General features: G+C 37.5%; 7 protein-coding genes across 14 annotated transcripts in view; 5 read left to right on the top strand and 2 right to left on the bottom strand.

The window, feature by feature from the left end:
• The window catches only part of dgkq (diacylglycerol kinase theta), a 71,886-nt gene extending 25,016 nt beyond the window's left edge, over positions 1-46,870 (top strand). The window contains exons 3-23 of the mRNA XM_073922337.1: positions 2,213-2,312; positions 13,607-13,692; positions 13,889-14,014; positions 17,469-17,619; positions 18,565-18,639; positions 20,839-20,939; positions 22,132-22,346; positions 24,219-24,309; positions 24,508-24,562; positions 24,999-25,060; positions 26,435-26,585; positions 28,251-28,289; positions 34,289-34,404; positions 36,008-36,159; positions 36,973-37,121; positions 37,317-37,495; positions 39,095-39,195; positions 40,663-40,809; positions 41,385-41,496; positions 41,877-42,029; positions 45,895-46,870. Of these exons, the coding sequence (XP_073778438.1) occupies positions 2,213-2,312; positions 13,607-13,692; positions 13,889-14,014; positions 17,469-17,619; positions 18,565-18,639; positions 20,839-20,939; positions 22,132-22,346; positions 24,219-24,309; positions 24,508-24,562; positions 24,999-25,060; positions 26,435-26,585; positions 28,251-28,289; positions 34,289-34,404; positions 36,008-36,159; positions 36,973-37,121; positions 37,317-37,495; positions 39,095-39,195; positions 40,663-40,809; positions 41,385-41,496; positions 41,877-42,029; positions 45,895-45,990 (2,457 nt within the window). The 3' untranslated portion in view covers positions 45,991-46,870. The remainder of the gene's footprint in view (positions 1-2,212; positions 2,313-13,606; positions 13,693-13,888; positions 14,015-17,468; positions 17,620-18,564; positions 18,640-20,838; positions 20,940-22,131; positions 22,347-24,218; positions 24,310-24,507; positions 24,563-24,998; positions 25,061-26,434; positions 26,586-28,250; positions 28,290-34,288; positions 34,405-36,007; positions 36,160-36,972; positions 37,122-37,316; positions 37,496-39,094; positions 39,196-40,662; positions 40,810-41,384; positions 41,497-41,876; positions 42,030-45,894) is intronic.
• A 15,924-nt stretch (positions 46,871-62,794) lies between these two features.
• Positions 62,795-89,661, bottom strand: LOC103908772 (metal cation symporter ZIP8). 2 transcript variants are annotated; one of them, XM_073922340.1, is made up of 8 exons: positions 89,399-89,661; positions 79,668-79,830; positions 79,344-79,513; positions 74,043-74,165; positions 73,552-73,671; positions 67,389-67,578; positions 65,580-65,764; positions 62,795-65,043 (listed from the first exon to the last, which is right to left on the bottom strand). In XM_073922340.1, the coding sequence occupies exons 1-8, from the start codon at positions 89,618-89,620 to the stop codon at positions 64,894-64,896; spliced, it is 1,323 nt and encodes a 440-aa protein (XP_073778441.1). In that variant the 5' UTR covers positions 89,621-89,661; the 3' UTR covers positions 62,795-64,893. The 2 variants fall into 2 exon arrangements, with proteins under 2 accessions (XP_073778441.1, XP_073778440.1); XM_073922339.1 differs by having other exon boundaries at positions 64,819-65,043; positions 73,552-73,674; positions 89,399-89,660.
• A 6,827-nt stretch (positions 89,662-96,488) lies between these two features.
• Positions 96,489-128,304, top strand: abhd18 (abhydrolase domain containing 18). Of its 7 annotated transcripts, none has more exons than XR_012389500.1 (14): positions 96,489-96,582; positions 97,522-97,630; positions 102,305-102,389; positions 105,428-105,528; positions 105,635-105,710; positions 107,336-107,420; positions 108,546-108,573; positions 109,187-109,325; positions 112,650-112,739; positions 114,189-114,290; positions 118,583-118,723; positions 120,315-120,518; positions 126,951-127,113; positions 127,471-128,304. XR_012389500.1 is itself a non-coding variant. In NM_001013347.2 (14 exon segments), coding segments are annotated over 13 exon segments (1,365 nt in total). In that variant the 5' UTR covers positions 96,506-96,582; positions 97,522-97,538; the 3' UTR covers positions 127,526-127,984.
• Positions 128,305-132,526: 4,222 nt separating this feature from the next.
• fam193b (family with sequence similarity 193 member B) lies at positions 132,527-176,559 on the top strand. Its single transcript, XM_692607.10, has 10 exons — positions 132,527-132,782; positions 150,475-150,750; positions 154,497-154,680; positions 155,330-155,545; positions 160,368-160,776; positions 161,216-161,402; positions 162,533-162,766; positions 171,594-172,530; positions 174,365-174,440; positions 176,173-176,559. The coding sequence occupies exons 1-10, from the start codon at positions 132,630-132,632 to the stop codon at positions 176,267-176,269; spliced, it is 2,769 nt and encodes a 922-aa protein (XP_697699.4). The 5' UTR covers positions 132,527-132,629; the 3' UTR covers positions 176,270-176,559.
• A 5,098-nt stretch (positions 176,560-181,657) lies between these two features.
• LOC108179221 (DEAD-box helicase 41) lies at positions 181,658-207,948 on the top strand. The gene is made up of 17 exons (XM_073922338.1): positions 181,658-181,817; positions 185,423-185,512; positions 186,086-186,239; positions 189,749-189,823; positions 189,910-189,970; positions 192,251-192,387; positions 192,458-192,530; positions 194,229-194,382; positions 194,862-194,998; positions 195,173-195,335; positions 197,391-197,522; positions 199,302-199,373; positions 199,448-199,544; positions 201,835-201,984; positions 203,625-203,696; positions 203,848-203,958; positions 207,678-207,948. Exons 1-17 carry the CDS (start codon positions 181,791-181,793, stop codon positions 207,812-207,814), a joined length of 1,842 nt encoding a protein of 613 aa, XP_073778439.1. The 5' UTR covers positions 181,658-181,790; the 3' UTR covers positions 207,815-207,948.
• A 2,234-nt stretch (positions 207,949-210,182) lies between these two features.
• Positions 210,183-234,267, top strand: dok3 (docking protein 3). The gene is made up of 5 exons (XM_002664489.7): positions 210,183-210,480; positions 218,726-219,034; positions 222,099-222,189; positions 226,891-227,060; positions 228,903-234,267. The coding sequence occupies exons 1-5, from the start codon at positions 210,424-210,426 to the stop codon at positions 229,875-229,877; spliced, it is 1,602 nt and encodes a 533-aa protein (XP_002664535.3). The 5' UTR covers positions 210,183-210,423; the 3' UTR covers positions 229,878-234,267.
• A 1,581-nt stretch (positions 234,268-235,848) lies between these two features.
• atoh1b (atonal bHLH transcription factor 1b) lies at positions 235,849-236,652 on the bottom strand. Its single transcript, NM_001128679.1, is given in 1 exon segment — positions 235,849-236,652. A coding segment is annotated over 1 exon segment (621 nt). The 5' UTR covers positions 236,607-236,652; the 3' UTR covers positions 235,849-235,985.
• Positions 236,653-242,500: the final 5,848 nt, after the last annotated feature.

Below are 242,500 nucleotides of genomic sequence, written 5' to 3'. Positions count from 1 at the left end.
TGTGTGCGTCTGTGTGTGTGTGGTCACGTGATGTGCATTTTCAGAGGTAGAGAGGAAGGAGGGCTGCTCAGAAATGCTACACGCCACTGTGGATGTCAAATCGTTGTCGTTCTAAAATGCCATTTAAAAACAAAGACAGTGTAAACAGGGCCTGAGTGTGAACTTTTCGCGAGCGGATTTGCAACGGGGTTAGGTTAAAAATCGAAATCGTGACACCCCTAATAGAAGAACATATGTTTGATAGAACATGATAGAATAGATCTTTATTATCATTGTCACACGTGCTCTTCAGTCAGTGCAGCAATCATTTAGTCTATACCGAGCATCCGGATAGTATTGATAGCGCTTTACTTGTTCCACATTTGTTTATGTTACAGTCTTATTCCAAAATGGATTAAATTGATTGATTTCCTCAACATTCTACACACAATCCCCCATAATGACAATATGAAGAGTTTTTAATATTGTTGCAAATTTATTAAAATAAAATATCTAATAAATCACATGTACATCAGTATTCACAGCCTTTGGTGTGAAGCTCTAAGTTGAGCTCAGGTCATTCTGTCTCCACTGATCATTCTGGAGATGTTTCAGCAGCTTCATTGGAGTTCAGCTGTGCTCAGATCAGCTGATGGACATGATCTGAAAAGGCTACACCTGTCTATATAAGGGCTCAGGGTTGACGGTGCATGTCAAAGCACAAACCAAGCATGAAGACAAAGGAATTGTCTGTAGACCTCAGAGACAGGATTGTCTGGAGGCACAAGGCTGGGGAAGGTTACAGAAACATTTCTGCTGCTCTGAAAGATCCAGTGAGCACAGCGGCCTCCATCATCCGTAAGTGAAGATGTTTAACCAGCAGGACTCTTCCTAGAGCTGGCCGGACATCTAAGCTGAGTGATCAGGCCTTAGTCAGGGAGGTGATCAATAACCTGATGGTCACTCTGTCTGAGCTCCAGCGTTCTTCTGTTGAGAGAGGAGAACCTTACAGAAGGACAACCATCTGTGCAGCAATCCACCAATCAGGCATCTGTATGGTAGAGCGGCCAGACGGAAGACACTCCCCGCCTGGAATCTGCCAGAAGGCATCTGAAGAACTCTCAGAGCATCAGAAACTAAACTCTCTGCTCTGATGAGACTCAAACTGAACTGTTTGGAGTGAACGCCAGGCGTTACGTTTGGAGAACAGCAGGCGGCGCTCATCACCAGGCTAACAGCATCCCTACAGTGAAGCATGGTGGTGTTGGCATCATGCTGTGGGGATGTGTTTCAGCAACAGGAACTGGAAGACTAGTCAGGATAGAGGGAAAGATGAATGCAGCGATGTACAGAGACATCCTGAATGAAGACCTGCACAAGAGCGCTCTCCACCTCAGACTGTTCATCTTCCAGCAGGACAATGACCCAAAGCACACCGCCAACATATCAATGGAGCGGCACAACAATAACTCAGTGAATGTCCTTGAGTGGCCCAGCCAGAGCCCAGACCTAAATCCTATTGAACATCTCTGGAGAGATCTGAAAATGTCTGTACACCATCACTTCCCATCCAACCTGACAGAGCTTGAGAGGTGCTGCAAAGAGGAAAGAGTGAAAATTCCCAAAGACAGGTGAGCTGAGCTTGTGGCATCATAATCAACAAGACTTGAGGCTGTAATCACTGACAAAGGTGCATCAACAAAGTGTTGAGCAAAGCCTGTGAATACTGATGCACATCTGATTTATCAGCTTTTTTACTTTTAATAAATCTGCAACAATTTCAGAAACTCTTTCTTCACATTGTCATTATGGGGGATTGTGTGTAGAATGTTGAGGGAATAAAGGAGTTTAATCCATTTTGGAATAAGCCTGTAACATAAACAAATGTGGAACAAGTGAAGCGCTATCAATATTTCCTGGATGCTCTGAACAAAAAATATTAAGTGTATGGAATAAATGACTAAAATAAATTGCATAATAAATAAATATATCTGACAGAATATGATCATACATGTGCTCAAGACACGCATAGATAAAAACTGCATAATACATAAAGTGCATATTGATCTTTATTGTGATAAAGCTGTGTGCATTTCTGTATCATAGAACTGGGATATACTGTATTTAATTCATTTTTATGTGCCAAGCATGTGTGTGTTTCATACAGTAGGTGTTTTTTGACCAAACAGGTATTATCTTCATGATGTTTATGAATGTTTGTGTTGTCCTGCAGGTTCCTGTCGCGCACTGCTTCGGTCCCGCCGGTCAGAAGAAGAGGTTCTGCTGCGTCTGCCGGAAACATCTGGAAGGCAGTTCAGCTCTGCGCTGTGAAGGTGTGTGTGTGTGTATGTGTGTGTGTGTGTGTGTGTGTGTGTGTGTGTGTGTGTGTGTGTGTGTGTGTGTGTGTGTGTATGTGTGTGTATGTGTGTGTGTGTGTGTGTGTATGTGTGTGTATGTGTGTGTGTGTGTGTGTGTGTGTGTGTGTGTGTGTGTGTGTGTGTGTGCGTGTGTGTGTAATTTGAATAGGTGTATATTTGAAGTCAGAATTATTAGCCCCCTTTGAATTTCTTTTTTTTTTATTTCCAAATATTTCCCAAATGATGTTAAACAGATTCAGGAATTTTTCACAGTGTTTCCTCTAATATTTGTTCTTCTGGAGAGAGTCAGATTTTTTTTATATTTGCTAGAATAAAAGCAGTTTTTAATTGTTTTAAAGCCATTGTAAGCTCAATATTATTCACCCCTTCAGCAATATTAGTGTTGGATTGTCTCCAGAACAAACCACTGTTATACAATGACTTGCCTAATTACCCTAACTTTACCCTAATTACCCTAGTGAAGCCTTTACATGTCACTTTAAGCTGAACACTAGTGTCTTGAAGAATATCTAGTCTAATCTTGTTTACTGTCATCATGGCAAAGAGAAAATAAATCAGTTATTACAGTAGCAATGTGTTATTAACACTTATGATCAGAAATGTGCTGAAGAAATATTTTCTCCGTTAAACAGAAATTGGGATAAAAATAAAGAGGTGTGTGAATAATTCTGACTTGACTGTATGTGTATGAATACACACGGGTTGGACAATGAGACTGAAGCACTGGGCAGTGTAGTGTTGTAGGTGCTCTGTCTGCATGTGCTCCTCCTGGTGTTCAGTCTTCACTGATCTTCAGTCCAGCAGTAGAGCAGAGTGTGAAGGCTTCATCAGCAGAGGAACGGCACAGTTCTGCTGAACATACTGCAGTGCACACAACATTATGGGGACATACCAGGGTTCAGAAGAGGACAGATTGCTGATGCTCGTCTCTCTGCGCATTGTAAGAATGGGCTTTAACCACAGCCGTTCAAACTGCAGTTTTACCGAGCGACTAAAAAGTGATCAGCATGATGGTAAAAACTGTACATTTCTAGTCAAACCATTCTTCTGCATTCTCATGCCAAAAAACGGAAATAAGGGCAGTGTTAATAGCTATAAATGTGGGAGAGCGTGGATATTATGTGATTGTATTGTATTGCAATATGGACCAATTAAATGTTGATGTTAAATCAAACGTAATTCACAAATACTTGAAAATGAGATGATTTAATGACAATAATTCTCTATGATTACAACTGAATTAATTACAAAATAACTGTATAAAATGATAAAATATGAAATGATAAAACGTGATATTAATTGTACCCAGCTTAAATGTAAAATTAAAGTTACCAGAGGTAGAAAGAGAGACACAGCGGGAGGGAGAGAGATGAAGAGTGTAGGCCCAGAAGTGAGCCTGATTGCAGTAGAGTCAGAGGATGAGGAGACAGGCCAGGAAGAAGAGACAGAGCCCGAGTTTACCACCTATTTTCTTGACCATGTGACTAAATCCTAAATACTGAGACATTCAAACTGACCAATCAACATGTGGCAACATCTTAAAACCCCCTAAAGTCCACATACCAGGCCCTGATCTTATCAGTTTCTGCCTTTGGAGTCAGTTTGGACCTTCTAGAGTCTGTTACGTCCCTTCCCCTTTTTGGTCTAGGGTTGGGGAAGGAAAGTAACAAAGAAAATTAAAATTTAAAATTTGAGAAAAAGAAGACGAAATTAAAGAATTGTGTATGAATTAAATAAACAAATATTGAGGGAACACTTCAATCCTGCCTCAGAAATGTGAAACAACCACAAGAGTAAACTTAAATTATTTTATTATTTGGTTCTCAATCAATAAACAATAAATGAAGCATAAATCTTCAGGGGAAGGATTAACCAAAACAACAAACAAAACAGGTCTAGCTCAGGGGTCCGTTCTTCGTACCTCGCTTAAATGATCTAAGATGATTTGGCAGATCCTGGATCTGTTAATCTTGATAACTGATCTCTCGCTAATTTGGTTCTTCAAACAAGTTCGTGAATCAGATTAGAATGTCTGGATGAACTGATCTGAGATCGCTGCGTGTGTTGTGAAGGACAGATCTGTCGATCCTCGAAATCATGATCAGCAATGCAACGATTGGCTGACGGCACAGCAGCGTAATGACATCATCTGATTAATATTCAATTATCCATGTGGGCAAAATTACATCAAATTAGCAGTAAACGGCTTGTTAAATATGACACGCAATAAGAGTATTCATAATGTGTTTCAATGCATAGCAATGTATTTAGTTCTACATTTAAAAAATATTTTCTTTATTATAGTAGCCGTTTTTTAATCGGTGTAAAGAATAACTGGTGGTTTACAAAAGCCTTTTCATATTGGTAAAGGCGTCTGCAACTTTTGTGAAGCATCAAATCACCGGCATATTAACTATCAAAACATGTTTACGACTGCATAAATGTATTATTTATTGATTTAAAAGTCACATATTGTGCATTTCTATTATACACAATTTGTACTAAAGCGATCTAAAAAGTTCATATCCATAAGTTTTCTCTTTGCACCAGCAGGTGGCAGTCTTTGTACTTTTATTTCGGGGGTGCAGATTGCATAAGTTTTATTAATATATATAACTTTATTTATTTTATTAATAACTATAACTTTATATATATAGTTAAAATATATTTACTATTTTCCCAAGTGTATATAACTACTACTGTAAGAAAATATCAGAATTCGGTTCATACTTTCTCTATTATCTTTGCATGAACTGAGCCGATCTAATCCTGTTTATATGAATTGAGTCTGCTCCCGATCAGGTTTGAGCTACCAGAACTGTTGCTATGACAACAACTCTCGGATCAGCTTTGAAGAACTAAACGATCCTGGATCGTGTCAAATCGTCAATATCCAAATCCAGCTAACTGAGTTATCCACGTACGAAGAACGGATCCCAGGAGGAGTACTAAATAACCTAATTTCAGGTAAAAGAAAAGAAACGAAACAAAGGCTTTCCTCAACTCCCTTACTATGAATAAACAGTCAAACAAGTACAAAAATAAAAATGGCACCCTCTCCACACAGCTTCAATTTGTAAACCAAAACGTCAGACAAAGAAACAATACAATTACCTTTTACATACCACACACACAAAAATATATATATATTTAAAATCACACAACTAAGAAAACAGACACACTGCCTGTAAAATTCCACAATGCAAAAACAAGCAAGTTTCTCAACAGACAGAAGTTAAATTGAACTCAATAGCCCATTAAACATCTTTCTATAACCAACCAGATCTATACCCACAACGTATGACCACCACAATCACAAGTCTGGAGCAGGGGAGAAGTGAACATCTCCGTGGGTTGAGATACACTGCTCTTTTGTTGCAGCGCATTACTGCAGCACGCTCCAATGATGAGCACCACCTGGGCCCAATCAGCTAGTGAGCAGGCAGAGAGACACACAACACACAAATAAACAATAATAATAAATAATAATGATGTAACAAGTCAAAAAGACATGTTTTGTCATATAAACAAATGCATATGATCATTTAGCCTCTTACAGCATCTGTGACCAAGACAACAATTGTGTGTGATGATCATGAGCCGCGGTATCCAGAGTAATGCCAGCAAACCACCAAGAAGAAGAACCATATCCAACAGGAGGAGCTGTCTGAAAGGGATGTCCGGCTGATAACCCTGATTTATCCAAAACACATCAGACCAACTCTTAAGCTCAGCTCTCCTGTTTCCAGCAGAACTGTTGCTCTGGAGCTCCACAGGGTCAATATACAGAACATGGCCAGCTGCTATAGCCAAACCTTTGCTCACTCGTGCCAATACCAAACGCCGGTTTCAATGGTGCCAGCTGCGAAAAACTTGGGCTGTGGACAATGTGAAGCATGTACTGTTCTCTGATGAGTCCACCTTCACTGTCTGAGTGGGAGAGTTACGGTGTGGAGAAGCTCAAAAGAGCGTCACACCCAGATTGCTGATACTGAGAGTGAAGCACGGGGCGACCAGTGATGGCAATATCATGGCCTTCCTGAGGCCCAATGCTTGTGCTAGATGGACTCTGGGTCACTGCCAAGTACTACCCAACCATTCTGGAGGACCATGTGTCCCAATGGATCAAACACTGTATCCTGAAGGCGGTGACGTGTGTCAGGATGATAATGCAAGACTGGAGACAGAGTGGTTTGATGAAGATGAAAGTGAAGTTGAGCATCTCCCATGGCCTGCACAGTATCCTGATCTAAATATTGAGACACTAAGGCAGGAGTTCGTCAGAAAACCTTTTTTTTTTATAAAACTGTAGTGACCTGCACACTATTTTGCAAGAAGAATGGATTAAAATCCTTCTGGCCCCTGTGCAGGACTTGTGTCTGTCATTCCCAGCACCAACTGCTGCTGTATTGGCTGCAAGAGGAGGCCCTACACCAGGGGTCACCAATGCTGGTCCTGGAGGGCTGGTGTCCCTGCAGGGTTTAGCTCCAACTTGCCTCAACATACGTGCTTGGGTGTTTCAAGTATACCTAGTAAGACCTTGATTGGCTTGTTCAGGTGCATTTGATTAGGGTTGGAGCTAAAATCTGCAGGACACCGGCCCTCCAGGAACAAGTTTGGTGGCCCCTGCCCTACACTATACTATTGAATTATTGAAGTCTAAAAGCAGGCGTTTCGTTGTCTAACCCCTGTGTATTTTAAAGTATAAGTATATTATATTATGTTGACTATAATAAGCCAGATTCTCTTTAAAATGATGAAATACTTTCTGTTAAACTTGTCAGCTGAATTTGCAGTATATTGTGTAGCTGTAGCTTTAAATGTGTAGTAGAGAAAACAGCTCAAATCAGTTCAGAGAGAGGGCAGAAAATGTTCATGTTAAATTAAATTACAGTCTCGGACAGCACTTCTGGGAAAATGACCAAAACTGTCAGAAAGGTGCAGAAATTGGCCTGTTTTCTGCCCATCAGCTGCTGCTGGTTTTCTATTTAACTTCCTGATTCACATTCAGAGGGTTTTGTTTTTCTAGAAATACCCTAAAGTAGATATGTTAACATTTATTTATTTATTTATTTATTTATTTATTTATTTATTTATTTATTTATTTATTTATTTATAAATCGACACATCAGAAATATACAAAAAAAAAACATAAACATTAAACTTCTCACAATCTACATATACAGCTGAAGTCAGAATTATTCACCCTCCTTTGAATTTGTGTTTTAAATATTTCCCAAATTATGTTTAAGAGAGCAAGGAAATGTTCACAGTATGTCTGATAATATTTTCTCTTCTGGAGAAAGTCTTATTTGTTTTATTTTGGCAAGAATAAAAGCAGTTTTAAATTTTTTAAACACCATTTTGAGGTCAATATTATTAGCCCCTTTAAGCCATATTTGTTTTAGATAGTCTACAGAACAAACCATCATCATACAATAACTTGCCTAATTACCCTAACCTGCCTAGTTAACCTAATTACCCTAGTGACGCCTTTACATGTCACTTTAAGCTGTATAAAAGTGTCTAGACAAATATTATTTACTGTCATCATGACAAAGAGGAAATAAATCAGTTATTAGAGATGAGTTATTAACACTATTATGATAAGAAATGTGTTGAAGAAATCTGCTCTCCGTTAAACAGTAATTGGGGAAAATAATAAACAGGAGGTCGAATAATTCAGACTTCAACTGTATATATAGACATTACATGAATCATTACGTCATGAAAATGTACTTGAAGTTCTGGAAAAGTCTTAGAAAAGTCATGGAATTTTAGTAGTAAAAATGTGTATGAACCCTGAAATACAGAAATACATTGCAATTTTACATATTGCATTGGCATTTTGCATATTATATTTCAACATTTTGCTGCTCGTATGCCTCCATATATAATAAACAAACAGGAGAATAATCTGCCAATGGTGTAAGCCAGTGGTTCTCAAACCTTTTTCATCAAGTACACCTCAGAAAAAATGGTCTCTTCAAGTACCACCAAAATGAGCAGTATTGAAATGCAGAGGCATAGTAGGCCCAGTAAAGCAGCTATAACTCTGCACAGTTAAAAAAAATGTGGCAGATTACCTCAGAAATATAGGCTATATGTCATATATGGCATATTATATACATCGTTTTTTATAAATTGTGAAATGTGTGTAGCATGTACACTGAAAAAAATAATTCAGAGACGATTCCTTGAATTTACTCTATTTCTTTAAGTTAAGTGGTTGTAAACAATTTATTTGTGTTAAATTTAAACAAACAAATTAAGTTGAACATTATTCAACTTAATTTGATTGTTTAAATTCAACACAAATAAATTGTTTGCAACAGTTCTGCATGCAACACTTTTTTCAGTGTACTTGACATATTTCATTCCTCTGCGTACCACTAGTTGTACACGTACCACAGTTTGAGAACCACTGATGTAAGCAAAATATTCTCATGTCAAAAGGAGAAACGCGATTATTTTGCTGACCCCATTGGCAGATTATTTTGCTTGTTTAAATAAAAAACTTACTTAATTTTGGCATATTATTTCCTAAAACAAGACAATAGTTGTTGCTTGTCTAGAAAATGCATCTTGATTTACGAATTGGACTAGAAACAAGACAAACTCTCTGAGTAGGAACAGCGTTATTGCGGCGTGTGCTGTGATGTGAGCAGTCAGACTCTGCGTGTTTCAGTGAATTTGCTGCTCATTTGTTCTGATCTGGGGTCTGTGTGTGTGGAAGCTGCTGTTGCCATGGAGATTCAGCACGGCCTTTTTTACAGCTCCTAATTCTGAGAAGAGCTGAAAGAAAAACAGTGAAAAACATTCAGTGTTCCTCATCCTCCCGCGCATACAAAACACAAGACTCTAATCACTCCAGCGCTCCCTGCCATGAACACCAGTGCATATCTTAATAAGATCTGTGTTTCTGTTCAAAGATGCTAATTAGATTCACGCACAGACTGTAATATTGCAGAAGACATTTAACGCTAATAAAACAGCGTTTCCATCTAAATCATGGGTCTCAAACTTCATTCCTGGAGGGCCGCAGCTCTGCACAGTTTTGTTCCAATCCTAATCAAATACAGCTGATCAACTAATTCAGGACTACTCCTGAACACCTTGATTAGTTGGATCAGGGGCCTGTTTCGGAAAGGAGGTTAAGTTTAAACTCACAGTATTTTAATCCTGAAATGAGAGAAACTCTGGGTTTTCCGTTTCAACATGGCAAGTTTGTTAAACTCGAGAAATCAGGGTAATTTAAGCCTGTTTCTAAAAGAAAGGTAACTTTAACTTAGACTCAGTTTCTGTGGTAACTTACTCTGTGAACCAGGCCCGGATTGGCTAATCGGGAGGACCGGGAGAATTCCCGGTGGGCCGGTCTGTTTTTGGCCGCGAGGGCCGGTGTCCCTAGCTGCTTGCACTCTCAGCAGTCACACTTTTTTCTTCTATTTATTTATTTGACCATAGCTTTACTCTTTTTAATCATTATTTTACCGTAGTGCCACTCTTTTTATTTATTTTCTCGCAGCCCCGTGAGAAAGATGCAGCCTGCAGGTTAACTAACGTTAATGATGATGATGTAATGCAACTATCGACCCCAAACAGCGGCACCTTAGTGAATATAAGAATTCGAATAAAATGAATAAAACACCTGCTCAATGAAAATCAAATGATTCACTGCATTAATAAATCTGACATAACTTGATCAGAAATCTAAAAATAGGAGAAAAAGATTGAGCCATCAAAAGAAAGTATTGCTGTGTCTTAAGGGTCGCAAGTCATTAGTTATTTTTTACTCTCACTGTAATAGCGCCAATGTGGTCCAGTGGTAAGCACATTGCATTTCAATGTCGCAGATCTGTGATCGAATCTCCCATGAAAAATCTTTTTTTTTTTTTTTCGATTTTATTGTTAAGACATAAAATACTGTTAGAGCTGTTGAACATTTGAATTTCTAAAGCAGCAGTTTTCTTGAAAAAGACGTGATAGTGCCATTAGTAACTGAATTGGAATCAGTCGTGAACTGAGGTGGGCCGGTCTGGCTTGAAACTCCAGGGCTGAAAATGAGTCCCACTCCGGCCCTGCTGTGAACCTAACCTGGTCAGGAGCAGGTTTTATTCTCTAAACTCAGAGTTTCTGTCGGTCTCCTCCCCTTTTTTAAAGACGAAGCGGTATTTCTCGCCTTAGCCGTATGTGTCCACACACCTGTTTTAATGCTCATTTTGGAGATGTGCATAAAAACGATTGATGGAAACGTCAGGATGCACATAACTTTTGAAAATATGCATAAAAAACACTCAAAATTGAGCAGGACAAACTTTTATTTGATAGAAAATGTGCGCATAAACTACGATGGAAACACTTTTACTGAACAAATTACAGTATGGGCATTAAAAAAAGGTTTGTTAGAGATGATGATGAAAATGTGTGTGAATGGACAAACCAGCAGGCTGAGCACACTGTAACACGTCTTAAATGTTGTTTTCGTCATTCTAAAATGCCGTAACTGTTTCAGTATTAGTGTATATAATTACCTCCGAGCGTCTGGAGTGTGTCAAGAGTCTCCGCGTCTCATGGCTTAAATCGCCCCCACGTGTTCATTGTCTTCTGAGGCGCAAGTACATTTATTAAAATAATTGGCGCAGCTTCTTCAACCACAGTAAATTCTGCTTTTGTTGTTGATATTTGGCGTCAGTTAATCAGGAAGTGACGATTTTGTTCTCTTTGACTCGTTGGATGGAAACGCTGCTTTATTCACATCTTTTATACAATATTCCAGTTTTGCACATTATTTATGTAATATATTTGGATGCAAACATAGATATTGCCTACATTTTAGTTAATAATTACAACAATTACCTTAAATTTATTGACCTTCGACATGTCCTGTAACTAGATTAATGGGATTATTATTCTTTCTAAAAATAATTTTTAGTACCGGTTACCTTCTAAATGTTATATCAAACTCTATCACTTGATCAATAAAAAGGCAGACACAAATGCACTGTTAAATCTATTAAAACTGATAAACGTGTAAAAAAGTTTAGAAAAAATGTATAAACATCACACATTACATTACTTACTTTATTATAGTTAAATATTTAAATACTTTAAATGTAAAATTACGCATTAACTTGAGCAGCTGTTTTCCCACGCTAACTGTCTCTGTTTTTATTTATTTATTTTATTTATAATTTTTTAAACAGGAAAAGATTAAAAGATAATCGGGCCTGACTCAGCATGAATGCTGTTTTTCAGCAGGTTCCTGCTCTGCAGAACATAAAAACAGACAGACATCCCATCCATCAACACAGTACAAACAATCACCAAACATATAAGATAAAGTTTCACTGATGGTTGCTTCTTCTTAAATATATACACTCATATTTGCTATAATGTTGCATGATCACATCAAGTTCAGCTGGAGAAAGAAATGCTGATCTCTTTTTTTAAGATGTTGCCATAGTCACTCGTAATATCTGCGCTCCATTGATAATGCCTTTTTATAGTCGCGGTGTGTGTGCTTAACTCTGAGTTGCTCTACTCAAAGTTGATTGACCTAACTCAGATCTGCTATTCTGAAACTGAGTTTTTAATCTCTCTGTAAATCAACTCAGAGTTCAAGTTTAAACTGCGAGTTCCAGAAAAAGCAAACAAAAAGCGCTCTGGGGTAAGCTCAAATGTATGGTCGGTGCTCTTTGGGTAAGGGATTCATCAAATCTGCAACAAGAATCAGTCCAAGGCACTCGAGTAAAGTGAAAAAATGAAAAAGCCTTTATTCACATGGCTAAATCTCTAAAAACCTACGCGTTTCGGCAGAAGTCTGCCTTCATCAGGGTAACAGTGACGCGTAGGTTTTTAGAGATTTAGCCATGTGAATAAAGGCTTTTTAATTTTTTCACTTTACTCGAGTGCCTTGGACTGATTCTTGTTGCAGATTAAACTGCGAGTTGTTTGAACCTCTATCACTTGATCAATAAAAAGGCAGACACAAGTGCACTGTTAAATCTATTAAAACTGATAAACGTGTAAAAAAGTTTAGAAAAAATGTATAAACATCACACATTACATTACTTACTTTATTATAGTTAAATATTTAAATACTTTAAATGTAAAATTACGCATTAACTTGAGCAGCTGTTTTCCCAGGCTAACTGTCTCTGTTTCACTGATGGTTGCTTCTTTTTAAATATAAACACTCATATTTGCTATAATGTTGCATGATCACATTAAGTTCAGCCGGAGAAAGAAATGCTGATCTCTTTTTTACGATGTTGCCATGGTCACTCGTAATATCTGGGCTCTATTGATAATGCCTTTTTATAGTCGCGGTGCGCGCGCTTAACTCTGAGTTGCTCTACTCAAAGTTGATTGACCCAACTCAGATCAGCTATTCTGAAACTGAAAACTCAGAGTTTTTAATCTCTCGGTAAATCAACTCAGAGTTCAAGTTTAAACTGCGAGTTGTTTGAACCTCCTTACTGAAACAGGCCCCAGGTGTTCCCTATCCAAGTTTTAGGAACAGTAAATAATGACTGGTCTTCTAGTTGATGATTTGGTGTCAGAAGTGTCTCTATGAAAGGTAAGCGCCTCTAGATTTTGCTTATTTGAGCACCAATATATATGATCATGCCTTGATTATGACTGATTTGATGAGGACAGTGCGGTCTGACTCTGCTCAGACTAAAGTCTCATCACTGAACAGAAATAATGTCCAGTATAGAATATAAAGTCCTGCTGCAGTGGAGACAGAATGAATATTGTGTCTGACTCCATCATGAGCTTGGAGGACTGCATCCATACATCTCTGACATGACTCACATCACTGATTAATAAAGTCATCTGGAATGAAGAAGAAAGCTTTAGCAGGACTCCCAGAGCTCATCAAGAGTCTGTGGAAGCCTCCTCCTTCATCTTACCCCAGACATGCTCAATAATGTTCATATCTGGTGACTGGGCTGGCCAATCCCGGAGCAGCTTGACCTTCTTTGCTTTCAGGAGCTTTGATGTGGAGGCTGAAGTATGAGCAGGAGCGCTATCCTGCTGGGGAATTGTCCCTCTCCTGTGGTTTGTAATGTAATGGGCAGCACAGATGTCTTGATACCTCAGGCTGTTGATGTTGAAAGCGTTCAAGAGTCATCCAGTGTTCATCTTCAACGCCTCCTCCTTGGGCTGCTGACTGAAACAGTAAAGTCTGTGTGCATGTACACCCTTGTAAAGATGTTTGTGATGTATTTCTGTTGTGTTTTCAGTGTGTGAGCTGCACGTCCACAGCGACTGCGCTCCGTTCAGCGTCAGCGACTGCAGGATCTGCCATCAGGATGGAGGACAAGACATTGTAAGTGTGCATGTACACAGAGTACAGGAAATAATCCAAGTACATTAACAAAACATCTCATGTTTGTAGAGCAGGGGGTCTCAAACTCAAATTGGCGGGAGGGGGGCTTTTTAGTGACTGACAATTCTTAGGAAGGCCGTGATGTACGTTTTTTTTTGTCGCACGGTACTGATTGCACTGCGGTTTTCCTCTGCAGGACACATACCAGCACCACTGGCGGGAGGGCAACATGGGGTCCGGTGCCCGCTGTGAGCTCTGCCACCGCGTCTGCAGCTCCTCAGACGTTCTGGCGGGCATCAGATGCGAATGGTGCGGCATTACTGTGAGTGTTTACAGCAGATCCTCATGCAACACACACACACACACACAACACATTATTCTGTCAGGGGTCAATGAGATATTCAATTCAATTCAGCTTTATTTGTACAGCGCTTTTACAATGTTGATTGTGTCAAAGCAGCTTCACATAGAAGTTCATAGGGATTTGGATCAGAGTAGTTCAGGTTTTCAGTGTTTAAGTTCAGTTCAGTTTAGCTCAGTTCAGTGTGATTTTATAATCACTACTGAGAGTCCAAACACTGAAGAGCAAATCCATTAATGCGCAGCTCTACAGATCCCGAACCATGCAATCTGGTGGCGACAGCAGTGAGGGATTGGTGAAAGTGAAGAAAAAAAACCTTGAGAGAAGCCAGACTCAGTTGGGCACGACCATTTTAATTTCTCCACTGGCCAAACGTCTTGTGCAGAGCTGCAGTCTCAGTGGCGGAGGCTGGAAGCTGGCCTCAGCAAAGACTCGTCTGTCCCTGGAGCATCACTGGAATCAGTCTCATGCTCTCCACTCCTCCATGACCACCACAGCAGCTGCTCAGGGTACGGCCTGGTCCCGGATATGGAAACCATGGGATCATCTCGTCGCTGGTCTTGGATCCTATTAGTGACTCAGCATAATCTGAAAACCTCGGGATGAGTTTCCCCAGGTGGAAATGGAGAATAAAGAGAATAATTAGCGTAGCTGCTGTTCATAGTGTATATAAACAAGATGCAGAAACTTGTGTGGAAACCTGCTAAGTGATGCATTGAGTGTTCGCTTTACTAAACAGATAGGTCTTTAATCTAGTGTTGAACTGAGAGAGTGTGTCTGAGCCTTGGACAATATCAGGAAGGCTATTCCAGAGTTTAGGAGCCATAAATGAGAAGGCTCGACCTCCTTTAGTAGACTTTGCTATTCTAGGTACTACCAGAAGCCCTGAGTTTTGAGATCTTAAAGAGCGAGTTGGATTGTAGCGAGACAGAAGGTTGGTTAGATAAACAGGAGCTCGATTATTTAGAGCTTTATAGGTGAGAAGTAATATTTTAAATTCAATATGAAACTTAACAGGCAGCCAGTGTAAGGAGGAGAACATTGGGGTGATATGATCATGTTTTCTAGAGCTTTAAGAACTCTGGCTGCTGCATTTTGTACTGGCTGAAGTTTATTAATAGAGGATGCTGGGCAGCCAGCAAACAGAGCATTACAGTAATCCAGCCTAGAGCTCATAAAAGCATGGACTAGCTTTTCTGCATCTGAGATGGAGAGCATACCTCGTAATTTAGCGATATTTCTCAGATGAAAGAAGGCAGTTTTTGTGACGTGGGATATATGATTTTCAAAAGTTAAATTGATCTTTTATAGTAGAGCTAAAGCTAATTTTGTATCCCTCTAATTGTAGCTTGAGTTGCGAGATCTTCTGTGTATAGGATTTAGGCCCAATATATAAAAAATATGTATTTATTCATTTATTTTTTTTATTTTTTGTGAAAATTTTATTTTTTTGTGATAAATTTTTGTTTTATTGTTCTATTTTTTATATATTTTATTTTATTATATATATATTTTTGGATGTAAAATCAATAAAGACAGTGTTTAAAAGGTTCTACATTACCCCCATATATATGTACATCTCAGTGCATATAATTATGCAGAGAAAAAAGAAGAACTTCTGATCATTTCTGCCATTAAATGCATTTATTTTGTTAATCAAATTAATTAAAATTAGCCACAAATTGCTCAAAATCATCACTTTGCACTACTTGTATTACCATGAGTCTCTTTCGAGTTTTGATTCGGCTGTCTTATGGTCAGCTGTGTGTGTGTGTGTGTGTGTGTGTGTGTGTGTGTGTGTGTGTGTGTGTGTGTGTGTGTGTGTGTGTGTGTGTGTGTGTGTGTGTGTGTGTGTGTGTGTGTGTGTGTGTGTGTGTGTGTGTGTGTGTGTGTGTGTGTGTGTGTGTGTGTGTGTGGTGTGCGTGTGTGTGTGGTGTGCGTGTGTGTGTGTGTGTGTGTGATGTGTGAGCACCATTGATTTCAGCTGAGCATCTCTCTGCTGTTTGTGCATGATGTTTTATTTAGCTCGGGGTCATAAACAGCATCACGGTGTCCCTCTGAACAGCAGCATCATCAGTGTTTCAGTGTGATGGAAGCACTGGAGGTTTTTCCAGGACACGCTGCAGGCTCTCCATCTGAAAGGCTCTCTGCAATAATATTACAGCAGCTCTATTTCTGCCTTTAATTGACTTCTGCTTCCACAAGCCCTGCTTTCCTACTGTTCTGATTGGCCAGCTGAGCTCCTGCTGTGCTGTGCTGTGATTGGCCAAACAGCTTTAGTGTATATCAGAAATGTAAAGCCACTTTCCATAATCTCAGCTTTAAAAGGCTTTTAAAGGGACAGTTCGCCCAAAATATGAATATTTACTCGTCACTGATTCTCCCTCAAGTGGTTTAATATTAGTTAAAGTGTTTACTAACATGAACTAAAAATAAGCAATACTTGAACAGTATTTATTAATCATTATTCAACATTTACTGATGCATTATTAAATCCAGAGTTGTGCTTGTTAACATTAGTTAATGCACTGAGTTAATAAAAAAACAATAAAAATAAAAAATAAAATAAAACCCATAAATAAATACATAATAAAATATGAAACAAATAAAAAATAAATAAATAAAACAAAAAACACATAAATAAATACATAATAACATTTTTATATAAATTAAATAAGATAAAATATAAAATAAAATAAATAAAACACATAAATAAATACATAATAAAATTAAATGTAACATAAATGAATAAATATAAAGTAAAATAAATATAAAATAAAACTAAAAATAAAATAGAACACATAAAAAATAAAAAAAATAAAACTAAAATAAAATCAAATACATAAATATTTACATTTTTATATATATATATATATATATATATATATATATATATATATATATATATATATATATATAAAACAAAAAATAAAACACATGAATATTTAATAAAATATAAAATAAAATAAAAAATAAAACACTTAAATGCATAATAAAATATAACATAAATCCATATTAAATTATTTAAATAAGGTAAAATATAAAATAAAACAAAAAACACTTAAATAAATACATAATAAAACATAAATCAATCAATAAATATAAAATGAAATAAATATAAAATAAAAGACAAATAAATACATAATAGAATAAAATATATAAATAAATATAATATAAAATAAGTAAATATAAAATAAAATGTATAATAAAATAAAAATAATAATAAACTAAAATAAATTAATTAAAAATACAATAAAATATAAATAAAATAAAATAACGTGTCAAAGCATTTATACACTGGACCTTATACCGTGCTTCTTTTATCCTGACTTGTAAAGCCTCTTTGGATAAAATCATCTGTTAAATGAGTGAATGTGAATGTGAATGCACTGAAGGTGTGTTTCTCTGTGCGCAGGCTCATGCATCGTGCTGCGTCTCATCAGAGTGTGTTTTCGGCCGGCTGCGCAACATGATTCTCCAGCCCGGCTGCGTGCGCATCTGCTCCAGAAACTTCAGCAAAATGCACTGCTACCGAATCTCCGAGAGCTCCCAGCACTCTGACATGGGTGCGTCACACACTACATTTATTACATTTTACTAGCCCATTATTAACGCCCAAAGTTGTGCTTGTTAACATTAGTTTATGCATTAGTTTCACTGAGAAACAGCACTGGAGGATGAGGAGGAATGTTCTGGCTTCTGTGAAGAGCGTCTGTTGTTGTATTAAATAATCATTTTACTCATCCGACAAGTGCTGAACAAGCAGAAACTCTGTTTACAGTAGTGCACTTCATTTTAGCTCTGAGGGCAGTGCTGGGTCTGGTGAACTTGTTTACTGAAATGAAATTACTTTTCAGCTGCAAAAGTGAAGTAATGGATTCATTTTTATTTTAGGTCATTCATTCATTCATTCATTCATTCATTCATTCACTCACTCACTCACTCACTCACTCACTCATTCATTCATTCATTCACTCACTCACTCACTCACTCACTCATTCATTCACTCACTCACTCACTCACTCATTCACTCACTCACTCATTCATTCATTCATTCACTCACTCACTCACTCACTCACTCACTCATTCATTCACTCACTCACTCACTCACTCACTCATTCATTCATTCATTCACTCACTCACTCACTCACTCACTCACTCACTCACTCACTCACTCACTCACTTCTTCAGGAATGCGGTGTTTAATGTCCACCAGAGATTTACATTGTAAATGCATTAGGAAGTGTGATTTGTGCTGTACAAACTCAAAGCTCCATCAATAGTTTCTCCAGTATTCACCACTGAACTCCTGCTCAACCCAGGACATTTCTCCAATATGACTGAGCACAGTAATTCAGCTCTGTGTTTATTCATATTTCTACAATTGCATCTGTATGCATTCAAAATGAGACTTTTGGGAGAAAGCACAATTAATCAATTCATTTAATTAAAGCTCTGCATGTAAGATAAAAGATGCTGTGTGTGCGCTCATGGAGAAGTGTGTTTTCCAGATAACCTGGATGATGTGGACACTCAGAGTCCAGTGACGGCGAGAGACGCTCAGTCCAGCAGCTCACCTGACACAGGTACACACCTGCAGCACTCCGACATCAGCTCTGACTGTCACATATGTCTGACAGTGACATCATCTCTGACCGTGACATCATCTCTGACAGTGACATTATATCTGAGAGTGACATCATATCTAAATGTGATCATAGTTGACAGTGACATCACTTCTGACAGTGACATCATGTTTGAGAGTGACATCATATTCAGAGTGATGTCATGTCTGAGTGGCATCATGTCTGACAGTGTCATCATATCTGAGAGTAACAACATAGAGTGACATCATGTCTGAAAATGACATCATACCTGAGAATGACATCACGTCTGAGAATGACATCATACCCGAGAGTGACATCATACCCAAGAGTGACATCATGTCTGAGAGTGACATCACGTCTGAGAATGATATCATACCCAAGAGTGACATCATGTCTGAGAGTGACATCACGTCTGAGAATGACATCATACTCAAGAGTGACATCACGTCTGAGAATGACATCATACCCGAGAGTGACATCATTTAGAAGAGTGACATCATGTCTGAGAGTGACATCATGTCTGAGAGTGACATCACGTCTGAGAATGATATCATACCCAAGAGTGACATCATGTCTGAGAGTGACATCACGTCTGAGAATGACATCATACCCGAGAGTGACATCATTTACTAGAGTGACATCATGTCTGAGAGTGACATCACGTCTGAGAATGAAATATTCCCCGAAAGTGACGTCATACCCAAGAGTGACATCATACACAAGAGTGACATCACGTCTGAGAATGATATCATACCCAAGTGACATCATGTCTGAAAGTGACATCACGTCTGAGAATGACATCATACCCAACAGTGACATCATGTCTGAGAGTGACATCACGTCTGAGAATGACGTCATACCCGAAAGTGACATCATGGGCTCTATTTTGACGGTCCATGCGCAGAGCGCAAAACGCAGGGCGCAAACGCTTTCAGGACGTGTCAGAATGCATTTTTGCTAATTTAAGGACGGGAAAATCCGCTTTGCGCCATGGCATATGGTCTAAAAGGGTTGAGTTTATTTTCTTAATGAGTTATAGGTGTGTTTTGAGAATTTGCCATTCCCTTTAAGAGCCAGCTGCGTCGCGCCATAAGCGCATTCGCTATTTACAGGACGTAAAGTAAGTCTAAGTAGAAAAACTGAGCATTTCACAAGCAAACAGTTAACAGTTAACAGAAAACTGTTAAACAGAGCATCTACTGCGTGAGAATGAGAGATAATGGATCTACTTTCACTTTCGCTCTTGGATAGGGAAACCTTTACACAGACATCAATTAGTCTATAAATAATTAATTGCGTTTGTTAAGCGCAAATATTCGTTTCAAAACTATTTCTAAATTCAGTTCTAATTTCCAGCAAACCAATAAATGAACAATAATAATGAAGTGTGCTCAAAAACCTGAGTTATATCCTAAAACACATGCTGTGCCCCATATGGTCTAAAACCTGCAGGTGGGCAAATCTAAGCTTGTTTTTAACAAAACTAACATAAATATGGATATAATAAATAATACTGCTAATAATAATGACATTCTACAAAAGCAAATTGTTATGAATGAACTGAAAAAGCCTCCCGAGATGAAGAAGACATAAATATATCCTTAATATTTTAATTATTTTTCATATGTAAAGATATTTGGGTATTGCTCTACATCTTGTGTGTAGGCTATTAAGCAGTGTGTAAGCGAGGTGGAGTTTAGACCGGGTTTGTTTTGGTCTATTGAAAAATCTATTTTAGTTTCTCAAAATAGCCAGCCGTGCGCCTCAGAACGCCTTTCTTTTTTTTTAAACCAGAACACCTATGGGCGCACATATGAGAGCTAATGTATTTGCCATTTAAACAGCGTAGTGCAACGCCTCAAAACAACTCTTGCGCCAAGCTGAAACTAGCGAAAGACTATTGCGCCTTGCGCCACATTTCGCCTAAGTCTGAGAGTGACATCATGTCTGACATTGACATCATAACTGATAGTGACAGCATGTCTGAGAGTGACATCACATCTCAGTGACATCATATCTGACAGTGACATAATATCAACCCTGAGGGTGACGTCATGTCTGAAAGTGACATCATGCCTGAGAGTGACATCATCTCTGACTGCAGTGACATCATAACTGATAGTGACATCATATCTGAGAGGGATTTTCAGTGTGAACACCACTGTCTCTGCTCTACAGGTAAACAGACGCTGAAGGTTTTCGATGGTGACGATGCAGCCAAGAGGAATCTATTCCGTTTGGTTTCCATCCCTCGAATCATCAAGAATGAGGAAGTGGTGGTGAGAGGTTTACTCATGCTCAGCTTTCATCTGTCAATATAAAGATCATAGTGGCGTCCCAAATCACATGCTTCTGCATGGATTTACTTGAAAATTCAAAAAAGAATAAATGCAATTGAAATTCCTAAAAGGGGAGGAGCAATCGGGGGCTAGGTAAAAGGGGGTGGAGCTATCCGGTGCTAAGTAGAAGGGGAGGAGTTATTGTGTGCTAAGCTGAAGAGGAGTAACTATCTGGTGCTAAGATGAAGGAGAGGAGCTATTGCGCTCTAAAAAGAAGGGGAGGAGTTACTGGGTGCTAAGTAGAAGGGGAGAAGCTGTCTGGTGCTAAGATGAAGGGGAGGAGCTATTGCGCTCTAAAAAGAAGGGGAGGAGTGTCTGGGTGCTAAGTAGAAGGGGAGAAGCTGTCTGGTGCTAAGATGAAGGGGAGGAGCTATTGCGCTCTAAAAAGAAGGGGAGGAGTGTCTGGGTGCTAAGTAGAAGGGGAGAAGCTGTCTGGTGCCAAGATAAAGGAGAGGAGCTATTGGGTGCTAAGTAGAAGGGGAGGAGCTATCTGGTGCTAAGCTGAGCGGGAGGAGCTATTAGGTGATAAGATGAAGGGGAGGAGATAATGGGTTCTAAGCAGAAGGCGACAGGCTATCAGGTGCTAATTAGAAGGAGGAGGAGCTACCGGGTGTTAAGCAAAAGGGGAGGAGCCACTGTGTGTTAATCAGAAGGGGAGGAGCTATCTGGGTGCTAATTAGAAGAAGGAGTAGCTGTCAGGGGAGTAAGTAGAAGGAGGAGGAGCTATCGGCTGCTAAGTAGAAGGGGGAGGAGCTATCTGGTGATAAGCTTTTGGGGAGGAGCTATCAGGCGTTAAACAGAAGAGGAGGAGCTATCAATTGTTAAGCAGAAGGGCAGGGGCTACACATTATAAAGCAGAAGGGGAGTAAAATTATTTGTTTTGCATTGTGCACTTAATATTCTCCAATGAAGATATTTACTCCACCTTCTAATTGTGAATGCAGCTGTGCTCATTTCAGACACTATTTGTTCATTTGCTGATTTATTTCACTAATTTAGCAACTGTTAATCATTGCCATGGAAATGCTTTGAATTATAGGTTAGATAAAAAAACATTAGCGCTCCAGGACACTAAACTCTGAGTGTGTAAGTGTATAGGGAATGTTTGATGAACTCTGTATATCTGCTGCAGGAGTCTGCACTCAGAGCCTTTTACATCCCAGATGAAGCCCAGGATTACGAGCTGCAGAGTTACGGCCAGCAGGGTCTGTTCACCGAGGACATTATCAACCGTAACGGCACACCGGACAACAAATCTGTCTTTAAAGACGCTGCGTCTGATTCCTGGCTGCTCAGAGCCAAACCCAGAGACACAGAGGTGGTGAAGATTTACCCCGGCTTGCTCAAGTGAGTGATAATAATGCACTATATCACATCTTACAAGTATAAAAACACAGACCTGCATCGCAAAACATCTTGCTCTAATAAATTAATTTGTATTCTCATTCTGACAGTATTCCAATCCTGCAGTTAGTAGACTTTCAAGAGCTAAATATATCATATATTTACATACAGATCAATCTGAGACCTCCATATCTTGAAGTTTAAGTTCTGACACACCTCTGTTTAGAAGACAAAGTTAGCGGCATATAAATAAGCAGACCAGAATGGACAATTAATTTTACATTTAAACTTTATAAATTGTAAAGCCAACACGTCGTAAAGAGTCCCAGAGTGGAGAGTTGACTTCTCTAAAGGTTTTATGGCACTTAATTCTCCAAACAGAGCACGCATCAGCCTCAAAGCAGACAGTAATGGTTTTATGGTGTAAAACAGGGCAGGTGTATATGAAAGACATCAACACACACACATAGAACTGCTATTGTTTGGCCGTTGCCATGGAGACAAATTTACACAGATTCTGTATTTTTGGGTGACTGAAACCAAAACTTTGAAGAGTTTCAAAAGATTCATCAAAACTCTGGGCATAGTTTAGTTTTTTTTTTTAAAGTTTTTTTTGTTTTGTTTCATTTCGTTTTTGTTTTCATTTAATTTCCTGTTTGGCCTTTAACTAATTTCAAAAGATTTTCCAAAATTCTGGGTACAGTGTGATTGTTTTGTTTTCATTTAGTTTTGTTTCGTTTTTGGTTTTCTTTTCTTTTGTTTTGTTTGCTGTTTGACCTTTGAATAGTTTCAAAAGATTTTCTAAGATTCTGGGTATAGTGTGGTTGTTTTGTTTTTTGTTTTGTTTTATTTTGTTTCTGTTTTGTTTTTTTGTTTTCGTTTGGCCATTTGTCCACATTAAAACAGTATCAGGTAACCTAAACTGAAACTTTTTGAAAGAGTTTCGATAGATTTTCCTAAATTCTGGGTTTTGTTTTTGTCTTTTGTTTTTGTTAATTTAGTTTAGTTTAGTTTAGCTTTCATTTTCGTTTTGTTTTGTTTGGCCACTTGTCCACACGAAAACACAGTATCAGGTGACTGAAACTGAAACAAAAAAAAACTGATTTTGTTTTGTTTTTCTTTAGTTTATTTTCTCCTCATTTTAGTTTCATGTTTATTTTTTATTTGTTTGCTGTATGGCCTTTGAACAGTTTCAAAAGAATTTCTTTTCTTTTCAGTGTGGTTGTTTTGTTTTGTTTCGTTTGGCCATTTGTCCACATGAAAACACAGTATCAGGTGACTTAAACCAAAACTTTGAACAGTTTGAAAAGATTTTTCAGAATTCTGGGATTTGTTTTTTGTTTTGTTTTGTTTTCCTTTACCTGCAAACTCACAGAATCCCTCCCAACAATCCCCCTGCTCTTCAGTTCAGCCAACCCCCTCCGCCTTCTCTCTGATTTTATGAACCAAATGTTGGCAGGTATGAGGTGACTTAAACTGAAACTTTTAACAGTTTCAAAAGATTTTCCAAAATTCTGGGTACAGTGTGATTTGTGTTGTTTTGTATTGTTTTGTTTTCATTTGGCCATTTGGCCACACAAAAACACAGTAACAGGTGACTTAAACCAAAACTAACCAAAACAAGTTTTGAAAGATTTTCCAGAATTCTGGGATTTGTTTTGTGAGTGTGGCTCTGAACCTGATTGAGTCTTTTGTGTGGAGCGATTAACTCTACTCGCACTACAACTGGACACTAATGTCCTTTATATAATATTTGACCACAGTAAAGTTCAGTGTTGAATTTGAACAGAGGTTAATCAAAAGTTTCTTGAAGCTTCATGCTTTTAAAGGATGAATGTAATGAGGAAAGTTCTGTTTCTTGTTGTGTGTGTTTAGGGTTGGAGTCTCCTATATCTCCGTCACTGCGGGCAGAGGCAGCACAGTGAACTCTGTCATTACAGAAGCGCTCGCACAGCTGGGAAAACAGGTAAGGGTCATTCATTCAGCTTAGTCAACAATTATTTTTGCTTGGATAATGTTGTAAAATACATAGAAATGTGCACTGTTACACTTAGAAATAATCAGATTTATGATTTTTTACATTTTTACAATTTCGATGTATTGTTGGTCCTTTTGGACACAGATTGGTCATGTTAATCCGTATTGTTTTTGCACATGTCAATAGAATGAAAATCCTGATGACTTTAACCTGGTAGAAGTGTTCATGAGCAGCAAACAAGGCAAGTTCTGTATTATATATATTAAAGTAATGTTGGAAATATGCGTGTAATAATGTTCCATCATTAATCAGCGTAACCCGGATGTTTATGTTTATTAAGTTAAACAGCACTGCTATAAGCTGCATATATTTAATTTAAAAATCATTATTTCATATGAAATTATAGTCATTAAATATTTTGTTCAAAATTTCCCTCAATTTATGTCAGTATGTTGTGAAAGCGGATCTGTATAAATATAAATGTGCAATACTACTGTATTTAAACACAGGCAGTACATTGTACTTATTATCTGATGTACGTACAAAGTAATTATGGCCACTCAAGGGGACATAAAGAGGGACCCATTTTTAAAATATGTATTTTTAAATTTGACAAGACTGGTACAAATAGAAATCTGTGTTTCCTGATGTTCCTTTGTGTTTGCCGTCGTCTTCAGTCCAGCGGCAGATACTCAGTGGTCAGGAGCTTTTACTGGATAAACTGCAGGAGATACGGAAGGTATGTGTGTCGAAAGCCGTTCTGATAATCAAACACGACTCTTAAACGTCCTGTGAAGTGCTTTAACATGTACATTTATTAATTTGATGTTTGATGAAATCTCAACTGAGACATGAAGAGAGGGCGGGGCATATCATAGCTCCTCCCCTTTTTTGAAAAACACAGACTGATATCCTTGACATACAGATCCTAACATCTTATTTTTTTAAGTAGTGCAATATGATTTGTGCATTTACAAGTGAACATTTGTTTTCTTATTGAGTCCTTGTTATATGGAGCGTAAGGAAGTGTCTGGTGCACATGGAGAGAAGAGTGTTTCTTCTAAATTAACGCTAAATCCTTCTTGAAAATAACATAACACACTTTCACCTTAAAAAGGAACACATTTAGTTATTTTTAAAGGGATTTTTAATGTGTGTGTTTGTTTGTGTGTGTGTTTGTGTGTGTGTGTTTGTGTGTGTGTGTGAGTGTGTGTGTGTGTGTTTGTTTTTGTGTGTTTGTGTGTGTTTGTTTGTGTTTGTGTGTGTTTTTGTGTGCGTGTTTGTTTGCATGTGTGTGTGTGTTTGTTTGTGTGTGTTTGTGTGTGTGTTTGTTTCTGTGTGTGTGTGTGCGTGTTTGTTTGCATGTGTGTGTGTGTTTGTTTGTGTGTGTGTGTTTGTGTGTGTGTGTGTGTGTGTGTGTGTGTGTGTGTTTGTGTGTGTGTGTGTGTGTGTGTGTGTGTGTGTTATTGTGTGTGTGTGTGTGTGTTTGTTTGTTTGTGTGTGTTTGTGTGTGTGTGTTTGTGTGTGTGTTTGTGTGTGTGTGTTTGTGTGTGTGTGTGAGTGTGTGTGTGTGTGTTTGTTTTTGTGTGTTTGTGTGTGTTTGTTTGTGTTTGTGTGTGTTTTTGTGTGCGTGTTTGTTTGCATGTGTGTGTGTGTTTGTTTGTGTGTGTTTGTGTGTGTGTTTGTTTCTGTGTGTGTGTGTGCGTGTTTGTTTGCATGTGTGTGTGTGTTTGTTTGTGTGTGTGTGTTTGTGTGTGTGTGTGTGTGTGTGTGTGTGTGTTTGTGTGTGTGTGTGTGTGTGTGTGTGTGTTATTGTGTGTGTGTGTGTGTTTGTTTGTTTGTGTGTGTTTGTGTGTGTGTGTTTGTGTGTGTGTGTGTGTGTTATTGTGTGTGTTATTGTGTGTGTTTGTGTGTGTGTGTGTGTGTGTGTGTGTGTTTGTTTGTTTGTGTGTGTGTTTGTTTGTGTGTGTGTGTGCATTTGTGTGTGTTTGTGTGTGTGTGTTTGTTTGTGTGTTTGTGTGTCTGTCTGAGTGTGTTTGTGTGTGTGTGTGTTTTCACAAAAACAAATGTGTGTGTGTTTGTGTGTGTGTGCGTGCGTGCGTGTGTGTTTTAGACCTCTCTGCGGCAGATGAATCAGACGCGGTTTTACCTGGAGGAGGTGAGGAACCGTGTGGTGCAGGTCAGTCTGCTTCTGGGAGGATTTCCAGCTGATCTCAGCATAGAGGAATACACACATCTGCTGAGCGAACACCTCGCCCTCAAAAGTGAGTCTCCTGTGATGAGGGCTGCGAAAAATCTATTTCTGTATGATGATACAGAATTTATGTTGGTATTTTTAATTGTTTTATGTTCAATGAGGGCTGCACAATATATGGAAAAATAATGGTTATCAAGATAATAATATAAGCAGTATACATGTCACAGACAAGTGCAATATCCATTCATTCATTTTCCGTTGGCTTAGTCTCTGATTTATCACAGCGGAATGAACCGCCAACTACTCTGACATATGTTTTACACAGCCAATGCCCTTCCATACACCCATACACTCGCACATTTATACACTCATACAGTACGCCCAGTTTCATTCATTTTCTTTTCGGCTTAGTCCCTTTATTAATCAGGGGTCGCCACAGCGGAATGAACCGCCAACTTATCCAGCATATGTTTTACACAGCGGATGCCCTTCCAGCCGCAAGCCATCTCTGAGAAACATCTATATACACACATACACACACTCATACACTACGGACAATTTAGCTTACCCAATTCACCTATAGCGCATGCCTTTGGACTTCTGGAGGAAACCCACGCCAACACAGGGAGAACATGCAAACTCCACACAGAAACACCAACTGACCAAGCCGGGACTCAAACCAGCGAACTTCTTGCTGTGAGGCCACAGTGCTAACCACTGAGCCACTATGGCTGTCAACTTAAAAAACAGACAGACATGCTGGCAGAGAATGAGTTAAACTCTGTAAAAACAAATATGGTGAGTGTAACTCTTAGGATTATGATAATCTTTCTGTGAAGATGTGCTTTAACAATGCTGGCCTGTAAATCTGCCATCAGTCACTGTGTGAGGATTACAGCAGATGATGGAGGCGCTGCTGGAGTTAACACTAGTTATATGCACTGCACATTGCATAATGAATAAAATAGTAATGTGATTATATAGTGCATATATACATACAGTACACACACACACACACACACACACATACTGTACAGTACATACATTGCACCAGCAGGTCTTTTTTTTTTGACCCAGGCTTCTCCCAAAAGACATTAGGTTGATGTAGAAGAGGTTCGATTGTGGAAAATATATATTTTGCAGCTTTTATATTTGCATTTGAACAAAAAGTGGCATGTGCAAAATTATTCACACCCTTTGCAAACTATCCACCTGGGCTTATGCTTAATATTAAAAGAACACTCCACCCTTTGTAGAGTTATCTTACAAGTTTTCTACATTTAAAGAGTGTATTTTAACCATTTTTTAAATACATTTAGACAATTTTCTTCTGGCGCGGTCACTTTTAGCTTAGCTTAGCATAATGAATTGAATCGGATTAGACCGTTAGCATTTAATTCCAAAAATTTGAAAAAGTTTTGATAATTTTCCTATTTAAAGCTTTACATCATGAATTAAAGTCAACAAAGACATTAAAAATGACTATTTTCCACTCTAATATTACTAGGGTAATGATATTAATAGGGTAATAAATTATCAAGAAACAATGTGCTGGTGATATCAGACTGGAATTTTTCCCAAAATATGCCTTAATTTTCCTGTATTTGTCAGAAATGTAAGATTTGAAAGATGCAATTAAATATCAGTCTCTCTCTCTCTCTCTCTCTCTCTCTCTCTCTCTCTCTCTCTCTCTCTCTCTCTCTCTCTCTCTCTCTCTCTCTCTCTCACTCAGGTCATCTGGTGTCCATCACTCATGTTTATGCAGGACAAGGTAAGACTGATCATTCATATTATTATTGCCAGTAGTGCAATATGATGTGTTGCATTCACAATTAGGCATTTGTATTTCTTATTTAGTCCTATTGTGGAGTGTTTTTTTTTTCAACATAGTCCATTTTGCATTTTATTAACATAACGTTGCATTTTAACATTGCATTTTACTACAATGCATCCCATAATGCAATTCATAACCATAAATAAATTGAAAAAACACAGTTTTCTGAATAACTTAATAACTTGAAATTCGGACTTTATAACTCAATTCTGACTTAGTAACTCGCAATTCTGACTTAATAACTTAAAATTCTGACTTAATAACTCGCAATTCTGACTTAATAACTTAAAATTCTGACTTAATAACTCGCAATTCTGACTTAATAACTTAAAATTCTGACTTAATAACTCGCAATTCTGACTTAATAACTCGCAATTCTGACTTAATAACTCGCAATTCTGACTTAATAACTTAAAATTCTGACTTAATAACTCGCAATTCGGACCTAATAACTTGCAATTCTCACTTTATAACTCAATATTCTGATTTAATAACTCGAAATTCTGACTTTATAACTCGCAATTCTGACTTAATAACCCAAAATTCTGACTTAACTCACATTTCAGACTTAATTACTCGAAATTCGGACTTTATAACTAGCAATTCTGACTTTATGACCCAAAATTCTGACTTAACTGAAAATTCTGACTTTATAACTCGCAGTTCTGACTTAACTCAATATTCTGATTTAATAACTCAAAATTCTGACTTAATAACTTAAAATTCTGAATTTATAACTTGAAATTCTGACTTTATAACTCTAAATTCTGACTTAATACCTTGGAATTCTGACTTAATAACTCAATATTCTGACTTAATAACTTGAAATTCTGATTTAATAACTCAATATTCTGACTTTATAACTCAAAATTTTGACTTAATAACTCACAATTCTGACTTAATAACTTGAAATTCTCACTTTATAACTCAATATTCTGACTTTATAACTCGGAATTCTAAATTAACTCAAAATTCTGACTTAATAACTCAAAATTCTGACTTTATAGCTGAAAATTCTGATTTAATAACTCGAAATTCTGACTTTATAACTCGCAATTCTGACTAAATAACCCAAAATTCTGACTTAACTCGCAATTCAGACTTAATAACTCGAAATTCTGACTTTATAACTAGCAATTCGGACTTAATAACCCAAAATTCTGACTTAACTCGCAATTCAGATTTAATAACTCGCAATTCTGACTTAATAACTTGAAATTCTGACTTCATAACTCTAAATTCTGACTTAATAACTCAATATTCTGACTTAATAACTCAAAATTCTGACTTAACTCTAAATTCTGATTTAACTCAAAATTCTGATTTAACTCAAAATTCTGACTTAACTCTAAATTCTGACTTGACTCGAAATTCTGACTTAATAACTCGCAATTCTGACTTAATAACTTGAAATTCTCACTTTATAACTCAATATTCTGACTTTATAACTCGGAATTCTGACTTAACTCAAAATACTGACTTAATAACTCAATATTCTTACTTTATAGCTGAAAATTCTGATTTAATAACTCGAAATTCTGACTTTATAACTCGCAATTCTGACTTAATAACCCAAAATTCTGACTTAACTCGCAATTCAGACTTAATACCTCGAAATTTGGACTTTATGACTAGCAATTCTGACTTTATGACCCAAAATTCTGACTTAACTGAAAATTCTGACTTTATAACTCGCAGTTCTGTCTTAACTCAATATTCTGATTTAATAACTCAAAATTCTGACTTAACTCAATATTCTGATTTAACTCAAAATTCTGAATTAATAACTTGAAATTCTGACTTCATAACTCTAAATTCTGACTTTATATCTCAATATTCTGATTTAATAACTCAAAATTCTGACTTAACTCTAAATTCTGACTTGACTCGAAATTCTGACTTAATAACTCAAAATTCTGACTTTACAGCTGAAAATTCTGACTTTTTTAACTCACAATTCTGACTTAACTTGCAATTCAGACTTTATAACTTAAAATTTAGACGTAATAACTCAAAATTCAGACTTTATAGCACAGAATTCTGACTTAATAATTTTTTTAACATTGTATTTATTTATTTATTTTTCTTCAGTTACAGGAACAGGCTTCCATATCCGATCTGTGTCACATGACTACAGAAAAAATCAGAATTGGGTCACTTGAACATGCAGTGTGAATGCAGCCTATTTCAATCTACTGAAATATCAATTAAAGTCACTTTGTTTGATTTTAGAAATCAAAAGTTGACAGAGCAGATGAGTAATGCATCCCATAATCTATTTAATAACTGTAAATAAATTGAAAAAACACAGTGAATCAAAAAACATAATGCGTAAAATATGAATGAACTGATATTTGCTGCACGGTGCATTGAATATAATGATCTGAGGTCTCAGTGGGAGAGCAGGCTGTGGACTCTGCAATAATGTGTGTCTTTGTGTTTGCTCTCATGACTGTATTTGATAACTGTGTGTTTGGGCGACGCTGTAAATAAAGGCCTTGTTCTGCGCACACACACACACACACACACAAACACCATCATCTGCATCAGCCAAACTCATGCTGATGAGGATGTGGAGGACTTTAGAAATGTGTTGGTCTTAAAATATGCAGTGTTTGTCACACGTTTCTGACACCTACAGCTCTTATTGTTCCTCTCACTAACAAACTGTGCTGTGAACTTTTCTGCTGTGCTTCTAATAGACCTGCTGAGGCTTTAAAATACTAAACATTGGTTATGGTTAGCACTGTGGCCTCACAGCAACAATTTAGCATACCCAATTCCCCTATAACACATGTGTTTGGACTGCGGGGGAAACCAGAGCACCCGGAGGAAACCCACACGGGGAGAACATGCAAACTCCACACAGAAACACCAACTAACCTAGCTGGGACTCAAACCAGTGACCTTCTTGCTGTCAGGCGATCATGCTACCCACTGTGCCACCGTGATGTCCCATTAATAAATAAATAATAATAATATAATAAACTTATAATAAACTTTATTTTTGTATAGCCCTTATATATATATATATATATATATATATATATATATATATATATATATATATATATATATATATATATATATATATATATATATATATATATATATATATATATATATATATAGGGCGAGGCAGTGGCACAGTAGGTAGTGCTCAGAAGGTCGCCGGGTTGCTGGTTCGAACCTCGGCTCAGTTGGTGTTTCTGTGTGGAGTTTGCATGTTCTCCCTGCCTTCGCATGGGTTTCCTCCGTGTGCTCCGGTTTCCCCCACAGTCCAAAGACATGTGGTACAGGTGAATTGGGTAGGCTAAATTGTTCATAGTGTATGAGTGTGTGTGTAATGTGTGTGTGGATGTTTCCCAGAGATGGGTTGCGGCTGGAAGGGCATCCGCTGCGTAAAAACTTGCTGGATAAGTTGGCGATTCATTCCGCTGTGGTGACCCCGGATTAATAAAGGGACTAAGCCGACAAGAAATGAATGAATGAATATATATATATATATATACTACTCAAAAAATAAAGGGGGCACTTGGAGTTCTTTTTATTGTTTTGAGCAGTGCAATATGTCTTTAATTAATCATGAAATCTTATTATACAGTATAAAATATTATAAAATATATGTAAATATAAATGTTGCGATTAACCTTTGCGATTAACCTTTGTCCAGCACTAATATATATATATATATATATATATATATATATAGAGTTAAAGTCAGAGTTATTCGCCCCCCTGTTTATTTTTTTCTCCAATTTCTGTTTAACAGGGTGCAGATTTTTTCAGCACATTTCTAATCATAATAGTTTTTATAAGTCATCTCTAATAACTGATTTATTTTATCTTTGCCATGATAACAGTAAATAATATAATAATAATAATAATAATAATAATTCATTTTATTTGTAAATGGCGCCTTTCTAGACACCCAAGGTCGCCTTACAATAAGCATTAGCAGACATGCTGAAACAAATGAAACATTACTAAAAGCAATCATATTAGACTAGTGTTACGCCCTCGAGGCGAAACAAGAAAAAAAAGAGGGGGAAGCCAAAAGTCACGTTTTCAAAAGTTTATTTTAAGCCCACTGTGACTTAACATTAGGCAAAACACCCCGCCAACTCGCACGCCGCTGGTCTCCGTCCAACCCTTAGCCGGAAGAGTCTCCCAAACAGTGGCAGGACGCTGATAAAAGAGCGCACACTTAGACTCAGGTGTTCCCCATCCACCTGATAATGCCGCGGCATAGATATATACATTAGATGTCGCCTGGCCTATTGTTGTCTATTGGACGGAATGCGTCAATAGCGCCGCCATCTTGCTACAGGGTAGCGCTCCTTTGAAATGAATGCGGGACCAAGGTACAGTGGAGGACTGTGGCTATCCAAAGCCAGAGATATACACATATACACATATATCTATGATCGGGAGTTTTCCTGGATGTTAGTGTGTAATTTTTTTTTCTAATTACAAAATTTATAATTTTACATCACTTTTCTACATTGATGGATCACATCACATCAAAAGTTCAGAACATACAAAAACAGAAAAAACTTAATATTACCTATGAAATGTTCTGCCTTTGTGCTTTGTTTTCTTTGTTTTCTCGTTACTACACCCGTAGACAGCGCTAAAGTCCCACATCTTCATGTAATAACACTGTGTTGTCTAGTGCGGTTGAATGACATTTGTCCTGGGAGCACTGTACCAATATGGCGGCGCTATTGACGCATGCTCAGGGTCCCTATGCGATATCTAGTGTATATATCTATGATGCCGCACAATGTTACAGCGCATCTGTAGAGGGAGCAAAACAGACACACAAACAGACACGGCAAACAAATGACAGCGCATTAGGCGTCACACTAGATCAGTGGTGCTCAACACTGTTCCTGGAGATCGACCTTCCTGCAAAGTTCAGCTCCAACCCTGAACAAACACACCTGAACCAATTAATTAGGACCTGAACAGCACTTGATAATTACAGGCAGGTGTATTTGATATGGGTTGCAACTGAAATCTGCAGGGAGGTCGATCTCCAGGAACAGGGTTGGTCACACCTACACTAGATATTCTTCAAGACACTTCTACACAGCTTTTAAGTGACATTTAAAGGCTTCACTAGGGTAATTAGGGTAACTAGGCAGGTTAGGGTAATTAGGCAGGTTATTGTATAATGATGGTTTGTTCTGTAGACTATCGAGGAAAATATAGCTTAAAGGGGCTAATAATATTGAGCTTAAAATGAATTAAAAAAATGTAAAAACTGCTTTTATTCTAGCCAAAATAAGACTTTCTCCAGAAGTTTTTTTTGTTTTTATCAGACATACTGTGCTCTGGTAAAAATCATTTGGAAATATTTTAAAAAAGAAGAAAAAAAAAAAAAAACGAAGGGGGCGAATAATTCTGACTTCAGCTATAAAGATAACTGTGTAATATTAATATATTAATGAGTGTGTGTGTGTGTGTGCAGAACTGCAGTGTGTTTTGACTGTAATGCAGTAATAATGTGCACCTTTTATAAAGCTGTATGGAAGGATAATTATTGTGTAAGGAGCTATACAAGTAAAATTGAATTAGTAAAAATAATCCAGAGCTATAATAATCAGCGCTGTTTACTCTCTTGCCTTTGACTGATGCATGCATGTTGTTTTTTATTATTTATATTTTAGTATTACTTTTAAATATATTTAATTGTATTTTTAATACCAGTTATTTTTAGTTTTATTGTCTAGTTTATTTTATTGTAAAGCACTTTGGATCAACTACGGTTGTGTTAAATTGTGCTCTATAAATAAAGTTTGCCTTGCCTTGCCTTGCCTATGGAAGGATAATTATTGTGTAAGGAGCTATACAAGTAAAATTGAATTAGTAAAAATAATTCAGAGCTATAATAATCAGCGCTGTGTGTGTGTGTGTGTGTGTGTGTTCAGGTGCTGTGGTTCTGCAGATCAGCTGTTTCTCCGAGGCCGAGCGGATCTACATGTTGGCCAAAGACGTCAGCATCAGTGGGAAACAGCTCTGCTCGCTGGTCATCCCTGAGATCCTGGTGCGCAAAACACACACACACACACACACACACACAATATATATATATATACAACACACACACACACACACACACACACACAGAGGATACATACAGTACAGCACCTTAAGCTGAACACTAGTGTCTTGCTAAATAACTAGAAGATAGTATTTGTTACTAATAACACTTGCTCTGATGGTTTGTTTAAAACTGCAACAAAACGGTTGACATTTTACATGCCATTTTTAGAGTTTTCATCCACATTCTGACTATTTAAATCCCTTTTTCAGAGATTATATGATGTTAATATTTGAGTATATTTGAATGCTTTTGCAGTCAGATGATCAGTTTATTGGACAGGGAGAGTGACGTGGTTTTATGTTTTACTTTCAAATGTTTGGGTGAACTGTCCCTTTAAGACTCATGATGCAGGTTCAGCTTTATCTTCATCTCCCTCTTGTGGCCGACAGAGAAACTGCAGTATTTACTCCACATACACAGATGCACAGAAAGAGACACACACACACGGAAACAGAATCACATAGACACACACACACACACGCAAACAGAAACACACAGAAATACAACACACACAGAAACAGACACTCGACACACACACACACACACACAAACACACACACAGAGATACATAATCACGCACACACACACAAACATGAAACAGACATGGAAACGGACACATACACACAAAGTGACTCAGAAACTCACTCACTCACACACACACACACACACACACACACGAAAACAGAAGCACAAAGACAAACAAATACACACATGCACAGACAGACACACTCATGGAAACAGATTTACAGGCTCACACACACGGAATCATAATCACACATACACACATACACAGACACAAACATAGAAACAGAGACACACACACACACATACAAAGAAATCCACTGACACACACCCACACACACACACACACAGGAAAACAGAAACACAAAGACACACAAATACACAGACACACACATAGAAACAGACTCACAGGCACACACACACACACACACACACACAAAGTAACTCAGAAATCCACTGACACACACACACACACACACACACACGAAAACAGAAGCACAAAGACACACAAATACACAGACACACACATAGAAACAGACTCACAGGCACACACACACACACACACACACACACACACACACACACACACACACACACACACACACACACACACAAAGTAACTCAGAAATCCACTGACACACACACACACACACACACACACACACACACACGAAAACAGAAGCACAAAGACACACAAATACACACATGCACAAACAGAAACTCACACAAAACACACAGACAGACACACACATGGAAACAGACTCACAGGCGCACACACACAGAAACTCACAGATACACACTCGCACACAGACACACACAGACAGAGACACACACACAAAAACTCTCTCTCTCTCTCTCTCACACACACACACACACACACACACACAAACATATACACACACAGAAACCCACTAATACACACACACCACACAGACAAACATGAAAACAGACACACACACACACACACACACACACACAGAAACCCACTGACACTCATTCTGATGTTGTTGTGTGTCCTCAGCACCGCCGGCTGGAGAAGCGCAGTGTGCCGCTGCTGGTGTTTGTGAACCCGAAGAGCGGCGGGCTGAAGGGCAGAGAGATCCTGTACAGCTTCCGGAAACTGCTGAACCCACATCAGGTGTTTGAGCTGAGCAGCGGAGGACCACTAGCTGGGTCAGTCTGTGTGTGTGTGTGTGTGTGTGTGTGTGTGTGTGTGTGTGTGTGTGTGTGCGCGCATTTGTGTGTGTGTGTGTGTGTGTATATGTGTGTGTATGCATTTGTGTGTGTATGTATGCATTTGTGTGTGTGTGCATGTGTGTGTTTGTGCGTGTGTGTGTGTATGCATTTGTGTGTGTGTGTGTGTGTATGCATTTGTGTGTGTGTGCATGTGTGTGTTTGTGCATTTGTGTGTGAGTGTGTGTGTGCATGTGTGTTTGTGCATTTGTGTGTGTGTGTGTGTGTGTGTGTGCATTTGTGTGTGTGTGCATGTGTGTGTTTGCATTTGTGTGTGTGTGTGTGTGTATATATACATTTGTGTGTGTGTGTGTGTGTGTGTGTGTGTGTGTGTGCATGTGTGTTTGTGCATTTGTGTGTGTGTGTTTATGCATTTGTGTTTGTGCATTTGTGTGTGTGTGTGTGTGTGTGTATGGATTTGTGTGTGTGTGTGTGTATGTGTGTGTTTGTGCATTTTTGTGTGTCTGTTTAATTGTGTGTGCATTTGTGTGTTTGTGGATTTGAGTGTATGCGAGAGGTTGAGAGTATCTGTCTGTCTGTGTGTATATTTGTGTGTGTATGTTTGTGTGTGTGTGTGTGTGTGTGTGTGTGTATGTTTGTGTGTGTGTGTGTGTGTGTGTGTGTGTGTGTGTGTGAGGGATTACCTCTGTCTGTCTGTGTGTTTATGTGTGTAGCTGTATGTGCGCACCTGTTTGTCTCAATGTTTCTTTAACTGTGTGTGTGTGTGTGTGTGTGTGTGTGTGTGTGATACAGGCTGCACACTTTCAGAGACGTCCCTCATTTTCGTATCCTGGTGTGTGGTGGTGACGGGACGGTGGGCTGGGTTCTGGGTGTTCTGGAGTCCATACGCCACAAAATCTGCTGTCCAGAGCCCGCCATCAGCATCATCCCTCTGGGCACAGGTGTGTGTGTGTGTGTGTGTGTGTGTGTGTGTATTAGGGCTGCACGCTATGGGAAAAAAACTGACATTGCTTTTTGTGTGTATGTGTGTGTTTGTGTATCTGTGTGTGTGATTGTTTGTGTTTATCTGTGTCTCTGTATGTGTATATGTGTGTGTGGTGTGGATGAACGTGTGTGTGTGTGTGTGTGTGTGTCAGGGAATGATCTGGCTCGAGTGCTGCGCTGGGGCGCGGGGTACAGTGGTGAAGACCCCTATAATATCCTGCTGTCTGTGGACGAGGCTGAGGAGGTGCAGATGGACCGCTGGACTATTCTTCTGGACGCACAAGAGATGACTGAAGACGGAAAGGAGAACTGCTTTCTGGAGCCGCCAAAGGTCAAATTACATTACATATCAATTATTAATATGAATATGCAACTATTTTTGTGTGACAGTGTGTGTACCTATATACACTCACCGGCCACTTTATTAGGTACACCTTACTAGTACTGGGTTGGACCCTCTTTTGCCTTCTAATCCCAGTAGATCAGCAGTTTCTGAAATACTCAGAGCAGCCCGTCTGGCAGCAACAACCATGCCACGTTCAAAGTCTCTTAAATCCCCTTTCTTCCCCATTCTGATGCTCGCTCTGAACTGCAGCAGATCCTCTTGACCATGTCTACATGCCTAAATGCATTGAGCTGCTGCCCTGTGATTGGCTGATTAGACATTTGCGTTAACCAGCAGTTGGACAGCTGATATAATATGTGTGTGTGTGTGTGTGTGTGTGTGTATACTGTATATATATATATATATATATATATAGTATTTAAACTATGCAGTGGATCAACATTACCTTTCCTCAGCACCCCATTCTTATGTTTGGCTGATTTTGAAAATACTTTTTTAATCCACTTCAAATGTTGACTACTATAGATATACACTCAGCGGCCACTTTATTAGGTACACCTGTCCAACTGCTTGTTAACACAAATGTCTAATCAGCCAATCACATGGCAGCAGCTCAATGCCTTTAGGCATGTAGACATGGTCAAGAGGATCTGCTGCAGTTCAAAGCGAGCATCAGAATGGGGAAGAAAGGGGATTTAAGTGACTTTGAACGTGGCATGGTTGTTGCTGCCAGACGGGCTGCTCTGAGTATTTCAGAAACTGCTGATCTACTGGGATTTTCACGCACAACCATCTCTAGGCTTTACAGAGAATGCTCCGACAAAGAGGATATATCCAGTGAGCGGCAGTTCTTTGGGCGCAAATGCCTTTTTGATGAGGCCAAAGGTCAGAGGAGAATGGCCAGACTGGTTCCAGCTGATAGAAAGACAACAGTAACTCAAATAAGCACTCGCTACAACCGAGCCATCCTCCTAAGTGGACAGTTAAAAAGACCAATCAAACTAACAATGGCATCAAGTATTACCCAATCAAAAGTAGGAAATAAGGCATCTTCAAAAAATGTGTGTGGGATGATTTGCATGAAAAGCTACTTTTTTTTAAAAATGATGAAAATAAATACCTGCAATTTCACTCTCAAATACGGGACATTACGTATTTTAAGAGACTGGTGGGAACCGTAACTGTGTGATGCTATCATGTCAATATGGAGCAAAATCTCTGAGGAATATTTCCAGTAGCTTGTTGAATCTCTGTCACTAATGATTAAGGCAGTTCTGAAGGCAAAAGGGAGTACAAGTAAGGTGTACCTAATAAAGTGGCCGATTTGTGCATATATATTTACACATGCGCGTGTGTAATGTAAAATATACTCTTTATTTATTTAAATTAAATGATAATATATATTTATATTTTACTTTTTGTTTTACTTTTGTTTTTACACATAATTTTCATTGTGTGTGTGTGTGTGTGTGTGTGTGTGTGTGTGTGTGTGTGTGTGTGTGTGTGTGTGTGTGTGTGTGTGTGTGTGTGTGTGTGTGTGTGTGTGTGTGTGTGTGTGTGTGTGTGTGTGCGTGCGTGCTGTAGATTGTGCAGATGAATAATTACTTTGGTCTGGGGATTGATGCTGAGTTGAGTCTGGATTTTCATCACGCGCGCGAGGAGGATCCGGACAAGTTCAACAGCCGGTGAGTGTTGTGTTTGTGTCACAATGAAGCTCTCGGTGTGTGTCAGGGTTCAACGCTAAGGATTTTTTCTACTGGTCCGATCGGGCAAGTGGTTTAGATTTATACTTGCCCTGCCAAAATTTTCACTGGCCCCACCAAAAAAAAAAGGTAAGTTAATAGCTATTTTTTAGCCACATATTTTAAATAATGTGTCAAAAATAAAGTCTGTAAATCTAGAATTTCAATACTTAAAAAACAATTGTAAAAATAAGTGTTATGCAAACAAAAACAGCCGTATGGAAAATGTGGAGGTATTTTATTGCAGTTTGAAATTATTTAACAAAAGCTGGCTGACTTGTCAAACTGACGGCAAACTATGCATAACATCACTAAATTTTTATTTTATCGTGTTTTTTCCATGTAAATGTCTACTTCCAACAGGTTAGAGACAGACATTTTCGTTTAGCCTTATAATTTGATGTTGCTGACATGTTGCTGTTTCTACGCTGTACTGATTGTTACCAGGTAACAAAAAAAATAGCATGGTTAAATCAATCATATAAGACGAATCAGAAAGCAATATGTTGTTTACGACATTACAGAGAAGGTAGCGTTTAAGACTTAAAAGCACAAGCTTTAAATGCACGCAATTGACAAATAGTCAAAGACAAATTAAAAGTTAGTGACTGACAAGGCAGCACTGTCCCAATCAAGCCAGTAATGATCCGGTCTACTGTCCCAAGTGTCTCTCACACTGGCCCTGGGCCACCGGGCAGTCCTTATTGTTGAGCCCTGTGTGTGTGTGTTTTTTATTTTATTTTTATTTTTTTAATAATTGTATTTTATTGGATTTTTCAAAAACAACCACAAAGACACACATACATATATACACACATACACAAACACACACAACACTAGGCACTGTCTCGGACAAATCCCATACAATGAGTCAATGAACAAATAACAATGACATCACAGCTTAGCAAGTGACAACAGAAAATAGAATAAAGAAGTAAAATTAAATATGCAAAATAAGTAAATTAAGTCTCTGAAGTATCCTCAGAGGTTGAGTGGCTGGTTTGCTCATCTAGATAGTTTAGAAATAAACCCCAAACACTGAACATTTTTTCAATAAAAGGAGTCCTCAAAAATCTCAGTCTTTCAATCTGTATTACCGAAGTCATGTCTGCAATCCACATTTGAAATGTAGGAGGTGACGATGACTTCCAATGTCGGAGCAAAAGCCTTTTGGCCACAATCATACCTAAAGACAAAGACTGCTGGAGGCCATGTGGGAGATGAGAAATGTGTTGTGAATATCCAAAAATAGCAAGTTCTGCATCAGGGGGTAAAGATTTGACATAAGCTTTAGAGTACCAATCGAATATGTTTTAACAAAGGGCAGAACCAGAAAGCATGGGAAGTTGTGTCTTCTGTCATCGGTGTGTGTTTTGATTGTGTGTGTGTGTGTGTGTGTGTGTTCCGCAGGTTCCACAATAAAGGTGTGTATGTGAAGGTGGGTCTGCAGAAACTGAGTCACACACGAAACCTCCATAAAGACATCCGACTGCAGGTGGACAAGCTGGAGGTGGAGCTGCCCAACATAGAGGGACTGATCTTCCTCAACATCCCCAGGTACAACACATAAACACAGATGTGCTCACTCACACACACACACACACACACACACACACACACACACTCATATTTATAAACTCGCACACTCATTCACACATCGAACACACACAGACAGACACGCACATACACACTCATTCACACTCAAGTCTGTAGAAGAGTGTGTGCATGTGTGCAGTTTGTGTGTGATTCAGTGTGTGAGAGTGCAAGTGTAAATGTGTGTTTGTGTGTGTGTATTTTTGTGTGTATGCATGTGTGTTTTTGATTGTTTTCGTGTTTGTTTGTGAGTGTGTGTGTGCACGTGTCTGTGTGTGTGAGTTTGTTTGTGTATAAGACTGAGTTTGTGTGTGTTTGTTCATGTGGGTGCAAGTCCGTGTGTCAGTTTGTCTGTGTATGCATGAGTGATTGTGTGTGTGAGCAAATAAAAGAATGTGTGTAGTTGTAGTATTTATTACGTCAGTGGGAAGAGCAAGAGTCTGTAAAACATGAAAACATGAATGTGTGTGTGTGTGTGTGTGTGTGTGTGTGTGTGTGTGTGTGTGTGTGTGTGTGTGTGTGTGTGTGTGTGTATTCAGCTGGGGCTCTGGTGCTGATCTCTGGGGTTCAGACAATGACAGTCGCTTCGGACGGCCCAGGATTGATGATGGGATGCTGGAGGTTGTGGGAGTCACTGGTGTGGTGCACATGGTGAGTTATGATCCATGCACTCGTTTTGCACACATCTGCTTTAATAGATCACTGTCGCTTGCATTACAAACTGTATATCACACTAAACATTAGTGAATAAAGCTGCGTTTCCATCTAATGATGCACAGAAGAGCATCACCTCCTCAGCTCCTGCACTGATATCACTGAGAGAAGTGGAGTGTGCTGCATTGATTGGGTTTCTCCATTGTGGTGTTTGTACTCCTCTAATAAATGAGTTGCGCCTCAGAAGACCAACGCAATGAGCGCGGTGAATGCGGTGGCTTTTGGAGGCATGATTACTGTTGTATTTTGATTATTGTTGTGATGTTATTACTGCTGTATTGTGATTATTGTGTTGTGATGATTGTATTGTTGTGCAGGGTCAGGTTCAGAGTGGTCTCCGCTCAGGCATCCGCATCGCTCAGGGCAGCTACATCCGCATCACAGTGAGCAAAGCTCTGCCGGTGCAGGTGGACGGGGAACCCTGGATCCAGTCACCTGGACAGATCATCATCTCAGCTGCAGGACCCAAGGTATCATAAATACTCCAATAACATACCTTGCAATGTCGTGATTGACCAACAGCTGATGGAGTATACACTAACCTGTGCATTATTCTGACACTAGATGGCGCCAAACAGTCGAAAACACAAAGCTGACAGAAACAAAAACAGCTGATGGAGTATACACTAACCTGCACATTATTCAGACACAAGATGGCGCCAAACATTCGAAAACAGCTGATGGAGTATACACTAACCTGAGCATTATTTAGACACAAGATGGCGCCAAACAGTCTAAAAAAGCTGATGGAGTATACACTAACCTGAGCATTATTTAGACACAAGATGGCGCCAAACATTCGAAAACAGCTGATGGAGTATACACTAACCTGCACAGTATTTAGACACAAAATGGCGCCAAACAGTCTAAAAAAGCTGATGGAGTATACACTAACCTGCACATTATTCAGACACAAGATGGCGCCAAACATTCGTAAACAGCTGATGGAGTATACACTAACCTGCACATTATTTAGACACAAGATGGCGCCAAACATTCGAAAACAGCTGATGAAGTATACACTAACCTAAGCCTTATTCAGACACAAGATGGAGACAAACAGTCTAAAACAGCTGATGGAGTATACACTAACCTGCGCAACATTCAGGCACTAGATGGAGACAAACAGTCAAAAACACAAAATTGACAGAGACTAAAACAGCTGATGGAGTATACACTACCCTGCGCATTATTCAGACTCTAGATGGTGCCAAACAGTCAAAAACAGCTTATGGAGGATACACTAACCTGTGCATTATTCAGACACTATATGGAGACAAACAGTCAAAAACAGCTGATGGAGTATGCACTAACCTGCACATTATTCAGACACTAGATGGCGCCAAACAGTCAAAAACAGCTGATGGAGTATGCACTAACCTGCACATTATTCAGACACTAGATGGAGACAGTCGAAAACAGCTGATGGAGTATACACTAACCTGCACATTATTCAGACACTAGATGGAGACAAACAGTTGAAAACAGCTGATGGAGTAAACACTAACCTGCACATTATTCAGACACTAGATGGAGACAAACAGTTGAAAACAGCTGATGGAGTAAACACTAACCTGCACATTATTCAGACACTAGATGGAGACAAACAGTTGAAAACAGCTGATGGAGTATACACTAACCTGCACATTATTCAGACACTAGATGGAGACAAACAGTTGAAAACAGCTGATGGAGTATGCACTAACCTGCACATTATTCAGACACTAGATGGAGACCGTTGAAAACAGCTGATGGAGTATACACTAACCTGTGCATTATTCAGACACTAGATGAAGACAAACAGTCAAAACAGCTGATGGAGTATACACTAACCTGCACATTATTCAGACACTAGATGAAGACAAACAGTCAAAAACAGCTGATGGAGTATACACTAACCTGCACATTATTCAGACACTAGATGAAGACAAACAGTCAAAAACAGCTGATGGAGTATACACTAACCTGCACATTATTCAGACACTAGATGAAGACAAACAGTCAAAAACAGCTGATGGAGGATACACTAACCTGCACATTATTCAGACACTAGATGGAGACAAACTGTCAAAAACAGCTGATGGAGTATACACTAACCTGCACATTATTCAGACACTAGATGAAGACAAATAGTCAAAAACAGCTGATGGAGTATACACTAACCTGCACATTATTCAGACACTAGATGGAGACAAACAGTCAAAAACAGCTGATGGAGTATACACTAACCTGCACATTATTCAGACACTAGATGGAGACCGTTGAAAACAGCTGATGGAGTATACACTAACCTGTGCATTATTCAGACACTAGATGAAGACAAACAGTCAAAACAGCTGATGGAGTATACACTAACCTGCACATTATTCAGACACTAGATGAAGACAAACAGTCAAAAACAGCTGATGGAGTATACACTAACCTGCACATTATTCAGACACTAGATGAAGACAAACAGTCAAAAACAGCTGATGGAGTATACACTAACCTGCACATTATTCAGACACTAGATGAAGACAAACAGTCAAAAACAGCTGATGGAGGATACACTAACCTGCACATTATTCAGACACTAGATGAAGACAAACAGTCAAAAACAGCTGATGGAGTATACACTAACCTGCACATTATTCAGACACTAGATGAAGACAAATAGTCAAAAACAGCTGATGGAGTATGCACTAACCTGCGCATTATTCAGACACTAGATGGAGACCGTCGAAAACAGCTGATGGAGTAAACACTAACCTGCACATTATTTAGTCACTAGATGAAGACAAACAGTCAAAAACAGCTGATGGAGTATACACTAACCTGCACATTATTCAGACACTAGATGGAGACAAACTGTCAAAAACAGCTGATGGAGTTTACACTAACCTGCGCATTATTCAGACACAAGATGGCACCAAACAGTCAAACAGCTGATGGAGGATACACTAACCTGCACATTCAGACACAAGATGGAGAAAAACAGTCAAAACAGCTGATGGAGTATACACTAACCTGCACATTATTCAGACACTAGATGGAGACAAACTGTCAAAAACAGCTGATGGAGTTTACACTAACCTGCGCATTATTCAGACACAAGATGGCACCAAACAGTCAAACAGCTGATGGAGGATACACTAACCTGCACATTCAGACACAAGATGGAGAAAAACAGTCAAAACAGCTGATGGAGTATGCACTAACCTGCACATTATTCAGAGACTAGATGTAGACAAACAGTCAAAAACACAAAGTTGACAGAAACGAAAACAGCTGATGGAGTATACACTAACCTATACATTATTCAGACACTAGATAGAGACAAACAGTCAAAAACACAAAGCTGACAGAAACAAAAACAGCTGATGGAGGATACACTAACCTGCGCATTATTCAGACACTAGATGGAGACAAACAGTTGAAAACAGCTGATGGAGTATACACTAACCTGCACATTATTCAGACACTAGATGGAGACAAACACTCAAAAAAACAAAGCTGACAGAATGAAAACAGCTGATTGTGTATAGTTAACCGCGCATTGATAGTTTGGCGCCATCTATTGTCTGAATAATGCGCAGGTTAGTGTTTACTCCATCAGCTGTTTTCATTTCGGACAGTTTTGCAATTAATAAACTATTACAGCTTAAACAATGTTTTGTGTCAAACTTTTAAAGTTAAAAAGTTTCAGCGAGAAATTTAGTAAATAATCAGGAAATGTTCAATTCCGCAAGTGAACTGATGCTTTAAGTGTCTTCACTGTATTTTCCAGTAGCGCACATGTTCAGAAAGCTATATCACACCACTTTATTTACATTTAGAAATAGCAGAAATGAACATAAGTATTAATCTAGGCTAAAAAACGACACCATATATAAAACTAATGATTAAATCTTTGAGGAATGACCACAAGATAAATGTAAACATCGCTCAATTCTAGCTCTGACAAACACATGAGGGTTATAAATGACTGAAAAACAGCAGTATATTGCTCACAAGTGCCCACGATTTACAGTTTGTGATCATATCTCTGCTTTTGATTTTGTTGATTTGTGATCTACATATTCGTAGCTTGAAACAGATGGATATATGAGTGGATTGTGCTGTGTTTCTATGGAGATCGCAGTTATGCTGCCATCACGGCTCACTGTATTTTTCCCGCCAGCCTCCACACAGGAAGACTGAAAACTATGAATAAGCCAGCTTCCTAATTCAATTCTGCGATAACAACCTTCTGGATCTACTTAATCCCTTACATATCAGCTCTCATTGCAGACTGTTGCGCTCTCTTTAGAGTTGTGTGTATTGAATGTGTGTGTTTTTCCCTCTGTTGTACTGTAGGTGTGCATGCTGAGGAAGTCTAAAAGCAAGCAGAAGAAGCAGTCGGGCAGTTTAAAGGAGAGCCGTTCGGACAGTCCGGCCCCGAGTGACCCCTGATCATCAGCTCCGTCTTCTGATTTATATGGTTTTCAGCTACAGTTTGTCTCAGTTTCTCTGATCTAGAATGTAATATTCACATCTCCAGCACATGGTAGTCTGTAGTGTGCAAACGCCTGTCAGCACTGCAGAAAATACAGAGTTTTTGTCATGTTTATAGTCCAAATATATAGAAATACTGAAATCATGAAGCATTTTCTGGATAAGCACACAATATTGTCTCGGTTTCAGAAATAATGAGGTAAAATTAAATGTTTTTCCTTTAAAACAAGCAAAATAGCCTGACAATGGGGGAAGAAAAGTATCTTGTTTTCAGTTTTGCTTGCCTCATTGCCAGCTTATTTAACTTGTTATAAGGAAAAACTTATATATTACTAATATTTAATCACGATTAATTGCATTTGTTTTGACATAACATATGTGTGTGCATTACATATATTTCTTATATACATGCATAGAAGCAAATCAGTTTTGCTACATAGATATTTAATTTTTTATATAGTTTGTATTACACACATGTATTTTATATATAAATATAAGTAAACATTCTCTCAAGTATATGCAATATATAAATATTAAATATACACGGCACACACATTAAATTATGCCAAAGCAAACAAGCATTTTGGATGCATTTGATTTTTTTAAAACGGGACAGTGTTTTATTGCTTGTCTGATTTCAGTATTTTTTGATATTTCGACTAGGAACAAAAGAAAAAATCTGCATTTCTCGCAGTGTGCTTCTCAGGACTGTGCGTTTGCCTTGTGTTCATGCTGGACGCTGCTTTATTTCGTTTGCCAAACACCGTCTTCTTTTCAAGAGGAATATTGTCTTAAAGTTACTGAAATGCTGTGGCACATTATATGACATGTTTATTCACATCGTGTGCTTCATCAATGCCAAAAACCACAACAACTTCAGCACTGCTTCATAATTATTTTATTGCTCGGTTTTTTTTCAGTACAAATATTTACATGTTCTCAAATCAAGACATGCTGCAGAAACAAAATGATTGAAGATATTGGTTTAATAAAATAATTAAATATAGATATAAAAATGTATTTATTATATTATATTATATTATATTATATTATATTATATTATATTATATTATATTATATTATATTATTTTATATTATATTCATGCACAGAAAAAATGTTTCAAATTCTCAAGTTTTGTGATTGACTAAAATGTATTTTTTGTAATTATTATTAATATTTCTACTTAATCTAAAATAGAAATGTCATTGTTTACGCTGTAAAATAACAGTTGTTATTGAAATAACAAAAAGGTGCCATGTTTATATTTGCACACATATATGAGCAATATCACACAGATAGCAGTGCGATTTGGCTGTATATCAGCACTGGTGGGAGTCGTGCTTTGGCTTAATGTCTCACCAGTGCTGATATACAGCCACATTGCACTGCTATAAGTGTGATATTGTGTTTATACAACAGTTAGACGGCACAATCATGTATATAAAAAAGAAAATCAAACAAGGAGAGTCTCAAAAACCTTTTGTATAAGGAACTATTTTCTTTCGCCATTCATTCGCACCTGCAGCTGACGTCAGAACAGCAGAAACCACTGCTCATTCACTAACGTCAATGTAGAGCTAGTGTTTGAATGATTCTCTAGTGTAATGTCTAAAGTGATGACGAAACAGCTGATTTTGATTACATTTTAAGATTGTAAGGCTGAACAGCATGAAATGCCATCAGTCTACAGAGATTTCCCAGTATTTCTCTGTTACAATCCGTAGAGCACAATAATTAACCGTGAAAAAGCAGATTACTATGGTATGACTACAGCACTACAACTTACAACAGAGAGACATGGACTCATAGTGTTACTTACCTGTTTTATAATGATTTGATCTGCTGTAGTTTGATATTACGCTGAGTTTTTCCCCTTTGAGGACATATTATGTGGTCTCTGTCGCCATCTTGTGGTGAAACGTCAACCGTCTTTGCTCTGCTCAGTATGATTGCTGATGGATGCTGATGCGCTGAATCTCTGAAATTATAAATACTTAAAATAGGCACTGTCCTTATAAATAAACTGCCCAGTTGCAACTTAACAACTACATTCTTGCCTAAAAAGCCTTAACAGTACATGATGTTGTCCAACAGCTGCAATATTTGTCAAACTGTAGTGAGTTTATTGATCTGCTGTCACTCTCTGTGGGCGGAGTAATACACTAGAGTGAAGAGGCTGTGCAAGTGCTGTTATTAGAATATCGCACAACTATCAGCCAATCAGATTCAAGAACCCGACAGCACTGTTGTTTTAAACAAATACAAATAAATATATTATTTTATACATGTGTATATGTATATATGTATATATATATATATATATATATTTATATATATATATATATATATATATATATATATATATATATATATATACATATATATACATATATATATATATATATATATATATATATATATATATATATATATATATATATATATATATATATATATGTGTATATATATATATATATATATATAACTATTATTATTATTATTATTATTATTATTATTATTATTTTGACCGATTGTCATGAAATAATAATTTAAAATTAGTAAGAATTTTGCAACATCTTTATGAAATAAAAAAAAATATTATAAGCATTTAACTCAAGTATATTTGCAGTATATTATGTGAATTCTCAAGTGCTCACTTTACATTGTTTTCTACAGCGTTATGTCACATGTCTGTAAAATGTGAATGAGTTACTCTCACTTACATCTCAATTTTTGTAATATCTCTAGGCATTTTGCTTCTAAAATAACTGATGCTTTATTTAAGAATATTTAGATATTTGTACTAGAAAAAACAAACACATTTGCAGCTAGACTATCACACAATATTCACATATAATGGCTGCCTTTTTGGTTTACATTAGTTACTGTTGATCTGGTCATTGTCTGTCTTCATGATTAATAATGTCTTACTTGAAGTTTATTTGCAATAGCAGCCCCCTAGTAGCTTTCTCCAAGTCTTAGAACCAAACCAATGCAGTGTATATAAGTGTACAAACACATCTGAGTGTCTCACAGGATGAAAGAGTTTTTTTGTAGATTTCTCAGCTGTGAGACTGTAGGCGTGATTCATTGTGCGTCTCAGAAGATGTGAGCTAACAATCTAGCATCATTTAAGTGGTGTAATATAGCTTTCTGAACACGTGCGGTACCGAATAATACTGTGAAGACGCTTAAAGCATTAGTTGACTTCCGGAATTGAACATTTCCTGATCATTAACTGTTTCCTTCGTCATGCAAGATGATCATTTCTTTCTGTAGTTGAATAGAAATGCAGGTTTTTAATATTAAAATGCAGGATTTCGCATCATATAGTGGACGTTTTAGGTACAGCTTTATGCTTTTATTTATGCTGCTGAAACTACAACGAACAATATTCATGCTTCAAGTTTGACTGCAATTTTTAAGTAAAGTGAACACTAGGGGGCAGTATGCCAACAACAAGTTTTGTTTCTTTTCGCACTAATGACATTTACGCGGACATATTATTGACAAATACAGGATTATTTTAGTAATATCTTTAGACAACACCAAATAAATACCAAAAAACAACTTAACGCCTTCTATTATTAGTAATAGGTATCTGAAATGTACGACAAATGCATCCTAGTTAATGTATTTCAGAGTCGCATAAATGTAGACAGCGCCCTCTAGTGTATTTGTCATCTGAAACACGTAATAAATGTATCCCAAGTACAGTATATCAGATTAACAAAAGTGTAGATAGCGCTCTCTAGCGGATTTGTCATTGAAATGTGCAACAAATTTATGCTAAGTAACTTATTTTAGATTAGCAAAAATAAAATACAGCGCCCATTAGTGCATTTGTCATCTGAAACGAACAATAAATGTATCCCAAGTAACGTATTTCAGATTAGCAAAATTGTAGATGGCGCCCTCTAGTGGATTTGTCATCTGAAATGTACAATAAATGTATCCCAAGTAGCTTATTTAAAGTTTGCAAAAGTAAAATACAGCGCCTTTTAGTGGATTTGTCATCTGAAACGTACAACAAATGCACCTATACACATTCAGATTCGCAAAAATGTAGATGGCGCTCTCTAGCAGATTTGCCATCTGAAATGTGCCACAATTGTATGCCAAGTAATGTATTTTAGATTTGCAAAAATAAAATACAGCGCCCTTCAGTGTATTTATTATCTGAAATGTACAATAAATGCACCCCAAGTAACGTATTTTTAGATTAGCAAATATGTAGATGGCGGCCCCCCCCAGTGGATTTGCTTTCTGAAACATGCAGTAAACGTATCCAAAGTAACGTATTTCAGATTCGCAAAAATGTAGATGGCGCCCTCTAGTGGATTTGTCATCTGAAATGTACAATAAATGTATCCCAAATAGCTTATTTGAGATTTGCAAAACTAAATACTGCGACCGTTAGTGGATTTAACATCTGAAACTAACATTAAATGTACCCCAAGTAACGTATTTTAGATTTGCAAAAATAAAATATAGCGCCCTCTAGTGGATTTATCATCTGAAACGTACAACAAATGCACCCTAATTAGCACATTCAGATTCGCAACAGTGTAGACGGCGCCCTCTAGTGGATTTGTCATCTGAAACATACAATAAATGTATCCAAAGTAATGTATTTCAGATTCTCAAAAATGTAGATGGCGCTCTTTAGTGGATTTGTTTCCTAAAACATACAATAAATGTGTCCCAAGTCATGTATTTCAGATTCATAAAAATGTAGACAGCGTCCTCTAGTGTATTTGTCATCTGAAACACAACAAATGCATCCTAATTAGCACATTCAGATTCGCAACAGTGTAGACGGCGCCCTCTAGTGGATTTGTCATCTGCAACATACAATAAATGTATCCAAAGTAATGTATTTCAGATTCTCAAAAATGTAGATGGCGCTCTTTAGTGGATTTGTTTCCTAAAACATACAATAAATGTGTCCCAAGTCATGTATTTCAGATTCATAAAAATGTAGACAGCTCCCTCTAGTGTATTTGTCATCTAAAACATACAACAAATGCACCCTAATTAGCACATTCAGATTAGTAAAAATGTAGACAGCGTCCTCTAGTGTATTTGTCATCTGAAACACAACAAATGCATCCTAATTAGCACATTCAGATTCGCAATAGTTTAGACAGCGCCCTCTAGTGTATTTGTCATGTGAAATGTGCAACAAATGTATGACAAGTAACGTATTTCAGATTTCTAAAAATGTAGATGGCGCCCTTCTAGTGTATTTGTTATATGAAGCGTACAACAAATGCACAATAAACACATTAAGATTTGCAAAAAATGTAGTCGGCGCCCTCTAGTGGATTCGTCATTTAAAACACAACAAAACTAGCCTAATTAACACGTTTTCTTCCTGCATTTGAAATGACCGTCATGCATGACGAGGCTGTGAATAAATGAAATAATCAGTGAATTCTCTGATTCTGTAAGTGAACTAGTTCTTTAAGAGAGTGGAATGTTTGTAAATGTTTGTGGACAGATGCACCGCTTTTGGTGTTGATAGTAAAATAATGCTGTATGACACTTGATTAAGCATTCCACGTAGCAGATTATGTGTTTATCAAGTGTAAAACTGGCCAACCTTTAAGCCAATCAGAGCTCATGGTGAAGCAGTGGTTTGTAAGTACGTAAATATTTCTATATAAATATATGTTACTGTAATCTGACATAGTGGTGGAGCTGGAGGCCAGTGCAGTGCTGTGTGTGTGTGTGTGTGTGTGTGTGTGTGTACAGTGGTATGGATTATTCTTCAAGCTGGTTTTCTCTCCATCTGCTTGTGTTATTGGCAGACTGTTGTGTAAAATCCTCATCTACCTCACAGATTCACATCACTCCACAATCCAGATCTGCCGAGCTTTTCCCAAAGACCTGCACTTGCTTTTCTTTCATGCTCTTAAAGGGACAGTACACACAAAAATTAAAGTTCTGTTATCATTTACTCAAACCTGTTTGAGTTTCTGTCTTCTGTTGAACACAAAATATGATAAATTGGAGAATTTTGGAGACTGTAACCATTGACTTCCATAGTATTTATTTTCACACGATGACAGTCAATGGCTAACAGTTTGCATAGTGTGTTTTTCATACCATTGAAGTAAGTGACTACTGATTTCCATACCAAGTGGGTCCCTGATGTCAAAACGACATAAAAAAACAGGCCAAAAATGCAAATCGATTTGATATAAATTAACTAACTTGATATTTAAACCACACTAAATTGACATCTAACATGGTCATCAAAAAAATTATCAAGAAATGTATTACAGGACAGTATTGATGGCGCCCTCTAGTGTATTTGTCATTCGAAGTGTGCAACAAATGTATTGCAAGTAACGTATTACAGATTCACAAAAAAATAGACATTGCCCTTTAGTGGATTTGTCGCCCTCTAGTGTATTTGTCACTTGAAATGTGCAATTAAACATACCTTAATTTAAGCATTTCAGATTTACAATAATGTAGACGGCGCCCTCTACTGTATTTCTCATCTGAAACGCACATTAAATGTATCCCAATTAACTGTAATTGTAAAAATGTAAATGGCGCCCTCTAGTGGATTTGCCATCTGAAATATACAACAAATGTTCCCTAATTTATGCATTTACACCCTCTAGTGGTCACAAGTGCTCATTTATTTGTCGTCAATTATCTTAATGTTAAAATGATATCAAACTGACATCTAACATTGGTGTCAAAAAAATACATCAAAAGTGTATTACAGGTCGGCGCCAATAGCCTAGTGGTTGGTGCGTCTACATATGGCACCTGGGTGCTCGCGGCAACCCGAGTTTGATTCCCGGCTCGAGGTCCTTTGCTGATCCCCTCTCTCTGCTCCCTACACATTCCTGTCTGTAAATCTCCACTGTTCTGTCATTAAAGGTAAAAAAACCCTAAAAAATGATTATAAAAAAAAGCATTACAGGACAGTATTGTAATTGACTTTTGACTCCAATATTAGATGTTAATTTTATGTTATTTTGACATCAAGATTGCATTGTAGGGAGACAAAATGTAGTGTAAATTTGGAATTTAAGAATTTGTATTATTTATTGACAAATAAAGCATTATTTTTGTGCAATTCTTTGCACAACACCAAATAAATACCACTTAACGCTGTCTATCATTAGTAATAGGTGTCTGAAACGCACAACAAACACATCCTGATTATTTCAGATTCGCAAAAATGTAAACAGCGTTCTCTGGTGTATTTGTCAACTGAAACGTACAACAAATATATCTCAAGTAACGTATTTCAGATTCGCAAAAATGTGGACGGCGCCCTCTAGTGTATTTATCAATTGAAACATGCAACAAATGGAATCTAAGTAATGTATTTCAGATTCACAAAAATGTGGACGGCGCCCTCTAGTGTATTTGTAAACTGAAATGTGCAACAAATGTATCCTAAGTAATGTATTTCAGATTCGTAAAAATGTAGACGGCGCCCTCTTGTGTATTTGTAAACTGAAACATGCAACAAATGCATCCTAAGTAATGTATTTCAGGTTCGCAAAAATGTGGATGGCGCCCTCTAGTGTATTTATCAATTGAAACATGCAACAAATGGAATCTAAGTAATGTATTTCAGATTCGCAAAAATGTAGACGGCGCCCTCTAGTGTATTTGTAAACTGAAACATGCAACAAATGCATCCTAAGTAATGTATTTCAGGTTCGCAAAAATGTGGACGGCGCCCTCTAGTGTATTTATTCATTGAAACATGCAACAAATGTAATCTAAGTAATGTATTTCAGATTCATAAAATGTAGACGGCGCCCTTTAGTGTATTTGTTAACTGAAACGTGCAACAAATGTAATCTAAGTATTTCAGATTCGCAATAATGTAGATAGTGCCCTCTAGTGTATTTCTCAACTTAAACGTGCAACAAATGTATCCTAAGTAATGTATCTCAGATTATCAAAAATGTTGATTGAACCCTCTTGTGGTCAAAAATGCAAATTTATTTGATGTTAATTAACTAACTTGATGTTAAAATGACATCAAATTAACAGTGATGTCAACAATGTATTACAAGAGAGTCATTGATGCCAATATTAGATGTTGTTTTGACATCAAGGTATAGTTTACATGCAACATGAGGATACTAAATTCACTGTAAATGTAGAACTGAAGCTATCAGATGAATAAAACTCTTATTTAATAATACTTTCGGGTTATTTTGGTGGTCAAAAGAGCATCAAGGTGTGGATGTCAAATAGACGTCAAGGTTCTGTTTTCAAATTGATTCGCATTTTGGACCTCAATGTCAATTTGATATCAAAGTGCCCAATGGGTTGTGCTTTCTTTTCCTATTATGGCAATCAATGGCTAGCACTGTCCAACATTTGTCAAAATATCTACTTTTGTGTTGAACAGAAAACAGTGTAATCAAACTGAATAGTTAAAGGGAGTCAGTAAATGTTCATTATTGTGTGAACTGTCCCATTTAATGAATTATATCTAGGGAGATTCAGAAAGTCTGTTCGAGTAGTTTGCTTCACAAAAGAGTCCGATTTATTAATGCATTAACTAATGAACTTAATGAAGAATAAGAGCACAGTTTTCAATCCATGTTTTCTAAAATCCTCACTTCCTATCAAACTGGTGCAGTAGGTTAATAATAAGCATGAGGAAGCACTTTTTATCAGACCAAACGCAGGGATTTAAACAGCTTTGGGAATTAAAATATTACTTAAAAAGCACAAAAGTGTAGGAATATCAGACAAAAGATACAAGAAGGGGAAAGAACTACAATCCCATGATGCTTTGCTAATGACATTCCAATTAACAATAGATATAAACTGCTATGAAATGAAGAGATCTCCTGGAAATACTCTGCATTTAAAACAAGTTTGTTTTCTTTGAACCACTAATGCATTCATTACTGATATGAAATAATGTCATTTACTGCATGCATAGGGTCGAATAGCACAAAAGATCATGTTTTAGACATATTTATATTCATTTTTAGACAACACAACATTGTATTTATACTTAACCAAGAGTCAAGAAGTCGATATTTGATGGAAAACCCCTGATTTTCAATCCCAGGGAATTAATTAGTTAGTTTTTCTGCCAAACAAACTCATAACAAATAGATATTTTTATAACAATTATTATTATTATTAAACAATATGAGATAATAAGAGATAATGGGGCAGCATGGTGTCCAAACACATGCGCTATAGGTGAAATGATGAACTAAATTAGCTGTAGTGTGTGTGTGTGTGTGTGTGTGTGTGTGTGTGTGTGTGTGTGTGTGTGTGTGTATGAGTGTGTATGGGTGTTTCCCAGTTCTTGGTTGCAGCTGGAAGGGTATCCGCTGTGTAAAACATATGCCAGAATAGTTAGCGGTTCATTCCGCTGTGAAGCCCCTGATAAATAAGGGACTGACCCAGGGATGTCAAACTCAATTCCTGGAGGGCCGCAGCTCTGCACAGTTTAGTTCCAACCCTGCTCCAACACACTTACCCGTAGGTTTCAAACAAGTCTGAAGGACTCAATTAGTTTGATCAGGTGTGTTAAATTAGTGTTGGAACTAAACTGTGCTGAGCTGCGGCCCACCAGGAATTGAGTTTGACATCCCTGGACTAACCTAAGGAAAACGAATGAATGAATAAGAGATAATAATAATAATATGAACACACAGGAGAATCTAATAATATAATAATAATAATCCAAATCTATACATTTCTATTATAAAACTCATTAAATTTCGAGGAGATTCTTAATTATTTTTATTTCATAGCGGTGGATTATTTTATAGAGCATAGAGAGCCTGCTGCTCTCTGATTGGTGGAGTTTTCTGAACAGCATGATGGGTAATGTATTTTTATTGTATTCAGAACACACTGAAAGGTTTCCTCAGTTACTGTAAGCTAACTTAATCTAATGAGCAGAAGCCCGGTGTTCTTGTTGATTGTTCGTTGGTGTTAGTTATCAGACGAGCGCTGGATTGTGTCGCAGACGCAGTGTTTGCTTGTGAATCTGATTTCTGCAGTAGTCGTGCCTGTTCTCGGGTCAGTTGTGTGTCTGTGCTGTTTCCTGAACCCGAAATCTGCATTTAGTGCCTCATTGAAGTGCTTCTAGAACGTCTGCGGTGTGTATAGTGTGAGAGAGAGTGTGTGTGTGAGAAAGAGTGTGTGTGTGTTTAACTCTATATGTTCTGCTGGTTTAGTGACTATCAAGTAGAACTGTACTGTTCTAGATCTTTTACAGCTCATGTGCCTCCTAAAAGGGTGAATCTCATGAAGACAGGCTCACATTTCACTTAAAAATCTATAGCAAAAATAATAGAAAATATTATTTTATTAGATAAAATGTATTATTAATAGATTATTTTTATTAAATGCTATATATTAAGACTAAATTTAATATATAATAATATCCAATAGTTATGATATATTATTATTAAATATTATTATATAATAAATTTTGTCTTAATGTAGAATAATATGTAACAATTAATAATAATAAAATATGATTATTGTTTAATATATGAGATATTAAGAATAAATTTAATATGTATTATTAAATATTACGTTTAGACTTGATTTATAATATTTAATAATAATAATAATAATAAGTATAATAATTTATTATTATTATTAGTTGTAATAAATATTATTATATATTAAATTTAGTCTTAATATTTGATAATATATAATATTTTATAATAATAATAAAATATTATTATTTAATATTATTTCATATATTAGGACAAAATTTAATATGTATTATTATATATTAAATTTAGTCTAAATTTATAGTAATATTAATAATAAAAATGTTATTATTAAATGTAGTCTTAATTTGCAATAATATATAATATTTTTTATTAATAAAATATAAATTTATTAAATATTATATATTAGGACTAAATTTAATATGTATTATTATATATTAAGTTTAGTCTAAATTTATAGTAATATTTAAAAATATTATTATAAATTATATGTAGTCCTAATATGCAATAATATTTAATAATAATAATATATTATTATTATTATTATTATTTAATATTATACTATATTGTTATATATTAAGACTAAATTTAATTTGTATTATTTTATTTTAAGTTTAGTCTTAATATATAATAATATTTAATAACCTGATTATATTATTGAATATTATATATTTAGACTTCAGATTTTTGGCATTTTGGTCTTATTTGCTTTTTCAATAAGCATATGTCATACTCAAATCTCTGTTATGAATTATTAGAATTTCCCTATTATTTAAGTTTGTTTCTGTCATAGCATAAAACATATTTAATTAAAATGTAATATTTTTTATTATATATAATATTATGTATAGTTTTAATAGCACAAAAACATTTTGTTATTTATTTTGTTATATAAAAATGTTAAGAGACACCTTTAAATATTCATATTTGCAATATTTAATGTTATAATATGAGACACAGACATACAATTCTAAAGAAAAGTCTTAATTGTAAGTAAAAACTTTAATAATGCAACTTTTTCATTGCATATTTATATCTCATATTTGTGCTAGGTTATAAATAAGTTATAAACTAGTGAACATAATAATTAAGGTAAATAATTGGTAAATGTTAATAAAGTAAATCTACATATTAACAGAATTTTGACAAATAGTTGCCATCACTTATTTAATATTACTAACTACTACTAATAATGTTATAATATTAATATTAATTTATAATTTTAGGAGCATTTACATTTTTAAATTAGCTTTTTTTTCCCCAAACGCTTTATTTATATATTTATTTTAAGCCATTCCCATAATTTCTACCAGTGTCACTAGATACAACCTTGTTTATATCCAAAATAATAACAGAATTGCTAATAAATCTACCTTTTTTTCTTCAGAATTGCACAACTGTGTCTAATATTTATGTTAAAAGGAAATGCATTAGAAATAAATGTAGTCAGAATTATAGAAACGTTAACAATTTGTATTTTCATTATTATTCATATGAGTCAAATGCTTATATTATTGATGTTTATGTATTATATGTTATTATATTTTGCTGCTATAATTCATATTAGTTGTATTTTTAGATTAATGTTTATGTTTTAAATGTATTATATGTTTCTGTTATTTCCCAGAGATGGGTTGCGGCTGGAAGGGCAACCGCTGTGTAAAACATATGCTGGAATAGTTGGCGGTTCATTCCGCTGTGGTGACTCCTGATAAATAAACTAAGCCTAAGAAAAATAAATGAATAAATGTTGCTGTTATTAAATGTATACATAAATCTATACATGCTGCGAGATTAAAGTGTAAGTTTATTATTATTCATATTAGATTCATTTAAATATTTGCATAAACTTGCATAAATTAAACAAAAGCCCAATAAATGCTACAGTTGTGTTCTGGACAATATCGTCACATCAGCATTTATTAATTTGCATGTAATGTAGATTTTTAAATGAAATATGACCCAGGTTTTGTGAGATTTCCCCAAATGTTTGTGTTTTTACCTCCTGGTGTGACTGAAGGTTTATTATGACTTCTGGTGAAGTGGGTCAGCATTAATGATCTATATAGATGTATATTTTTGGAGAGATGTTTTTCATTTCTGGTCTGTAAAGATATTGCACTGACTGTACTGTTTTGAAGATGCTTTTACGTCTACATTGTGCTTAATGAATATTAAAGAACTAAATGTATAGATATATATTATATTAATCAGCTGTATAACAGATGGATGTGTCCAATGGAGAACAAAAAAAAAACATAAATTTGGACTTTTTCATACAGTTTTGTGCATTGTTTTTATTTTGCATCAATTTAGAAAGTGTTATCGTACAAAAGTCAAACTCAAAACACTCAAACTCATTCATATTTAGCACCAAATGTGAGGTTAAGTCGCTCTTTGTCTATAAAAAACAATTAATTTATTTACACACATATATAAAAAGCTATAATTGCACACTATATAATAACAATCAGCTTATAACAACAACAAATCATAAAACTTGAAGAAAGAAAACACCTAGTGCCGTGCAATATGACACTATATATCAAATACGGACAAAATAAAAAGTCTAATGTCACATTATGCTCTCGTTTATTTTAACGTGCTGCAAAATACACCGTTTACAGTAGTACTTGTTCATAAAAATCACAGTCTTACACTTGTAAACCACAATGTTTATGTTTTGCGTTGTATTGAGCGATGATTTATATTAAGCTAGAGATCATTTGCTTCTAAAAAAAGTGCTTTAAATTAAATTCACATTTTAATAATTGCTTTTTTTTGCATTTAATTTAACAATATTTTCCATTGAATCTGAGATCAATGCTTTTAAAAAGTGCTTTATACTCTCTAAAACCCAGAAGGTTAAGGTAACTCTGAGGAATCCGATTGCATCAAACCATTTAAGTTCAAAAACTAATCCTAATGAGTACTCTGAACTCAATCTATTTGATGAAGCGAAGCAATTTGAGCACAGTAAAACCCAAAAAGTTAAGGCAACTCAAACCTTTTGAGGAAACTGATTGCAACAAACCATTTAAGTTCAAGAACTAATCCTAATGAGTGCTGTGAACTCCATATATTTGAGTTGAAGTAGTGAGGTATTTATTTATCACCTTCAGCACTGAGTTCAAAACTCTTTTCAAATAAGTAGAATTAACTTTCAGTAAATTTTGAGTTAACTGCACTCATTTCATTTGAGAAAGTGTACTGTTGGGTTTTACAGTATATTAATAGAGCATGTAATATAATTTAGAAGAAAAACAAGTCAAATTTGTTATACACTGTTTACAGTAATACTTTTTCATAATAATCAGTCTTACACTTGTAAAACACAAGGTTTATGTTTTGCATTGTATTTAGAGATGATTTATATTGAGCCTGACATCATTTGCTTCTAAAAAGTGCTTTAACTTAATTTATTTGAATAATTAACTATAATTAATTAACTTTATTTTAATAATTGCTTTTTTTGCATTGTATTTAGCAATTTTTTACATTGAGCTTGAGATCGATGCTTTTAAAGAGTGCTTCATACACTTGTAAAACCCAAAAAGTTAAAGGAGCAGTAGGTGATTGTCTTCAGATGCATTTGTTGTTGTGCTGGTTGAAAGTCTCTTCACAGTCTAATAGTAATGATGACAGTAAATGGTCTAAATGTGTTTATATGTATTATTATATTCTGGGTAAAGCATAAAACTAAAAAATGTTCATCAAATTAAATAGAGTCGGGCCGACATCTCCCATAATTCCTACACTTATTTTGGCATCGCGCATACTCAGTCAAATTATGGAGTGAGGTGCAAAAATGTATTAATAACAAATTACAGTGTTCTAAACCTCCATCATTGTTGTGGGAACATGTACTTTTTGGCATTTCTATGTACCCTATTCAAGAGGAAAATTGTTTTATTAATTATTAATTAATTATTATTTATTATTAATTAATTTAATTATTTTGCTAACAAAATTTTACATTCATAAATGTAAATTTGCCAATAAGAAACCCAACTTTAACGTGTTGATGGTGGAATTATGCTTATATATTAGTAGTATCAGAGACTCTCTAAATAAGAAAGCCCTACACACTTTAAAACTTTGTGAACTCTACAATGTATTTATTTGATTCTTACATATGTATACTTGTATTTGATTTATGCTTAACCCCTGGCATGTATATGTGTATATATATTTCTTTTTGTATTGTTAAAATGTTACAATAAAAAAAAAAAATAATATATATATATATATATACATATATATATATATATATATATATATATATCCCATAATTCCGACAAGTAGCTCAAACTGTCTGTCAGCAAATGCAGATTTGAAAAGTAAATAAGTAAAGAAAAAAGTTTAAAAGTTAAAGTAAAAAGCTGCTTAATCAAAACGTTTTAAAAACCTGAATCAATATTGGAGTTGCCTTTGCATGCTGGAGAAAGGATGACACCATGGCTGAAGATTTCTCTCAGACAGGTCATGTTTTGTTTTAAAACTATGATATTGTTGTTACAAACAGGTTATATCTTCACAGAAGTGTTGTTCAGCCTCTAAAATCCTCCGATGAAAGATTAATAAGACTATTTTCAGTTTCTTAAGGGCCTTTTACAGCATCGATAATGTAGATTTATATTCAGTTTAACAGCAAAACACAAGTAAATAGCGCTATTCCGCCTAGTCTCTCCCTATATTTACTATGCAACTCTAAATATTCACTCTGAAATAGCATGTCAGTTTGGCTTGCACGCCGCCGGACAAGCACTAGTCGCTTTTAACACATGAGAGAGGGTTCTTTTGCTGTGCTCGTGTTTCAGGAGGCGTGGCTCTAGACGGCAGGGGAGGGACTGTGATTCAGAGATTTATGCTAAGCTGTTAGCATTGTGGAAGATCACCTACTGTACCTTTAAGGTAACTCAAACCGTTTGAGGAAACCGATTGCAACAAACAATTGAAGTTTAAAAGCTAATCCTAATGAGTGCTGTAAACTCAATATATTTGAGTTGAAGTAGTGAGGTATTCAATTACCTTCAGCACTGAGTTCAAAACTCTTTTTAAATGAGTAGAATCAAGTTTTAGTAGATTTTGAGTTAACTACACTTAATTCATTTGATAAAGTTGACTGTTGGGTTTTACAGTGCGTGTATGTATATATATATATATATATATATATACATACACGCACTGTAAAACCCAACAGTCAACTTTATCAAATGAATTAAGTGTAGTTAACTCAAAATCTACTAAAACTTGATTCTACTCATTTAAAAAGAGTTTTGAACTCAGTGCTGAAGGTAATTGAATACCTCACTACTTCAACTCAAATATATTGAGTTTACAGCACTCATTAGGATTAGCTTTTAAACTTCAATTGTTTGTTGCAATCGGTTTCCTCAAACGGTTTGAGTTACCTTAAAGGTACAGTAGGTGATCTTCCACAATGCTAACAGCTTAGCATAAATCTCTGAATCACAGTCCCTCCCCTGCCGTCTAGAGCCACGCCTCCTGAAACACGAGCACAGCAAAAGAACCCTCTCTCATGTGTTAAAAGCGACTTAATTCATTTGATAAAGTTGACTGTTATATATATATGTGTGTGTATGTATATATATATATATTCACACACACACACACACACACACATATATATATATATATATATATATATATATATATATATATATATATATATATATATATATATATATATATATATACACATACATACAATTTTAAAATTTTATTTAGCTATATTGTACAATTGAGCCTGAGATCAATTAAAAAGTGCTTGATATTTCATTTATATTCATGTAATATTTCTCCAAACATTTTCCCTAAAGATTTAAATAAAGTGAGAACAATAATCACAGGTAAATGAGCTCATTTTTGAGTATTTACTTTATAATGTAGAAAAGTAATAGTATTTTGTGCTCGATATACTGTATATGAACTATTTATTGATTGAATTCACTTTGTTGCGATACAATTAAAGACGAAACTAATTTCGTTCATGTGAAGTTGTGATTTGTCTTTCAAGTAATCCCATTATTATACAATCATTATTATAAATGTTATTAATATATTATTATATATTTCAAATTTAAGTCAAATTTAAACCAGATCACCCTGCAGCCTAACAGTGGTCCCTCACTAAAGCCAAGCAGAGCTGAGCCTGGTCAGTGTCTGGATGGGAGACCACATGGGAACACTTGGCTGCTGTTAGCAGTGAGGCCAGCAGGGGGCGCTTAACATGCAGTCTGTGTGAGTTCTAATGCCCCAGTATAGTGAAGGGGACACTATACTGTCAGTGAGCGGCGTCTTTTATCTTTTAGATGAGACGTCCTGACTCTCTGAGCTCATTAATAATCCCATGGCACTTCTGGTAAAGAGTAGGTGTGTAACCCTGGTGTCCTGGCCAAATTCATGGCCTCCCAGTCATCCCCATCCACTCAATTGGCTCTATCACTGTCTCTCCACTCCACATATAGCTGGTGTGTGGTGCAGCACTGGCGCCATATCATCCTAGTGGAGCAGCACACTAGTGGTTGAGTAGAGAGACACCCCCCTCACCACCACCCACCCCCCGTAATTGTGAAGCACTTTGGGTGTATGGCCATACATGCACTGTATAAATACACACATTACATTACATTGCGAGCACTTTTCAAGCCCTTTCCAGATTATTTTAAGCCTTCAACAGTGTGTGGGGGAAAAACCCATCGATGATTGGGAAACGGGATAAAACATAATCTGATATCAAATAAAACCCTAAAATATTAGAAAAATTATTTTAAAAGTCATAGATGGGCTGAAAATGTTGTTTTCAGCTGAGAGTCTCATATTTACACCTAAAGATTTTTGTCAAGCGTTTTTCACTAGAAGCTATTTACAAACATCTTAAAGGGACAGTTCACCCAAAGCTGAACATTCTGTCATCGTTTACTCTCCCTCTGCTCTTTCAGAACCTTTATGAGTTTGTTTCATCTATTGGAACATAAAAGAAGATATTTTGAAAAATGTTGGAAAGCGGTAACAATGTACTTGACTTCCACAGCATTTATTTTCCCTTCTATACAAGTCAGTGATTACAAGTTTTCAGGTTCCTTAAAATATCTTCTTCATTGTTTAAAGGAGAGCTATTCTGCCCCTTTTTACAAGATGTGAAATGCATCTCTGCTGACTCTAAAGCAGAGATGCCCAAAGTTGGCCAACAGTAACCTTTGATTTGACCCATCATCCTATCTGAAAAGAGTGGGAGGATGATGAGGATGTGGTTAGGAGGAATGTCTTTAGCAGGGATTGTTATTTTGAATTGAGCGTAACTCTTCGCTTCTGTGTTTTATTGCAGAGCTAGAAAAAAAGTCAACTAGAATTAAATGTTTTAATTAGATGTTGTAAATGAATCAGACTTAAAATGTAAAAAAATGTCACTTGACAAAAAAGCAGTGCACAAGACATCGATGAGCAAATCAAGGCAAAGGCAGGTCGACTAGTGTTTTCAGCAGAGCTCCACTGTGGTATAAATGAGATTATGTGTTTACTGTAATAATAAGTCCATTATAAAATGTTTAAAATTATCCTGCATTAATTATTAAGATTTTAACCTGTTATTTTTAAATATTAGCTAATAAATTAGGGAATAACCCATGGCAAATTTAAAGTCATATGATTTGATATATATTTGGTTTAGTATATATTCGACCCACATCCCTCTATCAAGTTTGGTATTTGGCCCTTTATAAGAAAAAGTTTGAGCACCCCTGCTCTAGAGTAAGTTTCAGATCAAAATAGCACACTAATAACACGTTATAACTCTTTGAAACTGACCCTTTCAGGCTTTGATCCTAATTGTGGTGTTTTGGTGACTGTCGCTTTAAATGCAAATGAGATTGCGCTCTTTTCAGAAGAGGGCGGAGCTACAAATGCATCAGCATAGTGGCAGATTGAAAACTCTAATGGACAGACGGCTCCTTCAGCAGCTCAAACACTCTAATGGCTACAGACGGCTGCTTCTCACTCAGGGCTGCTGTTTATGCTAATGAGGGACAGCTTGGCACTAGTGGGCGGGGCTTTCCCCCTCTGATGACATGTACAAAGGAAGAATGTCAATCAAAGTGTTTCCTTGATCAAGTCTGATTAGAACAAATCCAGTTAATTCATGTTTAGCATTAGAGGCTGGAGTTATTCACACACTGCTGACACACAAATGGGTTTACACCCCTTATTAAAGTGATTTGTGTGTAATATCTCCGCTTTAAGATTCTCATAAAGGTTTATAACCACTTGAGGGAGAGTAAATAGTGAGTAAATATTCATTTTTGGGTGAACTGTGCCCCTTTAAAGCAGAATGTGATGGTGTAAATATGCTCAGCCCAGACTGATGTTTCCTCCATACAGTGTGACGAGCAGAATAACGGCGAAGCCGGTCAGCAGTCCTGCGTTCTGGATGGCGAAAAACAGAATGTCGGACTTCGTGCTGTGCACATTTTCAGTGGCGATGGTGTTCATTTCGGGCAACTAGAGGAGTCGGAGAAAGAGGATCAGTAAAACACATTCAGTTTCATTCTGAAGCATTGACACTCATTTCTACAGTGGCCGAGAGAGCTTAACAACGTGCTGCAATTAATGGAAACACATGCAATTACACAAAACAGCAGCAAATTAAACACTTCAATATGTTTAGTCAATAAATCAGGCGTAATTTAAATAAATACATACATTTGATTCACTGAAACGTGCATTACACAAACTAACATTAGGAAAAGGTTGCTCCCCTATTTGTCAATGTATAACGATTTCGCACCCTGTCTGTCACAAAAACATCCGGAAAAAAACCTGGTGTAGTGCTGAAAAGTGCACCCATGCCAGATTATGCATCTTCTCATTCATCAGTAAAGGGTAAGGGATTAGGTGTGGGGCTAGTGTTAGGATTAAGAGGTGTGGTTGGGATTAGGCTATCAGGTAGTGAATTCAGCAAAGGGGATGGCATCATTTGGCAGGGGTGCATTTTACGACACAATACCGCCCTTGGATGTGGTGTGCTGTATTCTAACCAGGTCAGCCAGGGCGATGTAGAAGAACATGCCGCTGGAGAGGGCAAAGATGAGGCCGGGGCTGAAAGTGTTGCCCAATAAGATGCCCACAACCAGGCCAAAGTAGCAGGAGCAGGAGGAGAGCAGGTTGAAGAAGGCAGCCTGCGGGACACTGAGACCTGCATTCAGGAGGATGATGAAGTCGCCTGCAGGGGGAGACAGAGAGCACATGCTGTTTTCTGGAGCAGTGTTGGGTAAGGTTACTTTTGAGGAAAAAATATTGTAATTATTTTTTTACTTATCATGTCAGAAAAGCAATTTAGTTACTCGATAAGGAGTTTAATTAATTGACTTAATAATACACTCCTGCTTTGCTCTCAACTGATTGGTGGAATCTCACTTTGTGATCTCTAAACCTGCATATAACCTTCAAATAACCAGACCGTCATTTTAACATAACCTGAACATAACTTGAATGTAACCAGAACATAACATGAATATAACCAGAACCTCACTTGAACATAGCCTAAACATAACCAGAGCATAATCTAAACATAACCTGAACATAACCAAAGCATGACCAGAACATAACCTAAACATAACTTGAACATAACCTGAACATAACCAGAACATATCTTGAACATTGCCTAAACATTACCTGAACATAACCAGAGCGTAATCTAAACATAATCTGAACATAACCAGAGCATAATCTAAACATAACCTGAACATAACCAAAGCATGACCAGAACATAACCTAAACATAACTTGAACATCACATAAACACTGCCTAGACATTACCTGAACATAACCAGTGCGTAATCTAAACATAACCTGAACATAACCAGAGCATGACCAGAACATTACCTAAACATAACTTGAACATAACCAGAACATCACTTGAATATAGCCTAAACATAACCTGAACATAACCAGAGCGTAATCTAGACATAACCTCAACATAACCAGAGCATGACCAGAACTTAACCTAAACATAACTTGAACATAACTTGAAAAATAACCAGAACATAACTTGAACATAGCCTAAACATAACCAGAACAAAACCTGAACATAACCAGAGCATAACCTGAACATAACCTGAACATAACCAGAACGTAACTTTGACATAGCCTAAACATAACCAGAACAAAACCTGAACATAACCAGAGCATAACCTGAACATAACCTTAACATAACCTGAACATAACTTGAACATAGCCTAAACATAACCAGATCATAACCTGAACATAGCCAGAGCATAATCTGAAAATAACCAGAAGCATAACCTTAACAAACTCGAAACATAACCTGGAAATAAAACAAACATAACCTGAGCATACCATGAACATAACCTTAAAGTAACCTTAATATAACCAGAACATAACCTAAAAATAACATTAACATAACCTGAACTTTAACATAACCTGAATGTGAACATCACCAGAACATAAAATGAGCGTAACATAAATGTAAACTAAACATAATCAGAACATAACCTGAACCTATTCAACACAAACAGAACACAACCTGAACATAACCTGAACAAAACCGGAACATAACCAGAATGTAACCTGACCATAACTTGAACATAAGCAGACCATAACAAGAACAGATTATAACTTGAACATAACCTGAACATAACCAGAACATAGGCTGAATGTAACCTGAGCATAAAATGAACATAACGTTAACATAACCAGAACATAGCCTGAACACAATCAGAATGTAACCTGATTATAAAATGAACATAACAGAACTTAACTTGAACATAACCTGAAATAATTCTAACATAACCTGAACATAACCGGAACATAACCTGTTTATCTCACCAAGCTCATGTGGTAACTCCTCACTCGCGCAGGCGATGGAGGTGCTGAATCCGTTCACGAGGGAAACGGAGAACGAGGCGCCGATGGTAATTCCATCAATAAAGTTGTTGATAGCATCACTCAGACTAATCATCCACGCCACTGTCTTCACATTGGACAAATTTCTGCCTCTCAGCCATTTGCAAGAGCCCTGCGAAGACGATCACAGTCAAATCTAACATTACCTGCTGGAGATGACATTAGTATAAAGGTCAGAAAGGCCTGCCAAATTAAATGAAATACTTCACACATTCAAGTGTTATTTGTTCAAGCTACTTGTTTAAAATGAGTTGAAACAACACAATTTTTGAGGACAACTTAATTGAGTTACAAAAATATGAGCGTAATTGAATGTTTCAGCATCCAAGACTCTTCTCAGGTATATTCAGATTGAGAATCTATTGATGATATATTAAAGAGACTCTATTGAAGGCTGTAATCTGTATATTAATGTCAATGTGTGACCTTTCACTTAATTCGTATGCTTTTTTGTGCACAACAATAAGATAGTATTGTGCAATTTGTGTGTAGACGCATCTATTTCACCTTTGAGCAGCATTAAACACTGTGTTGATAACATTTTTTCTGGTAATGACTTACTGTATTCTGATAAAAGTAATTGGTCATGTTTCCATACGTGAAGTTAAAGACAATGCATGTACATTAAAGGTACAGTTTGCCCATTTAAAATTCTGCCATCATTAATGAATTTAGGTCTGTTAGATCCTTAAAATATACTTCAAAAAACAGCCGTTGACTTCCATCATGTTTTTAGTTTTTTTTACATGCAGTTTTGAGCGTATTTAGTTACTGTATTTTAATGACTAATGCACTGAAATGTAAAGTAGAGATCTCATTTAATGTTTATGTAATTTAAGTACAGCTACATATACTCTATTAGCCTTAAATACTGAAAAAACAATCAATTCTACAGGTGTACAGGTTTGTTTATCAATTCAGAGGAGAGCAACTGTGTTGTTATACTAATATCTTTTGTAAATAATTATATTTTTCAACAAACTAAGGTTGCATGAATACACAATTAATTTTTAAAAATAATTAATTGAGTCAGACTTTTGTCAAAGACAATATACAGTTTGTCTATGGTCTGAAATGCCTTGAAATATGATAATTATTAGTTTAATTTTACATTTTTTCAATTTGTTAACCAATGTAATGTTTGTTATTGAAATGCTTAAGTGCGTACTATTATGTTTATAACAAATATGCAATATTTACTTTAAGTAAATCTGAAAGGCCATGTTTGACTAAAATTTAAATGGAAATAGTTGTATTTCAATTTAATTTACATTTTTTAAAGTTTTATATGAATTTTAAGAAGTACTGGGTAAAATAATTAAATTGTGAAATTGCTAGTCATTTAAATACATTTTTAGTTATGTAAGTAATAATCAGTGATTAATTACCGTTCTTGCGTAACCCACTGTTTACATGCTAGTGAGATGTAAACATCTGTCTGAACTCTATTCGATCTCTATATATTATCATATTCTGAAGGACATCTGATATCACATGGTTCTGTTTAACCATTGACCACCGTCTCATACGACATTTAATAAAGATCTAACCCCACTGTCCTGATAAATAATTCTTATTATCTTGTTTTTGATCAAGGAAGACACTTTCATGTGGTCATAAAAAATATTTACCATTGTGATAAAACCATTTTTATAGATTACATATCATTACAAATATTTGTTATGCATCACTCATATAGTTGGTCATTTAGGGTTACAGTATGAACGTGTGAACATAGGAAACTGGAAGCCCTTGACTACCATAACCAGAATATATGATGGAATCAACTGTTAAAAACAATATTTTCACGCATGTCAAAGTACTTCTGGGTAGGCCTGTTGTGGTCCAATAGTTATTCATTTTAACCATGATTGTTTCAAATGAATAATATTGAAGATGAATCATATTTGGCCATATGTTAGATTTTTTTTCAACCTTTAATTGTATAAATTGCAATTATTTCTAAAAGAATTAATCATCAACCAAATTTTTATAATAGTTACCACCCTACTTCAGGGATGGCACTAGTTTCAGAAAGTTTCTTTTGAAGAGGGCTCCAGTTGACATCATTAAGGGAGGGACTCATTGACTGTGTCTGAAAGCTTATGCACCAGACTTTTTGCCTTGCTGTCATCAAAAATTGGAAAACAGTGTTCAAAACAAAATGATGCTTAAATAATGTTTAATTTTTCAGCTCAACTGCCCAACAATATATCTCTGCAGCCCATAGACCTCCAACTAAGAGAGAGACTTAAGTCCACGAGTAGCTACCTACTTAGTGCAGTAGTGTAGTAGACCTTACTTTGTGCTAACTCGGTACTTACTAAGTTTGTTCAAAGTTCTCAAAGAAGAAGGGATTTAGTCTCCAAGTAGGTTGGGAGACTTCCAAGAGTTAGGGTCTTACTACAAGTAGGTTGGCAGACCTCTAAGCGGTAGGAACTTACAGTTAGTGACTTACACCCTAAGTTAGGGTTGGGCCGATAGACCATCGCTGATGGCCAATAGACAACACGATGCTAAGCCAGCATCGCTATCCATCGCCCCACCCCCGTCGCAAACCCGCTCGCGAAAAATACACACTCAGGCCCTGTTTACACCACTACGTCTTAGTGTTAAAATGGCATTTTGAACGAAAATGATCCACATCCACACCATTTAACCTAGCATTTCTGAACAGACCTCCGTTCGCTGAAATCGCACTTGACCACAGACACAGCCACACACACACACAGCCACACACTGTCATACGCTCCTCTGAGCTCCAGGCAGAGAGCAGTGCACGTCGGAGAGTTTATGAAGGATGCTCCGCTGGATCATGTCTCACTATAGTACATGATATTCACACATCCCAAGTCTCCCGGAAGTTTCGGGAGTCTCTATGCATTTGCGGGACTCAAGAGATAACCTCCTAGAAATCGTGTGTCTCCCTCTCGGTCGTCAAATCCCTGGATCCTTCCTCACTCTTCAGACCCCGCCCCCATATAACCCCACCCCCCACCCTCGCTTTTTGACGATGCCATCGTCCATCGCGATGTTTCACATTACACATTGTATGATGCCAAATTGGTCGACATCGCCCAACCCTACCCTAAGTAGGTTCAGAGTCTTCCAAGTGAGAAGGATTATGCCACAAGTAAGTTTGGAGACCTCCAACCTCCAAGTCCCTACCACTTGGGAGTCTTTAAAGTGGAAGGAATTTATGCAACAAGTAGGTTAGGAGACCTCCAAGTGGTAGGGACTTCATAAGTAAGTTGAGACACCTTCAAGTGGTAGAGACTTACTTCGTAAGTAGGTTCAGAGTCTTTCAAGTGGGAAGGATTTAAGTAGTTTGAGAGACTTTCAGATGGTAGAGACAAGTAGGTTGAGAGACCACCATGTTGTAGGGACTTACTCCACAAGTAGGTGGGGAGACCTCCAAGTGGTAGGGACTTGCACCAAAAATTGGTTGAGAGACCTCCAAGTGGTAGGGACTTGAGCCAAAAGTAGTTTGAGAGACATCCAAGAGGTAGGGGCGTACTCTGGAAATAGATTTGGAATAATGCAAGTGTGAAGAATTATGCTGCAGGTAGGTCAATAGACCTCTAAGTGGTAGGGACTTACTCCGCAAGTGGGTTCAGAGTCTTCCAAGTGGGAAGGATTCACGTCGCAAGTAGTTTGAGAGACTTTCAGATGATAGAGAAGTAGGTTGAGAGACCTCCATGTCGTAGGGACTTACTCCACAAGTAGGTGGGGAGACCTCCAAGTGGTAGGGACTTGCGCCAATAGTCGGTTAAGAGACCTCCAAGTGGTAGGGATTTGCGCCAAAAGTTGGTTGAGAGACCTCCAAGTGGTAGGGACTTACTCAACAAGAATGTTTAGAGACCTCCAAGTGGTAGGGACTTACTCTGTAAGTAGATTTGGACTCATCCAAGTGGGAAGAATTATGCTGCAGGTAGGTCAATAGACCTCTAAGTGGTAGGGACTTACTCCGCAAGTGGGTTCAGAGTCTTCCAAGTGGGAAGGATTCACGTCGCAAGTAGTTTGAGAGACTTTCAGATGATAGAGAAGTAGGTTGAGAGACCTCCATGTCGTAGGGACTTACTCCACAAGTAGGTGGGGAGACCTCCAAGTGGTAGGGACTTGCGCCAATAGTCGGTTAAGAGACCTCCAAGTGGTAGGGATTTGCGCCAAAAGTTGGTTGAGAGACCTCCAAGTGGTAGGGACTTACTCAACAAGAATGTTTAGAGACCTCCAAGTGGTAGGGACTTACTCTGTAAGTAGATTTGGACTCATCCAAGTGGGAAGAATTATGCTGCAGGTAGGTCAATAGACCTCTAAGTGGTAGGGACTTACTCCGCAAGTGGGTTCAGAGTCTTCCAAGTGGGAAGGATTCACGTTGCAAGTAGTTTGAGAGACTTTTAGATGGTAGAGACAAGTAGGTTGAGAGACCTCCATGTCGTAGGGACTTACTCCACAAGTAGGTGGGGAGACCTCCATGCGGTAGGAACTTGCGCCAAGAGTAGGTTGAGAGACCTCCAAGTGGTAGGGACTTATTCAACAAGAAGGTTGAGAGACCTCCAAGAGGTAGAAACTTGCTTTGTAAGTAGATTTGGACTCATCCAAGTGGGAAGAATTATGCTGCAGGTAGATCAAGAGACCTCTAAGTGGTAGGGACTTACTCCACAAGTGGGTTCAGCGCCTTCCAAGTGGGAAGGATTCACGTCGCAAGTAGTTTGAGAGACTTTTAGATGGTAGAGACAAGTAGGTGGGGAGACCTCCATGTCGTAGGGACTTACTCCACAAGTAGGTGGTGAGAGCTTCAAGTGGTAGGGACTTGCGCCAAAAGTTGGTTGAGAGACCTCCAAGTGGTAGGGACTTAGTCAACAAGAATGTTTAGAGACCTCCAAGTGGTAGGGACTTACTCTGTAAGTAGATTTGGACTCATCCAAGTGGGAAGAATTATGCTGCAGGTAGTGGTAGGGACTTACTCCGCAAGTGGGTTCAGAGTCTTCCAAGTGGGAAGGATTTATGCTGCAAGTAGGTTGAGAGTCCTTCAGATGGTAGGGACTTGGTCTGTGAAGAGGTCTGGAGAACTCTGCAGCTCTGCCCTTTATGTTTTTCCAGAGGATAAATGGTTGCCCAGTCTGAGTGTGGTTTCTCCCATGGTTTGTGCTCCACATCTGTCAGTTGGTGAAGTTTTGGTTCCTTGTCACTGTCATCTCGAGCTTGCTATGATTTGAGATGGTAGAGGTCTGCATTGGGGGAGTTGCTCGTCAGTGGATCAGCCTTCAGCAGTGACATTGGTATCAAACTGAACTGAAAAAGTTTCGGTTTAACTAGAACTACACCTGCATTCTGTCTTTCTTCTGTCTGCCTGATATGCTGGGATGTTTCCATAATCTGAACTATTGTTATGGCTTTTAATTTTCTATTTATTATCTATGTTAAGCTGCTTTGACACAATCTGCATCATAAAAAGTGCTATTGAAATAAACCTGGCCTCCAAGTGGGAGTTTGGCAGCAAGTAGCTTGGGAGACTTTCAAGTGGAAGGGACTTTTTCAATTGTCTGTGACCCAAAACAAACAGTATCTCATTTAAAACTGATAAGATTTGGTCTTTAACAAGCAATGTGCTTGTTATTCTCTGGACCAAAGCCAGCTGGGAAGGCAGATCTGAATTTTGCAGCTAATCTCAGATTGATCTCACCGGTGTGATTGTACACGTCAAAGGGTTCAGATTGCAAAGTTTACCCTGTTTTATTAATCATAGGTTGTAGTCCATCACTGTTGCCTCATTATCTCTGCCCACTACACACCTCCATGTCCTTGTTTTTTCCCTAGAGAGAATCACAAAGCTGCATCTTCTTCTTATCAGTATGACAAAACTAAAGACATTAAGGAAAAAATGCATGCAGTGCTACTGTACAGGTACTCGAGATTACTCTGAGATTGGGCACAATTGGCATTATAGATCTGACATAACAATAGTCAGCAAGTCGATTTTCAGTTCCATATTTTACATTTTTCATAAGGGGTGAATCTATAACATTTCATCCAAACTATTTAGGACGTAATATATATATCTGTGGCATCTGTGCAGTCATACCCGTTCAGATGCAGGTTCAGAGGCGATGCTGATTTTGTCACTAATGGCGAGGTTAATTTCTGAATCTGTGAATCCGGGATTCTGCTGGCCACATTCTGAAGACTGGCACTGATTGTGACCCTGCTGAAACACAACACAATTCACATGATTACTGCATGCTTATTTAAAAAAGAAAAACACTAACATCTGACCATCAAGGAAGATCTGGATGTGCACCGTTTATTTTTATATGACATGTAATAAACAGCCATAGGTCATCATCACAAAATAAACCATATCAGTGCGTTGGGAGATAATGAGCTGCTGACTGCGCACTGTCCTGCTCTTTATGCAACTACTACAGTATATCAAACTGTTAAAGCAAATACAGCCTGTCAATTAGAGCTTAAATCACTTTAATAGACTATAACGTGAGATAATCTCAGTGCCCCACTTTTGAGTTCTTGGAACGCATTCAGAAACATTCCTGACACTAGATAAGACAAACGTACCTCATATTCGGGTTTGAGGACAATCTTCAGGATTTTTTCTACGATGTAAAGTGCGTAGAATCCACCGAACACCCCGACAGACTGAAGGACGAAACCGTCTGCTTTTGGGTCAAACCCGAATGCCTGTTTAAAAAGAGGAATTGATCATGTAAATGTGTTTTCGAACATGTTAAGACAGATAGCGGGCCTCTTCATACACACACACACACACACACACACACACACACACACACACACACACACATTATAGCTGTATGGGCCCTTTCCCCAGTTATAGTGATGTTTCTACTGTACAGACTGTGTTCTGTAACAACCCAATCCTCACAGTAAACACTCTGCTGTCTGATTGTGTCTGATTTATGAGCCCTTTTTCTTCATGAGAACCAAAAAATGTCCCTGCAAGGTTAAAATTTACTGACATTACCATACTTGTGGGGACATTTGGTCCCCAGAACATGATGAATACCAGGACTGAACACACACACACACACACACACACACTCACACACACACACACACACACACAAATACACAAACTAACACACATGCACAGACATGCATAATTGCACACATAAAAAATGCATATGCAAAAACATACACAAACACACACACATACACACACACACACACACACACACACACACACACACACACACATACACAAATGTATGCTCAGATGGAAAATGCACGCATACATATGTCCATGCGGGGGCAAACACACACACACACACACATATATGTATGTGTGTGTGTGTGTGTGTGTGTGTGCACACCACACACACACACACACACACACAAATGCAGACACACATGCACACATAAATGTCATATATATATATATATATATGTATACATACAAATGCACACACAAATGCAAACAAACATATAAAAATACACACAAACATATACACGTTTACATACACCAGTACACACACATACAAATGCACATGTATACATGCACACACAGACAAATATATACACACACAAACATACACAAATTCATATAAACAAAAGCACACTAAGACATGAATGCATTTACACACAAACACACACACACACATGCACACATACAGTACACATGCACACACAGACACAAATACACACACAAATAATACACATTCTCATACACAAGTACACACATACACACATACATAAATGCATGTGCACACACACACAAAACTGCACACATACACATGCGCACAAACACATAAAAATACACACACAAACATATACACAAATACACAAACACAAAATAATACACACACAAATACTCAAACACATACACACATACACAAATGCAGACCCACATGCACACATATATACATGTGCAAACGGACACATATACACAGAAACACACACATACAGAAATACACCCACAAACATGCATGCACACGCACAAAAACGCACACAGTCAAAAATACACACACAAACACACATTTATACTCAAACACACATACACAAATGCAGACACACATGCACACATTAATACATGTGCAAACACACACACACACACACACACACAAATCTGCACACATATACACAAATACACACAAAAATGAATGCATACACACACAAATACACATATGCACACACAAACATGCATGCACACACAAAATTGCACACACACACACACACAGTCAAAAACACACATAAATACTCACACACATACACAAACGCACACATACACAAACGCAGACACACATGTACACACATAAACTCATGTGCACACACATACACACATAAATGCATGTGCACACACAAACACAAACACATACAGAAACGCACAAACACAAAAATGCACACAGACACATGCACGCAGACTTAAAAATGCACACACAAACAAACACACATACAGGTAATGCATCTGCACACATACTGTACACACATACACAAATGCACACACAAATATAAATGCACGCACACACATACATACACAAATGCTCTCACATAAACACATAAATGCACACATACGTACACATGCACACACACTCATTCAGACACACACACATAAACTCACACACATACATAAATGCACACAAACATAGTGACACAAATGCAAACACACACACACACACACACACACACACACACACACATATGGGTTTAAAGTTAAGCATTACAACATGCAAACGATCATACTGTACATCACATATTAAAGGGTCAGTTCACCCAAAAATCAAAAGTTACTCACTATTTACTCTCCCTCAAGTGGTTTCAAACCTTTATAAGTTTCTTTCTTCTGTTGAACACAAAAGCAGATATTTTGAAGAATGTTGATAACCTGTAACCGTTCACTTGCATAGTAGTAAGAACAAATACTAATGGAAGAAAGAAACTCAAACAGGTTTGAAACAAGTCAAGAAAATGATGACAGAATGTTCATTTTGGGTTGAACTGTACCTCTCAGCACTCATCAGAACAAAACAATAGCGTGTGAAAAGAAGGAGTCCAGTGCAAAGGGCATTATTACGTCATTAGCTGAATAATCTACATCAGCATCACTGGGCTGATAAGAGCAATTAAATATGTTCAGTGGAAACCTGCCAGTCCGAGGTTTCATTTCAGGAATGAACCAGTTTTAGGTTATTGGGTTCGGTTTCTGCTCCGGCCTGCAGTAACCTGACCTGCGCTGCGTTTCACTGAAGCACCGTAAGCCCGAGTAGATCATGTGATTGATCTTACTATTAAAAGCCTTACAATTACAATCATATTTTCTCCCTAATTTGTGTTAAACGGAGAGAAGATTTCTGCACATTTCTAATCACAATAGTTTTAATAACTCATCTCTAATAACTGATTTATTTTCGTTTGTTTATTTTCAGTGTAAATTTATTTCTTCTGTTTAAAAGCCTCAAACATTCACTAATTCCAAAGAGAAATGGACTATTGTTTGTTGTTTATTATTATTTTGTGCTGTGTTATTTGGTTACCGAGCAGAAATAAATAACTCTTATATAATATTAAGACACATTCATGTGAACACTTAAATATGAAGCACATTCATGGGATTTTCTATACTAGCAGTGTTTTGAAATGAGTGAATGCTTAATAATTGTGAAACCGTGATTATTTCTTAGACCAGAGATGCCCAAACTAGGACCTGCGGGCCAAAGTTGGCCCATGGTAACATTTGATTTGGCCCACCAACCAGTCAGAGAAGAGATGGACAAATGATGAGAAAGTTTGGGGCAAATCTTTCAAACTGAGGTCATCATTTCTGATTTTTCATGACCTTTTGTTTGTTTTTTAATTGCAAAACTGAACTGAATTGTTTTAATTAAATATGAATTAATCAGATTCATGAAACCCTAAAACACATTTAATTTTAGATGTTGACTGATATACTGATAGATATATATATATATATATATATATATATATATCTTATATATTTTAAATATTCCCCAAATAGTTTTAAAGTTTAACGGGCACCTATGGTGTAAAATCTACTCTTCAAGCTGTTTGGATAGACGTGTGTTTATATAGTGTATAGACCGACATATTGGGCTGATATAAACACACACAGTGCTTTTTTTTTTTTTTTAATTTAACAACATAAAAACGGTGGACCAAAGGGAGCGGTTTTCAGACCGACTGCAACTTTACGTAGGAGTACGGTCCCCCCGCCTACCAACATTGATTGACAGCTTCGTATTAACATGTGATTGAGCGATTGAGGCATGCTGCTGACAGGCATGTGGGAACGGTGGGCGGGGAGGACTACCCTTAAAGCCGCAGTACAAAAAAACAGTATACAAGCTATAAAACAGAAACTCTAGACAGCTAATAAATAACCTGATGAGTGTTTTGAGCTGAAACTTTACAGGCGCATTCTGGGGACACAAAAAAACTTATCTTAAATCTGGAAAAAGGGGTAACCTAGGTGCCCTTTAACAGACCAAGAAAATGCTCACAGTATGTCTGATAATATTTGTTCTTCTGGAGAAAGTCTTATTTGTTTTCTTCGGCTAGAATAAAAGCAGTTTTTAATTATTCAAACACCATTTTTAGGACAATATTATTACCCTCTTTGAGCTAATTATTTTTCGATAGTCTACAGCACAAACCATCATTATACAATAACTTGCCTAATTACCCTAACCTGCCTAGTTAACCTAATTACCGTAGTTAAGCCTTTAAATGTCACTTTAAGCTGTAAAAAAAAAGTCTTGAAAAATATGTAGTAAAATATTATTTACCGTCATCATGGCAAAGATAAAATGTTTAGAAATGTGTTGAAATTTTATTCGCTCCTTTAAACAGAAATTGGGGGAAAAAATAAACAGGGGGGGCGAATAATTCTGACCTCAACTGTATACTGTATGTATATATATATATATAACGACGGGGGGAGTGACAGAGACAACTGGAGGTAAGATCCACAATGCAGGTTTATTCAGCGTCAGGCAAGCAATGATCAAACAGGTACAAACGGCTAAGTTCAAGCAGTCCAGAATCGTAGTCAAAAAACAAGCAAGCGGTCGTAAAGCAGGCAGCTAAACAGGAGAACACGGGTAAACAAGGCTAAGGTCTAAATACGGGAAACAAGACAGGGAAAACCGCTTTGTAATGTTACTGCTAGAGCTAACAAGACTCTGCAAACTGGATGGGTAAATGAGTGGCTTATGTAGGGTGTGTAATCAGTCTCTGACAAGGCTCAGCTGGTGAGAAGGTAATCAATCTTGATGAGTGAGCATGTGTGAGTGTAACCGGAGAGCATGTATGAATATGTAGTCCAGAGGAAGGCGGAAGTGTAGTCCTTAGTGTTCGTGTGAGAACCAGCGATCTCTGGAGAGCAATCGCTGGTTATGTGACAATATATACATACATATACATATATACACACACACACACACACACACACATATACATATATATATATGTGTGTGTGTGTGTGTGTGTGTGTGTGTGTGTGTATATGTATATGTATGTATGTATATATTTATATTTATAGATAGATAGATAGATATTTATTTATTTATTTATTTATTTATTTACTATTTTCCTAAGTGTATATAACTACTACTGCAAGAAAATATCAGCATTCGGTACATATATTCAGTATTGTATTTGCTTGAACTGAGCCGATCTAATCCTGTTTATATGAAATGAGTCTGCTCCCGACCAGGTTTGAGCTACCAGAACTGTTGCCATGACAACAACTCTTAGATGAGTTTTGAAGAACGAATCGATCCTGGATCGTGTCAAATCGTCAATAACCAAATCCAGCTAACTGAGTAATCCACGTACGAAGAACGGACCCTTGATTGAGTGTAAACAGAGTATTGGACCACGCTTTACCTCAGGTATGAGCTGCAGAGCGCCGTTGCTGAAGAGCGTGCCGACGCCCAGGCCCAGGAAATAAGTGAGCACTTTAGGGAAGAAGGGTTTCTTGGTGATTGGGACGAGGGTCATTCCCAGCAGAGAAGCCAGATTAATGATGGTCACCGCCAGGAAGGCATAACCCCAAACTGCAGGAGGAGGAGAAAACAGTGCTGAGTACACGGAAAACTACCTGACATACTCTACCACACTCCAAAACGAGTGGGAAAAGGTTTGAATGCATGGTGTAACACTGTTTCCCTCACTGTCCTGCATTTATGTCTGCATTTGTGTGTTTCTCACCGTGTAGATCGGAGTCTTCAGTGTGTGTTGGAGGGTCCGTCGGACAGGGCGGCAGCACGGCTTTATTGAGCAGAGCGGGACAAACAATAGACAGATGCTCTTCATTCAGGACAGAGGTGTTGTGGAACCCGTAATGCACCAGGATCTCCTCTGCATTCATGCACTGACACACACACACACACACACACACACACAAGGAAATGATTACTAATTACATCAATAACAATGTATTTAAATTATTTTAAAATGATATATTCAATCATTTTCCTTCAGCTTAGTCCCTTTATTAATCAGGGGTCGCCACAGTGGAATGAACCGCCAACTATTCCAGAATGTTTTACACAGCGGATGCTCTTCCAGCTGCAACCCAGTACTGGGAAACACCCATACACACTCACATTCACACTCATACACTACGGCCAATGTAGTTCATCAATTCCCCTATGGGAGGAAATCCACGCCAACACGGGGAGAACATGCAAACTCCACACAGAAACGCCAACTGACCCAGCCGAGACTCGAACCAACAACCGTCTTGCTGTGAGGCTACAGTGCTAACCACTGAGCCACCGTGCCACGCTAAAATTCTATAAATATTTATTAAATTATTTTTATTACTATTTTGATTTATTTATTTTTCTAATGATTACATTATTATTATTATTTTCTAATAGCTATATCTGAAAATAAATGTAAACACTCAATAAGGAATTGAATCACTACTTGAAATCCCTATAAATCTTGATGCATACACTGTAAACATAACGTGACAGTGTTGCTGTGTTGTTTTAACTCAATGTTGGGTCAAAAATGGACAAACCCAGTGTAGTATATATATCTGACCCAACATTGAGTTACAACAAATTAGCAAGTTTATATTGAGTCATTTAAACTTTAATTATGAGAAACTGAAATAAAATAATTAATATTTTATAATTCATTGATTCATTTTCCTTCGGGTTAGTCTCTTATTCATCAGGGGTCGCCACAGTGGAATGAACTGGCAACTACTCCAAATGTTTTATATAGCGGATGCTGCAACCTGGGAAATTATACTCATTTATTTCACTAATTTAATTATGTTAATATAAATACAGAATTGGTGATTAACTTTGTTTAATAAGTTATGATTATTATTGATTATATACACTCTTAAATGATGCTGGGTTATGTCAACCCAACAACATTTGGTCAAATACAGTCAAAATGTTGGATTAATTTTTATCTATTTTAATTTAATTAATTCATTTATTTTATTTTTGGCTTGGTCCCTTTATTAATCTGGGGTCGCCACAGTGGTATGAACCGCCAACTATTCCAGCATATGTTTTTACACAGTGGATGCCCTTCCAGCCGCGACCAGCGACCTTCTTGCTGTGAGGTGACACTGCATCACCGCGTCGCCTATTTTAATTTAATTATTTATTCCAAAAAAAAAAAATTTCCCAGCTAATGGGTTTGGAAACATTTGACCAGGGTTTATCCAACTGTAGACATAAATTCTTTAAAAATACTTACTAAAAATAAAAAAGTTGGGATAAATTTGGTCCTTTGGAATTTAAGGGTGGCACAGTGGCTCAGTGGTTAGCACTGTAGTCTCACAGTAAGAAGGTTGCTGGTCTTGGCTAGGTCATGTTGGCGTGGGTTTCCTCTGGGTGCTCCGATTTCCCCCACAGTCCAGCGCAGCATCTCGTTGTCATATTTCTTTTGCATTATTTGCTGATTTTATTCAACAAAACAAGCATAAGCCAAGTGTTTAGTGCGAGCTGGTGTTGCTTTAACTTATCGTGAATGCAGTAAGAGACTGTTATCATCAATAACGTTACCCGTTTAACACAAAAGTTCATGACATAAAAAAACTAAATCTGACCTATGAAATGTTCTGCCTTTGTGCTTTGTTTTTCTTGTTTGCTCGTTACTACACCCGTAGATAGCACTAAAGTCCCGCATCTTCACGGAATAACACTGTGTTGACTAGTGCGGTTGAATGACATTTGTCCTGGGAGCACTGTACCAATATGGCGGCGCTATTGATGCATGCTCAGTGACCCTATGCGATGTCTAGTGTATATATCTATGAGCTAGCATGTGGAATTAGGGATGTAACAATATTGTAAATACCGTCATACCGCAATGGCAGTTTCTTTCAATATTACCGTGGTTGTGACTCAATAAAATCATAGGTCTTTTGGTGAAAAGTTTGCTCAGGCGAATGGAGCGAATGGGAGGTAGCGGAAACTACAATTTTCATCAGCCCAGGCGTGGCCATCATCCTTTGCGGTGTGTTGTCGCTACAGATCCAGTAATGCGGAAATGGAGGGTGCTGCTAGTAGCAGAAAAAGAGCTAAAAATGGTAGAACCTAAAGCGGGTTTTAAATCAGATGTGTGGAAGCATTTCGGTTTCTCTCTGAAAAGAAACAAGAAAGAAGAAAAGGTGACAGAAAAAAGGGCATGCAGGGACTGCCAGACTGTGCTGAAATACAAGTCGGGAAATACGACTAACATGATGGGGATTCCTTTAGTCAAGGGGACTGCAGAACACAGCACACTGCTCAGATTGATGGAGACAAGCCCCTTTCACACAGTGATACCGGTAAATATCCGGAAAATTTCCGGAACGACTTTACCGGTATTTTCAAAAAAGCGCTGTTCACACAGGCGAGGACGTTACGGAAATTTTCCGGAAAAGAGCATTCACACATCCATTCCAAAATACCGGTAAATTCTGACATCATTCACCACAAATGAGCTTTAAACGGCTGCGCTTGTATTTGTAAACATTTGCATAAATTACAAACTCTGTGGATGATCAATATTGTGAACAACTTTCGCAGGATCACTTTCACATGTCGAGATGTTCATAATATGTGCGTGTGCAGGCGCTCACAGGCTGTTTCACAGGCACACGCAAAGCTTAAAGGTAAACAAACAACGGCTTATTATAAGCATGTCATCGATGATTATTTACACAGTTGGCATTAAGAAGAACATATAAACGTGATCTGACTAACTTCTAGCAGCTAAATGTGTCTGGAAAAATATTCAAAGGCTTTAATTCTTATAAACCGCACGGACGTAAATGCGTCTGACTGTTGTGATTGGCTAAAGCAGACGTCTCACGTGAGCATGTTCTAGACGTGCACGCGCTTATTACGGCAATCTTCCATCTGCATTCACACAGCGCAGCATTCCGGCAAATTGCCGGTAATGTTACAACTTCTCTTTCCGGAAAATAGCCAGAACGAATTTACCGGTATTTTCAAAAAGGACCTGTTCACACATACAACCTTTCCGGAAAATTGCCGGTAATTTTCCGGAAAGGTCTGTATGTGTGAAAGGGGCTATTGACTTGTACCACCAAGAGACCTCTATCTCACTCATGGCTTGTCCATTCGAGTGGTGTTTTTTTTTACATGGTTTAATATTTTTTGTTATTAAAATTGAATAATTTACAGGAATAGTTCTTGTTTGAAAGTTTACAGATAGATCATTTGTATGTCATTGATCTGTTCAGTGTTGAGGTAACCTGAACATGCTAGCACTTTTTTTTGAGTCTCTTCATTAGTTTTGTTTTTCCTTTAAATGATTCAATAAATACCGTACCGTGCCATTCATACCGAGGTATTACCGAATGGTGAAATGTTTAAACCGTTACATCCCTACGTAGAATTAAAGAAATTATAGTCAAACATTATTTGCATTAGACATTTCAGAGCGATGACACCATGATTCGTATACATACAATATAAAGACTAATTTTGACTCAATTATTGCTTCATAATCTCCCTGATAATAAACAGCAGAGAAATATGAATATTCTGCAAAACATCTCTTTATAACACATATATTGCAGTATTTGATTTAAACACAGCTGTTTGATTTAGGGGCAGTGCATTACATGTAAATCCTGGTTAGTATAAAGCCTATAGATCAAATATATGCAAAATCAATGTTGGGTTATGTTTTAAAATTTCCATTTAAATTAGGCTACATTTTTAACCCAGGGGCGGCATGGTGGCTCAGTAGATAGCACTGTGGCTTCACAGCAAGAAGGTCGCTGGTTCGAGCCTCGGCTGGGTCAGTTGGCATTTCTGTGTGGAGTTTGCATGTTCTCCCCATGTTGGCGTGGGTTTCCTCCTGGTGCTCTGGTTTCCCCCACAGTCCAAACACATGCGCTATAGAGGAGTTGAGGAACTAAACTGGCTGTAGTGTGTGTGTGTGTGTGTGTGAATGAGTGTGTATGGGTGTTTCCCAGTACTGGGTTGCAGCTGGAAGGGCATCAGCTGCGTAAAATGTATGAATAGTTGGTGGTTCATTGCGTTGTGGTGATCTCTAAAATAGAGACTAAGCTAAAGGAAAATGAATGAATGAACCCAACTGTTGGGTTTGTCTATATGTGATCCAGCATTGGGCTAAAACAATCAATCATTTTTACAGTATATACAGGCTAACTGTAACTGAAATGAAAATTAGTTGCTTCCTTTACGTTTTTAGTGGAAGAGTAAATTAATTACAGCAGCGAGTTACTTTGTAACTAATTATTACACCCATCACTGATTATCATCATTTCTTTCTCAATGCATTGTTTGATAAGCGTGTCCAATCATCTCGATAACGCTGAACTTCAGCAGCTGACACATACAAATGTTGCGCATAATAGATTTACACAACAAAAACTGTTTGAATGTGTTGAGTTTGAATTATTTACAGCGTTTAAAGCATGAATATTACACTGCAAAAAATGTGTTAAACCAGCGTTGGGTCAACCATGTTGGGTTAAATTCAATTTAAATGACATTTTAATCCATTAGTTGGGTTTGTCTATATTTAACCCAACATTGTAGTATTTTTAGAGTGTAGAAGTAGGCTGAATGTAATTTCATTGCCTATAAATGAAAAGTAATGCATTCATTTTAATTGTAAAAGATTAACCCAGCAGTTGGTTTGTGCTTATATACAGTTGAGGTCAGAATTATTAGCCCCCCTGAATTATTAGACCGCTTGTTTATTTTTCTCCAATTTCTGTTTAACGGAGAGAATATTTTTTTCAGCACATTTCTAAGCATAATAGTTTTAATAACTCATCTCTAATAACTGATTTATTTTCTCTTTGTCATGATGACAGTAAATAATATTTGATTAGATATTCCTCAAGACACTTCTATACAGCTTAAAGTGACATTTAAAGGCTTCACTAGGCTAATTAAGGTAACTAGGCAGGTTAGGGTAATTAGGCAAGCTATTGTATAACGATGGTTTGTTCTGTCGGTAATCGAGAAAAAATATAGCTTAAAGAGGCTAATAATTTTGTCCCTAAAATGGAGTTTTAAAAATTAAAAACTGCTTTTATTGTGGCTGAAATAAAACAAATCAGACTTTCTCCAGAAGACAAAATATTATCAGACATACTGTGAACATTTCCTTGCTCTGTCAAACATCATTTGGAAAATATTTTAAAAAAGAGGAAAAAAAATTAAAGGGGGCTAATAATTCTGACTTCAACTGTATGACCCAAAATTGTGATGAAATAACCCACAATTCTTAGATTTAGCTTGTAATTTTTTTACATTTATTTATCTTTATTTAAAATTGTAATTCAGCATTTAATAAAAGACAAAACATTATTCAGGTAAACTTGCATTGAAATGACACTTTAATTCAACAGTTGGGTTTGTCCATATTTGACCCAACATTGGATTACAGCCTTTTTTAGAGCTTAAAGCAGGCTAACTTTAAGTAAATTACAAAAAAAATCCATTAAATAATAAATTAATTTAATTTAGAATTTAACCCAGCAGTTGGTTTGTGCCCATAACTGACCAAAAATTGAGTTGAAATAACCCAGCACTTTTAGATGAATCTTGTAATTGTTTTAATTTAAGTCAAGCGTAGCTTCATTTATTTATTTATTTCTCTGTCCGTCCGTCCGCCCGTCATCTATCTATCCATCCATCCATCCATCCATCCATCCATCCATCCATCCATCCATCCATCCATCTATTTATTTATTTATTTATTTATTTATTTATTTATTTATTTATTTATTTATTTATTTATTTATTTATTTATTTATTTATTTATCTGTTTAATTATTTATTTATCTATCTATTTATTTATTCATGTATTTATCTATTTATTTATTTATCTGTTTTTTTATTTATTTAATTGCTAATTTATTTATTTGTTTGTTTATTTATTTATTTATTTATTTATTTATCTGTTTAATTATTTATTTATCTATCTATTTATTTATTCATGTATTTATCTATTTATTTATTTATCTGTTTTTTTATTTATTTAATTGCTAATTTATTTATTTGTTTGTTTATTTATTTATTTATTTATTTATTTATCTGTTTAATTATTTATTTATCTATCTATTTATTTATTCATGTATTTATCTATTTATTTATTTATCTGTTTTTTTATTTATTTAATTGCTAATTTATTTATTTGTTTGTTTATTTATTTATCTATTTATTTATTTACATGAGCTTTTAATGAAAGACAGAACATTATTTAGGTAAAATTATATATAAATGACACTTTTTAACTTTTAAACAGTTGGGTTTGTCCATATTTGACCCAACATGAGTACAGCAATTTAAGAGTGTATATAAAGCAGACTAACTTTGAGTAAATTACTGAAAAATGAAAAGTAATCCATCAATTTAATTTTAAAAATTAACCCAGCAGTTATATACAAAACCCAAAATTGAGTTGAAATAACCCAGAATTTTTAGGTTAAACGGTAACACTTTACAATAAGGTTCATTAGTTAATGCATTTACTAACATGAACTAATCATGAACAACACATATACAGCATTAATTAATCATAATTGAACATTTACTAATGCATTATTAACATCCAAGTCCATGCTTGTTAACATTAGTTAATGCACCATGAGTTACATGAACTAACAATGAACTACTGTATTTTCATTAACTAAAGTTTATTAACCTGAATAAATACAGTAGTAAATGTATTGTTCATTGTTTGTTCATGTTAGTAAATGCTTTAAATAACATTAACTAATGAACCTTATTGTAAAGTGTGACCGGTTAAACTTATAGTTTAAATTGAAGTCAAGCATGGCATTTTAGCTTTATTTTAAAAATGCTTAAGCGTTTAATTAAGAGAGAGAACATTATTTAGGTAAAATTACATTTAAAGGACACTTTTTAATCCATCAGTGGGGTTTGTTCATATTTGACCCAACATTGGGTTGCTGTAAGCCTTTTTAGAGTGTAGAAGTAGGCTGACTGTTATTAAATTACCTAAAATGAGGAGTAATCCATTCAATTATTTAAAATAAAGATTAACCCAGGAGTTGGCTTGTGCCTATATATGATTGACTTAAGCCAGCACTTTTAAATTTATCTTGTAATTCTTTCCATTTTATTTGGCTTAATTTAAATATTTTACTTAAGTATTTAATAAATAAAAGAGAGAACATTACTTTGGTAAAATTACATATAAATGACACTTTTTAATTCAACAGTTGGGTTTGTTCATATTTGACCCAACATTGGATTACAGCATTTTAAAATGTATATATATTAGGCTAACTTTCAGTAATTTACAGAAAAATGTAAAAAATCTATGAATTAAATTTTTAAAAAGTTAACCCAGCAGTTGGTTTGTGTCTGTTTATGACCCCAAATTGGGTTGAAATAACCCAGCACTATTTTTTAGATTATATTTTTTTACTTAAGCATTTAATAAAAAGATATTTAATAAAAAAAATAATACTGCATTGCAATATATATATATATATATATATATATATATATATGACATGACACTTTTTAACTCAACAGCTGGGTTTTGTCGGCGGTTCATTCTGCTGTGGTGGCCCTTTATAAATCAGGCAAGCTGAACGAAAATGAATGAATAAATGAATGAATGAGTTAGGTTTGTCCATATTTGACCCAACATTGGGTTACAGCATTTTAGAGTGTATATAGGCTAACTTTAATTAAATTACCCAAAAATTAAAAGTAATTAATTAATTTAATTAATAAGTGTGTAACCCAGCAGTTGGTTTATGCCTATATTTGACCCACGATTAAGTTGAATTAATCCAGCATTCTTAGATTAAACTTGTAATTTATTCAATTTTATTTATCTTTATTTAATATTTGTATTTAAGCATTAATAAAAAGACAGAACATTTCTAAAAGTATGCCCTTTTAGCTTTTTATTAAATACTTAAGTATTAAAAATGTCAAATAAAGCTAGAAGTCCATGCTTGACTTAAATTTAAACAATTATACATTTATTTTGAAAATTCTGGCTTATTTCAATCTAATTTTGGGTCATATATAGGCACAAACAACTGCTGGGTTAGTTTTTTTTTTTATTAAATGAATGGATTGCTTTTCATTTTTAGGTAATTTAATTAAAGTTAACCAATTAAATGACCAAAAATTGGATTGAAGTAACCCAGCACTTTTTTAGATTAATCTTGTAATTGTCTTAAGCATGGCATTATTATTATTATTTTTAATTGAGCATTTAATAAAAAGATAGCATTTAATAAAATAATATATTACACTGCAATAATAATAATAATAATAATAATATTATGAACAACCCCAGTGTTGGGTTAACTTTTTTATTTTATTCACTTACTTTTTAACTCAACAGCTGGGTTTGTCGGCGATTCATTTTGCTAAAGCAACCCCTGATAAATCAGGCAAGCTGAAGGAAAATGGATGAATGAACAAATGAATGAGTTAGGTTTGTCCATATTTGACCCAACATTGGGTTACAGCATTTTAGAGTGTATAATTAGGGTAACTCTGAATTAATTACTAAAAAATTAAAAGTAATTCATTAATTTGATTAAGAAGTGTGTAACCCAGCAGTTGGTTTATGCCTATATTTGACCCACGATTAAGTTGAATTAACCCAGCATTCTTTGATTAAACTTGTAATTGTGTAAAATACAAATTTTAAATAAAGATAAATAAAATTAAGCATTAATAAAAAGACAGAACATTGTTAATGCTGGTTTATTTCAGCCCAATTTTGGGTCATAGGCACAAACCAACTGCTGGGTTATATATATTTTTTAAATAAATAAATGGACTACTTTTCATTTTTAAATAATGTAAATTATCTTGTAAGTTAACCAGTTTATACACTCTACACAATGTTGTAACCCAATGTTGGGTCAAATGTGGACAAACTCAACTGAAAAAAGTGTTGCATGCAGAACTGTAGCAAACTGTTTATTTGTGTTGAATTTAAACAAACAAATTAAATTTAATAATGTTCAACTTAATTTGTTTGTTTAAATTCAGCCCAAATAAATTGTTTACAACCGCTTAACGTAAAAAAATGAGTAAATCTAAGGAATCATCTTTAAAGTGCCATTTAAATGTAATTTTACATAAAGAATGTTCTGTCATTTATTAAATTTAAATTACTCTGCAATAATAATAATAATAATAATAATAATAATAATAAGAAGAAGAAGAAGAAGAAGAAGAAGAAGAAGAAGAAGAAGAAGAAGAAGAAGAAGAAGAAGAAGAAGAAGAAAAAGATGGAAATTTTGGGTTAATTAAAAAACTATTTTACTCAAATGACACTTTTTAACTCAGCAGTTGGGTTTGTCTATATTTGACCCAACATTGAATTACATCATTTTATAGGCTGACTGACTTTAACTAAGTGACTTAAAGAGGCTGAGTAATCAAAATTAGTCTTGTATTAACTTTTACCTGCGCGTGCACGGGAATGTTGGTGTCCACCGAGTGCTGCACGATGGTCTCGAGTAAGCCTGTGACATCAGCGAGGTCCAATGAACCGTTCTGCCCGTAAACATCGATGATGTCCCGCAGGAAGATCCGTTGCAGGGCGCTGGAGCTCCGTGGGGCCAACAGCAGCAGCGAGAGTAGCACGAGGAGGACCAGCGGTCGGAGAGAGGATAGAGGAGCGGCCATGATCCGCTACAGGTGGCGGGAGTCTGGATGATAATCCCGAACACATCTCAAGACGACAGATAAGGAGAGCTGTTAAATGGGTTAATTATTGCTTCACTATTAGTTCCCTCAGTGACCCGACAGACTTGTCGCGCCTCTATCTGGCGCAAAGCCACCGCGATAACCCAGCGTCTGGCTGACTACAGAGTTGGGTTGTTTTGAAAATACTAAATACAGAGCCTAACAAGTTATGGATAATTTAGGTTTAGTTGAAAACATATTTGTTTAGTTGGTCCATATTTGACTTAAAGCTGGACAACATTGTACACTACATTAAATACGGGTTGTTTTTAAAATAGCAAATATGGAGCCAAATTAGTATAATAAAGGTGTAATTAAAAAAATAACGACCCAATATTGCTTTGTCCATCGTATTTGACTTTAAGGTGGGTTAAAACAACCCTATTTAAAAACAAATGTTATATGGACCTAAATGTGGAAGTATAATTTGTTTACTTGAAGAACATCACCCATTATTAGTTGGTCCACTGACTCTAATCTGGCTTAAAACAACCCAGTGTTTTCAGTTCTCTCAAACTGAGCTAAAAATGCTGGGTTATTTTTTTTAATCCTAAATATGGACCAAATTATGGAATTATAAATTAATTGAAAAACTGTATCTAATATTGGTCTGTCCATCATATTTGACTTGAATATGGGTTAAAACCCAGCATTTTAGTGTAGTTCTTTAACACTGTACAGGAAAATGGGTTGTTTTTAAAATATTGGCCCAAATTTGGAAGTAAATTATGTTTAATTGAAAAAGAACTTTGGTTTGTCCATCATATTTGACTTTACGATGAGTTAAAAACAACCCAGCATTTCAAGGGTGCAGTTCAGGATCACTGTACACTACAAAATGCTGGGTTATTTTAAAATACCAAATATACACCAAATTATGCGTTTAATTGAAAAACCCAATATTCATTTGTTCATCATACTTGACTTTAAGGTGGGATAAAGCAACCCAGCATTTGAGTTCTCCAACACTGTACACTAAAAATGCTGGGTTGTTTTTAAATACCGAATATGGAGCCAAACAAATTATGGAGGAATAATTTAGGTTTAATTGAAAACATAACCCAATATTGGTTGGTCCATATTTGACTTAAAGCTGGGTTTATTAAGTATAATAAGGGTGTAATTAAAAACAACAACACAATATTGGTTTGTCCATTGTATTTAACTTTAAGCTGGGTTAAAACAACCCTATTTTAAAAACACATGTCATATGGACCTACATCCATTCATTCATTCATTTTCTTGTCAGCTTAGTCCCTTTATTAATTCAGGGTCGCCACAGCGGAATGAACCGCCAACTTATCCAGCACATTTTTTTATGCAGCGGATGCCCTTCCAGCCGCAACCCATCTCTGGGAAACATCCACACACAAATCCCAGTAGATCAGCAGTTTCTGAAATACTCAGAGCAGCCCGTCTGGCAGCAACAACCATGCCACATTCAAAGTCTCTTAAATCCCCTTTCCTCCCCATTCTGATGCTCGCTCTGAACTGCAGCAGATCCTCTTGACCATGTCTACATGCCGAAATGCAGTCATGTGATTGGCTGATTAGAAATAGCGCATGTGTTTGGACTGTGGGGGAAACCGGAGCACCCAGAGGAAACCCACGCCAACACGGGGAGAACATGCAAACTCCACACTGAAACACCAACTGACCCAGCTGAGGCTCGAACCAGCGACCTTGAATGAGTGCGACTAAGCCACCGTGCCACCGGATATTTTATTTGACAATTTTTATGCTAATGCTATAAATTCTTAGAAAGTTTGCTCTCAAAATCTTGGAAATCATATGTTCATGATTTCATTGTTTTATTCACAACTAAAGCAGAGGCAGAGCCGAGATAAGACAAGATAAGATTTTATGTTATGATAAGATACGTTTTGATGACAGACTGTGTTATTGACAAAATTACAGTAGTCATTACAGCAGTCTTTCTTCTGTTATACACAGAGCATCATCACACTGCGAAATTGTCTCATTTTTTAGTCCAAATATCTAAAAATTCTTAAATCAAAAAGCATTTTATTCTTTATTGGATTGAGCTCTGGTGACTGTGGAGGCCATTTGAGTACAGTGAACTCATCATCATGTTCAAGAAACCAGTCTGAGATGATTGAGCTTTATGACATGCTGCGTTTCCTGCTGGAAGTAGCCATCAGAAGATGGAGACACTGTGCTCATAAAGGGATGGACATGGTCAGCAGCAATACTCAGGTAGGCTGTGGCGTTGATGCTCAATTGGTACTAATGGACCCAAAGAAAATCTCCCCCACACCATTACACCACCACCACCAGCCTGAACCGCTGATACAAGGCAGGATGATCCATGCTTTCATGTTGTTGAGGTCAAATTGTGAGTCGAGCATCCGAATGTGTGAGCAGAAATGGAGACTCAGAGCAGCAACGTTTCTCCAATCTTCTATTGTCCAGTTTTGGTGAGTCTGTGTGAATTGTAGCCTCAGTTTCCTGTTCTTAGCTGACAGGAGCGGCACCCGGTGTGCTCTTCTGCTGCTGTAGCCCATCCGCCTCAAGGTTGGTCATGTTGTGTGTTCAGAGATGCTCTTCTGCAGAGCTCGGTTGTAACGAGTGCTTATTTGAGTTACTGTTGCCTTTCTATCAGCTGGAACCAGTCTGGCCATTCTCCTCTGACCTCTGGCCTCATCAACAAGGCATTTGCACCCACAGAACTGCCGCTCACTGGAGATTTCCTCTTTGTCGGAGCATTCTCTGTAAACCCTAAAGATGTTGTGCTTGAAAATCCCAGTAGATCAGCAGTTTCTGAAATACTCAGAGCAGCTCGTCTGACAGCAACAACCATGTCATGTTCAAAGTCACTTAAATCCCCTTTCTTCCCCATTCTGATGCTCGCTCTGAACTGCAGCAGATCCTCTTGACCATGTCTACATGCCGAAATGGAGTTAGCTGCTGCCATGTGATTGGCTGATTACAAATAGTGCATGTGTTTGGACTGTGGGGGAAACCGGAGCACCCAGAGGAAACCCACGCCAACACGGGGAGAACATGCAAACTCCATGTGAACATGCAAACTCCAAACTGAAACGCCAACTGACCCAGCTGAGGCTCGAACCAGCGACCTTCTTGCTGTGAGGCCACAGTATTAACCACTGAGCCATCGTGTATAAATAGATTCATTATTTTTTAGTTAATTACTTACTTGTTTGTAAATACAGTGATGCACAGTATGAAAGGAAATACGTAGTTACATCACCCGTGTGTAGTTGGACAGAAACCAAATATATTTCTTTCAAATATTTACCCAAATTGAAAATATTATTCAATAAAAAATTATTAATTTAATAAAATTGAATGGGGCATCATGGTGGCTCAGTGGTCAGCACTGTGGCCTCACAGCAAGAAGATCACTAGTTTGAATCCCAGCTGGGTCAGTTAGTGTTTCTGTGTGGAGTTTGCATGTTCTCCCTGTGTTGGTGTGGGTCTCCTCCGGGTGCTCCGGTTTCAGTCCAAACACATGCGCTATAGGGGAACTGATCAACTAAACTGGCCATAGTGTATGAGTGTGAATGAGTGTGTATGGGTGTTTCCCAGTGTGGGTTGTGGCTGGAAGGGCATCTGGTGCGTAAAATATATGCTAAATAAGTTGTCGGTTCATTCCGCTGTGGCGACCCCTAGATTAATAAAGGGACTAAGCTGAAAAGAAAATGCCCGGATTGGCCAATCGGGAGGAGCGGGAGAGTTTCCAGTGGGCCGGTCTGTTTTTTGGCCGCGAGGGCCGGTGTTTCTTGCTGCTTGCACTCTCAGCAGTCGCACTTTTTTCATTTATTTATTTATTTGACCATGGCCTCACTCTTTTTATTCATTATTTTGCCGCAGCTCCGCTCTTCTTATTTAAAGTCTCGCAGAGCCCCATGAGCAAAATGCAGCCTGCAGTGGGCGTCGAGGAGAGTTGAAATCAAGTCAACTGTATGGTAATGAGCTATGACGTGGTTCAGCGGCAACCAATCAGAATGAAGACGTCCACCGCTTGATAGGAGTTCAAAGAACACAGACCTGTGAACTTTGGTCCCTATCACAGTTGTTCCCAAGGGTTTGATGATTGCGGTCGCCAGGTGTCCAATTATTTATAATGTTTTCTTACAGGTTCATGCATTGAATAAGTTACTGGCGAGTTACTGATGTGCATTAATGTTATATAAATTTATCTTAAAAAAGCGGGAATCTCACGCGACGTGACAATACAAAACAGTAATGCTGCTTCAGGATATTTCAGACATATGGACACATATTGGATAAAAAGAGCAAAGCCACACCACACGCAACTTGATTTTCCATTGTTATATGAATTTGATAAGAAGTGCGCAACATTTTCACGCTAGAAACATGTTTCATGCAGGAGTGTAACTGATATTTGCTGCAACGGCTCCTTTAAATATGAGATCAATGTAGTGAGTTTTGACGCTCTCGCTGCCGGAGCTAAAGGCAGAGAGCGTTGTCGCCAGGGCGGCCAGAGCGACCTTGGACGCTCTCGCCGCTTTCGGTGTGAACGTACGGTTACGACATCGTCGATCCGTGTTTGAGCAATTCTTTATTTATTTTTTTTATTGTTAAGACATAAAACTGTAAGGTTGTTGAACATTTGAAGTTCTAAAGCAGCTGTTTTAAGAAATAATATGCCACAATTAGGTTTGTTAAGTTTTTCCCAACAACAAGCAAAATAAGCTGCCAATGGGGTAAGCAAAGTAATCTTATGTTGAAAGGAAAAACAAGATTATTTTGCTTACCCCATCGGCAGATTATTTTGCTTTTTTTATTGAAAAACTTACTTAATTTTGGCTTATTACTTCTTAAAACAAGACAATATGTTTTGCTTGTCTAGAAAATGCATCTTGATTTAAGAACTTTTAGATATTTGCACTAGAAACCAGACAAAAATCTAAGTAAGAAAAGCATTTTTTGCAGTGTATAAGTTTAAGTGTTATAAATGAGACCCCTGGCATTGGTTTGATTTTGCATATCTTATTTATTGACATCCACATCAGTGCGAGTTTACACTGAACATTTTCAAGTTTATCGTTGGGCAAGACAGAGACATGTTTATATTGCACATTTTTAATACACAATCATAATGCAAACTGCTTAAACCTAAACAAGACGATTAAAAGAATCATGAAGTAATATAATAAATAAAAAGTACAGAGTTAAATTGGTTTAAAAATAACATTAAATGTGGTAAAACATCGACGCAGTGGCGCAGTAGGTAGTGCTGTTGCCTCACAGCAAGAAGGTCGCTGATTCGAGCCTCGGCTGGGTCAGTTGGCGTTTCTGTGTGGAGTTTGCATGTTCTCCCTGCATTTGCGTGGGTTTCCTCCACACTCCAAAGACATGCGGTACAGGTGAATTGGGTAGGCTAAATTGTCAATAGTGTATGGGTGTGTATGGATGTTTCCCAGAGATGGGTTGCAGCTGGAAGGGCATAAAACATATGCTGGATAAGTTGGCGGTTCATTCTGCGGTGGTGACCCCTGATTAATAAAGGGGCTAAGCCGAAAAGAAAATGATTGAGTGAATGTGTTAAACAGTGGCACTGTGGCTCAGTGGTTGGCCTTACGGCAAGAAGGTTGCTGGTTCGAGTCCCGGCTGGGGCTAAGCTGAAGGAAACTGAATGATTGAGTAAATTTACAAATCTCCTTTTGAAAAAGCAAAACAAAAACAAAATAACAATGGTTTTATTTAAAGGCACATGCATTTATCAATATAAAATTTCCCCAAAATGATCATTCATTCATTCATTCATTCATTCATTTTGTTTTCTGCTAAGTCCCTTTGCTCCAGTTTCCCCCACAGTCCAAACACTTACGCTATAGGTGAATTGGGTAGGCTAAATTGTCTGTAGTGTGTGTGTGTGTGTGTGTGTGTAAATGAGTGTGTATGGGGGTTTCCCAGTACTGGGTTGCAACTGGAAGGGCATTCGCCATGGATGTAAAACATATGCTGGAGTAGATGGCGGTTCATTCTGCTGTGGCGACCCCTGATTAATAAAGGGACTGCGGATGCACGGTGGCTCAGTGATTAGCACTGTCACCTTACAGTCGCTGGTTTGAGTCCTGGCTGGGTCAGTTGGTGTTTCTGTGTGGAGTTTGCATGTTCTCCCCGTGTTGGCGTGGGTTTCCTCCGGGTGCTCCGGTTTCCCCCACAGTCCAAACACATGCGGTTCAGGGGAATTGATTAACTAAATTGCCAGTAGTGTGTGTGTGTGTGTGTGTGTGTGTGTGTGTGTGAATGAGTGTGTATGGGTGTTTCCCAGTACTGGGTTGCAGCTGGAAAACACAAGTTGGTGGTTCATTCCGCTGTGGTGACCCCTAATTAATAAGCCGAAAAGATAAAAAGTGAATGAATGAATATGGAGTGTGTGATTGAGCTGTAAGAGCGCGCTCTCTACTGGAGGAACCGAACACAGCACACAGCCGAGGTAAAATCTAGATGAGATACAGCTGCGGATACTCACGTCAATGTAGCATAATTTGTGTGACACTGTACAACAATATTTATCATTTTAAATTACTGCGAGGACTGGGTTTTACCGTGGGATAGATGAAGTCGCTAATTAAATACATTTTAATAGGTAATTAAATAAATATTAATAATAATACTCGGCATAATTACAGTTTTACATTATTGTGAGGGGTTGGGGTAGAGATACACGTTAATAAAACTAAATTAATTGATAATTTAATAAATAATATAAAAAATAATTCTCTTTAACTTCCGACCGTAGCTGTATCCCTTCTTGCAACATTGTCGCCCGATCATCAGCGTAGAAGAAGAAGAGAGACTTCCGGCTGCGGCTCCATCAGGTGGAATTCGCCCTCTGTCAGATGAGCTGATCGAGTTTCTTCAAAGACACACAGTTCCGGCTGCAGGTACACTATTATTATTATAATTCACACATTTATGATCATTAATATTATACTCACACTTATTATCATACACTCGTTCACGAGCTGTTCTGGAGACTTTACTGACGAGTTGTCTGTCAGAGCTGGCCGTTATTAAGCGCCTCATCACTGACAGGAGATCAGTTGGAGAACACACACACACACACACACACACACAGCTAAACACAAACATGTTCTCTCCCTCTTTTTCTCCCTTAGACACACACGTAGATACACATACACACAGATGAAAACACACACAAAAACACAAACTAGCTGTCTCTTTCTCTCGCAGTCACACACACACTCAAACTCATGCACACACACACACACACACACACACACACACACACACACACACACACACACACACACTCCACACATACAAGTTCATATGAACACACATTCATTAAAGTCCCACACAAACACCATAAGATTCAAGAACACACACAAAAATAATCATATGCGCAGCAGAGAGAAGGCACACACAAACTCACACACCTATGAGTACACACAGGTGAAACCACACTCTTAGACACACACACAACCCCATCATGAATACACAGATGAGCACAAACACTCACTCAAAAACTTACACATACACACAAGTTCATATAAACACACTCACATCTGTAGATACACACACACACAAATATACACAGGTAAACACAAACATCACTCTCTTACACTCACATAGGTTAATGAACACAGGTGAGCTCTCTCTTTCATTTAATTTATATATTGTCATATGCACAGTAAAAAGCATAAATAAATTATACATTTCAACAGTCGTGCAATCAATGTGTGTGTGTGTGTGTGTGTTCTGCTCTTACAGCCTCTCATCTGCTGTTTTTTTACATGCTGGAGTGTGTGTGTGAAGCCGTAAAGCTTCTGGATTCTGACCTGTGAGTGTGTGTTCTACAGGAGAATGTGTGTTGTCCATGGGTGTGAGTCGGCTTGATGTTCTGTACCGCAGGCTTCTCCTCACCAAACTCTTCATCCGCGGATGGGGGAAGCCGGAGGATCTTAAGAGGTACATTACAGACACAAATAAACACTGAGGAGCTCATAGAATAATGAGGACTGAATGATAATTAACCATGGATATTATATGCGCCATGTATTACTGAACGTTCATATTCATGCTATTTTTACCTGATATATTACAAAATCCAAAATATGTGTTTACTGCAACCTAATTAAGTTTGGGATCTGTAAGTTTTAAATTTTTTTTCTTCATAAATAAATAATAATATGTAATATATTAGTCTTTATTAAGTGAATGTAAATACAGTCATTATAAAGTCATAGTCAAAATAAATAAACAAATAAATAAATTATATTAAATAATTATGTATATAATTGTTCTATTATAATAGTACAATAGTAATAATATTTTTATAGCCCTATTTATTGTCAGTTTTTGTTTTTGAATAAACAATTGAATTGTGAACCTACACTGGTCTCACGGTTTGGTTTTGATTATTATGCCATCGATTCGGTTCAATTCGATATCTCGGTGCATTGATGATGCTTTTCATACATAATTAGATTCGTTCTTCACAACACAAGATTTTTTAAACTAAAATTACAGCTGTCAAAATTATTGCCTTAACACATGCGATTAATTTTAAATATTTAACGCGTAAAAAAAATGAACGCAATTAAAGTAGTTGCAGTTTTTTTTAAATTCCTGTTGTGGTCGACGTGTGTTCAACATGCAAAGAAATATAGATAAGACCAAGGAAGCACTTTTTTAAGGCAAGTTTCAGTATAAAACCAATTAATGTCGCATCAGCAGGCTCTCCAGCGTTTCCTCCAGAGTCTCATCTCATTTCCTATGTTTCATTTTTAATTATTCGACTTTTGTTTTAATGGAGTTTGATAGCGCATGGCGAACGGAAAGAAAAACCTCCGCATTTCATGACTCGGTGGTCCTTTAAGGTAATCAAAAATCACTGCTTACATGGTCGACTCTTAATAAGAGAATAATCTTAATCATATTAAAATCAGAGTATTGGTGTCCATGTAAATGAACTCAGAAAGTGTAAGATGAAGTCGAGAGCTGTCAAAGACAGCTCATTCCTCTGCCTTTCAGCATGCGGCCTCAAATGTTTCATTAAGTTTGACGTGTTTCCCCAGTAAACGGCACTTTTGTAAAGTGTATTGCGTTGTTGTAAGAATCCTTGTGAAATATAGTCATACTTTAGAACGCTTAGTTTAAAGAGCCCATATTATGGGTTTTTGAAAATTCCCCTCCATGTAGTGTGTAACACAGCTCTAAGTGAAGTGAAGTATCCAGCTAAGGCTTAAATCTGTTAGTGTACAGTGTTTAAAACTGTTGATTCATCTATAAAAGAGTCGACTCATAGTGCTTCGAACGAGTCGCCTTGATACCGACTCATTAGGTGTTTCGCCATGACGTACGAACGAAACCAAGTTATTCACGTGCACGCGCAAACCTGGGAGATTTCAAACCTGAGGCCCCACCCTCTGACGCAGAAACCCAGACACACACACACCCACAAACACACACACACACACACACACACACAAACATGCCGGTTGATTGAAATCACACTGTAGATGGATATATTGAGTCTCTACCCAAAGATGAAACCTCAGCATTATAACCAAGCAGTTGGAAACTTCTGGAAGCTACATGCTACAAAGAATACTTCATCTGAGTTTGTTAAAGGAAGGATCAGTAAAGAGTAACTGCTGGACGTCAGGATGGGTTTCTTCCATTTCTCAAGTGTAAGTACGTGCGGTTAAAGTTGTTGCCTCGTTTACTCTAGCTTGCAAATGTATTTAGTTGTGATTTGTTACTTGTAACCGCGTGTACTGTATCAGGTTAACTGGCTATATTCTCTTATCGCGTGCAAAGTCACGTTAAAAACGCGACGCGTGCTGTTTGTTTATGGAGCTCCGTGCTAGAGTTCTGCTCCCGCGATTTATTCGGAAATTTATTCCCGCGCCGCAGAAATCTGGCGCGGGGACAGCCGCGGGAATAAATTTCCGAATAAATCGCGGGAGCGGTCGGTAACGGGTTTAATGTGGGACGGGAGCGGGCTGTCTAGCAATATCACGGATATTGCTATGTGAATTAGAAAGAGAGAGTCTGCTTGGTATGAGAGAGCGTATGAGAGAGAGAGAGAGAGAGAGAGCGAACGAACGAACGAACGAACGAGCTCTGTGTGCTTTGTGCTGTGTATGTGTTTATACAGACAGCTTGGCTGTCTGGACTGTATACTGGGTGATTTTTGGTTGTGTTCTCCGCTCTAGCGGGACCGGGCGCGGCGGGCAGAAAACGGAGCGGGTTCTCAGGCTAAAACCTGGCGGGTGCGGGCGGAAGCGGGAGCGTTGTCATCCGGAGGTGTGTGTGTGTTTTTGTGTGTGTGTGTGTGGTATGGCGAGTACACGACTGTCTCCTTCGTTCGGTTATCCGTGGCACTATCCACTCGCCATAGTGTGGCAGCTAAAATCCACGCCTACACTATCGAGCGTGTATGAACTGTGATTACTTTTATATTGCTGATTAGCTATTGGCCATTTCCCTCTCTGACTGAAGGCAGTCGACCAATCGCGACAGACTGTCATCGGTCCAATCAGCGCAGATTAGCTTCGCGCTAAGGAGGGGTTTGGGAACAAATGAATCACTGGACGATTCATACAGGAGTCGCTGGGATAATTAGGTAAAAATAAATGCAGATTATAAGACCATGAAAGTGTTTTTTGACCTTGCATGCATATTAGACTGTTGTTGGAGACCCTTACAACCAAGATATGACCCTATTTCATGTATAATATGGGCTCTTTAAGCAAATTTGATGAACGCGATCATGCGTGCTGAATCTGAAGAGAGTCGCTCCGGCTGCCCTGTCCTGTCTGCGTCTGCGTGTGCATGTTTCTTAGCTAACCTGCCTAAACGTTGTTGTCCGTAGCCACTTAATCAGAAAGTTATGAATTTTTGTGAGATTGCGTTGCACTCTTAGCTCACCTCATTTATAAGAAAAGGTCCACATTGTCCCCTGATAATGTCAACAGACTGGAATGTCTCAGCAACTGGCTGAATGTAAAGGAGGACTGAGCTAAATTGTTTCTACTTTATAACTAATGTTCTCAACTCACAGCAATACAACTTTACCATGAGCACAAGTGTTTATATTCTATACTTTATTGTAATGATAATTTTTTATATCTGCAATGTCTGTGTTTTGGCATTTTTTGCAGTCCACTTAGAATCCAACATGGAGATCAATGTTTTCTTTATTAGCATTGATTGTTTTGAAATTCAGATGGCATTAACATGCCTGTGTTTAATTTCTGTAATAAATATGGCTGTCAAGCCAGGATCTTGATGGTTTATTGTAGATATGTTGTTTAAATGAAGAAATCTGTGCTGCAAGTTAAACAAAAATTCTAATAACAATTATATTTTGAATTTAAATAGTTTTTGTCTTGCGTTTACATTAATTTACATTTGAATAGCCAAAATTACAAGTTTCAGTCGCGATTAATTAGTTAACTTTTTTTATTGATTGACAGCACCAATTAAAATATATAAATATATAAATATTTATATATTATTTGTAAAACACTATTGTCTTTTAATACAGCAGTCAGATATATGAACTGTACCTTTAATTTGACCTGCTCAAAAAAAACACTCTTTCTGAATGTCTCAAACAAAACTCTAACACATGCACAGATGACAGCACGAGCGTTTACAGCAAATAAACTCATGTAAATATCATCCCGCTTGCTTTTGTCTTACACCACAATGATTGGTTGTTGTCCTCACCCGCTCAACAGAAAGGGCTGCGCTTGGATTTAAAAATAAATCACCGATTAGTTATGCGGGAATAACAGCCGCAGTTATAGTCCATATGTGCATAATACACGGTTATTACAGGTAATCTGTAATAGACACAGTGAAGAATACTTGCAACTCAGGCAGGCTCATGTCTGGATCCACAAGTATTGCTTCAACAGCCAAAAGGAGAGGAAAAGTTAACTCACAAACAGGCCAGCGCAGCGGGTCAAACGTCCAAAGTGAGAAAGAGAGGCAGAGATGGATTTTTCCAGCATTTCCCCATAGTAGTGAAATCGCGGCTCGTGTGCTGTGCTCAACGAAAGACTTTCCAGCAAACTCACAAGCCATTGAGCTGTGCATAATAATCTGCCTTTTAAGTATTCAGAGCGTTTTATTTAGTCTCCCTCGCCTCCTTCATCAAAGTATTCTACTGCAACATCGCACAAAGGAGATAAATGACGTCAGTATGTAATAACCTGTTATGATCTATTACTGAACCGATATCGAACTGTCCCCATCTGCATCGCGGTGCACCGAAGAAACAACAAATTTTGACACCCCTAATAATAATAATGACAATTTCAACCATTATTCCCTGATATTTTTTAATTCTTATTCTCAGATATTTTTATGTTGTTATATGTGATTATTATATTGTGTTATATATACTGATTCACTATCAGCTCAAGAAAAAAGGTATTGTTTTGCCAAAATGGAAATTCTAATTCAAATTTGACTTGACAACGAGAGACCAGTGTGCACAAGCGTATATTTGTTTCTGAAATATTGCATTTAATTGATACTGCATTCAGAAGTGCCAAAAGCACAGATTTTAATTATTAGCATTATTATTATCAATTTAATTGAAGCATACTTTTTTGGATATTGCAGAATATTCGAGTTCCGGAAGATTATTGGCGACAGGGAGAAATGCAAGAGTCTGGTAGAGAGAGATTACCCCATATTTATCGACAAGGTAAGATACGCTTATTACAAATGGTCATCTGTATTATTATCAATAATAGTTACACATACAGTTGTGCTGTTTAACAGAGCAAGAACATTTTCACAGTATTTCCTCTAACATTTTGTTCTTCTGGAGAAAGTCTTGTTTTATTTCAGCTAGAATGAAAGTTTGTAGTTGCTTTAAACCATTTTAAAGTGAATTATTATTAGCCCCCTTCAGCAATATTAGTGTTGCATTGTCTACAGAACAAACCACTGTTATACAATGACTTGCCTAATTACCCTAACTTTACCCTAATTATCCTAGTGAAGCCTTTACTTGTCACTTAAAGCTGAATACTAGTGTCTTAAAGAATATCTAGTCTAATATTATGTGGTCTTCATGGTAAAGAGAAAATACATCAGTTATTAGACATGAGTTATTAAAACTATTATGAGTAGAAATGTGTTTATATTTCTTTTATTATCTTACACAAAAAGAAAAAAAAATCTTTATTTTAATATTTTAGCATTGTTATATGAGAGATTTGCTTTGTTTACCAAGCATGTGGATCTCATTGCATTTACATTATAAACCTTTTATTATTATTATTATTATTATTAATTAATTAAAAAATAGAATATGCAAGTAGTAGACAAAATGGGATCACATGCTAAGAAAACACAACTGTGTGTGTGTGCATGTAAAGGTAACTAGGTGGACGGTCAGAGTACATGCATAAGGGAAAAAAATATATATTTTTTTATATACATATACATAAACAACATGTATAACAGTCATTAAATAAAGCAAATAGCATAGATATAAATAAAATAGATTGAGGAAAAAAACAATCAGTGGTAAGGAGTGACAACAATGATAGTAATGTTAGTAATAATGACAGTTGAAAAAAAGGACAACAGTAATAATAACTGACAACAACAATAATAATTACAAGTATTACAGCTACTACTACCGAAAATTATATGTGTGATTGTGTGTGTGTGTGTGTGTGTGTGTGTGTGTGTGTGTGTGTGTGTGTGTGTGTGTGTGTGTGTGTGTGTGTGTGTGTGTGTGTGTGTTTGTGTGTTTGTGTGTATATATATATATATATATATATATATATATATATATATATATATATATATATATATATATATATATATATATATATATATATAATGTAATTATTAAATTCAATAAATATTAATGAAAATAAAAGGATAAAAAACTTATAATGAATATAACCTTATAACCTTAAATGAAAGTTACAAGTATTTTTTATTTTATATATGCAGTGAATTAAAACAAATTCAGAGAAAGTATATTTTAACATTATATTGAAACATTTATTTGTATTGGGGATGCAACGATTATAGATTTTAATTGTACAATTAATAAAGTTATAATCGTGGATTCACGGTTATCACGATAATTATGTATTCATTCATTCATTCATTCATTCATTCATTTTAAAACACTACTAGTTTAGAACCTCATATGAAAACTCTATATTTTAAAGTGTTATTTATGGCTGCTCAGTAACCAAATAATACAACACAAAATAATAATAAAAAAACTAAACAATAGTCCATTTCTCTTTGGACTTAAAAATAAGTTAATAACTGAGTGCACGTCACACCCAAAATGCATGCAAGGAAATAAATAATGAACTTGCATGCACAAAAGACACAACATGTTAACAGCCCTTAATTAATAGCCTCTGCCATAGTAAATCCAGTGTGTTCAATTCAAGTTTATTTCTTTAGCGCTAAACATAGAAGTTCTGATTTCAGAGTTGAAGTTCTGTTAGATAAGTTCAGTGTGGTTTAATTTTCACTGCTGAAAGTCCAAACACTGAAGAACAAATCCATCCATGCACAGCTCCACAAGTCCCAATCCGAGCAAGCCAGTGGAGAGGAACTAAAGTAACTTCACCAACTGACGTGTTTACCAACCGACTGTGTGTGTGTATTAGCCTTGGTTTACAAACTCAGAACTTTAAACTAGCGCACAGTTGGTGTAATTTTAAGTTGCAGTAGTTTTGTTCCGTGCAGAAACTCTGTGTTAAGAAGCCTTTAACCATGACGAATTAAAGTGCGGTTAATAGTGAAACCAGTCAATCGTTGCATCCAGGGCTTGACATTAACTTTTTTGTTCACCAGCCACTGTGGCTATTAGATTTCCAACATTACTAGCCACTCGCCATTTTCACTAGCCACAATTTTGTTGTTGGGAAAATATATTTTATACATATAAATATGACTTTGACATGCTAAAATGACGTGATTTAGATTTTGCGTTATCTCCGCATGCCTGCTCAGTCATTTTACTTTTTGTGTGTCGTGTATGAGCTTGCTCAATAGTTATGAGCAAATGGGTCTTGGTCTCATAGTATTATGATTAGTTTTTATTTCGCATGAATTTTCAGAACTCAAAAAGAAAGGATTTACCAAATGTATCTCTGACCACACCAAACATAAACAAATATTTCTTAGCCACAATTTAAAAATGTGTCAAAGCAAGCAAAATATAGCTGTATACTATACTTTTTATTTAACAAAACATATGCAAAGTAATCAGTCCTGCTATAAGGTCCCAGACCTTACCACACATAAATGGAGAGTTAATCTCCCATTAAAGCAATGTTATGGTAAAAAAATGATAATTAAACCGTGTTAAGGCAAAAGAAAGCAGGTAAACAACATGGTCACACACACGGTTAATATTAGAACCATAAATAATAAAATAAATAAAAACGAAAGCAACCGGTGCTGCTTACAAAAAGACTAATCTGGAGCTCTTGAAAGCAGCAAGACTGTGGGTGCATGTTCATCCCTTTTTTTTATCTAGTCTAGTGGTATTTCTGCAGTGCTGTACAACACAAGCCTACACAAATCACTTAGAAAGGGGTTTCACTTTTTTTTTTTATGGCAAGGTTGACATTTGCTCATATTCAAAAGTTATTCCACATAAATACTTAGCATTTTTTTTTTTTTTACAAAAATCTGAGCAGAAATAACAATAAATGATAACTTATTAACCGTGTGCTGCTCCTGTACCCAAAGGTAGAAGATCAGGCTGATTGCAAAATCCACAGCGGTCACTTCATATCTCCGCTGGAGCACTTTGTCCCGGGCATCCTGCCAGCCGAATCCGTCAAAGCCCGGTAACCACAACACATCAGACACAAACACTTCATGCAAACGTGAGGGATTAATGTGACAAAAACAAATCCTTTCAAATGAAGAGCATTGTTTCAACTTTCCCGCCAGATTCCAGTTTATTGTGCCCAAGAGATGGAAGAAGCACAGACCTGTGTGTATTCACCTGGCTGGAACAGGAGACCATGTGAGTGTGTGTGTGTCTATGCATGTGTGTGTGCATTTTGGGGTCTGTAAGAGTTTTTTATATACTTATACTCACTGGCCACTTTATTAGGAACAACTGTTACTAATAACTGCTTGTTAACACACATTTCTAATCAGCCAATCACATGGCAGCAGCTCAATGCATTTAGGCATGTAGACATGGTCAAGAGGATCTGCTGCAGTTCAGAGCGAGCATCAGAATGGGGAGAAAGGGGATTTAAGTGACTTTGAACGTGGCATGGTTGTTGCTGCCAAATGGGCTGCTCTGAGTATTTCAGAAACTGCTGATCTACTGGGATTTTCACGCACAACCATCTCTAGAGTTTACAGAGAATGCTCCGACAAAGAGAAAATATCCAGTGAGCAGCAGTTCTGTGGGCGCAAATGCCTTGTTGATGAGGCCAGATGTCAGAGGAGAATGGCCAGACTGGTTCCAGCTGATAGAAAGGCAACAGTAACTCAAATAAGCACTCGTTACAACCGAGCTCTGCAGAAGAGCATCTCTGAACACACAACACGGCCAACCTTGAGGCGGATGGGCTACAGCAGCAGAAGAGCACACCGGGTGCCGCTCCTGTCAGCTAAGATCTGGAATGTAGTGGTGTGGGAGAGATTTTTTGGCACACATTGGGCCATTAGTACCAATTGAGCATGGTGTCAACGCCACAGCCTACCTGAGTATTGCTGCTGACCATGTCCATCCCTTTATGAGCACAGTGTCTCCATCTTCTGATGGCTACTTCCAGCAGGATAACGCAGCATGTCATAAAGCTCAATCATCTCAGACTGGTTTCTTGAACATGACGATGAGTTCACTGTACTCAAATGGCCTCCACAGTCACCAGAGCTCAATCCAATAAAGCAGCTTTGGGATGTGGTGAAACGGGAGATTGGCATCATGGATGTGCAGCCGACAAATCTGCAGCAACTGTGATGCTATCATGTCAATATGGAGCAAAATCTCTGAGGAATATTTCCAGCAGCTTGTTGAATCTACGCCATGAAGGATTAAAGCAGTTCTAGAGGCAAAAAGGGGTCCAACTCAGTACTAGTAAGGTGTACCTAATAAAGTGGCCGGTTAGTAAATATATGTAAATTATGATGTTCTAATTATGACAGAATCAAAACATTATACTGTGTTTTCATGTAATACTGGAATAATTATGCTGAAACGTCATATAATTTACATTTGAATATACATTCACATAGAAAATAGTAATTTCAAATTTTAATAATATGTCATTGTGTTGTAGATTTAACTATATATTTGGTCAAATAAATACAGCATTGGTCACTAAAAAGAAACTGTGTAGGTACCACTGCATTGCATTACCATACTAATGCATTTTTGTTGTATATCTATCTTTTTTTGCACTTTAATGTCTTCTTCACAGTCAGCTTTATTAAATCTCAAAATGTACATTTGTAAAATTTTTGCAAAATCGCTTTTTAAAACTGTAATGGTTCAATTTTATTGTATTTCATGTTTGATAAAAACATGCAATAATTGTCTAATTATAAATGTATAGTTTATTTACTGTAAGTATTAAATAATTACTGTTTCATCTGAATTCTGTGCATCTGTATTGTTTTTTATTTCCCCAGTTTTTCTGGAGAAGACGAACACTAATGGCCAGGCCGATGGTTAAAGAATCAGGGATGGCGTCTCTTCTGCTGGAGAATCCGTATTATATCCTTACACAAAGCTAAATTACAGTCGCAGTAATTTGCTATGTAGATTATACTTAAACAGTTAAGAGTAATCAATCACAAAATATAATTTTTTGGGTGAACTAACACTAAGCATAGGGTGGAGGCGGGGTTTAACTTCATCTGCTTCATCTGTCATCTGCTCATTAACCATACTTACAGTGATTGGCTGATGGGGAAAGGGAGGAGTCTTTGTTAGAGATTTAAGCTGTGGTCACACTTCACTTTTTTTTCCCCATAGACTTCTATTCATACGCACTCAAATGCAGCAGACTGGAAATTGAAAAGTTTAATTTATGGAAACTCTATAGAGCACAATAATATGTTGCTATATAAAAAAATTATATATATTTAAAAATAAAATAGGATAAAATTCTTTCAAGTGTCACAGTTTAACATATTTACCAAATTGGTTTTAGTAACCACAATAATTTCTGTTTATGGAACGTATATTTGCATAAATATATAATTTTTTTATTGTGATTTTTTTTTTTGTTTGTTATTAATCTTATATATATATTTGTGAACATATTATTGACCAAATGGGAATAATATGTTATAATAATAATAAATAATAATAATAATAAATAATAATAATAATTAGTCTTCACATTATTGAAAGCTCATTTTGCTCAAATGTTTTTATATTTAAAATCTATAAATGTAACCAGATTTCTATTTATTGAGCATATTTTTGCATAAATATATATTTTTAAAACTGTCAAGTAATAATACAAATAAATTTATTACAAATAAATGTAAATATATATTTGCGAACAAATTTCTGACTGTTTGGGGATTGTTTTCAAAAGGTTTTCTTTCTTAAGCAGATATATATTATTAACTAGTAATATTTAAATATATTTTATTATATTAATATATTTTAAATGCTTTTAAAAATATACTTTCTTTTACAAATCTAAAAATATCAAATTTTATTGCTGAAACATCTTGATAAATACTCAGAGCAAAGTCTTAAATTTTAAACACCCGCTATTTTAATTTATTCTCCAAAATCTGCAAGTTATTGGATATTTTTAATAGCTTTTAAGATGTTTTATTAATAGAGTTATATCTCATATCTCTCCTTGACTCTGAGCTGCACACGGATACAGAAAACCCAAAGACCAGCTGTGAGTGTTTGTTTACTGTAATGGTGATATTAATGTCCAGTCTTTGTGGCATGCAGCATTTTTCTGAACAATGCATGTTCACAGTGGTATTTATGTGATGATAGCAAAAACTTACCTGATTAGATTGCTTATTAACTGATTTAAAGACAAAATAAAGTCAGTAATATTATCTCTTAGATTACACATTTAGGTTTGTCTAAGTAACCTGACTACTTTTAAATTACATTAAGAAACACTTTACAATAAGATGTCATCATAATTTGTGTATTTACTAGCATGAACTATGTATAAAGCAGCTTTTTTAGTTGTGTCCCAAGTCCATGCAGAATGTTTGGTTTTGGGTCAGAGTTTAATTCAATTCATCCTTATTTCTATAGTGCTTTTACAATGTAGATTGTCGCAGCAGCTGAACACAGACGTTCAGAGTTAAAGTTCAGTTCAGTTCAGTTTAGTTCAGTGTGGTTTAATTTTCACTACTGAAAGTCCAAACACTGAAGAACAAATTCATCCATGCGCAGTACTCCACAAGTCCCAAGTATATTAATTTTGGTGCATTTTTAGAGTCTGAGTAATTTTAGTTAGTTTTTTTTCCTCTGTATGTGATGTGTTTCAGTCGCTCGAGTCTGAAGAACGTGTCAGACCTGTTTGTGATGGGCGGAGCGCTGATTCTGGAGTCGGCTGCGCTTCTGCACTGGCTGGAGAGAGACGGATTCTGGCCACTGGGCATGACTGGCATCTCTATGGGTGGACATGTAGGTTCATTTACCTTTCCCTTCATTGGGGATTTAACCAGTCATTCAACTCAACATTCACAATACTGATAAGATTTTAATGATTTTTCTAAGACAATAAGTTGCATATTTCTTTGTAAAATAGAAATATATTTGATCGAATAACAAAACTAAATTGCCATTTTAAAACTAATTAAAAGTCAAATTAAATAATGATAACACACATAAAACTTATAATCAGACATATACTCTTTTTTTCCCTTTTTATTTGTAATTTTAAAACCCTTTTTTTTTCAGAACACCCCTTCCCCTGCATTTAAGCCCCCAACACAGGGCTATTCAATTGGTGGCCTGTGGGCCGAATCTGGCCCCCGAGGCACTTTGTTCCGGCCCTCCAAACAGTGTGACCAAGACATCAAAAATAGATTTAGTTCAGTCGACAAACGGCCGCTATAGTTATGAAGTAAAGTGCGTCTGTTCAATAACAGCACGAGCTGCAGTTAAAGGCTGCACAGAGTGTGAGTCATCATAAGCGCACGCAGTGGCGCAAAAAGGGGGTATGCAGTATATGCGGCGCATAGGGGTGCCACACATGGGGGGCGCCATTGTGCCAAAACAATTTTTTTAATTATTCATATTAAAAGTTTCAAATAATTTATATATATATATATATATATATATATATATATATATATATATATATTTGTTAAAAAATTTTATTTAGCATTTTATACGCGTATAATATTGTATTTTATTAAATTAAAAAATCACTCCACCCCCCACCCACCCCCATTTTTCATACCATATACATGTTTTTTATGAATTTATTATGTATCATATTGATTCATCAGGCCTTTTGGTAACTTCTTAGCTCCAAACTATTTTAATTTTAGCTACAAACAAAGTTATAACATTTCAATTAAATAGAACATTTGTTTGTTTCTGTTTTTTTTTTTTTTTACTCTAAACATTTGACAGTCTTTTTTATTTAACTTTTAGCAGTTTCAGTCAATTGTTCTTCCAAAGACAGACCTTACACTTCTCACAGTATGCATGTGAGAAGTAATTGCAATGTTCTTTTGCCCTTTAGGACTCCCATGTCTATCATTTTGTTTTGACAAATGTAGTACAAAAAGTCCAAAAGCAAGGCTAGTCAAGGTGATATAATCATTTAGTGAGGGAAAATTAAATTGAGAAGAAATTTGGGGTGGTAAGAGATGCATTTCTTTGCGACTTAACATGCTTAATGTAATTATACCTTTTACTACTTCATACTATTTCAGGTGTGTTCAGAACTGCGAAACTGTATTTTTTGAAGCATATTGATATCTTTATGAAAAAATATCTATAATTTATTGATGGAAATATTTTCCACATTTTATCACTTGCCTGTTATAAAATATAGTTGGATTGAAGGGGGGGCGCGCAAAAGTTGAAGCCGCATACCCATCAGTAAATGTGCAGTTGCGCCCCTGAGCGCACGCAGTAGAAAACATCTCACGGTGAGAGTTGTGCGTGCCTTTCAGTGCAATGTAAACAAAAGATCTGTTAGACGAATTACTAATAAAATGATTATGTATGCATGAATGCAGATGGAAACAACAGTTAATCTAAATAGCTGCTTACCTAATATAAAGCTTGAATTTACATTAGACGTGATAACCGTGAAACAGTGATTATTCTTCAGACTATATAATTGTACAACCAAAATCTATAATTGTTGCATCACCAATTGTTATGCAGTTCAAACATATGAATGTGTCTGAATGTAGATGAAGCCTACTTCAGCAATGCACTGCTTCTGTTGTGCTCTGAAATACTAAGGGTGTCACGATCCTCCAAATCCTCGATACGATTACATTTTAGATTCTAAAGTCATGATTCGATTCGATTATGAATAATTAATTGATTAATGACCAATTAATTATTTGTAGCCTACCGTTTAAACTACCTGACCTGCATGTTCTGTGTTTTACCCATAAACAAATCATACAGTAAATGAATAAAGGCAAGACACACACATAATTACCACCTGTCAATCATTTTTTCTGCGGGACTCGTGAATAGGCAGTGATCTGTGTCGTTATAATGGCGTCGGTAAAAAAGACGCACAACCAACAGGAACCAGCCAACAGTATCTGAGGTGTTCGCTAAAATGACTCAGTACAAGTGAGTGAAAGATTGAAGCAGTCCTCTGACTGCCTGGACCTGCTGTCTCGAGCGCATGGCTGTGTGTGCGTCTGTGTGTGTGTGGTCACGTGATGTGCATTTTCAGAGGTAGAGAGGAAGGAGGGCTGCTCAGAAATGCTACACGCCACTGTGGATGTCAAATCGTTGTCGTTCTAAAATGCCATTTAAAAACAAAGACAGTGTAAACAGGGCCTGAGTGTGAACTTTTCGCCAGCGGATTTGCAACGGGGGCGGGCAGAGGATCTCGATGCTGGTGTTGTCTATCGGAGGAACCGTTTAATACGTACATAGCAGAGCTTGCAAAACTGAGTTTTTTTTTTGTCGACAACACGAACGTTGTCAACATAACTCACTGGAAATCCAAAATGCTTCCACACCGGCGACTTCATGGAAAGAGGAGAGGGTTTAAGCTCTGTCGACGGGTCTCCTGCGTCTGCAGGTCAACAAGCACTTCAACAAGCCTGTTTTTTCCCACATTTGAATGGTTGTAAAAAGTCTATTGTACAATGAAGTATTATTATGTAGTTTCAAAATACAATATATTAACATTTGAATGTAGAAAAAGCCAACATGGGTGTCTTAGTGAGCAAAAATATACAGCATATGTGCTCTTATATACAGTTGTGTCATCACTCATATAGCAAGTCATATCTCTCCGGCCCTTCGTTTGGGATGCTTTTCATGAACCAGCCCCCATGACCAACTAATTAATTAGCCCTGACCTAACAGATGAGAATATACTTTGTTTTTAATCATGATAATAAAGTTTGCCATCATAACTTCTTCAGAGGAAACATTTGTAAATCCAATTGCACAACACAAGCAAGTTACACTTAAGATGGGAAGCATTTTATAATACTTTTCCACCTCTTCTGGAAAATATTAGCATATTTTTACCCTTTTAATATTATTTACCCTTTTAACATCAAATTACAAAATCTAAATAACCTTAAGAATGATGTGTTTCTATTCTTAAAGTGTTTGTGCCTATATCATTATATAATCACTTGCATAAATTGGTATTAAAATAAAATTGATTGCAAAACTTTGCAATATATAGCACAATAACAAGGATTTATCATGACCTACTGTACCAACCAGTCAGCTGTGTTGTTTTTGTTCCTATGCAAACCTATTCATTTTGTTTCTCCCTAGATGGCTTCGTTAGCTGTTACCAACTGGCCCAAACCCATTCCTCTCATACCGTGTTTATCCTGGACGACTGCTTCAAGTGTTTTTACCACAGTAAGGTTCAGATTATTCATTTGGTGCAGCATCTCGGTAGTTTTTTTTAATATAAGACGAATGTGTTGCATGAATACAACATGCATCATGCAAAGATAAAAGAAATCAGTTATTATGCCACAGCCAGATCACCCTGCAGCCCAAGAGCGGTCCCTCACTGAAGCTAAGCAGGGCTGAGCCTGGTCAGTATCTGGACGGAAGACCACTAGGGAACACTAGGTTGCAGTTGGAAGTGGTGTTAGTGAGGCCAGCAGGGGGCGCTCAACCTGCGGTCTGTGTGAGTCCTAATGCCCCAGTATAGTGAAGGGGACACCATACTGTCAGTGAGCGCGGTCCTTTAGATGAGATCTTTAAACCGAGGTGCTCTGTGCTCTGTGCTCATTAAAAAATCCCATGGCACTTCTCGTGAAAGAGCAGGGGTGTAACCCCGGTGTCCTGGCCAAAGTTCCTCAATCGGCGATCATGGCCTTCCTATCATCCCCTTCCACTGAATTAGCTCCATCACTATCTCTCCACTGCACCTATAGCTGGTGTGTGGTGAAGCCCTGGTGCTGTTGTCCTGTGCCTGCCAGAGCATCATCCAAGTGGAGCTGTACACTGGTGGTGGTGTGGAGAGACCCCCCTCACGATTCTAAAGCATTTGGGGTGTATGGACATACACGATACATGCACTATATAAATACACACATTACATTACATTATTAGAAATAAAATAATAAAACTATTATGATTAGAAACTACTATTATGATTAGAAACTACTGAAATAAATTCAGTAGTGTTGGGGCGAAGACTAGAGGGGCAGTAAGTGGGAATTGTAGAATCCGCAGATGCAGAACCGCTGTGGGTCAGTCATCCTTTTCAGTAAAAGGTTCACATCTATGGAATGCCATGCCTGTTCATTTAAAGTTACAATCAGAACTCCCAGTTTTTTCTGTGAAGCTAAAAGAATGGTTGAAATCTTTACAGTAATGTGAACATTAAGCATTATTCTTTCAGGTTGGTCCCATTTACATTTCTCTTTATCCATATGGACTTGCATCTTATGTTTATGGCTCTGTAAATATTGTACATGTTTGCTGTATTGTGTTTTATTCTTGCCGGTTTTCTTTATTATTATTATTATTTATTTATTTTTTTATAATGTAAAGCCTAACCAGGGACAAGGGCTGCAAATTAGCTTTATGCTATATGCCCTATGTACACAACATCGGTTATCTTTGTAACCATGTCAAGTGTATTGTCCCTGTAAAATAAACAAGCAAATAAAATAAAAATAAAAATGTGCTAAAAAAACTCTCTTGTTAAACGGCACTTTATTTTTTACAAAGCAATTAAAATGTCATAGGGGGTGAAAGATTTTGTGCCAGCTTTCAAATCTTTTAATATCCCACAAAAGCCATCTGAGTGATTTATTGATTGCACCTAAAATGATCCGTTTGTTTGTGCAGGGTGTTTTAAGTCGAGCGGTGAACTGGAGAGAGCTGGAGAAGCAGTACGCGACACACACTGTCTATGAGGAGGAAATCATCAGCATGCTGGAGTATTGTGGGGTAGGTGTGTGTTTTACTGACTTATTACACTGCAGTCTGGAATATTTGTGGCATTTCAAGATATATTTACCCCAGATAACGATCGCTGAATAACTGTGCGATCACACCGAAGGCAGTGAGAGCGTCAAAGGTCGCTCTGGCTGCCCTGGCGACAACGCTGTCTGCCTTCAGCTCAGGCGACGAGAGCGTCAAAATTTGCTACATTGATCTTTAGAGGTGTGAACCTACACTAGTCTCACGGTTTGGTTCGGTTACGATTATCATGCCATCTATTCGGTTCAATTCGATATTTCGGTGCATCACGGTGCATTGACGGTGCTTTCCATACACAGTTTTATATTTTCTTCACAGCAGCATTTCTTGTATTAAAATGTATGAATATATTTATATTTATATATTATTTGTAATACAATTTTGTCATTTAATACAAACAGTCAGATTTATAAACTGTAACTTTAAACAAAACGAGCATTTAGCAAATAATATAAACAAATATAAATATCCCGCTCAATTTCTGATCCTTGTCTAGTTCTCTCACACCCCTTTGATTGGTCACACCCTCAACAAAAACGGTTGTGATTGGCTCTCGTGCGCTGCGTTCTTCACAGATGAGTGATGCTGATAAGCGGCAGGCGGCAGCGGCGATCTCACAGCTGATGCATGATAGACACGGTGGAGAAAACTCTGCAGACACGCGCTCGTGTCTGGATGCAAAAGTAACGCTGTAAAACAGCCGAGAGGAGAAGAAAAGCCACGCCAGCAGGTCAAATGGGCCAGTGTGTGTGTGAAAGAGAGAGAGAGACAGAGCGCACGCGAGAGAGAAATGGAGTACTTTCATTCTCTGGATCTCAGTGAAATAGGGGCTATTGTTGTATATGTCTGTGAAAGACTGATCCAGCAAACACACACAGTGAAATTGTGCACAGTTTATGAGTTTTAAGTAGTTTAAGCGCTGTAAATACTCGCGCTCGTCTCCCTCGCGGCAGAGCGCATATGAGGTAAATGACGTCAGTAATAACCGGTTATGATTATTACTGAACCGATACCGAATTGTCCGCGTCTGCATCGCGATGCACAGAAGAAACGATTATTTTTGACACCCCTATTGATCTTGTATGTAAAGGGGCCGTTGCAGCATATCAGACACATTCCTGCATAACACATGCTTTTAGCGTGAAAATGTTGCACACTTTTTTTATTAAATTTATATAACAATGTAAGATCAAGTTGTGTGTGGTGTGGCTTTGCTCCACCTAATTATCCATTGTGTCCATATGTCTGAAATATCCTGAAGCAGCGATACTGTTTTGTATTGTCGCGTGAGATTTACGCTTTTTTAAAGAAAAATAATAATATATGACATTAATGCACATCTGGAACTCGCCAGTAACTTATTTAATGCATGTTCCTGTGAGAAAACATTATAAATAATTGGACACCTGGCGACCGCAATCATCGAACCCTTGGCAACAACAGTGGTCGGAGCCAAAGTTCACAGGTCTGTGTTCTCTGAACTCCTCTCAAGCGGTGGACTTCTTCATTCTCATTGGTTGCCACCGAACCACGTGATAGTCATTACCATAAAGGTAAGTTGATTTCAACTCTCCTCGATGCCCACACTGGTGAAGACGTGCCCGCTGCTCCTTGCTGCTTATCGCCGGCGGCTCTCATTGAAAATAAATGACTTCCGGCTACTTTGACGCTCGCGCTGCTTTCGGTGTGAACCTACAGTAACACAGACTCATCTGGAAACTAAGAGTCATCTTGTGAATATGTTCTCATCTATACATTTACATCCACATTCATATGTGTCTGCTCGTTTGGCAAAAAAATTATCCTCAAAAACAAGTTACTGCAATTAGAAATTACAAACTACAACATTTCAATTAAATTTGATTGTTTATTGCTTCTTTTGATTTTTCATTTTTATTACAATTCATTCATTTTTTTGTCGGCTTAGTCCCTTTATTAATTCGGGGTCGCCACAGCGGAATGAACTGCCAACTTATCCAGCAGGTTTTTACGCAGCGGATTACTTATTATTTAATATTTTCCTACGGGAAAGAGGCAGTGGCGCAATAGGTAGTGCTGTCGCCTCACAGCAAGAAGGTCGCTGGTTCGAACCTCGGCTCAACCTCTGTGTGGAGTTTGCATGTTCTCCCTGCCTTCGCGTGGGTTTCCTCCGGGTGTTTCGGTTTCCCCCACAATCCAAAGACATGCGGAACAGGTGAATTGGGTAGGCTAAATTGTCCGTAGTGTATGTGTGTGTGTGTGTGTGTGGATGTTTCCCAGAGATGGGTTGCGGCTGGAAGGGCATCTGCTGCGTAAAAAACTTGCTGTATAAGTTGGCGGTTCATTCCGCCGTGGCGACCCCAGATTAATAAAGGGACTAAGCCGACAAGAAAATGATGATGATTGATGATTGATTTTCCTACAGCATATTAATTTGGGTGTCATTTTAATACTTTTTAAGGCTAGAATTAATCAAGCGATTTTTACCAGATGTCTCAGATGTTAACCCATGGCCAGGGTCAGAATCTGTGGATTTCTGTGGATAATTTTGGTGAAAGTCTTTTGGATAATTATTTTGGAAGTATCATAACTAAAACCTCAATATGTGAAATAAAAAGTTATATCATTTTCAACTTTAATGTTTAAATTGAGAAACCAATTAGTAGGGGTGTCAAAATTAATTGTTTCTTTGGTGCACCGCGATGCAGACGCGGACAATTCGGTATCGATTCAGTAATAATCATAACCGGTTATTATGTAGTGACGTCATTTATCTCCTATGCGCTCTGTCGTGAGGGAGGTGAGCGCCGGTATTTACAACACTCAGTCAACTCAGGGCCGGCCCGTGGCATAGGCACCATAGGCAAATGCTTAGGGCGCTGTATATCCAGTGGGGCGCCAGAAATGAGCGCGCTTCAGTTGGTTTTGTTTTCGATATTCTTGACACACATTCAGTTACAGACGGCAATAACTCAAAATCCTCTTACCCTAAAAAGATCTAAAGTGTGTTTCCTACAGAAAGACAAAGCTGGTTATGTTTCACAGCTGTCTTTCTTTTTTTCGCTTGACATTACGAGCACTGCTCCGTTTAAGCCCTCGCAGTCTGTGTTTACTTTAGCCGGCAGAGCTCGCGCTGAGAGGAGCTCTCTGTAAGGGACCGTCGGCAAAGTGCTTATTTTTTTCGGTTTTTTTGCTCCGCTCAGCGCGAGCTCTCCCTGTTGCAAGGGCTTAAGTGTGTGTGTTTGTGTGTGTGTGTGTGTGTGCGCGTGTGTGTTTGTTTGTTTGATGCTATGTTTGTGAATGTGTTTGAATGAGAGACAGTGTGTTGCTGTGTGTCTGTGTGTTTATACAGACAGCTTGTTATAGCCTCCCCCCTAAAATATAACACTATATATGGAAAGCATCGTCAATGCACCGTGATGCACCGAGATATCGGATTGAACCGAATCGATGGCATGATAATCGTAACCGAACCGAACCGTGAGACCAGTATAGGTTCACACCTCTACCAATTAGATTCACTTTATTTGGTAAAAAAAGCAAGTCTCTCATATAATATCTCTACTAAAAGACTGAAAATATTACTGTACAAACTGCATTGTACATAAATCAGATGAACAATTTCACATTAGTCAATAGAATTACTGTAATTAATTTAAAAACTGAATAAATATAGATTTACACACATTTACTTAAGTAAATAAACAGAATTAATGATAGGCAAAAATCTGCAGAAATCTGCGGAAAATCTGCGCGCACAGATTCTGTGTGGGCCTACCCATGGCTTTTGATTAAAGTTCCCACTCTGTTTGTTCTGCAAAAATCCTGCTACTGTACAACACTTTCTATTGGACTGTCCTGCTTTTAGTGACTGCAGAAGGGTTTTTAATGAAATCAACTTACTCAAGGAGATATTCAGCAAAGTGTCGCCTGAAAATATTCTACAAAAAAAAAAAAAAGTCATCGAATTTGTTTTCATCTGTTTGTGATATTTAATTGTATATTTATTAATGAAATGTTAATGCTGGTGTTTCTGACATTAAAAAAATATGATATGGGACTGACTAATCTGATGTATATGCACAGAGTTATTATTGTAGAAAATCCTGTAGAAAATATTAATGTAAAGGAGAGATCTGTGAGGGGTCAATGCATTTATTTATCAAACGGCTGATTTGTGTGCTTGATCCTGCAGCACACAAACACTGAAGGTCCCAGACAGTGAGATGAGATGTTGAAGGTGCAGCATTTTCAGCGATACGCCCTTGTGTTTCAGACAGACTCTTTCCGCATGGGGCAGGAGTTTGTGAAAAATGCCCCAGGCAGTTTTGATGGTCTGGATTTGACTCAGGAGCTTCTGCAGAGCGGGCAGCAGGTGGCGCTGCGCTCCTCCTATTCTGGACGTCCCGCTTCAGACCAAGGTTATTATAGTTTTGCATTTTTTAATTCATTTTTATTTTGATTTTGAATTTCAGTTGATGTTTTTAGTAGCTTTAGTTGAGTTTTTAACGTTGTGAACACATTTCTGTGTTTTGCCTTTATGTATTTTCAGTTTTAGTGTAAATTCATGCAGTGTAAAGTTGAGGTTTTGCACAGCTTACATGAGCTCTTATGTAAAACACTTGATATAAAATAAACAGTCACTGAAAACAAAACCACACAAATGCAACTTAAAAAAATTAAGAAAAGTAAAAAAAAATAAGAAACAGTTATGTTTATATAGAGAAAATACGTCTACCGGCCACTTTATTAGGTACACTTTTCACTGCTCGTTAATGCAAATTTCTAATCAGCCAGATGGCAGCAGCTCAATGCATTTAGGCATGTAGACATGGTCAAGACGATCTGCTACAGTTCAGAGCGAGCATCAGAATGGGGAAGGAAGGGGATTTAAGTGACTTTGAACGTGGCATGGTTGTTGGTGCCAGATTGGCTGCTCTGAGTATTTCAGAAACTGCTGATCTACTGGGATTTTCATGCACAACCATCTCTAGGGTCTACAGAGAATGCTCTGACAAAGAGGAAATATCCAGTGAGCGGCAGTTCTGTGGGCGCAAATGCCTTGTTGATGAGGCCAGAGGCCAGAGGAGAATGGCCAGACTGGTTCCAGCTGATAGAAAGGCAACAGTAACTCAAATAAGCACTCGCTACAACCGAGCTCTGCAGAAGAGCATCTCTGAACACACAACACGTCCAACCTTGAGGCGGATGGGCTACAGCAGCAGAAGAGCACACCGGGTGCCGCTCCTGTCAGCTAAGAACAGGAAACTGAGGCTACAATTCACACAGACTCACCAAAACTGGACAATAGAAGATTGGAGAAACGTTGCTGCTCTGATGAGTCTCCATTTCTGCTGACACATTCAGATGCTCGGCTCACAATTTGGCCTCAACAACATGAAAGCATGGATCATCCTGCCTTGTATCAGCGGTTCAGGCTGGTGGTGGTGGTGTAATGGTGTGGGGGAGATTTTCTTTGGGTCCATTAGTACCAATTGAGCATCAACGCCACAGCCTACCTGAGTATTGCTGCTGACCATGTCCATCCCTTTATGAGCACAGTGTCTCCATCTTCTGATGGCTACTTCCAGCAGGATAACGCAGCATGTCATAAAGCTCAATCATCTCAGACTGCTTTCTTGAACATGACGATGAGTTCACTGTACTCAAATGTAATCCTACTCTAGCACATGTTTTAAACAACAGATGACCTTTCAGCTGCAACCAAGTACTGGGAAACACCCATGCACACTCATTCACATGCACACTTGTATACTATGAACAATTTAGTTGATCAGTTCCCTTATAGCGCATGTGTTTGGACTGTGGGGGAAACCGGAGCACACCCACGCCAACACAGGGGGAACATGCAAACTCCACACAGAAACATCAAATGACCCAGTCGGGACTCAAACCTGCGACCTTCTAGCTGTGACTTTGCTCTAACTTTATTCCAGGTCATGAAATGTTTTTGAGCACTAGGTTTGTTTGACTGAAGTCTCCTCGTTTCAGACTCGTCTGTGCTGATGGGTCGGCGGGAGCGGGATGGTCTGGATCAGATGCTGTCCGCCGTTAGCAGCAGCGCTCCACATTTAGACATGCTACACGCTAAGAGCATCGCCTGCGGATCGGGACAGCGGCAGTCACTGCAGCGCGAGTCTCTCTGCTTCATGAAGGGCGTAATGGATGAATGCACACACATCGCCAACTTTTCAGGTACGCAGGTGCTTTTATCTCTGATGGGGTTTGGCTTAAAGGGACAGTTCACCCGAAAACAAACATTCACTCAGCATTTACTCAAGCAGTTCCAAGTCTTAGAGTTTCAAATGAAGATGATTTGAAGAATGTTGAAACTCGGTGGGCATTTACACTTATTTTAGGAATATCAAACACCATGGAAGTCAATGCACACTGATGTCCAACATTGTTTAGAAAATATACTATGCTTTTCTGCAGTAAATATACAGGTTTGAATGATATGAGTATGTTATGGCAGAATAAAAAATTTGGGGTGAACTTTCGCTTATATACATGATAGATAGATTGACCGGTAAATTGAAAGCTTTGCCTTTCGGCTCAGCTCCTTCTTTACCACAACAGACCGGTTCATCTACCGCATTTCTGCTGCCGCGGCATCAATCCGCCTGTCAATCTCACACTCCATCCTTTCCTCTCTTGTAAACAAAACCCCAAGATACTTGACCTCCTCCACCTGGGGTAAGGACTTTTCTCCAACCTGGAGATGGCAAACCACCTTTTTCCGGTGGAGCACCATGGCTTTGGACTTGAAGGTGCTGATTCTCATCCCAGCCGCGTGACACACGGCAGCAAACCGCCCAAATGCATGCTGAAGGTCCATGTTTGATGAAGCCAACAGAACAACATCATCTGTGAATAACAGAGATGAAATCATATATATATATATATATATATTAGGGTTGGGCATCTAAGCTATAATGCCGATCCGATACGCATCTCGATACAAAGAATACGATCCGATATATTAGCGATACATTTGTGACATATTGCGATGCAACACGATACGATTCACACCCATATCACGATACGATGCGATATTTCAGCACTAACTAATTAGATCAAGTTTATGAGATGATGTGAAAGAGGATGCTGTGCCATTGAATGAGTTTGATTATTTATTAACCAAGCAAAACCAAGACTTTTTTTACAAACTGGCTTTTCTCTCAGAGCCAGAGTGTCAGTTTACAGTAGAGGGCCATTTTAGAACATATAGCACATATTATTTAAGTATTTTCAAGATAAACAGAATGTATAAGTGCAATATATATTAAAATATATATATTTGCACTCTTTCAACATAAAGGTTTATCATTGCACAACAAGAATTGTGATATAACTTTTCAACTATGAAAACAAGTTTTACAAAGATATTTTGCCACTGAATATTCAAAACTTAAGGTGGTGAACTAGCAGTGTTATGCTGCTTTGAAACATCACTGTCACTGTAAACAACAGGCTAATAAAAATATAATTAAATACAAATTAACAGGAGGAGGTGTTTAAAACCTTCGTTCTCCGTGACACTAGGCTGAATATCTTTGCAGATGAACAATGCAGCAACATTCGTTATTGGCGTAGAGCGAGCAGAACTGTTGCGCATGGAGAAAACTTTCAATGCTTTTCTCACCACTTTTGGAGCTGGTAGCTACAGTTGAAGCAGTGTGAAAGCCGGGGATGCAGGAACACTGGAAGATGCTTTCACAACAACACCGAGGCGCCGCTTCAAGTGAGATTTCAGATTAGTCGTACTGCCCGTGTATTTTACAGATGCGCGGCACATTTTGCAAATTGCATCTGTCCTGTCATGTCGTCCATCCTTAAATCCATAATGTTGCCATACTTTAGATTTAAAACTCAGTGAGGAATAAAATGTTTGTTTTGCTTCTCGCGCTTTCTGAGGGCGCTCCACTAGCTTCATCCGCACACCTGATACACTGAGTTGTAGTGTAAGTGTACACATCCGCAAGTCCGTTGCTAAGGTTTACTTTATGTAGGTCGATTAAATTATGCGCCAAAAACAGGTTGACAACACTTGTTAATAAATAAAAAATACATTCTATATTAAAAATATAAGCTGTATCTCGGAAAAATCGATGCATCTCGCAAAAACCGATGCATCTCGATTTGCTTCCAAAATTTCATTCATCCTCTGCTGCTCTACCGATGCACTCGCATCGTGCACGCGCATGACCGCGTATCGATACATATCGGTTAATCTTCCCATCCCTAATATAGATATATATATATATATATATATATATATATATATCATATATTTATCAAGCTTTTATATACAACTATATACAATCAAAATATATATTTAAAATTTTGATTATGATTGTGTGTGTATATATATATATATATATATATATATATATATATATATATATATATATACAATCACAATCAAAGCTTTAAATATATATTTTGATTGTATATAGTTGTATATAAAAGCTTGATTGTATATAGATCAAAATAATTAAGACAAAACAAAATACTAAACCATATGTGAAGAGTTCAAATGCAAAAAGCACTAAGTGACGTCTGAAATTTTCTCCAAATTTAGAAAAGTAGGTTCAATAATTTGACTTTTTTTTCTAGGAAGAATAAGTTCCTTTTTAATTCCCTTAAAAGTGAAATAATTGAACATAAACACCAGTGCAATGTTAAATTTAGAAAAAAAAAATTATTAATAAAAAAAAAAAATAATAATAAAAAAATAAATGTGTATATATATGTAGTATATATATATACTAGGGGTGTCACGATTTCGATTTTTAATCGAAATCGATCGAAATTTATGCTCAATTTCGATTATCGAATCAAAAAATAGAATCGTCGATGCTGCCACGCCCCCATGTCACGTCAGCTTGGCTTGCCAAGTGGGAAAAAACAGGCTTGTTGAAGTGTTTGTTAAACTGCAGACGCAGGAGACCCGTCGACAGAGCTTAAACCCTCTCCTCTTTCAATGAAGTCGCCGGTGTGGAAGCATTTTGGATTTCCAGTGAGTTATGTTGACAACGTTCGTGTTGTCGACAAAAAAACACAGTTTTGCAAGCTCTGCTATGTACGTATTACGTACGGTTCGTCCGATAGACAACACCGGCATCGCGATCCTCCGCCCGCCCCCGTTGCAAATCCGCTGGCGAAAAGTTCACACTCAGGCCCTGTTTACACTGTCTTTGTTTTTAATTGTAGCATTTCTGAGCAGCCCTCCTTCCTCTCTACCTCTGAAAATGCACATCACGTGACCACACACACACAGACGCACACACAGCCATGCGCTCGAGACAGCAGGTCCAGGCAGTCAGAGGACTGCTTCAATCTTTCACTCACTTGTACTTAGTCATTTTAGCGAACACCTCAGATACTGTTGGCTGGTTCCTGTTGGTTGTGTGTCTTTTTTACCGACGCCATTATAACGACACAGATCACTGCCTATTCACGAGTCCCGCAGAAAAAGTGATTGACAGGTGGTAATTATGTGTGTGTCTTGCCTTTATTCATTTACTGTATGATTTGTTTATGGGTAAAACAAAGACCAGGTAGGTCAGGTAGTTTAAACGGTAGGCTACAAATAATTAATTGGTCATTAATCAATTATTTATTCATAATCGAAAATCGAATCGTGCCTTTAGAATCAAAAATGTAATCGAAACGAGGATTTGGAGGATCGTGACACCCTTAATATATACGTATATATATATATATATATATATATATATATATATATATATATATATATATATATATATATATATATATATATATACACGTGTATATGTATATATATATATATACGTATATAAATATTTATTTATATATATATATATATATATATATATATATTAAGGCTTTCAAAATTATCGCGTTAACGCACATGATTAATTTTAAATATTTAACACGTAAAAAAAAGTTTTTTTTATTTCCTGTTGTGGCCGTTGTGTGTTCAGGGCCGGCACGTGCATAGATGCAACCTAGGCGGCCGTTTTGGGCAGCAGTATAGTGAGGAAACCCCCCGGTCTTCACTTCATCCGCTACACCCACCCCCTCCCTCACGGTCCTCACTTTTATCCGCGAACCGTTCCCTTTCGGTTTGAGGGCGGCGTGATTGCCGTTTGCCCTGGCGGCCAGTGTGTTTAACGTGCACAGAAATTTGGATAAGACCAAGGACGCGCTTTTAGAAGGAAAGTTTCAGTATAAAACAATTAATGTCGCATCACCAGGCTCTCCTGCGTTTCTGGCAGCCTGTGGCATTTCCAGTCAAACACAAACACAACTTGCTGATTGAATAAAAGTCAGTATTCGCTAGGGCTATGAATAATTTCAGGCTTAAGTTGATATAAAAGCACATATTGATCGAAATAATTTGATTATGATTTTCCCCATACTCTAGCAGCTCTAGCAGAGGCCTGTCACCATATCTATTTTTTGTTGTATGATGTATATGGGACCAAAATGTATCGCGATAAACTATGCCACTATGTCAACTACTTATGCCAGAATGAGAATATAACATCATCACAATACAAGAACACTCTGCCAGAAAACACATCAAGTTTAATTCTGAAAAATATTTAATTTAATTATAGCCATTTTAACAGTTTAATAATCAGGCATTGGAGTCAGAATGTGAAAACGCATATCCTAAATAAACAATAATAAATGTTAACAAGATGAAGAGTAACAGAGGCTGTGAAATCTGCTGCCTGATCTATCTCAGCTGTCAGACACCCACATGAGAAAATACCATAGTCAATTATAGTAAATCATGCCCTTAGCCAGGGGGGGTTTGGGTGGTTCGAACAAACCACCCCCCACGGCCAAAAGGTCCAGAATTTGTCCTTTTAATTATTTTATGTAATTTAATATAATATATTTATTATACAAGTAATATAATATATTTATATTCAATATATATTGTAATAAAGTGTAATTTTAAATAACTCTGGCCAGTAATTCGAATCCCATAGAGCCTCAAAGCCACATTAATGTGACGCGAGTCACGTGACATAACCCACTGAGTGGTCACATTTGAATCTTTGATGCGACATCCATGGTGAGTTACGCTGTTGATCGAAAAGAGCAAGAAGGCAGAAAAGACAGGCATCGGCGTCATTATCACAAACTATTAAACATATATGTTCATAAAGACTGCCAAACAGGTAAGTGACATACTTCCTAACAGATGAAAATCTGAGGTTCTAGGCCAGGGGTGTCAAACTCAATTCCTGGAGGGCCGAAGCCCTGCACAGTTTAGTTCCAACCCTGCTCCAACACACTTACCTGTAGGTTTCAAACAAGCCTGAAGGACTCGATTAGTTTGATCAGGTGTGTTTAATTAGGGTTGGAACTAAACTGTGCAGAGCTGCGGCCCTCCAGGAACTGAGTTTGACACCTGTGCTCTAGGCTAACTGGCCGCATTAGCCTGAACATCCTGTATATTTATTGACTTGTCCAGTACATGATCTCCCTTTCCCTAGTTCTGACATTTTTTAAATAACTGCCCGATGAAGGCTTTAATGGCAAGCGGACTCCTCAGGGGATTTGCGATGCATTACAGATGAAGCTGGATAGGTATTATCAGTTTTTTGGACAAAATTAATATAAACTAAATAAATGACCTGGAGAAAATCTGACCTGCGCCTGAAACACATGTAGGTGCGCATTTACAGCCAAAATTATTTTAAAACATGTTTACTATCAGCATAAAACATGTTCTAACTTTTCAGACCTGTAGCCAGGGGGGTTCGGTTGGTTCGGAAGACCCACCCCTCACTGACAAAGGTCCAGAATTTGTCCCAAATGAGCTCATTTGTCCTATTTTCATCCTATTTTGACTGCTATGCCACCATAAATAATGCAAATAATCCATCAAAAAAGGCTTTTTTTTAACCAAAGAGGCTAGAAAAAATCTGAAGAATAAATTATTACTGTATTATTATTATTATTATTATTATTATTGTTATGTTTTGATTATTATTTTTTATTGAACTGGCCAAAATGTGACTGAGGACAGTTGAATGTGCTGGCCAGTTTGTTTTTTGTCTAATAAATGATAGTTTTTTTACTTTAAAACTTTAACAGATTGCTATTTTTCCTAATGACATATGATGTAATAAATTTGTATTTTAAAAATGAGTCTTGTTTGAATTTTTTTAACTGCAATTTTTAGGAAATATTTTTAGTACATCAAAAAGTGTGGTTATGATGACATCTGACTAGCTAATCCAGCAAAAAAATCTAAAAAATGCAGTATTTAAATCTCATAGTTAAATAGAAACAGAGGCATATAACTGCAAAAAGGTCATTTTTCGAGAAAAAAAGAACCACCCCTTACACCAGGCTGGCTACGGGCCTGTAAATACTACAGTGTTTTAAACCATACTGACACTGACACCTCCACTAGAGATCGAGATGTTGCACAATCAGCTGAAATGTTGGTAGGACTGATGTTGTATGTATGGGCGATTATATATCGCATCACCAGAAATGACTGAGGTCATGTCCATGTGTCGTGTGATAAGTCCATATATTGATTAATGTGACAGACTTACCAATAGGCTTGTTCTTTTTGTTTCCATTTGCACACATTCCCTTGTTTTGCAGTGCCTGTAGATCCCAGTCTGATCATTATAGTCCAGGCAAAGGAAGACGCGTATGTTCCCCGCACTGGAGTCCGCAGTTTACAGGAGATCTGGCCCGGCTGCGAGGTCCGATACCTCAACGGAGGACACATCAGCGCTTACCTCTTCAAACAAGGACTGTTTCGGTGAGCATATAATGTCTATAAGCGAATATTCTGTCATATTTACTGATTTACAGTAGGAGATATTTTAGACCATTTTCCTGGTTATATTCACCCCCTTGCAATTACAATTAAAGCTTCAAACATGATGTAAATTCGACTATTGCTGTGTATATTTTCAAATAAAATGTCTATTTAACAATAAAATGTTTTATTATTATTATTATTATTATTGTTATTAGTAAATGATGACAGAATTCAAAGTTTTGGGTGAACTATCCCTTTAAACTGTGACATGTTGGTTGATAGTAACTGTATGATCTCCACTGTTTAAATAAGCGCAGAAACATTTTAATTTAATCTGTGATTGTTGACTTTCAGACAAGCCATTTACGATGCCTACGAGCGGTTTCTTCACAAGTATTCCAGCTTATAGCCGTGGATTTTGTGGTACCAAGTACCAGCAAGATGCATTTTGAAAGTATGACGTGGAGAGAGAAACCCTGAATATGATGAACGTGATTTTTACAGAAGACCTGGTGCTACCGAAAGGAAAAAGTGTGTAAAACTCAATGACTGAAGCCAACAGTAACAGATGCTTGTCTTCCTGACCTCAATGCCTTTAATCATCATGACTGAAAAGTACTTCACTAAACCAAAGATGTGCCTCCAAATCATCATTCACTCATCCTGGTGTCTTTAAACCTCCTCGTGAAGCAGATCTCTGAAAACATCATATTTTGAATTGTTGGATAAATGCATTTCAGCTGTCGCCATCTGTATTGTTGTTCCACTATCATTGAATATTCAACCTTTTTTAGAGCAACTTTTTTATGCATCAACAAAAATGGCCTCATCAAAGCCATGCTATTTTTTAAATATTGCAGAGATATTTAATGTTCAACAAATTAAAGTGCAATTGAGAAATCTTTAAAGTAACTAAAGGGAAACTAGATTTGGGTGCCGAGGGCAAGAAATAGACATGAAAACAATTTAAAAATATACATTTTCTATGAACTGCATTCTTGGAAATCAGTTCTGCATGTGTTTTAATCACTTAAATCCTAATCACTGCCAAACACTACTGTAAAAACTAACAATCATAGTGTAATAAAAGATGTATTAAGAATTTATTCTGTCACTTTATCTGATCTGTCAGTGTATTCATCATGAGCCATTCGTTTCTCCACTCTAAAATAAAAGGAAAATCTTAAATATTGAGATGTCAATTTTTTTTTAAATTTGGATGAGGATGTGCAGAGTAAATTAATAACATCTACCTTATAAACAACACTGTAAAATCAAAGAACAGCCACAGATTACAGTAGAAACAATCTGTAGTAAATCTTTTCTCCAGTGTCATTTAGTTCATTTTAATCTGGCTTTGTTGTTGATTCTGGCTTGTTGATTTTCTCATGTTGTCACACAAGGAAGCAGTGTGTTTGAGCTTTTCCTTCAACACTATTCTACAGTTGTGCCTCACATTAACTCAAATGTTGTCAATTAGCCAATCAGAAACCTCCAAAACCTCGACATCATCATCTGAGCTTTTCCAGAGGCAGAATAATCTTATTGTGTGTAAACTTGACTTTCAAGAAGAGTTATAACAATTTCTCTAAACACATCTCTCTCATTATTCTGCTATTAAGCAGAACAGAAACACAATCCTAACTTAGTCACAATAACACCTGACTTTTTTTTAAATGGTTATGTGCAATGGTTATATACAGTGTATGTAAACTTCTGGTTTCAACTATATATATATATATATATATATATATATATATATATATATATATATATATATATATATATATATATATATATATATATATACATATATATATATACATATATATAAACATTAGCACTAAACAAGTTTAGATGCTCAGACTACAGTGCTAACAATACTGTAAACCTAGTACAGTCACTCTGTGGACTGTGGGCTGTAGGAACATCCACACCGTAAATCCACGAATACAGTCAAACTACAATAGAAACGTCCACACTGTAAATGCACAAATACAGATACAATAGAAACATTAACACTTAATGCAGAGTATAGTCACAAAAACAATCAGACAACCATAAAAACAAATTATACAAATGAACAAGTACAATCACTTAGACTACAGTAGAAACATCAACACTGCAAATCCACAAATACAGTCAAACTACAATAAAAGCACTGTAAACAAGTAGGCTACAGTCAGACTACAGAGGAAACCAGCAGTGTAAATCCACAAGTAGGCTACAGTCAGACTATAATAAAAACAAACACTATAAATGCAAAAGTACAATCGCTTAGACTACAGTAGAAACATAAACAATAAATCCACAAGTACAGTCAGACTACAGAAAAAAAAACAACACTGTAAATTCACAGCCAGACTACAGTATAAACAAACACTATAAATGCACAGGTACAATCATTCAGACTACAGTAGAAAAAACAACACTTGTAAATCCACAATTACAGACTACAATAGAAACAAACATTTTAAGTAGGCTACAGTCAGACTACAATAGAAACTAACAATGTAAATCCACAGGTAGGCTAAAATCAGATTACAGAAGAGACAAACACTGTAAATCCACAAATACAGTCAGACTACAGTAGAAACATCAACACTGAAAATTCACAGCCAGACTAAAGTATAAAACACTATAAATGCACAAGTACAATCACTCAGACTACAGTATAAACATAAACACTGAATACACAAATACAGTCAGACTACAATATAAACAAACACTGAATCTACAAATACAGTCAGACTACCGTAAAAACCAACACTAAATGCACAAGTAGGCTACAATTAGACTACAATAGAAACCAACAATGTAAATCCACAAATACAGTCAGACTACAGTAGAAACCAACAATGTAAATCCACAAGTAGGCTACAGTCAGACTACAATAAAAACCAACAATGTAAATCCACAAGTAGACTACAGTCAGACTACAAAAGAAACCAACAATGTAAATCCACAAGTATGCTACAGTCAGACTACAAAAGAAACCAACAATGTAAATCCACAAATACAGTCAGACTACAGTAGAAACCAACAATGTAAATCCACAAGTAGGCTACAGTCAGACTACAATAAAAACCAACAATGTAAATCCACAAGTATGCTACAGTCAGACTACAAAAGAAACCAACAATGTAAATCCACAAGTATGCTACAGTCAGACTACAATAAAAACCAACAATGTAAATCCACAAGTAGGCTACAGTCAGACTACAAAAGAAACCAACAATGTAAATCCACAAGTAGATTACAGTCAGACTACAGTAGAAACCAACAAATCCACAAGTAGGCTACAGTCAGACTACAATAAAAACCAACAATGTAAATCCACAAGTATGCTACAGTCAGACTACAAAAGAAACAATGTAAATCCACAGGTAGGCTAAAATCAGATTACAGAAGAGACAAACACTGTAAATCCACAAATACAGTCAGACTACAGTAGAAACATCAACACTGAAAATTCACAGCCAGACTAAAGTATAAAACACTATAAATGCACAAGTACAATCACTCAGACTACAGTATAAACATAAACACTGAATACACAAATACAGTCAGACTACAATATAAACAAACACTGAATCTACAAATACAGTCAGACTACCGTAAAAACCAACACTAAATGCACAAGTAGGCTACAATTAGACTACAATAGAAACCAACAATGTAAATCCACAAATACAGTCAGACTACAGTAGAAACCAACAATGTAAATCCACAAGTAGGCTACAGTCAGACTACAATAAAAACCAACAATGTAAATCCACAAGTAGACTACAGTCAGACTACAAAAGAAACCAACAATGTAAATCCACAAGTATGCTACAGTCAGACTACAAAAGAAACCAACAATGTAAATCCACAAATACAGTCAGACTACAGTAGAAACCAACAATGTAAATCCACAAGTAGGCTACAGTCAGACTACAATAAAAACCAACAATGTAAATCCACAAGTATGCTACAGTCAGACTACAAAAGAAACCAACAATGTAAATCCACAAGTATGCTACAGTCAGACTACAATAAAAACCAACAATGTAAATCCACAAGTAGGCTACAGTCAGACTACAAAAGAAACCAACAATGTAAATCCACAAGTAGATTACAGTCAGACTACAGTAGAAACCAACAAATCCACAAGTAGGCTACAGTCAGACTACAATAAAAACCAACAATGTAAATCCACAAGTATGCTACAGTCAGACTACAAAAGAAACAATGTAAATCCACAAGTAAACTACAGTCAGACTACAGTAGAAACCAACAATGTAAATCCACAAGTATGCTACAGTCAGACTACAAAAGAAACAAACAATGTAAATCCACAAGTACGCTACAGTCAGACTACAAAAGAAACAAACAATGTAAATCCACAAGTAGACTACAGTCAGACTACAATAAAAACCAACAATGTAAATCCACAAGTAGGCTACAGTCAGACTACAGTAGAAACAACAATGTAAATCCACAAATACAGTCAGACTACAGTAGAAACCAACAATGTAAATCCACAAGTAGGCTACAGTCAGACTACAGTAGAAACCAACAATGTAAATCCACAAGTAGACTACAGTCAGACTACACTAGATTCAAACACTATACGTGCACAAGTACAATCATTCAGTCTATAATAGAAACAGCACCAAATCCACAAGCACAGACTACAGTAGAAACATCAACAATGTAAATCCACAATTACTGTCAGACTACAAAATAAACAAATATTAAATCCACAAATACAGTCAGACTACAGTAAAAACAAACACTTAATCCACAAATACAGTCAGACTACAGTAAAAACAAACACTTAATCCACAAATACAGTCAGACTACAGTAAAAACTAACACTAAATCCACAAGTAGTCTACAGTCAGACTACATTAGAAACCAACACTGTAAATCCACAATTACTGTCAGACTACAGTAGAAACATCACTGTAAATGTGCAGAGTGCAGTCCCTTGGGCTACAGTAGAAACCAACCAAACAGAGCACAGTCACACAGACTACAGTAGAAACATCAACACTGTAAATGTGCAAGTACAGTCGCTCAAACTACAGTAGAACAGTACAGTAGCTCAGACTACACGTGTTGACTACAGTAACAGTACCTGTTTTCCACACGTGTTGTCTGAGCTACTGTAATGTTTACAGTGTTGCTGCTTCTCCTCTACTCCGACCGACTGTACTCTGCACGTGTATTCTAAGCCACTGCGCTGCAATACTAGTGTCTGCGCGACTGTACTCTGCACGTGTTTACAGTGTTGATGTTTCTACTGTACTCTACTGATGCCCTCAGTAAACATGGAGTCTCCACTGCTGAGGATCTGTGAAGCCATTGCCATCAGTGCGCGTGACCCCTGAACTCGTCTGCGCATGCGCGTCGCTGCTCCGCCATATTGACTGTTGTCTTGCTTGAGGAGAGCACTGCCACAAGAACCGAAACTGTGTTTTTACGCTAAACCCGGAGCGCAGCCGACGGGCACACGGACTATAGCGATGGCGAGGAAGAAGAGCAAGCAGCAGGGCACAGGAGCCAAGGATTCGGTGTCGGTACAGCAGCAGCAGAGCCTGTCGAAGAAGCCCGGCGATGCGGTAGCGGGAGCCGCGGCGACCGGTGGAGGAGACGCAGGAGCGGCCAGGACCAGTCAGGTACGGGCTAATGCTAACCCGTCATACAGGGTCGTACAGCCGTTTTACCGGCGAGATCTGCAGTCGTTTTGCCGGGAGATTCATCTCATACTCGCGCACGTGCGGTTATTTGTGTTTTCGCGCTTATTTCGCGTTTTGTAGCGTCTGATTAGCGACGTTCGATTCATTGATGACTCGTTCTTAGGAGTCGGATCCTCGAGTGAATCGGCTCTTACAACCAATACAAACGCAGTATCGGTCTGTTTCTGTCTGGATCTTAGCAGAATTTAAGACGTATATCACGGCTGCACGATATTGGAAAAAGCTGACATTGCAATGTTTAGTTTTTTTCTGCGATATATGTTGTGATGTTAAGGTAATTTCATAAGATGATTCAAACAACTCCATTTGGAAAGTATTAATAATGTAATGTGATAATTCTGTAAATAGTTATGATGAAATAACTTGCATAAATGAATACAATGGGGCAAATAAACAAATGAAATAGACAGTTCTTTATGGTGTTCTGGATATTCTAACAGTGCTGAGGTAACTTAAAATGTTAATGTTATCCAATTTAAGCTTTGCTTCTTACACTTTACACACCTGAAACTTGCCTACAGCACTCATTCATTGTTGCTCTTATAGTTGTGTAAATTGCTTCCTTGTCCTCATTTGTTAGTCGCTTTGGATAAAAGCGTCTGCAAAATGACTAAATGTAAACGTAAAATAACACTGTATAGCCTTCATTGTATTAGAAAAATAGTTAATCTTTGTTAGGTATATAGTAGGGCTGCAGCTACTGATTATTTTAATAACTGATTAACCTGTCGATTACTTTTTTCTTTGATTAATTGATGAATCAGATTTAAAAAAAAGAATAGCATTAATTTCCAACCAAAAACAAAACTTTAGAGAGTTCACAAACATGTTGTCCTTGAACATCCATGAGCTGTTATGATCATACTAATAATAATAATAATAAACTTATAGTAGTTTTGTCCTGTTTTCAATTCAAATATTTAAAAAAAAATCGTAAAACAAGACACATGAAATGGCACAAGAAATTACGTCTTGTTTTCTGAAAAAAAAAACCTGAAATTTAAGTGATCGTTTGCTTAAAACAAGCTATATTATCTGCCAATGGGGTAAGAAAAATAATCTGAATGATATATAATCTCAAACAGAAGTTAAGCATCACTTAATTTTTTCATGCCATTTTTTTTTTATCTTCTTAATTTAAGATTTTTTTGATATTTTGACTGGAAACGACACAAAATGACTAAGAAACGCTTTTTTTGCAGTGCAGCTATACATGACAACAGATGGAGAAATTAATGATCTAAAAAAAGGCGAGTAAATAAAAACGTGTGTAACTCTACCACCGCTGCTTTACTCCTGTTATTAACTCTTTTACCGATGAGTTTAAAAGATTCTATCTGGAACCAGGAGTCAGTTTTGTATAGCGATCATTATTTTACAACATTGTCAAGTGACCCACAGTCGTTTGTCTCATTCATAAAAGCAGAACACGCAAGATTCAGCACATAAATTCATCAGTTACTCCCAAAATGCATGCAAGCAAGTGTCTGCTGAACTTAAAGAAGTATAGATTGAACTTTATAGTTACTTTCACTACGTGTATCTGATATGTCAAATTGGCAAATTATATTTGAATGGATTGTTAGACTTCCATAGACTTTCTCGTGTGTCCTACAATCTCTAAATGTATTGTTTTTCTAGTACGTGTGTGTATTTACATGTCTAAAACATAAAATAAGCATTGGGTGGTTAAAAACACTGCATAATTGTGTTAGCATGACACGACACTCAGCACCAGCCAATGCGCCAAAGCTCAGTTTAAATTGTTCATGTCACCCCAACAAACACATCTACATTGTAGCAATGTCTGTACAACGTTTTAACAAAGGCAACGTTGCCACCTACGTGCTCGCTACATTGTCACAGCATAGAAATGTAAGATGTGAGAAGGCTGTAGCAACGTTGTCGTGTGACATTAAGCAACCGTGAGACGACGTTCTTACTACATGCATTAATGTTTGTTTTTTCGTGGCAGTTTATTTATACTGCCTACAATACAGGATAAGCAGTAATAATTTTCTAGTATTGCTTAATGTTAAATAGTTCATTCATTTGTCCTTTTTATTAAAATAACTGCATATATGAACTTTTAAGTGTAAAAATGCCACACAAATGTATATAATCAAATTTTTTTTATTATGCATTTCACGTTTAATACATACAGTACTACACATCAAGTTATAAGCAAACAGTATAAAATGTTTAGATTATATCAAATAATTAACTATAGTTAAACTATAGGCTAAATTAAAATGTCAATTGAGAAAGTAAAGTAAACAAGAGAAGTAAACAAGAAAACGAATTAAAATGCAGACACTGGGCATCGAAGCTCTGGACTGGAGAATACAGCAGACCGGGGAGTGCAGCCGAAGACCAGACATAGTTGTTGGTACGGAGAAAGCAGTCAGAGGAAGAAACAATTCCAACAGAGAATCCAGTTTCAGAGATGGATCCTCAGCAGCTACACGTCAAAATAGGCAGTGAGCAAGAGAGGACAGATCAGTGCTTGACACAACAGGACTACAGAAATGACCACTGATGTCTAATTTAAAAACAATACTCGCGTCTCCTCGACCGTTGATCAACGAGACGCGAACGCTCTGTTGAAATCAAAACTGATTCATTGATGACGAGTAAATGTTGTACAGTTGTCGTCCATGCTGCCCAACGCAACCTAAAGCAACGGCCGCTTATTATATTATGAAACAGTTGTGACAACCGAAGATTAACCGATATGTATCGATACGCGGTCATGCGCGTGCACGATGCGAGTGCATCTGTAGAGCAGCAGAGGATGAATGAAATTTTGGAAGCAAATCGAGATGCATCGGTTTTTGCGAGATGCATCGGTTTTTCCAAGATACAGCTTATATTTTTAATATAGAATGTATTTTTTATTTATTAACAAGTGTTGTCAACCTGTTTTTGGCGCATAATTTAATCGACCTACATAAAGTAAGCCTTAGCAACGGATTTGCGGATGTGTACACTTACACTACAACTCAGTGTATCAGGTGTGCGGATGAAGCTAGTGGTGCGCCCTCAGAAAGCGCGAGAAGCAAAACAAACATTTTATTCCTCACTGAGTTTTAAATCTAAAGTATGGCAACATTTTAGATTTAAGGATGGACGACTTGACAGGACAGATGCAATTTGCAAAATGTGCCGCGCATCTGTAAAATACGTGGGCAGTACGACTAATCTGAAATCTCACTTGAGCAGCGCCACGGTGTTGTTGTGGAAGCATCTTCCAGTGTTCCTGCATCCCCGGCTTCCTGCTCTGCTTCAACTGTAGCTACCAGCTCCAAAAGTGGTGAGAAAAGCATTGAAAGTTTTCTCCATGCGCAACAGTTTTGTGCGCTCTACGCCAATAACGGATGTTGCTGCATTGTTCATCTGCAAAGATATTCAGCCTAGTGTCACGGAGAACGAAGGTTTTAAACACCTCCTCCTGTTAATTTGTATTTAATTATATTTTTATTAGCCTGTTGTTTACAGTGACAGTGATGTTTCAAAGCAGCATAACACTGCTAGTTCACCACCTTAAGTTTTGAATATTCAGTGGCAAAATATCTTTGTAAAACTTGTTTTCATAGTTGAAAAGTTATATCACAATTCTTGTTGTGCAATGGTAAACCCTAATGTTGAAAGAGTGCAAATATATATATTTTTTTTATCTTGAAAATACTTAAATAATATGTATATATATAAATAATATGTGCTATAGGTTCTAAAATGGCTCTCTACTGTAAACTGACACTCTGGCTCTGAGAGAAAAGCCAGTTTGTAAAAAAAGTCTTGGTTTTACTTGGTTAATAAATAATCAAACTCATTCAATGGCACAGCATCCTCCTTCACATCATCTCATAAACTTGATCTAATAAGTTAGTGCTGAATTATCGCATTGTATCGTGATATGGGTGTGAATCGTATCGTGTTGCATCGCAATGTCACAAATGTATCGCTAATATATCGGATCGTATTCTTTGTATCGAGATGTGTATCGGATCGGCATTATAGCTTAGATGCCCAACCCTAATATATATATATATATATATATATATATATATATATATATATATATATATATATATATATATATATATATATATATATATACAGGGCTCGAAATTGCGAACTTTTTGCTAACATATTAATCCGAAATGTAATCAATGCGACCTCATGATATATTTGGGAACATTTGTGCGACTGCATATAATGGCTGTAGTGCAACCTGTTTGATTTTTTTGCTAAAAACGTGCTAAATCGCTCTTCCCCGCCGCTATTTTGGTAACTGTCAATCACTCAAGGCTTTACGCTGTCAGGGAGCTTTTGTGATTGCGGGAAATGCAAACGGCTGAAGAGTGAAAAGTACACAGGTTTGCAAACCCACCTAAAGTTACAAATAATGGCGCAGATGAGAGCGATCATGACATGTGGTGATTGTTGATCCGCCAGCTGAGATCAATCGAGTGTTTTTGAAGAAGGTGCCCGAATCTCGATGCATTGCATTCACAGCGTGTTCAGCGCAGATGTTCGCTAAATGTAAAATCTAGTACACATCATAGCCAAAGAAGCTCGCCTTTACTAAGTTTACACTGAAACTGCTGCTCATAACAAAAAGCGGTATTTCGCCGGTGGTCATCGTGAGAATCCTGCTCTGCCTGCTCATATATTGAGTGTGTTGACTCGCCTGCTTTATTCCACAAACACAGAAAAAATGAAGATCAGCTCATAACGAGACTGAGCATGTACAATCACACAAAACAAAATCAAAACTTTTAAAGAGTGATTGAATTGAATTGATTCAATGCATAAATGCATAAATTGACTGAATTATCATAGTCTTTCGTTTATTTTGTAGCAGAAATATTATTTATTAAGTTGACATGCATATGAAAACAATAGTGCAAAATAAACATTTCTTACTGCAATGCTTCATTTGTGTTTGATGCAAACCATACATTTATTTTTTGTAACGTAATAGACTTTTTATAGCAGATAACGATATATATATAAAAGCTGACATTTACATGAGAACACAACGAAAAAAATGAAGCGATTATTATTTATTTATTTTTTATTTTTTTGTTTTGCACAATTTGTCTGCCAGCCACCTTTTGTTAATTTTTTTTATAATAAACTTTTTGTTTGCATAGCACCAGTGGCGTTGCGAGGGGGGGCTTTGGGGGCTTAAGCCCCTGATGTATTGTCAAAAGCCCCTGATCTTTTGCAATATGTTGCACTTAAATAAAAACAGGTTGTATAACATTTATTTTGATATCGACGTCCTTAAAATTAGCACATACATTACACGCTCCACTTAACGCCACGTTTGTGTCATGTAATTAGTCAGCTATTCAGCAGTACCTGTTTCTACCGGCAGGTGGCAGTGGCACTGTTGTCACATGATGTTAAACAAAATCCCATTCATTATTTTGAGGAGCTGATGCTAATGAGGTAATAATACAACTGTTTCGCCAAACTGAATAGTTCTAACTACTGATGAAGCTTAATATTTGTTTTCATAGTATAAAATGTTTGTAGTTTTGGTAAAATAAAATAGCTAATCGGGGGGGTGTTGGTAAGCCCCTTATCCCTTTTGACCCTAGCACCGCCCCCGCATAGCACTAAATTTTGCTCATTTATTAAAAATTTTTAAATATTGAAATTTTAAATTCACAGACGTTATTTTTGACACATTATTCAAAATATTTGGCTTAAAAATAACTATTAACTTGTCTTTTTTTATTTTTATTTTTTTTATTTATTTTTTTGATGGGGCCAGTGAAAATTTTGGCAGGGCAAGTACAAATCTGAACCATTAGCCCGATAGGACTAGTAGAAAAAATCCTTTGCATTGAACCCTGCATTATTTACTTTCACAGTATTATTTTCAATAGCATTACTATAGTAACAGTATTAAATGCGCTAGTGAAATAAAGATCAACTGAATTTAAATAAAATTTGTAAAATAAAAATGACATTGCTTCAGATTGTGACGTTTTCATTTGTTGTGATTGAAAAAATCAAGGTTATTCCACTAATAATTAATTTTAAATCTTATTGAAAGTTGGTATTGTGTTGTCAGATATAGATTAGTATGTCTGAAACTGGTCTTTTTTTGATGAATGATCTAAAATTCAACTTTTTATTGATAATTGGGTAGAATTATCATTAGTAGTTGCATAATAATAATACAAATAATAATACATTTTATTTGTATAGCACTTTTCCTACATACACACAACTCAAAGCGCTTCACAAACAACAAACAAACAAGCATTACCAAATAAACCAAAAAAGCAAATGTATAGACAAATGAAGCAAAATAAACGACAAATATATACTCAGATAAAAGCATACATGTACACAAGGGGTGTCCAAACTCGGCCCTGGAGGGCTGGCGTCCTGCAGATTTTTAGCTCCAGCTTGCCTCAACACACCTGCAAAATGTTTCTAAAAAGCCTAATCAGAGCTTGATTAGCTAGCCCAGGTGTGTCTGATTAAGGTTGGAACTTAACTTTGCAGGACACCGGCCCTCCAGGATCGAGTCTGGACATCCCTAATGTACACACATATGCATGTATCTGCAGTCACACACACAATAGTCCATATACATTTACATGCACACACTGTACATGCATACTGCACCTACACAATGAAGAGTTTAGATGCAAAAACCTCTCAAAGCCATTTGATATTTTCTCCTGTGTGTAGGCTCAGTAATTTTATTTTATAATGGCAAATAAGTTATTTACATTGCCTTTAAAGTGAAATAACTAACATAAACATAAGAGGCTGACAAAAATGGTCATTTTAGGAGAACCGTTTGGGTGGCATTTAGAGGTTTTTCCATCTGGACTCTTCATATACAGTTGAAGTCAGAATTATTCGCCCCCCTGTTTATTTTTTATTTATTTATTTTTTTTCAACACATTTTATAAATACAATAGTTTAAATAACTTCATTCTAATACCAGATTTATTTTCTCTTTGCCATGATGACAGTAAATAATATTAGACTAGATATTTTTCAAGACACTTCCAGTGCTCAACAGTAAGGACTGCCCGATGGCCCGGGGCCAGTGTGATGGATGCTCGGGACGGTAGACAGAATCGTTACTGGCCCAATTGGGTCACTAAATTTTATTTTGCCTGCTATTGTTTGTCAATTTCGTGCAAATACAGTCTTTGAATGCTACCTTCTTTGTGAAGTCGTAAACACCATATTATTTTTCGTTTCCTCTTATCTGATTGGATGTTGTGAGCACGTTATTTTTTTCCAAGAGCTGGTAAAAACCAATAATGCAAAGAGACGGCAACATGACGGCAAAATCAAATGAAATAAGGCTAAAAGTAAACGTCTGTTTACATAGATACAATACAATACAAAAATGAAGACGGATAGTTTGCATAGTTTGCAGTCACTTTAAAGTCAGTCTCCTTTTGTTTTGCAATAGAATACCTGCACATTTTCCATACTACTATATTTTACTGCTAAAGATTTTTATATTTCTAAAATATTTCAATTCTAGATTCACAAACAATATTTTTGACACATTATTTAAAAAATGTAGCTAAGAAATAGCAATTCACTTGTTTTTTTTTTTTTTTGTTTGTTTTTTTTGGTGGGGCCAGTAAAAACTTTAGCAGGGCAAGTAAAAATCTGAATCCAATCGGGCCAGTAGAAACAATCCTTCACATTGAACCCTGCACTTCTATACAGCTTAAAGTGACATTTAAAGGCTTAACTAGATTTGTTAGGTCACCTAGGCAGGCAGGTTTGATAATTAGACAAGTTATTGTAATACGATAGTTTTTCTTTAGACTATTGGAAAAAATTAGCTTAAAGAGGCTAATAATTTCAACCTTAATTATTATTTTTTTTTTTATTAAAAACTGCTTTCATTCTAGCCGAAATAAAACAAATCAGACTTTCTCCAAAAAAAATATTATCAGACATACTGTGAAAATTTCCTTGCTCTGTTAAACATCATTTTGGAAACATTTAAAAAATAAACAAAAATCCAAAAGGGGGTGAATAATTCTGACGTCAGCTGTATGCATAAAATGCATGCACTTCACATACAGTTATATTCATATGCAATTTTAAAAAGCTGCGTCTTCACACGCTTTCTAAAGACATGAATGCTGGGGGATTCTGAACAGAACATAGTTTGCTCAAACACATAACTGTAAATGAACACAACACAGATTCAGTTGGTCAATATAATAAACAAGCTTAGATAACAGCATAATAACCATTTTAACCTGAGTTTAGAAATCAGTATTTGGTGGATTAAATTAGATTTTTATTCACAGTAATGAAAGTATTTATTATTATTTTCAATCCAGTTACCTTGAGCAGTGGTTCTCAAAGTGGGGGTCGGGACCCCCTAAGGCACAGGTGTCAAACTCAGTTCCTGGAGGGCCTCAGCTCTGCACAGTTTAGTTCCAACCCTAATTAAACACACCTGATCAAACTAATTGAGTCCTTCAGGCTTATTTGAAACCTACAGGTAAGTGTGTTGGAGCAGGGTTGGAACTAAACTGTGCAGGGCTTCGGCCCTCCAGGAATTGAGTTTGACACCCCTGCCCTAAGGGGTCGTGGGACAATTAAGTGGGGTTGCCTGGTGATTTCCAAAAATCTATTTATTTTTATTAAACCAATTAGCATAGTTTATCCATAACCTACTGAAAAGATAAACAGTCGTTTATAGTTACTCTACTGTACATAGTTACTATAGTAGCTTATAGTTACTAGTTCTATTGGATTGCGACCCCTGGGGTAATTGCATTATATTAAAGACAGCAATAGTGCAGACGCAGCAGATTGATTTAATTACACCAGGTTAAACTTTCTGGCCCATTTACAGCACTGACATACATAAAAAACAAATAAATGAAGAATAGACTTGGGTGTATTGGTGTGTGTGTATGTGCCATTGCATGCAAGGTTTCTGTGTTTATAACCACCTCAGAGGATATTGGGGGTCACGAGTCACTGGCATTGTTATTTTGGGGGTCAAGGGCTGAAAAGTTTGGGAACCCCTGACCTAGAGACACATTTAAAGTTATTTTCCTCCATAATTTTATGAAACAAAACAAATAAAATTAGTTTATTACAACAACATTTCAATAAGACTTCATTATTATGTAAAATATTGTCATACATTTTATCTCATAAAGTATTTTTTGTTAAGCTGAATTCCATAATTTAAAAAAGTGCACATTAATACTTAACCATGAGCTTTTAACTAAGTTTTTTATTATTAATTAATGCTTGAAAGAACATACAAAATAATGTACACACAACAAATGTACGTACAAACAACATGCAAACACCAAGTAGCCATAAAACTAATGTGTGCATTGTGCAGCATATGCTACACTGGGATGCCAGTGACCACATGATGGCGCCATCACATCCCGACGTAAATGATTCTCCGGCTCTCTTCTTGATTCGATTCTTTGAACCGATCCGTTCAAAAGAGCCGTTTCGCGTAAATGATTCGGATTTCCCATCACTACGCGTTCTCTTCGGGCGGAGCAGCGCTAGCTCAGGCGATCTGTGCAACTGTACTGCAAAATAAATAAACATGTCGTTCTCAGAGTGTTCTTGCAGCTTCAGACGGTGCAGTTTCTTACACATGAGTGTTTTACACGAGACTGATGGATCAGATCGAGCTGGTCAAAGAAAGCTAAGCGAGTCCGCGCAGCACAAAGCTAGCTAACCGTGTGTGGGGCTTTTCTGCTGCTGAATAATTCCTGTAGCCGTGCAGACACCACCAAACACTCCCACTGTGATATCTAACATAATAACAGCGTTCGTGCACATGAAATGACTCCATTATGAAGCCAAGAGTTGCAGTATGGTTAGAAGATTCAGTTCATGGTTAACCAACCTGCTAACGCGACTAGTAACAGTTCCAGCACTGCTAATGTTACTCACTCCGTGCACTTAATACAGAAATACCACACGAGTGTTTAATTCTACTGCTTAAACTCCGTGCTTTTGCTCTGGTTTTCTTGTGATTGGTGTTTTGCTTTAAGTGGAATATAGTTGCATTGATTAGTGCTGCACAATATTGGAAAAATAGACTTTGCATTACAGTTTTTCAGTGATTTATATTGAGATATTATCACAAGATGATTAAAGTAACTCTATTTGTAATTAATTCATCATTTTACTTTGATTGGGAGGATTTTGTTGAGTGCGTCTGCATAAAATATATGCAATAGCCTAATTAAAGCACATATATAAACAATAGGACAGATAGAAAAGTGGAGTTAATCAGTATTGATGTACAGAAATTCAATAATCAGATGTAAAATAACACTGCATAGAGTCTTCCTTGTATAAATATACACAATCCTTTCTTGTTAAAGTGACAAACTTTATCACTTCATCTGACTAAATGGTTTAAGTTAGGCTGAATAATATATAGTTTAAGCATTGATATTTGCCATGTGTGTATCCGCAATAGTCACAAGCTTAAAAGATAACATTAATTAACGTTTGACTGATTCATTTCTGTACTTGAATACTGTTGGACCCTCCTGAAATCCATAAAGCGCTGTTATTCAGCTTTTATTTTTGCTCTGTCTTATTTATATAGGCTTGCGATTTATTTTATTTTATGATGTGCTGTAGGGCTGCACAATATATGGTTTTAGCATTGATATTGCAATGTGCGAGTGTGCAATAGTCACATCGCAGAATCTGCAATGTCACGTTGTGATTATAAATAACCAGTTCACAACATAGTTACACCAAACAATATTCTAAGCATTTTAAGCTAATTTAATGCATTTGGGCACAATAAATCAAACGTTTGTACCTTAAATTGTACATTTATATAATTATTTACTCAATGAAAACGAGTGTTATTATTATATTACACAGTGATAATTTAATTTCTGTTGCTGAATACTGTTCAACTCATCAGAAAGTCATTATTGAATTGGTATACTTGCCCTTTTATACAGATTTAACTTTGCTTTGACATGTTCACCTTAATGGCTGTAAGAGACGTGTTTAAGGGATTACATGCAACATCCGTAGTTTATTTTTTGAGGTGCAGAGAGATCTCCACTTAAATATCATACTTGGAGTGGAAGTGTGCTTAATGCATAAAGCTTGAAGCATCTGAATCGGTACTCTCTATTGCTTCCATGGGTGATCACCAGGACAAAGAATTGGTAGTCTGTATCGGCTGCAAAAATCCTGATACGAGCATCCCTAATTATAATGACAGTTTTTATTTTCCAATATCGTGCAATTCACCCCAGTCGATCTAAATGAATGACATATTTCCATAAGCAGCTACTCAAATCATCTGCTGAAGTTTTATTCATAAGCTGTATATATTGCGGGAAAACCAAAATATCGGATTTTTCAAATACAATGCAGCCCTAGTTTATCTTGAACTCTTAATTACAGGCCTTAAACCCACATTGAGATTTGATGAACAGATTAAGGCAGTGGTCAAATCCTGCTTTTTTCGGCTTAGACTTTTAAAAACAGTCAAACCTAATTTCTTCTGAAAACATAATTCATGCTTTCATTACTTCAAGATTGGCCTACTGTAATTCACAATATTTTGGGATCAGTCAGACAACTCTATCCCGCCTACAGTTAGATCAAAATGCTGCTGGAAGTCTTTTAACCGGTAACAAACAATATGACCACATCATACCAATTTTGTCTCCCCCGACGGCCCGCACTCACATACAATCGGGCCTCGGCACGCTTGCCTCATCGCTGCTGCGCTGTTCAGTGAGAAGCGCTCTCTCACTCAGCAGCACAGTGGAGATTTCTCTAGTTATATCGTTTCAGTCATTTGTTATTCAGTGACATGCAGTCAGATATTTCGCCAAACAGTCCTTAGGGATGCGGTGACACGCAGTCAGATATTTCGCCGTACAGATCCGCCACTTTTGGCGCTCATAAACAATCATGAAGCTCTCGTGCTGCAGGAATGAGGAGGTCTGCTGAAGGTGCAGCTGGCGTGCTGTGAGGAGTTCTCGTCTTTAATAAACTACGGCAGTTTGCGTTCACTGAACAGTAAGAATGATTAATAAATCCATATCAAACAGCCCCTTAAAAGTCACGTCTCACTTTTAGTTTCGGGCTTTGGCGCGTTTTGCACTCACACTACAAGCGTACCGCGCCAAAGCCCAAGTGAACTGCGCTCAGGCCCACCTCTTCCAACCGGGCCAGGGCCGGCCAAGTGAACCATGCTTGAGCCTGATTCAGCGCACTCACACTTCTCAAACGATCCGGGAAACGGGCCTGGACACGGTACGGATGGCATAGTGTGAGTACGCCCTTAATGTCCTAGCTACCTGTCAGACCTGTTGACTGAACATCAGCCTGGTCGGTCTCTTCGGTCTTCTAACCAGAGACTGTTATGCATCCCAAAGTCGAGGCTGAAATGCAAGCGTGACAGGGCTTTCTCAGTAGATGGTGGAATGCTCTGCCCGTCTGTATTAAGTCTATATCATATCTGTCTGTTTGTAAATCCAGGTTGAAAACTTACCTTTTTGATTTGGCATTTTATCAGTGAGAATTGTTTGTTTTAGCTATAATTTTATACTTGCTCTTTGTGATTTGTAATGTTGGGTACCAAACCGGTATGCACCGGATCAAATCAGCATATGAATTTCGGTGCTGCAACAAGAACGTAAAGCAGGTCGCACACCAGAAGCGCCGCTCGGCAACGTGCAGCGCCATGCATTTTAGAATTTGCAAGTCAGCGGCTGTCTGCGACGCCCAGCTGCCACGACTCATGACTGTTAATATTTCTGCCATGCCACAGAGCGCCATCTGAATAGCATCATTTTACATATCATGTGAATGTGCACGTCTGGTGTGTGGAGCCGCGGCGCATCCACAGTGCGACGCCCTTAAGAAGCATAAAGGGGTAAATTAAAAGCACACTTGAGTAAGCGTTGTGTCGCACCATCTCTAAATGTTTAATTCTAAACAGCTTCGAGGGATATGGATGTCAGCGATGTCAGGCGTTTGTTATTGTAGCTTATAGAAGGCAAAGCGCGCAGTACGCATGATCGTCGTTCATCTAGTTTGCTTAAACTAAGCATTCTAAAGTATGGCTATATATTTTACAAGCAAGGATTCTGACACACCAACATGCAGCAGATGTTTTACAAAAGTTGCGTGTAAGGGGGAAACACACAAACCTATGAAATGTGAGGGCTCATGGAATCAACTTAAAGGTGAGGAACGGACTGTCTTTGACAGCTTGTGACATTATCTGGCACGTTGTCTAAGTACGTTTACATGGACACCAATACTTTTGAATATGATTAAGACAATACTCTGATCAAGAGTCTACCACGTTAACAGTGATTTTTGATTATCTTAAAGGACCACAGACATAAACTGCGGAGGAAACATTTCACGCAGTGACGTTATTGGATCTATGTGCTGTAACGTAACTGGGAATCTTAAATGTAGCATTAATAAAGCAGCTCATGTAAACACCTGAATCATATTATTGTCTCATTCAGATTAAGGCAAATCATTAGATCACTGATGTTCATGAAAAAGTAGTCACAAGCCCCAAACCCAGAAAAAAAAGGTGCTCCCTGATTTTGATGACAGCCTTTCCACAGGTTAGTAGTAAACTAATGTAATGTTAGTAGCATAATGCAAATCTTGCATCAATGCTAATAAACAAATGATCAAAATAAATATATTAATGCAATTTAAATAAATAAAATCTGAATTGATGTTTACTTTTAACGTATTATAAATATATATTTATATGGTTCAATTATAAAGATATATATATATATATATATATATATATATATATATATATATATATATATATATATATATATATATATATATATATATATATAAAATTTTCTTTCAATTTTTTTTTTTTTTGTCGATTCATTTTGTGGCTAAAAAGTATCGGTTCAGGCACCGGTACTGTTTTAAAAGTATCGATTTAATTTAGTTCAATTCAGCTTTATTTGTATAGCGCTTTAACAATGTAGGTTTAGTCAAAGCAGCTTCACATAAATGGTCATAGTAACTGGATCAGGGTAGTTCAGTTTTTAGTGTTTAAGTTCACTTCAGTTTAGCTCAGTTCAGTGTGGTTTGAAATCATTATTGAGAGTTCAAACACTGAAGAGCAAATCCATTGATGAGTAGCTTTTCAAATCCTGAACCATGCAAGCCAGTGGCGACAGCGGAGAGCGAAAAAAAAACTTCACCAATAGGAGAGTGAAGAAAAAATACCTTGAGAGAACCAGACTCAGTTCGGCACGACCATTTTAATTTCTCCGATTTAGCACTGGTATAGAAAAAAACCCTAACGATACCCAACCCTAGTGATTTGTATTGTTCAGCACATTGGTCAAGCTTTGCTTATGTATAATAGTGTTAAAGAAATAAAATTGACATTGACATCAAACTAAAAACAGATCTCTCAACACTATTATATCAGGGTAAACTGTGCAAAGACCTCACAAGTTATGTTTTCCCAACTGTGTTTCCTGGTTTGGTGTAATGCATTGCCAACTCGACATGAGTGCAGATCCTGCGATGTGAGTGCTGAATGATATATTGTGCAGCTTCAGTCTTGATGTATAATAACTGTGATGTTAGAAAAGCTCTCTGTCAGTGCATAAAAAGTCATATTTCTGTGGCTTGATGGAGTTTCTGCTGTATAAAGCTTGTCCCGCTGGCAGTCATCCGCTTGATAGTGAGGCTTTCTGTGTGAAGCGCTTTTATAAACTTCCAAAGCACCAGAACATCATCTCTAATGATCTAGAACTAATTGAGATTTAGACATAACCAAGCTGATGTTTATGAATGCCTGCAGCGCTTGTTTCCTTGCACAAAATGATTCAAATGATCAATCTTGCTTAGGTACTCTGTGTAATTTCAGTTGAATCGTTGTTAGTTTTTCTAGGATTAATCTGGAAAGTTGATAGGAATTTTTGGTGAATACATCTGCAGCAGTAGTCTTAACTCAAAACGGTTAAATAGGGATGCACGATATATTGCTTCAGCATTGAATATTGCAGTGTACAAATAATAATTTATATTATTAATAGAGTGAACGCTCTTGAATTTGCTTGTTTGCTGGATTTCTAAGGCCTGTGACTGAAAGACTTTAAGTGCATTTGTGCATAAGGAAATAACTATTGTAGTTTTAGCAAAGATTGTATTTAATTTGCATGATGAAGAATGCAGTGCTCTTTATTTATGTTTAATTATTCAATTTCTGTGCATGAATACAGTTAGACTCTCCAGAAAACACCTTTTCATTTATGCAGATGAACTGTCCTATGAAATCATCATATTCAATTTAAAATGATGAATTATTTCCCAATACAATGATTCAAGTCACCAATCACCATGGCAGAAAGAAAAAGCATTGATGGCAAAGCCTAGTAAGAGCTTGATTAGCTAGCACAGGTGTGTCTGATTGGGGTTGGAACTAAACTTTGCAGGACACCGGCCCTCCAGGACCGTTTAGACATGCCTGCCACAGGTAGTTGGTAGATTTGTGTACAAGACCTGCCACCACAGCTGGAAAAAAGAGAGAAACGCTGTCTTCGCTTGGTCTTACGCAGCCACGTGATGTGATTTTGCAGGTTAGAGATCACCAAGCTTAAAATTTACAATGCATCGAACTGCAAAACTTGCCGCAGGAGCTTGCCTTTCCGGTGTGCTTCATTTGCATACATATGAATTAGGGCTGGGCGATTTGGCAAAAAAAAAAATCTAGGTTTTTTATAAAGTTTGACCGATTCACGATTTCGATTTTGTTTTTATTGTGTTACTAGTCTTCTCAAAACATTACAACAACATGACTGAAGTAGCATTCTCTTTAAAAGTGACTTGAAAACCCATCTGGTTAAGGAACACTGTATTGTTAATGGCCATGCCATACAAAAATCAGTCAAGGTGTAAATAAATGTAAAACAAATTCACGAGTTGAACAGCGTTGCTGAAGATTTGAATAAGAAATATTTGTGTAAATATTGCAGTTGCAGGAATTCAGAGGTATTTATTGCAAGTTTTGCTGAGTCTAGGAAAGATTGGCTGTCAGCTCGGCTTTGACTTTGTCTTCTGATTGAATGTCAGGTTGTAAAGCTGCTGCCTTTTTCTTAAAAAGATACAGTGGAAGAAAAGGACTGAACATGGAGACTGTAAAGCTTAATTTAACCCAATGTGTGGAGTTGTGGACGTATAGCAGGAGCAAATACAAGCACCAGATGTGTGTCTAATACAAAATAATATATTTAATCTATTTTTCTTTTTTCCCCCTTTTAAATAATGATCATTTCATGCGCTTTGCTCCACTCTCTGTATTATGCTGCCTGATCTGTCTGGTTTTCAACTAGGTCCGCTAAATGACGTCATGTGGGCGGCTACTTTCACTTTCACTGCTGCAGGCTCTCACCTCTACTCGTGTTCAAACCAAAAGATCGGCGCGGTTTTTCACATGGCAGGCTTTTACATCCTTAATACATGTTAAGATTGAGTTTATCGGCTTGAAGAGGGAATGTCTTGACAATCCACACAGACGTGACTCAGACTAATGCAACGAGTAAAATCCTACATGACTTCACGCTTTAACAGACAGTCAAGCAGGTCGTGCATCAGAAGTGCCGCGACACGGCGCGCACATGACAGTTTAAAACGTGCCACACCAAACGTGCACATTCGCATGATATTTAACATGAAACTAATCAGATGGCCTCTGTGGCGCGGCTGAAATATGAACTGCTTCGTGAATCATGCTGGGCGCCGCCGGTGTGTGTGTAGAAACTTGTTTAGAATTCTAAAATCCATGGCTCTGCTTGGTGCTGCACGTCGCCGTGCGGCGCTGCTGGTGTGCTTCCAGCTTCATACAGAGAGTGAACCCAATGGGGGTGCCATTATAATGTATTAAATTAATATTTTTTTCAAAAATGTCAAAATTAAATCGTCGTAAAACGTAAATGCGAATTAATCGAAAAAATCTGTAAAATCGCCCAGCCCTAATATGAATATAAGTCTATGGGAGAAAAGTGCAGTGTGACCACAGCTTAAGTCTTGTTCAGCTGTAGCATTATCAAGCGTTATTCCTGTCTAGCCTTGCTGTGCCTTTTGATCCGTGCCTTTTGATCCGTGCCTTGTTTAATTGTTTATGCTGTTTGCCACCTGCATTGACCTCTTTGCCTGTGACCACGAGTCGACAGTGCTTTTGGATTACCCCCATTACTCCAAAACAGTTTGCTCCTGTTTTGACCATTGCCTGCTTGACTAAGTGGTAAAGAAACTGCATTTGGACCCTCAACTTTGCTGTCTATGTCTATGGTCCACTATTAAAATCAAGGGAGAAATCACTAAGAGACGCACTTATATTTATTTATTATAAAACAGTTGTGGGTGCCACGGTGACTCACTGTGGCCTCACAGCAAGAAGGTCGCTGGTTCAAGTCCCGGCTGAGCCAGTTGTCACTTCTGTGTTGAGTTTGCATGTTCTCCCCATGTTGGCGGGGGTTTCCTCTGGGTGCTCCGATTTCCCTCACAGTGCAAACACATGCTGATGTGTTTGCTGTGTGTCTCTCTGCAGTCGATGCACACCTGTTGTCTGCTGTGCCACCGTGAGTTTAAGGACTGGGGGTCCGGCGGGGCAAACGGTCTGCCCGCTCACGGCTCCAGACTGGCGGAGGCGGTGCCGGCGCTCTCTCAGGCGCTGCTGCGGGACGCTCCGGGCCGGACGCTGGCGGACGCTGTGCCCTCGCTGTCGCAGTCGCTGCTGGGCGAAGTGCCGCTGTGGATCTGCCAGAGCTGCAGGAGGAGTGTGGAGGAGGAGGAGAGGAGGACGCTGCAGGAGCAGAACTCACAGGTGAGCAGAAAAGATGAGCTACACTAGTCATTGATTTGCCTTTGTGTTCACATCCTCAACAGAAATGACTGTGATTTGGCCGTGAACATCATCAGTTCACCAAACTCATCGCTGTTTACTGAGTGTAACCACAGGTACAGGGAGACTGGGGTGCTTTAAAGCCGCGATTCATCAGAGGATCTCACAGATGTTAGTTTATAGACAGCTGATCAGCATAACTTTGAAACAGGGCTGGGCTGATAAGCGATATTAGATTGAATCGTAATAATATTTTTATTAATAACAATGATAAGCTCTGGACTTTCTTTACTTTATGTAGATCTAAGAGCCAATAACATAACAGAAATGTGCAACAATGAGAGTCTTGAAGTGTGTTGACATTAGAAATGCACCGAATTAATGCACCGATAATAATCAGACCCTCTAATTTGTGTCTTCAGTCTTTGTTGGGGTACTCTTTTTAAATCTGGAAGAATTAAAACTGATATTAAAGTTTATTCAGCTGATTGGACATGATCTGAAAAGGCATAGTCCTGTCTATATAAAGGCCCAGGGTTAACAGTGCATGTTAAAGCACAAACCAAGCATGAAGACAAAGGAATTGTCTGGAGGCACAAGGCTGGGGAAGGTTACAAAAACATTTCTGCTGCTCTGAAAGTTCCAACGAGTGCTGCATTGAATAGAATAAAATGATTAAAAAGTACATTAAAGTCTATAAACTTGAAATAAAACATTCACAAAGGTGTGTCTTATGGAAAAACACTAATTGACTAGCGCTGCTTTCGCTTTTAAAAGAATCAAGCAGATTTAAAATCTAATTTGCAGAAGAGAAATGACAGGAATTTTGCAAAAGAAAAAGATTAAAGATATCAGGACTGTTAAATTATTATACTTTATTATATTCTCTCGACTTCAATACAACAGCTAAGATTATGGCTGATGGAGTGTAAAGCCCTCTCTCCTTCATGCTTCAGCAGCTCGTCCCACTGTTTATGAATGAGGAGTCGGAGAGAATGCGCTGTTTCACCTCAAGGTATTTAAGGGCGTACTCACACTATGCCATCCGTACCGTGCCCAGGCACGTTTCCCGGATCGTTTGAGAAGTGTGAGTGCGCTGAATCGGGCTCAAGCACGGTTCACTTGGCCGGCCCTGGCCCGGTTGGAAGAGGTGTGCCTGAGCGCGGATCACTTGGGCTTTGGTGCGGTACGCTTGTAGTGTGAGTGCAAAACGCGCCAAAGCCCAAAACTGAAACCGTGACGTGACTTTTAAGGGACTGTTTCATATGGATTTATTAATCATTCTTACTGTTCAGTGAACGCAACCTGCCGTAGTTTATTAAAGACGGAAACTCCTCACAGCACGCCAGCTGCGCGGCTTCAGCAGACCTCCTCATTCCTGCAGCACGAGAGCTTCATGATTGTTTATGAGCGCCAAAAGTGGCGGATCTGTTCGGCGAAATATCTGACTGCGTGTCACCGCATCCCTAAGGACTGTTTGGCGAAATATTTGATGGCATATCAAACGACTGAAACGATATAACTAGAGAAATCTCCACTGTGCTACTGGGTGAGAGCGTATGGCAAGCCGTTTTAGCATTTAAACCTTGTTCTGACTATCCATAAATATATTTAGACATATCTCTAATTATATTTTGACTAGTCATAATTATAATTCGACTAGTCAGAATGACAATTAGAGATATCTGCAATTACAATTGTACTAGTACAAAATCAGATTGGAGATATCTGCAAATATATTATGACTAGTCATATTCCTCCATTGACTTCTATTGAAAAATATTTGCAGAAATCTCTAACTGAGTTTTGACTCGTCAAAAATCCAATTCAAGATACCAACAACTGTAATTCGACTATTAGTAAATTAATTACAGATATCTTCAAATATATTTCTAAATATCTCTAAATATGACGAACTAAAGACATCTCTAAATGTATTATGACTAGTAAAAAGTCAGTTACTCAGTTTCGTACTAGTACAATTGCAATTGCAGATATCTCTAATTGTCATTCTGACAAGTTGAATTATAATTATGACTAGTCAAAATATAATTAGAGATATCTCTAAATATATTTATGGAGTCAGAACAAAGATTTAATTGCTAAAAAGGCTTGCCATAGAGAGCGCTTCTGAACAGCGCAGCAGCGATGACGTAAGCTTGCCGAGGCCCGATATGGTGTGAGCGCAGGCCGTCGGGGGAGACGGGAGGGGGGGACAAGCGTGCTTTGGCCCGGTTCGAGGCAACTGTACCTAGTGTGAGTACGGCCTAAGTAAAAACTAACACTGAGCTGCTCAAAAACTTAACAAAAATGCAACTCTTGTTGGTTGCACCCGCTGGATGCACAATGAACATAACACGCCATTCTTTTAATTCAACATTCGTGAAGTATGAACCAACCGCAGACGCTTTGTCTTGTTGGTCGCAACACTCTGCTTTATATTTTATTAGATTAGATTATTACAATAATCACACTTAGCTCTGCCATTGTTCTTCACCACATAAAGCCACTCTTTTGAGCACATGCGGTCCATCTGTAGACAAATGTTTAGATTATTATTGAAGGTCCTCACCTGTGGCGAAGTTCCCGGCAGAGTCGAGAGTGGAAAAAAATGTGCATCAGGTATCGGAACAAGTATCGGAATCTTAGTATCTAATCACCACCCTGTTTTATTACAAGTTGTGTTTTTAACGTTTAACAAAATATATATATCCATACACAAAGAAATAATCGTCATTATTAAGTGTGATTAACATTTTGAGCAAAATAATTGTGATCCGTGCAGCCCTAATGTGACTCTTTTAACACCTTTTGGAGGTGTCTATGTTGCTGAGCATTGAATATAAAATGTGAAGACTTGTGCGATCTTCACGCCCCATTCACACGGGGCTTCAGCATCAATGCTTGACAGAGGACGTGTCTGAAGTTGGGGCTGATGCGATTGTTATAACAGCGTCAGCCAATAAAATTAGTCAGCAATCGGCTACTGTCTGAGCTGGTGTATTTGCATACAGCAATCTGATTGGCTGACGCTTCCATTGGTGCTTGAAAAGTTGAACAAGTCCCAACGTCTGCAGCAAGCAGCGCCTCTGAAGCGGCGCCGACAGATCCACAGTGCAGTTCGGCAACGCCTGACGTCACCCATTTAAGGTGAATGGGAAGCTTTGAAGCTGACGCCCCGTGTGAATGGGGCGTTACGCTTCTCTCCTGACCTTGAAAATGTAATTGGCTGAATTGTAGAAAAGCTGAATTAAGATCGTGTGTAGGGTCGAATTGAGATTGTTATCTTTTTTTTTCCATTATTCGTGCAGCCCTAGAATGAATGCTAATAGTTTCCACAGAATAATCTTTTCTTCCACCTTTTTTTTTTTACATACGAAACATGCATTACAAATCTATAACATAATAACATGTTATATCATGGTTGTAAAACATATCAGTACAACCTCTTACAGTATATCGTAAGGTCAAGTGGTGTCAACGTTTCATAAACCATTGCTTATAGGTTGGCAACAATTTAATTTCCCATTTAAGCAATTTTGTCCTTCCAGCTAGAAGCATAGCAGACAATCACATTTTGCTTTCTTTTATTACACCATAAGGACAGTGGTGTAATGCTAAATATTGAAATCATGGCCTCAGCTTCTATGTAAGCTTTTAATGTGTCAGAGAGAAATTTGATGCAAGATTCTTCCAGTTTTCTGACAGCAGTATGTGTTGTCCCGCAGGTGCCGCTGTCCCACTCGTCCTCATGTAAGTCTCAGAGTTGTGGGAACGGTTATCCGGAGAACAGTTCGGTGGATTGGGATCCCAGCTCGTTTCTCTCGGCGCGCAAACTCTCCGGCCTGTGGAACTCAGCTCATTCTAATGGAGGATCGCACTGCAACCACAACCCCGCTGCGCTTTCACCCGGTAATGCTTCATCTTTCACACACCCGATTCTGGGTCACCAGAAATAATGAACTAACAATGTTGACCCATTTGCTGCATACTTTTGCTGCTTGTTTAAACTACTTACAGGGTTTTTACGCTTCTTGAAAGTACTTGAATTACAGACATGTGAATTCAAATCAATCAGATCAACATTGTGAGAGATGCAAAGAGACGCAAGTCAGAATTGCGAGAGGTCATTTTAATAATATAACCTTATTTATAAACTTTATTCCTGCTCCATTTAAATCCACACAAACATCTAATAATGTGTTGAAAGTATGCGTTTAGATCTCAGACTTCTGGCAGTTTCTTTGAGCATGAAAAAGTCAGAGGTGTGGGATATAAACTCAGGATTGCAAGGAGAAAAGGTCAGATATAAAAAGTGGCAATGGCCTCCTTTGTAATCTGTCTTCAGACCAAATCAATCTCATGCTCACTTGATTCATTTATTCGGTTCTCATCTGAGAAATAAGCAGAATAATGGACCGTCAAACGCGTGATGTGACAAAATAAACTCCTCCAGGCTGGATAAGAGGCATGCTGGCTTTCTTTAACAGGCACACAGAGCTTTAAATATAGTCTGGCTGCAGAAAAGAGCCAGAATGATGGTTATATCTCATCCTAACAGGAGGAACGTTGGGACCAGCTTGCCATGAGAAGAGGCCCTCTCATGATGCTCCGGGAAAAGCTGCCAAAACATTCGGCACTAAAGTCTGTCCCTACAGTCATCCCGCATCCCAGAATTCCAGTGCAGCTTCTCCCGGGACACTTTCTGCCTCCAGCGATGCATGCAAGACCAACCCCAAGCACTTCAAGACTATGTGTCGACGACCAACGCCTCCAGGTGAGGGCTTGTTTAAGCATTTAGCACTTTCCAAATGACCCCTGATTAAATAATCCTGTAAATTCAGTGATATGCATTAACTTTTACTACTGACATGTGTCTTTCACCTCTGTTATTCCCTTATAGAACCAGATGGTGTATTTATCTATGCAGTTGCATATTGATGCTGTGTTTATGATTAGGATATTATAGATTGCGGGTTGAAGTGTTCATTCTAGTTTTAGCGCAGTGTTGCAGTAGGAGGACTAATGGGGATGCTGTTGGATGACATGAATGCATGCACTACAGCTTTAATGTAAACCAGTGGTTCTCAAACGTTTTTCATCAAGTACCACCTCAGAAAAAAATTGTCTCTCCAAGTACCACCAAAATGAGCAGTATTGAAATACAGTAGGCCCAGTAAAGCAGCTACAACTCAGATTACATCAGAAATATAGGCTATATGTCATATATGACATATTATATACATCATTTTTGATCAATTTTGAAATGTGTGTAGCATGTACATGACAAAAATTCATTCCTCCGCGTACCACTAGAAGGAAGGCTGCGTACCACTAGTGGTACATAGGGTTGTAACGGTATGAATTTTTCACGGTATGATAATCGTCTAAAACAATACCACGGTTTGACGGTTTCGCGGTATACGGTATGTTACAAATGTTACAAAATAATAGAACAGTGAAGCAAATTTGACTTTTTCCAAATAATATATTTTTAGTTACTATAAACAACACCACTTACAATGAACAAATAAAAATAAGAAAATAATAAATAATGTGTCAAAGTCCAAATAAAGTCCAAATAAACATGGTGCAAATCCTCAGTAAAAAATAGATATAAATATTTACTATACTATAAATAGTTACATAACGAAACTAGATTCAATATGGAACATCCTTAGGTTTTATGTGCCAGCATGGATATGGTTGTCTATGGATATGGATTTGGATATGGTTGTATGCAATGCAGACAAACAGCTGCACCTTCATTTGTGTCTTTTGAAAACAGCAAGAGCAGCAGTTCGTCTTTGCTGTGTCACTGTTTTGTCATGTTTCTGTGCTGCTGTGCATGCAAAAGTACTTAGTATGAAAATTATTTCATGCAAAACTTTTTTTTTTTTGCGTTTTATTTAGCCGCGCATAAATGTATGCCTTTCTCTCATTCCGTGTTGTTCAAAAAGCTTGGTCCACAAACAAAAGCGAAACCTATGCTTATTGGTTGTGATATAGCGAGTTTGAACCAATCTGGGCATGGAGGAGGGACAATGCATCAATGTATCATGTCTGATTTGTCCAGAGACACAGTGACGAGCGTTTCTTTGTCAAATCAGCGTTGTCAAATGTTGATGACGTAACCGCACTGATTCCGGAGCCTCTGAAAGTCCGAATGTTATGTGATACAGCACTGGAAAGCTGAGATTCTCTTCTTTATGCCAATCTTTGAATTGTATGAATCGGATCAGCGGATCAAAAGTTATTAAACATTTAAGAGCAATACTTATTTTTAGCCGCGGGCGGCTGTCTCGGTCTTTAAGGGTTAAAACAGTTGATATGCAATTGTTCATGGTATGATAATCGTGCACGTTCAAATCGTGGTAAACCGTCATACCGGTATATTGTTACAACCCTAGTGGTACACGTACCACAGTTTGAGAACCACTGATGTAAACGATAACACTCAACATTTTCATATCCATACACTTACAGGTTACTTTTCCAGCTCTTCATGTTGCACTGCATTATGCAACAGCTGAAACCGTAACCAAAGTGTCAACTATGTGTCAGACCTCAATAAACAGTGCAAATGTGACTGTAAAGTGGCATAAGAGCATGTTGATGTTTACACAAACTTACATAAGATAGAATTATTATTATTAGGGGTGTCACGATTTCGATTTTTAATCGAAATCGATCGAAATTTATGCTCAATTTCGATTATCGAATCAAAAAATAGAATCGTCGATGCTGCCACGCCCCCATGTCACGTCAGCTTGGCTTGCCAAGCGGAAAAAACAGGCTTGTTAAACTGCAGACGCAGGAGACCCGTCGACAGAACTTAAACCCTCTCCTCTTTCAATGAAGTCGCCGGTGTGGAAGCATTTTGGATTTCCAGTGAGTTATGTTGACAACGTTCATGTTGTCGACAAAAAAAAACACAGTTTTGCAAGCTCTGCTATGTACGTATTACGTACGGTTCGTCCGATAGACAACACCGGCATCGTGATCCTCCGCCCGCCCCCGTTGCAAATCCGCTCGCGAAAAGTTCACACTCAGACCCTGTTTACACTGTCTTTGTTTTTAAATGGCATTTTAGAACGACAACGATTTGACATCCACAGTGGCGTGTAGCATTTCTGAGCAGCCCTCCTTCCTCTCTACCTCTGAAAATGCACATCACGTGACCACACACACACAGACGCACACACAGCCATGCGCTCGAGACAGCAGGTCCAGGCAGTCAGAGGACTGCTTCAATCTTTCACTCACTTGTACTTAGTCATTTTAGCGAACACCTCAGATACTGTTGGCTGGTTCCTGTTGGTTGTGCGTCTTTTTTACCGACGCCATTATAACGACACAGATCACTGCCTATTCACGAGTCCCGCAGAAAAAGAGATTGACAGGTGGTAATTATGTGTGTATCTTGCCTTTATTCATTTACTGTATGATTTGTTTATGGGTAAAACAAAGACCAGGCAGGTCAGGTAGTTTAAACGGTAGGCTACAAATAATTAATTGCTCATTAATTAATTAATTATTCATAATCGAAAATCGAATCGTGCCTTTAGAATCAAAAATGTAATCGAATCGAGGGTTTGGAGGATCATGACACCCTTAATTATTATTAGAACTACCGAATGCAGCAAAACTAGTAACCAAGCTGCTGATAAAAAGTCTTGATGCTTGTTGCTAGTATTCAGGTTAGTTGTGTCTGGCAGGCCACGTCATAGTATGTTCCCTAAAGCCTAGTTTACACTACAGGATTTTAAGCCTGATTTGAGCCAGATTTGGAAGTTAAGTAGCTCGCCGACGGATCGAGCTGTGATCGGGAAAAAATCTGCGGGTGCACGGCGCTCGCCAGTCTTTGTGTGAACTACTGAACAACGCGCCAACGCCTCGCAGATGGAAATCCAATATCTAGCATGCTAAATATTCCAGAGCAGTCGGCCGACTCAACCCCACATGCGGTCAGATGTAGTGACAAGCTGCAGCCAATGAGAGAGCATATCAGCATGAGCTGAATGCCTGTGTGATCAGAAGCTCAACAGAAACATCTGTGATTGGTCAGAATGGGCATCGGTGCACTCGCTTCATTCTGCGCTACCACAGACATGAGAGGAGGCTATAATAACAGTGGAGCTAGAATTCTGTAACTATTAGAATTACCATACTGCTCATTCTGACCGTTCGCATATAAAACGCCATACTGTCACAGCATATTTACATTCAAAGCTATTATTGAGATATTAAAATTAAGCTTTGAATATCTGGCATCATATTTAATGACACCATTACCCTAAAAATATCATCTTTTTTTGGTAATACAGCTTATAAATATGTAGTTAAGATACCAAAACACTTAAAGGTCTTGGCTTTCATTTTCACTTTCAAACAGGAGCTGTTACACAGCACAGAATTTTCAGTTTTGAAAGATATCTGAAGTAAATTGATGTTTTTGCCATCAGAAAGTTTTGTTTATGTTAGCAGGAAGTTGCCAGGCAAGAAAATACACACATATTTAAAGTCACAGCGAAAAGTATCAGACATGCATGCAGTCATTTTGACCAATATGGTAATTTAAAGCAGAAATGCTCAGTTCTTTACTGTTTTGTAATTAAAAAAATAACAATGTTAGAAAGAAATACACTGATATTTAGGAAACGGCAGGGTGATAGATATGTTAGTTTTATTTCAAAGAGTTTTAAAATTACAAAAATTAAAAACTCTCTGTGTATCTATCCACTCAAACCTTGCAGATGAGTGATTGCTGATGCATCAGCTGATTGACGATGTTTTTAAATGCTTCCTCGAATGCTTGAGTGCATCGTCTCCTTAAATACCGTGGCTGGAATGATATCACATGAAGAACCAGAAGGCTTTATATGTGCAACAATGTCAGTAAGTTGTGACAGAGACACAGGAATAAAGCTGGTTCGATTTTTTTCAAGGGGGCAACAGAAATTGTAAGAGCATTGATTACAAGTCTGAGAACAAATTCCAACAATCTTATCAGCAAAAAAAATGCGGAATTTTTGAGATGGGTCTGGCTGCAGACCTGGTGCAGTGCAATCTGAGCTGCATCCAATGCTTTTTAATGCGCTCACCTAACCCCGCCCCTAACCCTACCCATCACAGTGACATCACTCGCTCTATTGAGTGCATTGAGTCTGACATTGCATCGCTGAGTGATGCAGTCTCAGCTTGCATCATAAAGGCTGCATCCAGATACTATTGGAATTTTTTTCACAGGTGTCAACAGAAGAAAAAAATTGATGGAGAAACAACAGTCTGAAGTATGGTGGTGCTAATAGTAGAGAAAAGTATTTCAGAATTATTAAAAAAATGAAATAAAAACAAATAAAAATCAGGAGGAAAATGTTAAATGTTAAATGTTTGTTGTTTTAAATTAAAAATAAATTTAGAAACCACTACTTTATTGTGTGTGTGTGTGTGTGTGTGTGTGTGTGTGTGTGTGTGTGCGTGTGTGTGTGTGTGTGTGTGTGTTTTCCACACTAACTTTATCTGATTTGATGTTGTAAATAAAATGACGATTTTGTGACGAATAATTTCACGTAACCCAAATGCGTGTTTGTCCACAGGTGAAGCGTTCCACCCAAACGACCACCACCAGTCTGCAGACCTGTCAGTGCCGCCCAACAGTCCGACGGGTTTGTCTTCCCAGCATTCCTCACTGCTGCCTCCCAAGCAGAACTCCAGTCAGCATGTGCACGTCGGCTCTGCTAATTCGGGACTGCCTTCGCACGCTCCCTTTTCCCCGCTGGTACCAAACATTCACGCTCCCACAGCCAAGCACTCGAGCGGGCCGGACAGTCCGGTGGCCCTACACAAGCCCAGCGCCTGCAAGAACGCACACATTCCCGCTGTTAACTCGCAACACGGCAAACTTAGCAACTCGCTTATAGGATGCAGTCACCCGTGCAACGGACACAGTAACGGCAGCTCTGTAGCATCACCCAATGCTGGACACGTGACGCCTGGAGCCTGCAGGTGAGCACGGACTCTGTTCGGTGTGATGTAACCTGTGTGTACTGTTCAGCTTGACTCCCCTTTGGTTATGTTGGGGGCTGTTTTTGCCCCATTGACCCTCATTATAATCTCATTTATTGATCGCAAAGCCATGACCGCATATAATCATGCATGAGGTAGACATTTTTAGCAGCATTAACCCTTTAGATAGGCCTGTGAAGAAGAGTTTCTGGCTTTTATATGAGTTCTGTGGAGTAAAACCGCAGATTATAGTGTGTCCAAACACTCCAAAGCTAGAAACTAATCTTTTTTTGTGCACTGCAACTGATTTTAATCAGAAAAAAAATGACTAATCATCCCACTAATCAAACCAGCAACAGTCAAGAATGCATGATTGTATGCTGTCATGGCTTTGCAATTGAAGTGTGGTGTATGTTTTGTTGTGTGTGTGTGTGAGCAGGGACCAGGCTTGTAAAGGACACAAGGTACCCAACGGGTCGCTTTGTCACACTTCGCCCTGCGAGTTGGAGGAAGGAGATGATGAGGACAGCAGCTCTGAGCGCAGCTCCTGTGCATCTTCATCCAACAACCAGAAGGACGGAAAATACTGTGACTGCTGCTACTGCGAGTTCTTCGGCCACAACGCGGTACGCTTTCTGTCAACTAGTAATGGAAAGGAAAGAAACTAATCATATATACTGTATATTTATTTATATACAGTGTTCTCACAGATATCTCGTTTACATTAATATTTTCTTCAGTTGCTTTGTTTCCATTCAATGATATGAGTTACATTTATGCACAAAACTGGGTCACGAAACACCAGAACACATGTGTTGAGCTGTTGACAGTGGTATATGTGTCCCACACTGCTAAAAACACTATTAGGACACCTATATCTCACTAAAAAGTGTAAATTGGTTGTTTTTGCGTTATTTCCAGCAAGTTCGTAGTTCCGGTTTGAAACTAATTTTTGAAGCTGCATCACGACCATGAGATCTTATCGTGTATTCCAGCGTGCAGACTGGACGTCTATACCTGAGTGTGCCGTATTACGTCTCAGAGTGTGTTGCATTAATGCATGAGTAAAACTTGGTTCAAACCAATCAGCGCGCTCTATTGTGCAACTTCATTAATATTCATTACTGTCACAGTGTTTAGACGACAGAGACGCCACGTTGTGTTGGCAAAACAAGCGTGAAGTGTTGCTTTTATAGTTTGCTGCAGTGAAGTTTTGTTTTCATTTTCTCTCTGTGAGAGCGCAGCTGGAGTCACGTGTGGATTAACAGTGTACGCGACGCTCGACAACAATAACTTACGTGTCTAAGGAGGATTATTGTTTACCTGAGAGCTGTTCTCATCTGCAAACGCTGAGATCCGGATTCGCTTTAGTCTCCTCTTAATACAGACGCGGCTCTAGTTGCTGGTGATTGTCCTGTCTCTACAGATTTGGTCAGTGAGCGACCAGTGCTCTTTGTTTATTCAGTTTGTTCGTATCGAACTATTACACCGAGTGTAAACATGTTAGCACCACAACCAAACTTTAACCTCGTGTAGGATTTTTACCGCATTTTGCATTTTTGTTTCTAAAAAAAAAACTTTCTCTAGAAGAACAAATATTAGAGGAAATACTGTGAAAAACACCTGAATCTGTTCAACATCATTTGGGAAATATTTGACAATGAAAATAAATTCACAGGAGGGCGAATAGTTTTGACTTCATTTGTATTCAGTCATTATCAGCTCTGCTATAACAGCCCTGCTCTCCCCTGTCCAGCCTCCAGCTGCTCCCACCAGTCGTAACTATGCGGAGATCCGGGAGAAGCTGCGGTCCAGACTGACCCGTCGTAAAGAAGAGCTTCCCCAGAGGCAGGATCTGGACCCGGCTGCTCCCAGTGCCATCGACCACCGAGACGTGGACGAACTGCTGGACTTCATCAACAGCACCGAGCCCAAACCTGTCAACAGCGCCAAGGCGGCAAAGCGGGCACGGCACAAACAGAAGAAGAAGGTACGCGGGTCGTTTTTACCTCACTGTGTGTTTAAATATCACAGCTGTAATTACTTCTGAAGTTCATTGCAGTCTGAATTGTTTGCACACAATTTATACCTTCACTCTGAGATTTGTTCGTCATTGAAAAATCATTTCGTTTTTTTGCAACCATATAAAGCATCTTGAGAGGTCAATGAGGTCAATTTGCCCAGCCTTACTGTGCGTTCAGACCGAAAGCGACGAGAGTGTCAAAGTAGCCGGAAGTCATTCATTTTCAATGAGAGCCGGCGGCGAGGAGCAGCACGGCGCGTCTTCGCCGGTCTGGGCGTCGAGGAGAGTTGAAATCAAGTCAATTTTATGGTAATGAGCTATGACGCGGTTCAACTGCAACCAATCAGAATGAAGACGTCCACTGCTTGAGAGGAGTCCACAGAACACAGTCAGTGTGAACTTTGGTTCCGACCAAGCCGCAACCTCCCGCTCTCCCTCGGGAGGCCAATACGGAAGTAACTGAAACTGCAATTCATCGAAAATCCGCTAGTCCTGTCTCCATAATAGAACAAAGTTTAATTAAGCACACTGTTAGAATGGCCAACTTCCACAAAAGGTGTTTACAGCCTGCTACAAAGAGCGATTTTGGTTCATAAAGCTAATATTAACCTTCATGACAACTGTGAGGGGGGTGAATTTTTTTATAACTCATCTGTTTCCTTAATATTAGGTTATATTAAGTTTGCATAATTAAGGGCGTGGCCACTTGATTGACAGCTAGGTCTCGCTGGTCGCCGTCACTTCATCTTAGCTGACTCCTCGAGATTAGCCTCTGATTTCGGCATATTCATCCTATTTTTATCTTGTTTTTTGTGGCTTTACACAGTCAGTTGCCTTTAGGGATTATTTCCTACAATTATCAGATGATATGGGACGCTGTGTGCACTTAATTGTGCTCACAAACCATTTACGTGGCCTCCGTTTCCCATGTGAGTAAAGTTATATACTTGTATACCATCTCTATACATGTATTTGTTTTATTCAAGATCATTTATAATGCTCTTTAGAGCTGTAATGCACTCCACAGTCTGACAGACTGATTAGCTGTGGGCTCTAGATCAGTCATCTGAAGCGTTGTCATACAGTGTTATGCTGGAGTTCATCAATAGTCTTACATTAACTAACACAGACTATATCTGAAGTGTTTGGAAGTAATTTGCGTTTTCCTCCTGTTGAAAAACATCATAAGAACAATGTTTAGTGGCTCAATGTATAACAGCAGAGTTTTTAAAAGACTAAACACTTTATTTATGTGTACAGCCAAGCACATGTGGTCAGAACACAAGCGAGTCTCAGGGGATAAAGTATTAAGCGTTCTCCCAAAGTAAAGTGTGTCTGAACCAGGTCCAATCAAAATGCCAGCAGGTGTCTGTAGCTCCGCCCACTCTCCGCCTCTTTGCCCTTGTTGGATATCCCTCTGTGAGTGTGATGACGCGCGAACAAAATGGCGACGGTTGGCCACGCCTACTTGTGGCTTCTTTTGCGCCTATGGGTGACGTCACGGACACTTCGTCCATATATTTTACAGTCTATGGTTCCAACAACAGTTGTTTCCAAGGGTTTGATTATTGCGGATTTCCAATTATTTGCAATGTTTTCTTACAGGCACATGCATTAAATAAACTACTAGCGAGTTACTGATGTGCATTAATGTTATATTTTTTTCTTTAAAAAAAGCGGGAATCTCATGCGACAATACAAAATAGTAGGGGTGCTCAAATTTATGCTCAATTTCGATTATTGAATCAAAAATAGAATCGTCGATGCTGCCACGCCCCCATGTCACGTCAGCTTGGCTTGCCAAGCGGGAAAAAACAGGCTTGTTGAAGTGCTTGTTAAACTGCAGACGCAGGAGACCCGTCGACAGAGCTTAAACCCTCTCCTCTTTCAATGAAGTCGCCGGTGTGGAAGCATTTTGGATTTCCAGTGAGTTATGTTGACAACATTCGTGTTGTCGACAAAAAAACCCCCACAGTTTTGCAAGCTCTGCTATGTACGTATTACGTACGGTTCGTCCGATAGATAACACCGGCATCGCGATCCTCCGCCCGCCCCCGTTGCAAATCCGCTCGCGAAAAGTTCACACTCAGGCCCTGTTTACACTGTCTTTGTTTTTAAATGGCATTTTAGAACGACAACGATTTGACATCCACAGTGGCGTGTAGCATTTCTGAGCAGCCCTCCTTCCTCTCTACCTCTGAAAATGCACATCACGTGACCACACACACACAGACGCACACACAGCCATGCGCTCGAGACAGCAGGTCCAGGCAGTCAGAGGACTGCTTCAATCTTTTACTCACTTGTACTGAGTCATTTTAGCGAACACCTCAGATACTGTTGGCTGGTTTCTGTTGGTTGTGCGTCTTTTTTACCGACGCCATTATAACGACACAGATCACTGCCTATTCACGAGTCCCGCAGAAAAAGTGATTGACAGGTGCTAATTATGTGTGTGTCTTGCCTTTATTCATTTACTGTATGATTTGTTTATGGGTAAAACAAAGAGCATGCAGGTCAGGTAGTTTAAACGGTAGGCTACAAATAATTAATTCGTCATTAATTAATTAATTATTCATAATCGAAAATCGAATCGAATCGTGACTTTAGAATCGAAAATGTAATCGAATCGAGGATTTGGAGGATCATGACACCCTTACAAAATAGTACTGCTGCTTCAGGATATTTCAGACATATAGACACAAATTGGATAAGTGGAGCAAAGCCAGACCACATGCAACTACAGGGTGGGCCATTTATGTGTTCAATGTGCTGCCCGTTGTGTTGGATTGTCAATGCAAGCCTCTTCTCCCACTCTTCATGCACTGATAGCAACACCGCAGGAGGAATGCCAGCACAGGCTTCCAGTATCCGTAGTTTCAGGTGCTGCACATCTTGTATTTTCACACCATAGACAATTGCCTTCAGATGACCCCAAAGATAAAAGTCTAAGGGGGGCAGATCGGGAGACCTTAGGGGCCATTCAACCAGCCCACGACGATCAATCCACTTTTCAGGAAACTGTTCATCTAGGAGTGCTCGGACCTGACACCCATAATGTGGTGCTGCACCATCTTGCTGGAGAAACTCAGGGAACGTGCCAGCTTTAATGCATAAAGAGGGAAACACATCATCATGTAGCAATGTCAAATATCCAGTGGCCTTGAGGTTTCCATTGATGAAGAATGGCCCCACTATCTTTATTGTCTATAGTGTGAAGATACAAGGTGTGCAGCACCTGAAACTACGGATACTGGAAGCCTGTGCTGGCATTTCTCCTGTGGTGTCAATAAGTGTGTGAATAGTGGGAGATGAGGGTTGCATTGCACAATGGGCAGCACATTAAACACATTTTAAAAGTTGTATGAAACTTGTAAATAACTCATGACAGAATAAAGTTACATTAAAACCAAGCACACCATTGCTTTTCTTGTGAAAATCCCATTAAGTTTGATGTGTCACATGACCCTCTTTCTATTGAAAAAAAAACTAAAGTTGAATCCAAGATGGCCGACTTCAAAATGGCCACCATGGTCACCACCCATCTTGGAAAGTTTGCCCTTTCACATACACTAAAAACAATAATTGCCTACTCATATCAACCTTTATTTTACATCAACAGAATCGTGAGAAAATCCTGATCTTTATTTTAAGCAAAAAATCGCAATTCTCATTTTAGCCAGAATCGTGCAGCTCTACTGTATATTGGAACGGAAGTTAGTTGTTTTTACTTCTTTTCTTTTTTGGCCAAAAACATGCTCTCTCATTATTAGTGCTGTGTAGGCATCATCTATTTTACATAGATATAAAAATAAATTGAAACTATTGCATGTTTTATGATATGCTGTAATAAATGTAAACGCTTCTTATGATTCACCACATACATGTAAACATTACATGAAACATTAGGTCATGAAAAATGTCCTGGAATTTTTGTAGTGAATATGTGTATGAAGCCTGTCCCTCTCTCTGTCTGGGTGTCACTGCTGGTTCAGTGGAGGGACTAGAAAATCTAGAAAGTCAAAAATGAGGAAGTTTTGGACAAATAGTTCACTGCAACGCTCAAAACTAGTTTAAACTAAGCCCTAACTCAGCAAATGACCATGGAATAAGCGGGATAATCAACGGCTTGCTGTGCGTTAAAGGATTTTAATGTACTTTACAGAGATTTCCACATCGTGCATTTAAATCCTTCAATGCACAGCAAGCCGTTGATTATCCCTTAAACATTTATAAAAGCTTTTATTCTGGATGTGACCAATCACAATTAATCTTTTGGCAACCTTTTTGTTTTGTTAATCTTATTTCTAATAACTGATTTATTTTATCTTTGCCATGATGACTGTAAATAATATTTTACTAGATATTTTTTAGACACTTAACTAGGTTAATTAGGTTAACTTGGCAGGTTAGGGTAATTAGGCAAGTTATTGTATAGCAGTGATTTGTTCTGTAGATTATCGAGAATAAATATAGCTTAAAGGGGCTAATAATTTTGTCCATTAAATGGTGTTCAAAAAATTTAAAACTGCTTTAATTCTTGCCGAAATAAAACAAATAAGACTTTCTCCAGAAGAAAAAATATTATCAGACATACTGTGAACATTTCTTTGCTCTGTTCAACATCATTTGAGAAATATTTTAAAAAGAAGTAAAAAAAATAAAGGGGGCTAATAATTCTGACTTCAACTATATATATATATATATATATATATATATATATATTAGGGATGTAACGGTTCACAAAAATGAACCGTGACGGTGTCACGGTTCGGTACGTTTTCGATACAGCAAAAAAAGAAAAAAGCTAGAGGATTTCTCATTAATTTTTTCATGTATTAAAACTAACATCATTTATTGCAACTTCCTGATGCCTCCTTGAGTAGCTAGAGAGGCAGTGAAGGTCCTTTGTATTTGTGACGCGCTGGTGGCTTTAGACAGACACACTGAGCCCAAGATGTTATAAGGAAAACTTTATGTAAACTTGAAGCATGACAAACAATACAACAATTTGTGTCGTTGAATACCTGTTTTGTATGGAGCCGATTATTGCGTTGTAGTGATGGTTGTTGCGTGTGCCGTTGCGATGCCGTTTTGCGGTCAACAAATAATACGACCAAACTCTCCTTCTCTCCTCCTCACCCGTTTGATTGTGCACGCGCTTTATATGTTCTAGCAGGTGCCAGTTATGCCCACGTGACCAAAACATAAAACATCACTGTGAAACCCAAACTAATCAGTATACAAATAAACATTATAATAAATGAAAAGTAATATGGCTCCTATATCATTAAAGTATGATCTTGTTTGTTTTCTTTTTCTTTAAACAGTGATAGAGCTGTACTTCCGGGGTTTCTGCTTAGCAGCAAATAAAACAAATCCTTTATACTCAAAACCGAAAAGCTTCCTTTAAAAAAAAAAAAATGTAATAGTGTAACAGTTAAACAAATAAAAATAAAAGAACAATTGAGTTTGTATATGGAACTCAGTTTCAATCCATCTTTAAAGGGTCACGAAACACCAAAACACATGTGTTGAGCTGTTGACAGTGGTATATGTGTCCCACACTGCTAAAAAGACTATTAGGACACCTATATCACGCTAAAAAGTGTAAATTGGTTGTTTTTGCGTTATTTCAAGCAAATTCGTACTTCCTGTTTAAAACGAATTTTTGAAGCTGCGTCACAGCCATGAGATAATATCGTGTATTCCAGCGTGCAGACTGGGCGTCTGTGCCAGAGTGAGTCTTATTACGTCTTACAGTGTGATGCATTAATGCATGAGTAAGGCTTGGTTCAAACCAATCAGTGCGCTCTATTGTGCAACTTCATTAATATTCATTACTGTCACAGTGTTTAGACGACAGAGACGCCACGTTGTGTTGGCAAAACAAGCGTGAAGTGTTGCTTTTATAGTTTGCTGCTGTTAAGTTTCGTTTTCATTTTCTCTCTGTGAGAGCGCAGACTCACGCGTGGATTAACAGTGTACGCGACAACAATAACTTACGTGTCTAAGGAGGATTATTGTTTACCTGAGAGCTGTTCTCATCTGCAAACGCTGAGATCCAGATTGTAGTCTCCTCTAAATAAAGACGCAGCTCTAGTTGCTGGTGATTGTCCTGTCTCTACAGATTTGGTAAGTGAGCGACCAGTGCTCTTTGTTTATTCAGTTCGTATTTTATTCGTATCAAACAAACTATTGCACCGAGTGCAAGTTAGCACTAACAGTTACAACCAAACTATAACCTCGTGTTGGATTTTTGTGACGGGAATAACACACGCGGCTTTCTGACGCTACCTGCCGTGTGCATCTAAGTTTCCGGGAAATGCTGAGTTTTTTTTTCTCTCATTCGCTGTGCGGTATCAAACATTGCATGAAAAATACACGCTTAGAGCAGCTCCTCGAATCAAATATCACGTTTGTCGCGAGGGAGATGACTGAATTCCCTGAATGAAAGAGCCAAACTGCAGTTAAAGTCCACCATTTAATAATTTGGCAAATAATTCGACTACAGAGGTCCATGTAAACACAGTCACATTGTCCGCTGTGGGTGTGTTTTGACTCTGAAATTCAGCGTGCCCAAATAGACACTCCAATACCAAGCCGCTTTTCTTCCTCTGACACTCCCCCCTAAACAGAGCTGGACACGCCCACTTTTCTGACTTTTTCCAAAGTAGAGGTGTGAAAACACCCTGCTGAAACGAGGGGGTTTCATGGCCCTTTAAGTATTTATTTTTTATTTTCAGAACGATAAGTGTCCACCTTTACCTCAGACAGCACAGATCTGCTTGATTTGACATTTCAGTGGATCTGAAAGCAGGAATTATCTGACTGAAATGGGCTTATAAAGGAATAATGTTACGGTGCTCTATTACATTTAACATTTTCTTAAAACCCAACATTTCCACTACCGATTAAGTCTCATATCCACAGCTATAAATGTACCGATTGCCTTGGTGATTTGTTTGAATCAGTAGGAATTGCCTGTCTGAATGCTGCGGCGTAGAGCTGCACAATTAATCGTTAAAAGATGGCGATCTCGATTTGACCCCCTAGACGATCTTAATCCAGCATTTCTACGATTCTGTCAATCATATTTTCAAGTTCAGGAGAGAGGAAAAGGCAGCTGCACGAGTCTTTTCATTGTTTCACACACACTGCTCAGTGACATTGACACCTCTAAATGATGTTGAATGAGTCGCATACTGTATTGATAAGGTATAATTCACCTAAAAATGTAATTTTTGTCTTCATAAAATGATGTTTTCGCGGCCGGGAAATCACATGTGACGTGAGCTGCTGACCATGAGCTGTTATCACAGAGAGGACGCGCGCTCTCTACTTAATGATAGACGCGCGCGCGTCTACTTTAGTGAACAGAACCTGCACATGTTGTGAGTAATAGGTAATACAGTTGTAAATAATATTCAGATTGTGGCACAGAGTGATCGTTTAGGAGCCGTACACGAAGTATGACAATCGCTTAGCAGTCAAAATGAAACCGAAAGTTCATTTAAATGATCATATCGCATTATAGAGTTATGATTACAGCAAGCGTTTGATATGTTTTTTCTTTCATAGTGAACACACAGTTGTGCATGAAAATAAATGTGTACAGTGTCAGTATAACTACTCTAGCCTATATAATGTTGAATATAATCTGATAATGGCAAATGTCTGATTTTACCAGTGAATTAAATTGTCTAATATGACAGATTGCAAGCATATATCTCAAACATAATAATTCAACATCAGAATTAATATAAGTAGAATAGAATTATTTATAGAAGCCAGTAGACCTACACATAATACTATTATCGATGTTGTGCCGTATGTTTGTTTTTACCAAACCTTTATTTTACATCTACAGAATCGTGAGAAAATCCTGATCTTTATTTTAAGCAAAAAATCGCGATTCTCAGAATCGTGCAGCTCTACTGTGGGGATAGTCCCATGTAGTGCGCGTGTTTCCAGTTTTTCGTCTAATTTCAGTTACTGATTCCGTGATGTCAGTGCAAATGAATTGACATGCTCAAATATTACCGCTAAAATAACTTGCCGTCATAGCAGATGTCATTGTTGTTGTTTTTTATCCACCGCTCTCTTACCATCCCCCTCATAACTTACAGAGAAACCAGTGCTCCCAAACGCCAGACCCGCTGTTGGTTATAGGAGGATTACATTAACGTTAAAGCCATTCTGCGAGCTAGTGCAGCGTGTGCCTGGCTGGAGTAGGGTTTGGAGGTGGGCGGGGAAGGCAGCATGTTGCCCGTCACCTCATTCGGGATGCCTTGTTGAGCATTGTTGCACTGAAAACATTATATTTGAACTTCATTCATTCATTTTGTTTACCTTAGTCCCTTTATTAATCAGGGGTCACCACAGCAGAAAGAACTGCCAACTATTCCAGCATATGTTTTACGCAGCGGATGCCCTTCCAGCTGCAACCTAACACTGGGAAACACCCATACACTTTCATATTTACACAAGACAATACAGCCAATTAGTTCATCAAGTTTCCTATAGCGCATGTGTTTGGACTGTGGGGGAAACCGGAGCACCCGGAGGAAACCCACACCAACACAGGGAGAACATGCAAACTCCACGCAGAAACACCAACTGACCCAGAAAAGGCTCGAATCAGGGACCTTCTTGTTGTGAGGCCACAGTGCCACCATGGCGGCCCAGTTCTAACTTCAATTCCTAGAAATCTTCTAACTTCTGTATTCTGCATGTGTGCTGAACAGTGACTGAATCCTCGTCTCTCTCTCTCTCTCTCTCTCTCTCTCTCCAGGAGAAGGAGCGGGCTCTTCAGTGCAGTATGGATGCAGTCGGCAGTGACCCACGCTCCGCTTCTCCTCCAGACCCCATGGAGGACTCGGCTCCAGATGCAGATGCTAACCGGCTCCTGGAGTGGCCTCAGCTAGAGCTGGAGCGCGTGAACAGCTTCCTGACCAGCCGCCTGGAGGAAATCAAAAACACCATCAAAGACTCCATCCGCGCCTCCTTCAGCATGTACGACCTCAACCTGGACGTCAACGACTTCCCCAAAAAAGCGGCGACGCTTGAAGGAAATCATTTGCTTTCTCACCTCAACGGATCCTCAGATCTGCAGCAGATCGATCTTGACCTGGCGCCGCTCTCGCTGAGGAACTTTAAGAGAGATTTAGACATCGTGAACGGTTGGGAAGACACGACAACAGCCGCCAAAGACATCCAGAGGCTTCACTCTACGCCCAGTCTTTCCAAACTCATCCGCGTGCGCTCGCCAGAACGAATCCCGGCTCCAGAATCCACCCAGAGCGCCGCTAAACCCGGTGAAGCGCTGCCCGAGATCAAGAGTTTAGCAGGAGCCAAGATGAAGAAGAGTAAAAAGCAGCAGGAGGTCAGTGGGAAATCATCAACGCATAAAGCGCAGGAGATAAAAGCGGCGGATTGTGATAAGAGCACTAAAGGGGGATGCAAAACACAGCAGGTGGATGCACAGAAGAATGGAAATAAGAAAGCGGAGGAGGTGAAAGTGTGTAAGCAGACGTCCTCCAATGGTCATCATAATACTGCGACAAACACACAGCAGAGGGCGAAAAATGAGCTGTCGGACACGCGGGGAAGCAGACCGGAGCATGATGGAGACACTAAAAGCATCAGCAACACTCCCAGTGCACAGCAGCCCAAGGGGAAGACTAAGAACAAGAACAAAAACAAGACGGAGAAGTCCAGTAATGCTATCGGTGAGTGGATTATTTGAAGTGTAAGGGCTGAGGTGTTGAGTTGCAATGATTCTGCATTGATTTATTAAATGTGATGTGATGTTTCTGAGCTTAGTGTTTATCAACAGACTGTGCTGTATACTTTACAAACAGCTCCTCTCTGCTTAATTCCTTATGCTTGAGCCTAACATAGTCATTAATAAAGTTTGGAAAGATTTAAGCATTTCAAGATTTTATTACTATTAAGATTAGAGCGCCGTATATGCTGTATAATATATATATATATCATGGTTTCCGCTACATTCATTCTTCCGTGACAGGGCGCCACACCAAAATTCATCCTGCCACGGCTAAATTACAGCTTCTTATTCAAAATATTCAGTCGTTTTTTTAAAATAGCGGGTTCAAACCGCACCGAAAAGTATGAAAAGGTTAGTGAATAATAACAGTACCAACTTTTCTGTGACCGTAGTAGTGCTGTGCGTTCTGTTTAACCCTTTAAACAGGCATGGGGTCATCAAACTCAGACCCGATAGAGGACTCGAGAGGTGAGCGGATCAATTCTTTTTCCGGCTCTAAACGCATATGATTGGCTTCTGCCAATGTGATGACTTGAAATTACCGATACTACCTGCACGAATGTGCACAAGCGCGGATGAATGTGCTTTTAAAATGAACGAATCGTTCATGAACGACCCATCACTACAGTTCAGTATTTATTATCTGCTCTGTTATAATGACTGTTTACATTTATTTGCTTCTCCAGCATGTCATCACAGTACTCTGAAACTATTTCACTACTATCTACATGGTTTCCGCTGCATTCATTCTTCCGTGGCGAGGCGCCACACCAAAATTCATCCCACCACGGCTACATTACAGCTTCGCATTCATAATATTTGGTCGTGTTTTAAATAGCATATTAAAACCGCACCGAAAACGTATGAAAGGATAAGTGAATAATAACAGCGCAAACTTTTCTGTGACTGTAGTAGTGCTGTGCGTTCTGTTTAACCCTTTAAGGTGACGTGCTGACTGACTGACAGACAGGTGTGTGATGCGTGAGACCAGCAAACACGGCGTAGCTCTCAGTTATGATGAACACAGTTTCCATAATTATACTTTATTTACAGATAAAGGTCTGTGGCTCTGCATATATTGACTTCATCTTGCTGGAGTTTATAGCCGTTTCACTTTACTTCAGGACGCATTAATGCTGCGGTCCGCTCCGCAAGTCTATCGGAGACATTCATAAATATTCCTAGCAAATCTAATAAATGTTGGAGACATACTCGCTACATAAACACACTAAATCACACGTTTATTTGAGGACGCGTTAAAAAATCTGCACTTCAGCAGCGTATATTTGAGGGCGCACAAGAGATTTTGTGCACGAACAGAGGAAATCGGCGCTCAAGCAGAGATTGGCATGCTCGTAGGCTATTACATGAATGCATCTCGACTTCTTATACTGCGACCATGACATTTGTCAATGAAATAACGCCACATGTAGTGGTAGATCTGTGTAAAAGTCTGCCGCCACAGCTGGAAAAAATCCTAGAGGAAACACTATATATATATATATATATATATACACACACACATATGCAACTGCAACTCCGCATACCCATTAAGACATGTAAAATTTTGCTCATACACAATGAAAAATATGAAAAGTATTACTGTAAACAATGTATTTTATGACACAACGATATAAAAAATAGAACATAATATGAAATGATCGACTTTTTACTTTTTCCACATGATTTATATCATCATATTGCACCTAGCATCATATTTATCCAAACAATTTCCTGCTCTTCGCTGCTTTAATTTGTCCATTTCTCTCTGTCAGATGATGTGTTTCTTCCCAAAGACGTGGACCCCACAGAAATGGATGAGATTGATCGCGAGGTTGAATATTTCAAAAGGTAATGTTTAATAGTGGTGTTTGCCAAAACAAAACATCAATATTATAATTACCACCATTTGTATTTAAACTACAGTACAAATTCAATCACAGCACTTTGAATAATACTTGTGTATGAAATGTGCTTTATAAATAAACCTGCCCTGCCTCACAGTTCAGTTTTTAGTGTTTATAAATATCAGTGTAGAACACAGAATGTGCTGCTCTGGTGCCGTATATGCTGCATATATACTCATGCAAAATATTTTTAAATATATGACAGAAACTTAATTATCATTAGATAAGAATCATTAATATGATTTTAATAAATGACAATATATGAAGTAATTTTTTCTGACTTTGAGTTTGTTGGTTATGTATGATGCAATATAGGACTCATAGCCCCGCCTCGTATCAAGGATTGATAGCCTTGCCCTAAAGGACTGATAGCCCCTCCCTAAAGGACAGACAACCCCGCCCTAAAGGACTGATAGCCCCTCCCTTAAGGACAGACAACCCCGCCCTAAAGGACTGATAGCCCCTCCCTTAAGGACAGAAAACCCCGCCCTAAAGGACTGATAGGCCCTCCCTTAAGGACAGAAAACCCCGCCCTAATGGACTGATAGTCCCACCCTAAAGGATTGATAGCCCCTCCCTTAAGGACAGACAACCCCACCCTAAAAGACTGATAGCCCCTCCCTTAAGGACAGACAACCCCGCCCTAAAGGACTGATAGTCCCACCCTAAAGGATTGATAGACCCTCCCTTAAGGACAGACAACCCCGCCCTAAAAGACTGATAGCCCCTCCCTTAAGGATTGATAGCCCCTCTTTTAAGGACAGACAGCCCCGCCCTGCCCTAAAGGACTGATAGCCCCTCCCTTAAGGACAGAAAACCCTGCCCTAAAGGACAGATAGCCCCTCCCTAAAGGACAGATAACCTCGCACTAAAGGACTGATAGTCCCGCCCTGAAGAATTGATAGAACCCCTGAAGGATTTATAGTCCTGCCTTAAAGGACAGAGAGCTCCGCCTTAAAGAAATGATAAGTTCGCCCTAAATAACTGATAGCCCCTCCCCAACCACTGATACCTTCACCCTAAATCACTGATAGCCCTTCCCTAAAGGACTGACTGCTCTTCCCTAAAGTACAGATAGCTCCACCCTAATGTACTGATAGCCCTGCCCTGAAGCAGTGATAGCTCCGCCCCAAAAGTACTCATAGCCTCACCTTAAAGATCTGATTACCCCGCCCTAAACCACTGATAGCTCTGGCCTAAAGGACTGATAGCTCCTCCCTAAAGCACTGATAGCCATGCTTTAAAGGACTGATAGCTCCTCCCTAAAGCACTGATAGCTCCTCCCTAAAGCACTGATAGCTCCTCCCTAAAGGACTGATAGCCACGCCCTATTGTACTGATAGCTCCTTTGTAAACCACTAATAGCCCCTCCTTAAAGGACTGGTTGCTCCTCCCAAAAGTACAGATAGTTCTGCCTTAATGTACAGATAGCTCCGCTCTAATGTACTGATAGGCCGGCCCTAAATCAATGATAGCTCCACCCTCCACATAGGCTCACCCTAAAGATCCGATAACCCTGCTTTAAACCACTGATAGCTCCGCCCCTGAATGACATCATTTATAACAAGCACTGCTAATTACATATGCAAATAAGAATTGATGATTTCATTGCATCTTTAAAGAGTGTCATTGATAAAATGACCTTCTTCTGATTTCTCTCTATTGCCTGGCCTCAGGTTTTGCCTGGACTCTGCTAAACAGACCCGACAGAAGGTGGCGGTGAACTGGTCCAACTTCAGCCTCAAAAAGATGCCCTCAAATGCAGCTCAGTAACAGACGGAGGAGCCGGATGCAAAACTGTACTGAAATCTCCTTTTGGCCTTGGGTTTCCTGAACCCAGCACTCGACCGGCCCGCTCACAGCCCTTCTGCCTCTCTATGCCACGGGAAATTGATTTCGACCATCATCATCATCATCAAACACTTTTTAATTTCTAGCTGCGTCCTGACCTCAGTCCCACTACGCTGCAGCTTGTGACGGCTAAAACACGATCGGGTACTGATCCACTGCTTTATATGTCGTATGTACACAGTTGTTTTTACAATAAAAACGTTTTTAAACAATGAAATGCGCAAGAATACACAGCGGTTTGCCCCAGCGAGCCTGTCCAAGGTACATTTTATAAGCTCAAACCACGCAAACGTTACTGTAGTCTTAGTATAGATGCGAAAACGTGGGATCGCTCAGATGTTCAGGCTGTGTTTTAGTCTTAGAAGATGATGACGTCCATGTGAATTCAAGCAGAGCGATCTGGATCATCAAGCACACGAAATTGAACCGTGCACTTTTTGTCGTACTTTAAAAACGGCAGCGAGACCTTTTAGGATGTACGTAGATCCAACATTGACACTAAAAATGAACAGAAAGGGTGAGTTTTCTACACAGATGAGCTGCGTTTTCTTTGCATGATGCGTAAAACTGACCACGTTATGCTCCGTTTCGTTTCTACTGAAGCTAATGAACATGACTAGTTCTCCAGATCTCCTCCAGATTAGTGATCCTCCGTGTGCCGGTTTGGATGTTTCTCTGTGCTGTGACCACGTCCTCAATGCTGTTGTCTGTAGTTGGCTCTCCAGATGTGCGCCCGTGTTTTGGCCGCATGATGGTTTCAGATTGGTGAGTTTAGATCCAGCCTTCATTCGTTACATCTGCAATCAAGGACTCTTGCTGATGTGGTGCGGCGCTTATCCGTTGCTCTGTATGTCTGTACACATCCCGGTTTAAGAAAATACGAGATGATGTTGGTCTCTGGGTTTGTGCTAGACTAAATCCCCCTTGAAGGATTCTTGAGATGTTTTTGTTTCGTTTTTCTTCCCTTCTCCGACATCTTTGACTCTATCCAGGTTATATTCAGCTAGAAAACATTATCTTAAACATTTGGAATGTAGATTTATACTATACCATCAATGGCCAAGTGTATGTTGGCTTTCTGTTTTATTTTGTTGTTTTTTTATTATAATTATTATTATTATTATTATTCACTTTTGATACTGTGAAGATCTTTCATGCCGAAAGATTAAAACATGACAGTTTTGAAAAAAACAAACAAAAACAAAGCGTAAAGTGTCGTGTTTGATTTTTGAACTTGTGTATGTTGATATCGGATTTTAAGACATTTATTGAACAGAAGAGCGTGTAGATGAGAGAATATCATCAATCGTTTTTAGTCATAAATAACAGTCTTACATTTTAATTCCTTTAGAGGGGAAAGGAGTCATTTAGGTCAGGGATTCCCAAACTTTTTTATTCCGCGACCCACCTAGGCAAGTGATTCAATCTCAAGACCCAGCATGATATTTTAAAATGGAAAAATGGGTTAAACAATGTCTCCATTCAAAGCAGTCAAAAATATATGGTGTGCGGCTTTTTGGATTTTGCGATTTGATATGCACAAAATGAGGCTGGAAGTGCTTTTTGTGGGATGCTGGCTGTAACTGTGGTCATTTTTTTGTTGAAAAAGATCCTCGTCTTTTTTCAGAAGAGAATATGATCAACCTTTGATCAAGCCCCTTGATTATGATCAAGCCCCGTCACATCGCTGTAATGTAATGTGTATTTATATAGCGCATTTATTGTGTATGGCCGTACACCCAAAGCACTTCACAATCATGAGGGGGGGTCTCTCCACACCACCACCAGTGTGCAGCTCCACTTGGATGATGCTCCGGCAGCCACAGGACAACGGCGCCAGTGTGCTCACCACACACCAGCTATTGGTGGAGTGGAGAGACAGTGATGGAGCCAATTCGGTGGAAGGGGATGATTGGGAGGTCATGATCGCAAGGGCCGATAGAGGGACTTTGGCCAGGACACCGGGGTTACACCCCTGCTCTTTCACGAGAAGTGCCATGGGATTTTTAATGACTACAGAGAGTCAGAACCTCAGTTTAACGTCTCATCCGAAAGACGGCGCCCACTGACAGTGTAGTGTCCCCTTCACTTTTACTGGGGCATTAGGACTCACACAGACCACAGGTTGAGCGCCCCCTGCTGGCCTCACTAACACCACTTCCAACAGCAACCTAGTGTTCCCTAGTGGTCTCCCATCCAGATACTGACCAGGCTCAGCCCTGCTTAGCTTCAGTGAGTAACTGGAAATTTAGTAAATTCCACTGCTAGTGTAGTCATAAGAAACTAAATCGCTTTTTGATCAACTACTACAAGCTGGGAAAACGTCAGATAAATATGCCAATGCAATTAACGTTATCGCTGAATAGATCTAATATTTACACATTTGCTTGAGGAAGGAATGATGGGGGTAGTTACAATAATATTACTATTTTCCATAACATCTATGCCCTTCCATAACATTAACAGATAGCACTATAGCTATTTAATGATTAGCAATCTGTCAACGTTGGGATGTAAAAAATATGGGACAACACATAGCTTCAAATGATAGAATACAAAGCAAACATTAGAAAATATTGACAATAAAATAAAAGGTTTAGCCTATTAAAATCAATGGCCTATCCAGAAATTAAATAAATCTATAAAATCTACTTCACCTTTAATTGTATTCGCATATTGATTAAAGTTACTATAGCTATTCAGTGAAGAGCAGCAGATGAATCTCTCATTGTGTTTTGCTTGATAACAGAGGTGTTCATGTAAGAATGCACAGATCTATAATGAAGCATTCCACTACTTTAGTAACTGTTTGTGCTCATTTAAGAGAAAATTAGTAGTGTTTAAAATAAAACACGCAGGACGGAGCAAACAAAACAAAACAAGAAAAAGCACTTTTCCGACGGTCCCTTACTGAGAGCACCGCTCTGCGCGAGCTCTCCCAGCTAAACGCAGATTGCGAGTGCTCAAACGGAGCAGTGCTCGTAATGTCGAGCGAAAAAAAAGAAAAAGACAGCTGTGAAACATCACCAGCTTAGTCTTTTTGAAGGGAAACACACTAGATGTTTTTAGGGTAAGAGGTTTTTGAGTTATTGCCGTCAATCGTACTGGTTTTGATTCACCGCAATGTAAATACAGCTGCAGCTATGTGACCCACCTTTGTTCACTGTGCAACCCACAGTTTGAAAACCCCTGATTTAGATTGTTATTATTCAGTTTAATTCATCTTTATTTGTATAGCGCTTTTACAATGTCGATTGTGTCAAAGCAGCTTAACAGAAGATTATAGTGAATGTGAACAGTGTCAGTTTTCAGTTTTTAAGCTCAGTTCAGTTTAGCTTAGTTCAGTGTGGTTTAATAATCACTGCTGAGAGTCCAAACACTGAAGAGCAAATCAATCCATGCGCAGCTCCACAGATCCCGAACCATATAAGCCAGTGGCGACAGCGGAGAGGAACAAACTTCACCAATTGACGAAAGTGAAGAATAAAAAACCTGGAGAGAAACCAGGCTCAGTTGTGCACAACCATTTCTCCGCTGGCCAAATGTCTTGTGCAGAGCTCCAGTCTAGGTGCTGGAGAATGCTGGACCTCAGTGAAGACTCATCTGTTCCTGGAGCATCACAGGAATCAGTCTCATGCTCTCCACTCCTCCATGACCACCACAGCAGCTGCTCAGGATACGGCCTGGTCCAGGATTATGGAGACCTTGGGATCATCTCGTGTATGCTTTACTAAACAGATAAGTCTTTAATCTAGTGTTGAACTGAGAGTGTGTCTGAGCCTCGGACATTATCAGGAAGGCTATTCCAGTGTTTAGGAGCCATAAATGAGAAGGCTCGACCTCCTTTAGTGCTATTCTTGAAACAAGACACAAAAACTCAAAGTAATAAAAGCATTTTAGCTGTGTGTCTAAAATATTTCTTGTAATTAGAGATGCACGATATGAAACCTTTTAACCTACACCCATTCTGATATACAGCTGAGGTCAGAATTTTTCCCCCCTCCACCCCTTTGAATATTTTTTATTTTTAAATATTTCCCAAATGATGTTGAACAGATTCAGGAAATGTTCACAGTGTGTCTGATTATATTTGTTCTTATGGAGAAAGTCTTTGTTTTATTTCGGCTACAATAAAAGCAGTTTTTATTTTTTTAAACCATTTTAAGGTCAGTTTTATTAGCCCCTTTAAGCGATATACATTTTTTCAATTGTCTAAAGAACAAACCATCACTAAACAATGACTTGCCGAATTACCCTAACCTGCCTAGTTACCCTAATTACCCTAGTGAAGCCTTTAAATGTCACTTTAAGCTGAATACTAGTGTCTTGAAGAATATTTAGTCTAATATTATTTACTGTCATCATGACAGATAAAATAAATCAGTTATTAGAGATGAATTATTAAAACTATTATGATTAGAAATGTGCTGGGAAATCTTCTCTCCGTTAAACAGAAATTGGGGGGAAAATAAACACGGCGAATAATTCAGACTTCAACTGTACAGATAAACATATTTTAATATTAAATGTTCATTTAATCTTCACGCTGCAAAAACATGCTTACATACTTAAGTACAAAACATACTTAAAATACTTACATTTTTTGTCCTGTTTCTAGTCCAAAGGCCTAAAAATTCTTAAATCAATATGAATTTTCTGACAAGCAAACAGTATAGTCTTGTTTTCATAAATATGGAGTCAAAATGAAGCGAGTTTCTCCATAAAACAAGCAAAATAATCCGACAATAAGCTCAGCAAAATGATCTACTGTTACAAAGAAAAACAAGATTATTTTACTGACCTCACTGGCAGATTATTTAGCTTGTTTCAAGGAAAAACTCACTTTATTTTGGCACATTGTTTATAACACAAGGCTTTATTTTGCTGGTCTAGAAAATGCTTCTTGATTAAAGATTTTTTTTAATAACTGGACTAGAAACAAGACGAAAAGAAAAAGAAGTAAAGCATGTTTTGCAGTGTAAAAGTCATAAATTTTAACGGTAAGGATAAATGTGAGAAGTGCATCATTTACTAATTTTAATAGTAGTTTAGAGTGAGTTTGTTTTTTAAACGCGTTATTAACTGGGTTACATAATATGATTAGCGTTCACTTCTGTGCCCTGTATAATCAATAGTGGATGGGTACTGCTAATTTTCTTATTCTGTTTGAAAGTCTAATACATTTAGAACAAAAACAAACATTAAAATATCTGCACAACTCTTCACATTTAGTTGACTTTCTGCCGAATACTGTCAGTTCGTTTGGTTTAGTCCCCTGCGGGCCGCCGTAGTTTACGTACCCCGAACGTCACTTTTCCGCTGCGGTAGCGGTTAGCATGCTGGCTAGTATAAACAATGCTTGACGTCGTTGTGTAATGTGACATTTATTCTTCTAAAATATCATCAATCATTTATCATTTTCAAGACAATCTCGTCGAGCATCATGGAAACGGAAAACCGAGCCAAAAAGGTGAGTTTTGCTAACGTGTAACGTTAAATAGACACATCTTAATCCAGCAGCAGACTCACAAACATTCGTGATCTCTATTATTATATGTTTTTAATAATGATCACAGTGTGTATATCGAATAAAACACTTTTTAGCAGTATTTATAACGAGGTAGATGTGTGGAGTAAGCGAATTACTGTTCATGTTTTCGATTAATTTGATTCTAAACTAAAGTTTACATTGATTGTGTATATATCGCTTTAACGTTAATGTAAATACAAGGGTAACGTTAATTTGTGATGGAAAGAGTGAAACAAATGAAACATTATGAACATTTAGAGGGTTTCTAGTTGTATATAGCTGTGTTTTTGTACCGTATATTAAAAGTAATTATGGTAGTAGTTGGTTTAGGTGTTGGGTAGTGAATAAACATTGCTTTATTGTAAATATAAAGGTACATTAAATGGAAAAGAATGTAAAACAAACATCTATATAAAAAAATCAATACTATGAACATTCAGACAATTTATAGGTCTATAGTTGTGGTTTTTGCTTGTTCTGTAAACTCTTTACTTTAAAATGTAATTTAGTGTTTACATTCACTTTAAGTCGACATTTGGAGGATTAACCTTGATTTTTAGTCATAACAAATAAAATAAAACAACATTTAACCATTTCATGAGAGGTTTTACACAAGTGCTATCAAAGTAGTGTAAAATGAATCGTCTATCATTTTACTCATATACTCTGATAATCTCTTAATTATTTTATCATTTTATTTAAGGTACAATTCACGCTATTAACAAACCATTAACTGTGACTTTCAGTTCAATAAACTCCTTATCAGCTGCATATTATTAATTATTAAGGTAGTAGTTGGTTCAGGTATTGGGTAGTGAATAAACATTGCTTTAGTGTAAATATAAAGGTACTTTAAGATGGAAAAGAGTGTAAAACAAACATCTATATAAAAAACTAATCAATAATATGAACATTCAGACAATTTATAGGTCTATAGTTGTGTTTTTGCTTTGTTCTGTAAACTCCTGTTTACATTTTTAATTTCATTTTTATTTTAAAATGTAATTCAGGGATTTTTCAGTCGTGTTTACATTCACTTTAAGTCGACAATTGGAGGATTAACCCTGATTTTTAGTCACGACAAATAAAATAAAACAACATTTAACCATTTCTTGAGAGGTTTTACACATGTGCTGTCAAAGTAGTGTAAAATGAATATGATCATTTTACTCTAATACTCTATTAATCTCTTAATTATTTTATAATTTTATTTTATGGTACAATTCACGCTATTAACAAACCATTAACTGTGATTTTAGCTTAATAAACTCCTTATCAGCTGCATATTATTAATTATTAAGGTTGTAGTTAGCTTTAAGTAGTGAATAAACATTGCTTTAGTGTAAATATAAAGGTACTTTAAGATGGAAAAGAATGTAAAACAAACATCTATATAAAAAACTAATCAATAATATGAACATTTAGACAATTTATAGCATTATAGTTGTGTTTTTGCTTTGTTCCTGATTACATTTTTCATAGTAAGAAATGTAATTATGAGATTTTTCAGACGTGTTTAAATTCAGTTTAAGACAACATTTGGAGGAATAACCCTGATTTTCAGTCACAACAAATAAAGTAAAACACATTTGACTATATCCAGAGAGGTTTTACACAAGACAATCAGAGTAGAATAAAAGAATAAATAAAAGAATATCACTATTTTACTCAAATAATTAAATTAGTTAGCTCTTATTTTTATCACTCTATTTTAAGATACAATTGTTGTTATTAACCAACCATAAATCATGATGAATTTTATCCCAATAATCTCCCAAATTTCTGCTTATTAATCATTATTGAGGTAGTAATTAGGTTCAGGTATTGGGTAGTGAATAAACATTGCTTTAGTGTAAATATAAAGGTACTTTAAGATGGAAAAGAGTGTAAAACAAACATCTATATAAAAAACTAATCAATAACATGAACATTTAGAGATTTTTCTATGTTTATAGTTGTGTTTTTGGTTTGTTCTGTAAACACTTGATTACATTTTTCATTTAATTTAGCAAGAAACATAATTTAGAGATTTTTTCAAACGACGTTTGAAGGATTAACCCTGATTTTCAGTCATGACAAATAAAATAAAACAACATTTGACCATTTTCTGAGAGGTTTTACACAAATGTTATCAAGATAGAATAAAATGGATGTGATTATTTACTCATATGTAAGTTTATTCATAAACTCTAATAATGAAGTTATCCTAATCATTTTTTATCATTTTATTTTAAGGTACAATTCACACTAATAACAAACCATTAACTGTGACTTTTAGCTCAATATACTCCATATCAGCTGCATATTAATAGTTATTAAGGTAGTAGTTGGTTTAGGTGTTGGGTAGTGAATAAACATTGCTTTAGTGTAAATGTAAAGGCACTTTAAGATGGAAAAGAGTGTAAAACAAACATCTATATAAAAAACTAATCAATAACATGAACATTTAGAGATTTTTTCTATGTTTATAGTTGTGTTTTTGGTTTGTTCTGTAAACTCCTGATTACATTTTTCATTTAATTTAGCGAGAAACATAATTTAGAGATTTTCAGACGTGTTTACATTCACTATAAGACGACATTTGAATGAATAACCCTGATTTTCAGTCATGACAAATAAAATAAAACAACATTTGACCATTTCCTGAGAGGTTTTCACAAATGTTATCAAGATAGAATAAAATGGATGTGATTATTTACTCATGCGTAAGTTTATTCATAAACTCTAATAATGAAGTTATCCTAATCATTTTTTATCATTTTATTTTAAGGTACAATTCACGCTATTAACAAACCATTAACTGTGACTTTTAGCTCAATAAACTCCATATCAGCTGCATATTAATAGTTATTAAGGTAGGAGTTGGTTCAGGTATTGGGTAGTGAATAAACATTGCTTTAGTGTAAATGTAAAGGCACTTTAAGATGGAAAAGAATGTAAAACAAACATCTATATAAAAAACTAATCAATAACATGAACATTCAGACAATTTATAGCTTTATAATTGTGTTTTTGCTTTGTTCTGTAAACTCTTGATTACGTTTTTCATTTTAATCTTAGTTAAAATGTGATTTAGAGATTTTTCAGACGTGTTTAAATTCACTTTAAGACGACATTTGGAGGATTAACCCTGATTTTCAGTCACAACAACAAAACATTTGACGATTTCCTGAGAAGTTTTAAGTGTTTGATTAATATGATCATTTTATTCAGACTCGAATGCGCCAATAAATGCAAATAATTGAGTGTTCAAGTTGTCTCTTAATTATCTTCATCTCTTTACTTTAAGGTACAATTCATGCTATCAACAGCTCAATATTCTCCTAGTTTTCTGCTTATTAACAGTTATAATAGTAGTTGGGTTTAGGTATTTGGTAGAATTAGAGATGTAGAATAAGATCATACTTTATAACTACTAATAAACCGACAGTATCTTAATAGTACACAGATAATCAGTCACTAGTTAAGAGAGAGAATTGGTACTTAAACTAAGTGTGCCTTTTTTAATGTCTGTGTGTATAATGCTGTGTGTTTGTGATCATCAGAGAGTGTACTCGGAGAAGTCTGCTTCTGAGGGATCGGAGGATGATGACTACGTGCCGTATGTTCCTGTCAAGATCAGAAAACAGCAGATGGTAAGAAAGTAGTCCTTATTCAAGTTCATGTTGAGGTTATTGCCATTGAGCTACATCTGTGGACATACAGTGGAACTAAAGGTTGCAGGCCCATGGTGCTACATAAATAAACACAATCATAAATATGAACACAACACTGAACCTAAGAGCTATTTTAAACCAATGCATAACTAACACACAGGAGTGGTAATCTAACTATAATACACATACTATAAATTCTTAACTAAACACACAACAATACAAGTAATTTAACATAACACAGAGTAATATTGTGCAAGATATTGTGTAAAATATTTATAGTTGAAGAAAACGAGTAGTACAACATGAACGTGTGGCACATTCACTGGTAAACATTGTTTTCCTTATTGAGTTCTCTTCTGGTAAGGAGTTTAAGTGTCTGGTGCATATGGAGAGAAGAGGGTTTCTACAGGTGGTTTGTCAAGCCCACTCACCTGTGTGAGGCACACTCAGAAATGCACAGTATTTTAAAGTTATTGTGTGTGAGGATGAGGGAAGAGAATCCTGGTTTTGGGCGCTGGGATTATGGGTAATATTTGTGTGTGTGATGTGCAGCTCCAGAAGGTGATGCGTCTGCGGGGTAAAGGCCTGACGGAGGAGGAGCAGAAGGACAGTGGTGGAGAACAGAAGGATGAGGATGAAGGTCTGGGTCCTCGATCTAATGTCAGCCTGCTGGACCAACATCAGCACCTCAAGGAGAAAGCAGAAGGTCTTTACGCTCTCGCCTGTGCTCAATTGCTTGTTTAATTTCTATGGTAGCAACTGTCAGAAACAAATGTACAACAGTATTACAAGAACCCATGTGTACATCAATAGCAAACTGAGTGTTCACTAAAAATGCTGAATTACTGAATTGTGCTATATGCATCATTTCACAGCATTGAGCGAACACAATTTTGACTAGACACTTTTAAAAATTTGATTTAAAAAACATATTTTTTAATTAGGCTGGCTTGTCAAAGCCAGACTACTGATATGCTATATAAACTTATTATTCTTCTTCTTCTGAGACTAAAAAACAAAACGCATCTCCTCCTAGAGCTTTCAAGCTATTACCACCAAACTCACACCAGACCTCCGAACTATTCTGACTCGGGTTGCTATATCTCCTCTGACTGATCCGACTTTCGGTTTTCCGAAAAACGTCCCGGGACTGTCGGAAAAATCCCATAGACTTAACATTGGACCAAACTTTGTGACCTCGTAACTCTGCGTCAGACTGTCGCACAGACTTCTAACAGGCTCATTTAACTCAGACTATCAAACTGCCAATGACTGATCACCTTTAAACTTTCTAGCCACGCCCTAGCAACCACTTTTGGACCCTAGAAACTGTCCCATAGACTTCCATTCAAAAGACTCTCATTGACTTAACATGGGATCAAACTTTGTGAGCTCATAACTCTGAATCAGACTGTCCTACAGACTAATGGCTGAGGTCATTTAACTCAGACTACCAAACTACCAATAACTGATGAGCTTTAAACTTTCTAGCCACACCCCTAACTACCACATACTGCACCCTAGCAACTGTCCCATAGACTTCCATTACAAAGTCTCTCATTGACTTTACATGGGATCAAACTTTGTAAGCTCATAACTCTCCATCAGACTGTCTTACAGACTAATGGCTGAGCTCATTTAACTCAGTCTAGCCAGCAGCCAATCACTGATGGCCTTTTAACTTTCTAGCCACACCCCTAACTACCACATACTGCACCCTAGCAACTGTCTCGTAGACTTCTATTCAAAAAACTCTTATTGACTTAACATGGGATCAAACTTTGTGAGCTCATAACTCTGCATCAGACTGTCCTACAGACTAATGACTGAGCTCATTTAACTCCAACTACCAATCTGCCAATAACTGATGAGCTTTTAACTTTCTAGCCACACCCCTAACTACCACATACTGCACCCTAGCAACTGGCCTATAGACTGTAATTAGCTGTGCTATCAAATGCTTATAATTCTAACATACTAATGACATGCCAATCATGCTAGCAACATGCTACTCATATGCTAATCATGCTAATGACATGCTAACTCATACTGGAAACATGCTAATGACATGCTAATTTGTACAAGAATCATGCTAGTAACATGCTAATTCATACTAGACTCATGTTAATAACTGGCCAACATGCATATCTTTGCTTAGCAGTGTCCTATTGACTTGGGGGATGGCTCATCTGACTCAGACAACCAATGAGCATGTCAATATGATAATGAAGCTCACAAGCCACGCCCCCAAATTGATTCCATAGACTTCCATTAAAATAGGCCAAGATGCATATCTTTGCATAGCAGTGTCATAGAGACATGGGGGTTGGTTCATTTGACTTAGACAGCCAACCACATTCAAGTGCACTCTGTAACCTCGCCCATAGCAACAAAACAGAGTACCCTAGCAACCATTCATCAACAGCTATATCTCAGCATCAGAACATCGTAGAGACTTGGCGATTGGCTCGTTTGACTCATGCTAGCAAACGGAACTTCCTAAATGCTACACATGCTAGCAGTGATTAGCTACATGCTAATATTGACTAGCCAAGTACTGTAACTTGCTAGAAATGCTTACTAAGTATAAATGTTTTATCAAGCATGTATGTGAGGTTTGCCTAGTAACCAACCAGGGTACCCTAGCAACTGCCTAGCAACCACCCAAATTACCCTAGCAACCGCCTAGCAACCACCTAGCAACACCTTAGCAACCACCCAGCAAACACTTGGGACACCTTAACAACCGCCTAGCAACACCTTAGCAACCACCTAGCAACCACTCATAACACCCTAGCAACTGCCTAGCAACGCCTTAGCAACCACCTAGCAACCACTCAGGACACCCTAGCAACCACCTAGCAACACCTTAGCAACCACCTAGCAACCACTCAAAACACCCTAGCAACCGCCTAGCAACACCTTAGGAACCACCTAGCAACCACTTAGGACACCCTAGCAACCGTCTAGCAACACCTTAGCAACCACCTAGCAACACCTTAGCACATGCTAATTCATGCTAGAATCATGCTAACAACATGCTACTTCATGCTAGAAAAACACTAGTAACATGCTAATTTTACTACAATCATGCTAATAACACAGTAATTCATGCTAGAATTATGCTAGTAACATGCTAAATCGTGCTAGAATCATGCTAATAACATGCTAATCCATGCTAGAATCGTACTAATAAGATGCTAATTCATGCTAATAACTTGCTAATCTATGCTAGAATCATGCTAATAACATGCTACTTATACTTTTTCAAACTGTTTTTAAACTAAATAAACTATTACCAACAGGCTTTGTCAAGCCAGCCTCAAAGTTTGTCTCGACGAACTTTACTGTCTAGTTAAAACTGCATTCTAAATTGTATTATTAAAAATCATAATGATTTATTTTAATATATTGATATTTATATGACTTCTAATTTATTCATTTAAATAGTTCTATAATAAATATGTGTAAATAAACTAACTTATATATATATATATATATATATATATATATATATATATATATATATATATATATATATATGGCTCTTCAGTGTTTGAACTCTCAGTAATGATTAAATCACACTGAACTGAGCTAAACTGAACTGAACTGAACTGAACTGAACTTAAACACTAAAACCTGAACCACACTGTTCCAGTTACTATGACCATTTATGTGAAGCTGCTTTAACACAATCTACATTGTAAAAGCGCTATACAAATAAAGCTGAATTGAATTGAATTGAATTGAATATATATATATATATATATATATATATATATATATATATATATATATATATATATATATATATATATATATATATATATATATATATATATATATATATATATATGTATAATATAATTGCATTTGTCAGGTCAAAGTTGTGTAAATACCTTTGATATAAATAGAAAAAGTCATAGCTAAAATCCATAACTTTCACTGTGAGGAGAAATAAGTTCAATTAGTAACATTTTTTTATAACATATTTTATTTAACCTATGTGTAAAAAAAGGGAATCGTGATGCAAATAAAACCTAGAAATACAAATAAGAGATTTTATTTTGAATATTACATTTTATTATGTGAATGGAATAAATAATTAAGATTATGCATTGTTTATTGGAAATTTGCAGAACTATTTTTAACAACAGTTTTTCATGAGTTATTATTATCATGCATTATTAATTCTCTACTCTTTAATTATTATAGCTCGAAAGGAGTCTGCCAAGGAGAAACAGCTGAAGGAGGAGGAAAAGATTCTGGAGAGTGTGGCTGAAGGCAGAGGTAAATGATCACTGTACTGTTTATGAATTTCTTATATCTGTTGTTAAAAAAATATCATCATAAACCTGCATCGTTATTTTTATCAGCCCTGATGTCTGTGAAGGAAATGGCCAAAGGAATCACATATGAAGATCCAATAAAGACAAGGTGAGTTGACGTATACAGCACTTTCCGGAGCCTGTACCATAATGCTGGCTTAACAAACTCAGGATTATAGGATTAGACTAAACCAAAACAGTGCAGTCATGTTTTGCTGTTATCATGAATCGAATCATCAGCTTTCTATATTAATTCTGGCTTCAATCCTGAGTTCATGAGCATATGCAAATAAAGGCAGGACATCAGCAGCAAACAGCCAATCACAGGCCTCGAAAGAGAAAGATACTGGGATTGACTTTTAAAATATAATATTAAAACATTTTTAAAGAACATAAAATTTAAAAACATTTATATAGCAAGATGAAAGAGGATAGACAAATGAAAAATGATTTATTCAAGCAAGTAAAGTACATATGATAATACATAAATATACAGAGACTCTAAAATATAAGGTCAGATGTAGTCTTTTTCAAGCATTATCTACTTATTTAAGATACAGGTTATTTATATTGCAGCTATCAACATATTTGTATTTATTGACACAAAAAAATGGTTATTAAATTCAAATTATATTACAGATATAACATAATAGATAATCATTTGTTAAAATCAAAATCTTGTAAGTGTTTTACTATACAGCTACTTTAACTTTGAAGCAAGAGAATCTGGGGCAGTGGCTTTATTGTCACTTTGCTCACAGCTGATTTGTTGAATATTGGTTTGTGATCTCTTAACATAGCCTGAACATAACCTGAACATAACCAGAACATAACCTGAACAGAACAACAAAACTTGAACATATCTAGAACATAAACAGAACATAAACAAGAAAATAACCTTAACCTAATCATAGCATAACTAGAACATAACCTGAGCATAATCTGATCATAATCTAAACATAGCCAGAACAAAAGATGAACATAACCAGAACATGACCTGAAAATAATCAAAATATAACAACAAAACTCGAACATATCTAAAACATTAACAGAACATAAACAAGAACATAACCTGAAGTTAATCAGAACATAACTAGAAAATAACTGAGCATAATCTGAACATCGCCAGAAAATAAGAAGAACATAACACAAAGATGAACAAGAAAATCACCTGAACATAATCATAGCATAACTAGAGCTTAACCTGAGAACAATCAGTGATTAATCTGAACATTGCTAGAACATAGCCAGAACATAACCAGGACAAAACCTGAACATAACCTGCACACAATCAAAACATAACAACAAAACTTGAACATATATAGAACATAAACAAGAAAATAACCTGAACTTAATCATAGCATAACTAGAACATAACTGAGCATAATCTGTGCATAATCTAAACATAGCCAGAACATAACAGAAACATGAACAAGAAAATAACTTGAACATAATTAGAGCATAACCTGAGAATATTATGTGCATATTCTGAACATAATCTGAACATGGCCAGAAATTAACCTCAACATAACCAGAACATAACCCGAACATAACCAGAACATAACCAGAACATAACCCGAACATAACCAGAACATAACCAGAACATAACCCGAACATAACCAGAACATAACCCGAACATAACCAGAACATAATCCGAATACAACCTGAACATAACCCGAACATAACCTGAATACAACCCGAACATAACCCGAACATAACCAGAACATAACCAGAACATAACCAGAACATAACCAGAACATAACCAGAACATAACCTGAACACAAGCAGAACATAACCTGAACATAACCTGAACATAACCCGAACATAACCAGAACATAACCAGAACATAACCAGAACATAACCTGAACATAAGCAGAACATAACCTGAACATAACCTGAACATAACCAGAACATAATCAAAACTTAACAATTAAATTTGAACATATCTAGAACACAAACAAGAAAATAACCTGAACTTAATCATTGCATAACTAAAACATAAACTGAGCATAATCTGAACATAGGCAGAACATAACAATAACATAACAATAACATGAACATGAAAATAGCCTGAACATAATCATAGCATAACCTGAGAATAATCTGTGCAGAATCGGAACATAACCTGAACATAAGCAGTATATAAACATAATATAAACAGAAAATAGCATACTGTAGAACAGGTTAGCTGTACAACATAGGTCACTATGGCAACAAAGAGCAAATAAAACCTAGCTACCTTCATCTAAAACCAAAGATGCAGCTTAAACTAAAATATATCTAGTTAGCCAGCTAATCCAGCTTTATGGTACAGGCCCCAATATGTTAAACTCTTTGTGTTTTTATAATAAAACACCATCAAGTGAATCCTGATTTATTTTTCCCTCAGCTGGAATGCTCCTCGGTATATCCTGAGCATGCCGGCGGTACGACATGAGCGTGTGAGGAAGAAATACCACATTCTGGTGGAGGGAGAAGGCATTCCCGCTCCCATCAAGAGCTTCAGAGAGATGAAGTTTCCTCAGGGTAAAGATCCAGCCATCACACCTCTTTTACATTTACATCTTCATGCTAATGATGCTAATGCTTTTTGCAGCCATTCTGAAAGGACTGAAGAAGAAGGGGATCGTTCACCCGACACCCATTCAGATTCAGGGAATACCAACCATGTGAGTCTGTACACCGCTCTTTAGCTTCAGATGATGTTCGGCTTTATTATGCAGAGTCAGGGGGAAACACGCTGTGCTTTTACATTACTGTAACTTATACTATGAATCGTGGTAAATATGTTTATTCATTTGAGTAACCTCATATTGCTGAAAAAAAGTCAGAATTTCTATGAAAAAAAATCTTGCCGGCCACTTTATTAGGTACACCTGTCCATCTGCTGGTTCAAACACATTTCTAATCAGCCAATCACATGGCAGCAGCTCAATGCATTTAGGCATGTAGACATGGTCAAGATGCTGCATTTCAGAGCGAGCATCAGAATGGGGAAGAAAGGGGATTTAAGTGACTCTGACCGTGGCATGGTTGTTGCTGCCAGACGGGCTGCTCTGAGTATTTCAGAAACTGCTGATCTACTGGGATTTTCACGCACAACCATCTCTAGAGTTTACAGAGAATGCTCCGACAAAGAGGAAATATCCAGTGAGCAGCAGTTCTGTGGGCGCAAATGCCTTGTTGATGAGGCCAGAGGTCAGAGGAGAATGGCCAGACTGGCTCCAGCTGATAGAAAGGCAACAGTAACTCAAATAAGCACTCGATACAACCGAGCTCTGCAGAAGAGCATCTCTGAACACACAACACGTCCAACCTTGAGGCGGATGGGCTACAGCAGCAGAAGAGCACACCGGGTGCCGCTCCTGTCAGCTAAGAACAGGAAACTGAGGCTACAATTCACACAGACTCACCAAAACTGGACAATAGAAGATTGGAGAAACGTTGCTGCTCTGATGAGTCTCCATTTCTGCTGACACATTCGGATGCTCGGCTCACAATTTGGCCTCAACAACATGAAAGCATGGATCATCCTGCCTTGTATCAGCGGTTCAGGCTGGTGGTGGTGGTGTAATGGTGTGGGGGAGATTTTCTTTGGGTCCATTAGTACCAATTGAGCATCAACGCCACAGCCTACCTGAGTATTGCTGCTGACCATGTCCATCCCTTTATGAGCACAGTGTCTCCATCTTCTGATGGCTACTTCCAGCAGGATAACGCAGCATGTCATGAAGCTCAATCATCTCAGACTGGTTTCTTGAACATGACGATGAGTTCACTGTACTCAAATGGCCTCCACAGTCACCAGAGCTCAATCCAATAGAGCAGCTTTGGGATGTGGTGGAACGGGAGATTGGCATCATGGATGTGCAGCCGACAAATCTGCAGCAACTGTGTGATGCTATCATGACAACATGGAGCAAAATCTCTGAGGAATATTTACAGCAGCTTGTTGAATCTACGCCATGAAGGATTAAAGCAGTTCTGAAGGCAAAAGGGGTCCAACCCGGTACTAGTGAGGTGTACCTAATAAAGTGGCCGGTTAGTGGGGAAAAAAGATAGACCATTTGAATTATATTAGTTTATCTGTGTTGACTAAATGTATTGGTAGTGGGTTTGAGTAAAATGTTAATATTTGCTTTATTTATGTATATTTTTGAAAAACTCAAAATCTGTTTCTGTAAATATGTAATTTAAGAACATATATTTGACTTTTGTCAGTGATCCCTTACTTTACTTTTCATTATATGCGACTACTTATGATGCAACTCATTACACCCAACACTGACTGATAGTACAGTCTGAAAGTGAAGGAACATGTTGATATTGAATGCGTGCTCTCAATAAAGCTCCTCTTGTTTCTTCAGTCTCTCCGGCAGGGACATGATTGGCATTGCGTTCACGGGTTCGGGGAAAACGCTGGTCTTCACTCTGCCCATCATCATGTTCTGCCTGGAGCAGGAGAAACGCCTGCCTTTCTGTAAGAGAGAGGGACCGTACGGGCTCATCATCTGCCCTTCTGTGAGTCTCTCACACACACACACACATATAAACACACACATTTATTCAATTTCTTTAGGCTTAGTTCCATTATTTATTAGGGTTCACCACAGTGGAATGAACCGCCAACTATTTCAGCATATTTTTTACACAGCGGATGGCTGTACAGCTGTAACCCAGTATTAGGAAACACTCATATACACACACACACACACTCATACACTATGGCCAGTTTAGTTGATCAGTTCCCCTATAGCGCATGTGTTTGGACTGTGGGGGAAACCGGAGCACCCGGAGGAAACCCACACCAACACGAGGAGAACATGCAAACTCCACACAGAAATGCCAACTGACTCATGTTGCCAAACATACACATATACATACATATGTAAACACGCAAATAGACATCAAGTTTTTACAATAGGACTAAAGTTTTGTTTGTGTGTGTGTGTGTGTGTGTGTGTGTGTCTGTGTGTGTGTGTGTGTGCGTGCGTGCACAGAGGGAGCTGGCGAGACAAACACACGGCATCATTGAGTACTACTGTAAGCTGCTGGAGGATGAAGGAGCTCCTCAGATGCGCTGCGCTCTCTGCATTGGAGGAATGTCTGTCAAAGAGCAGATGGAGGTGGTCAAACAGTGAGTGCAGAATATTGTGTGTGTGTGTGTGTGTGTGTGTGTGTGTGTGTGTGTGTGTGTGTGTGTGTGTGTGTGTGTGTGTGTGCGCGTGTGTGCGTGTGTGTGTGTGCAGGTAATGTGTAATTCAGATGAGGTGTTTATGTATTTTTGTGTGTTTGTTTTGTTGTGTTTCAGCGGGGTGCACATGATGGTGGCGACTCCAGGCCGACTGATGGACCTGCTGAACAAGAAGATGGTGAGTCTGGACATCTGCAGGTATCTGGCTCTGGATGAGGCTGACAGGATGATCGACATGGGCTTCGAGGAGGACATCCGGACCATCTTCTCTTACTTTAAGGTCAGATGTCTGTAGAGATGCAGAGATTGATTTTTATTTTTTAGGGAAATTATGTTTTTAATGAGCAAATTGGTGTATTCTGTTACATAATATTATTATTATTATTGTTTTTTTTGTTGTTGTTGTTATAATATTATTATTATTGTTATTATTATTATTATTATTATTATTATTATTGTTATTTTATTATTATTATTATTATTAGTATTATTTATTATTAGTTATTATTATATATTATTATTATTGTTGTTGTTGTTATTATTATTGTTGTTGTTGTTGTTATTATTATTATTATTATATTATTATTATTATTATATTATTAGTATTATTATATTATTACTGTTATTATTATATATTATTATTATTTTTATCACTATTATTTAAATTAATTAGTGTATTTATTTAAGTGCTGGGTAAGGATTAATTGCAATTTGTTGATAGATCATTAGAATATTAATGCATCATCGTTGTTGTAAACTTGTTTGTAAAGATGTCCCTGAATGAATGATGCAAAGTTGCATCTCAGACGAGGCACAAAACAATATGTGATTGGTTGGTTGACCTTTCAGTCAAATAACATAGTGGCCGGTCCTTAAGGTTTCTTTCTTTATTCGACCCTAAAAAGTTTGCACTAAAGTATTGCACTAAACTATTATTATTATTTTATTACAATAATTATTATGAATTATATTTTATTATTATATTATTATTTTATTATTATTTTAGTTTTACAATTTTTTTTCACTATTATTTTATTAATATTATTATTAATTATATTTTATTATTATTATATTATTATTATTATTTTATTAGAATTATATTGTTATTATTATTATTATTCATATTATTATTTCATTATTAATATTTTGTTATTATTGTTATTATTTTATTATTATTTTATTAATAGTTTATTTATTATTATTATTATCATTATTTTATTATTTTATTATTAATATTTTGTTATCACTGTTATTATTTATTATTTTATTAATATTAATATTTTATGTATTATTATTATTATTATTATTATTATTATTATTATTATTTTATTATTATTTTATTGTTATTATTTTATCATTATTATTAAAATTAACTAATCTATTTATTTTAAAGATTTATTCGCACACACATATTATGTCAAAACAATCTTTTATTTTGAATGTGATTAATCGCAATTATTCTTTGCCCAGCTCTTTCTTTCTTTCTTTCTTTCTTTCTTTCTTTCTTTCTTTCTTTCTTTCTTTTATTTATTATTTAATTAATTTATTTTAATTAATTAATAAATTTTATTTATTTATCTTAAACTATGAACCAGAATAAAGGTATGAGTATATGAGCATAATTTTAATTGGCTGTTCAGGCTGATTTTTTAAAAACATTTTAGTGGTTTTTCCTCACACAGTGGAAGATAAAAATATTGTATATAACAGTAGTTTCTTTTAGATTGGTTAGGATAAGAAAAAAGGTCAATATTATTCTTATTCTATTACAATTGTGTTTTCAACCTATTTTTAACAATAATTTTAATAACTAATTTCAAATACTTAATATAACATAATGTTTGAGTTATTTTAACAGCGCTCTCGTATTCAGCTTAAAGTGGCATTTTAGTAGATTAGTTGAGCAAGTCATTGGACAACAGTGTTTTTGTCTGTAGCCAATTGCAGAAAATATCTTTAGGGGTCTGTCATTATTGACCACAGCAGCTTTTACATTTATTAAAATATATTTTATTATAGCTGAACCTAAAGAAATGAGATGTGCCAAAAATTAGAATATGGAGGGAAAGTTTATCTTATTAATTTGTTTCAAAAAGTGAGAGAAATAATTCAAGTCTTTATTTGTTTCAGATTTAATGATTATGGATAAAAGATGAAAAAAAAAAACAGTATTTGACCAAATTAAAATATTAAGACAAAGTTCAACACTGTCTCAATCTAGTCCGCTAATTAATGCAAAGCCTTGAAATTGTCTCAGTCTGGCTTAGTAGGCTGTGATTTTAGGACTTGATTGGTAGTTTTCGATGCTTTTATTGATTGTTATTGCTTGTTTTAGGGTCAGAGGCAAACGCTGCTCTTCAGTGCCACGATGCCCAAGAAGATCCAGAACTTTGCCAAAAGTGCTTTAGTTAAACCCATCACTATTAATGTGGGCCGAGCTGGAGCCGCCAGTCTGGACGTCATTCAGGTCAGCAATCTGGAGATATTTCCTCAAGCTCAATCAGCCATTTCATCACATTTATATAGGTTTATTAATTCAATAAAAAAATGTATTTAAATATGTGATCATTCGCATTGGTTGGGATGTTAAATGAACCGCAATACTGGCAGGCGCCATTGTGTTTGAATTAAAGATACTTCTTTTGTTTTTTACATTTGATTTGGTATTTGTTTTATAATTGCAGTTTAATTTTGTTATTTGACAATAGTTGTTTTTAGAAACATATGTGGTGCATTTGAGAATATATGAATATATATTTGGAGAAGTTTGGTTTGATTGTTATTATAAATATAATTTTTTATATCAACATGAACATTTTAAATAAATATAATATGCTGTTTGTTTCATAACAATTTTTTATTTAAATGTAAAAAATCCAATCTAATAAAAACATGAACAGTCTTTGTTTTAATTAAAGATATTTAAAAGATAAAAGGGCACTTGCTCATTTTTAAAATGTTGTTAATTTTATTTAAATATATGTATTTATGTATGTATGCGTGTATGTATTTATTTATGTATTATATATTTTATTTTTGTATTTATTTATAGTTTTTAATTTATATATTATTTGATTTGATTTATTTTGGTATTTTATTGTCTTGTGTGTTTATTTTATTTTTGTATTTATTTATTGTTTTTAATTTATGTATTTTATTTATTTTATTTTTGTATTTATCGTTTTTAATGTATGCATTATTTAATTTATTTTACTTTATTTTTGTATTTATTTATTGTTTTTAATTTATGCATTATTTTATTTATTTATTTATTTATTTTATTTATTTTTTTATTTATTGTCTTATGTACTTATTTTATTTTTGTATTTATTTATTTTTTTTAATTGATGCATATATTTTTTATTAATTTTTCAAATTTTTTTGTCTCCTGTGTTTTTATTTTTGTATTTATTTATTGTTTTTAATTTATGCATTATTTTATTTATTTATTTGCTTTATTTTTGTATTTATTTATTTTTTTAATTTATGTATTATTTTATTTATTTTACTTTATTTTTGTATTTATTTATTGTTTTTAATTTATGCATTATTTTATTTATTTATTTATTTTACTCTATTTTTGTATTTATTTATTTTTTAATTTATGTATTATTTTATTTATTTCACTTTATTTTTGTATTTATTTATTGTTTTTAATTTATGCATTATTTTATTTATTTATTTACTTTATTTTTGTATTTATTAATTTTTTTAAATGTATGTATTATCTTATTTGTTTTACTTTATTTTTGTATTTATTTATTTTTTTTAATGTATGTATTATTTTATTTATTTTACTTTATTTTTTATATTTATTTATTGTTTTTAATTTATGCATTATTTTATTTATTTATTTATTTTACTCTATTTTTGTATTTATTTATTTTTTTAATTATGTATTATTTTATTTATTTTACTTTATTTTTGTATTTATGTATTGTTTTTAATGAATGCATTATTTTATTTATTTATTTATTTTTGTATTTATTTATTATCTAATGTATTTATTTTATTTTTGTATTTATTTAGTCTTATGTATGTATTTATTTTATTTTTTGTATTTACTTATTGCTTTAATTTGTATAATTTTATTTATATAACATTTTAGCATTTATTCATTGTTTTAATTTAAAGTAACATAATTCATAATATTACTCTATTAAAGTAAGCTTTAGTGATCAGAAAGAGACTTTATTAAACAGAAAACATAATAAAATATAAACATTAATGTGTGTTTGTGTTTTAGGAAGTGGAGTACGTGAAAGAAGAGGCCAAGATGGTTTATCTGCTGGAGTGTCTTCAGAAAACCCCACCGCCGGTACGCAGACGCTCGCTGCTCTTATTATATCCTCAGAAACGCATAAATAACCTTTCTTTCTTCCTGTTTCTCAGGTATTGATATTTGCAGAGAAGAAAGCAGATGTGGATGCAATACACGAGTATCTGCTGCTAAAAGGTGTGGAGGCCGTGGCCATTCATGGAGGAAAAGGTACAAAAATCATCATCTGAATTACAGCTGCATGGTATTGGAATAAAAACTTTACATTGCAGTATTGTTTTACTCTATGATTATAAATACAATTTCACCAGGTGACTTAAATAGATCTATTTGCAGTTAGGTCTGTTACAATAATCAATATATGGACTTATCGCACAACACATGGACATGACCTCAATTATTTTTAGGGATGCAATATACACTCACCGGCCACTTAATTAGGTACACATTACTAGTACCGGGTTGGACCCCTTTTGCCTTAAGAACTGCCTTAATCCTTCATGGCAGAGATTCAACAAGCTACTGGAAATATTCCTCAGAGATTTTGCTCCATGTTGTCATGATAGCATCACACAGTTGCTGCAGATTTGTCGGCTGCACATCCATGATGCCAATCTCCCGTTCCACCACATCCCAAAGCTGCTCTATTGGATTGAGCTCTGGTGACTGTGGAGGCCATTTGAGTACAGTGAACTCATCGTCATGTTCAAGAAAGCAGTCTGAGATGATTGAGCTTTATGACATGCTGCGTTATCCTGCTGGAAGTAGCCATCAGAAGATGGAGACACTGTGCTCATAAAGGGATGGACATGGTCAGCAGCAATACTCAGGTAGGCTGTGGTGTTGATGCTCAATTGGTACTAATGGACCCAAAGAAAATCTCCCCCACACCATTACACCACCACCAGCAGCCTGAACCGCTGATACAAGGCAGGATGGATCCATGCTTTCATGTTGTTGAGGCCAAATTCTGACCCGACCATCCAAATGTGGCTGCAGAAATTGAGACTCAGGTAACCACCTGGCACCAACAACCATACCTTGTTCAAAGTCACTTAAATCCCCTTTCTTCCACATTCTGATGCTGGCTTTGAACTGCAGCTGATGCTCTCGACCATGCCTACCTTAGAAATTTGCATTAATGAGCAGTTGGTCAGGTGTACCTAATAAAGTGGCCAGTGAGTGTAAATCGCACATACATAAAAACCAGTTTTAGCAACATTTCAGCTGATTGTGCAACATCTCTATCTCTGGAGGTGTCAGTATGGTTAAAAACACTGTAGTATTTACTGTAAATGACTATAGTATTTTCTCATGTGGGTGTCTGACAGCTGAAAATAGATCAGGCAGCAGATTTCACAGCCTCTGTTACTCTTCATCTTGTTAACATTTATTATTGTTTGTTTAGGATATGCGTTTTCACATTCTGACTCCAATGCCTGATTATTAAACTGTTAAAATGGCTATAATTAAATGAAATGTTCTTTATAATTAAACATGATGTGTTTTTGGAACAGTGCGCTTGCATTGTGATATTATATTGTCATTCTGGCGTAAAACAGCCTTAAAATGACAACAATATCGTTTATCGTAATATATTTAGGTGCAGTTTATCCTACAACACAATATACATATCGTGACCGGCCTAATTGCAAAGTCATTACTGTGGATTAATTGGGATGAGTTTGCAGGGGTGTGACACATTTATTTTTATGCAAGTTATATTATACTTATATACTATACTATATGTTATTATATATAAGACACTATAATGACATGTAAAGGCTTCACTAGGGTAATTAGGGTAAAGTTAGAGTAATTAGGCAAGTCATTGTATAACAGTGGTTTGTTCTGGAGACAATCCAACACTAATATTGCTGAAGGGGCCAATAATATTGACCTTAACATGACTTTAAAAACAGCTTTTATTCTAGCCCAAATAAAACAAATAAGACTTTCTCCAGAAGAAAAGATATCTATCTATCTATCTATATATATATATATATATATATATATATATATATATATATATATATATATATATATATATATATATATATATATATATATTTTTTTTTTTTTTTTTTTTTTTTTTTTGTTAGACTGGATGTGTTGTGTTCAGTTGCTCAGTTGTTTGATCTCTTGTTTCTCTGGTTGGGCTGTGTTAATACACTCTGGATGCTGTAAAAACACACACACACACAGACACACACACAAACACACACACACACACACACACACACACACATACAAAAAATTAAAAGCTGCTTTTACTCTAGCCAAAATAAAACAAATAAGACTATCTCCAGTAGAACAAATATTAGAGGAAATAAAATACTGTGAAAAATCTTGGTGCTCCATTAAATATCACATGAATATTTGTAAAAGAATAAATATTTCACGGGAGGGTGAATAGTTTTGACTTTATATAGTAGTTTCCGACTGGTTAACACAAAGATCAACAACTCTATTTATAATAAACTCTATTTGTGCTTTTCAGATCAGGAAGAAAGAACCAAAGCCATCGAGGCCTTCAAAGAGGGAAAGAAAGATGTTTTAGTGGCCACAGACGTCGCTTCCAAGGGTCTGGATTTCCCAGCTATACAGCATGTAGTCAATTATGACATGCCGGAGGAGATCGAGAACTACGGTAGGTGTTTTTCTTAGTGCTATTGTTTATTTCATGTCTTAAAGGGCACCTATGGTAAAAAAATCTACTTTTCAAGCTGTTTGGACAGATCTGTGTGTTGGTATAGTGTATAGACCGTCATACTGGGGTGATATGAACACACCCAGTCCTTTTTTTTCAATTTAACTACAAAAAAAGGGTCGGCCAATTGGAGCTGTTTTCAAATCGATCGCACCATTATGTAGGTGTGCGATCCCCCCGCCCACCGAATTGATTGACAGCTGCGCTCATTAACATGTTCCGGTAGTCACGTGTATATGTCAACAAGACCAGGCAGACATACGCAAAGCAACCGGGAATAAAAGCTCTGTTCTGTTCGCTAGGATCAGCAATCATCATCAAATGTGATTAAGAGTGAGTTTCACACGTTTAAAGTGTTTTAAAACAGAGTATGTGTGTAATTAATTACAGCGATTTACTTCAGCTTTACTTCATCAGCACAGCCGCGTGTCAGAACAATTATAAAAGACGCTTCAATCCCGGTTTGTGGAAGTTAAATCAGGTTTATTTTGTACATTAGCATAACAGATATCCACACTTGAGGTTAGCCTTAACTAGGCTAAGCGCGCTCTGTCTGTCTGTCTGTCTGCCTGCGTGTGTGTGTGTGTGTGTGTGTGTGTGTGTGTGTGTGTGTGTGTGCGTGTGTGCGTGTGCGCGTGTGCGCGTGTGCGTGTGTGCGTGTGCGCGTGTGTGCGTGTGTGCGTGTGTGCGTGTGTGTGTGTGTGTGCGTGCGCGCGTGTGTGACTCATCAATGCATCTTCACAATACTGATTAGTAAAGGTTAGTTCTTACTGTAGTATCTCACAAACGCTACGTGAGACCTCCTTCCTTTAAGTCTGTCTGTTGTCTGACGCAGTTGAGGGAGGAGGCATGTAGTGGGCGAGAAAGTGGGCGGGAAAGAATCGTCTTAAAGGCGCAGTACGACAAAACCACCCCCTGCTGGAAATCAGTATAAAACAGCATCTTGTAAAAGGTATAATGAAAAATCTGATGGGTATTTTGATCTGAAACTTTATATACACATTCTAGAGACGCAAAAGACTTATATTAAATCTGAAAAAAGGGGCAACCTAGGTGCCCTTTAAAGGAGACCTATTATGCTAAAGTCACTTTTATAAGGGGTTTAAACACAGCAGCAGTGTGTGAATATAGCCAGCCTTCAATGCTAAACATGAATTAATGTGTGTTTGTTGTAATCAGACTTGATGCAGAAACACTGTGATTGACATTCTCCCTTTGTACGTGTCATCAGAGGGGGAAAGCCCCGCCCACTAGTGCCAATCTCTCCATCTCATTAGCATAACCAGCAGCCCTGAGTGAGAAGCAGCATCAACTAAACTAAATTGGCCGTAGTGTATGAGTGTGTGTGAATGAGTGTGTATGGGTGTTTCCCAGAACTGGGTTGCATCTGCTGCGTAAAACATGCTGGAATAGTTGGCGGTTCATTCACAAAGGGACTGAGCCCAAGGAAAAGACTCCTCAGAAATCATGTTAATAAAGCTCCAGCATTATATTGTATTTGTTTATAAATAACTGTGTTTAGGTATATATGTGCTTGTATATGTCCACATATGAAGTTTATGTATTGTGTATATTCACAGTCCACAGAATAGGCCGCACAGGTCGATCCGGCAAGACTGGAATCGCCACAACATTTATCAACAAAGGATGTGGTGAGTGTTTATTTCTGTATCCTGATGACTGGTCTCTCTTTCTGTGTCAGCTTCGGGTCATGTTTCACTTCCTCTGCTGACATTAAATCACACACACCCAACGATAAACACATTTGCATATATAAATATACCCAGTCTCTCTGTGTTTTAGATGAGTCTGTGCTGATGGATCTGAAGGCTCTGCTGGTTGAAGCTAAGCAGAAAGTTCCTCCGGTTCTGCAGGTTCTGCACACCGGAGACGAGACCATGCTGGATATTGGAGGTATGACTGATGCACGTATTGCTGAAAGTGTAAAGCACACACTCAAGAAGGCTCCAGCTTGTTGTAGTTGTGCGGCTCTAATAGTTTCTGAAACGTCAGCACTGATGGTGCGCAATAAATACACTCCTCTAGCACTTCATCTTATTTTAATCCCGCATTCACAGCTACGTACTTGTTAAGTGTCCCCTGTTTATAGCTGTATATTAATATACGTACACATATATTGCTCCACCACAACACCAAAACAGAGCGGCTGTGTTGCTGAAAATAACAGTGCGACCGCTTTAGGCTCAGTGCGGAATAAGAGCAGAATGGCTGCCAGAGTACAACATTAAAACAAACAAACAGACGGGTCATGACATTTTCATTATCTTTCAAATAATTGTCAAGTGTTTAAGAGAGAAATCTGATTAAACAAATGAAAGAGTAGATCTAATCACTGATTTATTTTCTCTTTGTCATGATGACAGCATATAATATCAGACTAGATATTCTTCAAGACACTAGTATACAGCTTAAAGTGACATGTAAAGGCTTCACTAGGGTAATTAGGGTAAAGTTAGGGTAATTAGGCAAGTCATTGTCTATCATTCTATCTGTTCATCCATCCATCCCTCCATTTCTCTATCCATCCATCCCTTTATCTCTATCTATTAATCTGAATCCACCCTTCCATCTTTCTATTTCTCCATCCATCATCCATCCATCCAAAACATATCCATCTCTCCATCCATACACCAATCAATTTATCCACCCACTCATCCATCCACCCATTCATCCATCCATCTCCATCTTTCATCCATCCACCCAAAACCCATCTATCTCTCCATTCATCCACGCATCAATTTATCCACCCACTTATCTATCTATACACCCATTCATCCATCCATCCATCCATCTCCATCCTTCATCCATCCACCCAAAACCCATCTATCTCTCCATCCATTCACGCATCAATTTATCCACCCACTTATCTATCCATACACCCATTCATCTATCCATCCATCCATCCATCTCCATCCTTCATCCATCCACCCAAAACCCATCTATCTCTCCATCCATTCACGCATCAATTTATCCACCCACTTATCTATCCATACACCCATTCATCTATCCATCCATCCATCCATCTCCATCCTTCATCCATCCACCCAAAACCCATCTATCTCTCCATCCATTCACGCATCAATTTATCCACCCACTTATCTATCCATACACCCATTCATCTATCCATCCATCCATCCATCTCCATCCTTCATCCATCCACCCAAAACCCATCTATCTTTCCATCCATTTACCCATCAATTTATCCACCCACTCATCCATTCATCCATCCATCCATCTCCATCCTTCATCCATCCACCCAAAACCCATCTATCTCTCCATCAATCCACCCATCAATTTATCCACCCACTCATCCATCCATCCATCCATCTCTTTATTCATCTACCTATTTAATCATCCATCCAACCATCCATCTCTCTATCTTGCCATCCGTCATCCATTTACCCAAAACCCATTCACCCACCCACCCATTCATCCATCTCTATCTTTTCATCCCTCCTTCTCTCCCCATCCATCCATCCACCCACCCATCCATCTCTCTCTCTTCATCCATCCACCCAAAACCCATCCATCCATTCATACCTCCATCACTCGCTCTCCACCCATCCATTCCCTCATCTCTCTACCTGCCCAAAACCCATCCATTCCTCCATCATTCCCTTTCTTCATCCATCCATCCCTCCATCCACTTACCAACTCTCCTATCCATCATTCCATTCATCCATCCACCCACCAATTCATGTCTCTATCCATCCTTCCATCCATCCACCCAAAACCCATCCATCGTTGTATCCATTTATCATTACAGTCATTTATTATTACTTCAATCCACCCATTCATCCATCTCTATCTCTCCATCCATCCACCCAAAACCCATCTATCTCTCCATCCATCCACCCATCAATTTATCCACGCACTCATCCATCCATCCATTCATTTCTTCCCATCTATCTGTCCATATCTCTATCCATCTACCTATTTATCCATCCATGCAATCATCCATCTCTCTATCTTGTCATCCATTAACCCAAAACCCATCTATCCACCCACCCATTCATCCATCTCTATCTTTTCATCCCTCCTTCTCTCCCCACCCTTCAATCCATCCATCCGTCCATCCATCCATCCACCCACCCATCATTCCATCTGTCCACCTACCCATCCATCATTCCATCCATACACTTATCCATCTCTATCTTTCATCCATCCACCCAAAACCCATCTGTCCACCCATCCATTCATCCCTCCATCACTCGCTCTCCACCCATCCATTCCCCCATCTCTTTACCTGCCCAAAACCCATCCATTCTCCCATCATTCCCTCTCTTCACCCATCCATCCATCCATTCACCAACCCTCCTATCCATCATTCCATTCATCCATCCACCCACCCATTCATGTCTCTATCCATCCATCCATCCATCCATCCACCCAAAACCCATCCATCGTTGTATTCATTTATCATTACAGTAATTCATTATTACTTCAATCCACCAATTCATCCATCTCTATCTCTCCATCCATCCATCCATCCACCCAAAACCCTTCTATCTCTCCATCCATCCACCCATCAATTTATCCACGCACTCATCCATCCATCTATCCATTTCTTCACCCATCTATCCGTCCATATCTCTATCCATCTACCTATTTATCCATCCATGCAATCATCCATCTCTCTGTCTTGCCATCCATCATTCATTAACCCAAAACCCATCTATCCACCCACCCATTCATCCATCTCTATCCTTACATCCCTCCTTCTCTCCCCACCCATCAATCCATCCATCCACCCGTCTATCCATCCACCCATCATTCCATCTGTCCACCTACCCATCCATCATTCCATCCATCCACTTATCCATCTCTATCTTTCATCCATCCACCCAAAACCCATCTGTCCACCCATCCATTCATCCCTCCATCACTTGTTCTCCACCCATCAATTCCTCCATCCTTTCGTCTCTTCACCCATCCATCCCTCCATCCATTCACCAACCCTCCCATCCATCATTTCATTCATCCATCCACCCATTCATGTCTATCCATCCATCCATCCACCCAAGACCCATCCATCATTGCATCCATCCATTACACTCATTGCAATCATCATTACTTTCAACCACCCGTTCATCCATCTCTATATCTCCATCCATCCATCCATCCACCCAAAACCCACCCATCCCACAATCCATTCATTATTCCATCCATCCACCCATTCATCCATCTCTATCTCTCAATCCATCCACCCAAAACCCATCTACCCATGTATCTAACTGTCCGTCCATCGATCTATTTGTCTATCTGTCCATCTATCTGTCCGTCTATCTATCAGTCTATCAATCCATCCGTCCATTCATCCATCCATCAGCCATCTTTTTCTTTCTTTTTTATCTATTTATCCATCTATCTATCTATCTATCTGTCCATCCATCGTTCCCTCAGTCTGTCCGTCCGTCTGTCTGTTACTCCAGATTTAAGTGTCATGTTCCTCCCTGTTGTTGTATGTGTATGTAATCATATACTGGTGTTTTTTCTCATCTCTGTTTCTTTATTAGTCATCAGATAAAATATCATCAGTGAATCATTTTCATCCTTCGTTATTCTAAAAAAGTTGCTTTATCCTGCGTGTGTTTTGTGTGTTTTGTGTTCAGGGGAGCGCGGCTGTACCTTCTGCGGAGGTTTGGGTCACAGGATCACAGATTGTCCCAAACTGGAGGCCATGCAGACCAAACAGGTCACCAACATCGGCCGCAAAGACTACCTGGCCAACAGCTCCATGGACTTCTGATGCCGGGGGCTTTTATTCTGTACACACATGTATTATTCTGCTGGAAACTGTACATTACTGTTGATCTTCTGTGAATCTGTCTATCAGTGTTTTACTCAGTCTAAAATAAAAGAGAAGCTGCATTACACTGAGAAGATGATGTCAGTAATGGTTACTGTTATATGAATGACGTTTTCAGCGCGTTTGCAGTTATGAATTGCATAAATTAAATGTCTGTCTGTCTGTTTATCATTTTATTATTCTATCTGTCTATTTGTCTATCTGTCTGTCTGTCCGTCTGTCTATCCGTCTGTGTCTGTCTTTCTATCTGTCTGTATCTGTCTGTCTGTCTGTCTGTCTGTCTGTCTGTCTGTCTGTCTGTCTGTCTGTCTGTCGTTCTATCTATCTGTCTATCTATCTGTCTGTCTGTCTGTCGTTCTATCTATCTATCTATCTATCTGTCTGTCTGTCTGTCTGTCTGTCTGTCGTTCTATCTATCTGTCTATCTATCTGTCTGTCTGTCTGTCTGTCTATCTATCTGTCTGTCTGTCTGTCTGTCTGTCTATCTATCTATCTATCTATCTGTCTGTCTGTCTGTCTGTCGTTCTATCTATCTGTCTGTCTGTCGTTCTATCTATCTATCTGTCTGTCTGTCTGTCGTTCTATCCGTCTGTCTGTCTGTCTGTCGTTCTATCTATCTATCTGTCTGTCTGTCGTTCTGTCTGTCTGTCTGTCTGTCTGTCGTTCTATCTATCTATCTATCTATCTATCTATCTATCTATCTATCTATCTATCTGTCTGTCTGTCTGTCTGTCTGTCTGTCGTTCTATCTATCTATCTATCTGTCTGTCTGTCTGTCTGTCTGTCGATCTATCTATCTATCTATCTCTCTATCTGTCTGTCTGTCTGTCGATCTATCTATCTGTCTGTCTGTCTGTCTGTCTGTCTGTCGTTCTATCTATCTATCTATCTATCTATCTATCTATCTATCTATCTATCTATCTATCTATCTATCTATCTGTCTCTGTCTGTCTGTCGTTCTATCTATCTATCTATCTATCTATCTATCTATCTATCTATCTATCTATCTATCTATCTGTCTGTCTGTCTGTCTGTCTGTCTGTCTGTCTGTCTGTCGTTCTATCTATCTATCTATCTATCTATCTATCTGTCTGTCTATCTATCTGTCTGTCTGTCTGTCTGTCGTTCTATCTATCTATCTATCTATCTATCTATCTATCTATCTATCTATCTATCTATCTATCTATCTATCTATCTGTCTATCTGTCTCTGTCTGTCTGTCGTTCTATCTATCTATCTATCTATCTATCTATCTATCTATCTATCTATCTATCTATCTATCTATCTATCTATCTATCTATCTATCTATCTATCTATCTATCTATCTATCTATCTATCTATCTATCTATCTATCTATCTATCTATCTATCTAACTGTCTGTTTGTCCATCCATCCATCCATCTATCCATCTATCCATCTATCCTTCTATCTATCTATCTATCTATCTATCTATCTATCTATCTATCTATCTATCTGTCTGTCTGTCTGTCTGTCTGTCTGTCTGTCTGTCGTTCTATCCGTCTGTCTGTCTGTCGTTCTATCTATCTGTCTGTCTGTCTGTCGTTCTATCTATCTGTCTGTCTGTCTGTCTGTCTGTCTGTCTGCCTGTCTGTCGTTCTATCTATCTATCTATCTATCTATCTATCTATCTATCTATCTGTCTATCTGTCTCTGTCTGTCTGTCGTTCTATCTATCTATCTATCTATCTAACTGTCTGTTTGTCCATCCATCCATCCATCTATCTATCTATCCATCCATTCGTCTATCTGTCCGTCTGTCTGTCTGTCGTTCTCTCTATCTGTCGATAGCTCTATTAATCCATCCAATAAAAGCCGGTTGTATTCCACGGTGAAACATGTCCTTCAGTTAATATTTTCTATATGTTGTGATTAATTTTGAGTGTGTTTGCAGGGCAGAATTGCATTATGGGATGTTGATCTGTGCTCTGTCCTCTTCTGATGGTGAAAATTTCAACTCTACAGTTTACAATTCAACTATATTTATCTGTCAGTGTCAGTACATCAGTCTTGAGGATATCTATAGTCTGAGGGCTCCAAAACGATGAGAGAATTTACATTCAGAAGATATAAACATCCAAAGTTTGCAGTTTTTTTTTTTTCAAAGTCACATAATGCAATTGAAAATCATTAATAACAATAACTGTAATTTTACCAATATTCTTGACAGTGTAGGACCGTTAGCAGATGCTTTAATCAGTCATTAGTTAATTTGCTGTACACCCAGTGTAAATAATTAAATGATCATCCTCTTACTCTCCTTCTGTTTAATAAAACTAATAACTCATCTTTTTTTCAGACAGTATCTGTGCCTGCATCTCGTCTCAGCGTCCTGTTTATGACCAAGCGTGGCTGATTAACCTGTTTCTCTGCGAACAATGTGACGTTTTCAGAGCACGAAGGAAGCCAGTGGTGACCATTTTAGCCGCTGGTTTCCCCACCCTGACGGAAACTCTTGCTTCATATCAAAATAATCTTCTTTATCATGTAGTGTCAGTGTGTCTAACAGTGAGTACAGGAGCTGCAGCACTATGGATGTGATCTCGAAAGAGGGCCCGCTGTTCCTGCAGGGCGTCAAGTTTGGGAAGGTGAGCTGATTCACTGAAATGCATTTGTTTACGCTTATTTACATTCATTTTCATGTTTTGTGCGAGCGATATGGCTTTAAGTGTAGTACTGTTTGTTTAGTTTTTTGTTACTAAACAAATACAGTTATAACCAGACGTTTTCATACACTCTAAACAAAGGAGCATAACCATTGTTAAATAAATGTCTGCTGGTAAATCAGACTAAACGTTTACTATTTCAGGTCCGTTAGGATTACCTAAATGATTTGTTAAATGCCAAAATAATGAGAGAATTTTTTTAGAGAATTTGTTATTAATTTCTAGACAGACATACACACATATCCTTGGTATTTTTAGCTTTGCTTTTAGACTGTAAATGTTTCGGGTCTCCTTCCACAATAGTTTGCAGGAGTTTTGGCCCATTCCTACTGACAGAATTGCTGTAACTGAGTCAGGTTTGTAGGTTTTCTTGCTCGCACAAGCTTTTTCTAAATTGTTTCCCAGTGATGGGTTGCAGCTGGAAGGGCATCCTATGCGTAAAACATATTCTGGATAAGTTGGTGGTTCATTCCACTGTGGCGACCCCTGATTAATAAAGGGACTAAGCTGAAAATAAAATGAATGAATGAATGATAAATTATTTGCTTTCTTGTAGATAGTAAAATGGCTAAGTGTAGTACTACATTTATTTATTTATTTATTTATTTATTTATTTTTTGTTACTATATAAGTGTATATTAAATAACATTATTATAAATTATTATGATTTTTATTTTTTAATATAAGACAGAAGGGTTTTTTTTTAAGTGTAATACTATTTAGTTTTTATATTTTATGCTTCATTACTATATTGTACAAGATAGAAGTAATATGGATTTAAGTGTAGTACTATTTATTATTTTTGTTACTTTTATTAAAATTATATTCATAATGTTCTATTTATTATAATAACTATTATGTTATATATTTGTATAACTGTTATGGCTTTAGGTGTAATACTATTTAGGTTTTATTTTACACTTTTTTTTTTGTTTACTTTTATACAATATAGAAGTATTAAGTGTAATATTGTTTATTATTATTATGTATTACTTTAGTTACTGTACAACAGAGATCACCAAACTTGTTCCTGGAGGTCCGGTGTCCTATATATATACACACACACACACACACACACACACACACACACACATACAGTTGAAGTCAGAATTATTAGCCCCCCTGTTTCTCCAGAAGAACAAATATTATCAGACATACAGTGAACATTTCCTGAATCTGTTAAGTATCATTTGGGAAATATTTAAAAAAGCAAACAATTTCAAAGTGGAGCTAATAATTCTGATATATATATATATATATATATACAGTTGAAGTCAGAATTATTCGCCCCCTTCAAATTTTGTTCTTCTTTTTTTTAATATTTCCCAAATGATGTTTAACAGAGCAAGGAAATGTTCACAGTATGTCTGATAATATTTTGTCTTCTGAAAAAAGTCTTATTTGTTTTATTTTGGCTAGAATAAAAGCGGTTTTTAATTTTTTATGTACCATTTTAGGGACAAAATCATTAGCCTCTTTAAGCTATATTTTTTCTCGATAGTCTACAAAACAAACCATCGTTATACAATAACTTGCCTAATTACCCTAACCTGCCTCGTTACCCTAATTACCCTAGTGAAGCCTTTAAATGTCACTTTAAGCTGTATAGAAGTGTCTTGAAGAATATCTAGTCTAATATTATTTACAGTCATCATGACAAAAAGAAAATAAATCAGTTATTAGAAATGAGTTATTAAAATTATTATGCTTAGAAATGTGTTGAAAAAACAAAACAAAAAAATATATATATATACAAAATAGAAGTGTATGACTTTAGAATTAATAATGAAGTGTGATATTTAATTTAAAAAAATGATTTAAGTGTTTTATATTATATTGTATAATTATAAATTATTAGATTTTAATTTTTAATACAAGTTAAAAGCAGTTACAAAGTGTAGTACAATTTATATTTTATATTACATTATAAAAAGAAAAAAATTGTTTCAATATATTCAATAAAAGATATAAAAAAATGTAATTCAATATATTTTGGACATAATTCAATGTAACATGTAAGACATTATTAGTAAAGATATACAGAATTATTTGTAGAGTGTATGAACATGAATGGCAGCTGCTGTTTTGATCCAGTAGCCGCAAAACTACACAATGTACGTTGAGTTTGCATCAGTATTATGATACATGGGGGAAACCAGAGATTTACCTACCTAGTAAAACTAAAACGTATAGTAGTATTGGGTACTTTTTACTTAGGTCAGGGGTGTCCAAACTTTTTGGGCCGAGGGCCAGATGCAAAAAAACAAACGTTGTCGCGGGCCAAATTTTACATACATCACACAGACATGCATATATATATATATATATATACAGTTGAAGTCAGAATTGTTAGCCCCCCCTAAATTATTAGCCCCCGTTTATTTTTTCCCCAATTTCTGTTTAACGGAGAGAAGATTTTTTTTCCACACATTTCTAAACATATTAGTATTAGTAACTCATTTCTAATAACTGATTTATTTTATCTTTGCCATGATGACTGTAAATAATATTTGACTGGATATTTTTAAGACACTTCTATTCAGCTTAAAGTTACATTTAAAGGCTTAACTAGGTTAAGCAAGTTAACTTGTTAAGGTAATTAGGCAAGTTATTTTATAACAATGGTTTGTTCTGAAGACTTAAGGGGCTAATAATTTTGACCTTAAAATGGTTCATAAAAAAAATTTAAACCGCTTTTTATTCTAGCCAAAATAAAACAAAATTCTTTTTCCAAAAGAAAAAATATTATCAGACATACTGTAAAAATGTCCTTGCTCTGTTAAACATCATTTGGGAAATATTTAAAAAAGAAGAAATAAATCAAAGAGGGGCTAATAATTCAGACTTCAACTGTGTGTAGATAGATAGATAGATAGATAGATAGATAGATAGATAGATAGATAGATAGATAGATAGATAGATAGATAGATAGATAGATAGATAGATAGATAGATAGATAGATAGATAGATAGATAGATAGATAGGCAGACAGACAGACAAGCAGACAGACAGGCAGACAGATAGATAGATCATAACAAGAACTGCTGCTTAATTGAATGCATGTAATAGCGACACCCGGTGGTTATTTATTGAATTACGTTCATTTTTGTATAGCGGGCCAGATTCTATTGATATTTATAAAAAGTCTCGCGGGCCGCCAAAAAACTGATTGTGGGCCGCAGATGGCCCGCGGCCCGTAGTTTGGACATGCCTGACTTAGGTACATTTTAGAGGTCGAACTGTTACTTTTACTTGAGTGCAAAAGTGTAGTCAGTACTTTAACTTTTACCAGAGGGGTTTTAAACATGAGTATCTGTACTTCTGCTTGAGTACAGCAGTGGTTCTCAAAGTGGGGGTCGGGACCCCCCAAGGGGTCGCGGGGCAATGAAGGGGGGTCGCCTGGTGATTTCCAAAAATCTATTTATTTTTATTAAACCATAAGAATTAACATATTTTATCCATAACTATACTGAAAATAAAAATAGTCGTTTATAGTTACTATATACTATATAGTTACTATAGTAGCTTATAGTTACTAGTTCTATTGGATTGCGACCCCTGGGGTAATTACATTATATTAAAGGCAGCAATAGCGTCAGATGCATTTTGATTTTATAACATCAGGTTATACTTTCTGGCACATTTAAAGCACTGACACCAATTTAATTGTTGTGTCTGCGTCATTGCATGCAAGGTTTCTGTATTTATAGCCACCTCAGAGGATATTGGGGGTCGCGAGTCACTGGCATTGTTATTTTGGGGGTCGCGGGCTGAAAAGTTTGGGAACCCCTGGAGTACAGCATGTGTGTACTTCTGTCATCTCTGCTCATATTCCTGTTGCATCATCTCTTATATTGCAAGTCATATCTCTCCGGCCCCTCATTTGGGATCTTTTTCATGAACTGACCCCCATGACAAACTAATTGAATATCCCCGACCTAAACAAACAAACAGACAAAAACATCTTATGTGTATACTTTTTAACTATAAAAGTTAATCTTGCACAAGCTATGCGAGTTTTTGAGGCTTAAAATTGTCATTATTTATTATTATTGAAAGAAAATGGCTGATTGTTTGTCTAGGTAAGCCTCTTATTTCTGATCTGGCTTAATTTACAGTATTTGAAACTTTAGTCTACCATACGGCAAAACAAATTCTGCAGGTTTCCCCCTAAAACCTGCATTTATTTTCATCTGGAGACAGAAATGAGCGTCTTGTTGGAGTAAATGATGAGGAAATGTTCAATCCGGAAGTGAATGAATGCTTTAATGGAGTTGGGAAGAGAGACTCAGCAGAGGCAGGATCAGATCTGCTCCTCTGAGACGGCATCATCCAGCCGCCGGGGCAGGACTTGTGAAATGATTCTTGGTTTTATCTCCTATAAATGATTCATCAGCGTTTATCTCCAGCATGAGGATGCTGACACCTCGGGTGGGGAAACAGATGCTTTTCTCTTCTCTATGAATAATGTACAGCCGAGCGTTTCTGACCACCCATAATTCCTCAGGCTCACTGTAAATTATTCAAAGTGATGCTTTCAAGGAGAGCTATTATGCACGTTTTTACAAGATGTGAAATGCGTCTGTGCTGTCTCCAGAGTGTGATATGACACAGATCATGCTCTCCAGCTCTCTGAAACTGACCCTGTCAGGCTTTGATCCTAACTGTGGTGTCTTGGTGACTGTCGCTTTAAATGCAAATGAGATTGTGCTCTTTTCAGAAGAGGGCGGAGCTACAAATGCATATGCATCAGCATAGTGACAGATGTATAACAGCAGTGTGAGTGTGTGTTGTCAGTGCTGGTCATGTGTGCTTCAGTGTGAGTGTTCATGCTAAAACTCCACATCTATAATCCTCTTAGTCTATGCTGACGTCATCTTCAGCAGCTCAAACACTCTAATGGCTAATGGACAGACGGCTGCTTCTCACTCAGGGCTGCTATAGAGATAGACACTAGTGGCTTTCCCCCTTTGATGACACATACAAAGGCAGAATGTCAATCAAAGTGTTTCCTTAATCAAGTCTGATTACAACAGACACAATTAATAAGAGGCTGGCAATATTCACGCAATATCACTGTGTTTAAACCGCTTATAAAAATGAGTTTTGCATACTAGATGCCCTTTAAAATGAAACCAAGCATTGAAGATTAGCATTCATTTACGTTGAGCATGTCATTTTCATAACGCGGGTCTTAAAACGCATTAATAAATCAATAAAGAAGTGTAAGGCCCTTTAAAAAGTATTGAAAAGCTTATATGCTATTTTGCAAGGTATGCGATTTTGATTCTGCAATGTTTAGTTGTATGCTAAAGTTTGCCTGAATTTAATCTGCTCATACCAAGATGCCGTTTAACGGGTCAGGAAACCCCCCTCCTTCAGTTCAAGTCTACCTCAGAATTAAAATAATGCTTTGTGATGGGTGTGGAGCGCTGCGGGCAGAGGGGGGAGTGGGCGTGGCCAGCAGAGCAGGGGGGAAAGAGGGGAGGGAACAACTCAGCACACACAATGAGAGACAAACCGTGAGGAGACGCATGATTTTATAGTTTACAAAGTTAAAATGCAAAGAAATGAAGAGTAAATTAATGTCCTGCTGCATTTATTATTCATTATATCATACACACATAACCACAAGTAGTTCTATCATTATAAAGATGATCGTGTTTATATAAACACTATAAATGAGGACTTCTCCTCTCCTAAATCCCCATGTCTGAGTGAAGACACAGTGGACTGCAGTGCAGCCGGTCTCTTGCTCTGTCCATTCCAACCATTAGAACTGTCGGTAATCTGGAGGATGTTAAAAATAGGTGAACACATTTTTAACATGTAGTCATTTATCAGACGCTTTTATCCAAAGCGACTTACAAATGAGGACAAGGACGCAATTTACACAACTATAAGAGCAACAATGAATGAGTGCTGTAGGCGAGTTTCAGGTGTGTGAAGTGTAAAAAGCAAAACATTAGTAATTTTCTTTTCTTTTTTTTCTGTAGTACAGTTAGCAGTAGAACCAGAGAGGCAATTGCAGATTAGGAAGGAAAGTGGAGACTAAATATTTGAGTTTTTAGTGGTTTCTTGAAGACAGCGAGTGACTCTGCTGTTCTGATGCAGTTAGGGAGTTCATTCCACCAACTGGGCAGATTGAGCGTGAGCGTTCGCGAAAGTGATTTCTTCCCTCTTTGGGATGGAACCACGAGGCGACGTTCATTCACAGAACGCAAGTTTCTGGAGGGCGCATACATCTGCAGAAGTGAGAGCAGATAAGAAGGAGCAAAGCCAGAAGTCACTTTGTAGGCAAACATCAGAGCTTTGAATTTGATGCGAGCAGCAACTGGCAGCCAGTGCAAACGGATGAGCAGCGGAGTGACATGTGCTCTTTTAGCTTCATTAAAGACCACTCGTGCTGCTGCGTTCTGAAGCAGCTGAAGAGGTTTGATAGAATTAGCTGGAAGCCCGGCTAGTAGAGAGTTGCAATAGTCCAGTCTGGAGAGAACAAGAGCTTGAACAAGGAGTTGAGCTGCATGTTCAGATAAGAAGGGTCGGATCTTTCTGATGTTATAGAGTGCAAATCTGCACGATCGAGCAGTTCTAGAAATGTGGTCAGAGAAGTTTAGTTGGTCATCAATCGTTACTCCAAGGCTTTTCACCATTTTGGATGCAGTAATGGTTGCCCCGTCCATCTGGATTGAAAAGTTGTGATGTAGAGTCGAGTTGGCAGAAACTACAAGCATTTCCGTTTTTGCGAGGTTCAGCTGAAGATGATGATCTTTCATCCAGTGTGAAATGTCCAACAGGCAGGCTGAGATGCGAGCTGGAACCGAGGGATCATCAGGGTGAAAAGAGAGGTATAGCTGGGTATCATCAGCATAGCAGTGGTAGGAGAATCCATGTCTCTGGATGACTGGTCCTAGAGATGTTGTGTAGATGGAGAAGAGAAGTGGCCCAAGAACAGAGACCTGTGGTACCCCAGTGTTTAGATGCTGTAGGTTGGACACCTCTCCCCTCCAAGACACCCTGAATGACCTGTTAGTGAGGTAAGATCTGAACCACTGAATAGATAGACTCAATAGACTCAAGCATAGATAGCAGGATCTGGTGGTTTACAATGACAAAAGCAGCTGACAAAATGCTGATTCTGATAATCAGCACATAGTTAATAGGACCCACTTTATATTAAGTGGCCTTAACTAATATGTACTTACACAGGAATTAATAGTTTGTTGCAATGTACTTATTGTGTAAATACATGTATTTACTGTGTACTTATGCTTGATTAAATACCAGTATGTAATTACATCTTAAACTTTTGTAATAATATTTGTAAATACAGTGTTGACCATCCCTTTCACCTTAACCCACCCTTAAACCTACCCACACCACCAAACCTGTTCATAACCCAACCTCTATCCCAACTCACCAAAGCACCACAAGTGTTCTCAAATACATTATAAACACAGTAAGTACATTGTATTTATTTTTAAAGGAAGTACATGGTAGTTAAGGACACTTAATATAAAGTGGGACCAGTTAATATACCCGGTTAAAATGTTATTGGTTGAAGACTAATGTGCCGATGAGATCCTTAAATGTATGGAAAGAGTCTTAAAAGGGTCTTAAAGACACACAAACCAGAAGCTGCAACCATTTTTTTTTGCCATATTGTGATGAATTCCTTAACGATAATTATTTAATGATATTAAATGAGAAAGCAGTGGGTGTGGCTTTTTGTTTTTCTACTGCGAGCTGATTGGATGTAGTAAAGTGGGCGTTTCATTATGAAAGATGGGGGAAAGGGTTTGGGAGAGTATTTACAGTCTAACATGCTCCTCTTGCTCACCATCACTGTTTGTTGTCAAAACTGACAGCTGAAGGGCGTGGCTAAGTATGTTAACCACGCCCACTTTCTAAAACAGACCTAATTTGTGAATTTAGTTGGAAACAAACAGGAAGTGCATTTTCAGATTTGAATTATAGAGAACAACAGTAAACTGTTGTTTGTTTCTTCATGGCATTGCTGAATTGTTCACCGCAGAACTGCCAATGTGAGATAACAAAATCAGTATGTTTAGTTTTGATGCCATGTGGACTTTAAAAGGTCTTTGACTCTCTGATTCCTGTATATACCCCGTGTGAATGGTTTTAATATCTACGATTGCTCCTGCAGAAGATCTGGCGTAAGTCATGGCTGGTCCTCCTGGAGGCGGGTCCTGCAGGCGTGAGCCGTCTGGAGCTGTGGGACCTGCGGGACGGAGGAGGCCGGATGGGCTTCGGGATTAGCAGACCGGCAGGGTTTAAGAGGACGGATAAGCGAGTGATTCGGCTGTCGGACTGTCTGAGCATCACCCCGGCTCCAGCAGAGAGCTGTCCCACAGACTGCTCCGCTTTCTTCCTCAACACCACCTCCTGCACCTTCACCATCGCTGCACCCCAACGGGACGACTGGCTGACAGTGCTCTGCCGGCTGGCCTTTCAGGTAAACAGACTTTAAACATAAATAAACATAAAGTTTCTTTTGAGCATTTTTTTTGAAGGGGACACAAATAATACAGCCGAGGTGTGCTATTAAAGATATATCCCTGCAGTTAAAAATAGTTTCATCATCATTATTATTATTATAGCATGGACACTACGTCATTATGATTATTCTCAAAGTTTTTATCGGGTTCAATGACAATTTTTTTTTCAAGACTATTTATTGCATTGTTTGTTGTGTTGTTTACAGTCAGCTGACTGACTCCTGACGCAGAATAAATGCAGGAAAAGGCGTTTTACATACCAAATAACTAACTGGTTTACATTACACTTGTTAAATTGACAGATCATATTGTAAATCTGTGAGCCTGTGAAGTTAATCTGCTAAACAGCCACAACTCCGAAACATTTGAAAAATTGTTCACCCCCCAAAAGAATGGTCATTATCCCTTCAATAAAGCACAACACCCTTACCTGACACTGCACATCTGACTGACCCTGCTCTGCCTGTTCCTCAATCAGTTCTTTCTCCTTTGCCTGTGATTGATATTGCATCATTATTATTTAAGCACTCGTTCTTAAAGCCAAATTGCTTGATATGTGAACTTTTTGTACTTGGTGTTTAGCTGCACTGAAAAAGGATCTTATGTCCATTTTCTCTGTCATTTTATCCAATGCATGACACTGCCAGGCAAGTTTATTTATACTGTAGCGCATTTTATACACAATGCTAATTTAAAGTGCTTTACATAATGTATGCAAAACTATCATAAAAATAATCATAACAATACAAACAACGAATTAAAAAAGGTCAACATTTTAATTTCAAATGAATTGAGTCACTTAAGAACAGAATAGAAACTGATTATACAAAAAATACAGTGGGTTTAGTTTGGACGTGGCACAGTGCTCATTTAGCAAACACACAGCTAAACAATATGCTAATTGTGGTCGTTTATGTTAAGTTAACACTATGGCAAGTTGTCACAAGTAATGTATGTCAGACTTTTATTTTGAAAGCGGGAGGCTCAGATTGTTTACTATGTTTCACTGAGCAACGATTGAGATTGCCTAATGCAAGTTTACAGATTATACATTTATTCAGCTCCACTTTTTTATTTCATGTATTAAATTATTAAGTGTATTATTTTTGAACTGTGATCTTCAGTTATTTTTGTTACATTAATTCATCAGTTTTGTCTTTGTTTCAGCATTTTATCTTAGTGCTACTGACTAATCTAATGCCAAACATGCTGAAAAACAATGCTGAAGGCAGATATTCTGCTTTGCGCTACATGCCGGAACATCTGTCTTTGGTTTGGTCCCTTTAACCCGCCCAATGTTCAGGTCCTATTAGTCGTCAACCTGGCAACCTGCGCTGGCATTTGTTTTGATCCAGGAACGCAATACCTAGTTCAACCACTGGGTGTCAAACTTACATACTGCACCTTTCGCAGGAGTTGTTCTCTGTTTGTCTGATCATGTTTTTTCTTCTGCAGAAAGTCTTATTTGTTTTATTTTGGCTAGAATAGAAGCAGTTATTAATTGTTTTAAACCCATTTTAATGTCAATATTATTAGCCCCTTAAGCAATAATAGTTTTGGATTGTCTACAGAACAAATCACTAACCATATACAGTTGAAACCAGAAGTTTACATAGACTAAAAAAAAAGGAGCATAACCATTATTAAATAAATGTCTGATGGTAAATCAGACTACACGTTTACTATTTTAGGTCTGTTAGGATTACCTAAATGATTTAAATTTGCTGAATGCCAGAATAATGAGAGAATTTGTTATTAATTTCTAGACAGTCAAGTTTACACACATTTCCTTGGTATGTTTTAGCTTTGCTTTTAAACTGTTTAACTTTGGTCATATGTTTTGGGTCTCCTTCCACAAGCTTCTCACAATAGTTTGCAGGAATTTTGGCTCATTCCTCCTGACAGAATTGCTGTAACTGAGTCAGATTTGTAGGCTGTCTTGCTCGCACAAGCTTTTTCAACTCCGCCCACACATTCTCTATAGGATTGAGATCAGGGCTTTGTGATGGCCACTCCAAAACATTCACTCTGTTGTTCTTAAAGCACATTTGAACTCATTTGGCAGTATGCTCAGGGTCATGATCTGTTTGACCCATTTGTGGGCAAGTTGTAATGTCCTGGCTGATGTGTTGAGATGTTGCTTCAGTATTTCTCCATAATGTTCTGTCTTCATGATGCCATCTATGCTGTGAAGTGGACCAGTCCCTCCTGCAGCAAAACAGCCCCACAACATGATGCTGCCGCCCCCATACTGCACAGTTGGGATGGTGTTCTAGGCTTGTAAGCTTTCCCCTTTGTCCTCCAAATGTAACACTGCTCATTATGGCCAAACAGTTCAATCTTAGCTCCATCAGAGCACAGCACATGTCTCCAAACATTACTCTTTTCCCAGTGTCATTCAGCTAATGGTAATCTGGCTTTGTTGTTGATTCTGGTTTGTTGATTCTCCATGTTGTCACACAAGGAAGCAGTGTGTTTGAGCTTTTCCTTCAACACTATTCTACAGTTGTGCCTCACATTAACTCAAATGTTGTCAAATAGCCAATCAGAAACTTCCAAAACCTCGTCTAAAATCTTCCAAAACCATCATCTGAGCTTTTCCAGAGGCAGAATAATCTTATTGTGTGTAAACTTGACTTTCAAGAAGAGTTATAACAATTTCTCTAAACACATCTCTCTCATTATTCTGCTGTTACGCACAACAGAAACACAGGTGATCACCCTCACTTACCTGAAAGAAAAGTTTCGTCACATTAACACCTGACTGTATTTTAAATGGTTATGTGCCTTTTAAACAGTGTATGTAAACGTCTGCCTTCAACTGTAAGTCTGCATTTCTAACTGAAATCACCTCTTGTATATTAAACTTCAGCTTTCGGCGCAGAGGAAGTGTTGACAACCACACCTTTGCTTTTATGATTGCTCAAGAACATCCTTAGTCATTTTTCAAAGATCCACATCATAAAAAAAGAGGAATTACTAATGCAGGCTGTGTGTTATCAACCGCCTTGTATGTTTTAGAAGAGCCGGAGCAGCGAAGACAGCAGGAGAGTCCAGAAAGACAAATACCTGCCGCTGGCCGACAACGAGCTGTACTCCACCTGGGGAACAGGTGAGACGTCTGCAGAACACAACACAGCCCCATTCTCACAGCGATAACATCATTATCTGTGGGTGTTTCCAACGGTCTGAGTGTTGAGCAAGAGCTGTGTGTTCATATCTACAACACGTACGGCTCCATTACTCAGGGCTTTACTTCCTTCAGCTCTGTGATCCTTCCTGCAGATAAAAAATTAACTTTACTGAAATTAAATTAAATAAACAACATTTTAGTTTTTGCGCAAGTCACTTTTATAAGCGGTTTAAACACATTGATAGTGTGTGAATATAGCCAGCCTCTTATTAATTGTGTCTGTTATAATCAGACTTGACGCAGAAACACTTTGATTGACATTCTCCCTTTGTACGTGTCATCAAAGGGGGAAAGCCCCGCCCACTAGTGCCCATCTCTCCATCTCATTAGCATAAACAGCAGCCCTGAGTGAGAAGCAGCCGCCTGTCCATTAGCCATTAGAGTGTTTGAGCTGCTGAAGATGACGTCAGCATAGACTAAGAGGATTATAGATGTGGAGTTTTAGATGAACTGCGACAGGAGCGACATAGACTGACAGAAGCATCAACACACACTCACACTGAAGCACACATGACCAGCACTGACAACACACACACACACTGCTGTTTTACATCCGTCTCTATGCTGATGCATATGCATTTGCAGCTCCGCCCTCTTCTGAAAAAGAGCACATTGTCATTTGCATTTAAAGCGACGGTCACCAAAACACCACAGTTAGGATTAAAGCCTGAAATGGTCAGATTCAGAGCATTAGAAAACATTAGTGTGCTGTTTTCAGCTCAAACTGAAACACACACACTCTAGACACAGCACAGACGCATTTACATCTTGAAAAAGAGGCGGAATAGGTCACCTTTAGATACCTGTTCTCACTAATAACTATGGGCCTGCTTATCATTAAAGGGCCATGAAACCCCCTCGTTTCAGCAGGGTGTTTTCACACCTCTACTTTGGAAAAAGTCAGAAAAGTGGGCGTGTCCAGCTCTGTTTAGGGGGGAGTGTCGGAGGAAGAAAAGAGGCTTGGTGTGGGAGTGTCTATTTGGGTGCGCTGACTTTCAGAGTCAAAACACACACCCAACAGGGGAGAAAGGGACTGTTTACATGGACATATGTAGTCGAATTATTTGCCAAATTATTAAATGGTGGACTTTAACTGCAGTTTGGCTCTTTCATTCAGGGAATTCATTCATGTCCCTCGCCACAAACGTGATATTTGATTGGAGGAACTGTTCTAAGCGTGTATTTTTCATGCAATGTTTGATACCGCACGGCGAATGAGAGAAGAAAAAAAACTCAGCATTTCCCGAAAACTTAGATGCACACGGCAGGTAGCGTCAGAAAGCCGCGTGTGTTACTCCCGTCCAAAATCCTACACGAGGTTATAGTTTGGTTGTAACTTGTTTACACTTGGTGCAATAGTTTGTTCAATACGAATAAAATACGAACTGAATAAACAAAGAGCACTGGTCGCTCACTTACCAAATCTGTAGAGACAGGACAATCACCAGCAACTAGAGCCGCGTCTTTATGAAGAGGAGACTACAAGTGAATCCGGATCTCAGCGTTTGCAGATGAGAACAGCTCTCAGGTAAACAATAATCCTCCTTAGACACGTAAGTTATTGTTGTCGAGCGTCGCGTACACTGTTAATCCACACGTGACTCCAGCTGAGCTCTCACAGAGAGAAAATGAAAACAAAACTTCACTGCAGCAAACTATAAAAGCAACACTTCACGCTTGTTTTGCCAACACAACGTGGCGTCTCTAAACACTGTGACAGTAATGAATATTAATGAAGTTGCACAATAGAGCGCGCTGATTGGTTTGAACCAAGCCTTACTCATGCATTAATGCAGCACACTGTAAGATGTAATAAGACTCACTCTGGCACAGACGTCCAGTCTGCACGCTGGAATACACGCTATTATGTCATGACCGTGATGCAGCTTCAAAAATTAGTTTCAAACCGGAAGTACGAATTTGCTTGAAATAACGCAAAAACAACCAATTTACACTTTTTAGTGAAATATAGGTGTCCTAATAGTGTTTTTAGCAGTGTGGGACACATATACCACTGTCAACAGCTCAACACATGTGTTTTAGTGTTTCGTGACCCTTTAAAATATTGGCTGTTTATAAAGTATGATCTCTAATCGTACCCGATACCTAAACCCCATTTACTAAGGGGTATGCGAGTTCAAGTTTTGAGCCCCCCCATTCATTAAATCGCACTTATCAAAAAAAAAAAAACAGAGGATCAAACTAAATTCATTTGTTGCTCTTTAGTAAATAACTATAGTAACTGTAATCAATATTTAAATGCAGTGAATAAAAATGTTCTCTTTTGAAGCTGACGGTCCATAAATTTACGACTATCAAAAGCGTTAACCATAAAGTTAACTTTACACCAGCTCATCATGGCTTTTTCGTAAACTATACAGGATGCAAATATGCTATTTTGAACGCAGTTCAGGTGTGGCCGTGCGTCACTGTCCCCCTGCCTGGACAAAACCACCTCGTCTGCATTTATGTTAAGTAAAAGCCCATGCATGCAGAGACTGGGTGGCGATAATCAATAATTAATGATATGGCAGCCCGTCGCTCCCAAATACATTAGAAGTTGGTTAAAAGTGTGGTAATAATAGTGTGGGTTAGCTTACCATTTCATTATTATCCAATTTGTCATGGCAGTTTTCATTTTAAGGCATTGTTTGTTCTCTTTTTGTTTTCTATTTCGCGCTCCACGTCTCTTTACTCTTCTCTCCATTTTGAATATGTGACTGTAACCGAGCAACGGATCAATCAAATGGTCAACGAAGAGGGAGGGGTGGTATTTTTTTTTTTATTCAATAAAATACAATTATATTTTTATATAAAATGCAGGATAAATATTTTTAACCAAAAATATGTATTTATTCTGTTTAATATATATAATAATATGTATAATTTCAAAAATAGTTTTGGCACAATGGCGCCCCCCATTTGTGGCGCCCCTATGCGCCGCATATACTGCATACCCCCTTTTTGCGCCACTGCCTAAACCCAACTACTGCATTAGTAACTATTAATAAGCAGCAAGTTAGAGATTTACTAAAGCAAAAGTCATAGTTAATGATTTGTTCATAGCTAGAATTGTATCTTAAAGGTGCAGTATGTAGGCTTGGCACCTAGTGGATGAACTAAGTATTGACAGTCCATATTCAAACAATTTTTTCCCTGAACACACAAAGGTTGCCAGATTGACAGCACAAACAGGAGCGAGTGTAACCCTGCTGGTCCTACACCACCCAACCCACTCCGAGCTGGGATCGAACCGGCAACCTTCCGCATGGGTTGCTCTAACAAGGAGGCTAAAGTCCATGACCTCTAGCTTCTATCGCTAGAGCACCTTTAGAGGTCAGAGGAGTGAGGCTTACCTGCACAGCACTTGCTAGCTGGCCTCCGTTACACTCAACCCCCTGATCCTTACTCCCATCCGGGTCACGGCACCAATGTTACCCCACCGGCCCTACACCACCCAGTCCGCTCCAAGCGGGGATTGAACCGGCGACTTTCTGCATGGGAGTCTATTGCTCTAACAAGGAGGCTAAAAACCATGGCCTCTAGCGTCTGTCACTGCAATGTTATGTCTATGTCTGATTGTTTATGTACTTGACTGCTGGGGCTTTTTCCTCCCTGATCTCACACTGGCCTAACTCAAGGGCTTTGTTAGAGGAAGTTACTTGCTTTTTCTAAATGCTTCCTACCGTTGACCTGTCTTCCCCTGAAATGTGATGTTTGTATGGTCGGAAGGGGTCCGATTTCACTACATGACAGTGTATTTGACTTCATGGAAGTGTATGTGACACATAAAGGCCTTTGATTGATAGGGTGCATTTTCACAACATATGCTCATTCTGAAAACGTAGCCCTATATACATTTCTGTAGATTGCAAAATATGTAGCCAGAAGTACGTATGGCTGCATCACGTCTTTAAAACGAACGCTACGGGCCGGTATGACAGAGTTTCGTTTAATGCTTACTGGCTGACTGATTACCTCCGTGTGGACAGCTTTTCCGCTGTTACCAGTTTGCCCAGTAGCTCAACACGTACACCGATGGACTTAAGATGCAGATCCCGATGATGGGGTTCGAGTCCAGTGAAGAACGGTTCCAGAAAGAAGGTAAGACAAAAACAGAAGCCAAAAACTAAATAAATAAGTAAATGACAGGGTGAGAATGTGGTAAAATCTGAAAACATGATAAAAATCAGGCGAGAGCTTTTCATTTTCTGGATTGCTTTTGAAAACACTGTCGGTTGGGTTTAGGGAAGTGGGTGGGAGGATCAGTCGCTCGGTCAGTCAGTCAGTCTCTGGTAAATTTACAAGAGAACAGCAGGCATGAATGGCACTCGCAAGAGAAATTTAAGATCTGACAAAGCGTACACAGCGGCCTCTGATGCATTCGTGAAAACAAAACTCGCAAAAGAACGTAGCTCCTGGCACGTATTTGACGCTCTCCAGAAATGTATATAGGGGTACGTATTCAGAATGAGCCTTGGTTGGATATCTTTTACAGTGTAGACCAAACCTTCACCTCCACAGCTTCATACTTGCTGGCAGAACAAATCTTTCTTAGGTGTGTGTTGAATAGATGTGCCCTCAGACTGAGTGTGGGTTTCTGTGTTGTGCTGTTCTCAGGTCAGTTCCAGGTGTGTGTTCAGAGCACAGAATCGTCTCAGAGACTCAGGCTGTCTGGATATTACCTGCTGTCGGCCGATAAAGAGACGGTCAGTCTGCTGGACCTGAGGACTGGAGAGCCCATCCAGCGCTGGCCATACAGACTGCTCAGGAGATTCGGCCCAGTCAAGGTCAATCAGCGGGAAACACACACAAACAACCCAACAACTTAATAACAAGGATATCTGTGCTCATTTCAGCTCATTATTGATGGCCATTTCCCCTCCTCTTTATTCCTCATTCCTTCTCTCGTTCATCTGTTTAACTTTATCATAAATATTACAAATATTATAGATATAAATCCATCCGTCCATCCGTCTATCCATCCACTTTCTATCTATCTATCTATCTATCTATCTATCTATCTATCTATCTATCCATCCATCCATCCATCCATCCATCCATCCATCCATCCATCCATCCATCCATCCATCCATCCATCCATCCATCCATCCATCCTCTTTCTTTCTTTCTTTCTTTCTTTTTCTTTCTTTCTTTCTTTCTTTCTTTCTTTCTTTCTTTCTTTCTTTCTTTCTTTCGGTCCGTCCGTCCGTCCGTCCATCGTTCTATCTATTTCTTTTTCTTTCTTTCTTTCCTTCCATCCATCCATCCATCCATCCATCCATCCATCCATTCTCTTTCTTTCTTTCTTTCTTTCTTTCTTTCTATCTTTCTTTCTTTCTTTTTTTTCTTTTCATCCATCCACTTTCTTTCTTTCTATCTTTCTTTCTTTCTTTCTTTCTTTCTTTCTTTCTTTCGGTCCGTCCGTCCATCGTTCTATCTATTTCTTTTTCTTTCTTTCTTTCCTTCCATCCATCCATCCATCCATCCTCTTTCTTTCTTTCTTTCTTTCTTTCTTTCTTTCTTTCTTTCTTTTTTTTTTTTTTCTTTTCATCCATCCACTTTCTTTATTTCTTTCTTTCTTTCTTTCTTTCTTTCTTTCTTTCTATCTTTCTTTCTTTCCATCCATTCTTTCTATCTTTCTTTCTTTCCATCCATCCACCTTTCTTTCTTTCTTTCTTTCTTTCTTTCTTTCTTTCTTTCTTTCGGTCCGTCCGTCCATCGTTCTATCTATTTCTTTTTCTTTCTTTCTTTCCTTCCATCCATCCATCCATCCATCTATCCTCTCTTTCTTTCTTTCTTTCTTTCTTTCTTTCTTTCTTTCTTTCTTTCTTTCTTTTTCTTTCTTTCTTTCCATCCATCCACTTTCTTTCTTTCTTTCTTTCTTTCCATCCATCCACTTTCTTTCTTTCTTTCTTTCTTTCTTTCTTTCTTTCTTTCTTTCTTTCTTTCTTTCTTTCTTTCTTTCCATCCATCCACTTTCTTTCTTTCTTTCTTTCTTTCTTTCTTTTCTATCCATCCATTTTCTTTCTTTCTTTCTTTCTTTCTTTCTTTCTTTCTTTCTTTCTTTCTTATCTATCTGTCCGTCTATCTATCTATCTATCTATCTATCTATCTATCTATCTATCTATCTATCTATCTATCTATCTATCTATCTATCTATCTATCCATCCATCCATCCATCCATCCATCCATCCATCCATCCATCCATCCATCCATCCATCCATCCATCCATCCATCCATCCATCCATCCATCCATCCATCCATCCATCCATCCATCCATCCATCCATTTATCTATCTATCTATCCATTTTTCTTTCTTTCCATCCATCCACTTTCTTTCTTTCTTTCTTTCTTTCTTTCTTTCTTTTCTATCTGTCTGTCTGTCCGTCCATCCATCCATCCATCTAGTGTCTTTCTTTGTTTCTCTCTGACCTGCTGACCTTCTTTCTTTCTTTCTTTCTTCATATTCCCTCTCTCCTTTCTTCCTTCCCTACAGAAAACTAGTCAACTAGTATAGTCTAGTAGTAGTTAGCCGGTAGTAGTAGTGATGTGCAGGCTGTTCAGTTACATAAATCATCATTGCTGGACTCACATCAGTGCACATTCACAGTTTATTCATCATCTTCCAGGGCGGCATCATGATCGAGGCGGGCCGCCGCTGTCCCAGTGGCGAGGGTCAGTTCATTTTCCAGTCCAAACAGGGATCTCAGATACACCGAGCCATCGAGGACGCAATAATGCACCAGAGCGTCCAGGAGCTCCTGGCACAGGCCTCCGCTATTCCACAAGAGCCCAAAAACAGACCTGAGGTCAGCAAACCTCCTGCTATTCCACAAGAGCCCCAAAACAGACCTGAGATCAGCAAACCTCCTGAGGTCACCGTTAATCCACAGCGTCCAGCAATACACTGCAAGCGCGGACAGCAAATACACAAGGCCATCAAAGAAGCGCTCGCATTGCCATCATACACACCTCAACCACCACCCTCACCAAAACCCAAAGCACAAGTCAAGGAGGTCAAGAGAGAGAAACCGTGTCCACCGGTGCGACCAATAAACAAATATCACAACACCCAAAAACTGACCCCTCCACCACCACCACCGCCACCACCATTACCAAAAAACAGACCGCCAGACTGGACCAATGTGCTGAAAAACACTGATGATCCTCGCAGGAACATCTCTCTTCCTGACCCTCCAGCGTGCATCAGGAGCTCTGTGAGCAGTCCGGATGATGTTTTATATTCTGTGATTTTCCCCCAAGCCAAACCCAGAGAGGTTATCAACCTCCCAGCTCCTCCTGCGATGCAAACATATGAGGAAAAACCATCTGAAGGTTGTTTTACTGAAGAGGAGGAGACTCCATACACTAACCTGAGCTCTGTTGAACGCAGCATTGAGGATCTGTACAGTACAGTCAATTATGCGGCCAAGCGTAAAAACAGGCAGGCTGAAGAAAGCAGTGAGATGCCGGCTGATTTCAAGCAGACCCTGTCTAGTCTTCTGTCTAAAGAGCTGGGGAAGACTCCTCCTGTGTTTCCGGGCAGGTCGTATGGAGGAAGTTGCGATGGGTTGGACAGATTTGATGAACTGATGACTGATTGAAAGTCAGGTCAGAGATGCCATAAATGCAAGTACGCAGAAGTGGGTTATTTTCTCTCACCTTGTGAGACTTCCTCGTAATGGGCTATATGGATGATTAGGGTTTTCAGGCACAGATAAACTTCTGGTCAAAGGTTTATGTGACTATTTTTGAAAGAAACCAGACCCTAAACTTGGTGATTTAATAATACAATGACAATTGACTAGAAGTGTGAAGCCTGAACATTAAACGTCCCTCTGCATATAGCCTGCTATGCATTATTATCAATTTTTTAAAATAATAATTAACTTTACTGAAAGTAAGTAAAGTGTATAACTGTAAATGTTTATGGATGTAAAGATTCACTGAACTCAATTGTATTTAATGTACAGTTCTTGCTACTAACAAATCAGTAATCATGACTTGTTTGCTCAACAGTTATTAAAGAGATATAATTAATCCAAAAATGAACATTTGCTCACTATTTACTCTGTTTATTTAAGTGTTTGCAAACCTTTATTCTGTTAAACACTAAAGAAGATATTTTGAAAAAAAGCTTAAAGCCGGTAACCATTGACTTGTATAATAGGAAAAATAAATACCATGGAAGTCAGTGGTTACACGTTTGCATCTTTCTCCAGTACATATTTAATCATTCGTTCATTCATTCATTCATTTTCTTTTCGACTTAGTCCCTTTATATACAGTTGAAACCAGAAGTTTACATAGACTCTAAAAAAGGAGCATAACCATTATTAAAAAAGTGTCTGATGGTAAATCAGACTAAACGTTTACTATTTTAGGTCTGTTAGGATTACCTAAATGATTTACATTTGCTAAATGCCAGAATAATGAGAGAATTTCTATTAATTTCTTGACAGTCAAAAGTTTACACACATTTCCGTGGTATTTTTTAGCTTTGCTTTTTGGGTCTCCTTCCACAAGCTTCTCACTATAGTTTAGAGGAGTTTTGGCTCATTCCTCCTGACAGAATTGCTGTAACTGAGTCAGATTTGTAGGCTGTCTTGCTCGCACAAGCTTTTTCAACTCTGCCCACACATTCTCTATAGGATTGAGATCAGGGCTTTGTGATGGCCACTCCAAAACATTCACTCTGTTGTCCTTAAAGCACATTTGAATTAGTTTGGCAGTATGCTCAGGGTCATGGTCTGTTCGACCCATTTGTGGGCAGCAAAACAGCCCCACAACATGATGCTGCCACCCCCATACTGCACAGTTGGGATGGTGTTCCTAGGCTTGACCATGTAACACTGCTCATTATGGCCAAACAGTTCAATCGTAGCTCCATCAGAGCACAGGACATGTCTCCACACATCAGTCTTTTCCTAGAGTAATTGAGCTAATGTTAATCTGGCTTTGTTGTTGATTCTGGTTTGTTGATTTTCTCATGTTGTCACACAGGGAAGCAGTGTGTTTGAGCTTTTCCTTCAACACTATTCTACAGTTGTGCCTCACATTAACTCAAATGTTGTCAATTAGCCAATCAGAAACCTCCAAAACCTCGACATCGTCATCTGAGCTTTTCCAGAGTCAGAATAATCTTATTGTGTGTAAACTTGACTTTCAAGAAGAGTTATAACAATTTCTCTAAACATCTCTCTCATTATTCTGCTGTTACGCACAACAGAAACACATGATAATCCTAATTTATCTAAGAGAGAAGTTTAGTTGCATTAACATCTGACATTTTATAAACTGTGCCTTTTATACAGTATATGTAAACTTTTGCTTTCAACTGTATATATATATAATTAGTGCTTAACAAGAAAGAGGCTTGTAAATGTTTGAAACGAGTAAAGGGTGTGTAAAATTGATAACAAAACTTTAATTTTTGAGTGAACCGTCCCTTTAAGGTAGTAGTTGGGTTAAGGTAATGGGTAGGGTTAGGTATGCAGTATAAGATGATACATTATAAGTGCTAATAAAGTACGCTGGGGTTTCATGAACCTTTAAATCCGCCCCTGGTTATCAGTAATTGTAAGCACCATCGCTTTATCTGTTATTAACGTAATTGACAGGTTGTGTTATTTATATTATAGTTTTTTTGTTTGTTTATAAACTTTTTTAGAGCTGTCTGAGCTCCAGAGCGGCTTTAATAAAATGTACATTTCCATAGCTGATGAAAAAAGTAAAATATTTGATTTGTTGTAGTTATTTTATTTAAGTGACCTTACTCAGATTAAATGACTCTTTTGAGCAAATGATTCAGTCTGTTAAAGGGCCATGAAACCCCCCTTGTTTCAGCAGGATGTTTTCACACCTCTAGTTTGGGAAAAAGTCAGGAAAGTGGGCGTGTCTAGCTCTGATTGGGTGGGAGTGTTGGGGGGAGGGAAAATGGGCAGGGTTTGAATAAAAATGGGAGTTGCCATTTGGGTACGCGCTGAGGACAGAGGAAAAACAAACACACACACAGGAAGAAAGACAGTGTGCTTAATGACGGTGAAATGCTTGATACCGCACGTCGTTGAAGAGAAAAAGCCTCTGCATTTCTCTGTAACTCAGATGCACTCAGTAGGTCAGAAAGCCGTGTGTGTGTAGACTATCCTGTCGGCAAAAGTTTGCTTACTGTGTTCACTTGTTTACACTCAGCATTTACAGCGGATCATTCAATATTGTTGTGATATTAACGAACTGTAAACTAAGTAACTTATAAATAATTTTGACTAAGCTCTGTCTGTAAACACTGAAAGAGTACAGCTGACCATACCAACTATAACTTTGCCATCTGAATGAACAAAGAAAGGGTGCTGATCGCACACACTTACCGAATCTGTAGACAGGACAATCAACACATACTGGAGCTGCGTCTTTATTAAGAGGAGACGAGCAGCAAATCCGGATCTCACCATTGATGAGAAATGCTCTTGAGTAAAAATGTTCCAAACAAACGCATTTCTGCCGCGCGTCGCGTACACGGATCCACACGCGAGTGCAGCAGCGCTCTCATGGAGAGAAAATGAAACAAAACTTTCAGATTGTGAAAGCAACACTGGTGACCCGTATCTCCAAATATTCATTCATTCATTCATTTTCTTATCGGCTTAGTCCCTTTATTAATCCGGGGTAGCCACAGCGGAATTATCCAGCAAGTTTTTACGCAGCGGATGCCCTTCCAGCCGCAACCCATCTCTGGGAAACATCCACACGCACATTCACACACACACTCATACACTACGGACAATTTAGCCTACCCAGTTTGCCTGTACCGCATGTCTTTGGACTGTGGGGGAAACCAGAGCACCCGGAGGAAACCCACGCGAAGGCAGGGAGAACATGCAAACTACACAGAAACGCCAACTGAGCCGCGGTTTGAACCATCGACCCAGAGACCTTCTTGCTGTAAGGCGACAGCACTGCCTACTGCGCCATTGCCTCGCCCTATATCCAAAAAACGCTTGTTCTTTTCCCACAACTTTTGGCAATACGACGTGTGTAGTTTCTCTGCCGTCTGAACACTGTTTCAGGTACAGTCTAAGAAAGCTAGCATGCATATTAATTAAGTTGCAGCGCATACATAATGGAGCGCGCTGATTAGTTTGAACCAAGCCTTACTCATGCATTAATGCAGCACACTCAGAGACGTAATACGGGACGCTGTAAGTACAGACGTCCAGTCTGCACGCTGGAATACACGATAAGATGTCATGACCGTGATGCAGCTTCAAAAATTAGTTTCAAACCGGAAGTACGAATTTGCTCGAAATAACGCAAAAACAACCAATTTACACTTTTTAGTGAGATATATGTGTCCTGATAGTGTTTTTAGCAGTGTGGGACACATATACCACTGTCAACAGCTCAACACATGTGTTCTGGTGTTTCATGACCCTTTAAATCATTTAATCGCTCACATGTTTTTCGCCCACTACTGGCACATTTATGTTATTAATGCAAATAAATCTATTTGATCAACTCTAAAAATCTAGCTATATGTGATTTTTTTATTTCCCAAATGATGTTGAACAGATTCAGGAATTGTTCACAGTGTTTCCTCTAATATCTGTTCATCTGGAGAAAGTCTGATTTGTTTTATTTCAGCTAGAGTAAAAGCAGTTCTTAATTGTTTTAAAGTCATGTTAAGCTCAATATTATTCGCCCCTTCAGCAATATTAGTGTTGGATTGTCTCCAGAACAAACCACTGTTATACAATGACTTGCCTAATTACCCTAACTTTACCCTAATTACCCTAGTGAAGCCTTTACATGTCACTTTAACCTGTATACTAGTGTCTTGAAGAATATCTAGTCTAATATTATGTGCTGTCATCATGGCGAAGAGAAAATAAATCAGTTATTAAAACTATCATGTTGAGAAATGTGTTGTAAATATACAGGCTAATAATTCTGACTCAAACTGTATATGAAAACATTTAAATAAATGCACTAAACCACTTTCAGACTAAAATCACTGCATAAATCTGTATAAATATATGAAAAGAACATCTTTATTAAACTCTTGAGGTAATAAAAAAATCACAGAGACACATAAATAACATTTTTGTCATGACTGATGGAGGTTTTTGTACATGTGGAATGGAGAAATCCAAATTCAGGCGATGATCTGTCTTAAAGTGCAACTCCTTTGTCGTGAGAAATAGTCAATCGAGTCTAGAAGAACTAATCGTCATCCATATGGCCTAGCTATTTGGTTCTTTCAGTGTCTACTAAAACACAGACAAATAAATAAAGAGTCTTCAGAGTACCACAGTCTCAATCCCACACATACTATAGTCACTTATAGCAGATACTGTAGTGTTTCTGAACCATACTATAGTGATTATACATTGGTTAATGAATGATCCAGCACTACCATAGTATACTAGATAAACTGTAATAGATACTGTAGCATACTTTAGTGTTTACTACAGTAAACAGTAGTGTATTATTGTAGTATAATATACCATATGGTAGTAGAAGTGGGTCATTTGTTTAAATTACTATAGTTGTTGTGTTTCTATACACTGTATTTAGTAGCTTTACTGTAAATGAAAGTGAGAAAACCCATCGCCTTAAACATGACAAGTCGACTTTACTTAAAAAAGTGGGTAACTTGGTGCGATTAAGTTGACGTAATTTTTATGATTATGCACATAGTTTTAAAGCCATTTATTTACTCACTTAAGTTAACTAATGACTTTAAGAACAAACATTTACTTACTATTTGAAGTAAAGTCGACTTATAACTATGAAAACAAAAAGTTTACTCTCTTTTCGTAATATAAATTCAACTAAACGCTTTTAAATCCAATCGTTTACTCACTTTTTATACTCAACTAATCACTTTTTATTTAAGACAATCAAAAAATATAGGTTGCCTTACAATTTTAAGCTAAATCAAATTAACCTTATGAGTCAATTGAACTTACATTATATTAAACTGACCTAAAACAGCTTGCGTAACTTATAAAATTAAGTTGGAACATGATTCATTTAGTTTAATATGTTACATTAATTAATTAAAAATGATCTAAAATTAACAACAAACATGACTTATTGATCACATTTTTTTACAGTGTATAGAATTGCCACATCATAATAACTCAATTAATGTAAACTTACGTCTAAAAGTAATAAACTACAATCTTAAAACTTTCTTAATCTAAAAATCAACTGTTCTAAGTAGTTTACTAGCTTTTTAAAGTGACTTTTAAGTAATTACTTTAAGTAAAATCAAGTAATCACTTTTTTTTTTTTTTACAGTGTAGCAACATTATAAACACCACAATCTTATTAACTCAAGTACCAATGTTGGGTAGAGTTACTTTTAAAAGTAATAAATTACAATCTTAATGCTGTCTTAATGTAAAATATTTTTTTTTTTCTAAAAAAGTAACTAACCAACACATTTAGTTATTTATTTATAATTTTGAATATTAAATATAGTTATTTATTTATTATAACTGACTCAAGATTGTAATATATCACTTTTACAAATATAAATAAACAATAATCGCAATAATTTCCTTACAAGTATTGACGTGTGCTGAGTTTACATGATTGATTATAGGCTATATTAATGCTGCGTAACTATTTTCCCATATCAAGTACTGCCTGATTTAAAAACACTAGAATATGTACTATAAATGACTATAGCATTTAATGTGTGGTAATCAGCGTCCTCCAGTGTGTCCTTCTTCAGTGTCGCTGAAATGTGAAGACTCTCCATCACTCGCGTTGTTCGTGCTGTCGTGTTTTTCCGTAGCGAAGTTACCCGAAGTTGCGTCAATAGCGTACGGGATTGCGGTCCTCTGGCTCCCTGGTGCACCAGACTGCACCACTCCTTCCAGCAGCTCGGAGAGCTCAGTGATGTAAATCTGGGCCATCTGAAGAGTGTCATACTTTGATAGTTTTTTCTCATTCTCCAATGAAGGAATGACGCTTCTCAGCTTGTCAAACGCCCGGTTCAAACCGTGCATTCTCCGCCGTTCACGCGCATTTGCGGCCACGCGCCTGTGTCTCTGAGGGCCACTGACAGATGCTTTACTCCCAGGACGAGCTTTAGATCCTGCATGATGATCTTCAGAGGCAGCTTGAGGGCTAGATATGTACTTTTCCATTGGAGAATCAGCGGCGGTGCGTGCGTAATTCTCCACGGCAGAGGAGTACTCAGGAGCCGCAGAGGTCATCCAGGCCCGCGGGTCACTCCGGGTCAGCCTGGGATGTTCAGAGATGGAAAACTCCTCCCGAAAGTGTCCATCTGTCCAATGCAAAAGCTTCGTTTTTGCAGTCATTGCTTGTGTAGAAATGCATATAAAGAATGCCGTGCTCAGTCAGTCCTGAAGGGCCCTTTACCTTCACGCAGGATCCTGATGTCGGCTCTATATGGGCATCTCCTCCTCCCACGGCCCCTCCCTGCTCACTGCTCTCAGCCAATAGAAAACGCGCCTCAAACTTCCAAAGAATAATAACGAGTTGTTTTTCTTCCTCCCATCAATTGTTCTGGAGTGATGGAAGAGCTTTCCGCAGGATGATCACAGTTTTTTAAATGCTGGGTTGTATTAACAGTTAGGTTGGTAACAAAACTAACTAACACTTTTGTTTGATAAACAATTCACGCCATTTACTACTCGCTAATTACCCGACTTCAAGATATTAACTGTTTTTAGTATTTTATTTTATATTTACATTTTTACTCCTGCTCAATACCTACACCCAACATCAAGCTTAATTATTAATAAGAAGTTAATTGTGCTAAAAGTCTTAGTTAATGGTTTGTTAATAGCCTGGAATCAGCATTAGAATAACGTGGTATCAAATAATTATAACCCAACTGTGTGAATTGTTGCTTAAATTAAAGTGTATTTTTACATATAGACAAAAAGTTTTATTAATTCACACTTTTTTTATCCAACAGTTTGGTTTATTCATATTAGACCCAAGAGTGTTTGAGTGTATTTTAATGAATGTAGATGTGTGTTTTGAAATAGGCTACTGCATCCTCAATGACATATTTAACCCAAAGTTTGGGTTTCTTTATTTTCGACTCAACATTTGGTTATGAAAACCCAGCAATTTTAGAGATCATTTAATTAAATGTAAATCTGCGTTTTTAAATCTGCATCCTGATAATTTAGACAATTTTAAATGACTCTTTATAACCCAATGTTTGAGTTTCTTAGTTTTCAACCCAGCATTCGGCTATGACAGGCCATATAGATAGACAGATAATTTAAATGAATAAAGATCTGCGTCCTAATACAGACACATTTAAATGACATTTTAACCCAACGTTTGGGTTTCTTTATTTTGACCCAACATTCGGTTATGACAACCCAGCCATTTTTAAGATATTTTTAATGACCGTAGATCTGCGTTTTAAATACTACATTTTATAAGATATACAAATTTAAATGACAAATTTTAACCCAAAGTTTGGATTTTTAAATTTTTGACTCAACATTCGGGTATGACAACCCAGCAATTTTAGAGAGAACTATGATGAATGTAGATCTGCGTTTTTTAAACTATCCATCCTAACAGTGTAGACACTATTAAATGACTCCTTTTAACCCAATGCCTGGGTTTCTTAATTTTCGACCCAACATTTGATTATGACAACCCAACATATTTTAGAGGACTTTAATAACCTGCACCAGACCTGCATTTCTAAATAGGCTACTGCATCCTAATGATATAGACAATTTTAATTAACGGCATGGTTATTTTTATTAGTATTTTTAACTTATTAAGATTGCATTTTTAGATTCACTCTAAGAAATGCTGGGTTATTTAAACACAAACTGGGTAAAATATGGAGTCACCCAAACATTAGGTTCAATTTGGACCTATTAATTAAAAAAATCCCAGCAGTTAATTTAGTCCATACACCCAGAATTGAGTTGAAATAACGCAGAATTTAGATTGTTCTATTGTCTTTATAATTTATCATACTTCGATGTTGAATCTTTGTGTTTTATTGCGTGTTTTCTCTCCCCTCTCTCCTGCTCTGTAGTTTTAGAAAAGCGCATAAAACAAAGTGTATTATTATTATTATTATTATTATTAGTATTAGTAGTAGTAGTAGTAGTAGTAGTAGTAGTAGTTGTAGTAGTAATAGTAGTAGTAGTAGTATTAATAGGCTAAAATAAATTAGCCAATGCATGTCATTTTAAAAGTTATAATTAAACAGTCAGACTCAAATCTCGAAACGGACTTGATCTAACATCCTTATCCACTTTATTCAAGATAAGCAACGGAATTGGCATCCAATAAAATCCGGTCAGAATCTCGCATAGCAGCGTCATATTCCTGCTCAAATAAACTGTAAAATCTGCGGTGATAAAGCGAGCAGGTGGAGAGCAGGTCGAGAGGCGCACCTGTCGTCAGAGGAGTCCAGGAAAACTGATAAGTGTCTTCAGTCTGCTCATAAATCATTCAGCGATCAAGCAAAACAATATTTGGACACAGAAACAACACACAAAACGGCCATGCACGCGTTTAAATGAACATGGTTTAATGCAATTATTACAAAAACGCTTTAAAACATTAATATAATATAATATAATATAATATAATATAATATAATATAATTTAATAGAGTTTGCATGTTCTCCCCGTGTTGGCGTGGGTTTCCTCCGGGTGCTCCGGTTTCCCCCACAGTCCAAACACATGCGCTATAGGGGAATTTATCAACTATTTGGCCGAAGTGTATGAGTGTGTGTGTGTGTGTGTGAATGAGTGTGTATAGGTGTTTCCCAGTAATGGGTTGCAACTGGAAGGGCATTCGCTGCGTATACATATGCTGGAATAGTTGGTGGTTTATTCCGCTGTGGTTTAACCTTAAGGAAAATTAATTTATAATATAATATAATATAATATAATATAATATAATATAATATAATATAATATAATATAATATAATATAATATACACTTAAAATTGCCGGGTTGTCGTAACCTAACAATGGGTTATATTTAACAACTTAGTATATTATATTATATTATATTATATTATATTATATATATTTTTATATCATTATATTATATATATTATTATATTATATCATATTATATTATAACACATTATCACTGAATAAAGTGTTGCATGCAGAACTGTTGCAAACAATTTATTTGTGTTGAACTTGAATTAAATGTAATAATGTTCAACTTAATTTGTTTGTTTAAATTCAACACAAATAAATTGTTTACAACCACTTAACGTAAACAAAAATTTGAGTAAATCCAAGGAATCATCTTTTAATCATTTTTTTTCAGTGTATTATATTGCAATTGATTTTAAATATGATCTAATTTTAACAAACTTAAATTTGAAACATTATTTAAATTAAATAAATACAGTATTTTTATTTTAATATATGATTGTGTACAATAAAATTGTGTAATTTGTATTTATTAAAGTATCCTAATTACTTGTTAGTTGAATAGCCATATGCATAATTAATTCAGTGTGCATGTTTGTTTGTTTTTTTACCACCAACTTGCCTTGCAGCATCTAAAATACACACACACACACACACTATCCATCTCTCTCTCTCTCACACACACACACACACACACACACACACACACACACACAAATACTGAGGTCTGAATAGCTCCAGCTCAGTCAGTCAGCTGTTGTCCCCTGGCACCCGTCTCTCAGTGAGGGGCCGCGCGCTCGTCTCCCATATGCTGCGATGCTTCGACTTTCACACTTCTGTTAATCACTGAGCTAAAAAAACAGCATCATTCACAGGGGCCCGCGCTCCTCTCGGGATATTCACACGTTTACTCACAACCCCAAAACAGGAAAAGTTGGGACAGTATGGAAATTGCAAGTATGGACTAAAGAAAAAGGAAAGTAGTGATTTCCAAACTTACATTGACTTGTTTTTGACATTATGAACACACAATATTTCAAGTTTTGTGTGGTCAACTTCATTTAATTTGTAAATTTTCATCCTCTCATGTCATTTAGACCTGCAACACAGTCCAGAAACAATGTGATGTCAACAGGTGATTGTGTTTGTGATTTGGTAAAGCAGCATCCAAGAAAGGTCTAATCCTTTAGGAGCAAAGATGGGTCGAGGATCACCAGTTTGCCGACAAATACATGAGAAAATGATTGAAACGTTTAAACACAGTGTTCCTCAGAGAAATAAAGGAAGACATTTGGATATTTCACCTTTAACAGTGCAGGACATCATTAAAAGATTCAAGGAAGTTTCAGTGCGTAAAGGACAAGAGTGCAAGCTGAACCACTGTGATCTCCGATCCCTCAGGTGGCGCTGCATCAAGACTCCTCATTCATCTATGAGCCAGATCACCACATGAGCTCAGGACTACTGCGGCAACCCTTTTTAAAGTACCACAATATGTAGTTACATCCACAAATGTCAGTGAAAACTGTACTGTGCTGAAAGGAAGCCCTATGTTAACAATGTCCTTAAGTACCGTCAACTTCTTTTGGCTCGGAGGAATCTGGGATGGACCACCACAGTGGAATCATGTACTGTGGTCAAAGGAATCAGACATTTATTTAAAGAAATGGACGTGACGTGATCGGACTCATCCAGACATCCAGCAACAAGTCCAAAAGCCAGGGTCTGTCATGGCATGGGGTTGTGTCAGTGCCCTTGGCAAAGGTAACTTGCGTTTCTGGGATGCTCCGATAATGCTTTAAGGTTTAACAACTTTATTAATCCCCCCAGGGGCAACTTGATTAGGGCAGAAGCCTCATGATATAACACACACATAAAAAGACAAACCACTTACAAACAATATTTAAAAAACAGCCCAGCATATTCATAAATAATAGTACAATAAACACAGCAATAAGGAAAGACTCATATATTAAAAGTTTAAAACTTGCTAAAATGTAAGGTTATAGAGCCTTAATGCCTCAGGAACAAAAGGTGAATTTACAGAGCATCCGGAAAGTATTGATAGTGCTTTACTTGTTCCACATTTGTTTATGTTACAGGCTTATTCCAAAATGAATAAAACTCCTTTATTCCCTCAACATTCTACACACAATCCCCCATAATGACAATGTGAAGAAAGAGTTTTTTAAATTGTTGCAGATTTATGAAAAGTAAAAAAGCTGATAAATCAGATGTGCATCAGTATTCACAGGCTTTGCTCAACACTTTGTTGATGCACCTTTGTCAGTGATTACAGCCTCAAGTCTTGTTGATTATGATGCCACAAGCTCTGCTCACCTGTCTTTGGGAATTTTCACTCATTCCTCTTTGCAGCACCTCTCAAGCTCTATCAGGTTAGATGGGAAGTGACGGTGTGCAGACATTTTCAGATCTCTCCAGAGATGTTCAATAGGATTTAGGTCTGGGCTCTGGCTGGGCCACTCAAGGACATTCACTGAGTTATTGTTGTGCCGCTCCATTGATATGTTGGCGGTGCGCTTTGGGTCATTGTCCTGCTGGAAGATGAACAGTCTGAGGTGGAGAGCACTCTTGTGCAGGTCTTCATTCAGGATGTCTCTGTACATCGCTGCATTCATCTTTCCCTCTATCCTGACTAGTCTTCCAGTTCCTGTTGCTGAAACACATCCCCACAGCATGATGCCAACACCACCATGCTTCACTATAGGGATGCTGTTAGCCTGGTGATGAGCGCCGCCTGCTGTTCTCCAAACGTAACGCCTGGCGTTCACTCCAAACAGTTCAGTTTGAGTCTCATCAGAGCAGAGAGTTTAGTTTCTGATGCTCTGAGAGTCCTTCAGATGCCTTCTGGCAGATTCCAGGCGGCGAGTGTCTTCCGTCTGGCCGCTCTACCATACAGATGCCTGATTGGTGGATTGCTGCACAGATGGTTGTCCTTCTGTAAAGTTCTCCTCTCTCAACAGAAGAACGCTGGAGCTCAGACAGAGTGACCATCAGGTTATTGATCACCTCCCTGACTAAGGCCTGATCACTCAGCTTAGATGGCCGGCCAGCTCTAGGAAGAGTCCTGCTGGTTAAACATCTTCCACTTACGGATGATGGAGGCCGCTGTGCTCACTGGAGCTTTCAGAGCAGCAGAAATGTTTCTGTAAGCTTCCCCAGCCTTGTGCCTCCAGACATTCCTGTCTCAGAGGTCTACAGGCAGTTCATTTGTCTTCATGCTTGGTTTGTGCTTTGACATGCACTGTCAACCCTGGCCCTTTCAGATCCTGTCCAATCAGCTGA

Source organism: Danio rerio, chromosome 14 (genome assembly GCF_049306965.1).
Source record: "Danio rerio strain Tuebingen ecotype United States chromosome 14, GRCz12tu, whole genome shotgun sequence".
Classification (NCBI taxonomy): domain Eukaryota; kingdom Metazoa; phylum Chordata; class Actinopteri; order Cypriniformes; family Danionidae; genus Danio; species Danio rerio.
Note: the sequence above shows the minus strand (reverse complement) of the source record. Positions and strands in the feature narration are given on the sequence as shown.

Bases quoted from the DNA above. Each gene is read 5' to 3' on its own strand.
- LOC103908772 (XM_073922339.1), bottom strand. From the start codon at position 89,620: ATGGCCGCTCCTCTATCCTCTCTCCGACCGCTGGTCCTCCTCGTGCTA. The intron at 67,579-73,551 runs GTATGACTGCAC...TCGTCTTCGCAG, and splicing joins CTGAACCTGCATCTGAACGG to GGCTCTTGCAAATGGCTGAG. The intron at 65,044-65,579 runs GTTAGAATACAG...CGACTCCTCTAG, and splicing joins ACATCGCCCTGGCTGACCTG to TTGCCCGAAATGAACACCAT.
- fam193b (XM_692607.10), top strand. From the start codon at position 132,630: ATGGCGAGGAAGAAGAGCAAGCAGCAGGGCACAGGAGCCAAGGATTCG. The intron at 162,767-171,593 runs GTACGCGGGTCG...CTCTCTCTCCAG, and splicing joins GGCACAAACAGAAGAAGAAG to GAGAAGGAGCGGGCTCTTCA. The intron at 174,441-176,172 runs GTAATGTTTAAT...GCCTGGCCTCAG, and splicing joins GAGGTTGAATATTTCAAAAG to GTTTTGCCTGGACTCTGCTA.
- LOC108179221 (XM_073922338.1), top strand. From the start codon at position 181,791: ATGGAAACGGAAAACCGAGCCAAAAAG. The intron at 181,818-185,422 runs GTGAGTTTTGCT...TGTGATCATCAG, and splicing joins CGGAAAACCGAGCCAAAAAG to AGAGTGTACTCGGAGAAGTC. The intron at 194,383-194,861 runs GTGAGTCTCTCA...GTGCGTGCACAG, and splicing joins GGCTCATCATCTGCCCTTCT to AGGGAGCTGGCGAGACAAAC.
- dok3 (XM_002664489.7), top strand. From the start codon at position 210,424: ATGGATGTGATCTCGAAAGAGGGCCCGCTGTTCCTGCAGGGCGTCAAG. The intron at 210,481-218,725 runs GTGAGCTGATTC...TTGCTCCTGCAG, and splicing joins AGGGCGTCAAGTTTGGGAAG to AAGATCTGGCGTAAGTCATG. The intron at 227,061-228,902 runs GTCAATCAGCGG...ATCATCTTCCAG, and splicing joins GGAGATTCGGCCCAGTCAAG to GGCGGCATCATGATCGAGGC.